General features: G+C 42.0%; 3 protein-coding genes, 1 long non-coding RNA gene and 2 pseudogenes across 15 annotated transcripts; 4 read left to right on the forward strand and 2 right to left on the reverse strand.

Annotated features, from left to right (window-relative positions):
- Positions 1-742: 742 nt before the first annotated feature.
- PPP2R3C (protein phosphatase 2 regulatory subunit B''gamma) lies at positions 743-37,850 on the reverse strand. Of its 5 annotated transcripts, XM_014347543.5 has the most exons (14): positions 37,558-37,850; positions 37,238-37,437; positions 31,926-32,053; positions 25,841-25,945; positions 25,133-25,245; positions 23,447-23,544; positions 22,607-22,677; positions 14,499-14,631; positions 11,952-12,007; positions 11,801-11,876; positions 10,296-10,432; positions 6,317-6,454; positions 3,207-3,266; positions 743-1,049 (listed from the first exon to the last, which is right to left on the reverse strand). In XM_014347543.5, exons 2-14 carry the CDS (start codon positions 37,293-37,295, stop codon positions 861-863), a joined length of 1,362 nt encoding a protein of 453 aa, XP_014203029.2. In that variant the 5' UTR covers positions 37,296-37,437; positions 37,558-37,850; the 3' UTR covers positions 743-860. The 5 variants fall into 5 exon arrangements, with proteins under 5 accessions (XP_014203029.2, XP_063452258.1, XP_054953448.1 ...); XM_063596188.1 differs by lacking the exons at positions 37,238-37,437; positions 37,558-37,850 and adding an exon at positions 37,184-37,205; XM_055097473.2 differs by lacking the exons at positions 37,238-37,437; positions 37,558-37,850 and adding an exon at positions 26,294-26,545.
- On the forward strand, positions 14,657-28,428 carry LOC129393794 (uncharacterized). 2 transcript variants are annotated; one of them, XR_008620840.2, is made up of 4 exons: positions 14,657-17,980; positions 21,675-21,792; positions 25,886-25,958; positions 28,162-28,428. It is a non-coding gene; the product is annotated as an uncharacterized LOC129393794 (long non-coding RNA). The 2 variants fall into 2 exon arrangements; XR_008620839.2 differs by having other exon boundaries at positions 14,657-21,792.
- Positions 37,628-195,666, forward strand: PRORP (protein only RNase P catalytic subunit). 5 transcript variants are annotated; one of them, XM_008974674.4, is made up of 8 exons: positions 37,628-37,968; positions 38,285-39,564; positions 42,072-42,119; positions 42,831-42,963; positions 98,333-98,440; positions 184,772-184,920; positions 188,455-188,650; positions 191,492-195,666. In XM_008974674.4, exons 2-8 carry the CDS (start codon positions 38,579-38,581, stop codon positions 191,621-191,623), a joined length of 1,752 nt encoding a protein of 583 aa, XP_008972922.1. In that variant the 5' UTR covers positions 37,628-37,968; positions 38,285-38,578; the 3' UTR covers positions 191,624-195,666. The 5 variants fall into 5 exon arrangements, with proteins under 5 accessions (XP_008972922.1, XP_008972927.1, XP_034793328.1 ...); XM_034937437.3 differs by lacking the exon at positions 37,628-37,968 and adding an exon at positions 38,105-38,243 and having other exon boundaries at positions 38,838-39,564; XM_008974679.4 differs by lacking the exon at positions 42,072-42,119.
- Positions 72,926-74,278, reverse strand: LOC103786554 (septin-7-like; annotated as a pseudogene).
- On the forward strand, positions 180,167-180,846 carry LOC106635470 (large ribosomal subunit protein uL6-like; annotated as a pseudogene).
- A 14,718-nt stretch (positions 195,667-210,384) lies between the features above and the next one.
- On the forward strand, positions 210,385-235,640 carry PSMA6 (proteasome 20S subunit alpha 6). Of its 3 annotated transcripts, none has more exons than XM_003821196.4 (7): positions 210,385-210,618; positions 226,016-226,110; positions 226,938-227,019; positions 228,908-229,063; positions 231,031-231,209; positions 232,516-232,610; positions 235,415-235,640. In XM_003821196.4, the coding sequence occupies exons 1-7, from the start codon at positions 210,543-210,545 to the stop codon at positions 235,470-235,472; spliced, it is 741 nt and encodes a 246-aa protein (XP_003821244.1). In that variant the 5' UTR covers positions 210,385-210,542; the 3' UTR covers positions 235,473-235,640. The 3 variants fall into 3 exon arrangements, with proteins under 3 accessions (XP_003821244.1, XP_034793331.1, XP_034793330.1); XM_034937439.3 differs by lacking the exon at positions 210,385-210,618 and adding an exon at positions 212,502-212,613; XM_034937440.3 differs by lacking the exon at positions 226,016-226,110 and having other exon boundaries at positions 210,470-210,618.
- The last annotated feature ends 34,067 nt before the right edge of the window (positions 235,641-269,707 follow it).

Here is a 269,707-nt window from a genome sequence, read left to right on the forward strand (position 1 = left end):
GCATGGTGGTGCACACCTGAAGTCCCAGCTGCTTAGGAGGCTGAGGCAGGAGAATCGCTTGAAGCTGGGAGGTGGAGGCTGCAGTGAGCAGAGATCATGCCACTGCACTCCAGCCTGGGCAACAGACGGAGACTGTCTCAAGAGAAAAAAAAAAAAAAAAACCGCAAAACAAAAAGGCTGGGCGTGGTGCCTCACACCTGTAATCCCAGTACTTTGGGAGGCCGAGGCGGGCAGATGACTTGAGGTCAGGAGTTTGAGACCAGCCTGGCCAACATGGTGAAACCCTGTCTCTGCTAAAATACAAAAATTAGCCAGGTGTGTTGGCAGGCGCCTATAATCCCAGCTACTCAGGAGGCCGAGGCAGGAGAATCACTTGACCCCCCCTAAAAAAAAAATCCTAATCCTAACCCAGAAATAAAATGGCTCTACTCATGAATGGGAAAGTTTGTCATCTTTGAGATTTTATATATATAGACACACACACACACACATGTTGTGTGTATATATATATGCACTGTCAGTCAAATATTCACATTCTAAATGACTGTCAGAAATATTCCATGGAAACTTCATCTCTGAAGATTATACAGATTTAAACTGAACATCATCTACCTACAGCAAATCACACTTCCCATCTTTGAACTAAAAGGAACCAGAACTTACCCCACCTCCTAACAAGCAATATTTGGTCCTATTGCTTCTAAACTATTGCAACCAAAATTCCAGTAACCAAAACATTTGCTGTGTTCTCTAGGCATATCAAGTGTTTTATTTAGACCATTTCTGAGGATTTTGCTTTAAAGGCTTTACATGCAGCATTCAAGTATCTCTTAATACAAGACAGTCTAGTCTTTCAGAGATCATGTATCATCAAGGTCTGCAGAGTTTTCACTGTCATTTGCAACAAGAGCCTCTCTGTTCTCGTAAGTCCAGAAGCCATTCAAATCGATTAGAATGGTGGTTACTGTGTCTCCTTGATTACTGTTGATTAAATCCTGAAGAGAGATTTTCAAAGGATCCTTTGGTTTTACCATGTCAAAGATTTCATCCTGCAAGAGAAAAAAAAACTACAATGAAATTTGATCCACTTAATTTCTATCACACATAGTGATCCAAAATTCAGGGCTGTTTGCATCCACTGAAGTACAGAGGAATAAAATTGAGGGCTGCCACTTGGGCTTATGTTAATTTTTTGTTCTACTTTTTTTCTTTTCCATTTAACAGGCAGTTTCCTTTTCTCTACCTACAACCACAAAATTTTATTGGATAACTCCTTAGCTATGTGATAGCTATCCTTCGTTTTATAGATGAAGAAACCAAGGCTCAGTGCCTAATCCAGCTACGTAGGTAATTAGTGGCAGAACTATCTAATGCAGTGTTCAGGGACTGCACGTTAACTAGTTTCTTATATATTTTTCTGTTGCCTTCTAATTGGTGAAACAAGGTTTTGTCTGTAGTTTTTGTTTTTGTTGTTTTGTTTTGTTTTTGAGATGGAGTCTCACTCTGTCATCCAGGCTGGAGTGCAGTAGTGCGATCTTGGCTTATTGCAACCTCCGCCTCCTGGGTTCAAGCGATTCTTCTGCCTCAGCCTCCCGAGTAGGTGGGACTATAGGTGCACGCCACCACACCCAGCTAATTTTTGTATTTTTAGTAGAGATGGGGGTTTCACCATATTGGCCAGGCTGGTCTCAAACTCCTGATGTTAAGTAATCTGCCTGCTTTGGCCTCCCAAATTGCTGGAATTATAGGTGTGAGCCACTGCGCCCAGCCTTGTTTTTTTTGAGACAGAGTTTCACCCTTGTTGCCCAGGCTGGAGTGCAATGGTGTGATCTCGGCTTACCACAACCTCTGCCTCCTGGGTTCAAGCGATTCTCCTGCCTCAGCCTTCCAAGTAGTTGGGATTACAGGCGTGTGCCACCACATCTGGCCAATTTTTGTATTTTCAGTAGAGACGGGGTTTCTCCATATTGGTCAGGCTGGTCTTGAACTCCCGACCTCAGGTGATCCGCCTGCCTTGGCCTCCCAAAGTGCTGGGATTACAGGCGTGAGCCACCGTGCCCAGCCCCTTCTTTTTTGTGTGTGTGAGATGGAGTGTCCTTCTGTCACCCAGGCTGGAGTGCAGTAGTGCGATCTTGGCTCGCTGCAAACTTCGCCTCCCAGGTTCAAGCCATTCTCCTGTCTTGACCTCCCTAATAGCTGGGATTACAGCCGTGTACCACCACACCCGGCTAACAAGGGTTTGGTTTAATTTTTTTTTGCTAACCGTTCAGCTCAATTAAACATCTAAATGTTTCAGAGATAGTGACAAAGCTTCATTTCCAATGTTGATGTCAACATTTTATTAGGATGGGAGAGGGGAGTTCTCTCTGGATATGCATTAGACATCCAAAAAGAAGCTAAATTCTGCTAAAACTTACTGGAACATATAGAAGACCTCCTTCTATATTATGAAGTGTACAACAGATATTTACAGGGAATTAGTACATGTTTTCTAATCTTTTTGTAGTAAAATAACTACAAAATTTGTAGTAAAATAAAATTTGTAGCAAAATTACTGAAAGTGAACAGGCTGTTTGAGGTAGCATACTAAAACTGTTTCCAAGGTAAAAAATCAGTTTACAGTTGAACAGACTGCCGTAGGATATAGACTGTACTGACTGTCTTAATTTTCTTTTTTTTCTTTTGAGATGGAGTTTCACTCTTGTTGCCCAGGCTGGAGTGCAGTGGCACAATCTCAGCTCACTGCAACCTCCACCTCCCGGGCTCCAATGATTCTCCTGCCTCAGCCTCCCGAGTAGCCGGGATTACATGCATGCGCCACCATGCCCAGCTAATTTTTGTATTTTTAGTAGAGACGGGGTTTCACCATGTTGACCAGGCTGGTCTCGAACTCCTGACCTCGGGTGATCCGCCTGCCTCAGCCTCCCAAAGTGCTGGGATTACAAGCATGAGCCACTGAGCCCGGCCCCCTGACTGTCTTAATTAAAATGAATGAATGCTTCCAATGAAAACATAATGATGACAATACTAAAATTATAAACTACATAAATAGTCCAAATGTGGTCTCAGTTCGTAATGATTTAAATATCAGTTCAGAACAAAAAGCAAACACTTGATTCAAAAGTTGCTTTCATATAAAATTTCATGTAATACAAATGACTATCTCATAATTATCTGGTAATACGTAAATTAAAGGAAAAGATAACCTTGACATCTTGAAATGAAACAGGATCTTGTCCATGGATTTTCATTAGTTCCTGTATGGCCTGTATTTAATAGAAATAAATCTGTAAATAAAAAATGAAATACACAACATCCCTCTTTTGCCCTACAACCCCTTTCTACTTATACTTCCTTTCCTATCAGACCACAAACCTCATCATTCTCTCTCTTGCCAATCTTCTTAGCTTTCTTGACCTTATTCCACATCAGTGAGCAAAACCTAAATTCTCGATTAGTGTATTGACCTTTTTAGACCTATAACTATTGAGAACTTCAGGAAAAAAAATAAAAAGATTACGGATTGCTGCTTCTACATAGGAATGTTCTCCAACCTCAAACAGGCCCTCAGCATGGCCTCACAATTACTCTGATCTGCTCCTCTCATTTTCCATGAATGTTATTCCTGCCTTCACTATTCTCTTAAGATCCCCAATCTACTGTCTCCCTTCCTACCCTACACTTTGCTTTCTACGTAATACAAGAAATGGAGGTAGACCTCCCAAAACTCTTCCTTTTCATAAACTTTAACAAAAAAATGAAGAAACTGCTGTCATCCAGTAGGAATACAAAATACTTCAGGTGAGCATTATTCACTGGAAATGTGAAGTTTCAAATTCTTGGTGAATAGTCAACTTTGTTCCTGATGCCTACTCTGTTACCACTAATAATCAGAGTATCCATAAAGGAATCCCTTTGAAGTAGGTAAGAATCTGAGTACACGCTCTGTTAATATAGTAATAGATGGTATGATCTAGAGTGAATCATCCAGACCCAGCTTTATCATTAGGATAGTGATGTCCAAACGCCCTATGAACAGCCCAGGATTATAGGGCTCAGCATTGGACACTTTTTACCTTATCCCATATAACCAAGCCTAAATAAGCTTTGACAAAATGCCTATATGAAATATTTTTAAAGTATTTTTAAAACAATTTAATATTCTAAGAGTAGAAAATACTGTAAAGAAATCTTTATGAAAAAGAGCAGTGTTTAATTTCAAATACATTTATTTTCTTAAGACTGGATTTTTACTTAATAGGTTTGTCTAAAGTAGGGGCATTCCTATGATGGGTTGGTATTTATTTTCTCAGATGAGCCGCTGATATAAGCCCATATAGCATTCAGTTTTTTAAATTTTTATTTTTAGAGATAGGGTCTTACTCTGTCATTCAGGCCGTAGTGCAGTGGCAAATCATGGATCACTGCAGCCTTGACCTCCCGGACTCTAGTGATCTTCCCACCTTAGCCTCTCAAGTAGCTGGGACTGCAGGCATGTGCCACCACACCCAGCTAATTTTTAATTTTTTTGTAGAGATGGAGTCTCCCTATGTTGCCCAGGCTGGTTTCCCAACTCCTGGGCTCAAGCAACCCTCCTTCCCTGGCCTCCCAACGTGCTGGGATTAGAAGCATGAGCGACCACGCCTGGCCTAAAAATTATTTTCATGGTTTATTTATTTCAACATAGCAAATAAAAGTATCTACAACTGGCTGGGCACAGCCTCCCCAGTAACCGGGACCACAGGCATGTGACCACTACACCCAGCTAATTTTTTAAATTTTTTGTAGAAGTTGGGGTTTCCCTGTGTTGCCCAGGCTGGTCTCAAACTCCTGTGCTCAAGTGAACCTCCTGCCTCAGCTTCCCTAAGTGCTGGGATTACAGGTGTGAGCCACCATGCCTGGGGTATGATTTTTAAATTTTTTTTTTCTTTTTGAGACTCATTCTCGCTCTGTTACTCAGGCTGCAGTGCAGTGGCGCAATCTCGGCTCACTGCAAGCTCTGCCTCCTGGGTTCATGCCATTCTCCTGCCTCAGCCTCCCGAGTAGCTGGGACTACAGGCGCCCGCCACCACGCCTGGCTGATTTTTTTGCATTTTTAGTAGAGATGGGGTTTCACCATGTTAGTGAGGATGGTTTTGATCTCCTGACCTTGTGATCCGCCCACCCTGGCCTCCCAAAGTGCTGGGATTACAGGCATGAGCCACCGCAACCCGGCCGATTTTTAAATTTAATAAAAGCATTTACATAACAGATTTCAGAAAGAAATCAAGTTTTTAGTTTTCTTTCCTACTTAAAAAAATATAACTGAGTGAAAGCTGATTTGACTAGATGTAAAATAAAAATATGTAAATACACGTCAGGGGCTGTACTACCATTGGAAATACAAATATGTGATAAATTCTATACTTGTGATGAAAAACTTGTAAGATGCTAAGCAGTTCAGAAAAGGTAGCTCCTTTCCACAGAAATTTTTATAGACTTTGGTAGTTGTAGTTTTTTTTTTTTTTTTTTTTTTTGAGACCGAGTGTTGCTTTGCTGCCCAAGCTAGAATGCAGTGACGCGATTTCAGCTCACTGCAACCTCCGCCTCCTGGGTTCAAGTGATTCTCCTGCCTCAGCCTCCCAAGTAGCTGGGATTACAGGCGTGTGGACCCAGTTATTGGGGAGGCTGAGTGGGAAGACTGCCTGAGCCCAGGAGTTGGAGGTTGCGGCGAGCTATGATCATGCCACTGCAGCCTGGGCGACAGAGCCAGACCCTTTCTCAAAAAAAGAAAAAAATAAATAAAAATCATGAGTTAGGTAAAATGGTTACTAAATATTTAATTTAAACCAAATGATATATCTTTAATTTGCTCTTCTTTTTCTAATTTCCTAAAGTAGATGCTGATTTTAGATCTTTAACATTTTCCAGTATATCCATTCAATACTATAAATTTCCCTCTAGCCACTGCTTTTGCTGCATCTCACAATTTTTTTTTTTTGAGACGGAGTCTCGCTCTGTCGCCCAGGCTGGAGTGCAGTGGCACAATCTCGGCTCACTGCAAACTCTGCCTCCCGGGTTCATGCCATTCTCCTGCCTCAGCCTCCCAAATAGCTGGTACTACAGGCACCCACCACCACACCTGGCTAATTTTTTGTATTTTTAGTAGAGACGGGGTTTCACCATGTTAGCCAGGATGGTCTCTATCTCCTGACCTTGTGATCCACCTGCCTCGGCCTCCCAAAGTGCTGGGATTACAGGCGTGAGCCACTGCACCGGCAGCAACAAAATGATATATCTTAAGGAACAATGACTCACTTACGCAAATGAGACTTACCCTAAAGAAATAATTAAGTGAAAAGACATTCAGGTATCCTTTGTTCTCAATATCAAGCAGTTTGAAAATATATTGTAGAGCTGCAGGTTCCTTTCTGTTTTCTAATGCAAGGACAAAGTCCAAGTAGGTCTTATAGTCCTACAGAACAGAAAATAATGTTCATTAGAGGCCTTAGTTGAAATTAACTTTCAAGTGAATATCTTATGATTTGAAGCTATTTTGCAATCAAAGGTGGCAAATTTAATTTTTTCCCTAAGTTATGAAATGAGAAATCCATTTATATACTTAATATTGGTTTCTAGGAAATTTTTTTCGAGACAGAGTTTCACTCTCGTTGCCCAGGCTGGAGTTGCAATGGCACAATCTCGGCTCACCACAACCTCCACCTCCCGGGTTCAAGCAATTCTCCTGCCTCAGCCTCCGGAGTAGCTGGGATTACAGGCATGTGCCACCATGCCTGGCTAATTCTGTATTTTTAGTAGAGATGGGGTTTCTCCATGTTGGTCAGGCTGGTCTCGAACTCCCGACCTCAGGTGATCCGCCCGCCTCAGCCTCCCAAAGTGCTGGGATTATAGGCATGAGCCACCGTGCCCAGCCATAGGAATTCTATATATAATCTACACAGGACAGTTTTGAGGACATAGTTCTTTTTTATTTATTTATTTTTTTGAGACGGAGTCTTGCTCTATTGCCCAGGCTGGAGTGCAGTGGTGCAATCTCAGCTCACTGAAACCTCTGCCTCCCAGGTTCAAGTGATTCTCCTGTCTCAGCCTCCCAAGTAGCTGGGAATACAGGTGCACACCACTATGCCCAGCTAATTTTTATATTTTTAGTAGAGACAGGATTTTCCATGTTACCTAAGCTGGTCTCAAACTCCTGACCTCAAGTGACCCGCCTGCCCCGGCCTCCCAAAGTGCTGGGATTATAGGCATGCACCACTGTGCCCAGCCCTAGTTCATTTTTTTATGAGAGATTTGCTGTGTTAAACTATAATTTTCTTTCATTATTCTTGTTTTTGAGACAGGGTCTCACTTTATCAACCAGGCTGGAGTGCAGTGGTACAATCATAGTTCACTGCAACCTTGATCTCCCAGGCTCAAGCAATCTTCCCACTACAGCCTCCGAGGCAGCTGAGACTACAGGTGCACGCCATCACACTTGGCTAATTTTTTAAATTCTTTGTAGAGATGGGGTTTTCCTGTATTACCCATGCTAGTCTCAAACTCCTGGGCTCAAGCAATCATCTGGCCTCGGCCTCCCAAAGTGCTGGGACTAGAGGGATGAACTACTGCATCCTGCTTCAAACTTTTGAAACAGATGACTAAGCTATAAACTTATAACTTCATTTCAGTGCAGTTATTTTGAAAAACAAATTTTTTATCTGGAATGAACAGAACAGTATTTTTTTTTTGAGATGGAGTTTCGCTCTTGTTGCCCAGGCTGGAGTGCAATGGCGCGATCTTGGCTCACCACAACCTCTGCCTCCCGGGTTCAAGTCATTCTCCTGCCTCAGCCTCCTGAGTATCTGGGATTACAGGCATGCACCACCACGCCTGGCTAATTTTGTATTTTTAGTAGAGAAGCAGTTTCTCCAAGTTGGTCAGGCTGGTCTCAAAACTCCCGACCTCAGGTGATCCACCCACCTTGGCCTCCCAAAATGCTAGGATTACAGGTGTGAGCCACCGTGCCCAGTCTCAGAACAGTATATTTAAATTGCTATTTTAAAATATTGTTTAAAATTTTTAATTCAGATTTCCAATAAGAAGCTGTCTTGAGATTGCCAGACATTTTACAGTGAGCTGACACTGTTCTCATCCATAAAAAGGCAAAATGGAAAGGCCAGAAAGACATGAAGAGAACAGAAAGCCTTCCCTATAAAAACAGGATACGCACTTTGGGGGGCCGAGGCGGGCAGATCAGAAGGTCAAGAGATCGAGACCATACTGGCTAACACGGTGAAACTCCGTCTCTACTAAAAATACAAAAAAAAATTAGCCAGGCGTGGTGGCGGGCGCCTGTAGTCCCAGCTACTCGGGAGGCTGAGGCAGGAGAATGGCGTGAACCCGGGAGGCGGAGCTTGCAGTGAGCCGAGATCGCGCCACTGCACTCCAGCCTGGGCGACAGAGGGAGACTCCATCTAAAACAAAAACAAAAACAACAAAACAAAACAAAAAAACAGGATACTCAGATTTTTTTTTTTAATGGTAAAAAGTAGTAATTGGGAGGTTCTCACTTAGATAACAATTTTATATTCTTAGAAAAGTTCCTTTCTGCATAAATAGCACTAAAGAGTTAAAGAATGCAGATTGTGATCTGACTTCATCCATAGTTGTAGCCTGATTTTCTCTATTCATCAGGAATCATTATATTAATAATATAAGCTCCTCACTGTCTATTGTTTACAGCTGTGGGAGTTACAAAGTAAATTTTCTGTGCCTTTTCCCCTCTTTTCTTTTGTTGTTACTAATGGTGTTATTTAGCAAACTGCTATTGAAGCTAAATGATAAATGTAAGACCCCCATTCTCATGACAATATGACTATTTTTTAAGCATAACTGGTTTGGGAAATTTATCAGATTCTTTTTTTTTTTTTGAGACGGAGTCTCGCTCAGTTGCCCAGGCTGGAGTGCAGTGGCGCCATCTCGGCTTACTGCAAGCTCCGCCTCCCGGGTTCACACCATTACACCATTCTCCTGCCTCAGCCTCTGGAGTAGCTGGGACTACAGGTGCCCGTCACCGCGCCCAGCTAATTTTTTGTATTTTTAGTAGAGACGGGGTTTCACCGTGTTAGCCAGGATGGTCTCAATCTCCTGACCTTGTGATCCACCCGCCTCGGCCTCCCAAAGTTATCAGATTCTTAACCCATGTTTTTAGCAGCAAAAATGGTGATTTTAAAATGCTGTTTAGAATTTTCCTTCTCAAGTATTTTGCATTGTCCTAATAAAAAGACAAGTGCATGTTATCTTCAGCTGTTCATATAGCCACTTCTAGAGACTAATACAACCTGATTCTCAGAATTAAATCATGGCATATGTGTTACTACATTTGACCTGGTAATTTAATGACGGAACTATCTAAATGAAAATAGCCAGAATAATTTACTAATGTTTCAGCTTTTAAGAGACATGGTCTCACTCTACTGCCCAGACTGGAGTGCAGTGGCCTCATCATAGCTCACTGCAGCCTCAAATTCCTCAGGCCAAGCAATCCTCCTGCCTCAGCCTCCCGAGTAGCTATACTACAGGCACATTCCATCCATGCCCAAGTAATTTTTTTATTTTTTGTAGAGACAGTCTCGCTGTATTGCTCAGGCTAGTTTTGAACGACTGGCCTTAAGTGGTTCTGTGGCCTTGGCCTCCCAAAGCGCTGGGATTATAACCATAAGCTACCAAGCCTGGCCTCAGCTTTTTTTTAAAAAAAAAAAAAACTAGAATGCACTACTGTATAGTAGGTGCACTGACAATGAAATGAACAAAATAAGCTTTTCTATTTGCCCTGAGGCCATAATGCAGATGTTTTAATTTACGTTAAGACCAAAGACTCTGAATCTCAAGTAATTTGATCAGTTTACACATTTTAAAGACACTGTTACACAGTGATATAAATAATGCTGGGCCGAGTGTGGTGGCTCACGCCTGTAATCCCAGCACTTTGGGAGGCAGATCACCTGAGGTCAGGAGTTCAAGACCAGCCTGGCCAACCTGGTGAAACCCCATCTCTCCCAAAAGTACAAAAATTAGCTGGATGCGGTGGTATGCACCCATAATCCCAGCTACTCCGGAGGCTGAGGCAGGAGAATCACTTGAACCTAGGAAGTGGAGGTTGCATTGAGCTGAGATCACACCACTGCACTCTAGCCTAGGCGACAGAGCAAGACTCTGTCTCAAAAAAAAAAGGGCTGTATTACATCAAGAAAAGGGTTTGTGGAAACTCTGGGAGCCTAAACTTTTAAAACTTAGCAGCAGATTTAAACTACTACCATTTCTCCATCATAAGTGAGACACTCCTGGAAAACACGGTCTAAGAAGACATTGGTCATGGTAGCTGTTCCATAGCGTGAGAGTTCTTCTTTACTGAGCATGCCATTGTGATCTTTATCAAGATTCAAGTACTGGCCTTGGGAAGAAAAATAATAAAGACACGTATGACCACAATAAAATTTTAACCAGAAGAATAGACTAACAAAAAGTTTTTTCTTGGTTAATATTTTGATTTTCAAACTATTCATGTTATGATTAGGGTAGTGGCCTATGTGTAATACTATCAGCTACCTTTGCAATCTTGATCAGAAAAACCCTTGGGCTAGAAACAGCCAAAAAAACCCATCATGAAGGCCATAGTCTCTGGGCTGTTTCACTTACATCATTATTTGTTTCCAGTTTGCAGTCTTTTTAAACATTCCTAGGTTTCTAAATTAAATGGAGGTAGAGGCCAACAAAAAGCACTGAAATGCTAGCACTTGAAAGTAGAGATAAGAATGCCAAAAGGAGGTCGGGCGTGGTGGCTCACGCCGGTAATCCCAGCACTTTGGGAGGCTGAGGGCAGATCAGAGGTCAGGAGTTCCAGACCAGCCTGGCCAACATAGTGAAACACCGTCTCTACTAAAAAAAAAAAAAAAAAAAAAAAAAATATTAGCCGGGTGTGGTGGCGAGCGCCTGTAATCCCAGGTACTTGGGAGGCTGAGGCAAGGAGAATCGCTTGAACCTGGGAGGTGGAGGTTGCAGTGAGCCAAGATCATGCCACTGGACTCCAGCCCAGGTAACAGTGCAAGACTCCATCTCCAAAAAAAAAAAAAAAAGGCCAAAGGAGTCAAAAGACCACCCAACAAGATAATGTAGATTAGCTCCATCAGTAGACCCTGGGAATAGCATTTTATCAACAAAGCATGACAATAGCTAATGTTCATAATGATGCTCCTGAGTCAACAAGGATCAAATTACATTCTGTTCTATTGAAAAGGAAGTGTATAACTTAAAAAGGGTTCTGCTGGGTGCAGTGCCTCATGCCTATAATCCCAACACTTTGGGAGGTCAGGGCAGGTGGACTGCTTGAGCCCAGGAGTTTGAAACCAGCCTGGGCAACACAGTGAGATCCCATCTCTTAAAAAAACATAAAATAAATTAGCCAGGCATGGCGCCTGTAGACCCAGTACTGGGGGCGGTGGGGTGGGTGGGGTAGGGGCACTGAGGTGAGAGGATTGAGCCTAGGACTTCAAGGCTGCACTGAGCCGTGATCATGTCACTGCACTCCAGCCAGTGTGACAGAGTGAGACCCTGTCTTCAAAAAGAAAAGGTTGGGGGGAGTCCAAAAAGTTAAAACATCGGTATTTAAGCAAGTAAATTTTGGTAATGTAGAATACTAAAGCTTAAGGTAATTAAATATTTTGATCTTAAGGTGTATCAGTGTATGTATAAAACTGTCCTCTGAACACCAATTTCCTGAAGAATGGATAATTCAAATTTTAGCATTATGATAGGAACATACCATAAACTCTTAGGGCAGAAGGAGCAGAAAACCAATTTGTTTCTTGACTCTCCTTGGACAGTTCCTCATCCCTTAGCTAATGGAACACAAAGACATAATTAGAAGATAGCAACTGTCAAGTGATACAATTAAGTAGTTTAAAAACATTTACCTCCAATAAATCATCTAGGAAGCTGCATGCTAAAATATCTTGAATTTTTATCTTTCCTTTAAGAACATAAAGAAACATAATTAATTTCATTTTAAGAAAAGAGCAACTCAATTAATTAAAAAAAATTTTTTTAACAAGAGCAATCACACAATTGATATTTTAAAGCTTCTAGCTCTTATGCTCCAAAGTCCTTATTACATATTGCTACAAAAAGGGAAATCTTGGCTGGGCGCGGTGGCTCACTGCGTAATTCCAGCACTTTGGGAAGCTGAGGCAGATGGATCACCTGAGGTCAGGAGTTCCAGACCAGCCTGGCCAACATGGTGAAACCCCATCTCTACTAAAAACACAAAAAATTAGCTGGGTGTGGTGGAGGGCACCTGTAATCCCAGCTACTCTGGAGGCTGAGGCAGGAGAATCGCTTGAACCTGGGAGGCAGAGGTTGCAGTGAGCTGAGATCAAGCCATTGTACTACAGCCTAGGGAACAAGAGCAAAACTCCATCCCCACCCTGCAAAAAAAAAAGAGAGAAACCTACAGGCAACATTTAATAACATCTCTACTTGTATACCTCAACTATATAAATCTAAGTGGTAAATTCTAAAATTATACTGATGTCAGATTTTCAAAAAAGTTGTGATTATAGATATAGTACTGCTGGTACACGAACAGGGACACTGTCTCCATTTATTTTTGGCAGTTTCTGGACTAGAAAGCAATACGCAGGTAAACAGGTGTGGTTTAAGAGCAGAGTTTGTTTTGTCTTGTTCTTGTTCTTTTTTTTTTTTTGAGACAGAGTTTCGCTCTTTGTTGCCCAGGCTGGAGTGCAATGGTGTGATTTCAGCTCACTGCAATCTCTGCCTCCTGGGTTCAAGCGATTCTCCTGCCTCAGCCTCCTAAGTAGCTGGGAATACAGGCACCCACCATCACACCCAGCTAATTTTTTCTATTTTTAGTAGAGATGGGGTTTCACTATGTTGGCCAGGCTGGTCTTGAACACCTGACCTCAGATGATTCACCCATCTTAGCCTCCCAACGTGCTGGGATTACAGGTGTGAGCCACTGCACCTGGCTGCTGCTGCTTTTTTGTACAGAAGAGGTCTGTCTTGCCAGGGCTGGTCTTGAACTCCTAGGCACTAGTGATTTCTCACCTCAGCCTCCCAAAGTGCTGGGATTACAGGTGTGAGCCACCACACCCAGCCCAGATTGGAGTTTGAATGCCACTTTTAAATATGTAACCTAGCAAAGTCTCAGTTGCCTTACACATAAAATGTGGACAATAATGTACCTTCCTTATGGGGTTATGAGATGAAAATGAATGAATCCATGTAAAATGCTTAGCATACTACATAAGTCAAAACGTGATATTATTTTGTAAAATTTGAAAAAGTATATATGTGTGTACTTATAGTAGAGGAGTTCAAAAAACACTGTCAGCTACCATATGCTGTGATTGGATTCATAACTGGATTTTTTTTTTTTTTTTTTGGACACAAGGTCTGGCTCTGTTGCCCAGACTGAAGTGCAGTGGCCCGATCTTGGCTCACTGCAACCTCTGCCTCCTGGGTTCAAGTGATCCACTTCAGCAGCTTCCCAAGTAGCTGGGACTACAGGCGTGTGCCACTACGCCTGGCTAGTTTTTTTTTTTTTTTTTTTTTTTTTTTTTGAGACGGAATTTCCCTCTTGTTGCCCAGGCTGGAATGCAATAGCGCGATCTCGGCTCACCTCTGCCTCCCGGGTTCAAGCAATTCTCCTGCCTCAGCCTCTCGAGTAGCTGGGATTACAGGTGTGAGCCACCGTGTCCAGCCAATTTTTGTTTTTTTTTTGTAGAGAAAAAGTTTCACCATGTTGCCCAGGCTGATCTTGAACTCCTGAGTTCAAGTGGTCCACCCAACTCAGCCCCCCAGAGTGCTGAGATTACAGGCGTGAACCACTGTGCCAGGCCCATAGCTGAATTTTCAAGGACAGAAGTACAATCAGGCACTTTGATTTGGACCTTCTCTGTCCTTTCCTCTGCTCCAGTTACATGTAGTTAAGTCTGGGCAGGTTTGAACAGTTAATAAAACAAACTGTTAATGAGGCCATATTTACCAATCCGATCCTTATAGAGAATAAGAAAAATATGCATCACTGGCTAAATGGCTCTCATATTTCCAAATACATATTTTTCATCAAAAAGAGAATAATTCTGCAGTATGTCACACAGCAGAGACAGCAAATTATATGCAAATAACTGGCTTCCTAGAACTGGAAGGAGGTATTTATGACTGACTACCCACTTCATACTTCTTCACTGTTAGGTGATGTCCCCCCATCTGTCACACAGCAGGTTATGGTCAGTGCAATTAAATCATAAAAGATCTTCAGATAAACATAACCAAAGTACTGCTACTGTTTTTTCTACCTTTTTATCTCCTTGAAATTCACCAAATTTTTAATGGCAGTGACAGGAAAATAAATGATATTTTTCAAGAGTTTTCTCTAGTTATTGAGATTTAGATATAATAATATCCTCATAATATCTAAGTTAGATAAGATTTTCTTTTACCTGTTCTTAAAGGATCTAAAAAGAAGAAGAACTTCCTAACTGCTGTACAAACATAAAAGGAGTAGAAAGATTTTTCCAGACCATCTAATTGTGGCAACGTAGGGATAAGTTCCAATATGTAGTTTTCTAAATCCTGAAAATAAAACAAAATAAAGTGTTAAATGTCCAGTCTTGATTCATTAGATATTAGAATTTCATTACTAAAAATTATTCAGCATTAATACTATATTGATAAAGAAATAAATGCATGACTATTTTAGTGGTAAAACTATTTTACATTAAATTTTGTTTCTAATTTAAGTTTTAACATTTTTGAAAAGTAGTAAATTCTACATAGTTCCAAATTCAAAGGGAACAAAGATATTGATTAAAAAGCCTCTCACCTATTTCTTCTCCCCAAAGGTTAAGTAACTTGTATTATCAACTTCTGATGCAGCTTCCCAAAGGTAACAGATGCAAATATGAACCAATACATATATATTTCTTTCCCTCTTTTTTTTTTTTTTTTTTTTTTGAGATGGAGTCTTGCTCTGTCACCCAGGCTGGAGTGCAGTGGTGTTGATCTCAGCTCACTGCAACCTCTGCCTCCCAAGTTCAAGCGATTCTCCTGCCTCAGCTTCCTGAGTAGCTGGGACTACAGGCGCACACCACCATGCCCAGCTAATTTTTGTATTTTTAGTAGAAACGGGGTTTCACCATGTTGGCCAGGATGGTCTCGATCTCTTGACCTCGTGATCCAGCCACCTCTGCCTCCCACAGTGCTGGGGCTACAGCCGTGAGGCACCACACCCAGCCTTTCCCTCTTTTTACACAAAGGATGTATCAACATACCATGAAAACTGCTTTTGTCATTCCGTAATATATTTTACAGTTATTCCACACTGACTCTCAAAGAGCTCCCACTCTTTGAGAATAAATAGCTATATATTATATCATTGCATAGATGTGCCATATTTAACTAGGCCTCTATTGGGACATTTAGTTTTTTCCTAATATTTTGCTGCACGAAAAATAATACCATAAGGGCTAAGCTAATTATTCATTCATAGATATTGTGGAAGAATATAGAATACAATTTCTATAAGTGGACCTGCTGGGTTGTAGCATATGCACATGTAGAATTTTGATAGACCCTGGGAAACTTCCATCTCCCCACAAACGCCATGTGAATTTTATACTCCCACCAGCAATGTGAAGGCTATTTCTACAGTTCCGAATTCTGCACACAGGTGTCCCAGGAGCACCACAGTTAATGTACAGGGGTGCATCAGGATATTTTAAAATTTTGAGCGAAACAGCAACATTTGTCAGACACTGCATGACAGATATTGCTACAAGCTAGAACTACGTGCTCAAGGTAGTTCACATGTTCAATACTGGATCTCAACGTATTCCTTCTTTTTGAGGCAGGGTCTCACCGTCACACAGGCTGCTGGAGTGCAGTAGCATGATCTCGGCTCACTGAAACCTCTACCTCCCAGGCTCAAGTGATCCTCCCACCTCAGCCTCCTGAATAGCTGGGACCACAGAGATGCACCACCACACCCAGTTAATTTTTTGTATTTTGGTAGAGATGGGGATTCACCATGTTGCCCAGGCTGGTCTCGAACTCTTGAGCTCAAGCTATCTGCCCACCTTGGCCTCCCAGTGTTGGAATTACAGGTGTCAGCCACTGTGCCTGGTTATTATTCCTTTTTAAAAAATTTTTTAAATCACCAAAATGTCATGAATATATTCCTTTTTTTTCGAGATGGACTCTTGCTCTGTCGCCCAGACTGGAGTGCAGTGGCGAAATCTCAGCTTACTGCAACCTCCGCCTCCTGGGTTCAAGCGATTCTCCTGCCTCAGCCTCTTGAGTAGCTGGGACTACAGTCGCGTGCCACCATGCCTGGCTAATTTTTTGTATTTTTAGTAGAGACAAGGTTTCACCGTGTTAGCCAGGATGGTCTCGATCTCCTGACCTCGTGATCTGCCCGCCTTGGCCTCCCAAAGTGCTGGGATTACAGGCGTGAGCCACCATGCCCAGCCAAATATACTCCTTTTAATGACATAAATCTTTGCAAAGCTAGGTTTTGATGGTTCCTGTGGTAAAGTACCACACAAAAATTAGTGAACAGGAAATGAGGAGGGCAAGTGTCCAGTCTAATTCCCAGGTTTAAGTAGTTGTACACATCCCATTAATAACTGTACTTAAGAATGAAATAAAAATATCTTCTTTCAACTTAAGTGTATTATTTATTCAAATGGCTAATAAGCTTAATGAATACTCATTAAATTGTTTAAAATTAACTAGTTAATAAGTGAAACTTTTAGGGATTTCTTTTGGCTCAGAAGCACTGTGAAAAAATTACTCAAACACTAAAGGTGTCAATTCAAACTTTCTGATCTTTGCTAATTTGATAGGTGAAAAATGGCAACTTAGTGTAGATTTATCTGGCATTTCTCTTATGTGAAGTTAGTTGTTTCTTATGATTAAGAAGCATTTGAATTTTACTTTTTATACATTATCTATATCTTTGTCCAGTTTTTTATTGGGTTAATGGCTTTCTTCTTGATTTCTGGGAGCTTTTTATATATTAGGGTAATTGGCCATTTCTGACTGTTTCAGGTATTTCCCCCAGTTTGTTGTTTTCTTTTTACTTTAACATGGGCTTTGCCCTATAGATCTTTAAAAATTTAGCTGAATTTATTGTTTTCTAGACTTCTGGGTTTTGTCATACTTAGAAAGGCTTTCCCTATTACAGGATTATAAATTTAAAAGCCTCCCATGGTTTCTCTTTTTTTTTTTTTTTTTTTTTTGAGACGGAGTCTCAGTCCAGTCCAGGCTGGAGTGCAGTGGCGCAATCTCAGCTCACTGAAACCTCCACCTCTTGGGTTCAAGCGATTCTTGTGTCTCAGCCTGAGTAGCCAGGATTACAGGCACGTACCACCACGCCTGGCTAATTTTTGTATTTTTAGTAGAGAGGGGGTTTCGCCATGTTGGCCAGGCTGGTCTCGAACTCCTGACCTCAAGTGATCTGCCTGCCTTGGCCTCCCAAAGTGCTGGAATTACAGGCGTGAGCCACTGTGCCTTCCCATGGTTTCTTATACTTATTTTAACAATGTTATTTTTGCTTTAACCATTTCAAATATCAAATTTCTGGTAGATCCGAGATACTTTTAAGTTTATAGGGCAACTGGCATCTCAAACTTGAAGTGTCCAAAATGGGGCTCTCTTGTCATCTCCAACCTTGGTCCTCACCTGCTTTTCCTCTATTCCAACAGTTACTCAAAATAAAAATGTAAGACTTGTCTTTGGCTTCTCTTTTTCTTCATCAATGCCTTCACACTCCTTACCCTGAACATCCAATCTAGCAGCAATTTGTGTTTTTTCTGGGAAGGAGGGGAGTCCAAAATATATATTGAATTAATCTATTTCTTGCTTTCTCTACAGCCACCAATTACCCTAGTTATGGGCCCATCATCTCACCTGGACTATCATGGTAGGTGCCTAAATATTTTGCTTATACTCTAGATTTATTTATTTATCTATTTAGAGATGGAGCCTTGCTCTGTCACCCAAGCTGGAGTGCAGTGGCTCAATCTTGGCTCACTGCAACCTCCATCCCCTGGGTTCAAGTGATTCTCCTGCCTCAGCCTCCAAGTAGCTGGGATTACAGGTGCCTACCCCCATACCCAGCTAATTTTTGTATTTTTAGTGGAGACGGGGTTTCGTCATGTTGGCCAGGCTGGTCTTGAACTCCCGAGCTCAAGCGATCCACCTGCCTCGGCCTCCCAAAGTTGCTGGGATTACGGGCATGAGCCACCATGCCTGGCCGTACTTTGAGTTCCTTACATCCTCCATACAGCATCCAGAATGATCTTTTAAAATGTAAATCATATCCTGACAGACTCAGCTTAAAACTTCCGATGGTTTCCCGTTAGCCTCAAAATAAATCCAAAGTCCTTACTGTGGCCCAAAAGGCCCTACATGTGGCCCCTGCCTACTTCTCCAACTTCATTTTCTGTTACTATAATCCTTGTTCTAGCCACACTGGCTTCCTTCTGTTCCTAGAACAGGTCCAGGCTTAATTTTGCCTTGGAGACACTGTATTTGCCATTTCCTCTATACTACATCTTCATAAGGCTGGCTTCTTTCTCGTACTTCATGGCTAAAACTTAATCACTATCTCAAAAAGATGCTCCTTCCAGCCTACCTAAAATCGTCTGTCAATCCCAGTCATATTCCTGCCTAGTTTACTGTTTTATTTTCTACATATAACTTGTCACTATTTGATATTATCTGCTTATAATTTAGTGTCTGTCTTCCCACTCTGCTAGAAAAAATAGGTCTACAAGGGAACAAAAATTGTACTGTGTCCCTGGAAAGGTTTTAAAGTATAACATTTAGAATGAGCTAACAGATTCCATCTACAGAAATCTGGGCAAGACAACAAAAAAAAGAAAAAAAAGAAATCTGGGCAAACAGATTGTCACAAAGTAAAACATGAGCCCTACAAGCTTAGAATAATACCTGCCCCCAAATAAATGTCTACTAAATGCTTAATAAGATTTAATAAGTGAATAAAACTTTGTATACTCTACTCAGATTATAAATGTTGGTCTGGAAGCCACTGCCTTTCAAATTAGTAAGACACAAAGTCTGGGTTTCAAAAGGCAATGGGCCAAGGATGGAAGAAATACTTTGAGAGAAGTGTTTTCTTTCATTGAGAGAAGGGGAAAATTATTCCTTTTTAAAAACAACTATAGAAGTACACTGTTTCTTTTCTCTCCCTTTTGCTCATCTCTCTTTCAATCTTTGTTTCCATCCATGGAAAGAGGCAAGACAAGCAGTAACTGGGGACTGTTTTTATAAATCAATATTGCTGTTTTTATAAATCAAGTGAACTGCTAACTAGAATTCTCAGAGCTAGAGAAGTACTCCAGTTTTGGACCTGACCTCTAAACGAGTACCAGCAGGTGGCTAATTATGTCTTCCTTGCTAGAAAGAGATGGCCAGAAGCAAGAGCCTTTTATTGTCAAGTTGGTCTGAACCTTAAAGAGAACTGTAGTGTGCCCCTGGAAAGGTTTTACAGTATAAATGTTCAGAATGAGCTAACAGATTCTATCTACAGAAATCTAGACAAAACAGAATGCAACAAATTATAGCAGGAACCATACGAACTGTAACAAGAAATTTACATTTCTTTAACCCTTATATCTGAATAATTATTTGATTAATTAACCTAGTTTATATTCATGCCCAACTCCCTTCCCCTCTCCCCTACAACCTTAAAAAAAGCACTGTATATTTGGGAAAAAAGCCTGAGGTGAAAAGTAAGTCCATATAATTTAGATACCCATACTCAGAAGAAGCATACTCAGAAGAAGCATAGCCATTTGGACCATGAAGTTATAATTCTCTGTTGATAACTTGGCCTAATTACAGCAGTGCCTAATAGGAAACAAGCAGCCTCTTGGTAACTGACCTAGCAACCTTAAACCCAGAGGTGGGAATACAGTCACATTCATTTTCTCTCTCATATTTTCTTTTTTCTTTTTCTTTTGAGACATAGTCTTGCTCTGTTGCCCAGGCTGGAGTGCAGTGGCATGATCTCAGCTTACTGCAACTGCCTCTTGGGTTCAAGCGATTCTCCTGCCTCAGCCACTCTAGTAGCTGGGATTACAGACATCTGCTACCATGCTCAGCTAATGTTTTTGTATTTTTAATAGAGACAGGGTTTCACCATGTTGATCAGGCTGGTCTCGAAGTCCTGACATCAAGTGATCTACTCGCCTTGACCTCCCAAAGTGCTGGGATTACAGGCGTGAGCTACCGTGTCTGGCTTCTCTTATATTTTCTTAAAAAAAAAAAGTGGGGGGGGGGGTGGAATTCTTGGCCCTTTAAAAAATAGTGACACATTAATATCACTCATGAATAATCAAATGTTTTTCAGTGATTTTTAAATGTTAAAATGCTACATTCTTTTTATTTTCCCCTTTAAAAGGCTTTTTTTTTTTTTTTTTTTTTGAGACAGAGTCTGCTCTTGTCACCCAGGCTGGAGTGCAATGGCACAATCTAGGCTCACTGCAACCTCCGCCTCCTGGGTTCAAGCGATTCTCGTCTCAGCCTCCTGAGTAGCTGGGATTACAGGTGGCCACCACCATGCCTGGCTAATTTTTGTATTTTTAGTAGAGACGGGGTTTCTCCATGTTGGTCAGGCTGGTCTTGAACTCCTGACCTCATGATCTGCCCACCTCGGCCTCCCAAAATGCTGGGATTATAGGCATGAGCCACCGCGCCCAGCCAAAAGGCCTTTTTTTTTTTTTTAAGTTTGAAGAAAAAGAATCTAAAAAGGAATTTGTATAGTCAATATACATTAAACATTTGTTTAGTAACACATGTCATTTGTTAAAAAAAATAAAAATAAAAAACCAAACCCCAAAACGGAAACATCCTGTGTCTCAACAAAAACTATATGGAATCAACACCACCGAGGTCTATGGAAAAAAAAAGAAAAACCTGTTCCCTTTGCTCTGCTGGAAGCTGGAAGGTGCTAGGCCCCTGTGTAGTCGTGCATAGAATTCTAGCTGCTTTCCTCTATTGAGCGCAGAGTATACTATGTCTCTATGTGAATATGGACAGTTAGCATTTACCAACATCTCCTTGTCTACTGTCTCTTTGTTTTTTGAGACGGAGTCTCGCTTTCTCGCCCAGGCTGGAGTGCAGTGGCGTGATCTCGGCTCACTGCAAGCTCCGCCTCCTGGGTTCACGCCATTCTCCTGCCTCAGCCTCTCAAGTAGCTGGAACTACAGGTGCCTGCCACCACGCCCGGCTAATTTTTTTTTGTATTTTTAGTAGAGATGGGGTTTCACCGTGTTAGCCAGAATGGTCTCGATCTCCTGACCTCATGATCCGCCCGCCTCGGCCTCCCAAAGTGCTGGGATTACAGGCGTGAGCCACCACACCCGGCATCCTTGTCTACTGTCTCTTATTTAAAAAAAGAAAATAAATTTTACAAAATGGGGTTATAGGTCAGCAAAGGGTAGGTTTGAAACGTCTTGATAGTTTAAAGTGAGCATTTTGACAAAGTTGCTTTTCCTTTGGCATGTTTAATTGTGATTTTTAAGGGGCATCCTTGCAGTTTAAAATGACACCTTTAAAATAAATTCTCTCTCTCTTTTTTTCTGACACAGGGTCTCCCTCTGTTGCCCAGGCTGGAGTGCAGTGGTGCAATCTCGGCTCACTGCAAGCTCTGCCTCCCAGATTCAAGCGATTCTCCCACCTCAGCCCCTTGAATAGCTGGGATTACAGGTATGCACCACCAGAGCCCAGCAAATTTTTCTATTTTTAGTAGAGATGGAATTTCACCATATTGGTCAGGCTGGTCTCAAACTCCTGACCTCAGGTGATCTGCCCACGTCAGCCTCCCAAAGTGCTGGGAGTACAGGCCTTGGGAATACAAGCGTGAGCCACTGCACCCAGCCAATACATTTTTTTTTTTTTTTTGAGACGGAGTTTCACTCTTGTTGCCCAGGCTGGAGTGCAATGGCGCTATCTCGGTTCACAGCAACCTCTGCCTCCTGGGTTCAAGCGATTCTCCTGCCTCAGCCTCCCAAGTAGCTGGGATTACAGGTATGTGCCACCAAGCCTGGCTAATTTTGTATTTTTAGTAGAGATAGGGTTTCTCCATGTTGGTCAGGCTGGTCTCAAACTCCCGACCTCAGGTGATCCGCCTGCCTCATCCTCCCAAAGTGCTGGGATTACAGGTGTGAGCTACCACACCCAGCATAAATTCTCTCTTAATGATGACTTGAAGGCTGCTACTCCATGGGAGAATCAGTAGAACCTGTAGGATCTTATTTGGAATTGACATTCTCTATTGTAATTTTGTTTATTTTAAATTTGTTTTTTGTTTCACTGGAAAGATGATGTTCAATTTTAAAAGTTGAAAGTGTACAAGTTGCTTTGTTACAGTAAAACTAAATATGTACACACAAACACACACAGACAGAAATAAAACAAAGTATTATGAGAATAGCCTGTAATCCCAACACCCAGTGATAACTACAGTTTACATTTTAGTGTCTATAAGAGTTAATATAATATCTATAAGGTTAATACTTACAGATTCCCGAAGGTACCCCTGCCCAGCGACATCATATAAACTGAGTCCTATTCTTGTTTGATGAAGCCAAACTGACAATAAACAAGAAAATGAAAGTAATTCTTAAGATCTATCCTTCAGATATGAAAAAGGAGATAAAGAGCCAGATTTGAGACAAGCTAATCTAGTAACTCTAAAAACATTTCTTCTCACCACAAAATTGCTTGAAACAAAAAACCATAGAATGGAAGAGTTCAACAATTCTACCATGACTAAAGCTATAATAAAATTGACGCCTTGAAGATACTGTTCTTTACCAATTAAACTTGGTGTTCCACCAAACAGGGACAGCTAGTATAATGTTATGCCTTCAGTGAAGCTGCTTTTATTTCTGAGGTTAATTACAGCAACCAATTATTAAAGATTGTATACAATAGGCTTTCACAGATTATTATGGCACTTGTAGGAGTCATAAGTCCAAGCTGTTTAATTGATGCTCCTTGAAACTGATATTACAGCTTTGTGTTTGAAACTATCCTTTCAGTCAACTCAACTTGTAATATACTGGTAAAATAAAATTATCAGTAAATTAAAATTATTTCAAATTACCATACATTAAAACTCTTGGTTCAGCTCTTAATATTTCTAGTCTACTATTATCTTTAAGACACATGAGGGTTTAAAAAATTTTTGTTTTTTTATGCTAACCCAAGTTTATGTAACACATCTTGGTCAAAAGATAAGAAATTCTACTATTCAAACTTAGAGTGATTTCACATGGAAGAAATACTTATAAAAGCACAGACCAAAAACCTACTTGATTCCCAGATAAGGAGTTCAAGCACAGTAAAAATGAATCACCTTTTCTCATAACATAATTAAAGAACTGCATGATGGAAATTCTTCCATATGAATCTGTATGAAGGAGTTTAGCGAAGACTTTTGCTGTGAAAAATTGCCTAAGAAAAGAAAATAAAGATTTAAATGATCTGCCAACATAAAAGAAAATGACTTCTACATAAATTAGCAAACAATGGCATAAATTCATACAATTAAAAATGAAAGAACAATAGAGACTCCTTATAATTCAAAAACTTAAAATATTAAGTCAAACTTTTTTTTTTTTTTTAAAGAAATGGAGATTTGGCCAGGCGCAGTGGCTCTTGCCTGTAATCCCAGCACTTTGGGAGGCTGAGGCAGGCACATCATGAGTCAAGAGATCGAGACCATTTTGGCCAACATGGTGAAACCCCGTCTCAAGTAAAAATACAAAAAGTATTTGTATTGGGTATTTATATTGTATTTATATTGGCCCAGCCAATATTTGAGGCATTTAAAATGCTTAACATATTCTTTTGTTAATACAATAATACTTGGGAGGCTGAGGCAGGAGAATCACTTGAACCCAGGAGGCGGAGGTTATAGTGAGCTGAGATTGCGCCACTCCCCTGCAGCCTAGTGACAGAGCAAGACTCCATCTCAAAAAAAAAGATAAATATATATATAGAAACAGAGATTTGCTCTGTTGCCCTGACTGATCTTGAACTCCTAGCCTCAAGTGATCCACCTGCCTTGGCCTCCCAAAGCACTGGAATTACAAACGTGAGGCATCATGCCTAGCCTAAGTCATAAATGTTTGCATTCTTTTTTTTTTTAATTAAAAGTTTTTTTTATTTTGCAGAGATGGGCACGTGAGTCACCGTGCCTGGCCTTGCATTCTTTTTTGTTTGCTTTCGTCTGTCTTAAGGCTGAAAGTGTCATAAACTATATTATTTCTTTTTTTTTTTTTTTTTTTTTGAGATGGAGTCTTGCTCTTTTGCCAAGCTGGAGTGCAGTGGCACGATCTCGGCTCACTGCAACCTCCGCCTCCAGGGTTCAAGCGATTCTCCTGCCTCAGCCTCCTGAGTAGCTGGGATTACAGGCACACGCCACCACGCCCAGCTAATTTTTGTATTTTTAGTAGAGACAGGGTTTCACCATGTTGGTCAGGATGGTCTTGTTCTCTTGACCTCGTGATCCGCTCACCTCAGCCTCCCAAAGTGCTGGGATTACAGGCATGAGCCACCACACCTGGCTATATTATTTATTTTAATAACTTCATACCAATGTGATTTTTTGACTGTAAATAATTTTATTAAATTTCATTAGTAACGTAAATGGACTCAAATGTCATTCCATTTACTTCATTTAATATTTGAGGATTTGTTTATTTTTTTTAAAGGTAAGGTCTTGCTCTATCGCCCAGGCTGGAGTGCAGTGGCTTAATCACAGCTCATCCTCCCAGGCTCAAGCAATTCTCCCACCTCAGCCTCCGGAGTAGCTACAGGTGTACGCCCCAACAACCCAGATAATTTTTTTATTTTTAGTAGAGACAAGATCTCCCTAAGTTGCCCAGGCTGGCCTCAAACACCCCAGCTCAAGCAATCCTCTCACCTCAGCCTCCAAAACTGCTGGGATTACAGGTGTGAGCCACTGTGCCCAGTCAATATTTGAGGCATTTAAAATGCTTAACATAACACATTCTTTTGTTAATTATATTATTCTTACTTGCACTTTGCTCCAGCCTTTTCACCAACCTTCAGAAAGTTTTCGTAATTGATCATCGCTTCCTCTCCAATCATAGGTGGTGTCTGGTGTTTGTCCAGCAAAAACCATAAGCTCTTAAGAGAATTGTGGAAGTGAAGATGTTGTAAGTTAAAAACAACAAGATTTTAATATGTAGTTAAATGTGTGCTTTCCACTAAAATGAGAGTTTGTTGGCAGAGTCAATATTAAGATGAATCTCATGCCCTATTATCCTTTTGATTACTAACAATAAAAATAACATTTATTGAGTGCCTACTAAGCTTTTGATATACACTGCCTCTTTAATCCACATATCTCTATGATATAGTTAGCTATCCCTACTTTAGAGATGATAATCGAAGCACAGAGATGTTAAGTCCATTGCCTAAAGTCATATAGCAGGGCTGGGATTTGAACCTCTGTAGTCTGACCCTACAGCAGTGGTTCTCAACCTTGGCTGCACATTAGAATCACCTAGGGCCTTAAACAAAAATAACAAACAACACTATGTTTGGGGTACATGACCCATGCAAACTCAGCGGCTGCTTCTGGTGGGAACTGCTGCTTCAGAGCCTACATAGTACCACTCTGTAGTACGGACTCCATTAGGCACCAAGAAATCCTGCATGATTTAAGTAGCACAAATGAGAAATGGTTAACATCTAAAGCAACTTTTTGCTTTGTTCTTACCTGTAATTCTTCATTATCTAACAGTTCTCTGCTTTTTCTTTGTAGAAAGACAGCTCTTGATTCCTCTCTTAATTTCTGTAGTAAGACTTCATCTTCAGCAGGCAGCTGAAAATACAAGGTAAATTTCTACATGTAAATTTTAGACTACTGGATCTTATAAAATGTATGTGGCCTCATAAAATAACTGTATGCCACCGCCTCGAATTATTTCTTGTATCTCACCTTAATTGTGCTTAACATTTGTTTAACAAAAACTGATCCACAGAGAATCGGTGATCAGAAAGGCTGGATCTCTGCCCTGAAAAAGCTATTCTAAAAGCTAGTCTAGTCCAAGTTTCATTTTATTTTTTTAAGCACTGTGTTTCTATTGTCACCTTAGAATGACACAGAATTGGCTGGGCATGCTGGCTTCCTTAGAATGATATAGAATTGGCTGGGGGCGGTGGCTCACACCTGTAATCCCAGCACTTTGGGTGGCCGAGGCAGGCGGATCATGAAGTCAAGAGATCGACCATCCTGGCCAACACTGTGAAACCCCGTCTCTACTAAAAATACAAAAATTAGCTGGGCATGGTGGCATGTGCCTGTAGTCCCAGCTACTCAGGAGGCTGAGGCAGGAGAATTGCTTAAACCCAGGAGGCGGAGGTTGCAGTGAGCTGAGATCACGCCACTACACTCCAGCCTGGCGACAGAGCGAGACTCCATCTAAAAAAAAAAGAATGATATAGAATTAAATGAGGATTAACTGGAGATTGACAATTTCAAAACCACCTTTGCAAAATTATAACAGTGACAAAATGATGACAGTGAAAGAGATCTGACCTAACCAACTCCATCTTGTTTTTAACCTCCAATCTGCCTTTGGTCATTCCTGGGCATGGGCCAAGATATTAATAAATTTGGGAGAAATTTAGTTTATGATTTAAATGATAATAGCTCATCCCAAAACTAAACTGCCTTTGTAAAACTAATGAAAGGACACCAGGTCAGGAGGATGCGAAGGACCAGAATTCTGCTAAGATGCAGGTCAGTTAAATGATTAGCAGGTATTATTCCAGAGGTCACAAAAATTTGCAACATCCTCAATTACTCCTGTAAATAACATCACTATTGTAGTACACAGGACTGGCCTTTTGAGATGTCTTTTCAGGCTTTTGCACTTCTGACTACCCAATGGCCCCTCTCAGACCAGCCACTCCTCTGTGGCCCCAACCCAGAAGCAGACTCAGCATGCAAGGACCAGGACTGTTCTTCTATATCCCTGTGATTCCATCCCCAACCAATCAGCAGCACCCATTCCCTAGCCCCTGCCTACCAAACTATCCTTGAAAAACCCTAGCCTCCAACTTTTCAAGAAGGCTGATTTGAGTAATAATAAAACTCCTGTCTCCCATTTAGTTGGCTCCATGTATATGAAATTATTTCTCTCTTGCAATTCCCATCTTGATAAATTGGCTCTATCTGGGTAGCAGGCAAGAAGAACCTGTTGGGTGGTTCTTACCTGTAATTCTTCCTGTCCAGCAAAAACCATTTATTCTTCTTGTCCAGTTTTAGGAAAGCATGCCTGTTGAGATTGGATCACCTTTCTTCTTGGAGACAGTCAAGGCAGTGCCTATTATGTTGGCCTCCCAGGCAAGAGGGTTTGCCAACTGGGGTGATTTCCATGAGCAGAGCTTTAGAATGACTCATTCCAACCTGACTTAGAACAATTTGCTTTATTTCTTCTTTTTTAAATTAATAATAGAGGCAGGGTCTTGCTATGTTGCCCAGGTTGGTCCTGAAGTCCTGGACTCAAGCAGTCCTCCCACCTTGGCCTCCCAAAGTGCTAGGATTACAGGCATGAGCCACCACACCCAGCCAGAATAATTTACTTTAAAGAGTTCTTCTTCCTTTTCTACATCTTAGCCCCATTAAATTACCTTGGTAAACCTTACGTCAAAACTTGGGGTTATGGTTTTCATCTTTCATTTCCAGGAACTAAGATGCCATCCCTCCCATCAGAAGGAACAGAGTTAAAGGAGTATAAACCAAAAATAAAATTCTAAGGCCCCCCCAACCATCTGAATGGACTTCCTCCCCAGTCAGCGCCCTTAAAATTTAACCTGAGAGACTGTTTCAGGGCATGATGGGAAGTGGGGGTCAAACATGCCTTGTTATACCTCTCTGGCATTAACATCAACACAGACTTTAAGTCTAATAAGAAACATTTTGCAACCTATTCTCTCTGAAGCCTGCTAGCTAAAAGCTTCATCTGCATGATAAAACCTTGGTCGCTACAGCCTCTTATCTTAACCCAGACATTCCTTTCTGTTTGATCCCAGGTCTTTAGACAAACTCAGCCAAGTGTCAACCAGAAAACATTTGAATTTACCTGTAGCCTGGAAGCCCCGCTTCAAATTGTCCCACCTTTCTGGATCAAACCAATGTATTTCTCAAATGTATTTGATTGATGTCTCATGCCTCTCTAAAATGTATGAAACCAAGCTGCACCCAAACCACCTTTGGTACATGTTCTCAGGATCTCTTGAAGGCTGTGTCACAGGCCATGGCCACTCATATTTGGCTCAGAATAAATCTCTTCAAATATTTTACAGAGTTTGACTCTTCGTCAACAGAAGAAACATTAGGAGGTGGGGATGGGGCTGGAGTTGGGGGTGACTGACATTGTGTTCTAGTGGCTAGTTAACCAGCTAATCAGCCAAGGAGAGAAGTGGTGACTCAAGATAATAGGTGTTTTCTCTGAAGCAGTGGGACCATGGAGAGGAAGAAGAAAGAAGGGAAAGGACTTTTTTACAAATCCATAGCTGCAGACAGGAAACCATCTAAGATCTAGAGGTGGCCAAAGAGAGAAGTGACATGAAGAAAGGAAAAAAAGGAGATTCCCTCAGGAACCAGAAAAAGAAGGCAAAGGTTTGGTCCCGGAAGTACAAGAAAGTTCAGTCCTGGGCTCAGGAACGGGGTCACACCATTCCTATCCAAGAGCTGTTAGGAATGAGACAGAGTAGGAATGGGGGCTTGGGTCAGCTCACTCCCACCATGGCACTCTTTTCATGCATTCCCACTGATCACAAAACCCACACCACTACCTCACTGACACCATAATGTCCAAACCATGCCTTTTACTCAAAAGAATTCCAGTAACTAGGAGATAACCAAAGTTGTGAAGTGAGTGTCCTATCTGGGGAAGGAATGCTGAACAACTGATTTACAGCCTTGTTGCCTCTAGCCAGACCAAGTGGCCCGCTGCTCAAGATAACCATAGCAACCAGACAATGCTGACCTGCATACCCTACCTGATCTGCTTTGCCCAGCCCAGCCTGCATACCCCACCCTAATATGAATTCCTGATTTTTTTTTAAAAAGCCCTACCAGCTCTTTTCAGAGAGTCAGGTGCTCTCTCTCCCTTTTGCATTGAGAACCCAAGAACCTATGTTCGATAACAGTAACATATTATTTAAGAATCCAGGTTAAATGAGATAAAGAATACAAAGGGCTCTGCAGTGCTTAGACACTCAATAAATGTCAATTCCCTTCTCTCTCCCCTCGGCTATCAAAAATATTCAGTTATTTAGCTGCCTCTGTTTAAGGAAAGTGTGAAATGCAAAAAGCAGTAAAGGTATGTATGATGTAATCCCATTTAAAAAAATACACAGATACCCACAGAAATATGTAGAAGGATTCATATAAAATTTTCTGTTTACATTGTTGGGTGATGTTGTCATGGGAAGAGATCAACTTGTTTAGCCATATTTTTTCCTTTTCTACAATAAATATAGGCTAGGATTACAGGCATATGATTCTTAAAAGGTTGAGAAGTATATAGTATTATAGGAAGGTTTCCAATAAAAAATGTTCGGTTGAAAAAAATTTGCACTTGAAGAAATATTTCAGTATCTGGATAACTCACTTATATAAATACCTTAATCTGTAAGAACACCAGCTAAACCACTGTTTACTATACTTGCAAATAACGTTGTAATTAATAGAGTTAGAAGGTAATAGGTTCAAAGGACATCCAGCTAAGATTCCAGTTAACTTGTATAATACTAAATAGGTATTTATAATACTAAATAGGTATTTTTCGGTAGATTTCAGTTTCAGGTATAAATAGCTTTTTATTTTTATTTTTTTAAAATAGACAAAATAGACCTTAAGAAAAAAAAATAGACCTTTAAAAAAAAAGATGGGATGGGCCAGCATGGTGGCTCACGCCTGTAATCCCAGCACTTTGGGAGGCCGAGGCAGGTAGATCACCTGAGATCAGGAGTTCGAGACCAGCCTGGCCAACATGGTGAAACCCGGTCTCTACTAAAAATACAAAAACTAGCTGGGTATGGTGGCGCACACCTATGATCCCGGCTACTTAGGAGGGCTGAGGCAGGAGAATCACTTGAACCTGGGAGGCAGAGGTCACAGTGAGCTGAGATCGTGCCATTGCACTCCAGCCTGGGCAACAGAGTGAGACTCCATCTCAAAAAAAAAAAAAAAAGATGGGGTGTGGGGTGGTCTCACTATGTTGCCCAGGCTGGTCTCAAACTCCTGAGCTTAAGACATTCTCCCTTCCTCACCCTCTCAGAGTAGCTGGGACTACAGGCGAATTGCCCTACCATTGCCAGGTTGTAAACAGCTTTCTTTTTTTTCTTTTTCTTTTTTTTTTGAGATAGGCTCTTGCTCTGCCACCCAGGCTGGAATGCAGTGGCATGATCACAGCTCACTGCAGCCTCAAGCTCCTGAGCTCAAGCGATCCTTCCACCTCAGCCTCCTGAGTAGCGGGGACTACAGGTGCGCACCACCATGCTCGGCTAAGTTTTTTTTGGAGAGACACGATCTCACCAAGTTGCCCAGACTGGTTCTCAAACTCCTGGCCTCAAGTGATCCTCCTGATTTGATGGCCTCCCAAAGTGATAGGATTATAGGTGTGAGTCACCACGCCTGGCCAACATTTTTTTTTTGAGACAGGGTCTTTGCTCTATCACCCAGGCTGGAGTGCAGTGACCCTACCATGAATAGCTTTTCTTAAGGTCTATTTTGTCTATACGTCCCTTCATAGCCATTTTCAGAGTTTTGGCACAAGGAAACAAATAATCAAGTGAAATTCCTTTTTTGTTTGTTTGTTTGAGACAGAGCCTTGCTCTGTCACCCAGGCTGGAGTGCAGTGGCGCGATCTGGGCTCACTACAACCTCCACCTCCTGGGTTCAAGTGATTCTCCTGCCTCAGCCTCCTGAGTAGCTAGGATTACAGGCACGCGCCACCACGCCTGGCTAATTTTTGTATTTTGAGTAGAGACAGGGTTTCACCATGTTGGTCAGGCTGGTCTCGAACTCCTGACCTCATGATCCACCCACCTTGGCCTCCCAAAGTGTTGGGATTACAGGCATGAGCCCCCATGCCTGGCCTCAAGTGAAATTCTTTAGGTTTTCCATAATCTATTTTTCGGTTTAGCCTTGAGCAAAATTTTAAAACTTTATAACAAAGTGTTGTATACCTGATAACATAATCCAATAGAATACTTACTACTAATATCTATAATAAAAATCAGAAAGAAAAAGCCCACAGTTTAACAACTTTGTGTTTACATACCCACTTAAATCTAAACTTGGGATTTTATTGGGCTCAAAATGTTTTATAATAGTGATAAGATCAATTACAATAAAATAATATATAAAATTTAAAATATAATTCTCTATTTTTAAAACATAAAATTCTGGTCCTATTTTTAAAACTACGTTTTTCTGGGGGTGGGGAGGACAGGGTCTAACTCTGTTGCCCAGGGTGGAGTGCAGTGACACAATCACGGCTCACTGCTGCCTCGATCTCCTGGGCTCAAGTAATCCTCCTGCTTCAGCCTCCTGAGAAGCTAGGACTACAGGCATGCATCACCATGTCCAGCTATTTTAAAAAAAATTTTTTTTAGAGATGGGATCTTGCTATGTTGCCCTGGCTGGTCTCAAATTCCTGGACTCAAGTGATCCTCCCACCTCAGCCTCCCAAAGTGTTGGGATTACAGGTATGAGCCACCCTGCCTTGCCAAAAATTATATTTCATTTTTAAACTCTGCAGGACATTTGATTAGACACTACTTACCCTATAATAAAACCGGGGAATGGTCTTATAGAATTCATTTGTGTTTTTTCTACCTCCTTTCCATTCGGAGTAATATTTTGTAAATAAATCCATTTCTTCATCTTTTAATTCTTGTTCACTTTTTTTTTCTGGTAACAAAACAGATTAAGGGGAGCACTTTTAAAATCAAGCAGTACTTTTACTCAGGTCATCCTATATATTAATAGTTTAATTAAAATAGTTGCAGTGCCAAAAAGGCCTTCACAATTGTGCTTAGACACTGAGCATATTAACTTTTCTGAAATACCAAGAATCACTACCCTCTACTGAAGCAGCCTCCTCTACATCTTCAACCATTTCTCAGCATGCTCCCTCTACTTCTGTTTATCGCTAAAGCTAGTCTCTTCCTCAAATTACCTCTCCTACAGAACTCTGTAGAGTGCTCCTAATTCATTCAATGAAAAGAATTTACTGAGCACCTACTATGTACAGAGAATGCTGTAGTAGACACGGAATGAGGGGTGAGCAAGACAGCCCCAGCCCCTGACCTCATGGAGTTTCAGCCTCATAATCACTGTTTCTCTACCTAATGTAGAGAAAACAAACAAAAAAACTCATCCTCTGTCTGAAGCTCAAAACTCAGGGCTCTATTACCCTGCAACTCGCCTGCTATTGGCACGTGGCTGTCTCATTCAGCCAATTCCTCCCCACTTATTTGTGGACTATGGTGACTGGTACACAGTGTTCTTCACAAGGTCCTGCAATCATTTAGGATGAATAAACATTTATGTGGGTGACCATGGGTCCTGCAACTCCAAAGTCTTTCACCTCTAGTTCATTCTGCCATTTGGTTCTATGGCAAGATCACAGATTTTACTTGATCCTTTTCTGAAATCTTAAGCTCAAATATACTCTCAGATCATCCTTTCTGGTAATTCAAAACCTCACTGCCATACCATTTCCACTTCAGCCTCACTGAGCTCTTGAATTCTGTGATCTATTTTCTCAAAAGTTATTTTACTCTTTCTGGTCTCATTTCCTTCCCAACAAGCCTGTAATTGTTTCCTTGAATTCCTTTTATGACTGCATTTCTGCTGCATCTGTTAATTTTTTTTTTTTTGGAGACGGAGCTTCACTCTTGTTGCCCAGGCTGGAGCGCAATGGTACGATCTCGGGTCACGGCAACCTCCACCTCCCAGGTTCAAGGGATTCTCCTGCCTCAGCCTCCTGAGTGGCTGGGATTACGGGCATGTGCCACCATGCCTGGCTAATTTTGTATTTTTAGTAGAGATGGGGCTTCGCCATGTTGGTCAGGCTGGTCTCGAACTCCTGACCTCAGGTGATCTGCCCACCTCGGCCTCCCAAAGTGCTGGGATTACAGGCATGAGCCACCATGCCTGGCCTATTATGTTAATTTTTAACCTTAGACCAAACCTATAAGTTAATTTCTTTACTATGGCTCAGTGCTGTTGTAGAAAACTGCAAAATTTTTCAAGTAAAGTCAAGACTGACAACTGACCACTGAAGTTAACAATATAGCAGTCACTGATGATTCTTGACAAGCAGGAATTCGAGACAAGTACAGATTTAACCAACAACTGTTTTAACAAATATTGCTATAAGGGGAACAGAAAAATGAGGAATGGCTAGAGGTGGAAATTAAGTCAAGAAAGTTTAAGATGGGAGAAATACCAGCATGTTTATATGCTGATGGGAATGATTAAAGAAAAACTGATGATGCAGGAGAAGGGACAACTGCAAGAGTACATCCTTCAGCAGGCAAAAATGGAATCTACTACAAAGGATAGGATCTAGTACACTGATGAAGGAACCAGACTTAAGCAGGTGCTGTACAACCTATATAATTTACTTATTATTTTATTATTTCTCTCCACACTAAAGTGTAAGTTCTACAAAGACAGAGATTTTTGTGTGTTCTGCTATAAGCTACAACGGTACTTGGCACAAAACAGGCATGCAATAAATATCTGCTAAAAGAATGCCGTGGGTTTAAGAGTTAAGGGGTCAAGAAAGCACACAAAGTACAAGTACAGGTACCTTCTTTTTTTTTTTTTTTTTTTCGAGACTGAGTCTCACTCTGTCACCCAGGCTGGAGGGCAGTGGCGCGATCTTGGCTCACTGCAAACTTCACCTCCTAGGTTGAAGTGATTCTCCTGCCTCAGCCTCCTGAGTAGCTGGGATTACAGACACTTGCCACAGTGCCCGGCTAAATTTTGTATTTTTAGTAGAGAGAGCGTTTCACCATGTTGGCCAGGCTGGTCTCAATCTCCTGACCTCAGGTGATCCACCCACTTCAGCCTCCCAAAGTGCTGGGATTACAGGCATGAGCCACTGCGCCCAGCCAAGTACAGGTAACTTCTTTGAGAAGTTTTCCTATGAAGAGTGCAGAGAAATGCAACAGTAGCTGGAGAGGGACGTGGGATCAAATGACTTTTTTTTTTTTTTTTTTTTTTGAGATGTAGTCTCGTTCTATCGCCCAGGCTGGAGCACAGTGTCGTAATCTCAGCTCACCGTAACTTCTGCCTCCTGGGTTCAAGCGATTCTCCTGCTTCAGCCTCCCAAGTAGCTGGGATTACAGGTGTGCACCACTGCGCCCGGCTACTTTTTGTATTTTTAGTAGAGACGGACTTTCACCATGTTGGCCAGGCTGGTCTTGAACTCCTGACCTCAAGTGATCTGCCTACCTCGGCCTCCTGAAGTGCTGGGATTACAGGTGTGAGCCACAGTGCCCAGCTCAAATGAATTTTTTTTTTAAGACAAGGTCTGGCTCTTGTCACCCAGGCTGTAGTATAGTGTCATGATCATAGCTCACTGCAGCCCCAAACTCCTAGACTGAAACAACCCTCCCTGCTTCAGCCTCTCGAGTAGCTAGGACTACAGTGGTGCACAACCACCCGGGCTAATTTTTTACTTTCTATTTTTGTAGAAACGGTGTTTCACTATGTTGCCCAAGCTGGTCTCAAACTCCTGGCCTCAAGCGATCTTCCCATCTTGGCCTCCCAAAGTGCTGGGGTTACATGAATGAGCCACCGGGCCTCCCAACACCACTCTCCTCAACCACCCACCTTTTAAAAAGATGGGTGATATTAACAGCACATTTGTGCTGGTGAAAATGATCCAGCAGAAGGAAAATCTGATGATGTAGGAAAGAAAGGAGGAGGCTGGAAGGAAGTCAGTGAATACAGGGAAAAGAATGCAATCTAGTGGTGGAGTGGAGGGACTCTTAAATAGGAGCATGGACAGTTCATCTTTTTTTTTTTTTTTTTTTTTTTTGAGACGGAGTCTCGCTCTGTCGCCCAGGCTGGAGTGCAGTGGCACAATCTCCGGCTCACTACAACCTCCGCCTCCCGGGTTCACGCCATTCTCCTGCCTCAGCCTCCTGAGTAGCTGGGACTACAGGCGCCCGCCACCGCACCCGTCTAATTTTTTTTATTTTTAGTAGAGACGGGGTTTCACTGTGGTCTCAGTCTCCTGACCTCGTGATCCGCCCGCCTCGGCCTCCCAAAGTGCTGGGATTACAGGCTTGAGCCACCGCGCCCGGCATCAGTTCATCATTTTAACAGTAAAGCCAGACTGTATGGGCAACTAACTGTGGGGTTGTGGGGCTGAAAGAAATGTTAAGGGGGACAGGTGATGTTCTCCTCTGACTGCTTCTCCTTTTTTTTTGAGACTGAGTGTCGCTCGGTCGCCCAGGCCGGAGTGCAGTGGCACAATCTCGGGCTCACTGCAAGCTCCGCCTCTCGGGTTGAAGGTATTCTCCTGCCTCAACCTCTGGAGTAGCTGGGACTATAGGCGCCCGCCACCACGACCGGGTAATTTTTTTGTATTTTTAGTAGAGACGGGGTTTCACCGTGTTAGCCAGGATGGTCTCGATCTGCTGACCTCGTGATCCGCCCGCCTCGGCCTCCCAAAGTGCTGGGATTACAGGACTGAGCGACCGCGCCCGGCCGACTGCTTCTCCTTTCTTAATGAGATATATATTAAAATACAAGTTCATCAGCTTAAAGTAAGAAGCGGGTAGGACAGACTGCAGGTGTAGGAGATGAGAAGAATAGTGTAAAGGAGTGTTGCCTGGGTGCGGCGGCTCACGTCTGTAATAGCAACACTTTGGGAGGTGGAGGTAGGAAGACTGCCTGAGGCCAGGAATTCGAGACCAGCCCAGGCAACATAGCAAGACCTCATCTCCACTAAAAATAAAAAATTAGCCGGGTGTGGTGGCGTGTGCCTGTACTTCTAGCTGCTCGAGAGGCTGGAGTGGGAAGATCCCTTGAGCCCAGGAAATCGAGGTTGCAGCAATACTTCACTGTGCCGCTGCACTCCAGCCTGGGCAACACAGGGAGATCCTGTATTGGAAAAAAAAAGTGTATTTAGGAAAACACAGATTGGCAGTTTGGGAGATGAAAATTGAATGTAGGAGAATGAACGTCCAGGAAAACACGGTAGACATGACCAAAACACCTTCTTTAGATTAGTGGACTTGTATTAAAAGTGAGATAACTCGGCGGGGCGTGGTGACTCACGTCTGTAATTCCAGCACTTTGGGAGGCCGAGGTGGGCGAATCACAAGGTCAGGAGTTTGAGACCAGCCTGGACAATATGGTGAAACCCCGTCTCTACTAGAAATACAAAAATTAACCGGCCGTGGTTGAGCGCGCTTATAGTTCCAGCTACTCCAGAGGCTGAGGCAGAAGAACCGCTTGAACCCGGGAGGCAGAGGTTGCAGTGAGCCGAGATGCTGCCACTGCACTCCAGCCAGCCTGGGCGACAGAGCAAGAGACTCCGTCTCAAAAAAAAAAAAAAAAAGTGAGACAACTCACCAAGGTTCTGTTTTTCTCCAGCCACTTTCAACAGCCCTTAGTGCGGGTGTGGAATAGGAAAGGTAGATTTAACGAGGTTAGTTAATAAGCAATGTGAAGGAGAAAAATAAAAGGAAAAATGGATTATGAAATATAAAATGGATTAGGAGTGAAGCAAAAAGCGTGACAGTAAAAAGGCAGGAGGACAATTATAGGTCCTGGTGGGGTTGAGGCGTTGTTGGAGCCGGGGTTCCAAGTTATTCTTCACAAGTTTAGATTAAGACCATGGAAGTCAGTGACTAAAGCTAAGTTTTTCGTTCCTCTAGATTCTGCCCCAGGAAAGTTTGGGTCAAACCTATCGGGATCCTTAAACCACATTCCACTCCGCCTCCTTTGTCGGGAGGTTTCACAGAAGCGGAAAAGGCGGCTCCCCCTTGCTCCTCCTCCCCACCTCCCCCCTACCTCTAGGAGTTTAGGGCCGGGCCATCCCAACGGGCGGCCCCTCCCAAAACTCACTGTTTGGACAGGTGTTGGGCGTCGCTAAGCGCCGACGAAGAACTTCTTTCCAGTCCATGGCCGACTCCCGCGCAGCAGCTTCTGCATTTGCTGTTTCCTACCTGCTCCACGCCTACCAGCTCAGGCGTCAGCACCGCCAGGCCCCGTAAAGGTTAGGAAGGCCGTCCAACCACCATCTTGATCGAGGGCGGAAGTCTTGGCTAAAGAGGCAAAAACAATTACTGTCACTGCCGCGGAGAATACCGCTACCACGCTGACTGGGGGAAAAAACTATGAAAGAGATGGAAAATGGTTCTCCTTCAGAGGCGACCCAAACTCACCAAGCCGGATTTTAAAGGCCACGATAAGCCCGCGTTTTCCTTTATCGTGTGCCTTTGGCGCGTGCGCACCACGTGACCCAGGAGTTCATTAGTTCCGGCTTGAGGGAAGCGCCTTCTTTCACAATTTTTCATTGTTCATTGCGGATATCTGGAAGCCTTCCAGGTCCCCTGAATGTAGTAGACACTTCAGCAGCCGTCTCCTACCCCTTTTGCCACTAAATACTTCAAAACTGCCTTTTTTCCTCGCCGCCGGGCCAGGCGGAACGCCTAAGTCCGGGTCAGTCTCGTCCGTCGGCCGGGGCTGGCGCGGTGCATCGTGGGCACTGTAGTTTCCGCCGCGTTTATGGCCGCGTTAAGTCTGAGTGCCGCTTTGAGTTGTTGAATGAAGTGAACTTCATTTGTCAGCGTTCGGTACGCAGTCTAGGCAGCGCCCTTCCTGTACCTCTCTTCCTTTCCTGAGTCGTTGGCGCAGCTGACTCGCCACCTCCTCCCTCCTCGTCCCCCCACCGGAGGAGTTTTGCGGTCTGTAGAGAGCTATGCAGGGTGAGGGCCCCTAGACTTCGGCTTTCGCCGCTGTTGGTGGTAGGCTGGAGTTGGGGGTCCCTGGATACGGTTTTGGCTTTACACCCCCTTTCCAGCAAGCTTCCCGTGGGAATCTGTTCCTTTTCAAGACAGCTGTGATCCACGTGAGTAAAACTGGGCGTTCCGTCTTGTGCTTTTTCCTCAGGTTCATGAACTGGAATGTAAGAGGCACCAGAGGATTCCTGCTCTGTCCCCCGGTTTGCGGCTTGCGACGTTGGACATCCCCGGATTGTTGTTTAATAGAGAAAACTCACCTGCCTTCTTGCTTTTAAGTAGCCCCAAAAGCAGAACCTTGATTTGTCTGTAAGGAAGAAACACAAACCTTTTAAAAAGTTCCACTTCGACTCTCCACCGCCGACCCCCAATCTCTTTAATTTTGCCATAGAAGAGGGGTTTTTTCAACATCTCTCTCACTATCTGGTGCTGATCTCACTGCATAATGACTTTCTATTTGTTTGGTATTCGAAGCTTTCCTAAGCTTTGGAAGAGCCCATACCTTGGGCTAGGCCCAGGGCACTCTTATGTCTCTCTGTTTCTGGCAGACAGCTGTGGCATCAGGAACCAGCAGAGGTTGTTTTCTCTTAAAACAATGTCTCCACAGAATACCAAAGCAACGAATCTGATTGCCAAGGCCAGATATCTCAGGAAAGATGAGGGCAGTAATAAGCAAGTTTATTCTGTTCCTCATTTTTTTTTAGCTGGAGCAGCTAAGGAGAGATCACAGATGAATTCTCAAAGTGAAGATCATGCCTTGGCACCTGCGAGGAACACTATTCAACTCCCAACACAACCTTTGAATTCAGAGGAGTGGGATAAACTTAAGGAAGATTTAAAAGAAAACACCGGAAAGACCAGTTTCGAAAGTTGGATCATTTCACAGATGGCTGGCTGTCATAGCTCTATAGATGTGGCTAAATCTCTGCTGGCATGGGTAGCAGCCAAAAATAATGGTATTGTAAGTTACGATTTACTGGTCAAGTATTTGTATCTCTGTGTCTTTCATATGCAGACATCTGAAGTTATTGATGTCTTTGAAATTATGAAAGCCAGATATAAGACTTTAGAACCTAGAGGTTACAGTCTTCTCATCCGGGGATTGATTCATTCAGACAGATGGAGAGAAGCATTGTTGCTGTTAGAGGACATCAAAAAAGTTATAACTCCTTCAAAAAAGAACTATAATGACTGTATCCAGGGAGCTCTCCTTCATCAAGATGTAAACACAGCTTGGAATTTATATCAGGAATTGCTAGGTCATGATATTGTTCCTATGTTGGAAACTTTAAAAGCTTTCTTTGATTTTGGAAAAGACATAAAGGATGATAACTATTCAAATAAACTACTAGATATTCTTTCATATCTAAGAAATAATCAGCTGTATCCAGGGGAGTCATTTGCACACAGTATAAAAACATGGTTTGAGAGGTAATTTTGATTTTTTTATATGTATGTTTTTATTCTTTAATTTTTTTTTTTTTTTTGAGACAGGGTCTTGCTCTGTTGCCCAGACTGGAGTGCAGTGGTGTGTTCATAGCTCACTGTAACCTCAAACTCCTGGCCTCAAGTGATCCTCTCGCTTCAGTCTCCTGAGTAGCTAAAACCACAGGCATGTGCCACCATACCTGGCTAATTATTTTTAATTTAATAACTTTAAACCTCAAAGTAGCCATTCTTTTTTGTTGTTAGTTGCTGAGAATCACTCTATTCTGATTATACTTTTTTCCATCTCTTAGATTTATTTTCTCTTTACGACAAAATTTTCTCTCTTTAAAAAAAGTAACAACATACATAATTTGTGCTAATTTTTACCCATCACATAAAACTGAAATTATATAGCAGTTTTAATTTTTACATTTTTTTCCTTTTGGAAGGATCATTAATTTTGTTTTCTTAGGCATCTAGTATGATGTGAGTACTTAATACTACTTATGGCCACTGTTCATAGCAAGAAAAGAATATAGCATTTGACTAGAACTGTCTCTGGCCATATTAGTATTTTCAGAAGTTCCTCTGAAATCTAGCGACTGAGATAATATGCTTATATTTATTCTGTCTACTCTCTCCCTTTTTTTTTTTTTTTTTTGAGATGGAGTTTTGCTCTTGTTGCCAGGCTAGAGTGCAATGGCATGATCTCGGCTCATTGTAACCTTTGCCTCCCGGGTTTTCTCCTGCCTCACACTCCCGAGTAGCTGGGATTACAGGCATGCGCCACCATGCCCTGCTAATTTTCTATTTTCTTTTTAGTAGAGACGGGGTTTCTCCATGTTGGTCAGGCTGCTCTCGAACTACCTCAGGTGATCCGCCTGCCTCGGCCTGCCAAAGTGCTGGGATTACAGGTGTGAACCACCGCGTCCGGCCTATTCTGTCTACTATCTACAGTTCATCAACTTGGATGATTAGAGTGGACAGGGGGATATTGATCAAGCCTTATACATAAGCATTACAATGGAAAATCTTAACCCTTCCAGTTTGTTTTGGACCTTTCTATCATTTGGCTGCTGTCTCTCTAAAGCTCTCTCCTTTGGTTTGCTTTTGCTTTATTCATGTTACTGGCTACATACCTGTTTATTGCTTTAGTCTTTTTTAAAATTTTTGAAAATTTTTACTTATTTTTTAAAATTAATATTCTTTTTTTAAGAGGTGGGGTCTTGCTGTGTTGACCAGGCTGGACTCAAACTCTTGGCCTCAAGCGATCAGGTGTGAGCCACCATGCTTAGTCATTATTTCTTCATTAATTTGCTTCCTAAAAATTTGTTCCTTCTCTCTGTTTTTCTCTTGCCTTTTTTTTTCCTATATCATGTTTACGGAGCTTTGAAGCAGTAATTATGCTTAATTATCTTAAACTTACTGAAGATCAAGGGAGGAGGAGCCCATTTGTGAAAATCTTTGAATACCAAGGAGTTTGGATTTTATTCTGTTATCAAGAATGCTGGATTTGGCTGGGTGCTGTGGCTCACGCCTGTAATCTGAGCACTTTTAGAGACTGAGGTGGGAGGATAGCCTGAGGCCAGGAGTTGGAGACCAGCCTGGGCATGGTGAAACCCTGTCTCTACAAATAATACAAAAATTAGCTTGGCATGGCGGTGTGTGCCGGTAGTCCTAGCTACTTGGGAGGCTGAAGCAAGAGGATCACTTGAATCTAGGGAGTCAATCAAGGCTGCAGGGAGCTGTGATGGCGCCATGCACTCCAACCTGGGCGACAGAGCAAGATCTTGTCTCAAAAGAAAAAAATAATGCTGGAATGGAGTTTTACAAAGGCAGTTGCCAAGTGAGAAGAGTAGATAGGAGAGGGATTAAGATTGAAAACAGGGAGATCTGCGTGAATACAATTTTAGATTTAGGTGAGAGATGATGAGAATTAAGAACTGAGGAAGGAGAGAAGGCAGTAGAATCATAAGAACTGATGGTAATATGTGGAAGGGGAAGGAGGAAAGGATACATTGATTGAACAAATACATCAATACATAGTTTTCGAATGCTTCCAAATAGGCTAGGCATTGCGAGTGTTTTATAAAATCTATTATGACATTCTCAATTTAATTGGGAATACAGTACCACACAGTGAAATAACAGTGGTGTGTAAGAGGTAAATTACTCTCAGCAGGAGCAATTTCTGGCAGCTTTATGGAGAAGGTAAGAGTTGAGTTTGGTTTAGAGGTTATGCCACTAAGGTCAGCCGCTTTCGGTAGACTTGAAGATGAGAGTTATTTGTTGGGAGGAGAACCACAGGGAAGAAGGAGATCCAGAGCAGAGTACCAGCAGCTTCTTAACCCCATCCAGGATAGCAGCCACTTTTTAAATTAAACCATTCTACAGAAGTATCTTGAACTTTTCGGACTTCTTGCTTATAAGAGTTTCCAAATGCCATGAATATCTTTCATTTCAGTAGGAATCTAACCTTCTCATGATTTGGTTTTGCAATCTTTTCATAGTATTCCTGGAAAACAATGGAAAGGACAATTCACCACAGTCCGAAAAAGGTGAAGACCAATGTTTATTTTTAACTTGTTTGATTTTGGTTTAGTAGGTTTTGTTGCTATTAATTGAAAAATATTTAAGAACACCTTAAGGGTAGGATAATTACAAGTTTGTAATTAGAGTATCTGAGGAAAAAAACATACTTTGCATACAGAGACTTAGCAGTGCCCAAAATGTTTTTCCTGTGAGTACTGTGAACCTATATGAAGGCTTAGAGATGTTTTTCCCTAGAGGTTCCAGACCCAGTTGTGTTTTAGGATTTATTTATTTATTTATTTATTTATTTATTTAATTCACCAATATGATATTCCACAGGATAGGAATTACTTTAAAAATGTCATCTGAGCTGGGCGCGGTGGCTCACGCCTGTAATCCCAGCACTTTGGGAGGCCGAGGCAGGCAGATCACGAGGTCAGGAGATTCGAGACCATCCTGGCCAACATGTTGAAACCAAGTCTCCACTAAAAATACAAGACCCTGTCTCAAAAAAAAAAAAGTCATCCAAACGGCCAATCTACTTTTTTGGGTTTTCTGGCACACTAATTTGTGATATTATCAGGTTTACAAAAAATTAGATGTATGTGATTATCACAAAGGTTTTAATGTTCTTTTTTATTACCTTTTAATTTCCTCATTGTTCATTTCACAAATTTTTTTCCCCAGAACATTATTCGACATATTTAAATATTATTATTTAACAATTATAATTACAGTGGCCAGTGTTCGGCCTGTGGAAAAACCATAGAGTCTATTCAGCTGAGTCCAGAAGAATATGGATGTCTTAAGGGAAAAATCATGAGGGATGTGATAGATGGAGGTGACCAGTACAGAAAGACAACACCTCAGGTGAGTCTAACAAGTTTTATTTCTTCTTGGATTGCTTGTCTAGAGCAGGGGTTAGCAATTTCTGTAAAATGCCAGATACCAAATATTTTAGGCTTTGTAGGTCATTGGTCCCTGTTGCAACTTTTCAACTCTGCTGTTGTAGTTAAGACATCCATAGATAATACATAAATGAATAGACATGGCTGTGTTCCAGTAAACTTTATTCATGAAAACAAGCAGTAGGCTGGATTTGGCCTGCTGACTACAATTGCCAACCTTTCGGAGAGATTGCTTTAGAATTTCGTAGAATAATTGGGTTAGACCATCATCTGTTGAAGTCAATCCTATTATATTGGGGCATAATAAGTGCACTTAAACTAAAAAGATGCTTATTCTTTCTGTAAGTGCTTCCAGAAAACTATGTTCAAGTAGACTGCCATGAAAACATTGTAGTTTCTCACAACTTTTCTAGTCAAGAGAGTTTAGAGTAACTTAAGATTATTTACAGATTTTCTTAGTATCACGTTAACTGATTTGTGTATGTTGAACCATCCTTACATCTCAGGGATAAATCTCACTTGGTGATGATGAATGATCTTTTTAATGTATTGTTGAATTTGGTATGCTAGTATTTTGTTGAGGATTTTTGCATCAATATTCATCAGAGATATTGGCCTGTAGTTTTTTGGGTTTTTTTGTTTGTTTTTTGGGTTTTTTTTTTTGCTGTGTCTTCGTCTGGTTTTGGTATCAGGGTAACACTAGCCTCATGGAATGAGTTTGGAAGTCTTCCCTCCTCTATTTTTTGGAATAGTTTGAATAGGATTGCTATTATTCTTTAAATGTTTGGTAGAATTGAGCAGTGAAGCCGTCAGGTCCTGGGCTTTTCTTTGCTGGGAGACTTTTTATTATGGCTTCGATCTCGTTACTTGTTATTGGTCTCTTCGTGTTTTTTATTTCTTCATGGTTCAGTCTTAATAGATTGAATCTGTCTAGGAATTTGGCCATTTCCTGTAGGTTTTCCAATTTATTGGCATATGGTTGCTCATAGTAGCCACTAATGATCCTTTGAATTTCTGCAGTATTTGTTGTAATGTCTTCTTTTTCATCTCTGATTTTATTTGGGTCTTCTCTCCTTTTTTCTTAGTCTGGCTAAAGGTTTATCAATTTTGTTTAACTTTTCAAAAAACCAACTTTTTGTTTCATGATCTTTTGTATGGTTTTCTTAATTCCAATTTCATTTATTTCTACTCTGATCTTTATTATTTAGTCTCCCCATTTTGGGTTTGGTTTACTCTTGCTTTTCTAGTTCTTTAAGACGCATATTTGGCCGGGCGCGATGGCTCATGCCTGTAATCCCAGCACTTTGGGAGACCAAGGCTGGTGGATCACCTGAGGTCAGGAGTTCGAGACCGGCCTGGCCTAACATAGTGAAACCCCGTTTCTACTAAAAATACAAAAAAAAAAAAAAAAAAATTAGCTGGGCATGGCGGCGCACGCTGGTAATCCCAGCTACTCGTGAGGTTGAGGCAGGAGAATCGCTTGAACCCAGGAGGCGGAGGTTGAAGTGAGCCGAGATCACGCCATTGCACTCCAGCTTGGGCAACAAGAGTGAAACTCCATCTCAAAAAAAAAAAGATGCATATTTAGGTTGTTTATTTTAAGTTTTTCTTCTGTTTTGATATAGGCACTTATAGCTGCTTTTGTTATATCCCACCGTGCCTAGATACATTTAATGTTATTATTGATAAGTAAGGACTTAGTCCTGCCATTTTGTTTTCTGGTTGTTTTGTGGTCTTATTTTTTCCTTCCTTTCTTCCCTTTAGTGAAGATGATTTTCTCTGGTGATATAATTTAGTTTCTTGCTTTTTATTTTTTGTGTATCTGTTGTATTTTTCTTTTTTTTTTTTGAGATGGAGTATTGCTCTGTCGCCCAGGCTAGAGTGCCGTGGTGCGATCTTGGCTCGCTGCATCCTCCACCTCCTGGGTTCAGGAGATTCTCCTGCCTCAGCCTCTTGAGTAACTGGAATTACAGGCGCACACCACCATGCCCAGCAAATTTTTTTTTTTGTATTTTTAGTACAGACAGGGTTTCACCATGTTGGTCAGGCTGGCCTCGAACTCCTGACCTCATGATCCGCCTTCCTCAGCCTCCCAAAGTGCTGGGATTATAGGCGTAAGCCACCGTGCCCAGCCTTGTATGTTTTTTGATTGGAGGTTACCATGAGGCTCACTAATACTTAACTATAGCCTATTATTTTAAGCTGATAATAATTTAACACTGTATAAACAAACAAGCAAAAAGAAAACTAATAAAAACTCTACACCTTTACTTTGTCTCCCTGCTTTTTAACTTTTTATTGTTTCTATTTATATCTTACTGTACTATCAATGTCTTGAAAAGTTATAGTAGTTATTATTTTTGATTGGTTCATTGTTTAGTCTTTCTTTTTTTTTTTTTTTGAGACGGAGTCTCGCTCTGTTGCCTAGGCTGGGGTGCAGTGGCACAATCTCAGCTCACTGCAGCCTCTGCCCCCCAGGTTCAAGTGATTCTTCTGCCTCAGCCTCCTGAGTAGCTGGGACTACAGGTGCCCGCCACCATGCCCGGCTAATTTTTTTGTATTTTTTAGTTGAGACGGGGCTTCACCATGTTAACCAGGATGGTCTTGATCTCCTGACCTCATGATTTGACCGCCTCGGCCTCCCAAACTGCTGGGATTACAGGCGTGAGGCACTGCCTCACTAAACTCATTGTTTAGTCTTTCTAAAGATAAGAGTAGTTTTAGTTTACACACCATAGTTACAGTGTTATAATATACTATGTCTTTTTGTGTACTTATTATTAACAGTGAGTTATGTACCCTCAGATGATTTCTTATTGCTTATTAATGTCCTTTTCTTTTTTTTTTCATTGAGATGGAGTCTCACTCTGTCGCCCAGGTTGGAATGGAGTGGCACGATCTCAGCTCACTGCAACCTCCGCCCCCGCTGGGTTCAAGTGATTCTTGAGTCTTACCCTCCCAAGTAGCTAGGATTACAGGCACCCTCCACCAGACCCAGCTAATTTTTGTATTTTTAGTAGAGACAGGGTTTCACCATGTTGGCCAGGCTGGTTTCGAACTCCCAACCTCACTTTATCCAGCTGCGTCGGCCTCCCAAAATGCTGGGATTACAGGTGTGAGCTACTGCACCCGGCCTATGTCCTTTTCTTTCTGCCATTTTTTTTTTTAAATATAGAGACAGGGTCTTACTATGCTGCCCAGGCTGGTCTCAAACTTGGGCTCAAGTGATCTTCCCACCTTGGCCTCCCAAAGTGCTGGAATTATAGGCGTGAGTCACCAGAGTAACGGTCCTTTTCTTCTTCTTCTTTTTTTTTGAGGCAGTCACTCTGTCGCCCAGGCTGGAGTGCAATGGCGCGATCTCAGCTTACTGCAACCTCCGCCTCCTGGGTTCAAGTGATTCTCCTGTCTCAGCCTCTGAATAGCTAGGATTATAGGCGTGCACCACCAGACCTGGCTAGTTTTTGTATTTTTAATAGAGACGGGGTTTCACCATGTTGACCAGGCTGGTCTTGAACTCCTGACCTCAGGTGATCCACCCACCTCGGCCTCCCAAAGTGCTGGAATTACAGGCATGAGCCACCACAGCTGGCCATCCTTTTCTTTCTGATTGAAGTACTCCTTAGCATTTCTTGTAGGATAGGTCTGGTGTTGATGAAATCTCTCAGCTTTTGTTTGTCTGGGAAAGTCTTTATTTCTCCTTCATGTCTGAAGGATATTTTCACTGCATATACTATTCTGGGGTAAAAGTGTTTTTCCTTCAGCACTTTAAATATGTCATGCCATTCTTTCCTGGCCTGTAAGGTTTCCACTGAAAAGTCTGCTGCCAGATGTATTTTAGCTCCATTGTATGTTATTTGTTTTTTTCTCTAGTTGCTTTTTGGTTCTTTTTTTTTTTTTTTTTTTTTTTTGAGACAGAGTCTTGCTCTGTCACCCAGGCTGGAGTGCAGTGGTGCTATTTCGGCTCACTGCAACCTCCACCTCCTGGGTTCAAGTGATTCTCCTTCTTCAGCCTTCGGAGTAGCTGGGATTACAGGCATCTGCCACCACACCCAGCTAATTTTTATATTTTTAGTAGAGACAGGGTTTCACTATGTTAGCCAGGCTGATCTCGAACTCCTGACCTCAGGTGATTCGCCTGCCTCAGCCTCCCAAAGTGCTGGGATTATAGATAGGTGTGAGCCACCACACCTAGCCAATCCTTTCTTTTTTTCTTTTTTTGAGAAGAAATCTCACTCTTGTCCCCTAGGCTGGAGTGCAGTGGTGCTATTTTGGCTCACTGCAACCTCCGCCTCCCAGGTTCAAGTGATTCTCCTGCCTCAGCCTCCCAAGTAACTGGGATTACAGGCACCTGCCACCACGCCTGGCTAATTTTTGTATTTTTAGTAGCGACGGGTTTCACCATGTTGGCCAGGCTGGTCTCGAACTCCTGAACTGAGGTGATCCGTCCGCCTCGGCCTCCGAAAGTGCTGGAATTACAGGCATGAGCCACTGCGCCCAGCCCCAATCCTTTCTTTATCCGTTGAAGGTTGGATTATTCAACTGGGTGTGGTGGCTCACACTTGTAATCCCAGCACTTTGGGAGGCTGAGGTGGGTGGATCAGCTGGGGTCAGGAGTTCGAGACCAGCCTGGCCAACGTGGTGAAACCCCGTCTCTACAAAATATATAAAAATTAGCCAGGCGTGGTGGCGGGCCTCTGTAATTCCAGTTACGTAGGAGGCTGAGGCAGGAGAATCGTTTGAACCCGGGAGCCGGAGGTTGCGGTGAGCCAAGGTCACACTACTGCACTCCAGCCTGGGCAACAAGAGCAAATCTCCATCTCAAAAAAATAAAAAACAAGAAAAAAAAGAAAGTTGGATTATTCGTCCAGGCATTGTGGCTCACGCCTGTAATCCCAGCACTTTGGGAGGCCGAGGTGGGTGTGAATCACTTGAGTTTAGGAGTTTAAGACCAGCCTGGCCAACATGGTGAAACCCTGTCTCTACTAAAAATAAAAAAAAATTAGCTGGACATGGTGGTGCGTGCCTGTAATCCTACCTACTCGGGAGGCTGAAGCAGGGGAATCATTTGAACCCGTGAAGCGGAGGTTGTAGTGAGCCAAGATTGCGCCACAGTACTCCAGCCTGGGCGACAGAGTGAGACTCCATCAAAAAAAAAAAAAAAGGGAAGAAGGAAAGGAAAGCAAAGCAAAGGAAAGGGAAGGAAGAAGGAAGAAGGAAAGTAAGTTTGATCATTCAATGCTTTGAGTTAGTGTTTTTTTGTTTTGTTTTTTTTTTTGAGACGGAGTGTTGTTCTGTTGCCCAGGCTGGAGTGCAATGGCATGATCTTGGCTCACTGCAACCTCTGCCTCCCAGGTTCAAGCGATTATCCTGCCTCAGCCTCTTGAGTAGCTGGGATTACAGGTGCACGTCACCACGCCCCGCTAATTTTTGTATTTTTAGTAGAGATGGGGTTTCACCATGTTGGCCAGGCTGGTCTCGAACTCCTGACCTCATGATCTGCCCACTTGGCCTCCCAAAGTGATGGGATTACGGGCGTGAGCTACCATGCCCAGCCCTAACTGTGTATTTTCAAATAGCCTGTCTTCAATCTCACTAATTCTTCTGTTTGATCCCTTCTGCTGTTAAAGGACTCTGATGCATTCTTCAGCATGCCAGTTACATTTTTCAGCTTCAGAATTTCTGCTTGATTCTTTTTAATTTTTTTTCAATCTCTTTGTTAAATTTATCTGGTAGAATTCTGAATTCCTTCTTGGGTTATCTTGAATTTCTTTGAGTTTACTCAATAGAGCTATTTTGAATTCTCTGTCTGAAAGGTCACACATCTGTTTCTCCAGTATTGTTCCCTGCTGCCTTATTTAGTTCATTTTGTGATGTCCTGTTTTCCTGGATGGTCTTGATACCATGTCTGGGCATTGAAGAGTTAGGTATTTATTGTAGTCTTTGCAGTCTGGGCTTGTTTGTACCTTTCCTTCCTGAGAAGGCTTTCCAGATACTTAAAAGGACTTGGGTGTTGTGATCTAAGTTGTATGTGCTTTAGGGGGCAGCCAAAGCCCAGTAATGCTGTGGTAAGAGGTACTGCCTTCATGGCCTTGAACAAGATCAGGGAGAATTCTCTGGATTACTAGGCAGAAGCTCTTGTTCTCTTCCCTTACTTTTTCCTAAACAAACAGTCTCCCTCTCATTCTGAGCCACCTGGAGCTGAGGACGTAGTCACACAAATACCCTTGTGGCCACCACCACTAGAACTGTGCTGGGCCAGACCTGAAGCCAGCACAGCACTGGATCTTGCCCAAGGCCTGCTTAACTACTCCCTGGCTACTGTCTGTGTTCACTCAAGGCCCTGGGGCACTACAATCAGCAGTTGGTAAAGCCAGCCAGGCCTGTGTTCTTCCCTTCAGGGCGACAAGTTCCCCCAGGCCTCAGCAGGTCCAGAAGTGCCATTTGGGAGCCAGGGAGTAGAGTCAAAAATCTTAGAAGTCTACCTGGTGTTCTGTTGTATTGTGGCTGAGCTGGCATTAAAATGATAAGACACAGTTCTTCCCACTCTTCCCTCCCGTTTCCAAAAGCAGAGGAGCCCCACCGTGTGGCCACCGCCACCACCAGCCCACAGGGAGTTCTGCCAGGCTCCCACTGATGTTCTCATAAGGCCAAAAGGCTCTTCAGTCAGTTTGTGGTGCATGCTGCCTGGCCTGGGACTCACCCTTGGTGCTCTACCCACCTCTGGCTGAGGTGGTACCTGAAGCTAGCAATATCAGAGTCTCACTCAAGGCCTATGATGTACTACCTGGATATTGCTGCTGCTTATTCAGGGCCCAAGGGCTCTTCAGTTAGCAGGTGATGAATCCTTCCATGATTGGGTTCTTCCCTTCAAGGCAGTGAGTTCCCTTCTGGCTCAGAGTGTGTCTAGAAATGTCCAGGAGCTAGGGCCTAGAAAAGGGGGTGTCTCATGACTCTGACCGGTACCCCATCCTGCTGTAGCTGAGCTGGTGTCCAAGATGCAAGACAAAGTCCTCCCCACTCTTCCATCTCTTCTCAAGTAGAAGGAGTGGGTCTGTTTAGGAGACTGTGAGGTGTGCGGCCTGGGCTTAGGGGAAGTATGGCACCAGTACTCCCCTAGCTATCGTCTCAGTAGGTCACATGCCCCTACCAGTCCACTGGCTCTGAGCCCAGTTCACCACTAGGACTCACCTAAGAGTTACAATCCTTGTGGCTTACACTGCCTTTCAAATTTATTTACAGGCCTGGAGCACTTTGGCCCATGGTGGTGAGGCTTGTGGGAACTCCAGTTTAAACCACTGGGATGGGCAATTTCCCTCTGGCTAGAGCTAGTTTAAATGCCCCTTCTGTGGGTGGGTATCAGCTGAGTTTGTTCTATTTTTGCTTTCTGCTATAACAGGGCAGCACTGAGTTCAATGCAGTGTCTCACAATTGCTGCACTCTCCCTCTCCCAAACACTCAGATTCTTTCTCTGCACCACATTGCTGCTGCAGGGGGATGGGAGAGGAATGGCAGTGGTGATTCAAGACTGTTTTTCCTACCTCTTCAGTGCCTCTTTCAGTGATACAAAGTTAAAACCAGGTACTGTGAGTCCTCACCTGATTTTTGGTTCTTTTGAAGGTGCTTTTTTAACATGTGTAGATAGTTGTTAAATTGGTGTCCTTGCAAGTGGACGATCAGTGGAGCCTTTTATTCTGCCTTCTTGCTCCACCCCTTCTCCTGTGTCTATGGTACTTTTGTCCTGCAGAGTTGAGTAGATATAAAGGAGAACATGTGGCCTACAGAGCCTGAAATATTTACCATTTGGCCCTTAACAGAAAAAAATTGCTGATCCCTGGTATCAATGAATATCATAAACCTCTGGAGAAGTAATGAGTGTGAAGGAGCAGTGGCATCCAGGAGAGGGCCTCTCCTTTCTCATTGGTTGGTCCTATAGCATACTATAGGATAATGAGCAGCTATTATTAAGAAACATTGTCATAGGCTCTGGGGAGCCATTAACGTGTTTTAAGCAGGCCGGGCATAGTGGCTTATGCCTGTAATCCCAGCACTTTGGGTGGCCGAGGTGGGCAGATCATGAAGTCAGGAGTTTGAGACCAGCCTGGGCAATATGGGGAAACCCCGTCTCTACTAAAAATACAAAAATTAGCTGGTCGTGGTGGCGTGCACCTGTAGTCCCAGCTACTAAGGAGGCTGAGGCAGAAGAATCGCTGGAACCTGGGAGGCGGAGGTTGCAGTGAGCTGAGATCATGCCACTGCACTCCAGCCTGGGCGACAGAGCAAGACTCTGTCTCAAAAAAAAAAAAAAAAAGTGTTTTAAGCAAAAGTGTGATATGTATATTTTAGAGAGACCTCTCTGGCAGCTGGTTGGAAAAAGGAGTTGAAAAGGATAAGATTGAGGCACTGGAGTTGAGTCAGACGGCTGCTGAGTGGTCCAGGTGTGGGATGATGAGGGAAATGAAAGCCAGAATAAGGGTAGAGAAGGACCAGCTCAGCTTTGAGAACATTTTAGGAGATAAAAATTTCACCATTTGGTTTGGCTGCAGTGATGGGAGAAGACAGGATGATGTTCAGGTTTTCGGCTTGGGTGATGGGATGAACAAACTCTCACTCCCTAATTCCTTTTCTTTTGTCACCCTGGAAAGATGCCATCTACCAAGAACAGGTATGAGGAGAAGATAATTGAATATCCGACAATGGGTTTTTTTGTTTTTTTGGTTTTTTTTTTGAAACAGAGTTTCGCTGTTGTTGCCCAGGCTGGAGTGCAATGGCGCAATCTCTGCTCACCGCAACCTCCGCCTCTTGGGTTTAAGCAATTCTCCTGTCTCAGCCGCCTGAGTAGCTGGGATTACAGGCATGCACCACCACACCCGGCTAATTTTGTATTTTTAGTAGAGACGGGGGTTTCTCCATATTGGTGAGGCTGGTCTCGAACTCCCAGCCTCAGGTGATCCACCCACCTCGGCCTCCCAAAGTGCTGGGATTACAGGTGTGAGCCACCGCACCCGGCCCGTATTGGGTTTTAATGTCAGCAGAAGATCCAGGACTTGGGTTCCAGCTTACAGGGGAGAGTTAATGCTGGAGGTTTGGGGACCATCACATAATAGTAATAGGTTAAATGTGAAGAGTGCCTGAGCTCATCCAGGAAAACAGTGAGAACAGTAGTGGGCTCAATTCACAACTTGGTGGGGGTGGGATGGGGAACACCATCATAGGAAGGAAGGTCAGAGAAGAAGTTTCATATATTAGACAGAACAGTCAGAACAAGGCAGAAAGAATCTATTCAGTACAGTGTCACAAATATCAAAACAGAGTGCAATACACTAGAGATTTGTTAAGGTGAGGACTGAAGGGATACATTGGATTTGGCAACTAAGAAATCATTGATGACCTTGGGAAGAACAGTTTCAGTAGTTTAATGGGGGCCAAATTCAGCCAGGTTATAGCAGCTGAGTGAATACCCATTGAGTGTAAACTCTAATTTTAAGAAGTTTACATGAAAATTAGAAAGATGATATAGTGGTGGCTAGAGGATGGTGGAGTCAAGGGAGGGTTTAGAGAGATAGGCTTGTGCCTGTTTGGAGGATGAAGAAAAGGTATCAATAGAGATAAAAAATATTGAGTATACAGGATATGTAGGAGAGAAAAAGGAATATTGCTGAGCAAAAGTAGCAGGGGTTGCCAAAAAGAGCACAAATGTGGAGGTTGGAAATGAAGGAAATATCATTTGAGGCTGTAGAAAAGAAAGTGAAGATGGGTGTGGATGATATATTGGTAGAAAGAGGGAACATTGAGAGAAATGATACCTGCTGTGTTAAGTGGTATACAAGAGAGATGAGAGTCAAGTAGAGTACTAGAGAGAGTGGGGAAGGTTTGGAATGGTTCTTGAGGGGATGTCAAGATGCTAACTCAAGGCAGAAGGGTTATGGCAGAGGGTGGGTGCTGAGGTTTGAATCTGTGAATCTGTAGACATTATTCTGTGATTGTGTGATTTAATATATTTCCAACAGAGCTTGGCTCACTAAGAGCAGAGGTAGTAAAGACAAAGGGTAGCGTTGGTCCAGAGTTTGGGTTTTGTTGGTTAGATGTGGCACATGATAGAGAGCAAGAGAAGGCGATTCTGACAGAGTAAGTAGTTAACATGGTCTGCATGGGGTCCAGGCCAGATAGGAAAGGGAGGAAGGCCAAAGAGCACTATATGAGAGGATTCAAGGGACTGGTTGTCTCTTCGTGCATGTACATATGTGTGTTGGTTTTGTTTTGGTTGGTTGGTTGTTTTTTTTCCTCACCATTTGTATTAATTTGCTAAAGCTGCTATTGCAAATACCACAAACCAGGTGGCTTTAACAGCAGAAATTCATTTTCTCACCATTCTGGATTCTAGAAGTCCAAGATCAAGGTGTTGTCAGCTTTGGTTTCTCTTGATCCCTCTCTCTTTGGCTTGCCGATGGCTACCTTCTTGTGGTATCTTCACATGGCCTTCCTCTGGTGTATTCCTGGTATCGTCTTTGTATGTACAAATTTCCTCTTATAAGGACACCCATCAGATTTGATTAGGGCCCATCCTTATGACCTTATTTTACCTTAATTACCTCTTTAAAGGCCTATCTCCAAATACAGTCACATTCTGAAATACTATGGGTTGAGACTTCAACATATGAATTTGGTGAGTGGACACAAGTCAGTCCGTAATACCATTCATTGTAAATATGCGTTAATAAAACTATATTATATTCAGCATTTTAAATTATTTTGTGTTAGGAACATTAGAAACATCTAGTTGACAAATAGCTAGACCTGCCTTCAATGTTGCTTTCTAAAGCTTGCTTATAATTTGAGATTATGAGGTATAAACCAAGGAATAATTATTAAAGGAATAAATTATTAAATAATTATTAAATTATTAAATCTACTTAAAAAAATTTTGCCAACTGACCTCCATAAACACCTAAAATGAGCATTATAAAAGTTATTTTAGGCTTATGTGTTTTCCCCAAATAGTACTCTTGTTCAAAACAAAGTAAATTAGATGACACCCTCTAATGTAGCAGCTTTCAACTGTGGCTGCTGGTTAGAATACTTGGAAAGTGTTTAAAACTGCTACCTGGACCTCAGCCACTAAAGATATTGATTTTTTTTTTTTAGACGGAGTCTCCCTCTGTCGCTCAGGCTGGAGTACAGTGGTGCCATCTGGGCTCACTGCACCCTCTGTCTCCTGGGTTCAAATGAGTCTCCTGCCTCAGCCTCCCGAGTGGCTGGGACTACAGGTGCATACCACCATGCCTGGCTAATTTTTGTATTTTTTTTTTTTTTTTTTTTTTTTTGAGACGGAGTCTCGCTCTGTCGCCCAGGCTGGAGTGCAGTGGCGCGATCTCGGCTCACTGCAAGCTCCGCCTCCCGGGTTCACGCCATTCTCCTGCCTCAGCCTCCCGAGTAGCTGGGACTACAGGTGCCCGCTACCACGCCCGGCTAATTTTTTGTATTTTTTGTAGAGACGGGGTTTTACCATGTTGGCTAGGCTGGTGTCGAACTCCTGATCAAAAGTGATCCACCCACCTCAGCCTCCCAAAGTGCTGGGATTACAGACATGAGCCGCCATGCCCGGCCAAAGATACTGATTTTTTATACAAGTCCTTTTGGGTTTGTTGTTAAAATTAGAGATAGGGTCTCACTGTGTTGCTCAGGCTGGTCTTGAGCTCCTGGGCTCAAGTGATTCTCCTGCCTTGGCCTCCTAAGGTTCTGGGATTACAGGTGTGAGCCACCGTGCCCAGGAATATTTTGATTTTTCAACTATAGTTTTATTGCAGTATATTTGACATACAGTAAACAGCAGATATTTAAAGTGTACAACTTTAAGAGTTTTGACATATGTATATACCTGTGGAACTGTCACTGCAATCAAGATAATGAACATATGGATCACCCCCAAAAGTTTCCTCATGCCATTTTGTAATGACTCCCTTGCCCTACCATCCCCAGGCAACCACTATGGAATCATACAATATATACTTTTTTTTTTGGTCTGATGTGTTTTATTCAGCATAATCATTTTGAGATTTCATCCTTGTTTTGTGTCTCAATCATTCTTTCATTTTTATAATTGAGTAGTATTCCATTGTGTGACTATTTTACAATTTGTACATTTGTTGATGGACATTTAGGTTATTTCCAGTTTGGTGCTGTTATAAATAAAGCTGATTAGAACAGTCCTGAACAAGTCTTTGTGCTTTTGTTATTGTTTCCTAGGGCTGCCCTAACAAATTACCACAAACTGGGTAGCTTCAAATGACAGATATTTACTCTCTCACAATTCTGGAGGCTAGAAATCTGAAATCAAGATGTTGGCAGGGTCATGCTCCTTTTGAAGGATCCAGGGAAGAATCCTTCCTTCTCTTTCCTACCTTCAGAAGCCAGATCCTGGCAATTGATGGTGTTCCTTGGCTTTTAGCTGCATCACTCCATTCTCTGCCTCTGTCTTCATGTGGCCTTTGTGTGTGTGTATCTCTGGGTGCCATCTCTTCCTCTTATAAGGCTACAAGTTATGGGATTTAGAGCCCACCCTAATCTAGCATGACCTTGTCTTATTTCATTTACAAAGACCCTCTTTCTACATTCACATTCTGTGTTTCCTGCTAGACATAAATTTTGAGGTTACACTATTCAACCTACTACAGCTTTTTTTTTTCTCTTGGGTAACTCTCTTAGGACTGGAATGGTTTGGTCTTATGGTAGATGTCTTATGGTAGATATGTGTGTGTATGTCGCTTTTTCAGAAACTGCCCAACTGTTTTCCAGAGTGGTTGTACCATTTTACATTTCCACCAGCAGAATATGAGGGCTATAGTAGCCCCACATCCTGGCTGATGCTTAGTATGGTTAAGGTTAGTCTCTTTACTGTTCTAATAGGTATGAAGTGGTATCTCATTGTGATTTTAATTTAGATTTTCCTAATGACTAATGTTGTTGAGCATCTTTTTATATGCTTAATTGCCATCCATATATCTTTGGTATAATATTTGTTCAGATTTTTTGCCTATTTTAAAAATTGGATTGTTTCATTATTGAGTTGTAAGAACTGTTTCTATATTCTAGATACAAGTCCTAAGTCCAATATATTTTACAAATATTTTCTGTCAGTCTGTGGTTGACTTTCATTTCATAACATGGAGATTCTGATTTAATTGCTTTGGCTTGGTGGGGTCCAGGTATTAGGATTTTCAAAAGCTTCCAGGTGATTTTAAAGTGCAGCTAGAATCAAGGACAGTTGCTTCTAATGTGAGATTTTGAGGAAACTTAAAGTATGGCAGCTTATTTTCTGTTGAATAGTTTTGGGAGAAAAATCTCAGTTATTATATAAGGTAATTTTTTAGCTTTTCTGTTTTAAACATTTGTTTACTGTAATTAGACAACATAGCCAGCAGATGGCAATAATGTAACATATAAAAATTATTCTAGGTATGACCAAGTCCATCAGGTTAAAGGATTTGTTGAACTTTTTAAAATATTAAACTGAAAGATATCTGTCATTTCTGTGTAAGTCAGATTAGTGATAGTAGGTAGAGAAAAGAGTGGTATATGTGAATTTTAAGTGAACAAAGCAGAATTCCAAATAATTTGCATCTACTGATTTAACTACTGACACTAATTGAGTGGGCATCAGTGAAGGTCAAAAAGTGAATTTGGAGCTATGCGCATAGTGTTACTTTAATGTTAATTAGGTTTTTTTCTTATTTTCCTTCTTTCTTTTTTCTTTCTTTCTTTTTTTTTTTTTTTTTTTGTTTGTTTTGTTTTGTTTTTTGAGACAAGTTCTTACTATTCACCCAGGCTGGAATACAGTGGCATGATCATAACTCACTGCAGCCTTGAACTCCTGGGCTGAAGTAATCCTCCTGCCTCATCCTCCTGGGTAGCTAGGATTCAGGTGTGTACCATCACATCTGGCTAATTTTTTTATTTTAATTTTTTCTGTAGAGACGGGGTCTCACTATGTTGCCTAGGCTGGTCTTGAACTCCTGGCTTCTAGTGGTCCTCCCACCTTGGCCTCCCAAAGTGCTGAGATTTCAGGTGTGAGCTACTATGCCTAGACATGGTTCTTGATAATAACATTAAATTACAGTCAGATTTTTTATATTCAACTACAAAGATAAGAATTCAATTCTTTAATATTTTCATTAGAGAAAATTTCAAACATAATCAAAAAGAGACTAATATAATGGACCCCCATCCTCCATGATTATTAACTCATGACCACTTTTTTTTTTTGACAGGGTCTTGCTCTGTCACCTAAGCTGGAGTGCAGTGGCACAATCATGGCTCACTGCAGCTGAGACCTCCTGGGCTCAAGTGATCCTCCCACCTCAGCCTCCTGAGTAGCTGGGACTACAGGCATGTGGCACAACACCTGGGCAATTTTTTTTTTTTTAAGACGGAGTGTTGCTGTTGTTGCCCAGGCTGGAGTGCAATGGCACGATTTCGGCTCACTGCAACCTCTGCCTCCTGGGTTCAAACGATTCTCCTGCCTCAGCCTCCTGAGTAGCTGGGATTACAGGTGCCTGCAACCACGCCCAGCTAATTTTTGTATTTTTAGTGGAGACAGCGTTTCACCATGTTGGCCAGGCTGGTCTTGAACTCCTGACCTCAGGTGATCCATCCGCCTCGGCCTCCTAAAGTGCTGGGATTACAGGCGTGAGCCACCGCGCCCAGCCTTAATTTATTATCTTATGTAGAGATGGAGTCTCATTATGTTGCCAAGGCTGGTGTTGAACTCCTGGGCTCAAGCATTCCTCCCACCTCAGCCTCCCAAAGTGCTGGGATAATAAGTGTGAGCCACCACACCTGGAAGCTCATCCTGTAAATTATAAATTCATTGCTTTTTTTTTTTTTTTTTCAAGAGATGAGGCCTTGCTCTTTTGCCCAAGCTGGGGTGCAATGGTGTGATCATAGTTCACTGCAGCAATGAACTCCTGGGCTGGAGCAATCCTCCCACCTCAACTTCCCAAGTAGCTAGGACTTACAGGTGCATGCCACCCTGCCCTGCTAATTTTTAAATTAAAAAAAAAAAATTTTAGATAGGGTAGAGATGGCATTGGGCTTGGTGGCTCACACCTGTAATCCTAGCACTTTGGGAGGCCGAGGTGGGTGGATTGCCTGAGCTCAGAAGTTTGAGACTAGCCTGGACAACATGGCAAAACCCGTTCTCTAATAAAAATACAAAAAATTAGCTGGGCATAGTGGCTCATGCCTGTAGTCCTAGCTACTCGGGAGGCTGAGGCAGGAGAATTGCTTGAACCCAGGAAGCTGAGGTTGCAGTGAGCTGAGATCGTGCCACTGCATTCCAGCAGCCTAGGTGACAGAGTGAGACTCTTGTCTCAAAAAAAAAAAAATTGTAAAGATGGGATCTCACTATGTGGTCCAGGCTGGTCTTGATGCCCTGAGCTCAAGTGATCCTCTTGCCTTGGCTTCCCGAAGTGCTGGGATTACAGGCATAAGCCACCATGCTTGGCCTAAATTCTCTCTTAAACAGCTTTCTTTGTTTTCTTGTTGTAAAAAGTACTTCTTTGTAAAGCTATATTTTTTGTGTACTTTAAGAAATACTTTAGAATTGCAGTTCTTAACCTTTTGGTCTCGGGACCCTTTTACATATTTAAACATTATTGAACATTCTAGAGAGCTTTTGTTTTTTGTTTTGTTTTAAGCGAGACAGTCTCTCTCTGTTGCTCAGGCTGGAGTGCAGTGGCGCGATCGCTGCTCACTGCAACCTCTGCCTCCCAGGTTCAAGCGATTCTCCTGCCTCAGCCTCCCCCAAGTAGCTGGGATTACAGGCATATGCCACCACACCCGGCTAATTTTTGTATTTTTAGTAGAGACGGGGTTTCACCATGTTGGCCAGGATGGTCTCGAACTCCTGACCTCAAGTGATCCAGCCACCTCGGCTTCCAAAGTGCTGGGATTATAGGCATGAGCCACTGTGCCCAGCCAGATATATATTAATTTATTGAAAATAATATAAAAACTATTATAAAACATAACATTTTTATAGAAAATAATTCTGTTGTCCAGAATAAAACCAATATTAGTGAGAAGAGTACATTGTATTACATTTTTGCAGGTCTTTTAAATAATATGGCTTAATAAAAGACAGATAGTTTTTGTTTGTTTGTTTGTTTGTTTGTTTTTGAGACAGAGTTTTGCTCTTGTTGCCTAGGCTGGAGTGCAATGGCGCGATCTCGGCTCACCGCAACCTCCGCCTCCGAGGTTCAAGCGATTCTCCTGCCTCAGCCTTCCCAAGTAGCTGGGATTACAGGCATGCGCCACCAAGCCTGGCTAATTTTGTATTTTTAGTAGAGATGGGGTTTCTCCATGTTGGTCAGGCTGGTCTCAAACTCCCGACCTCAGGTGATCCGCCCACCTCAGCCTCCCAAAGTGCTGGGATTACAGGCGTGAGTCACCGCGCCCGGCCAAAGACAGGTAGTTTTTTAAATAAGTGGCAAAAAAAAACCCCCTTATATTTAGAATTAGCTATTCGGACTCAGTTTAGGTTATCCCAGTTTTACTGGCAACATCCAAAACATCATAGTTAGGAGCCAGTCAAACATAGGCTGCCTTCTCTCCATCAGTCCTGATTAGGGTGTTGATCGTGGTCATGTCAGTGTCACAGACCTTCATATAGCCTGTTTGATCTGGTGCTTGTTGGCTTTGATAACCACAGTGAACACAGATGTGGTATTGTCTTCTTCATGGTCAGCTCAGTGGTCAAGGGGAAATTGATGGCATAATAGTCCAGCTTGTATATCCTGCAGGTTCTCTACTGAGGATGTTTGGGCTACCTTCAAAGCCAAAGTGTGTTGGGCTACTGGAACATAGGTGACCTGCCGATATTTTTTTGTGTGTGTGACTGGATGCCTTTCAACACTGCCTTGCTGGCCTTAAAAGCCTTAGCTTTGGATTTGGCTTTGGGAGGAGCAGGGATTTCCTTCTTTGCTTTCAGCATCATCATTTTGGTGAAAAGGGTTGACACCTGGATTTTTATATCTATTTCTATATTCAGTCTGTTGTAGTATGGTATGGCGTTTTGGTAGAAGCATATGAAGAAAATGGAAGCTCATGGAAATAGGTAGTTGGAAAGCAAAGAGGATTTTGTTGGCTCTTGGAGATAATCATAATCGTTCTTTGATACTATGCCCAAACTCTACTGTACACTTGTGAGCAAATGAGAGTGAAAAAGGCATATAACGTCTTAGCATTATGAAAATAGTTTTAACTTTGCAGATCCCCTAAGAGGGTCTTGGGGATACCCAGCAGTCCTTGAACCACAGTTTTAGAAAGTACTCTGGTTTAGATATGATTTTCTTTTTCTTTCTATTGTAAAAGTTCAAGTAAAGTTTATTTCCCTCTATCTTATTACACAAGCATATTAACAAAGGAAGCTAAAACAAAGACAGCAGTCTCAGTACTCAGTATATTTTCTATTAGTTTCTTATGTTCTTTTTTAGTTCTTTTGTTTGTTTGTTTTAAGAGACCCTTGTCACCCAAACTAGAGTGCAGTGGTGTGATCATAGCTCATTGCAGCCTCAACCTCCCAGGCTCAAGTGATCCTCTCACCTTAGCCTCTTGAGTAGCTAAGACTACAGGCACACACCACCACGACCAGCTAATTTTTTAATTTTTTGTAGAGATGGGGGTCTCACTTTGTTGCCTGGGCTTGTCGTGAACTCCTGGGCTCAAGTAATCCTCCAACCTTGGCCTCCCAAAGGGCTGGGATTACAGGCGTGAGCTACTGCACCTGGTGCTTTTTTAGTTCTTATTGAGACTTCTTAATCATTTTCTTTTACTTTTCAAAATGGAAGTGGGTTTTATCCTGATTATAATATTTATTAATTATAAAAAATTTCATCAACACCTGTGAAAAAGGGAAAATTTTTTTTTGGTCACAATAGCTATAAAGAAAGATAAAAGGCCGGGCGCAGTGGCTCACGCCTGTAATCTCAGCACTTTGGGAGGCCGAGGCAGGCGGATCATAAGGTCAAGAGATCAAGACTATCCTGGCTAACATGGTGAAACCCCGTCTGTACTAAAAATACAAAAATTAGCTGGGCATGGTGGCATGCGTCTGTAGTCCCAGCTACTGAGGAGGCTGAGACAGGAGAATTGCTTGGACCTGGGAGGCGGAGGTTGCAGTGAGCTGAGATCGCGCCACTGCACTCCAGCCTGGCGACAGAGCGAGACTCCATCTCAAAAAAGAAAGAAAGAAGGAAGGAAGGAAGGAAGGAAACAGCTCACCATGATCCATTCATTTTGAACTTTAATTTTATTTGATTATTTATTTATTTATTTATTTATTTATTTATTTATTTATTTTTTGAGACAGAGTTTTGTTCTTGTTGCCCAGGCTAGAGTGCAATGGCGCTGTCTCGGCTCACTGCAACCTCCGCCTCCCGGGTTCAAGCGATTCTCCTGCCTCAGCCTCCCAAGTAGCTGGGATTACAGGCGCCTGCCACCACACCTGGCTAATTTTTTTATATTTTTAGTAAAGAAGGGGTTTCACCATGTTGGCCAGGCTGGTCTCAAACTCCTGACCTCAGGTGATCTGCCCGCCTTGGCCTCCCAAAGTGCTGGGATTACAGGTGTGAGCCGCCGCACTCGGCCCCATTTTGAACTTTTAATGAAACTTTAATCATAATCACAGTCCCCATAATTCTGTGATTTAGAAGTTTTTAAATAAAGCTTTAATGATTTAGGATTCTCCTTTCTGGAAAAGAAAAAAAGGCAGGCAAATTGCCCGTGGCACATTTAATTGAGTTTTTAGGGTTAAGTTTAAAGCAAATCATTTGTCCTGCTTGATAGTATCTCTTCAGTTTATTGACAAAGAGGGGGGCCTTCTGGTGTTTCTCTAAATACAAATTTAAGACAGGACATATGACCCTAATGAAATGTCAGTATAAGAACTTATCTAATTTAGGTCTTTAGGGATTTTTTTTTCTTTATTTGGTTACAAACTGAAAGATGTGAACTGAGCTCTTTATCACAGTCTCCAGAACCTTCTCTTTTCTCTGGGTTTGAAGATCTTGTCATCTCTAAAATGAACTGTGGGTTTTTTTCCCCAGATTTAAGTAAATGTTGTGTGGTAAATGGAAAACTTTGTGGGCTTAGTGATTTTTTAAAAATCTGAGAAAGAAATTTAATTATCTGCAAAATATAGTTTTAAACCATGTGTTTTAAAGTACAGGCATACCTTGAAGACATTGCAAGTTTGGTTCTAAGCTTTATTGTAAATATTGCAATAAAGTGAGTCACACAAATTTTTTGGTTACCCAGGTCGTATAAAAGTTATCTTTCCATGGCTGGATATGGTGGCTCACACTTGTAATCCCAGTGCTTTGGGGCCCAGGCAGGAACATTGCTTGAGGCCAGGAGTTCGACACCAGCCCGGGGAACATAGTGAGATCCCATCTCTACAAAAAAAAATTTTTTTTAGTTAGCTGGGCTTGGTGGTGTGTACCTGTAGTCCTAGCTACTTTGGAAGGCTGAGTTTGTAGGATCACTCAAGCCCAGGAGTTCAAGGTTACAATGAGTTGTGATTGTGCCACTGAACTCCAGCCTGGGAGACAGAGTGAGACTCTGCCTCTAAACAACAACAAAACTTATCTTTCCACTATGCTGTAGACTATTAAGTGTGCAATAGCATTATGTCTAAAAATATATATATAGATACCTTAATTTAAAAATACTTTATTGCTAAAAAATATGCTGGTGGTCATCTGAGCCTTCAGCAAGTTGTAATCTTTTTGCTGATGGCAAGTCTTGCCTTGATGTTGGTGGCTGCTGACTGATCAAAGTGGTGGTGTTTGTTGAAGGCTGGGATAGCTATGACAATTTCTTTATTTTTTTGAGACAGGGTCTCACTCTGTCACCCAGGCTGGAGTGCACTGGCAAGATCATGGCTTACTGTAGCCTCCACTTCTCAGGCTCACATGATCCTCCCACCTCAGCCTCCTGAGTAGCTGCAACTACAAGCTCACATGACCATGTCTAGCTAATTTTTTCTAATTTTTTGTCGAGCTGGGGTTTTGCCACATTGCCCAGGCTGGTCTCGAACTCCTGGGCTCAAACGATCCACCCACCTCAGCCTCCCAAAATGCTGGGATTACAGGCATGAGCCACTGTGTGGCAATTTCTTAAAATAAGACAATAATGAAGTTTGCCACATAAATGGACTCTTCTTATCACAAAATATTTTTCTGCAGCATGCAGTGCTTTTTGAAAGCATTTTACCACATTAGAACTTTTTTCAAAATTGGAGTCAATCCTCTCAAATCCTGCTGCTGCCTTGTCAACTAAGTTTACGTAATATTCTAAATTCTTTGTTATCATTTTAACAATATTTACAACGTGTCTACTAGGAGTGAGTTTTATTTCAAGAAACCACTTTCTTTGCTCATCCATAAGAAGAAATTCCTAATCCAAGTTTTATTTTGTGATTGAAGCAATTCAGTCACATCTTCAGGCTCCACTTCTAATTCTAGTTCTCTTGCTATTTCCACCATATCTGCAGTTCCTTCTTCCACTGAAATTTTAAATCCCTCCGAGTCATCCATGAGGGTTGGTGTCAACTTCTTCCAAACCTGTTACTGTTGATATTTCAACCTCTTTCCATGAATCACAAATGTTCTTAGTGGCATGTAGATCGGTGAATCCTTTCCAGAAAGTTTTCCATTGACTTTGCCCAAATCCTTCAGAGCAATCACTGTCTATGACAGCTATAGCCTTACAAAACATGTTTTTCAAATAATAAGACTAGAAAGTCGAATTTACTCTTTTATCCATGGGCTTTAGAATGGATGTTGTGTTGGTAGACATGAAAACAACTTTCATCTCCTTATACATCTCCATAAGAGCTCTTGGGTGACTAAGTGCATTGTCACTGAGCAATAATATTTTGAAGAGTCTTTTTTTTGGAGCAGTAGGTCTCCACAGTGGGCTTGAAATATTCAGTAAACCATGCTGTAGACAGATGTGCTGTTAGCCAGGCTTTGTTCCATTGATAGAGCGTAGGCAGAGGAGATTCAGCATAATTGTTAAGGACTCTAAGATTTTTGGAATGGTAAACGGGCATTGACTTCAATAAAGTCACCAGCTGTATTAGCCCATAACAAGAGAGTCAGCCTGTCCCTTGAAGTTTTGAAGTCAAGCATTGACTTCTCTCTAGCTATGAAAATTCTAGATGGCATCTTCTTCCAATAGAAGGGGCTGTTTTGTCTCCACGGAAAATCTGTTGCTTAGTGTAGCCACCTTCATCAGTGATCTTAGATCTTCTGGATAGCTTGCTGCAGCTTCTACATGAGTACTTGCTGCTTTACCTTGCACTTTTTTTGTTTTTTGTGTTGGTTCCACCAGTCTGTACCCATAACCTCCCAGCAGCCTACATGTTGCACTTTTTAATTTTTTTTTTTTAATACAGTGTCTCATTCTGTCATCCAGGCTGGAGTGTGGTGCTATGATCATAGTCCACTGGGGCCTCGAACTCCTGTGCTCAAGTAATCCTCCCATCTAGGCCTCCCAAGTAGCTAGGACTACAGGCATACCACCATACCTGGATCATTTTTAAATTTTTTGTAGAGATAGGATCTTGCTATGTTGCCCAGACTGGTCTCGAATGCCTGACCTCAAGTGATCCTCTTGCTTCAGCCTCCCAAAGTACTGTGATTACAGGTGTGAGCAACCATGACTGGCACCATGCGTTTTTATGTTATGGGGATTGCTTATTTTCTTAAACCTCTTGAGCCAAATTCTGCTAGCCTCCAACTTTTCTTCTACAGCTTCGTCACCTCTGTCAGCCTTTGTGGAATTGAAGCATTCAGGTCTTGCTTTGGCTTAAGAGAATGTTGTGGCTGGTTTGATGTTTTATCCAGACCACCAAAACTTTCTTCATATCAGCAATAAGGCTATTTTGCTTTCTTATCATTTATTTGTTCACTGAAGTAGCACTTCTGATTTCTTTCGAGAACTTTGCATTTGCAAAGTTTGGTACCTAGCTTTTGGCCTATCTTAGCTTTTTTGTTTTGTTTTGTTTTGTTTTGTTTTTTAAGGCGGGGAGACAGAGTCTCACTCTGTTACCCAGGCTGGAGTGCAGCGGCATAATCTCGGTTCACTGCAACCTCTGCCTCCCAGGTTCAGTTGAGCAGTCCTCCTGCCTCAGCCTCCCGAGTAGCTGGGGATTACAGGCATGTGTCACCACACCGGCTAATTTTTAGTAGAGATGGGGTGTCGCCATGTTTCCCAGGCTGGTCTGGAACTTCTGGCCTCAAGTGATCCGCCTGCCTCGGCCTCCCAAAATGTTGGGATTACAGGCATGAGCCACCATGCCCAGCCCTGTCTTAGCTTTTGACATGCCTTCCTCACTAAGCTCAGTGATTTCTAGCTTTTGATTTAAAATGTAAGACCGGAGACTCTTCCTTTCACTTGAACACCTAGAGGCCATCGTAGAATTATTAATTGGCCTAATTTCAGTATTGTTGTGTCTCAGGTAATAGGGAGGCCTGAACAGAGGGAGAAAGATGGGGAAATGGCTGTTGGTGGAGCAATCAGAAGTCACACAACATTTATTGATTAAGTTTACTGTCTTACAGCAGCACGGTTTCTGGTGCCCTAAAACAATTACCATTCAGGTATGTCGGTGCAAGAATTCTGGCCAAAAATGTAAAGCTTCTAGAAAAATCAATGAATTCAGAATTTTAGGAAGGTTAAAAACTTAAAAGGACAAGCAGGTCACTCCTAGCAATGGCCTTCCCAATGTCAAATGTTTTCCTTATTTCTTCATTCTTTTTCTTTTATGTAACACTTGACTGAAATTCTACCAGCTGGGATCCAGGCTTTTTTATGAGATTTAGCTTGAAGCAGTGTACTTTCCTCCTAAAGCCTAGCTGAGTTTGGCTTTACAAGGAAATGAAAATTATGTGTGGCTATGGGTGTTTGGCTGCTGCTGTTTTAGAGTTGGGTTGGTGATTTTTCATAGAGAACGTTTTGAGGGGCTGATCTGAGGGGGGTGCTCAAATGGAAAGTTTTGTGTGGAGTAGTGTGCTAGAGACAGAGGGATAAAGTCACCTTTAGGAGGTTGAAACAAGGTGGGAGTGTGCAAAGGAGATACTTGACTTTTCTTGTGCTAAGGGCAAGAGAGTCTTGTCTTTCTTACAGCGAGTGATGTTTTCTCTCTCAGATTCAGGTTGGCATTATTACTGTTATACTATAACCCATTGCATCATTTGGCTTGGAAACCAAGCCATTTTTAAATTAATTTTTATTTATGGGAAAAGTGTTGTGAGTTCTTTATAATCATCTACTAAGTGAATTTTTAGAAACAGTATTTGGAAGTGAGGTACTTCCCAGAGTGATACACTTTTAGTGTTATTTTTCTTAAAAAATTCTGCCTAGGATTTTTGATTTAGTTTTTCTATAGCTATTGCTTAAATGTATCGATTTTATTGCTTTTTCATTTGGTCTTCTTAGAGAATAGAATAATGTAAATAAGATACTAGATTAGAAACAGTAATATTGGTGCTGAAGACAGACAGCTTACTTCTGAAGGAAAACTACCAGTGTGAAAGAGCAGCAGCTGAGATGTTGAGAATAAGGCCTCTGATCACCACTGAACCAAACTCCCGATCTTTATACACATGTATAGTCTTCCCTATCTCAGTAAATACAACTTTTTCCTTCTAGCTATTCAGGTCAAAAAGGTCAGAATCATCCTTGATTCCCCTCTTTCCTTCATATCCCCATTCTAATCTGCCAGCACTCCCTATTTTCCATCTCTGCTTTATTTTTCTCCATAGCACTTATCTGACATGCTACACACACACACACACACACACACACACACACACACACACACACACACACACACACAGAGCTTTTACTATATATCTTTTCTCTCTATAGAGTGAAAGCACCACAAGGGTAGGGATTTTTAAATGCCTGTTTAGAACACTGTTGTATCCTCATAACTCAGAATAGTGCTTTACATAAAGATGCTCAATTTGTTGAATAAATGAATAATAGTTACCATTTACTGAATTCTTAGTGTCAGGCTAAGATCTTTGTGCTAGGATCTTTGTATCAGTTATCTCTAATTTTTTTTTCTTCTTTTTTTTTGTTAATCCATCTTTTTTTTTTTTTTAATTGATCATTCTTGGGTGTTTCTCGCAGAGGGGGATTTGGCAGGGTCATAGGACAATAGTGGAGGGAAGGTCAGCAGATAAACAAGTGAACAAAGGTCTCCGGTTTTCCTAGGCAGAGGACCCTGCGGCCCTCCGCAGTGTCTGTGTCCCTGGGTACTTGAGATTAGGGAGTGGTGATGACTCTCAAGGAGCATGCTGCCTTCAAGCATCTGTTTAACAAAGCACATCTTGCACCGCCCTTAATCCATTCAACCCTGAGTGGACACAGCACATGTTTCAGAGAGCACAGGGTTGGGGATAAGGTCATAGATCAACAGCATCCCAAGGCAGAAGAATTTTTCTTAGTACAGAACAAAATGAAGTCTCCCATGTCTACTTCTTTCTACACAGACACAGCAACAATCTGATTTCTCTATCTTTTCCCCACCTTTCCCCCTTTTCTATTCCACAAAACCGCCATCATCATCATGGCCCGTTCTCAATGAGCTGTTGGGTACACCTCCCAGACCGGATGGTGGCCGGGCAGAGGGGCTCCTCACTTCCCAGAAGGGGCGGCCGGGCAGAGGTGCCCCCCACCTCCCGGATAGGGCAGCGGCCGGGTGGAGGCGCCCCCCCACCTCCCTCCCGGACGGGGCGGCTGGCCGGGCAGGGGCTGACCCCCACCCTCCGCCTCCCTCCCAGACGGGGCGGCTGCCTGGCGGAGATGCTCCTCACTTCCCAGACGGGGTGGCGGCCAGGCAGAGGCGCTCCTCACATCCCAGACGGGGAGGCGGAGCAGAGGCGCTCCCCACATCTCAGACGATGGGCAGCCGGACAGAGACTATCCTCACTTCCTAGATGGGATGGCGGCTGGGAAGAGGTGCTCCTCACTTCCCAGACTGGGCAGCTGGGCAGAGGGGCTCCTCGCATCCCAGACGATGGGCGGCCAGGCAGAGACGCTCCTCACTTCCCAGACGGGGTGGCGGCTGGGCAGAGGCTGTAATCTCGGCACTTTGGGAGGCCAAGGCAGGCGGCTGGGAGGTGGAGGTTGTAGCTAGCCGAGATCACGCCACTGCACTCCAGCCTGGGCAACATTGAGCACTGAGTGAGCGAGACTCCGTCTCAGTCCTGGCACCTCGGGAGGCCGAGGCTGGCGGATCACTCGCAGTTAGGAGCTGGAGACCAGCCCGGCCAACACAGCGAAACCCCGTCTCCACCAAAAAAATACAAAAACCAGTCAGGTGTGGCGGTGCGCGCCTGCAATTGCAGGCACTCGGGAGGCTGAGGTAGGAGAATCAGGCAGGGAGGTTGCAGTGAGCCGAGATGGCGGCAGTACAGTCCAGCTTCGGCTCCGCATCAGAGGGAGACCGTGGAAAGAGAGGGAGAGGAAGACCGTGGGGAGAGGGAGAGGGATCTCTAATTTTTGTGACAATCCTACAAGGAAGGCAGCCTCCCCTTTTTTGCTAAACCTCAGAGAGGTTAAGTGACTTGCCAAGCAAGGTTTGTAAGTAACAGAATTAAGATTTGAATGCACATCTGTCTGATTCCCAAATATGAGTTCTATTCATTAAGCTTCCCTGTGTTCATAATGAAAGGGTCACTGAGAAATTTAATAAGATAGTGTTCAGTGTTCTTCATTTGATGAAGGAAACTGTATACTATATTTCTGACAACAGTTTCCATCTTGGATTATCTTGACTTTAAAAGATTAAAACGAAATAAAATTGGGTGTTTAAAGGAACATGCCTCAGTTATCTGGAACATTTTGGTATATGTAGAGTGCATTATTCCCCCAAACTGCAAAGTAGAAGGGAGTATTATTTGTGTTCTTAGAGAAATGTAAGAGGTCCTCACTCAAGTACTAATTCTGTTTCTTAACTAATTTTAACTTGCTTTTTAAAAAGCAAATGTTTATATAGGGGTTATTATAAGCTAGTCACTGTTATGAGTACTTTATAAATATTAACTAACTTAACATATATCTTTATAATAACCTTGGAAAAGTTATTTCAGCACTTTCGTTCTTTTTCCTGGTCTTTAAACAGAGACAGTTGGACCAGATGATCTCCAAAGCCCACTCCAGCTCTGCAATGTTAAGGCTTTCTAACTAACACATAACACATAGTTATGTGTTAAGAAAAGTTAGATAAGGTCAGCTTTTCCTAGTGGGAACAGAGATGAGAGTGGAGCCCCAAAGACAGTGCACAGTAGAACAGGAAGTTGTGATTTAGGTGAATTAAAAGTGCAGAGTCTGTATGTAGCACAGTGTCAGTTTGGGAGGGAAGGAAGGCAGCATCAAATCGTTGTTGAGGTTTTGATGATGTGAAGCTCTTTAGTCTACCTCTCTCCTTTCCTTAATATCTAAAGGGAGAAATTCCAAGTTGTTATGTCTTGAGCAGAGCACATGACACCTCCTTATTAACCAGCACTACTTTTTAGCTATAGGTTGAAATTTGGCTCGTGGTTCTTCAAGATTTTAAGAAATAGTAAATAGGAGAGTTAAGGATTTGGTACGTGAAAATATCAAACCTGAATCTGATCAAGCATCTAGAGCTCACTACTAATTTACTGGAAATACAGGGGGCAGAGGAATATGTTAAATTACACCTCAAGGGTACAATTACCAAATACCATCTGTGGGAAACTGCAAGACAACCCAGTTTCTTCCAATAAATCAATTGCCAAAAAAAAAAAAAGAGATGGAGCAACGATCTATAGATAAAAGCAATTTGAGATAAAGCAACCATTTGCAGTGTATGGATCATATTGGGCCCTTAGTTCCTGATTTGAACAATCAGAGGAATCTGAACACCAGTTATTGGAGTTATTAAGACATTTTTGTTGATTTTTATTTAGGGTTAATAATGCTAGTGAGTTAAAACTCTTTTTTTTTTGAGGCAGGGTCTCAATCTGTTACCCAGGCTGGAGTGCAGTGGCACAATCACAGCTCACCACAGCCTCAACCTCCCGGGCTCAGGTGATCATCCCACCTCAGCCTCCTGAGTAGCTAGGACTACAGGTGCCTGCCACCACATCGGCTAAGTTTTGTACTTTTTGTAGAGAGGGGGTTTCACCATGTTGCCCAGGCTGGTCTCAAACTCGTGGGCTCAAGTGATTTCCCATTTTGGCCTCCCAAAGTGCTGGGATTACAGGCGTGAGCCACCATGCCTGACCCAAACTCTTCAGATTCAGAGCTAAACACTGAAATATTTATGGATTAAATGATGTGATGTCTGAGATATGCTTCAAAAATAACTGGGAAATAGGGGATGGAATAGATGGAGTTATATATGAAACAAGATTGGTCATGAGATGATAAAGCTAGTTTATGGGTTCATGGGGATTTATTATACTATTCTGTCTACTTATTTATATGTTTAAGATTTTCATCTTGAAAATCTTTTTTTATAAGCTAACAAAGGGCCAGCTGTGGTGGCTCACAACTGTAATCCCAGCACTTCGGGAAGCTGAGGTGGGAGGATTGCTTGAGCCCAGGAGTTTAAGACAAGCCTGGGCAACATAGAGAGACCCAGTGTCTATTTAAAAAAAAAAAAAAAAAAAAAAAAGCTGACAAATACACATATGCTTTCAGGATAGAAGTTATGAAAAGGGAGATTATAAAACAATGCTTTCTTAGTGATTTTCATGCAGAAGCAACATCTTCCTAATCTTCCTATAGTAAAGATTTCCTCAAGTAAACATATTATATATTCATTATAATATAAATAGTATATATTCATTAGAAAGGATATAAACAGTTCAGAAATACCACTATAGAGAATGAAAGTCCCCTTCTTAAAGCAAATGATACTTCTTAAATGCTGAAAATTGTCATGTCATTTGCACATGTTTCTTTTTCCATTTTTGAAACGCACAAGATAAAATTTCTTAATAGAGTAGACAACTAATTTAGATTCAGAGTCAATTCTATAAAGGTTTCCTACTGTACTGCATTGTTTTTGCTTTGCAAAGAGTTTATTAACATTTTTTTTCTGGGTTAGGGGAGGAGTTTGAAAAATTCCTGTACAAGTTATAGCTGAAGAGGCAATGTGGAATACTCCAGTGTGCACAACCCCTGCTTTTATCATAGGTGGCAATTGCAGATTAATTCTGGTGTGGTTAGGCATTTCACAAAGGGAAATTTGAACCTGAGAGCCTATGTCCCCAACAGTGCTAATTGGGAGATGTGGAGTGTGGGGATTTCCACTCTTTGTTAATAAGATCTCCGGCACATTTCCTCTTTGCTTTTGCATTTTCCTTGGTTATGAAGCAGCTGCAGAGAAGTAAAATGTGATTTCCTGTGTTTAAAAGAGTGCTGGCTTTTCTTTCAGAGACTTAAAATTGGAAGGGTGGAATGCATATGGATTGAGTTACCTACAGGGCTAATTTAAACATAGGTGTTTTATTTTTGTTTTTGTTTTTGTTTTTGTAATGAGTTCACTGCATTTGTGCCAGGAATATTTTTGTTCAGATGTTTTGAATTAGCAGATAACTCAGGTTGTCTCAAAAGCAGGCTTCTCTCTAGGCTGATCACTGCTTTAACAGTGTGATTCTTTGCAAGCTGACTGAAAAACCACTAATGGCAAAAGTGCATTCTGTCATATCAATAAAAATACTGTAGTTCCTTTGCAGATTCATGCAGTATAAATGCTTATCTTGATTATTTAACCTGTAAAATTCTCCAAAATGAGAAAAATAGGCAGAGGGTGTTTTTCAAGAAAATACGATAAGGCCATATCAAGGTACAGTGTCCCCAGATACAATGTCAGTGGGAAATGAAAAGAACTTATTCGCAGAGTAGATGCTTAGGAATCATTAGACTTAGGTGAAAGTTCCTATCATAAATTAATACCTCTTTTTGTAGTCATTGTCAATATTTCTTGCCCTAATAATGGTAGTTCATTTTTTTCTTTTTTCTTTTCTTTTTTTTTTTTTTTTTTGAGACGGAATCTTGCTCTGTCGCCCAGGCGGGAGTGCAGTGGCTCCATCTCGGCTCACTGCAAGCTCCGTCTCCTGGGTTCACGCCATTCTCCTGCCTCAGCCTACCAAATAGCTGGGACTACAGGCACCCGCCACCACGCCCAGCTAATTTTTTTTATTTTTAGTAGAGATGGGGTTTCACTATGTTAGCCAGGATAGTCTCAATCTCCTGACCTCGTGATCCTCCCGCCTCGGCCTCTCAAAGTGCTGGGATTACAGGCGTGAGCCACCGCGCCCGGACGTTCATTTTTTTCAAAATATACTTAGGAGCCTATCCTAAACATGGGCCAGACCTGTGGATATTTTTGGATGTGGTTTCTTCCCAAGTCATTCACCATTGTGTTGATGGTACAAGGCTTCTCCACTTATAATCAGAGAAACGTCAGATGACTATTAGTAAACAAGAACTGATTATTAAGTACCAGATTAGCAGAGCTGGATGATCAGATCCAAACCACAGCATTCATTGTTCCTGTAAACTATGTGATCAGTGAAGCTAAACTTGTGTTTAAAACCCAGGCACCTGCTGCCACACCCAGCTAATTTTTGTATTTTTAGTAGAGACAGGGTTTCAGCATGTTGGCCAGGCTGGTCTCGAACTCCTGACCTCAAGTGATCTGCCTGCCTTGGCCTCCCAAAGTGCTGGGATTACAGGTGTGAGCCACGGTGCCTGGCCTGTTACTTTCTATTAATAAGTACACAACACCCTAAACAATTCAAGGCATCTTAATCTCCATTAAGAACAACAACAAAATAATTTTTGTCATGCTGTTAAATCTATCACTATGGATAAAACTGGTGCAAATTGGTCAAATGGATCCAACAAACACTGATGTCCAAGTTGGGATATTCGTAACTATTAATAATACGTAACTATTGATCAATAGTTTAAAAGATCTCTTTATTCTTTTTCTTTTTGAAGGTTCTCGAAGAGTTTTTTTCTGAAATATGTTGTTGAGCTTCCCAGTTTGTTTCCTCATCCTCAAACTGATGTTGTTTCTTCTCTAATTCTTTGTGTTATGCTTCTTTTTCATTTGCTCATGGCACTGCCATTGGAGCTCAACTTCAGAGTCCTTCAGTTTTTGAACTTTTTTTTACCTTCATTTCAAACACCTGCTCCATTTCCAGCTCCGTCTCCTTCATTTTAGCTACATGCTCCCTTCTTTCTTCCATTTGTGCCAGAAGGCTCTTAGTAAGCCCTTATTTGTTATCAACTCCATTATAAGTCACAACTGCCAGTTTTCTCCTTTCATAGTGGGCACTTAGTAACATCTTTCAAATCGTGCATATGTGTTATCAACATATTTCTTAGAATTGTAAAAACAATGTTCACCATTTTCAACTTTACCAACACCCCAAGGATACTGCCTTCCCCTAACCCTTTTGCCATTAAGTTCAATGGTATAGTATTACTACCTACCTAAGCAAGAGGTAAATGGTCCTTCTTCTTTTTAACAAGCTTGTTGTCTTCTTCACCTGTTTCTGGAAATTTATATATTTTAAGTTCTTAGATTTCTTTCATTATCTGTTTTAAAGTTATTATCTGGTTTAATTCCATGTCCTGAAGGAGCAGTGAAGTATAAACCCAGCACCCTGTTATCAGGCATCTGAAATCTGTTCACTTGTGATTCTGCATTTAGGTAGTCCACAGATTTACTATCAATGTAGTTGATGACGAGCTGCCAGCAATTACTATAATCTACTGCATCTCCAAATCCTGGGGTATCAACTATTGTGAGCAGCAACTTAACACTACCTTCCTTGATTAAAACTTTGGATTATTCCTCCTGTACAGTCTTTTTAGTAATAATTCTATGAGAAAGACTTAGATATTCTGGAGAATGCAAATCTATGAGGAATCATGAGTTGATTAATGTTGTCTTTCCTGGATTTCCCACCACCATAAGTGTGAATTCAAACGTTCTCTTCACTGATTCTCTGGATACTTGATTTGGGAGATTGGCAAATCCCACACATTTCCATCATTCCAGTCGTCCAGATTCCAACAGAAGAAATCCACAGAAGAACCACGGTGCTGCTGTTGACGCTCCTCTCCTAATCAGCAGTGGATCTCGCACTCCAGGTCATTCTTTTCAAAACACTGATGTAATCCTATTACTCCCCTGCCTCAAAACCTTCAGCAGTTTCCCATTCCTGCCCTGCAAGTAATTCCTCCAGTTTGGTCGCAGCCTACTTTTCAGGCCTCATTGCTTGCCACTCTCCTCTACAGACACCTGCGTCAGCCAGTGCCAGCTAATTAGTGGCTCTAGACTGCTTTGTGTTTTCTTCCTCTTCTTTTTCCCGTCATCTAAAATATACTTCTACCTCCAAATCCTGTTTTTCCTTCGTGACTATCTCAGTCCCTTTTCTGTCACACAACCTTTTTTGACCCCTGTAGTCTGCATTTATCTTTTCTTCCTTTGAACTTGTAGCATTTATTAACCCTGGCACACATCTGGCTATTGATCCTATACTATGTGTTCTTGTTTCAGTGTTGTTTAGTTTTTCATATCAGTATCTATTGTTATTTCAACCAGATTAGAAACTCTGAGGGACAGGACACCCTTTTTCCTATTTTCCACAATGCTTGGCATCCAGTAGGTGTGTAATAAATACGGTTATTTATACATTAAATAATCCAGTGCTTACATTTATTATGTCATAGCTACCATTTCAGTTAATCTTTACAATAACTTTGAGGGAATGAGTATTTTCTCTCCTTGACAAATGAGGAAACTGAGGCTCAGAAAAGTTCGGTAACTTGCTGAAACCACACAGGTTAAGTGATGAAGTCGGGATTCAGACCCACATCTTTGGACTCAGTAACACTTGCTGTTTAACCATACTGGTAATTCTGCCTCCTTATGAGACTGGTGTATGTTTTCTGAGGATGGGAAATTACCTAACACTTAGCTTACTATTATTTGCTTGATAATTGCAGAAGAAAAGGTGTGCAAACCTGGATTCGTAGTGATTCCTAGCAGGAATAATGAAACAGATTCAAACTGTGCCAAAGTTCACAGGAAAATAGAATTTCCCTTAATCTCGTTGATTACTGGTGGAATGACTCATCTTCCAGTTGTACGTTGCTCTTGAGTTACTCAGATATTTGTATAAGTTAGACAGCGGAGGGAAAACCACTGATGAGATGTACAAGACACGTCATTTGAGCTGATGAATGTTCCTGGGATATCCCCAAGATTTCTACCTGAGTATTCCTGCCTGTCCTATTTACTGTTGGACTCTTTCACCTTTTGGTTTTCTTTCAGAGTAAAATCACTTCCCATTTCCTTTCTGCTTTCCACTTGGATAACTTTCACAGGCTACTCTGTTACTGCTGCAGTGCACAAAGATTTACTGTCTACATATTTAACATTAGTCCGATTTACTGTTGAATTTATGCACTAGAAATTTCAGGAATTTAAATTTTTCCTTTTTCATTCTCTTCTCTGCTTCCGATTTTTTTCACTAAAAGAGGACAAAAATCGCCCAAACTATTTTCTTTTTTTAAAAAATTAGCAATAGAATTGAGTATAGATGGTAGTAAATTCTGCTTCATTTCTGTGGGAACATTGAAAACTTGATGGCTTCTGCAAATGACTGATAAATTGTTTCTGCTTTATAAAGAAAGGAAACAGCTCATTCAACTCAATGAAGTCATTAGTAAACTGGGAATTAGAAATAAAGATTCTGTATTTTTTTGTTGTCATTAATTTGGTCTTTCTGTCTGCATCTGTTTTCTCACAAGTTTGTTTTGAGGATAGATCAGAAGACATATGCACATTGTAAAGCATAAAGTAATCCTTAAGGATGCACTACAGGCAATCCTCAGCCAAAAACCATGATTTATGAACCATGCATACATGCATACTACAAAGGGATCGATCTTACCTCAGTCTAGTGCCCTTTGAAGGCGACAAGCTAAATGGTCTTTTTGGCCCCTGAATCAGAATACCTGGGAACAACTGAAATGTAGACATATTTTTCTTATACATGTGGAAGCAGTTAGGTTATGGGTCCTTTCAGGGATTCATCTACTCTACTGCCATGTGAAGACCGGAGCCCATTTCTCAGTCAGGAACAGGAAGCAGGAAAAGTTACTTTCCTGGTATCCAGTGTTAAAACCCAAAGAGTTATAAATGTTGACAAACTATTGGTAAAACTTGTGGTATTATTATTTACCTAAAGCACATACAGGGGCTTTTATAGTATAGACTTTTTACAGTCAAATCATTTAATTTTATTGAGTCCTTACAATAGCCCTTCGAAGTATGTGTTAATAACCCCACTTTATTCCTGAGGAACGTAAGGCCCAGAAAAGTGAAGCGATTTGATCGGTGAAGGGGCTTAAATTTTCTACACATTTCCTTCCAAGGACGAAGGGAAGTTAGACACTGTGTTGGCACTTTAGAGCAGATTCTGGGTTAGGTGTGAAGCAGAGGGGATTTCCAGGGTGTGTAAGCATGGACAAACTCCTTGAATGAAAGCAGAATTTTTTCTTTCTTTAAAGAAGTTAACAGCATTTTGGGGTTTGCAGGACTCAGGCTGTGTTACTGCCTTTTTTATTTTTTGGCCTGATTTGTTTCTTTCTAATTTGGGAGCAAGATTTTATAATTAAAAATATAATGCCTTTTGCCCTTTCTTTGAGCTATTCTCCATAAATCTGTAAGAATATGATATGAAAAGGAAGAAGAGTGGGATTAAAAATAATATAGCTGATTCTGTCTAGAAATTTAATTTCTAAACTATCTTTACCTGAGTTAGATCTATTTCTCCAAAGATCAGTCAAGATTTAAGAAATAACTTTAAACTTGTAAGTAAATTCTTTTCTATCTGGAATTTACAGGATAATGTATTAATACTTGGAAATGATACCTAACTGCTAGGGAGCATGCATCTTTAGCTCATGATTCTAGATGATTGAGAATTTTTTAGGGAAACTTTTTCAGTCCTTCATGTAGTTGATAGTGGGCTATTATTTTATATTTCTAGAATGAAAAATAGGTTATCTTCTTTCTCCTTCCTCTCTCTCCTCTTCCCCTTCTCTTTTTTCTTCTTTCTAGCTGTATGGAATGACCGTAATTTAATTATTCATTGAGTCTCCTATTAATGAGTATTTAACTTGTTTCAAATCTTTCACTATTACAAAAGTGTCACAGTGAATCATCTTACATTTGTAATTTATCACATATTCCAAGATAGATGTAAGATAGATTCCCACAAATTGAATTGCTAGCACAATGGAGACATATTAATTTTGATTGGCCTTCATGGAAATTTTAACAGTATATACTGTGATCAGCAAAATATGAGAATTCTTTCTCCACACCTTGAAGATTCAGTGTGTTATCAAACAGTTTGATCTTTGCCTATATGAAGTAAAAAAATAAAATTGCAGTATAGGATTAATTTACAATTTTCTTGGAGTGTGGTGGAGCATATTTTCATAGGTTTAAGAGGCACTTATATTTATTTTCTGCAAACTGCTCCTGTCTTGTCTGTTTTTTGAGTTATTGACTGTTTTCATATTAATTTTAGGAGCTCTTTATTTGAAAAATCATCTGTGATTTAAATTACAATTTTTGAGGCTTATTTTTTTTTCTCTATGTATACTTTAAAATATTCGAATTTGTCAGACTTTCCTTTTATGGCTCCTGGGTTTCATATTTAGAAAGATTTTTTCTGTTGCAAGGTTATTGAAAAGCCAACAAACACAAAAAACTTCCTTTTGCTCCCTTCACTTTTGTTGTTTTTCTCTAAATTTTTCATCCATTTGGAATTTTTTTCTGATGTGAGGTATAGTTCCAACTTAATTTCCTCCCCAGCTAATTAGCCAATTGTGCCAACATCATTTGTTTAACAACCCATATTTTACCCCACTAGGGATAAAGCGGGATGTTACTTTTAGCATATACCAAATTCTTCATATAAATATTTAGGTCTCTTTTTGGACTTTCTGTTCTGATTCACTAATCTGCATTCCTAACAGTATGACACTATTTTGATTATTGTAGTTTTATGATATATCTAATATCTATTAGAGCTAATTTTTATAACTTGGGTTCTGGCACTTTCTTTAATAAACTTACCAGAGGTAAATATTATAGGCCTCTGATAAAATGTATTAATAATGCTCCCTGGGGCAAAATCATGTTTTATATATGTGACAGAGTCCTATTACCCGTGGCTTTTAAGCGTTTTTTAACACAACACAGATACAATATACATTTTATGTAATAACACATTTATAAATGAAAAAAAATTTATACATAAAAAAATTATGTACTCTTGCTATATTTGTTGCACTCTATTTTAGTTCTGTTTATTTCTCCCTGAAATGCTGGTTGCAACTGTATTAAATTGATCTCATGACCTAGTAAGGTGTTGTGACCTGCAGTTAAAAAAACACCTTATTATTTGATGTTGTAATCATAGCCATTCTAACTGGTTTGAGATGGCATCTCATTGTGCTTTTAATCTGCATTTCTCTGATGATTAGTGATATTGAGCATTTTTTCATATGTTTATTAGCCACTTGTATGCCTTCTTTTGAGAAGTGTCTGTTCATGTCTTTTGCCTCTTTTTTAATGGGGTTATTTGTTTTTTGCTTGTTGAATTAAGTTCCTTGTAGATTCTGGATATTAGACCATTGTTGGATGCAGTTTGTAAATATTTTCTCCTATTCCGTAAGTTGTCTGTTTACTTTAATAGTTTCTTTTGCTATACAGAGGCTCTTTAGTTTAATTAATTAATTAGGTCCCACTTGTCAATTTTTGTTTTTGTTGCAATTGCTCTTGGGGACTTAACCAAAAATTATTTGCCAAGGCTGATGTCAAGAAGGGTATTTCCTGGGTTTTCTTCTAGGATTTTTATAGTTTGAGGGTATACATTTAAATCTTTAATCCATCTTGAGTTAATTTTGATATGTGGTGAAAGGTAAGGGTCCAGTTTCATTTTGCTACATATAACTAGCCAGTTATCTGAGCACCATTTATTGAATAGGAATTCCTTTCCCCATTGCTTGTTTTTGTTGGCCTTGTCGAAAATCAGTTGTATGTGAGTGTGCAGCTTTATTTCTGAGTTTTCCATTCTGTTCCATTGGTCTCTATGTCTGTTTTTGTACCAGTATGAGGCTGCAGAGAAAAGGGAATGCTTATACACTGTTGATGGGATGTAAATTAGTTCAGCCACTGTGGAAAGCAGCTTGGAGATTTCTCAAATAACTTAAAACAGAGCAACCATTTAACTCAGGAATCCACTGCTGGGTGTATACCCAAAGGGAAATGGATCATTATACCAAAAAGACACATCCACTCATATGTGCATTGCTGTGCTACTCACAATAGCAAAGACGTGGAATCAACCTAGTGCCAATCAGTGGTGGACTGGATAAAGAAAATGTGGTACTATACACCATGGAATGCTATGCAACCATAAAAAAGAACAAAGTCATGTCCTTCACAGCAACGTGGATGGAGCCGGATGCCATAATGCTAAGCAAATTAATTCAGTAAGAGAAAAGCAGATACTGCAAGTTCTTACTTATAAATAGGAGCTAAACATTGAGCATACATGGACATAAACATGGGAACAACAGACACTGCAGACTGCTGGGGGGGTGGGGTATGGGTTGAAAAGCTACCTACTGGGTACTGTGTTCACTACCTGGGTACAGTATACCCATGTAACGAACCTCTACATGGATCTCCTGTATCTGAAATAAAAGTTGAAATACTGAAATAAATAAAAATAAGGAAAAAAGAAAAATCCTTCATTAGACATATCCAGGTGAAATTCCATTAGTCCTTATTAGTCTCTTTTGGGAAGGGAGTAGGGGAGTGGGAGTGATGTATCTCCTTAAATAAAATAGGGAGACCACATCAAAGAAAGTAGGATTTCCCAGCCAAAAAAAACTCATGAAGGACGTTTGCAAAGTTTCTCTCCCATTGTTTGCAGGTACCTTGCAGGGAAGGGCAGCAGTCTTGATTGGCACGCCTTGCTTAAGAATACAGGCCACACTATTAAAATGTACCATATAGGAAGAAGGAAATAACTATTATAGTGCATGTGCCAAGAGGTTTAGGCCCCGTGTGTAAACTACTCCATGATCCTTAAACATAGTTGTTTTGATGTCTTCTGGCTTTTGGGATTTCTAGCTTGAATTTCTTAGTTTTGAGATGGGGTCTTACTACGTTGCCCAGGCTGACCTGGAACTCCTGGGCTCTGGCAATCTTCCTGCCTCAGCCTCCTGAGTAGCTGGGGTCCAGCTTGATTTTTGTTGCTCTGAGGGATAGTACAAGAGAATGAACTTCTGGGTTTTGAACCCCAAGTTCACCATTTACTAGTTAGGTGATCTGCTTAACTTTTCTATGCTTTATTCTCCTAATCTGTTAAGTGGGAAAAATGATAATATCTACCTCATACCATTGTTACGGCAATAAGAAAGTATATGTAAAGCACTTAGAATTTTTGTTTCTTAATAGTATTGTGATCTACATGGCACATGGAAAGCACTATGTAAGTTTATGATATTATTTATTTGACTTGGAAGTGTGTAGGATTTTTTTCTTTAATCTCACAATTAAACATTTTGTGAGGAGACGATTAGGTGATTTTTTTCATTGTTTCCCAGAATCTCATGTCATGTGCCCTTTAAAATGTAAGGTTTTTTTTTGGAGACAGAGTCTTGCTCTGTTGCCCAGGCTGGAGTGCAGTGGCATGATCTTGGTTCACTGCAACCTCCGCCTCCTGGGTTTAAGCAATTCTCCTGCCTCAGCCTCCTGAATAGTTGGGATTACAGGCACCTGCCACTACACCCAGCTAATTTTTGTATTTTTTGTAGAGACAAGGTTTCACCATGTTGGCCAGGCTGGTCTTGAACTCCTGGCCTCAATGGATCCACCCACCTCAGCCTCCCAAAGTGCTGGGATTACAGGCATGAGCCAGTGTACCCGGCCAAAAAGTAGGTATTTTTTAATCTTGGGGAAGTTGTATTTAAAAAAAAAAAAGATTCTTCTTCTTTTTGTTTTGATTTATTCTTTGAGAACACCCTTCTGAGGCTTAAAAGTTGGATCTCTGTTCTCTGTCCCTCATATCCATAATGTTCTTTCTCTTAACATTCTTTCTTCTTTTCTTCTGCACTGAAGTAGAATTTCTCAAAATTTGTGCTGCATTTCATGAAATACATGTTCTAGTATATTAGTTCTAATCTTTACTGCTTTCAAAGCATATTTAAATTCTGCTGTTGCATTTTTTTCCATTTGTATTTTATTTTTGGATCTCTTTGCATCTCTTGCTATTCTCTCCTTAAAGCTTATTGCTCTTTCTTCATAGATGCAACCGAATTTGTCCTCTTCTTTGAGGGATCCAGGCAGAGGTCTTCTAAATTGTGTTTGAGTTTCAGAACATGCTTTTATCTGAATCTTTTTTTTTTTTTTCTTTTTTTGAGATGGAGTCTCGCTCTGTCGCCAGGCTGGAGTGCAGTGGTGTAATCTCGGCTCACTGCAACCTCTGCCTCCTGGATTCAAGCGATTCTCCTGCCTCAGCCTCCCAAGTAGCTGGGACTACAGGCGCGTGCCACCACGCCCAGCTAATTTTTTTGGTATTTTTAGTAGAGACAGGGTTTCACCATGTTGAGCAGGATGGTCTTGATCTCTTGACCTTGTGATCTGCCCTCCTCGGCCTCCCAAAGTGCTGGGATTACAGGTGTGAGCCACTGTGCCCGGCCTATCTGAATCTTTAAGGCAAAGCTCCTAACGTATCTTTCATTGGCCTGCGATAGACTTTTTCACCCTATTGAATTATCCTTGAGAGAAGAGATCCATTAATGCTCAGCATATGCCATTAGGTAGATGGGCAGAGTGTACTTACCCCCTCATTGTCCCTTCAGATGCTGGCAGTTTCCACCTTTTGGATCTAGACTCATCAGGATATTAATCCAGTTTATCTGGTAAGCTGCATGAAGATGGGGCATTTTTCCTCTCTGGCTTATCAAGTCAGATGCCATTTATAATTCTTCTCTGAACAGCTTATGAAAGATTATTCCTTGGTGTCATGTGCTTGTCTTATCTTACTTTCAGTCCCATTACCTGCTTATACCACTTCTCTTTAGATGATAAAGTGTTCAAAGATGCTGTATTCGCCTAACTCTCCTGCCTTGAAGGTTAATTATTTTATTAGGATAGAAGAAAACAGCTAATGGACCACCTGGATTGAGTGGTAAAGTAAACTTGCTTGAGAGATGTTTGACATGTGGTAAGGAGACCATCACTGTTTTTTCTGTTTATTGCAGCCCTTTTTCTTAAAATCGAGTTAAAGTACTTTTTCTGCTTTACTTTGAGTCACCTCTACTCTTTTTTGTCTCCAAAGCTGGAGAAATGCGCTTAGATAGTTTGTCTCAATAAATTACCATTGATTACTATTGGTCATTTGGTTAGGAGAACTCTCCCAAACTTCTCTTCTCTTTAGTTTACAGTACTGTTGCCAGTTTAAAATTTCTCTAGCCTCCATGTTAGTTGTTAGCTTACAGTGATACTTTTTAGCCATGTGGCTTCATTTTCCCCTAGCTACGTTAAAGCAGTCATGTTAATGTTCTTATTTAGGATCTATTTGGCTTCCATGGTTTAAAGAATGCACAGGAAGTAATTAGACACAGAGATGGATTTTTTATTGTTCCCATGTTAAGAGCACTGCTTCCAACCAAAAGAGCTGGTATTCCCCTGTTTTTCCACATCTGCTATGACTAAAGCCAGTTGCTTTAATACCGAATTCACAAAGACCTTTCTCACTTAATGTCCTACTCTAGCAAATAAGAAGAAATAAGTGGAAAACAATAATGCATACTCAAAACTTTGCATAAAAAGTAGTGATCGTCACATGTTAACTATATCCATGTGCTGCAGACACCAGATAATATTTTCTAAGGATTAGAAGAAAGGGAGTATTAAAGCAACTGGCTTTAACACATTTTTCCCCCATTCATTCATTAGTTAATAGACACTTGAATTGTTTTTGGTTTTTGGCAATTAGGAATAAAGCCACTGTTAACATTCACATATAAGTCTTTGGGTGTGTATTTTCTTATTTCTTCTGTGAATACTCATAAATGGGACTGCTCAGTTATATCATAAATATATGTTTAACTTTGTAAGAAACTGCTGAATTATTTTCCAAAGTGGTTGTACCATCCCGCATTCCCATCAGCAATGTTTGGAAATTCCAGTTGCTCCACATACTTGTTATGGGTCAGTCTTTTTAATTTCGGCCATTCTAGTGGGTGTATAATGATATCTTACTATGGTTTTAAATTTGCATTTTCCTAAAGACTAATGATGTTGAGTATTTTATAATAGTTATTGGACCAAAGGGAGTTCTTCATCTTTGTAACACTGATATAATAAGATTATTTAATTGTGAGTTGATACTCAGGTTTTGTCACCTGTCCCGATAATGTCCATAACAAGCTTTTCCTTCCTCTAGATCCAAACTATGACCACACATTGGGTTTAGTTGTCATGTTTCTTTGGTTTCTTTTAATCTTAGTTTTCTTTGTCTTTCTTATACCTCAACTTAAAAAAAAATAATAAAAAAGCATAGGCCTATTATTTTGTAACATGTCTCTCAATTTGGGTTTATCTGATATTTCCTTATGATAAGATTCAGGTTGGTATTTTTGGCAAGAATGTTACAGAAATTATCTTATAACCTTTTCAAGGGCATTGTATCAAGGACCCCCGTATGTGACTATTAGTGATGACTTTATATGTTGCCCAAGAAATTTATGCCTATTCTAATGTTGCTAATAATTTTCCTGTTTTTTTCTAGAATTTTCATAGTTTTGGCTTTAAGTTTATGAACTGTTTAGAAATATTTTGTGTGTGTGATGTGAAATAGGGATTGAGGTTCATTCTTTTTTTTTTCAACTTTTTGCCTTATTAGCTTTTCCTATTTCTTTGATTTCTGCTTATTATTATTCTACTTTCTTTGAAATTTAATTTGCTCTTCTTTTTCTACCTTTTTAAGTTGAAAACTTAGGTCAATGTTTTATGACCTTTCTTTCTTTTTTTTTATATAAGTATTTAAAGCTATGTATTTCCTGCTAAGTACTAGTATACTGCATCCCATAAATTTTGATATGTAATTTTTATTATCACTTAGTTCAAAATATTTCCTAATTCCCTTTGTAATTTTTTTTGACCCTTGGGTTATTGAGAAGTGTATTTAGGAATACTTGGGGCTTTTATAGATATTTTACTGCTAGTGGTTTTTTGTTTAAGTGTGTGTGTGTATGTGTGTGTGTATGTGTGTATCAGCAACTATACTCTTTAAGATCTCAGTATTTTGAAATGTATTGAAACTTATTTTATGGTTAGTCTATTCTCACACTGCTATAAAGAACTGCCTGAGCCTGGGTAAATTTACAAAGAAAAGAGGTTTAATTGACTCAAGGTTCTGCATGGCTGGGGAGGCCTTAGGAAACTTACAATGATGGCAGAAGGGGAAGCAGGCATGTCTTCCACGGCAGCAGGCAAGAGAGTATGTGAGAGCACAGGAAAAACTACCGTTTATAAAACCTTCAGATCTCGTGAGAATTCACTCACTATCACGAGAACAGCATGGAAGAAACCACCCCCATAATCTAATCACTTTTTACCAGGTCTTCCCTTCAACACCTGGGGATTACAATTCAAGGTTAGATTTGGGTGGGGACACAAAGCCAAACCATATCAGTGGCCTACTTGTGGTCTGTCTTGGTAGATGTTCCATGTGCACTTGAAAAGGAATACGTAGTCTGCTATTGTTGGGCATAGTGTCCTACAGATATAGATTTGTCTTCGAAGTCCTTACTGATTTTTATCTACTTGTTCAATCAATTATGCAGAGAAGAGTGTTGAAATCTCCATCTGTAATTGTAGATTTACCTGTTCCTCCTTTGTTCTGTCAGCTTTTCCTTTATCCACATCTTGAAGCTCTATTCTTATTTATGATATGACTTCGATATATTGATCCGGTCATCATTATGAAATGTCCCTTCTTTTTGTAGTATTCCTTTTCTTCAAGTCTATTTTGTCTAACATTAGTGTCACCATTCCAAGTTTCTTAAGCTTATTGATGCATGATACATATTTTTCCCTACTTTTCACTTTCCTGTTATTCTGTATTAAAGATAAGTACATCTATTATAGATAGCATTTTTTATAAGGTTGGATTTAAGCATTTCATTTTGCTATTTGTCTTCTATTTATCCCATCTGCTTTTTGTTCTTCTGTTTCTCCTTTGATGTCTCCTTTTGGGTTAATCGAATTTCTTTTAATTTGTCATTTAATTCATCTATTGGCTTTTATCTATACCTTTTTACTTTTTTTTTAAACTTTTAAAAAATTTTATCAACTCTGGCCTACAGATCTACATTATTTTTTAAATGTATGATTTGGGCTTTACAATCTGAATCCTTAACTTAATTCAGTCTACTTACAGTTTATATTGAATGATTTCACATGAAATATAAGAACATTATAGCAATAGAATTCCATTTACCACTTCCTGGTCTTTGTGCTATGTTTTATTGTAGCTTAAAACATATATTACATGTGTATGTGTTTTAAGCCCCATAATATAGTGCTATGATAATTTTTGCTTTAAGTAGTCATATGTCTTTTAAAGAAATTAAAAGAATAAAAAGTATATTCTTTTTTATAAATACCCACATCTTTACCATTTTATTTTTGGTGTTTTTTCATTTCTTCCAAGTCTAGGTTTTCATCTGATATTTTTTCCCTTCAGCCTGAAGAAATTGCTTTAGCTTTTCTTTCTTTCTTTTCTTTTTCTTTTTTCTTTTTTTTTTTGTGACGGAGTTTCACTCTTGTTGCCCAGGCTGGAGTGTAATGGCGCAATCTCGGCTCACCGCAACCTCTGCCTCCCGGGTTCAAGCAATTCTCCTGCCTCAGACTCCCGAGTAGCTGGGATTACAGGCATGTGCCACCACACCCAGCTAATTTTGTACTTTTAGTAGAGATGGGGTTTCTCCATGTTGGTCAGGCTGGTCTTGAACTCCCAACCTCAGGTGATCCACCCACCTCGGCCTCCCAAAGTGCTGGGATTACAAGCATGAGCCACTGCACCTAGCCTTCTTTCTTTTTTATAGAGACAGTATCTTGCTGTGTTGCCCAGGCTGGTCTTGAATTCCTGACCTCAAGTGATCCTCCTACCTGGGCCTCTCAAAATGCTGGGATTACAGGCATGAGCCATGGCACTGGCCAGCTTTAGCATTCCTTATGTTGCAGGCTTGCTGGTGATGAATTATCTGTTTTCATTTACCTGAATATATCTTTATTTCACCTTAATTGTTTTTGGCAATTTTTGAAGGATATTTTTACTAGATATAGAATTGTGGATTGAAAGCAGTTTTTTGTTGTTGTTATTTTATTTGTTGTCTGTTATCCTTTTAAAGATGTTCTCTGGCCCCATTGTGTCTGATGAGAACTAAACTGTCATTTGTATCATTATTCCTTTTTATGTTATGTATCCATTTTTCTGACTGCTTTTAAGATTTTTCTATTTTTTATTTTCATCAGTTTTACTATGACGTACCTAGTTACAGTTTTACTTATGGTTTTCTTTGTGTTTATTCTGCTTTGAGTTTGCTCTGCTTCTTGGGTAAGTTATGTATTTCACCAAATTTGAGGATGTTTTGGCTATTCAAATACTTTTTATTACTCTATCCTTTCTATCCTCTCCTTCTAGACTGTAATTACACGTTAATCTGTTTGATATTGTACCACAGGTTACTGAGACCCAATTCATCTTTTTGCTTTCATTAAATTGTATAATTTTTTGTTGCTCTGTCTTTCATGTTCACTGACTCTTTCTTCTGCCATCTCCAATCTGCTGTTAAATCCACCCTAGGAATATTTTATTTCACATTTGTGCTTTTTGGTTCTGTAATGTTCATTTTGTTAATTTTTCTAGTTTACAGTCTCTGTGGAGATTTTCTTTCTTTGCATTAATTATGACTATATTTACTTCTAATTTTTTTTTTTTTTTTTTTGAGATGGAGTTTCACTCTGTTGCCCAGGCTGGAGTACAGTGGTATAATCTTGGCTCACTGCAACCTTCGCCTCCCAGGTTCAAGTGATTCTCCTGCCTCAGCCTCCCAAGTAGCTGGGATTACAGGTGCCCACCACCACATCCGGCTAATTTTTGTATTTTTAGTAGAGATGGGGTTTCACTATATTGGCCAGGCTGGTGTTGAACTCCTGACCTCAGGTGAGGCACCTGCCTCAGGCTCCCAAAGTACTGGGATTACAGGCAGAATTCTTGATTATATTTGTAATAGTTACTTTATAGCTCTTGTCTGCTAACTCAGGCATCTACACTTTGGATTGGTTTCTTTCTTTTCTTTCTTTCCTTCCTTCCTTCCTTCCTTCCTTCTTTCTTTCTTTCTTTCTTTTTCTTTCTTTCCCCTCTTTCCTTTCTTTCCCTTCCTCTCTCTCTCTCTCCCTCTCTCCCTCTCTCTCCTCTCCTCTTTCTTTCTTTCTTTCTTTTCTGAGAGTCTCGCTCTGTCACCAGGCTGGAGTGCAGTTGCATGATCTCAGCTCACTGCAACCTTCGCCTCCCGGGTTCAAGCGATTCTCCTGCCTCAGCCTCCTGAGTAGCTGAGACTACAGGTGTGCACTACCATGCCCAGCTAATTTTTATTTTTAAGCTAACTTTTTTATTTTTAGTAGAGACAAGGTGTCACCATGTTGGCCAGGGTGGTCTTGATCTCTTGACCTCGTGATCCACCTGCCTCCGCATCCCAAAGTGCTGGGATTACAGGTGTGAGCCACTGCGCCCAGCCAGTTTCTTTTTTTTTTTTTTGGAGATAGAGTTTCTCTCTGTTGCCCAGGCTGGAGTGCAGTGGCGTGATCTTGGCTCACTGCAACCTTCACTTCCCAAGATCAAGCAATTCTCTTGCCTTAGCCTCCTGAGTAGCTGGGATTATAGGCATGCACCACCATGCCTGGATAATTTTTGTATTTTTAGTAGAGATGCGGTTTCACCGTGTTAGCCAGGCTGGTCTTGAACTCCTGACATCAAGTGATCCACCCACCTGAGCCTCCCAAATTGCTGGGATTACAGGCTTGAGCCACTGTGCCCAGCCCAGATTAGTTTATTTTGAATCCCTTTTTTCTTGACTGTGGATCACATTTCTGTATTTCTTTTTATGTTTATTAATTTTCAGTTGTGTATCAGACATTGTGAATGACATATTGCAGAGGCTTTAGAGATTATCTATGTTTGTCTAGAAATTATTGATTTTTTGCTAATTTAGCAGGCTGTTAAACTTCTTTAGACTTAGACTCCAAACTGTCTCCCTTGCAGTGGGTAGCAGCTGAGATCTCTGCTTAGGTCTTTCAAGTCTTTCACCTGTTGCTTTTTTGCTGGGCTTCTTGGAATCTTCTCCAAGCATGTGCGGATCATGTTTTACCCAAGGATTTGAGGAGATTTATGTGCAAATTTTGTGGTTTTATCCTTTCTAGGATTCCCCGTCATTTTCCAGCCTCTGGTTGCCCCAAACTCTGTCTTCTGTTTCCTCAAACCAGTAAGTTCTGCAGCTTTCTGCTTGATTTCCAGCTGTTCCTGCTGGCCATACTGTCTGGAGATTGCCCTCTGACCAAGAAAAATTTTACCTAGTGTAATTCCCTTCTTTTCTTTCCTTCATTTTCCCAAATATAGTGGCTTTAAAAAAACGCAATCATTTATTACTATTATTATTGTTGTTCTCTCTCATGGTTCTAGGGGTTGATGAGACTCAGTTGATGCTTCTTGCTTGGGTCTCCTATTGTAATCAAATAGGGGCTGGGGGTCATCTTGAAATCCCCTTCAGTCTCATCGGTGTGGTGATTGATGCTAGCTGGCTGTTGGCTGGGACTCCGTTGGACTGTCAGATGGAACACTTACATATAACGTCTACTTGGGCATTCTCAGGATGGCTGGTTTCCAAGAGCAAGCATCCTGAGAGTGACAGCCAGATGAAAGCTGTATTATGTTTTATTTCCTAGCCTCAGAAATCACATAATGTCACTTCTGCCACATCCCACTCATTGAGGCAGTCACAAAGGAGAGCCCATATTCAAGCATAGGGTATTAGACATCACCTTTTGAGAGGGGAGTGTCAACTAATTTTCAGACAGATTTTAAAACTACCAAACCTTTCAAATGTCATGTCCCCTCCAGTTTCTGCCTGCTTTTGCTCATTCTTTGGTACTTTGAAATAGTTGGGTATTTATTTAGAATTTATATTATTATCTAGTAATCCAGTACAAACTATTCCATCATTACCACAGGTGGAACTCCCTCCCCTATTTTTTTCTCCATAGCATTCTCACATTTAATATTATTTACTTATTTACTTGGTTTATTTTCTGCATCCTCCCACTAAGCTCCATTAAGTTGGGTTTTTTTTGTTCTGTTTTGTTTTGTTTGTCCCTTTGGTAAAATGCTAGGCAGGTAGTAGGTGCTCAGCAAATATTTGTTGAATTAATGATTGGCTGAATCTTTACCTCTCCAAAACAACCATAAGTAAATAAAAGCCTCTTAATGACAAAAGAGGACCTACACGTTTTACAGCCTTGTTCTTTCAGCACGGTTGTACTGGTAGAGTGGCATATCTAAGGTTCACTTCTCCTTGGCTTACAGAACAGGACTTAGAGATTTTGACAGTTCATTCTTCTTTTTTTTTTCTTTTCTTTTTTTTTTTTTTATTATACTTTAAGTTCTAGGATACATGTGCACAATGTGCAGGTTTGTATACATGTGCCATGTTGGTGTGCTGCACCCGTTAACTCGTCATTTACGTTACGTATATCTCCTAGTGCTATCCCTCCCCCCTCCCCCCACCCCATGACAAGCCCTGATGTGTGATGTTCCCCTTCCTATGTCCAAGTGTTCTCATTGTTCAATTCCCACTTATGAGTGAGAATATGCAGTGTTTGGTTTTCTGTCCTTGCGATAGTTTGCTCAGAATGATGGTTTCCAGCTTCATCCATGTCCTTACAAAGGACATGAACTCATCCTTTTTTATGGCTGCATAGGATTCCATGGTGTATATGTGCCACATTTTCTTAACCCAGTCTATCATTGATGGACATTTGGGTTGGTTCCAAGTCTTTGCTATTGTGAGCAGTGCCACAATAAACATATGTGTGCATGTGTCTTTATAGCAGCATGATTTATAATCCTTTGGGTATATATCCAGTAATGGGATGGCTGGGTCAAATGGTATTTCTAGTTCTAGATCCCTGAGGAATTGCCACACTGTCTTCCACAATGGTTGAACTAGTTTACAGTCCCACCAACAGTGTAAAAGTGTTCCTATTTCTCCACATCCTCTCCAGCACCTGTTGTTTCCTGACTTTTTAATGATTGCCATTCTAACTGGTGTGAGATGGTATCTCATTGTGGTTTTGATTTGCATTTCTCTGATGGCCAGTGATGATGAGCATTTTTTCATGTGTCTGTTGGCTGAATAAATGTCTTCTTTTGAGAAGTGTCTGTTCATGTCCTTTGCCCGCTTTTTGATGGGGTTGTTTGTTTTTTTTCTTGTAAATTTGTTAGAGTTCTTTGTAGATTCTGGATATTAGCCCTTTGTCAGATGAGTAGATTGCAAAAATTTTCTCCCATTCTGTAGGTTGCCTGTTCACTCTGATGGTAGTTTCTTTTGCTGTGCAGAAGCTCTTTAGTTTAATTAGATCCCATTTGTCAATTTTGGCTTTTGTTGCCATTGCTTTTGGTGTTTTAGACATGAAGTCCTTGCCCATGCCTATGTCCTGAATGGTATTGCCTAGGTTTTCTTCTAGAGTTTTTATGGTTTTAGGTCTAACATTTAAGTCTTTAATAGAACTTGAATTAATTTTTGTATAAGGTGTAAGGAAGGGATCCAGTTTCAGCTTTCTACATATGGCTAACCAGTTTTCCCAGCACCATTTATTAAATAGGGAATCCTTTCCCCATTGCTTGTTTTTGTCAGGTTTGTCAAAGATCAGATAGTTGTAGATAAGCGGCATTATTTCTGAGGGCTCTGTTCTGTTCCATTGGTCTATATCTCTGTTTTGGTACCAGTACCATGCTGTTTTGGTTACTATAGCCTTGTAGTATAGTTTGCAGTAGGTAGCTTAATGCCTCCAGCTTTGTTCTTTTAGCTTAGGATTGTCTTGGCAATGCAGGCTCTTTTTTGGTTGCATATGAACTTTAAAGTAGTTTTTTCCAATTCTGTGAAGAAAGTCATTGGTAGCTTGATGGGGATGGCATTGAATCTATAAATTACCTTGGGCAGTATGGCCATTTTCACAATACTGATTCTTCCTATCCATGAGCATGGAATGTTCTTCCATTTGTTTGTGTCCTTTTTTATTTCGTTGAGCAGTGGTTTGTAGTTCTCCTGGAAGAGGTCCTTCACATCCCTTTTAAGTTGTATTCCTAGGTATTTTATTCTCTTAGTAGCAATTGTGAATGGGAGTTCACTCATGATTTGGCTCTCTGTTTGTCTGTTATTGGTGTATAAGAATGCTTGTGATTTTTGCACATTGATTTTGTATCCTGAGACTTTGCTGAAGCTGCTTATCAGCTTAAGGAGATTTTGGGCTGAGACAATGGGGTTTTCTAAATATACGATCAGGTCATCTGCAAACAGGGACAATTTGACTTCTTCTTTTCCTAATTGAATACCCTTTATTTCTTTCTCCTGCCTGATTGCCCTGGCCAGAACTTCCAACACTACATTGAATAGGAGTGGTGAGAGAGGGCATCCCTGTCTTGTGCCAGTTTTCAAAGGGAATGCTTCCAGTTTTTGCCCATTCAGTATGACATTGGCTGTGGGCTTGTCATAAATAGCTCTTTTTATTTCGAGATACATCCCATCAATACCTAATTTATTGAGAGTTTTTAGCGTGAAGGGCTGTTGAATTTTGTCAAAGGCCTTTTCTGCATCTATTGAGATAATCGTGTGGTTTTTGTCTTTTGTTCTGTTTATATGCTGGATTACATTTATTGATTTGCGTATGTTGAACCAGCCTTGCATCCCAGGGATGAAGCCCACTTGATCGTGGTGGATAAGCTTTTTGATGTGCTGCTGGATTCAGTTTGCCAGTATTTTATTCAGGATTTTTCCATCAATGTTCATCAGGGATATTGGTCTAAAATTCTCTTTTTTTGTTGTGTCTCTGCCAGACTTTGGTATCAGGATGATGTTGGCCTCATAAAATGAGTTAGGGAGGATTCCCTCTTTTTCTATTGATGGGAATAGTTTCAGAAGGAATGGTACCAGCTCCTCCTTGTACCTCTGGTAGAATTCAGCTGTGAATCCGTCTGGTCCTGGACTTTTTTTGGTTTGTAGGCTATTAATTATTGCCTCAATTTCAGATCCTGTTATTGGTCTATTCAGAGATTCAACTTCTTCCTGGTTTAGTCTTGGGAGGGGGTATGTGTCCAGGAATTTATCCATTTCTTCTAGATTTTCTAGTTTATTTGCGTAGAGGTGTTTATAGTATTCTCTGATGGTAGTTTGTATTTCTGTGGGATCGGTGGTGATATCCCCTTTATCATTTTTTATTGTGTCTATTTGAGTCTTCTCTCTTTTCTTCTTTATTAGTCATTCTAGTAGTCTATCAATTTTGTTGATCTTTTCAAAAAACCAGCTCCTAGATTCATTGATTTTTTTGAAGGGTTTTTTGTGTCTCTGTCTCTTGCAGTTCTGCTCTGATCTTAGTTATTTCTTGCCTTCTGCTAGCTTTTGAATGTGTTTGCTCTTGCTTCTCTAGTTCTTTTAATTGTGATGTTAGGGTGTCGATTTTAGATCTTTCCTGCTTTCTCTTGTGGGCATTTAGTGCTATAAATTTCCCTCTACACACTGCTTTAAATGTGTCCCAGAGATTCTGGTATGTTTTGTCTTTGTTCTCATTGGTTTCAAAGAACATCTTTATTTCTGCCTTCATTTCGTTATGTACCCGGTAGTCATTCAGGAGCAGGTTGTTCAATTTCCATGTAGTTGAGCGGTTGAGTGAGTTTCTTAATCCTGAGTTCTAGTTTGATTGCACTGTGGTCTGAGAGACAGTTTGTTATAATTTCTGTTCTTTTACATTTGCTGAGGAGTGCTTTACTTCCAACTATGTGGTGAATTTTGGAATAAGTGCGATGTGGTGCTGAGAAGAATGTAAATTCTGTTGATTTGGGGTGGAGAGTTCTGTAGATGTCTATTAGGTCCGATTGATGCAGAGCTGAGTTCAATTCCTGGATATCCTTGTTAACTTTGTGTCTCGTTGATCTGTGTAATGTTGACAGTGGGGTGTTAAAGTCTCCCATTATTATTGTGCGGGTGTCTAAGTCTCTTTGTAAGTCTCTGAGGACTTGCTTTATGAATCTGGGTGCTCCTGTATTGGGTGCATATATATTTAGGATAGTTAGCTCTTCTTGTTGAATTGATCCCTTTACTTACCATTATGTAATGGCCTTCTTTGTCTCTTTTGATCTTTGTTGGTTTAACGTCTGTTTTTTTTTTTTTTTTTTATTGATCATTCTTGGGTGTTTCTCGCAGAGGGGGATTTGGCAGGGTCACAGGACAATAGTGGAGGGAAGGTCAGCAGATAAACAAGTGAACAAAGTTCTCTGGTTTTCCTAGGCAGAGGACCCTGCGGCCTTCCGCAGTGTTTGTGTCCCTGGGTACTTGAGATTAGGGAGTGGTGATGACTCTTAACGAACATGCTGCCTTCAAGCATCTGTTTAACAAAGCACATCTTGCACCGCCCTTAATCCATTCAACCCTGAGTGGATACAGCACATGTTTCAGAGAGCACAGGGTTGGGGGTAAGGTCACAGATCAACAGGATCCCAAGGCAGAAGAATTTTTCTTAGTACAGAACAAAATGAAAAGTCTCCCATGTCTACCTCTTTCTACACAGACACGGCAACCATCCGATTTCTGAATCTTTTCCCCACCTTTCCCCCCTTTCTATTCCACAAAACCGCCATTGTCTTCATGGCCCGTTCTCAATGAGCTGTTGAGTACACCTCCCAGATGGGGTGGTGGCCGGGCAGAGGAGCTCCTCACTTCCCAGTAGGGGTGGCCGGGCAGAAGCGCCCCTCACCTCCCGGATGGGGCGGCTGGCCGGGCGGGGGGCTGACCCCCCACCTCCCTCCCGGACAGGGCGGCTGGCCGGGCAGAGGGCCTCCTCACTTCCCAGTAGGGGCGGCCGGGCAGAGGCGCCCCTCACTTCCCCGACGGGGCGGCTGGCCCGGCGGGGGGCTGACCCCCCCACCTCCCTCCCGGACGGGGCGGCTGGCCGGGCAGAGGGGCTCCTCACTTCCCGGTAGGGGCGGCCGGGCAGAGGCACCCCTCACCTCCCGGACAGGGCGGCTGGCCTGGCGGGGGCTGATCCCCCCACCTCCCTCCCAGACGGGGCGGCTGGCCAGGCGGGGGGCTGACCCCCCCACCTCCCTCCCGGACGGGGCGGCTGGCCGGGCGGGGGGCTGACCCCCCCACCTCCCTCCCGGACGGGGCGGCTGGCCGGGCGGGGGGCTGACCCCCCCACCTCCTTCCCGGACGGGGCGGCTGGCCGGGCGGGGGGCTGACCCCCCCCACCTCCCTCCCGGATGGGGTGGCTGGCCGGGCAGAGGGGCTCCTCACTTCCCAGTAGGGGCGGCTGGGCAGAGGCGCCCCTCACCTCCCGGACGGGGCGGCTGGCCGGGCGGGGGGCTGACCCCCCCACCTCCCTCCCGGATGGGGCGGCTGGCCAGGCGGGGGGCTGATCCCCCCACCTCCCTCCCGGACGGGGCGGCTGGCCGGGCAGGGGGCTGACCCCCCCCCACCTCCCTCCCGGATGGGGCGGCTGGCCGGGCAGAGGGGCTCCTCACTTCCCAGTAGGGGCGGCCGGGCAGAGTCACCCCTCACCTCCCGGACGGGGCGGCTGGCCAGGCGGGGGGCTGACCCCCCCCACCTCCCTCCCGGACGGGGCGGCTGGCCGGGCAGAGGGGCTCCTCACTTCCCGGTAGGGGCGGCCGGGCAGAGGCGCCCCTCACCTCCCGGATAGGGCAGCTGGCTGGGCGGGGGGCTGACCCCCCCACCTCCCTCCCGGACGGAGCGGCTGGCCAGGCAGAGGGGCTCCTCACTTCCCAGTAGGGGCGGCCAGGCAGAGGCACCCCTCACCTCCCGGACAGGGCGGCTGGCTGGGCGGGGGACTGACCCCCCCACCTCCCTCCCGGACGAGGAGGGAGGACACTCCTCACTTCTCAGACGGGGTGGCTGCCGGGCAGAGGGGCTCCTCACTTCTCAGATGGGGCGGTTGCCAGGCAGAGGGTCTCCTCACTTCTCACACGGGGCGGCCGGGCAGAGACGCTCCTCACATCCCGGACGGGGCGGCAGGGCAGAGGTGCTCCCCACATCTCAGACGATGGGCGGCCGGGCAGAGACGCTCCTCACTTCCCAGATGTGATGGCGGCCGGGAAGAGGCGCTCCTCACTTCCTAGATGGGATGGCGGCTGGGCAGAGACGCTCCTCACTTTCCAGACTGGGCAGCCAGGCAGAGGGGCTCCTCACATCCCAGACGATGGGCGGTCAGGCGGAGACGCTCCTCACTTCCCAGACGGGGTGGCTGCCAGGCAGAGGCTGCAATCTCGGCACTTAGGGAGGCCAAGGCAGGCGGCTGGGAGGTGGTTGTAGCGAGCCGAGTTCACGCCACTGCACTCCAGCCTGGGCAACATTGAGCACTGAGTTAACGAGACTCCATCTGCAATCCCGGCACCTCGGGAGGCCGAGGCTGGCAGATCACTCGTGGTTAGGAGCTGGAGACCAGCCCGGCCGACACATCAAAACCCCGTCTCCACCAAAATAATAGGAAAACCAGTCAGGCGTGGCGGCACGCGCCTGCAATCGCAGGCACTCGGCAGGCTGAGGCAGGAGAATCAGGCAGGGAGGTTGCAGTGAGCTGAGATGGCAGCAGTACCGTCCAGCTTCGGCTCGGCATCAGAGGGAGACCGTGGAAAGAGGGGAGAGGGAGAGGGAGAGGGAGAGGGAGAGCTTAACGTCTGTTTTATCAGAGACTAGGATTGCAACCTCTGCCTTTTTTTGTTTTCCATTTGCTTGGTAGATCTTCCTCCATCCTTTTATTTTGAGCCTATGTGTGTCTCTGCACATGAGATGGGTCTCCTGAATACAGCAACACTGATGGATCTTGACTCTTTATCCAGTTTGCCAGACTGTGTCTTTTAATTGGAGCATTTAGCCCATTTACATTTAAGGTTAATATTGTTATGTGTGAATTTGATAATGTCATTGTGATGTTAGCTGGTTATTTTGCTCATTAGTTGATGCAGTTTCTTCCTAGCATCGATGGTCTTTACGTTTTGGCATGTTTTTGCACTGGCTGGTACCGGTTGTACCTTTCCATGTTTAGTGCTTCCTTCAGAAGCTCTTTTAGGTCAGGCCTGGTGGTGACAAAATCTCTCAGCATTTGCTTGTCTGTAAAGGATTTTATTTCTCCTTCACTTATGAAGCTTAGTTTGGCTGGATAGGAAATTCTGGGTTGAGAATTCTTTTCTTTAAGAATGTTGAATATTGGCCCCCACTCTCTTCTGGCTTGTAGAGTCTCTGCCAAGAGATCCACTGTTAGTCTGTTGGGCTTCCCTTTCTGGGTAACCCGACCTTTCTCTCTGGCTGCCCTTAACATTTTTTCCTTCATTTCAACTTTGGTGAATCTGACAAGTATGTGTCTTGGAGTTGCTCTTCTTGAGGAGTATCTTTGTGGCATTCTCTGTATTTCCTGAGTTTGAATGGTGGCCTGCCTGCTAGGCTGGGGAAGTTCTCCTGGATAATATCCTGCAGTGTTTTCCAACTTGGTTCCATTCTCCCTGTCACTTTCAGGTACACCAACCAGACGTAGATTTGGTCTTTTCACATAGTCCCATATTTCTTGGAGGCTTTGTTCCTTTCTTTTTCCTCTTTTTTCTCTAAACTTCTCATCTTGCTTCATTTCATTCATTTCATCTTCCATCACTGATACCCTTTCTTCCAGTTGATCGAATCGGTTACTGAAGCTTGTGCATTTGTCACGTAGTTCTCGTGCCATGGTTTTCAGCTCCATCAGGTCATTTAAGGACTTCTCTACACTGGTTATTCTAGTTAGCCATTCGTCTAATCTTTTTTCAAGGTTTTTAGCTTCTTTGCGATGGGTTCGAACTTCCTTCTTTAGCTTGGAGAAGTTTGATCGTCTGAAGCCTTCTTCTCTCAACTCGTCAAAGTCATCGCAAAGCTTTGTTCCGTTGCTGGCAAGGAGCTGCGTTCCTTTGGATGGGGAGAGGTGCTCTGATTTTTAGAATTTTCAGCTTCTCTGCTCTGTTTTTTCCCCATCTTTATGGTTTTATCTACCTTTGGTCTTTGATGATGTTGACAGACAGATGGGGTTTTGGTGTGGATGTCCTTTCTGTTTGTTAATTTTCCTTCTAACAGTCAGGACCCTCAGCTGCAGGTCTGCTGGAGTTTGCTGGAAGTCCACTCCAGACCCTGTTTGCCTGGGTGTCAGCAGCAGAGGCTGCAGAACAGCGAATATTGCTGAACAGCAAATGTTGCTGCCTGATCGTTCCTCTGGAAGCTTCGTCTCCAGGGTACCCGGCCGTGTGAGGTGTCAGTCTGCCCCTACTTGGGGGTGCCTCCCAGTTAGGCTACTCGGGGGTCAGGGACCCACTTGAGGAGGCAGTCTGTCCATTCTCAGATCTCAAACTCCGTGCTGGGAGAACCACTGCTCTCTTCAAAGCTCAGCTGGAAGTGCAGAAATCACCCGTCTTCCGCATCGCTCACGCTGGGAGCTGTGGACTGGAGCTGTTCCTATTCGGCCATCTTGGAACCGCCAGTTCATTCTTATCATAACTATCATGTGGGTTAATTTAGAAGTCTAGATAGGCCAGCTGCAGATCAAATGAAATTACATATGAAAGTGCTTTGTGAAGTATAAAGCACTATGAGATTATAGAGTGTATTGGATAATTGTATGCAGTTGCATCCATTAGACTGGCTTTTTCAGATTTCATTTGTAGAGTATCTGTGTGTGTGTGTGTGTATTTTTAAGGGATGAATATTTTGAATTATCAAAACAATAATAAAGGTCACTGCAGTGTGTTTATAATAAAGTCCTTACTGAGTTCTTATTAATGTTTTGTCTGACATTTCTTTATTAGGAACTTAAGAGATTTGAGAACTTCATAAAATCTCGTCCTCCTTTTGATGTTGTCATTGATGGTCTCAATGTTGCCAAAATGTTTCCTAAAGTTCGTGAATCTCAACTTGTAAGTATAAGTTTTACTTTGTTATTCCGCATCTCTAGAAATATTTATTGTACCCATTTATGACCTTCTTGGGGCTCTTGGCTCCTCAGTTTTTCTTCCTCTAAAACTAAGGTCTTCAGGGTGCCACAGTGACCAACTGCATGCTCCCCTAAGATTTACTATTTTCATCACTAATAAGTCGCTCTTCAAGGCTGGGAGAAAACGATTAAAAGTGAGGAATTAAAAGAAAGATTACAATACAGGGCCAGATTTTCCCATTTCGTGTAACCTTTAGCTAACCTTCTCCTGGGTCTCTGCTTTCTCTTTGGGGTCACTCTGTCATTTCCCTTTGGGTCATATCCTTATATTTGAAAATTATCAATATACAATATCAAGAGATATTAATCACTCATTACTCACATTTGTTTTTTCCAAACGTAGTATGTTCATAAATTAACCTAAGCAGTTTTTTTTTCTATATGGTAGCCATTTGTTAATTTATAAATGCCCTACTAGTTTCTAATAAGACTATCATTTTTCATAGCTGCAATTAACAGTTACTTTAATCTCTATTTTGTAGATTAAAAAATTGAGGCTAATTTTGTATAGTAAATCTATAGAAAACAGTCATAACATCAAAATTAGATTGTAGAGAGCTCCTGGGTTTCAGACTTGTGGCTCTTATCATTGGCAATCTATAGCCGTTCATCTGTAATTAAACTATGTCTTAAAAATTGCTGCCGCTGGCTGGGCACAGTGGCTCATGCCTGTAATCCCAGCACTTTGGGAGGCCAAGGTGGGTGGATCATCTGAGGTCAGGTGTTCAAGAGCAGCCTGGCTAACATGGTGAAACCCTGTCTCTACTAAAAATACAAAAATTAGTTGGGCATGGTGGTATGTGCCTGTAATCCCAGCTACTCGGGAGGCTGAGGCAGGAGAATTGCTTGAACCTGGGAGGCGGAAGTTGCGGTGAGCCGAGATCGTGCCATTGCACTCCAGCCTGGGCAACAAGAGCAAAACTGTCTCAAAAAAAAAAAAAAAAAAAAAAGGTAATGATAAAAAGAGTAGTAAAATACATATATATTATTTTTATATTTGAAATTGAAATATATATAAAATTGAGGAACCCTAATGGGAAGAATAGAAAAATTTGCTAGACAGTAAAAAACAAAACAAAACTAAACTAAAAAATATAAACACTGTTAAAAGACAACAAACTGCAAAATGTAGGCCAGGCATGGTGGGTCATGCCTGTAATCCCAGCACTTTGGGAGGCTGAGGCGGGCAGATTGCCTGAGGTCAGGAGTTCGAGACCAGCCTGGCTAACATGGTGAAACCCCATCTCTACTAAAAATACAAAAAAATTAGCCGAGCATGATGGCGCACACCTGTAGTCCCAGCTACTTGGGAGGCTGAGGCAGGAGAATCACTTGAACCCGGAAGGCGGTGGTTTTAGTGAGCTGAGATCATGTCACTGCGCCCCAGCCTGGGCAACAAAACAAGACTCCATCTCAAAAAATAAAAAGTAAATAAAATGTTTACAATATGTGACAAAGAGCAAATTTCCTCACTGTATCAGGACTCTTATAAGCCTATAAGAAAAAGATGAACCGACCGGGCACGGAGGCTCACGCTTGTAATCCCAGCACTTTGGGAGGCCAAGGCGGGTGGATCACCTGAGGTCAGGAGTTGAAGACCAGCCTGGCCAACGTGGTGAAACCCCATCTCTACTAAAAATGCAAAAATTAGCCGGGTGTGGTGGCAGGTGCCTGTAATCCCAGCTACTTGGGAGGCTGAGTCAAGAGAATTGCTTGAACCCGGGAGGTGGAGGTTGCAGTGAGCTGAGATCTTGCCATTGCACTCCAGCCTGGGCGACAGAGTGAGACTCCTTCTCGAAAACAAAAAAGAAAAAGATGAACCATGCAGTGGAATAGTGGTTTAATTTTACTTATATTTATAGATACACAGATTAAAATATTTATCTTCCAGATTGGTAAATCTTTAAAAGTTGGTAATATTCAGTGTTTAGAGTAGTTTGAAGAGGTAGGAAGGATGATATCAGTGTGATATTTTTGGTGGATGATTTGTCTGTAACTTTCATTATCTAAAATACTGAAATTCTGCTTTTAGGAACTGACATAGTAACACTAGTACATAAAGAAATGTATTCAAATGTGTTCATTATTGCATTATTGGTAAGCAGAAAAATCTAAACAACCTAAATATCTATCAATCTTAAGCCCAATACATATTTAAATATTAATTTTTGTGAATAAGGTAAACCAATATGTGCTGCTGTGAACAGTTGTCAGAATATAAGTGTAAGAAGCAAAATGAAAAACAACATGCTTAGAATTGCTCTACTTATATTAAAAACAAAGCAAAAAATTACCCATCTATAGATAAATGTTTGTTAGATAAGTTTGTATGTGTATGCCCAAAAAATTTCTAGAAGTTTAACACATACATACATACACACACACACAAACACACATGCACACACACACAATTTAACAGTGTAGTTACCTTTGGGAATTGGGGATAGAATACTGTATAAGAGAATTGAGAGGACTTCTGGTTTTTGTTTACATTTTTTGAATTTTCTTTTACCATGAGTATATATTACTTAAAAATTTAAAAAATATCAGGAAAGGAAAAAAGTTAAAAAGCATTCTTGATAAATATTTTAAAATAATTTTGTAATACTCTGTGTCTTGTGGATGTACAATAATTTTTAAATCATTTACCTGTTGTTAGACAAATGAGGCTTTCCATTTTTCACTACAATAAGTAATACTTGGAAGACAGCCTCTGTGCATGTTTCGTAGGATGTCTTTGGAATAGATTTTGAGAAACTGGACTCTTTAGTCAAAGGGTATATATATTTTTAAAGACCTCACTATACATTGCCAAATTGCTTTCCAAAATGATTGTAGTAATTTATACTACCACCAAAAGTGTATAATGGTGCCTAAATATAACACATTTCTTTAAGGTTACTTATTACATGATTGTTTCAGCCACTCACCTATGCCATGAGTCCGCTAAGTGAAAAGGGCTGGATGGTTTCTTCCCCATTTTTTAGGTCAAACACATTTTTTTAAATTGTGGGACAAACTTTAATGAAATAGTTCCAGAAAGGGAATATTCTTCACTGTCTTTTCTGTCTTCCTTATCTTTCTCTTAATACAATTACCTATAAGTGTACATAAAGGAAAAATTAGGAATTCGAAGTTCTATAAGTTTTAAGTTTTTTCCATCTTTGAAGAGATTTCCAGACTTTTTGTCTGTGGAGTGATGTACATATTATTTATGCTCTTCCTATAAACTCTCTGCATTATACATTACACATTTTTCTCGGTCCTTTTACATTAATGGTTGATTATATATCTAGTATTCTCTGTAAGTTCATTAATGAGAAGATAACTTTTTTACATTCATTGTTTATGGAATAGCACCATTATCACATATCTTGATCTCAGAGCCTATAGCTTAAGGGTGATAGAGATTAAGGAACTAAAAAAAGAAAGTTCTAGTTGTAAATGTATTTTATTTTCTCAATTTTCAAATGAATCTTTTTTATATTTTAACTTTTCTGAAGTCTATGTTATAATTGCTGTCAGTAGAAACTTGCCAGCCACCATGTAGAGATTTATTGGTGACTATCATTGCCTGGGTGTGTACAGAATTAGTATACATTGCCACCTCAGTTGAATTAGTTATATTCGTAGCTCCACACACTGTTACACTGTTTAATTTTAACCTAAATCTTTTTTTAAAAACTTTTATTTTAAGCTTGGGGGTACATGGGAAGGTTTGTTACATACATAAACATTTGTCAAGGGGGTTTGTTATACATATTATTTCATCACCCAGGTATTAAGCCCAGTACTCAATAGTTAATCTTTTCTGCTCCTCTGCCTTCTCCCACACTCCCCGCTCAAGTAGACCCCAGTGTCTGTTGTTTCTTTATTTGTGTTCATAAGCTTTTATAATTTAGTTCCCACTTATAAGTGAGAACATGTAGTATTTGGATGTCTGTTTCTGCATTAGTTTGCTAACGATAATAGCCTCCATCTCCATCCATGTTCCTACAAAAGACATGATCTCGTTCTTTTTTTTGGCTGCATAGTACTCCATGTTGTATATGTGCCACATTTTCTTTATCCAATCTGTCATTGATGGGCATTTAGGTTGATTCCATGTCTTTGCTATTGTTAATAGTACTGCAGTGAACATTCATTTGCATGTATTTTTATGGTAGAATGATTTCTACTCATCTGGGTATATGCTCAGTAATGGGATTGCTGGGTTGAATGGTAGTTCTGCTTTTAGCACTTTGAGAAATTGCCATACTGCTTTCCACAATGGTTAAACTCATTTACACTCCCACCAACAGTGTATAAGTGTTCCCTTTTCTCTGCAACCTCACCAGCATGTATTATTTTTTGACTTTTCCGTAATAGCCATTCTGACTGGTGTGAAATGGTATCTCACTGTGGTTTTGATTTGCATTTCTCTAATGATCAGTGATATTGAGCTTTTTTTCATATGCTTGTTGGCCACATGTTTGTCTTCTTTTGTGAAATTTTTGTTCATGTCCTTTGCCCACTTTTTAATGGGATTGTTTTTCTCTTGTAAATTTGTAGTTTTAACCTAAATCTTAACTTTAAATATTTGCCAAAGGTTTCCTGACAATGTAATAAAAGACAGTGGAAGTTGCTTTTCTAAGACTAAGGTACAGAATTTTAAAGCAAGAAGAGGTTGTTATGACTGATTTTTGCATTTTGAAAAGTTGCCACTGAGCCTGCAAACTTCCACCTGCCAATACCTTCCCATAGACATTCAAGCAAAATTGACTAACTTCCAGAATGGCATAATTCAAAGAAAGAAAAAGCAATAATCAGATGTGAAATACAGGTAAACTCCAGTATTTTTCAACCTTAGTGTCATGCTGTTGGTCCTAAAAGTGTTATAAAAGTGAAGATGAATAGCACAGGCTCTAAGGAGAGTGGTGTGTAATATGTCACCATGAGGATGTACAGAACTGTTATGGCCAAAAGTGATTTAGAACAGAACAGCCTTCAATTCAGATATGAAAGTGTATACTCACGTGTTAATTGTGATTCCAAAACAAGATTATGGTATGAACTATATGGATTAATGTACAATTTTGTTGGTTACTGAAATAGTATACTTTTTTGTTTGTTTTTTTGCTTAAAAGTTATTTATTCCTAAACCAGTGTTTCATCTTACAGTTTCTGGCATGTTAATAATGAGGAAGTATGATTACAAGATGTGCTAAGTGGAACTGGGGACTATAAAGTCCCTGGGCTCAAGACACCCCCCAACCTCAGCCTTCTGAGTAGCTGGGACTACATACACATGCCACCAAGTCCAGCTAATTTTTTTTTTTTTTTTTTTTTTTTGTGGAGACGGGGTTTTGTCATGTTGCCCGGGCTGGTCTTGAACTCCTGGGCTTAAGTTGCCTGCTGTGGCCTCCCAAAGTGTTGGGATTACAGGTATAAACCACCATGCTGCCTAGATTTTGCTTTTGGCACAATTGGAGACTTGGCCAAGTCATGTCTCAATTCTTTAATGGTTGTATTTTTTTTCTTTTTTATTGAGAAATATAATATTTATATAACATAATATTCACCCTTTTAAAGTGCACAATTCAGTGGTTTTTACTGTATTCACAAAGTTTTGCAATCATCACCACTATCCTATTCCAGGACATTTTCATTTTTCTTGAAGAAACCTCATACCCATTAGCACTAACTCCCAGTTTCTTCCTCCCATTGGTCCCTGGCAACCACTAGTCTTCATTCTGTCTTTTCCTTTTTTCTTTCATTTTCTTTTTTTTTTTTCTTTTGAGACAGGTACTTGTGTTGCCCAAGCTGGAGGGTAAGGGTGCAGTCATATCTCACTGCAGACTTGACCTCCTGGGCTCAAGTGGTCCTCTGCCTCAGCCTTCCAAGTAGCTAGAACTGCAGGCACACACCACCAGGCCCAGCTAATTTTATTATTATTATTATTATTTTCATGGAAACAGGGTCTCACTGTGTTGCTCAGGCTGGTCTTGAACTCCTGGCCTCAGGCAGTCCTCCCAAACTGCTGGGATTACAGGACTGAGCCACCATGTCTGGCCTTCTTTCTATCTTTATGAATTTACCTATTCCAGACATTTCATATTTTCACTTAGCATAGCGTTTCAAAGTTCATCCATTTTGTAGCAGGAATCAGTATTTCATTCCCTTTTATTGCCAAATCGTGTTCCATTGTATGGATATGCCACATTTTATTTATTCGTTCTGTAGTTGATGGACCTTTGGGTTGTTACCACTTCTTGGCTATTATGAGTAATGCTACTATGAACATTTAGGCACAAGTTTTTGTGTGGACATATGTTTTCATTTCTTTTGGCTATATACCTAGGAGTAGAATTGGTGGGTCATGTGATAACTCTGTGTTTAATCTTTTGAACTTCCCAACTGTTTTCCAAAGCATCTGCACCATTTTGCATTCTCATCAGCTGTGTATAAAGGTTCCAATGTCTCCACATCCTCACGAACACTTGTTATTTGTCTTTTTGATTATAGTCATCCTAGCAGGTGTGAAGTGGTATCTTTTTTTGTTTGTTTTGGTCATGTAAGAAATGCAGGACCTGGTATATTGTAGTTTCTTTGTTTTTTTTTTTTTTTAGATGGAGTCTCACTGTCACCGAGGCTGGAGTGCAGTGGCATGATCTCAGCTCACTGCAACCTCTGCCTCCTGGGTTAAGCAATTCTCGTGGCTCAGACTCCTGAGTAGCTGGGACTGCAGGTGTGCACCACCATGCCTGGCTAATTTTTTTTTTTCGTATTTTTAGTAGAGACGGGTTTTCGCCATGTTGGCCAGGCTGGTCTCAAAGTCCTGACCTCAGGTGATCTGCCTGCCTTGGCCTCCCAAAGTGCTGGGATTACAGGCGTGAGCACCTGGCCCAGTATCTTGTAGTTTTGATTTGCATTTGTTAATGATGCATGATGTTGAATATCCTTTAATATATTTAATGGCCATTTGTATATCTTCTTTGAAGAAATGTATATTTCTTTTCTTTTTTATTTTTTGAGACAGAGTCTCGCTTTGTCGCCCAGGCTGGAGTGGTGCAGTGGCGCGATCTCGGTTCACTACAACCTCCACCTCCTGGGTTCAAGCGATTTTCCTGCCTCAGCCTCCTGAGTAGCTGGGATTACAGGCACGTGCCACCACACCTGGCTAATTTTTGTGTTTTTATTAGAGACAGGGTTTCACCATGTTGTTCAGGCTGGTCTTGAACACCTGACCTCAGCCTCCCAAAGTGTGGGGCTTACGGGCATGAGCTACCGTGCCTGGCCAGAAATGTCTATTTCTTTGCCCATTTTTAATTGTTTTTTATTATTATTGTTGAGTTGTAATTTTTTTTTTTTTTTTTGAGACAGAGTCTCACTCTGTTGCCCAGGCTGGAGTGCAGTGGCATGATCTCGGCTCACTACAACCTCCACCTCCCGGGTTCAAGCGATTCTCCTGCCTTAGCCTCCTGAGTAGCTGGGATTATGGGCGTGCACCACTATGCCTGGCTCATTTTTGTATTTTTGGTAGAGATGGGGTTTCACCATGTTGGTCAGGCTGGTCTCAAACTCCTGACCTCGTGATCTGCCCGCCTCGGCCTCCCAAAGTGCTGGGATTACAGGTGTGAGCCATCACACCCAGCTGAGTTATAATTTTTAACTATATACCAAATACTAGATCTTTATCAGATATATAATCTGTAAGTATTTTCTCCCAGGCTTTGGATTCTCTTTTCGGTGTTTTGATGATATCCTTTGAGGCATGGAAGTTTTAGTTTTGATGAAGTCCAATTTATTTTTTCTTTTGTTGCCTGTGCTTTTGGTGTCTAATCTAAGAAATCATTGCCTAGGGGCTGGGCGCGGTGGCTCACGCCTATAATCCCAGAACTTTGGGATGCCAAGACAGGCAGATCACGAGGTCAAGAGATCAAGACCATCCTGGCCAACATGGTGAAACTCTGTCTCTACTGAAAATACAAAAATTAGCTGGGTGTGGTGGTGGGTGCCTGTAGTACCAGCTACTCGGGAGGCGGAGGTTGCAGTAAGCTGAGATCGTACCACTGCACTCCAGCCTGGCGACAGAGCAAGACTCTGTCTAAAAAAAAAAAAAAAGAAAGAAAGAAAGTATTGCCTAATCCAAGGTCATGAAGATTAATGCCTATGTTTCTTCTAAGAGTTTTATAGTTTTAGTTCTTGCAGTTACAGAGTTTGCATTGTTAGGGAAACAGTTCAATCTTGAGTACCTGATAAACCAACATAATTTAGAATATAGTGAGATTAAAGGGGACTAACCTTCACCCTATTTATTTGTTTAACCTGTAAATCTACGCAGACTAAGTCTTACTACTTTTCTTGTAGATGTTTTTCAACTGTAAATTGTATTTTGCTTAAAGTATTTTTGTTGTTGTTGTTTTTAGAGATGGGGCCTTGCCATGTTGTCCAGGCTAGTCTCAAACCCCTGGGCTCAAGTGATCCGCCTGCTTCAGCCTCCCAAAGTGTTGGGATTATGGGTGTGAGCCATGGTGCCCAGCCTGCATAAAGTAATATATTTCCCTGGTTTCAGTTTTTCAGAAAAAGAAAAATTCTGAGCTTTTTTTTTTTTTTAAAGAAGAGGGAAGGATTCTGAGTGACTAGCAGATTGATTATATAGCCTGTCTTTTAAGAAGAACAGTTACAGAAACTTGGCAGGGAATTATTAGGTTGATTCAATTACTGTTTCTTGAGCACCCATTCCAAGCCAGATACTGTTTTAAGCTGTGAGGATATGACCATAGATCAATAACAGGAATGCTAGCCACAAGGTTAGGCTAATGATTGTGTTATCTAAACAAGAAATGCATATTGTGTATCCTGTTGTCTATTAACAATGATTCTTGTGTTCGTGCATGACTCTTTTCATTAAAGATTTACTTGAATTGTCAGAATAGAAAATAGTATTTACCCAAAATACATGAGATAAAATTTTTTTAAAAAAGTAAGCATTGCAGGCTGGGCATAGTGTCTCATGCCTGTGATTCCAGCACTTTGGGAGGCTGTGGCGGGTGGATCAAGAGGTGAGAAGTTCAAGACCAGCCTGGCCAAGATGCTGAAACCCTGTCTCTACTAAAAATACAAAAATTAGCTGGGTGTGGTGGCACTTTCCTGTAATCTCAGCTACTCGGGAGGCTGAGGCCGGAGAATCGCTTGAACCCGGCAGCAGAGGTTGCAGTGAGCTGAGATTGCGCCACTGCACTCCAGCCTGGGTGACAGAGTGAGACTCCATCTTAAAAAAAAAAAAAAAAAAAGGCTGGGTGCAGTATCTCATGCCTGTAATCCCAGCACTTTGGGAGGCCGAGGTGAGTGGATCATCTGAGGTCAGGAGTTCAAGACCAGCCTGGCCAACATGGCGAAACCCTGTCTCTATTAAAAATACAAAATTACCCGGGCGTGGTGGTGCATGCCTGTAATCCCAGCTACTCGGGAGGCTGAGGCAGGAGAATCGCTTGAACCCAGGAGGCAGAGGTTGCAGTGAGTCGAGATCGAGCCATTGCACTCCAGCCTGGGCAACAAGAGTGAAACTCTGTCTCAAAAAGGAAAAAAAAAAAAAAGTATTGCAAAATGGTCTAGTAACATTTAAATCTCCGGAGTATGTTGTAATTTTGAAGAAACTATGACTAAATTTATTTTATTATTTTTATTTTTATTTTTTTTGAGATGGAGTCTTGCTCTGTCACCCAGGCTGGAGTGCAGTGGCATGATCTTGGCTCATTGCAACCTCCGCCTCCGGAGTTCAAGCAATTCTCCTGCCTCAGCCGCCTGAGTAGCGGGGATTACAGGCACGTGCCACCACGTCTGGCTAATTTATGTATTTTTAGTAGAGGCAGGGTTTCACCATGTTGGCCAGGATGGTCTCAATCTCCTGACCTCCTGATCCGACTACTTGGCCTCCCTAAGTGCTGGGATTACAGGCATGAGCCACCGCACCCGGCTGACTGTATCTAAAAGTATTAGTTATGGACCCTTACATACTACTTGAGTCAACTTTTATATAGCACTTGAACCAACATCTCTTCATCATAATCTGTTGCAAGATATTTTAGATTTTCTTGGATTGGATTTCTTTTTTCTTTTTTAATTTAATAAACTTAATTTTCCTAGAGCAGTTTTAGGTTCATGGATTTCTTTTTATGAACAGCCATTTCCCAACATGTTATTTGGACTCTTACAAATACTTCTGAACAAAGCCAGGCATGGTAGCATGCACCTGTTATATGATTTGGCTATGTCTCCACCCAAATCTCATTTTGAATTGTAGCTCCCATAATTCCCACATGTTGTAGGAGGAACTTGGTGGGAGATAATTGAATCATGGGGGCAGTTTCCCTCATACTGTTCTTGTGGTAGTGAAGAAGTCTTACAAGATCTGATGGTTTTATAAGAGGTTTCCCCTTTCACTTCTCTCATTCTCTCTTGGGCCCACCGCCATGTAAGACGTGCCTTTTACCTTCTGCCATGATTGTGAGGCCTCCCAAGCCACGTGGAACTGTGAGTCCATTAAACCTCTTTTTCATTATAAATTACCCAGTTTTGGGTATGTCTTTATCAGCAGCATGAAAACAGACTAATACAACCTGTAATCCCAGCACTTTAGGAGGCTGAGGCGGGAGAATCACTTGAGCCCAGGAGTACGAGACCAGCCTAGGCAACATAGCAAGACCCCATCTCTACAGAAGATCAAAAACATTAGCTGGATGTGATGGCATGCACCTGTGGTTCCAGCTTCTCAGAAGGCTGAGGCAGGAGGATTTCTTGAGCCCAGGAATTTGAGGCTGCAGTGAGGTGTGATCATGCCACTGCACTCCAGCCTGGACAACAGTCTCAAAAACCAAAACCAAAACCAAAACCAAACCAAAACAAACAAACAAACAAAAAGAAACAAAAACTGGGGTGGGTAATTGGCACTACTATCCACCAAATTGCTCAAACCAAAAACCAAGGATTCCAGCCAGCCACAATTACTCTTTCTCACTACTCCTATATCCAGTAGACTGACAAGTTTTCTTGGTTTTAACCCCAGTAGACTGACAAGTTTTCTTGGTTTTAACCCCAGTAGACTGACAAGTTTTCTTGGTTTTAACCCCCCAAAATATCCCATAGTCTAGTCACTTCTTTCCATCTCCATTAACATCATCTCTCACCAAAACTCCTAAGTGGTCTCCTTGCTTTTTTCATGCTTGCCTCAATAACTTCCCTTTACACTTAGAATAAAATCCAAGTTCCTCGTCGTGGATTATAGTAACTCTCATTATCTGGTCTTTGCCTCTCTTTTCAACCTCATCTGGTTTTTTCTCATTGTCTTTCACTGAATTATAGGTACACTAGGATTTTTCCTGCCCCTCAAACATGCTGAATTTGTTCCTGCCCCCAAATCTTCGTACTTGCTATTTCTTTAATATTCTTCCATCTTCAAATGGCTGGATTATTATCAGCACCTCAAAGGTCTTTCTTGATTCTTCCAAAGTAACCTCATTCTGCCTAGTCACTTCTGTCTGTATTTTCAGTTACATCAGGATTGCCAAGTCTAGCCCAGGAACTAGAGATGAGTTTCAACATGGCAATGCAAAACTGTCTTTGACTGGATTGTCTTTTTCAATATCAAGTTCCTTCATAGTAGTTTTTTGTGAAAAGAGACCATGCTTTTGTTGACCATTTATCCTAGAATGATCAGGGAGGGAATTCTAAAAGTCTCCATGACTCATACTTTACACATACCTTTGTAACTTCCATTTCAATAAATTAGGTTTTCTTTTCGGTTATCACTAATAATTGGTGCTGTGAGACCCCCTTGAGGAGGCAGGGACAACATAGTATAATAACTTTCCATTAAGAAAACAAAAGGAGGGGCCGGGCATGGTGGCTCACACCTGTACTGTAATCCCAGCACTTTGGGAGACCAAGGAGGGTGGATCACCTGAGGTCAGGCGTTCAAGACCAGCCTGACCAACACGGCGAAACCCTGTCTCTACTAAAAATACAAAAATTAGCCAGGCATGGTGGCGCGTGCCTGTAATCCCAGCTACTAGGGAGACTGAGGCAGGAGAATCGCTTGAACCCGGGAGCCAGAGGTTGAGTGAGCCTAGATTGTGCCACTACAGTCCAGCCTGGGTGACAGAGTGGAAAAAAAAAAAAAAGAAAAAGGATATGAAGTGGAAAGCTTCTAATGCTGCATTTTCTCTGTCATTCTCTCTTCCCCCACATACCTACCCATAATTCAGTCCTAATGCTTTTGTTCTTTGTTCCTTTTGCAGCTTGCATTTTGGATTTTCAGTGTTCATAAGCTCCTCTAATAGAGGATGTATGGGGGGAAAAGCACATCATTTTAGTTAATCATGCTAGCTCTTCAAAATTCTGCTCCCTATTTCTGTGGATAACTGAGAATTGGTTAAAATGGCTTCAGCAGAATGAAAATTTATAATGTAATTTAAAAGAGTTATGGCTGACACCAGCACTGAATGCTTTCATTCTTATAGCATGCTTGGGGCATTGAATAGAAAGTGGTTTGGTGAAAACACTGTAGAATTTGTTTTGATTGCCATCTGTTAGTTGGTTTTACTACAGTGAGAGAAAAATAGAGGCACAAGTATTGGTCATTAAAGGTCATTTGGTAAAGTGTTTACTTGACAGTAAGTTCTTATTTTTTCTGCCACTCAAGTTATTTTATTTCTTTCTGTTGATTTACATAACCTCTTGTAAAAGTTTCAATACCATAAAGCACCTAAGATACAATAAACTATGCTCAGTATTTTTGTGTGTATATAATCCCGGGTGTATTTTTTTTTGTTTTGTTTTTGCCCCAACTGTAGAAATGTGAGTTTCTCGATCCCCATGCTTGAAATTATGTTTCAATAATGTTAAAGTGGGAAGGAAACTTAGAAATACCCTATTATGTTTACAATAGGAAATGTTAAATATTGAAGTAGAATTTTTATCATACCTCCTTGACTTTTAAATACTCTTTTCCATATAATTGTTTCTCCCGTTTAAAGACTCTCTCTTAACATCTGGCTTTAGAGGTAGAATGTCTTGTCCCTTATGTCCCAAAACTTGGGTGTCTTATTCACACTTGGGTGTCCTTCTTTGAAGAACATACTGTCCTCATGTCTACTCTGAGAAGCTGTTTGAGGAATTTTTTTTTCTTTTTCAAATATATATATGAGGAGCAGCATATTAGAGTTTTTATGCATGGATTGAAAGTGGAGGGATGGGATTACTACTAGAGGCAGGTATGCTTACATTAGGGAGAAGAGAGAGACTGCTGTCCAGGTTGAAAGAAAAATGCTGCCATAAGAAGTCAAAAAGTCCTTCACTTCCCTTGTAAGTTGTATTCCTAGGTATTTTACTCTCTTTGTAGCAATTATGAATGAGAGTTCACTCATGATTTGGCTCTCTGTTTGTCTATTATTGGTGTACAAGAATGCAACCCAAATGCTCATCAGTGATAGACTGGATAAAGAAAATGTGGCATATATACACCATGGAATACTATGCAGTCATAAAAAAGGATGAGTTCATGTCCTTTGCAGGGACATGGAGAAAGCTGGAAACCATCATTCTCAGCAAACTAACACAGGAACAGAAAACCAAACACCTCATGTCCTCACTCGTAAGTACAAGTTGAACAATGAGAACACATGGACACAGGGAGGGGAGCATCACACACCAGGGCCTGTCAGGGGATGAGGGGCTAGGGGAGGGATAGCATTAAGAGAAATACCTAATGTAGATGACGGGTTGGTGGGTGCAGCAAACCACCATGGCACGTGTATACCTATGTAACAAACCTGCACGTTTGGCACGTGTATCCCAGAACTTAAAGTATAATTAATTAATTAATTTTTTTTTAAAAAGTCAAAAAGTACAACCTTCTGGATCCAGCTCAGCCTTCCAGCAAACAGCTCAGTAGCCTCAACAGCCATTACTGTATTAAAGAAAGTAGCATCCAATATATAATCTTCAAAATTATAAAGAAAGTCTTAAACTATGACTAGTATATCCTATTTCAGAAGATAGGCAAATTGTGATTTCTTTTTTGAAAATTTATAATTGTAAAGAAAATCGTAAATTGTAACTATCTGCATAATTAAGAAGGCAAGAAAATCATAATGCTTTCCAGAAAGTTCCTCTCACACATGATTTTAAGTTTTATTTATCTTGAAATTCATTTATATGAAACATATTTGAACAGTGTTCAGATAAATGTGGTATTAGCATATGCGGTGTTTTATTATATAAAATATTTTAATTATAGATATTAGAAAACATTAACTAGGCCATACTCTTTTATGCCATACATGGGAATGTAAGTTAATTCAGCTTTATGGAGTCTGTTTGGTACTGTATCTATTCAAAATATACAGTGATGTATCAGTTCCACTTTCAGAAATCTGTTCTGCAGAAATATTTGCACAGGTACATAAAGATACATAATTTTCATTGTATCTCTGTAATAGCAAAAAATTGGAAATTATACAGAAGCCAGCTGAGTACTGGAGGTGAGTTTACTGACATAGAAAGGTACCCATGATACATGAAAAAGACAAGTTGAAAACAAAATGTACAGGATGATCCCATTTTTTGAAAATAAAAAAAAAATTACTGTGTGTGTTTTTATGTATATTCAGGGAAAAAAGCCTGGAAGTAGAAATTCTCCACTGACCAGTCACTTCTTCCTTTATATAGTTATGTATTTTTACAAATACTTATTCTAGTTCTTTTTAAAAACTCACACATATTTTAAAGATAAGAAACTAAAATAAATCTTTAATGGTATAAACTTAAACAATAATGTTTCTGCTCTTCTGCAGAATATTAATTTTCAAACTTGAATTTGAGAAACTCAAAAACAAGCAATTTTAGAAGTCAGATAGGTCTTTTAATGATTCTTAGGGTAGAAATCTATTTTTTTAACTATATATGTGAAACTTAGGAAACTAGAACTTAGTTCTAAGAGTGACATACTTCTTTCATTTTCAAAAAAGAAGTTTCTCATGTTTTCATAACCAACAGTTATGTTATCAAGGAGTTACTTTAGTATTATAATAGTTTAAATTACCTAGATTATGACTTTAAGAAACATATGTTAAGGAGTCCAAGGAGAATGTATAAATTGGGAAAAACCTCAGACTTAAAGTAATTATATGTAATATCAAAGCAATGTAATTGTAAGTTTCTCCCTAGGGAATCTGAAATATCCCCCAACAAATATCATCCAAACAAGTCACTGTTAATGTGGATTCTTGGAAGAAGATCTAAAAATAAATAAGTCAATAGAAATTATAAACTTGGGCTGTGAATCTTAAAACAACTAATCAGGTAGCAGCATTTAAGTGCTATTTCAGGCCAGGCATGGTGGCTCATACCTGTAATCCCAACACTTTGGGAGGCCGAGGTGGGAGGACCACTTGAGCCCAGGAGTTAGAGACCGGCCTGGGCAACATAGTGAGACCCCCCTGCCCCCTGCCATGTCTGCGAAAAATAAATTTTTAAAAATAAGCTGGGTATGGTAGCACACACCTGTAGTCCCACCAACTCAGGAGGCTGAGGCGGGGGGAGGATCACTTGAGCCCTGAAGATCTAGGCTGCAGTGAGCCGTGATTGCACTGATGCACTCCATCCTGGGTAACAGAGTGAGACCCTGTCTCAGAAAATAAATATTTTCATCACATGGGGAAAAGTAAATCTAATCATGACTCCTTAGTTTTAAGGAGTTACTGCTGGGTAGTCAAGGGTGATATAAGTGACTTGAGGAAACAAATTTGCATTAGTGGATGCCAATCCAGAATTCACTAAAGAACACAAAAGAATGGTTCTTGGGTTTTTTCTTACTATTCATTTTTCATGACATGGCAACTCAGGGAAGTCATATTGCCCTAGGTCAAACAGTGCCAGGCTGACTACTTCCTTTTGTCATGTATCACTTCACCCACTCCTGCCTTGACATGTGTTAAGAGTTATGTTTTGTCGTGTGACTGCTGGGATAGTCTGCATCACTCAGAATTATTCTTACCAACTGCTAATGAAGTTAATGATCAACTGTCAGGTGGGTTTTTAGTGAAGTGATCAAGGGCATAACTAGCAAGATGAATGGAGCCAGGCAAAATTTCTATAGTGATTTGGCTTCAATAGTCCTTTCTTTTCAAATGTCCCAGAAAGGAACATTCTGCATAGTGTTTGAAACAAGATTTCCCCAATTGTTGTAGAAGTCAAGTGATCCAGTGTCTTCGAACAGCATTAAAAACACTGTGTTGCCAAGCTCCCATATCTGTTCTCTCTCTGGCAAAATCCTCATAGCAAGTTGATTTCCCATCACTGATGTGTCATTGATAATGTCTGTGTGATAACCATTTAGGGTGTGGTGAGATTGTCTCGTGAGTCATTATTGTGTATATCTTGCTTCCATGACAGTGTTTTAAAACACTCTCCTTGAGAGTGTGGTAGGAAGAGGCCACTTATGAAAATATAATATCCATTTTAACAAGAAAAGTTTAAATATTTGTTGTCAGTAAGGTAAACAGCAATTGCAGAGTAAGTAGTAAATTTACTTAAACTGTTTATAAAGCTATATAAATTATTCTTACCTAATTATTACAGTGGTAACACTTTAATCATAATTTTCTGGTAATTTTTATTTTAAAACAGCATTTTTTTCCTTTTAAAATTGTTTCTGTTTCACAATTTTCACTAATATAAAGGCTGATTTTTATCCCAGTCAAATACGATTAAGATCAGTTGATTAAGATCAGTTCAGATCTTAGATTTCTTTTGCAGTGATTTAGACATGGCTTTTTTTCTAGATAGTATTAGGAAGGGTATATTGTTCCTTAGAGTATTCACTCTGCCAACTCAAGTGGATACTCCTTATTGGTATATTATTTCTACCCCATTTTGTCTTATGAAAGATGTAAGATGGTTATAATATATGCGATACAGAAAATAAAATAAATTTAAAATAAGTTAAAATAAAGTTAATGTAAAAAGGGTACAAAGGGAAAATAAGCTTAGGGAAATAAAAGGTTTAAGGTTGGTGCACAAAATGCATATGGTGAAGTGCTCTATTAATTTGGCTGTAAATTCTGTCAGCAAACCTGAAGATGATAACATGATCACTTAAGAGCAGGGGCTCATGCTTTTATCTGCTTGCACATCATTTGTAAGTACCTCATATTCTCGTCATAAACATTTCTCTTTCCTAAAGAGATTCTCAAAGGAGGTAGGCTAAGAGCAGTAGCAGAAGGGAGAAATCAGAGCTTTGGAGAATGGGGAAATTTGAAGGAACACCCAATTCTGGTATATCTTCCAAAGGAGCTATTTCCACTATAAGACTCATTCATTTATAGGCTTCACATAATTCATAAGATTAAATAGAAACAAATTGTTCAGAGAATGTTCCATTATTCCTAATATTGAAACCAAAGGGATTTTTCCTGTGAACCCTCAGAGGGCAGGGCCATGTGGGCACTCTGAGTACTATTCACAACATTCTTGTTATGAACCGGTGAATGGATTGTGTAAGCATCAGCAGTAAAGGAGTCAGGAGGACAGTGGGTGAGCTTGAGAGAGGCTTCTGAAAGTACTAAACAGGCCTCAATACCTCAGCAATAACTAATGCTAGGAAGTTGGTGAGAAGACTAAATAGGAGGACTCCTGCCCTTTGACTCTTTTGGAAAATAAATTTGTAAGCTGATTTTTCACTTCAGATCCATGGTAATCCACAGCAGGGCTAGACCTTGTTTTAAAATTTTATAATTATAATTTCAGTTCTTTAAAAGTTTGGTTACAAAAAGAAGCATATGTCCCTAATATTACTGCTGTGTAGTAAGCACTCTGAAGAGGTACTTATGTAAGTTCTAGTATCAGAATTGCCTTCGATGTCTGTTAAATAATTATAGTGAGGCCTGGGCGCAGTGGCTCACGCCTGTAATCCCAGCACTTTGGGAGGCTGAGCGGGCAGATCACGAGGTCAAGAGATTGAGACCATCCTGGCCAACATGGTGAAACCCCGTCTCTACTAAAAATACAAAAATTAGGCCGGGCGTGGTGGCTTACGCCTGTAATCCCAGCACTTTGGGAGGCGGAGGCAGGTGGATCACCTGATGTCAGGAGTTCGAGACCAGCCTGACCAACATGGCGAAACCCCGTTTCTACTAAAAATACAAAAAATTAGCCAGGCGTGGTGGCGGGCACCTGTAATCCCAGCTACTCCGGAGGCTGAGGCAGGAGAATTGCTTGAACCCGGGAGGCGGAGGCTGCAGTGAGCCGAAATCGTGCCATTGCACTCCAGCCTGGGCAACAAGAGTGAAACTCCATTGAAAAAAAAAAAATACAAAAATTAGCTGGACATGGTGGTGCGTGCCTGTAGTCCCAGCTACTCGGGAGGCTGAGGCAGGAGAATCGCTTGAACCCAGAAGGCGGATGTTGCAGTAAGCCGAGATTGCACCACTGCACTCCAGCCTGGCGAGAGAGTGAGACTCCATCTAAAAAAAAAAAAAAAAAAAAAAAAAAAAATTATAGTGAGTACTTGCTATAGTTTGAATGTGTCCACTCCACATTCATGTTGAAACTTAATTCTCAATTTCACAGTATTAAGAAGTGAGGCCTTTAGGAGGTGATTAGGTCATGAGGGCTCTGCCCTCGTGGATGGGATTAGCACCCTTATAAAAGGGCTTGAGGGAGTGAGTTCAGCTCTTTTTGTCCTTCTGTTCCTTTTGCCTCACTGTGTGAGGACACAGTGTTCAAGGTGCCATCTTGGAAGCAGAGACCCAAGGCCTTCACCAGATACAGAACCTGCTGGCATCTTGATCTTAGAATTCCTAGCCTCCAGAACTCTGAGGAAACAAATTTCTGTTCTTTATAAATTACCTAGTCTCAGGTGTTTTGTGTGAACGGACTGAGACCGTATTATTTCTTTAATGTGAAAAAAGAAGCTTGCAAAGTCAACCTGACATCATTTAGTTTAGTCAGTCTTACCTAGACTATAAATAAGTAGAAATTGCTTATGCATGTAAAGTTACAGAATTAATTGAAATGGAAACTTTCCAATTATAATAGGTCTCTCTTTCTCCATGTTATGTTATGAAAGCCTCTGTTATATCAGGAAAACCCCCTGAAAATTTTCTCATCTGTTGAGGAAAGAAATAACAGGTAATCTTATTGGGTTTAAGCTTGGAGGATAAGTGGAAACAGCCATTCCTCTTCAAATGAACCAAAATAATCCTGCAAGATAAAAATACAGTATTTTAACAGTATTAATATTTTACCAAAAGAACTTGAAGGTGAAAATCCCAAAAGCCACGACAATTCCATGATTGTGAAAATATTAAGTATGCAAAATTTTTTGTTTGTTTGTTTGTTTTGTTTTTCTTTTTAGACAGAGTCTTACTCTGTTGCCCAGGCTAGAGTGCTGTGGCGCGATCTTGGCTCACTGCAACCTCCACCTCCCGGGTTCAAGCAATTCTCTGCCTCAGCCTCCCGAGTAGCTGGCATTACAGGCACCCGCCACCACGCCCAGCTAATTTTTGTATTTTTAGTAGAGGCAGGGTTTTACTATCTTGGCCAGGCTGGTCTTGAACTCCTGACCTCGTGATCTGCCCACCTTGGCCTCCCAAAGTGCTGGGATTACAGGTGTGAGCCACCGCGCCCGGCCTAAGTATGCAAAATTCTTAATTACTCTCCAGTATTTTGTTTTAGCATCTCCATTTCTTATATCTCATTTAAACTATTTTAAAATTAGTGTTATATTATTTTTATTAATAAAATAATTCTTCAGGAATAATTGACTTTTATGATATTTACTTATCCCATCTGAGAAAATTATATATATGTTATATATATAGTAGATTTTAAAGTTTTTTACAATAAGACTTTTATTTTAGAAAAGTTATAAATTTATAGAAAAGTTTCAAAGATTAGTAGAGTTCTCATATACCCCACACCCAGTTTTTTCTATCACTAAGATATTAGTATGGTACATTTGTCAAAATTAGTGAACCAATATTGATATATTACTATTAACTAAAGTCCATACTTTATTTAGATTTGCTTATTGTCCTTGTTCTCTTCTGGAATCCCATCCAGGATACCATATTACATTTAGTCATTTTGTTTTTTTAGGCTTCTTGTTCCTATGACAGTCACTCAGACTTTTCTTCAGTTTTGATGAAGAAATTGACAATTTTGAGAATAATGGTCAAATATTTTGTAGAATGTCCCTCAATTGGGATTTTTATGTTGTGTTTTTCATAATTAGACTGCAGTTGTGGGTTTTGGGTAGGAAGACCACAGAGGCAAAATGCCATTCTCATCATACCATATCAAAAGTAGATAGTATCAACATGACTTATCACTGTTGATGTTAACCTTGATCACCTGGCTAAGGAAGTTTTGTCAGCTTTCTCAACTGTAAAGTTACTCTTTTTTTTCCCCTTGCCATACTGTACTCTTCAGAAGGAAGTCACTATGTGCAGCCCTCAGTTAAAGAGCTGGCGGGAGGAGTTATGTTTCACTTCCTTGAGGGCAGAGTATTTACATAAATTATTTGGAATTCTCCCCATGAAATTGTCTGTTCTACCTTATTATTTATTTATGGTAGTATGGACTCATGGATATTTATTTTTAGTACTTTGGGTTATAATCTAATACTGCTTATTTTGTTGCTCACAGTGTTCTACCTTTGGCCATTGCAAGCTTTTTGTTGCTGTAGGTGTTTTTTGTTTCTTTATTTTTTTTTTAGTACTTCCTTACTCTCTGGCACTACAAAATGCCTCATTGAATACAAAATTTTATTTATTTATTTATTTATTTAGAGACTGAGTCTCACTCTTATCACCCAGGCTGGAGTGCAGTGGTGCGATCTTGCAGTGGTGCGATCTTGGCTCACTGCAACCTCCGCCTCCCAGTTTAAGTGATTCTCATGCCTCAGCCTCCTGAATACCTGGGATTGCAGGTGTGCACCACCACATCTGGCTAATTTTTGTATTTTTAGTAGAGATGGGGTTTCACTGTGTTGGTTAGGCTGGTCTCAAACTCCTGACCTCAGGTGATCTGCCCACCTGGGCCTCCCAAGGTGCTGGGATTACAGGCATGAGTCACCGTGCCCGGCCACAAAATTATTATTATTATTTTTTTTTTTTGAGGCAGAGTCTCGACCTGTCACCCAGGCTGGAGTGCAGTGGTGTGATCTCGGCTCACTGCAAGCTCCACCTCCCAGGTTCACGCCATTCTCCTGCCTCAGCCTCCCGAGTAGCTGGGACTACAGGCACCCGCCACCACGCCCGGCTAATTTTTTGTATTTTTAGTAGAGACGGGGTTTCACCGTGGTCTCGATCTCCTGACCTTGTGATCCGCTCGCCTCAGCCTCCCAAGTGCTGAGATTACAGGCGTGAGCCACCACGCCTGGCCTCACAAAATTATTTTTTAAAAGCTAAAAAACATGATAATTAGGTAGGTTCCTCCAATCATCTTTGAAAGAAAAATGCTGTTCCTGTTTTTTATTATTGAGGGCAACTAAAGGAAATGTGTTTCTGCCACTCGGTGTCACAATTTTGCCCAGTCACCTTATGATTTTTTTTCAGGGGTTAATCTTATTTGTGGGTTGTCTTTTTGGAGGATTAGCATGTATTTTTGATTTTTGTTTTTGTGTTTCCTTAGCAGTGGAGTAGGAAGGGCACAGATAAAAGGAGAAGTTTAAGCAATTAGTATAAACTTATTTAGAGCAGCTCTCCTATTACTGTCTCATGCGATCAAAAGGTGGTTTTTTGTTTAGTTGGTTAGTTTGGTTTTTTTATTTTTTAGAGACAGGGCCTCCTTCTATCACCCAGGCTGGAGTATAGTGGCAGGATTATAGCTCACTGCAGCCTTGAACTCCTGGACTCAAGCAGTCCTTCCGCCTCAGCCTCCTGAGTAGCTAGGACAACAGGCATGTGTCACCACACCTGGCTAATTAAAAAAATTTTTTTTGTAGAGATGGAGACTTGCCATGTTGCCCAGGCTGGTCTTGAACTCCTGGCCTCAAGCAATCCCCTCACCTTAGCCTCCCAAAGTGCTGGGATTACAGGTGTGAGCCAGGGCACTTGGCCTGAAAAGTGGTTGTTAAAACTCAATTGATAGCACCAGTTACCTCCAAAGGAGAAGTTTAAATAAAATGTTGGTTTTTGATATTATGTATTTGTGTAGTGTTAAATTTTTTTAATAAGAAGGTTTTTTAAAAATAATCTGGAAAATAATAAAGGTTTATTTTTAGAGTTACTGGAAATGCAAAGAAAAGAACTTACCCTTTCTGTGGTTTGAAATACTTTAGAACTTGAGAACTTTTTTCCATACTTGATGCACTCAAAAGTTTTGATTATTTTGCATTAATTTTGTTTGGCTGTACCTGTTTTTCACTAGTTCAGCTGTACTAATGAAATTGGCACTTCAGCTCAATTGTTTTTATTTAATTGCAATGATCACTTTAGCATTTGAAGAGTTCGAGGCCAGCCTGGGCAACATGGCGAAACCCCATCTCTACAAAAAATGGAAAAATTAGCCGGGTGTGGTGGTGGGTTTCTGTATTCCCAGCTACTTGGGAGGCTGGGGTGGGAGGATCACTTGACCCCAGGAAGTGGAGGCTGCAGTGAGCCAAGATCACACCACTACACTGCAGCCTGCATGACAGAGTGATACCCTGTCTCAAAAAAATTAAAATTAAATTAAAAATCCAGATGTTAGTCTAAAGATATTCTTTTGAGGCCGGGCGCAGTGGCTCATGCCTGTAATCCCAGCACTTTGGGAGGCTGAGGCGGGCGGATCACAAGGTCAGGAGATCGAGACCATCCTGGCTAACACAGTGAAACCCCATCTCTACTAAAAAATACAAAAAATTAGCCGGGCAAGGTGGCAGGCGCCTGTAGTCCCAGCTACTCGGGAAGCTGAGGCAGGTGAATGGCGTGAACCCCAGGGGGCGGAGCCTGCAGTGAGCTGAGATCACGCCACTGCACTCCAGCCTGGGCGACAGCGAGACTCCATCTCAAAAAAAAAGATATTCTTTTGATAGAACCAATCATTTTATTATTGCATTGAGGCAATGACAACAAAAATTCTCCTTTGAAGATAAAGCAAGAACATCCTAAGGTTATTTATTGGATTGGTTCATTAAATTCTGAACCACTAAGTATGTACATATTGTATAGTTATCTTGAGCTTTGTATTTCACATGTGGTATGTCACCTCCTTTAATCTGGCAACCACAAAAAACTTCCTGTGGAGGAACACTTTGTATTCTTAGGTAATACTCTGCTTATTTACCTTTCTCCTTTAATTTTTTTTCTTCCACTTTAAACCGTTGTCAAAGGTGATACTCATGTCACATGGTCATGTTACTGGAAAGTAGTGTTGGGAAAAGATTTAAGAAAGAAATGAGAAAAAAAATTTCTGCTTGAGAAAGAAAATAGGTCAATGAGACCACAAAACCTAACATTTAATTTTATGTGTCAAGACTCCTGCCTCCCTAGTCACAAAGTTACCACTTAAGAATACTGTTCAGTTTCTTTAATGAATCACATTCTAGTTACTTTATGATTTTAATGTATACATTTTAAGATATTGCTATGCTACAAAGTTACCAAATTTATTTAGCCTGTCTTCAGTGACCACAACTACATTGATCTGAACATCCTAATCATTTTATTCATCAAATATTTTTTGAGGGCCTCCTTGTTTTAAGGCCCTGTACTGGGTGTTTCAGAAGTACAAAGGTGAAAGAAACATAGTCTTTATCCTTAAGAGTTTTATAGTCTCTTGGGGGAAATAAGAAAAAAAAAAGATAAATATCTGTAGCAGAAGACAATATCAGCAACGTGTTCATTGTACCGGTAACTCTATGTACAAGAACTGCAAGTAACATTTCTTAGATTTCTCAGATTTTCTTGTAGTTCAGACTAGTCTTTCTGTCCAGTTGTTCAGAAATATTAAGCCTTTATGGTATTTCCAGTTGACTTATTCATAATGGCCCCAACATCTTTTGCTTTTTTTGTTTTTCACTAACATTTATTAAGAATTTCACGTGTACCAGCAACTGTTTTGAGTACTTAATACACATTATTTCATTTAATCCTCTCAACAGTCTAATAAGGTATTATTTTTATTTTACAAATGTAAAAACTGAGGGTTAGAGAAGTCAATGATAAATCACCCATGATAAATTCAGAGCTAGTAAATGTCAGAATTGGGATGCAAACCCAGATTTTCTATGCCAGAACCTGAGCTTAATGATACTATTATTTTCTCTCTTTATGGGCTTTGTCAACATTCTTCAACATCTGCTCTATTTTTTAAAAAAATATGCAGTTTTTGTTGTTTTGAGATGGAGTCTCACTCTGTTGCACAGGCTGGAGTGCAGTGGCATGATCTCGGCCCTCTGCAACCTCCACCTCCCTGGTTCAAGCAGTTCCCCTGCCTCAGCCTCCTGAGTAGCTGGGATTACAGGCGCATGCCACCATGCTTAGATAATTTTTTTGTATTTTATTTTTTAGTAGAGATGAGGTTTCACCATGTTGGCCAGACTGGTCTCGAACTCCTGACCTCAGGCAATCTGTCCACCTCGGCCTCCCAAATTGCTGGGATTACAGGCGTGAGGCACCATGCCTGGCCTACAGTTTTAAATATAGAGACAAGGTCTCACTATGTTACCCAGGCTGGTCTCGAACTCCTGGGCTCAAGCAATCCTCCCACCTTGGCCTTCCATAGTGTTGAGATTAAAGGCATGACCCACCATACCCAGTGATATCTGCTCTATTAACAGAGAAAAGCAGTTTCAGAAGTGAAAGAAAAGTTATTAGTGGTTTTTGTTTGTTTTAATTAGATATTTATATGTTTTTGAAGTGTTTTTGAAGTAGAAAGTTTGCACTATCACCATGGTGGCTTCATACACACAGTTTTTTGTCTGTTTGTTTTTTCTCACACCTCTCAGGGATGAAAACGTGGCTAATTTCTTCTCACCCTTCAGGTCTCAATTTGGGGGTTCCTCTCCAGGAAGTCTTCCCTAATCTCCATGCTACCCCTGCCACCAAGTCCTCTTCAGTCTGTGCACTTGACCCCTCCTATGTTCTCTCTAAGAAGCTTATTATAATCTCTGTCATACCACCAGTCACACCATTGCAGTGATCTCAGCTCCTTGACAACAGGGTCTGTTATTTGTTTTAGAAATCACAATATCCAGCATGGTGTTTGGCATGTCATAGGTACAAAAAAAAAATGTTGAATGAATATTTGACTTGAAGTGCATTTTCAGACTTGCAGAATGTTTGGTGACTCCTTTTAGTCTGTGTTTTTGCACCAAACGTGACTTGTGATAGAGTGCTACTTATGATGGACATTGTCCCTTTTGATCCTCTAGTCTTTCTGGTGAAGAAGGTTTGTTTTTCATATCCCTGAATCCTTGAGGTCATTAGCTGGGAGAGGAGTGAGGGAATGCTGTTAGCGAATTCCCTGAGTGAGGTGGAGGACACTGTTATTCTGCTTCCTTCTTCCCCTGATGAGAATGTGGCCAGGCTTTAGAGTTTGGAGGAAGATAATCACGATAACATTAATCCCCAGAAATTATCAGTAGTAGTTCACTGTTTAATAGCTGGGACTTCTGTTTTAAGTACTGGCCAGGTCTACTCTGTTCAAACCCATAGCTATTTCATACAGCTTTATATTCCCACCAACCAGACCCAGGTTTAAACTTTGTAATTCGAGATGATAGATCATTCCTGTGTTCACTTCTAACCTGAAATCATCTTCTTCTCTACCATAAGTCTATAGACTAGCAACATCGTCATATAGCAGAAGGCAGGAGAACTGCACACCATCCCACCACCACTATTTATTGACTGGGTGACTATAGGTAAGATAGTGAGCCTCTCTGGGCCTTAATCATCTCCTTTCTAAGGTGGGAGTGCTAAGATTTTATGTTCCTGAGACCATGGGGCTAAACTGGATTTTTTGTCAAGGTCCATTCCATTTCCATATTAAGATGCATAATTTATATGAAATATTCATCATGTTCTAATGCTCACTTAGAAGGACGATTAGAAGTTTTCTTCTCTGTAGGGATTATGCATGTATCATTTCTTTGTAATTTAGCAGTGTTGAAATCTTAACAAATGAACTTATTACATTCAGGGTTGTGATTTTAACCCCTACATTTTCCTGCTTTTAAGATTATTAATATCACATGGAGGCCTCTCTTTTTAAATTTTTCTTCCCAAGGTGGCTGTGTATCTTTTATTTTTTTTTCTTTAAGGCTAACAGCCTAATATGCCAAACAAATGTATACTGTCAGGCCATTTACCTGGGGATGCCGGAGCCCTCTGGGCACATGCATATATTTATATCAGTACATGAGATACATGCTGAAATGTTATTGCCTACACGCTTTAACTCTTTACTCTCAAAATTCAGTTCTTGAATGTAAAATAAAAAGACCTTACAATTCTGCATTATTAAAGGCTTACTTCCTGAAGGCAGAAATCAGACAAGGAAAGTTAAGAACTGTTGTAATCACAAAAAATTACCTTCTTCAATATTACTACAAATACATTGTTGTCCTATTCACCATCAATAAAGAAACTACAAAGCATACAACATTTTTAAAGAGGAGGGTGTCTGTAACAGGTCTTCTAACCCTGTCATTCATTCCTTTTTCTACTATTCCATGTTGCTACAGCCTTCCTGTTTCCCTTTTTATCAACATTTTATTTAAAAAATTTTCAAAAATATAACAAAGTTTAAAGAATGTATTATAGTGAACGCTTAACACAGCTGTCTCCTTAGATTCCACCATTAACATTCTATTGTACGTGCTTTCTTGGGTATCTGTCTATCCCTCAATTCATTCATTAATCCATGTGGGTTTTTAAATGCATTTCATAGCATATTGAAGATGTCTATATCTATACCTATTTCTCTTTTGATGAGTTTCATTTTTCTGCTAAAATTGACTGAGCTCAAGTATGCAGGCACAATTACCTCTTCTTACTGACTTATATAAGATGTAACTGGCCGGGCGCGGTGGCTCACGCCTGTAATTCCAGCACTTTGGGAGGCTGAGGCGGGTGGATCACAAGGTCAGGAGTTCAAGACCAGCCTGGCCAATATGGTGAAACCCCGTCTCTACTAAAAATACAAAAATTAGCTGGGCGTAGTGGTGTATGCCTGTAGTCCCAGCTACTTGGGAGGCTGAGGCAGAAGAATCGCTTGAACCTAGGAGGCAGAGGTTGCAGTGAGCCGAGATCGCGCTACTGCACTCCAGCCTGGGCAAAAGAGCAAGACTCCGTCTCAAAAAAAAAAAAAAAAAAAGACTATAGTTAAAGATGTAACCCATATCACTGGCCTTATGAGTACTATGCTCTCAGCCTGTGCAAAGTGGTTTTCATAGAGTTGACCAGTGACATTCTAGATTAGCACCAATAGAAATATAATGTGGTTTTAGCTGGGCATAGTGGTGAGCGCTTGTAGTCCCAGCTACTCCTGGGGCTGAAACAGGAGAATCCCTTGAGCCCAGGAGTTCAAGGCCTGATGGGGCAGACTATTATTTTAGTGAGGCCCCATCTCTAAAAGTAATAATAATTTCTAAACATTATAAAGACATATAATGTAATTTTAAATGTTCTAGTAGCCACAATTTAAAAAGTTAGAATTAACAGGTCAAATAGTTTTAAATTTTATTTAACCCAGCACATCCAAAATGCTATCATTTCAACATGTAACTTAAAAAAATTATTAATGGCCGGGCATGGTGGCTCACACCTGTAATCCCTGCACTTTGGGAGGCCGAGGCAGGCAGCTCATTTGAGGTCAGGAGTTCGAGACCAGCCTGGCCAACATGGTGAAAACCCATCTCTACTAAAAATACAAAAATTAGGCCGGGCATGGTGGCTCACACCTGTAATCCCAGTACTTTGGGAGGCCAAGGTGGGTGGATCCCCTGAGGTCAGGAGTTCTAGACCAGCCTGGCCAACATGGTGAATGAAACCTTGTCTCTACTAAAAATACAAAAATTAGCCAGGCCTGGTGGTATACGCCTGTAATCCCAGCTACTCAGCAGTCTGAGGCACGAGAATCACTTGAATTTGGGAGGCAATCAATTGAACTTGGGAGGCAGAGGTTGCAGTGAGCCGAGATTGCACAACTGCACTCTAGCCTGGGTGACAGAGTGAGAGTTTGTCTCAAAAAATAAAAATAAAAATAAATAAAAATACAAATACAAAAACTAGCCAGACGTGCTCACTTGAACACAGGAGGCAGAGGTTGCAGTGAGCCGAGATCGTGCCACTGAACCCCAGCCTCGGTGACAGAGTGAGACTCTGCCTCAAAAAAAAAAAAGTTATTAATGAAATACTTTACCATCTTTCTTATAGTAACTTTTATACAAATCCAGTACATCTCAATTCTAATTAGCCACCATACTTCAAGAGCTCAATGATAGTAATATGTAGCTAGTGGCTTCCATGTTGGACAGCAGTTCTAGACCTTCAAACGTAAGGAGTACCTTCCTCCTCATAAATTTCCATAGTCTGTCTATACTGACTTAGCAGACAAATTTCCTAATAAGTGCAAAGAAGTAGTGATGTTCATCACAGCAAGCCCTAATTATACTGTTTCATGTTAAGGTCAGTTTTAATTTTAGTTTCCTTGTCAGAAAGTTCTTAGGATTTTTTTTTCCTTTATTCATTTGTCTTGATTTCTTTTTGTTTTGTTTTGTTTTTTGAGACAGGGTCTTGCTCTGTTGCCCAGGCTGGAGTGCAGTGGCTGCAACCTCTGCCTCCCAGGTTCAAGCGATTCTCCTGCCTCAGCCTCCTGAGTAGCTGGGATTACAGGCCATGCCACCACACCTGGCTAATTTTTGCATTTTTGGTAGAGATGGAGTTTCACCAGGTTGGCCAGGCTGCTCTTGAACTCCTGACCTCAGGTGATCCACCGTCCTCGGCCTCCCAAAGTGCTGGGATTACAGGCGTGAGCCACCATGCCTGGCCTCTCTTGATTTCTTGACATATATGCTCAGTTGAGTTACATTCCCTCTAGCAATGTTGGGTTATTTTATTACTTGTCTTCTATCCTTCCTCTAGTTTCATACCCCACTAATATATCTTCTCTGATTTTCGCTAGAGCACTCTCTCTAAATGAGATAAGATCTTTAAGTTTCTCTTATCAAAATAAAAAACACATGCTAGTGTTAAAATATTAATCAGCACAGAATTGTAAAAATTAAAATTAACAGTAAAATTGTTCTGTATCCTAATTGTGGTTGTCATTAAAATCCATAAAACTGCGCACATACTCACAAATGGAAAAAAAAGAACTTGGTTAAGTATTATGAATTGAAGTTTTTATTTTATTTGACTAGAAGAAGGACCTTTGGCTGAGTTACTGGAAAAATATTCCTACCTATAAAGTGCAAACTCAGTCCCCAATAATTACTTGTCAAAAAACATCTATATTCTTCCTTTCTCCACTAACAAAATGGTTAATTTTGGATCATGAATATGTTTCATCTTATTCTCTGCTTTGAATTATATTGCATCCCGAAAATGAATGAGCTAAAAAGTCATATAAAATATATCTGACTTCAGATACATCTTGGTTGTTTTTGTTTTTAACTTTTAGTTTGTAGTTAGGAGTTTTATTCAGCCCATAGAAAAAGACATACAGGGAAGTCAGCAGGAGTGGCAAGAATAGCTAGTATTCTGACAGTGGCAGAATTTTGCAGGAAGAGGCTCATGTTGATAAGTATCAGTTATCTTGAAAATCAACACATGCAACTAGCTAGAAATACCTAAGTCACCAAATTTAGATACTAGATAAATAAATTAATTTAGATATCGGGAATACTAAGATATGCCTGCTGGGCTTCTGGAAAAGTTTTCCTTTTCTTCTTTTCTTTTGCCTTTTTTTTTTTTTTAAGACAAAGTCCCCTTCTGTTTCCTAGGCTGGAGTACAGTAGCATGAAATGGCTCACTGCTGCCTTGATCTCCCAGACTCAAGCTATCCTCCCACCTCAGCCTCCCAAGTAGCTGAGACTACAGGTGCATGCTACCACACCTGGCTAGTTTTTTAAAAATTATTTTTTTGTAGAGACACAGGGTCTTACTATATTGCCCAGGCTGGTCTTGAACTGCTGGGCTCAAGCGATCCTTCCAGCTCAGCCTCCCAAAGTGTTAAGATTATAGATGTGAGCCACCACGCCTGGTCAAAACAGTTTTCTTTAGTAAAGCAAATTACTACAGGCCTCATGCTCCTATCCTATTACATCATAATGAACAGTGATATACATATATAGGATTGGCTCAGGTACCATAGTGGAACTGGTGAACATTTTTTAGTGGGTAACACTGTAGAGATACTTTTAAAGTTTTTTCGTATATTATCTGTTTTATTGTCTTCTCAGCACTTCTCAAACATCTTATTTATTTGTTTTTGTTTACTGACAGCTTCCCACCTCTAAAGCATGTAAGTTCCGTGAGAACAGAGACTTGGCCTCTTTTATTTACTGCTATATTCCCAGCACCTAAGACCATGCCTTGTGTATAATGGCTGCTTAGTAAATATTTGCAGAAGAATGAATGATTCTTGTTTTTACAGATTCATCAATAGACAGATAACTATCAGCCAAGAAGAAGTATAGGCATGCTGCAGAGATATTGCAAGTTTGGTTCCAAACCACTGCAATAAAAAGAGTCACACAAGTTTTTTGGTTTCCCAGTGCATATAAAAGTTACGTTTATACTATACTGTAGTCTATTATGTATGCAATAACATTATGTCTAAAAATAATGCACATACCTAAATTTTAAAATACTTTATTGCTAAAAAATGCTAAAATCATCTGAGCCTTCAGGGCATCCTAATATTTTTTTCTTGGAGGATCTTGGCCTCAGTGTTGATGGCTGCTGATAGGGTGGTTGTTGCTGACAGTTGGGGTGGCTGTGGCGATTTCTTAAAGATAACAATGAAGTTTGCTGCATTGATTGACTCTTCCTTTCACAAAAGATTTCTCTGTAGCATGCAATGCTGTTTGATAGCATTTTACCCATAGTAGGACTTCTTTGATAGTCAGAGTCAATCCTCTTAAACCCTGCCACTTGCTGTATCAACTAAACTTATGGAATATTCCATATCCTTTGTTATCATTTCAACAACGTTCACAGCATCTTCTTCAGGAGTACATTTTGATTCTGTCTCAAGAAACCATTTTCTTTGTTTCTCCATAACAAGCAACTCCTCATAGGTTCAAGTTTTATTATGAGGTTACAGCAATTCAGTCCCATCTTCAGGCTCCCCTTCTAATTCTAGTTCTCTTGCTGTTTCCACATCTGCAGCAACTTCCTCCACTGAATTTTTTAATCCCACCAAGCCATCCATGAGCATTGGAATCCACACCTTCCAAACTCCTGTTACTATTGGTATTTTGACCTCCTCCCATGAATCATGAATGTTCTTGCTGGCATGTAGAATGGTGACTCTTTTCCAGAAAGTTTTCAATGGATTTTGCTTAGATCCATCAGAGGAGTCACTATGGCAGCTGTAGCCTTATGAAATGTATTTCTGAGATAATAAGATTTGAAAGTGTAAATTACTCCTTGAGCTATGGGCTTCAGAATGGATGTTGTGTTCACAGGCATGAAAACAGCATTTATCCCCTTGTATATCTCCATAAGAGCTCTTGGGTGACTAGGTGCATTGTCAATGAACCGTAATATTTTGAAAGGAATCTTTCTGAGCTCATTTTCTGGGCTTAAAATACTCAGTAAATCATGCTGGAAACAGATGTGCCATCATCCAGGCTTTGTTGTTCCGTTGATAAAGCACAGGCAGGGTAGATTTAGCATAATTCTTAAGGGCCCTAGGATTTTTGGACTGGTGAGTGAGCATTGGCTTCAACTTAAAGACAACAGCTACATTAGCCCTTACAAGAGAGTCAGCCTGTCCTTTGAAGCTTTGAAGCCAGGCATTGACTTCTCTTCTCTAGTTATGAAAGTCCTAGATGGCATCTTCTAATAGAAGGCTTTTTTGTCTCCATTGCCAATCTGTTGTTTAGTATAGCCACCTTTATCAATGATCTTAGCTAGGTCTTCGGAATAACTCACTGCAGCTTCTCCATCAGCACTTGCTACTTCGTCTTACACTTTTATGTCATGGAGATGCCTACTTTCTTTAAACCTCATGAGCCAACCTCTGCCAACTTCCAGCTTTTCTTCTGCAGCTTTCTTGCCTCTCTCAAACTTCATAGAATTGAAGAGAGTTTAGGGCCTTGCTCTGGATTACGTTTTGGTGTAAGGGCATGTTGTGGCTGGTTTTGTCTTCTACCCAGGCCACAAAAACTTCATCTCAGCAATAGGCTGTTTTGCTTTCTTTATCATTTGCGTGTTCACTGGCATAACACTTTAAATTTACTTCAAGAACTTTTCCTGGTTGGGCACGGTGGCTCATTCCTATAGTCCTAGCTTGGAAAGCTGGTGGGAGGATCACTTCAGCCCAGGAGTTCAAGGCTGCAGTGAGCTGTGATTGCACAACTGCACTCCAGTCTGCAGAGTGAGATCCTGTCTCCTTAAAAAAATAAAAATAAAAATAAAGGAAAAAAACCTTTTTCTTTGCATACACAACTTGGGTAACTGGCACAAAAGGCCTAGCTTTTGACCTATCTTGGCTTTCAACATGCCCTCCTCACTAATCATCTCTAGATTTTTATTTAAGGTAGGAAATATGCAACTCTTCCTTTCACTTTTGAACACTTAGTGGTCATCACAGAGTTAATTGGCCTAATTTTTATATTATTGTGTCTCGGGGAAAGGGAAGAGAGGGAGAGAGATGGAAGAACAGCTGATGGGTGGAGCAGTCAGAACACACACAACATTTATCGATTAGATTCTTCATCTTACGTGAGTGTGGTTCATGGCACCCCAAAACAATTACAGTAGTAACATCCAAGATCACAGATCACTATGACAGATATAATAATAATGAAAAATTGGAAATATTGTGAGAATTACCAAAATGTGACATAAAGACAAGAAGTGCTGTTGGAAAAATGGTACTAATAGACTTGCTAAACACAGGACTGCCACCAATCTTCAATTTGTAAAAAATGAATATCTGTAAAGTAATGTGCAATAAAATAATGTATACCTGTATCATATTCCCTGTGCATCTGCTTAGTACACTTTAAAGACTGTTAATGGTGATGATGATAAAAGCCACACATTCTTTATTCATCACTTGTCAGAATGTTCATTTGTTTATTTTAGTGAGTCATCCTTCAAATAAGAGGAAAACAGCATGTTCTTTCAAAGAATACTGTCTGGGAAGCAAGGGTACTTCTCAGATCTAGGAGCAGGAGAATGAGAAAAGCTGAAATGACAAGCCCTGTATTATTTTTGAAGAAGAGTTGTATTTTTTATGAATAGCCATTTGTAAACCAGCCTAAATAATGAAATTGTAGGAGTTTAGAATAATATCCCAGCACATTAGGTCAATTATGTGGTCAGAAGCCCCAAACAAATATTGAGTGTATTCTCATTACGATTTTGTTTTCTGAAGTTAAATGGAATGATTTATATGCTTATCTTCTGTTGCATCTTAAAAAGATATATTATTAGTAGACAAATGCAGAGGTTGTGTGGTTATATAAGTTATTTATTACTCTGACTTCTTAAGCAACAGGGCAAGAATGGACATGTTTTTCTAAAATAAGACTTTTCTCCATCTTACATGGGTGTGGTTCCTGGCACCCCAAAACAAAGCTGGGGCCGGGTGTGGTGGCTCACGCCTATAATCTCAACTCTTTGTGAGGCTGAGGTGGGTGGATCATCTGAGGCCAGGAGTTCGAGACCAGCCTGGCCAACATGGTGAAACTGCATCTCTACTAAAAATACAAAAATTATCTGGGTGTGGTGGTGCACACCTGTAATCCCAGCTACTCGGGTGGCTGAGGCAAGAGAATCGCTTGAACCCAGGAGGCAGAGGTTTCAGTGAGCGGAGATCGTGCCACTGCACTCCAGCCTGGGCGACAGGAGCGAGACTCCCATCTCAAAACAAAACAAAGGTGGGTGTCTTGAGTGCCTTTTGAGTATAGGCCTTCAGACTTTCTGAGGATTGGGAAAGCATTTTTTTTAACCTTAAAATATTTATTGAATAAAGAATGGCAAGATCAGAAAAATAAGCTCTGGTTAGGATTTGATGTGGGGCTTCATTCTCAGCTCTGTTGCTACCTCCTTTTATGATCTTCGATGGTCTCTTTTCCTATTCAAACCCCAGTTTCCTTATTTATAAGGAGATAATGAGGAGATCAGACTTAATATTCTCTAAAGATTCTTTCAGCTCTAAAAACTTAATGATTCAAGCAGGTTGCCTGTGAAGAACAATGCATTTCTTCCAAAAGAGGGTGCTGTGGTATTTCTCAGTACTTTAGCATCTTCTTGAAAGGAACTGAACAATGGTAGAATCTCAGCTTAATTTTGTGTCTTCAGACTCCCAACCTTTGAGAAATAGTGTCTAATTCCTTCCTTTATTTAGATGAGGCAATATAAACCAATTCCTGATGTTACTGACACTTAAGTTTCAAATAAAAAAATAAAAAATACACATAATTTTACCAGGCAAATATAGACAGTTTTGTCAGATGTGGTGGCTCCCAGCACTGCAGGAAGATCACTTGAGGCTGGTAATTTGAAACTAGCCTAAGCAACAAAGTGACCGTGACTCTAAAAAAAAAAATTAAAAATTATCTGGGAATGGTGGCGTCTGCCTATAGTCCTAGCTGTTTTGTTGGCTTGGAGGCGGAAGGATTGCTTGAGCCCAGGAATTCCAGGTTTCAGTGAGCTATGATTGAGCAATTATTTCACCACTGCATTCCAGCCCAGGTGACAGAGTAAGACTCTATCTCTCTTTTTTTTTTTTCTTGGGGGGACAGGGTCTCACCCTGTCGCCCAGACTAGAATGCAGTGGCGTGATCTCGGCTCACCACAGCCTCCACCTCCTGGGTTCAAGCAATTCTCCTGCCTCAGCCTCCTGAGTAGTTTGGATTACAGGTGCCCACCACCACGCCTGGCTAATTTTTGTATTTTTAGTAGAGACCGGGTTTCACCACGTTGGCCAGCCTGGTCTTGAACTCCTGACCTCAAATGATCCACCTGCCTCGGCCTCCCAAAGTGCTGGGATTATAGGCATGAGCCACCGCACCCAACCGTAAGACTCTAGCTTTAAATATAAATTATATATATGTATATATTTATATTTATATATAATATTTATATATATAATATATTTATATTTATATATAATATTTATATTTATATATATAATATATAATATATTTATATAATACATTTATATTAGAGAGAGAGAAGGAGAGAGAAAGAGAGATAGTTTTAACATTTTGATGTATTTTCACTCTTATTAAACTTCTTCCCATAAAATTGAGAAAATATATAAATTATGTGTGCGTGTGTGTCATTTTATTTGTTTTTGTCTTTTTCCTTTCTGGGTTTTTGTTTTGTTTTGTTTTGTTTTTGACAAGGTCTTGTTCTGTTGCCCAGGCTGGAATAGAGTGGCATGATCACAGCCCACTGCATTCTCAACCTCCTGGGCTCAAGCAATCCTCCCGCCTCAGCCCCCAAGTAGCTGGGACCAGAGGCACGTGCCACCACACCTGGCTAATTTTATTATTTTTAGTAAAGATGAGGTCTCACTAGGTTGTCCACACTGGTATATCACATTTTATTTATCCATTCATCAGTTGAGTTGTTCCTACTTTTTGGCTATCATGAATAATACTACTGTATGAACATTTTTGTGCCTGTTTTTGTGTTGACATGTGTTTTTATTTCTCTTTAGCATATATGTAGGAGTAGAATTGTCAGTTCATATAGTAACTCTTCTATTAGGTTTTTGAGAAACTGTCAGACTTTTTTTTCCAAAGGGCTGTACCATTCTACATTCTCACCAGCAGTATATAAAGGATCTAATTTCTCCATATCCTTGCTAGCACTTGTTGTTAACTGTCTTTTTTATTATAGTCGTACTAATAGGTGTGAAGTGGTATCGTAAGTGATTTTTGACTCGTGTTTCTCTGATGGCTAATGATGTTGAGCATCTTTTAATATGCTTATTAGCCATTTGTGTATAGTCTATGGAGAAATGTCCATTCAGATCCTTTGCCTATTTTAAAATCGGATTAATTTTCTTTTATTATTGAATTGTAAGAGTTCTTTATGCATTTTGGATATTAGGTCCTTATCAGATATATATTTGCAAAATATTCCCCCCATTCTGTTTTTGGCTTCACTTTCTTGAAGATGACTTTTGAAGCACAAATGTTTTTAATTGTGATGATGTCCAATCTATTTTTTTTCTTTCATAACTTGTCCTTTTGGTTTTGTACCTTAAGAAACCATTGTCTAGGGTGGGCACAGTGGCTCACGCCTGTAATCCCAGCACTTTGGGAGGCCAAGGTGGGCAGATCACCTGAGGTCAGGAGTTCTAGACCAGCCTTGCCAACATGGTGAAACCCCATCTCTACTGAAAATACAAAAATTAACCTGGCTTGGTGGCAGGCACCTGTAATCCCAGCTATTTGGGAGGCTAAGGCAGGAGAATCACTTGAACCTGGGAGGCAAAGGTTGAAGTGAACCAAGATTGTGTCACTGCACTCTGGCCTGGGTGACAGAGCAAGACTCTGTCTCAAAAAAAAAAAAGAGAGAGAAAAGAAACCATTGTCTAATCCAAAGTAACAATGATTTACATCTTTTTTTTCTAAGAGTTTTATAGTTTTACATTTAGGTTTTTTTCTCTTTGAGTTTATTTTTGTACTTGGTATGAGTCCAACTTCACTTTTTGGTATATGGATATCTAGTTGTCCTGGCACTATTTGTTGAAAAGACTATTTTTCCCCTACTTGAATTATCTTGGTACCCTTCTTAAAAATGAATTCACCATAAATGTGAAGGTTTATTTCTGGACTCTCAATTTTATTCCATTGATCTGTTTGTCTGTCTTTATGCCAGTACCACACAGTCTTAATTAGTGTAGCTTTGTAGCAAGTTTTGAAGTCAGAAAGTGTGGGCCCTCCAATTTTGTTCCTTTTCTAAGTTGTTTTGGCTATTCTTGGTCCCTTGAATTTCCATGTGAATTTTAGAATCAGTTTGTCAATTTCTACAAAGAAGCCAGCAGAGATTTTGATAGAAGTTACATTAAATCTGAGGTATGTTGTTTTAATTTGCATTTAAAAAATAAATAATGGGGCTAACTTTTTTCAAATGTTTGTTAACAGTTTTAGTTTCTTCTGCAAATTCATATCATTTCTGTAAGCCAGGAAATCCCTGACACCCTCCTATCAAGCTAAAGAAACAAGAAACACAATAGAGCTGGGCATGGTGGCTCATGCATGTAATCTCAGTACTTTGGGAAGCTGAGGTGGGAGGATCACTTGAGCCTAGGAGTTCGAGACCAGCCTAGGCAACATAGTAAGACCCTGTCTCTACAAAAAAATTTAAAAATTGGCTGGGTGTGGTGGTGTGCACTTGTAGTCCCAGCTATTATGGATGCTGAGGTGGGAGGATCACTTGAGCCCAGGAGGTCAAGGCTGCAGTAAGCTGTTCTTGTGCCACTGCATAGTAGCCTGGGCAACAGAGCAAGATCCTGTCTCAAAAAAAAAAAAAAAAAAACCAACAACAAAACACAACAGAACACTGATTGTACTTTTTTTTTTTTTTTTTGAGACAGAGTCTTGCTCTGTTGCCCAGGCTGGAATGCAGTGGCGCGATCTCAGCTCACTGCAACTTCCGCCTCCTGAGTTTAAGCCATTCTCCTGCCTCAGCCTCCTGAGTAGTTTGGATTACAGGTGCCGCCACCACGCCCAGCTAATTTTTGTATGTTTAGTAGAGACGGGGTTTCACCATGTTCACCAGGCTGGTCTTGAACTCCTGACCTCAAGTGATCCGCCCACCTTAGCCTCCCAAAGTGCTGGGATTAAAGGCATGAGCCACCACGCCTGGCCAATTGTACTTTTAAGTACTAAGGAGTTTAGAGCCCCAGATATTCTATGTGGACGTCATGATGCTCATGTTTGTTTGTTTTAATAAGACTCTAGTACAAAGGGTCACATTTTCATAGAAGCTACACTTTTTCAGTTCCAAGAGCGAATAAAGACAGGCAGCCCTCTAATTTATAAAATAGAAAGTCGATGGCTCAGGGTTAGGGCCATTTCTTGGTAATGTTGAGATGGTTGGGCTGGTCTAGAACAAATATATACAGGAGAACTTGGAAGTGTTGGCCACCTTCATGGCCTTGAAGACCTTAGCTCTGCACACCATGCTGTGACCTTACTCCTGTCCTGCGATCAGATAGGGCATGCCCAGCCAGTAAGGTTCTCCATACAGTCTGCGACCACTGGTGTTTCCCAGTCCACTGCCTGCCAGGAGTGCGACTGCAGCAGAGGAAGGCAGTCAGGAACATGGTGCATGTGGCCGAGCCCCTTAGGACTCTCTGCATGGCGGAAACATGCCCACCTCAGGGTGGGGCCTTCTGCTGCCTTCCTACTCAGATTTTCTAAGCCCATTCTGTAAAATTAATAGCAAGCTAAAGGTAGGTGAGATAGGCCTATGGAGACATTTTTTCTACAAAGGGACATGCAGCATTTATGAAAACTGTTGGCCCACATGTGACAGTGTTTAGGTCCTGAGTACTTGAAAAGTATTTGGTGGCCACTCAAAAAGCATACCTTGCCCCTTACCTGCATGATTTGGATTTGCTGTCATTCTCTAAGTGACCATGACATTTGGGGGTGCCTAATGGCACCCTACATGTTGGACACAGCTTCATGCATTGGTTAGAGATAGGCTGGTACTGAGAAATTTATAACATTGCTAGTTAATTTATACTGGCAAATTCTTGTATGCCTACTTAATATTTGCTTGTATCAAAATACACCTCTCTATTGTCTAGAGAGTAGAGGTGTCAGTTTCTGGAAACACTGCAGAAAAACTTTACTAGCTTTCCATGTGGTAGCTTCCCACATGGACTCTATTTTTTGAATTGTTTGTTTGTTTTTTTTCTGCCAGGCAGGAAATGGCTAGAAAAAAGTTTCTTAAATTTAGAAGGTCTTAAAGTCTACTTGTCTAAATTCCCTGCCACCATCTTCTCACAACTGCTTTCTCTGTGTGTTGTCTCTTTTTGTCTCAAAAGGTCATTGGATTTAATACCCACATGGGTAGTCTAGGAGGATCTCATCTTGAGTCCTTAACTTGATTGTATTTGAAAAGATACTTTTCCCAAATAAGGTCACATTCACAAGTTCTGGGTGTTAGGACATAAACATATATATTTTTGAAGTTCACCCTTCAACCCATTATACTACCATGTCCCCTATCTCACTTTCCTTTCTACCAGATTCACTTTACAACACTCCAAACAAGGAGTTTCAGGTTTGTAGCCATGACACATTCGTCATTTTATGTCAATATATGCTGTTTATGAACAACTCTAAAGGTTAAAAATTATTCATTCTATTGAGCTAAATCTATTCTGGTATAATATTTGAGAACACATTCTAGATCTCTCCTGCACAGTTAATAGGGGATAAGAAAGACTAGTCCCATGATTCTCAGGTTGAGGGAGAATAACACATGCACTGCCTCTCCACCATTCTGACACGGCATTATAGGAGGTATAAGATCCTCTCTAACACCAGCCCCGCAAAACCTCAGACTTAATGAACAATTCATGACATTGTGAGCCAGTTGTGATGGAAATGTAATGAATCCCCTCCAGGAGGGTTGGGAGCAAACAAAAAAGACTGAGGAACAGCAATTTCAGTCTTCCTCATGATAGCCATTCAGATGAAGACAACTACTATATTTTCCTGAGTCTGTTCTTTTCCAAGATCAACACCTTTAATTTTAATTATTCCCCTATGACATGGCTTTTATTCTATTCATTCAGCAAATATTTATTGAGGGCCTAATATGTGCCAGGCAGTCTAGTAGGTATTAGAATGATGCAGGGATGAGTATACTAGAATCCATGTCATCTAAGATTATAATCTGGGGGAGGATGTAAACAAATAAGTTGCAAGACACTGTGATAAGTATTTGGATAATGTTTAGTATAGGATCTAAGGGAGCACAAGCAGAGATTCCTAAGCCAGTGTTAAAGACCTGAAGATCAAGAAGAGAGGGGGGAGGCAGGACAGATTCACATTCCAGGCAGAGGGAGCAGCCAGTACAAATGCCCACAAGTTGTAGTAGATATTAGCTGGGTTTCTGGCAGCCCAGCATCCTCATCCATCCACTTCCTGTTTTAGAGCCTTGCCTCCCATAGCGGAGAATGCAAGGTGGTTCCAGGCAATTGTGCAGGACTGGGACTAGGGTGAGGAGAGTGAGCCACTTGACTCAGCTGTAACATTTAAGGGGATACCAAAAAACTTATAATTAAGATAAAGAATATTTTAATGCATTGTTTATTAAAATCATAATTGATGCAAAAAAATCCATGATGAATAAAATATCAAAACCTTAAAGAAAGACATGATCAGTATAATTGGTTTTCCCTTTTGCCTCAAGCTCTAATATGGCTTGGTATGGCACTGCTGTTGATTCTGTCTTTCTTTAAATTTTTCTATTGTATTTCAACATGGATTTTTTTTTGGCATTAGTTTTGATTTTTTGAAATATTGTTTGTCTTGATTGGGGAGTTTGTTGGTGCTCCTTTAAATTGTGTGCCAAAAACGAGTGCCTTAGTCACCTCACCCTGGCTCCAGCCCTACAACTAGGACATAAACACAAAATCTATACTTGGCCAGTTGTGCTGTCTCCTGGGGCTTTGACTCTGGAGCATAAATGTGGTTAGAGACATTTCACAGTGGTGGCAGCAGAAGTTAGTATCCTACTATGACCTGGCCTCCCATGGTCATGCCCCTTTTCTGAGCGGTTGTTCTGGTATTCAAGAACCATATTTTCTTCGTTTTTGAAAATCACAGTCATGTTTGTTTATCTTCAGACTTCTATTCTTCCCTTTCTCCCTTCTTTACAGATAACCAGTAGTGGTTGTATATTAATATATGCAAGCTTTCTTTTTGGTATCTGAGGACGAAATTTATCCAGGTGTAGCAAAATGAATTCATCGGAAGTAACTATTTTTTTCAGTCACTTCACTTGTCTTGTACTTCTTTTCCCATTTAATCTTTCTCCACCATTTCCACCTGAACGTAACCTTGAAGATTTATTTTTAGTTGTCATTTCTTAATATTATATTCACCTCTCCAAACACAAAAATACTTTCTGTTATCTTTAGCTTAAGAAGAAGAATAATAGCAGTCACTGAACCTGAACACATGAACAACAGAGATTAAAGGATGCCAGATTCAGAGGTCCTCACTAAAAGTAAGCACCAGAGGCATCCATAAAGAAAACAATGTTCACCAAGAAACAACTGGAAGATTTAGAGATGTTATTCATTAAGAACCCATACCCAAACTCCAGTCTTTAGAAAGAATGGCCTCAAAAACTGGCATCTCTCCAACAGTACTACAGATTTAATTCAAGAACCTCAGAGCAAAACTCAAGAAATGAAAATACAACCATATTCAATAAAAACAACAGAAGACTCAACAATAACAATTACTTTAGGGAAGAGTGGAGAGAAATATTGGCACACCACCTGGATCCACTACTGGTGCCAGCCCTGCCTCTCCAATTTCTATAAATCATCTGGCACCTTCAGTCCAAGTTAGCATGTCCCAGTTTTAAGGTCCACACAGATAACTCTGTTAGTCATAGAATACCCTATTATGGCTACTGCCAAAACCATAATATATACTACCCCTTCCCCATTTTGGGACTCCCAAGTTCTTTGCCCAAGTTCTGATTCTTTGGTCTCTTCACCTAGGTAGAACTTAACTGGCCGTTCTGACTTGCAAGAGAGAAAAACAATAGGTAGCCAAAAATTATTTACCTCATGCTGGGCATTACCTTTCCTGATAGTTTACTGAGTTTGTGCCACTCTTCACATTTATCCTGTAATAAATGAATCTTTACCTGTTTTTGTTTTGTTGCTTCTCTCCATTTTTCCCCATCAGAGTCAGTTATATTATAATTTTGTTTTTGAAGCCTTACCTTCTGTCTGTCTGGGGTTACACTCCCTGTTATAGTTTCTGGCTTAGAATTACCTATCCTACCTCTGAATGCTTGAAATTTACTCTCTTAGGGTCAAGGTTCCAGGCTTCCTTTGCTATTACAACACCGAAGCTAACTAGCATACTGTCTTCTTATAAAACTCTTGTCACCCCACATCACTTACAGTTTCCTTCTTGTCAGTCATTATAGTCTTGGATAGAAGTTCTCTTTGTTGTTTTCTCCACTTTCTGAGAAATGAAATTGTCGATGTGGTATCACCTTATCAGGTGCTCTTTTTTTTTTTTTACCAGAATGAAACCTCTCCCCAATGCTGGGAGAGGTGACGTTTCCCGTTACTACTGTATATTGTGTCTATATCTGTTTTGTAATCTGTATTAGGAAATCATCACTATATCAACCACAAGAGTATCACTAGAATAGAACATACTTTACTAATGTCGTGAGCCGTAGTGACACTTGCCTCCTGGTATTAACCTTCTAAGTGTACTTTTTAGACTTTAACTTTTTTTTTTTTGAGATGGAGTCTCACTCTCTCGCCCAGGCTGGAGTGCAGTGGTGTGATCTCGGCTCACTGCAACCTCTGCCTCCCAGGTTCAAGCAATTCCCCTGCCTCAGCCTCCCAAGTAGCTGGGATTACAGGTGCGCGCCACCATGCCCAGCTAATTTTTTGTATTTTTAGTAGAGACGGGGTTTCACTGTGTTAGCCAGGATGATCTTGAACTCCTGACCTCGTGATCCGCCTGCCTCAGCCTCCCAAAGTGCTGGGATTACAGACGTGAGCCACTGCACCTGGCCTAGACTTTAACTTCTAAGTGTACATTGTTCAGATTCCAGAGATTGTTATTAGGAATGAGGCTAGTAGCTTATTTTCCATCTACTTGAGTCTTTGCTGATAAATTATTGGAAGACTCTATTACTAAATAATAATTTTAGGTATCATACCAGCACCTCTAGTACCTCTGTATGGGAGTTCTGCTCAGTTTTAGATAATCTTATGAGATTTCAAACTCTATCCCATCACTGGCTTTAATGCTGTCATATATCTAATAAGGGAAGTGATACATTCCTTTCTTTCTCTCTCATTTCCTTAAAGGCATGGCAGACCTGGAGGAGATGAACACTTAAGGAACCTGAGCAAGTGGCATACTGTTTATCTTTTAGCTAGCATTGTAAAGCCAGAGATATGAATCATAGGGGAAAGAAAGGACAGAAAAAGAACAGTGCTTCTTCAAAAATAGAAAACTTTTTTTTATTTCCACCTAGTGTCATCATAATACTATATATATCTAGAGATATTCTCTATCATAGGAGCCAAAATTTGTCTTAAATCAGATAAATATCTAAGTTATCAAGGACAGATTTTATTTAGCAAATATTCATTTAGAGCTTACTGTGGGATATATGTTCAAAGTGCTTTATGAACAGTAATTTATTGAATACTCATAGGAAGTGGAATCTCCTATCAGATGGGAACTACTACCAGTTCCCATTTTACTAATGGATGAGGAAAGTGAGGCTTAGAGAGGCTAAGTAACACCCCTAAGGTCTCACAGCTAGTAATGGGGGAGAGCTGGAATTTGAATTCAAGAAACCTGGCACCAGAGTCTATGCCTTAAACACTACTTATGCAGCCTCTCCAATATATTTTCTTCCTAAAGTTCCAATAGAGAATAATGATACAACTCATACTAGAAAATACCTAATGAGCATAAAATACTGTTTTTGTTTAAAACAACTAATTAAGGACTTTGTCAGACGTGTAACACTTTAACCTTCTTAGTTATAACTTGGCCAAAAGCTGCTTAGTTAAAACAATGTTCCTTCCACATTATTATTGTCTGCTTGGCCTCCCACCTATTTCCTAGGATTCAAATTAGACAGTTGGTGTCTAGCTGTTGTTTGTGTATATTTGACAATGAACTCCTTTTTTTTTTGGTCACATGTGTTCTGAGATTGTGGAAAGTTTATTGATTGTGTCCAGGGTTAGACGAATGATGTCCTTTAATCTAATCTCTTTTACCTTAATTATAGTTCTGACCTGCTAATTATTTCTACCTATCCATGTTCACATCCAATCTTCTCTTCCATGTAAGTGTTGCTAGTATCAGAAATTTTTTTCCATGTTTGCATAGGTTTTATTTTATTCTTTCCTAAATGTATTAATCTTTATTGTTTCAAGAGAAACTTTATTATAGTTAATATAGTATGACTTACCACATACATGTATTTACTAGGACTTCTGAATACATTTACTGAGAACTTGAATACTTTGGTGTAGGAGATTTTTCTCCTGTAATGAAGGAAGCCCCAAATAACTAAATCAATAAACAAAAAGCTAAGAATTCTGTTTAATACCTGCTTTTCTACCCAACACTTGGTGTATTTTTTTTTCTTTTTTTTAAGATGAAGTTTTGCTCTTGTCGCCCAGGCTGGAGTGCAGTGGTGCGATCTCGGCTCACTACAACCTCTGCCTCCCAGGTTCAAGCGATTCTCCTGCCTCAGCCTCCCGAGTAGCTGGGATTACAGGTGTCCACCACCATGCTCAGCTAATTTTTGTATTTTTAGTAGAGATGGGGTTTCACCATGGTGACCAGGCTGGTCTCGAACTCCTGAGCTCAGGTGATCCACCCACCTTGGCCTCCCAAAGTGCTGGGATTACAGGCATGAGCCACCGCGCCTGGCCCACTTGGTGTATTTTAAAATGTGTTTATGCTTTCCTTTTTGGTAGCCATGACATCTCCCTGGCAACTGTACAACCTGTCTAATCTATAAATTATAGTGAAGAGTAGAAAACAGCTTAGGGCTGGGCACAGTGGCTCACACCTGTAAGCCCAGCACTTTGTGAGGCCAAGACAGGCAGATTGCTTGAGCTTAGGAGTTCAAGACCAGCCTGGGCAACATAACGAAACCCCATCTTTAAAAAATAAAATAAAATAAATAAACAAATGAGAAAAGAGCTTAAGAAGCATAGCTCCTAAATCACTTGCCTCTAGCCTAACCAAAGCTGTAACACTAAGTTTTCACTAGACTTCTGGTGACCTAATGATACCTGTTATTACTCTCATAAAACCACCAGCTTAAGTATGTATATTTTACTATAGTTGGTATAGATTCTAGCTTTCCTAGTCTGTGAAATATTTAACAAACACCCTCTGTTGTTAATATTTGTGCCATGATGTTTCTCAAATTAACTATTTGGTGTTAGCCATGTAAGCTTTCAAATACAAACATTCAATATTCATTAAATCTTTAACTCCTCATCATGTGCCAGGCTCTGTGCTAGATACTATGACAGATGCAAAGATGAATAAAATGTAGTCCCTTCCTTTGTTTAGGGGTTTATAATCCCACAGATACCTAAATCATTAATATGTAGAATATTTACAAGGGCTGTAAGAAATGTTTAGGCAAAGAGCTAAAACATCCACAGGCTAAGGAAAACTACTTTTAGCTAAGGAGGGATCAAATAATTATGTGGAAATTGGCATTTAATCTGGATCTTGGCAGGTTAGACTTTGATAATCAGATTTGGAGAGTGGAAAAGGGGCTGATTCCACTGTTCAGACAACAACGCTGTTTAGACAGCACCACATAATAAAGTAGTACTTTGGAGATAGGCAGTGATGGGTTGGGGGGAGTAATAAATATTGCCTAACTTTGTTCTATTACCAAACTTGTGGCAACTTTACTGTGACGAGATTTGAGGAGAAAGATAAAATTTAATACCCAATTGAAAATAGATGGTTAAACAAACAAGCAAAAATTATTATTATTATTTTATTATTTTTTGAGACACGATCTCTCTGTATCATCCAGGCTGGAGTGCAGTGGTGCAATCATGGCTCACTGCAGCCTCAAACTCCCAGGCTCAGGTGATCCTCCCACTTCAGCCTCCCAAGTAGCTGGGCCTAGAGACATGCACTAACACACCTGGCTAATTTTTGTATATTTTGAAGAGACAGGGTTTCACCATGTTGCCCATGGCTAGTCTTGAACTCCTAAGCTCAAGCGATCCACCCGCCTCTGTCTCCCAAAGTTCTGGGATACAGACGTGAGCCACCGTGCCTGGCCCCAAGAAAAATTCTTACCGTCCTTGTGATATTGGTGGATTTTGGTTATCTCTAAAATCAGATTTCTTCCTTTTGATTATAAGAAACAGTTTTAATGGATTCCACTTATTTTCCTTAAAAGTTATGTTAGCCAGGCACGGTGGCTCATGCCTGTATCCCAGCACTTTGGGAGGCCGAGGTGGGTGGATCACGAGGTCAGGAGATGAAGACCATCCTGGCCAACATGGTGAAACCCCGTCTCTACTAAAAATACAAAAAATTTAGTCGGGCGTGGTGGCAGGCACCTGTAGTCCCAGCTACTTGGGAGGCTGAGGCAGGAGAATGGCGAGAACGTGGGAGGCAGAGCTTGCAGTGAGCTGAGATCGCACCACTGCACTCCAGCCTGGGTGACAGAGCGAGACTCCGTCTCAAAAAAAAAAAAGTTATGTTATGACAATACAACACATTGGCATAATGTCCCCTTAGAAGCATGGAAATCATCTGTGCTTTCCTTCATTCAGGTTTCTCCAGCTTGCACCTATAAATCTGAACCAGTCCTTTAGCTTTTAATGTTCTTCTTCCTCTTCCATCCTGGTCTATCCTTACATAAGAGAACTCCCACCAAAAATATCCCTACTTCTCCCAGGGACTGTCTGCTTCTCAGAGAGTCCCAGTTTATATCTTACAGCAAAATGAAATAAATAGGAATTTGGGCATATTTTAAACTTTTTTTAAAATTTTAGTTTAAAATTATAATTTTTTTCTTTATTGTTCACAGTTAAGTAACAAGTAATTTTTTTTTGCACAAGCCCGCAGAAATACGTAACAGGTAATTTAAAGACTTAAAATCAGCCGGGCGCAGTGGCTCATGCCTGTAATCCCAGCACTTTGGGAGGCCGAGGTCGGTGGATCACAAGGTCAGGAGTTCGAGACCAGCCTGGCCAATATGGTGAAATCCCATCTCTACTAAAAATACAAAAATTAGCCGGGCGTGGTGGCACACGCCTGTAGTCCCAGCTACTTGGGAGGCTGAGGCAGAAGAATCGCTTGAACCCAGGAAGTGGAGGTTGCAGTGAGCCAAGATCGCGCCACTGCACTCCAGCCTGGGCGATAGAGCAAGACTCCGTCTCAAAATAAATAAATAAATGAAGACTTAAAATCATAAGTGCTAGCTTTACAATATTAATTTTTAAAAGATAATAACCAGCCATTGAGCATTATTGCCTTCCCTTGTGTGTGAAAAAAGAAAACATAACATGTAACTCTGAATAAATATAGAGTTAAAAAAATAATTTCAACTTCTGTTTTAGATTCTGGGGCTACATGTACAGATTTGTTACATAGATATATTGCATGATGCTGAGGTTTGGATTACGAATGATCCCCTCACCCAGGTAGTGAACATAGTACCCAATAGTTAGTGTTTTCAACCCTTGCCTTCCTCCCTCCATCTCCCCGCTAGTAGTCCCAGTGTCCGTTGTTGCCATCTTTATATCCATGAGTACCCAATGTTTATCTCATACTTGTAAGTGAGAACATGCAGTATTTAGCTTTCTGTTCCTGTGTTAATTTGCATAGGATAATCGCCTCCGGCTACATCCATGTTGCTGCGAAGGACATGATTTTGTTCTTTTCTATGGCCACATAGTATTCCATGGTGCATATGTACCACATTTTCTTTATCCAGTCCACCATTGATGGGCATCTAGGTTGAGTCCATGTCTCTGCTATTGTGAATAATGTTGCGATGAACATATGAGTGCATGTGTCTTTTTGGTAAAATGATTTTATTTTTAATATATACCCAGTAATGGGATTGCTGGGTTGAATGGTAGTTCTAAGTTATTTGAAAAATCTCCAAACTGCTTTCCATGGTGACTGAACCAATCTATATTCCCACCAACAGTGTATGAGCCTTCCCTTTTCTCCACAGCCTTGCCAGCATCTGTTTTTTACTTTTTAACAATATCCATTCCAACTGGTATGAGATGGGATCTCATTATGGTTTTGATTTATAGTTCTCTGATGATTAGCGATATTGAGCATTTTTTCATGTTTGTTGTCCACTTCTATGTCTTCTTTTGAGAAGTGTCTATTCATGTCTTTTGCCCACTTTGTAATGGGACTATTTGTTTTTTGCTTATTAAATTGCTTAAGCTCCTTATAGATTCCTGGATATTAGATTTTTGTTGGATGCGTAGTTTGCGATTATTTTCTCCTATTTGTAGGTTATCTGTTTCTTCTGTTAATAGTTTCTTTTGTTGTGCAGAAGCTCTTTAGTTTAATTAGGTCCCACTTGTTGATTTTTGTTTTTGTTGCAGTTGCTTTTGAGGACTTAGTCATAAATTCTTTCTGAAGGCCGACGTCCAGAATGGTGTTTACTAGGTTTTCTTTTAGGATTTCTATAGTTTGAGGTTTTATGTTTAAATCTTTAATCCATCTTGACTTAATTTTTGTATATGGTGAAAGGTAAAGGTCCAGTTTCATTCTCCTGCTATGACTGGCCAGCTATCCCGGCACCATTTATTGAATAGGGAGTCTTTTCCCCATTAATGCTGGTATTTTAAAAGGGCATGAAGATGTTGGCCTATAGTATGCCAACCTTTTCATTTCAGTTACTCCCCACCCCTCATAAAATACTCTGTTTACATTATGCCCTGTAGATGGCAGTACTTATATGAAAAATGTCAGTTTAGAAAGAGCTTTGAGAATGATTAGCAGGTGGGGTCTTTAATGAGTAAGGCTTAATTGACATGTTCTTTGTCAATTTTTTTCATTCACTGGATTTTTTTCAAACAATCACAAGCTTTCTTTATCACTCATGATGTTTCCATTGAGTTTTCTTTCACCATCGCCTGACCTCCCTAGACCCCACTTTTGTTTCAGAAATCACATGTTACACAATCATTTTCTCTTTAGAGGGCAGTGATTAGAAACTAGTTGATTACATATATGATAGGATCCTGTGTAAACTTCTGGGTACATATTTTTTTTCTCAAGAAGCTAGAGTGCCAGCTAGATGTCATTACTGTAAATTCTTTTTTTTTTTTTTTTTTTTTTTTTTTTTTTGAGACCAAGTATCACTCTGTGGCCCAGGCTGGAGTGCAGTGGTGCAATCTCTGCTCACTGCAACCTCTGCCTCCCAGGTTCAAGCAATTCTCTGCCTCAGCCTCCCTAGTGGCTGGGATTACAGGTATGCGCCATAACTCCTGGCTCATTTTTGTATTTTTAGTAGAAACGGGTTTCGCCATGTTGCCCAGGCTGGTCTCTAACTCCTGGACTCAAGCAATCCACCCGCCTTGGCCTCCCAAAGTATTGGGATTACAGGTGTGAGCCACCACGCCCAACTCATTACTGTAAATTCTGATGGAGATGGGGAAAGCAGTATCACATAGCTTTCAAATATGATTTCATTACAAATCTACAGTTATAGGGTCAATCAAGTATATCTTTGAGCGGGAGAAAGTAACTCATTCAGGAATATGAAAAGCTGTCTTGTTCTCCCTAAACATTGGGGATTTTGACTGTGGGATTCATTTAGTAAGTATTCATCGAGTACTTATATGTTAGGCACTGTGCTGGGTAGGCATCCTGCATTACGATTATGAAAGGACATAGTCCATACTCTCAGGTATGCCTTTTCAAGTTAGTGAAACCTGGTGATTCTTGTGAAAGAGGTATGTGGAAGATACGGTAAAAGCACAGAATAGGAATAGATGGTTATGGCAGATATTACCAATTAATTACAACACACTTTTCTTCCAAGTCTGCTGGTCTCAAACTCCTCCACAACACTTGAGAAGCTGGTATTGTTCAATCAAAGAAGACATGCAAGAAGCCTGTTGCCTAAACATGGCATGGTGGGAGTAGTGCCTAAGATACTACTGAGAAATGTTATGCAGTATGCCACCAACTGTGTAAAGACAGGAAAAGAGAACACACACACACACACACACACACACTTGCTTGTTGATGTCTAGTCTCTAGAAGGCTACTGAAGAAATGGATAATACTGGTTGCCTCTCGGGAGAACAGCTAGGTGGCTGCGGGATGGAGTGGGAGAGAAACTTTTTATTGAATATCATTTGGTTTCTTTTGGAGTTTGAGCCATGTGAATTTATTACCCATACAAAAATGAAGTTCAAGGTTTACTACCTTACATCACATTACCATGTCTGAGGAGAATATATACCAGTTGTCTTTTATTTGGTGGGTTTTTTAATCTACTAAACTCCTGATCATATACTAAATAGAATAAAAGTATTGCCAAGGATCATTTAAGTATCTTGTAACACTTTTTGTTTTGGTTATGGGAAATTACCAGTTTTTATTTTTCATGCCTCTCAACTAGTATATCCTGATAAACCTTGAGTGGCTGAGAGTGGAAGTGGTTCCTCCCACAAAAGCCAACTATAGATTTTTTTTTATGTACAGCAAAGAGCTATGTGTTTTTGTATTTGTTTGGCTTTGTTGTTTTAATGGAAATTATACATGAGCTATGCCAGATAATCCTGGCAGAAAACAGATTGTGAACAGAAAACATATGGTTAGTAAGTCCATTTGCATTGCTCAGAATTTAGAGCAAATTAACATATTTCCTTGTTGAGATGAATTGGAGTAGTCATAGTAGGACAGATAGAGGCGCCAACTCTCTTGAAATAAATTTTTATAGCTGAAATTTAAAAATACTGGGAATGTGAAAGGAAAGTCCTTAGAATCAGCCATACCCCAGGGGTCCTTAGAAATTTGATATGTGTTTATGGATCACGTAAAGATGATGTTGAGGGTTGTAAAGTATAGGTTTATTCAATCTAAGGAACTTTAGGTCTAGTTGAAACCTGATAAATAAAACAGAATGAAAGTCACATATACACAAGGAATTGCATAAGTTATGAACTTTATTATATACATGCATACTTGCTAAAGCACAATATATAGTCAGTAGACATCAAATGGCTGGTTAATCTTTATGAACTCTTGTTTCTGTTAATTGGATAAGAAAAACAGCTTATACCATGGTAGCATATAACAGTTTACAGATCACTTCTGCAGTGTTTATCTCACTTAATCATAGGTTCAAGATTTTATTAATATTTGGGGAGATGGTTTATATCATAATGAAAATCATATCTTTTATTCTGACTTCCATCCCCCTGTTTGGTATGGCCATGCAGATTTTTTTTCTTCATTTTGGAGTTTTTTTGAGACAGGGTCTCACTTTGTCACCCAGGCTGGAGTGCAGTGACACAAACATAGCTTACTGCAGCCTCAGACTCCTGGCCTCAAGCAGTCCTCTCACCTCAGCTTCCCAAGTAGCTGGGATTATAGGCATGCGCCACCATGCCTAGCTAATGTAAAAAAAAAAAAATTTGTAGAGATGGGGTCTCACTGTGTTGCCCAGGTTAGTTTCTAACTCCTGGCCTCAAGCAATTCTCCTGCCTCAACCCATGTAGAAGTTTTTGATAGAAAAACAGCAATTATGTAAACTTTTCTTGACATACTTAACCTGCCAATTAAGAAGAAAACCTCCATCTCTGCTAACGTGGTGTTTCCACCCCTTTTTATTACTTAATTTTTGCTTGGCTCATAGTAAGTCCTTGCCAGAGCATGGTAAAATCTGGCAACGTCCCAAACTGTTTCTACCATTCCTTCTCCTTCCTCTTTTTTTTTGAGACAGAATCTTTCTTCGTTGCCAGGCTGGAGTGCAGTGGCGCGATCTTGGCTCACTGCAACCTCCACCTCCCAGGTTCAAGTGATTCTCCTGCCTCAGCCTCCCGAGTAGCTGGGACTACAGATGCATGCCACCACGACCGGCTAATTTTTTTGTATTTTTAGTAGAGGCGGGGTTTCACCATGTTAGCCAGGATGGTCTTGGTCTCCTGACCTCATGATCTGCCCGCCTCAGCCTACCAAAGTGCTGGGATTACAGGCATGAGCCACTGCGCCCAGCCCTCCTTCCTCTTTTACAACAGGTAGGAGTTCCATTCCAAGGTTCTGGATTTTTGGACTCATTCTCTTAATCTCTTTCAGTTTTAAGAAATCCATCTCTCTTCTGTGCTCTCAAACTTCAGTTTCCCCTTTTCTTTTCATTCGTCAACCCATTCGGCAAATACTTATTGATCATCATAAGCATCAGGCCCTGTTTTTTGCGCCAGGGATACACCAATGAATTAAGTAGAGAAAACTCCCTTCACTCATGGAGCTAACATTGTTTCTGATAGGTACTTACCATCGGCTACGGCATTGCATAACTCTAGAGTATTATTTTTCTACATCTCTCTTCCTAATAAATATATGAATTGTAACTTTGTCTCTAGAATTGTTGTAGAGACAATGAATATTGCCTCTAGAGTTGTTCAGTGCACAGCCAGCTTAGTTCTATACAGTAGTCTTATCTACTGTGCTTAATTAGGATGTCTGTCAAAACTAATTTCCTATAGTAAAATCAGTCAGCTTCCACATTCTAACAGTTGCCAACGGGCAATCCCTTCGTTTAAGAAAAGCATGCAGTCCTCTCCATGGTGCAAGGGTGGAAGAGGATTTTGTGGAGAAATCATCCTTTGTATTTCCTCAGATTACCTGTGTTAGGCCACCCTAAAATTTGCTTGTTGCTTCTTTCTTTACCTTCTGCAGTATTGAAGGATTTTTTTCCTTTGTCTTTGAGTAGTTCTCTAATTTTTTTCGTTTCCTTTTTTTCCCCTGCACAGAAAAACTATGTTCACATTTCTTTTCCCTTACAATGATCACAGCATGTGTTTTTCCTGAGCTCTGCAGTGGTTCTTCCACCTTGATTTATGTTCAGTAAATGTGCAATTGGTAAGAAGTCTGTGCTCTGCATTTTGAAGGCAAAGTTACAATTCATGTATTTATTAGGAAGAGAGATGTAGAAAAATAATACCATTAGATTCCATTATAATATTTTCTTGCTTCGTGACTCTGCTCAGTCCTCTTAAGTTTGTTAAAGCTCAGGCTTTCCTTGTGATCAAAATATGGATCTGAAAAACACTTATTAATACTATTTACTCTACTCCCTTATATAGAAAATAACTGAATTTGTCTAAGAAATCATGTCAAGACGCATCTTACAATGAAATGTGTGCTCGAAGAGAGTAATTCTTTGTGCATGTGGGGTTGGAAAAGGTGAGAAGTATGTTTACTTGCACGTCATTGTAGTTGAAATCAGATGGAAAGGTTTAGAGATTGTGCAATTAGGGAATGTTTTCTACCCACAGATTCTGTAGCCGTGTGTTTCACATTCATTAACAATTAGGCCCAAGGATACTTGGATTCACATCTGCTTTGGAAACTATTTTTTCCAAATACTGTGTTTCCTAGATCTTTACTGAAATGATCAACATTAGGTATGAACTGCACCAACTTTCCTCTTTAAGATAGCTTTGTTTGTCCTTTGATCTTTTCTGTCCATGTTCAGCCTCTTAAAACCATCTCTGCTGCAAATGTCATTTATAGGATGCAGTAAGACACTCTTTCAAATAATTTTTGGATGTATGCTAATCATATATGAGACACAAAGGCTCCTACGCCCCTAGCCTTACTTCCCTCTTGGCACTTTTACTTACTTCATTTTTTTTTTAGACTTCAAATGTGATTAACTCTCTCAAATCCTTTCTTTCCTCTTTCAACTGTTGTTCCTTTTTTTTTTTTTTTTTTTTTAAGAGACAGGGTCTCGCTGTGTCACCCAGTTTGGAGTGCAGTGGTGTGACCATAGCTTACTGTAGCCTCTGAACTCCTGGGCTCAAGTAATCCTCCCACCCAGCTCCCAGAGTAGCTGAGACTGCAAGCACACACCACCATGCCCAACTAATTTTTTTTTAATGTTTTTGTAGAGACAGAATCTCGCTTTGTTTCCCAGGCTGGTCTCAAACTCCTGGCTTCAAGTGATCCTCCCACCTTGGCCTCCCAAAGTGCTGGGATTACAGGCATGAGCCACCACACCTGTTCCCTATTTTTAATATCTTATAACTGAATGCTTTAATCCTGCAACTTAAGATACATCTTCACTGCTTAATTGAAATGGCACTCTTTCAATGTTACCAGTAACCTCCAAGGGGAAATGGAAGCTAATATTTTTTGAAGGAAAATTTGTATTATTTTAATTATTTTTATGTACAGAAAACTCAACAGTGTACATTTAACCCAGTTTAGTGGAAAGTTCTTTAGCCTTTGCCTTTTCGAGCTTGGTGATGCGAGCCACAGACTTGGGACCCAGGACATTGCCTCCCTAGTGATGGCGGATTTCATCATATCTGTCATTGTAATTGGTCCTGATAGCTTCCACCAGCTTAGCCAAAGTGTCTTTGTCTTCCGAGTTAACCTGTGTAAAGTTGACAGTGGTGCAGGTCTTCCTGTGGACTAGATGTCCCAGTCTTGCCTTCCCCTTGATAATGCAGTAAGGGACCCCCATTTTATGACACAAGGCAAGCAGGAAGACAACCAGCTTGATGGGATCCACTTCATGTGCAGTCACCACCAGCTGAGCCTTCTTGTTCTCCTCCAAGGTGGTGATGGTGTTAACTCCTGCTCGAAGGACAGGTGGTCTTTTAGTGGGGACGTCCCCTTTGCCAGCAGCTTTCTTCTTGGCCCGGACAAACAGCCTCTGCTTCTTCTCTTGGGAAGCTAATATTTTTTAGTACCTTCTGTAGACCAAGCAAAAGTTGCCAATGCTAGACACTTGTATATGGAGTACCTCATTTAATTCTTACAGCTGTTATTGGTATCACCTCCTTAAGAATGTGGAAACTAGCCAGGCGTGGTGGCTCATGCCTGTGATCCCAGCATTTTGGGAGGCCGAGGTGGTGGATTGCTTGAGCTCAGGATTTTGAGACCAGCCTGGGCAAGGTGACAAAACCCATCTCTACCAAAAAACAAATAAAAAAACACCACAAAAAACAGAAAACAAAAAATTAGCCAGGCAGGGTGATACACACATATAGTCCCAGCTACTGGGGAGGCTGAGGTGGGAGGACATCTTGAGCCCAGGAGGCGGAGGTTGCAGTGAGCCGAGATTGTGCCACTGCACTCCAACCTGGGCAACACAGCAAGACCCCATCTCCAAAAAAAAAAAAAGCATAAGGAAACTAAGACCCAGAAAAGGTTAAGTAACTTGTCTCATAGCTAGTAAATGGCAAAGTAACAGGATTAGACATGTCTCATTCCAAATTCCTTGTTCTTTCCCGTGTAACACACTGTTCTTTATATTTTAACCTACTGATCTATTTATCTGTTTTCTTGAAATACTATGGTAGACTCTTTGAGACATGCTTTTCTGATTCTCTTGGATCTCCATTGCTTTAATCACTAACTCATAAATAGCTAGCTTGCTCTAGTTTCTGTCCTCCTCATCTAAACCTCTCAAAAGACTGGTATACAATTCTTTTCTTGCTACCCATTTGCTCCCTAACCCCTAAGCCCACTGAAGTCTGGCTTAGTCTCCATCATTGCATTGAAAATGCTCTCCCTCAGGACAGCAGTAACTTCCTAATTGCCAGTTTTGATGAACATATTTTAGTCTTTATCACTCTTTTTCTGCATTTAATACTTTATAGATTCCTTTCTTCTTGAAATTGTCTATGTCTTTGAATTCTGTGACTTCACATTCTTATCCTTCTCATTACACTCTCTGACCATTCCTTGTTCTCTCTTGTTTTTGAACTTCCCTTCCTTCTCTTACTCCTTAAATGTTGGTGTTCTCTGATGTTCTATCTCTGCATCTTTACCTTAGACAGGTACTTCAAACTAAATACTGTATGTCCAAAACTGAACTTGCCATCTTCCTGCCAGACATCTACACCAATAGGTGGTACCAATTGTTCACCAAGTCTTGCCAATTTTACCTCCTAATTATTTCTCTCTCTCTCTCTCTCATCTTCTTTCTTTCTTTCTTTCTCTTTCTTTCTTTCATTTTTCTTTTCTTTCTTTTCTTTCCTTTCTTCCTCCCTCCCTCCTTCCCTCCTTCACGCCTTCCTTCCCTCCTTCCCTTCCTTCCTTTCCTCCTTCACTCCTTCCTTCCCTCCTTCTCTTCCTTCCTTTCCTTCCCTTCCTTCCTTTCCTTCCTTCCTTCCTTCTCTCTCTCTCTCTCTTTCTCTCTCTCGACAGAGTCTTGCTCTGTCACCCAGGCTACAGTGCAGTGGCGCCATCACAGCTCACTGCAGCCTTGACCTCCTAGGCTGAAATGATCCTCCTGCCTCTGCATCCTGAGTAGCTGGGACCACAGATGTGCGCCACCACATCCAACTAATTTTTAAATTTTTCCTAGAGACAAAGTCTCCCTATGTTGCCCAGGCGGATCTCAAACACCCAGACTCAAGCGATCCTCCCACCTAGACCTCCCAAAGTGCTGGGGTTACAGGCATGAACCACTGTGCCCAGCTCTGTTTCTCAAATCCATTCTTTTCTCTTCCTCTTTTACCATATCTTTCTCATCAGATCCTTGTTAGTACCTGCTTAAATCCCTATCATAGCCTCCTAACTGGTTTCTCATCTTCAGTTTTGTTTCTTTCAAATCTGTCCTCTTCCACAGGCAAAAATGACCATGTAACTTAAATCAATTTACAGTTAATGTTTTGACTAGGGAGATATCTGAATATATTAAAATATTTATAGTTCCCCTTTCCAATTTTGCCTTTTCACCTTCTTAAACTTTTATTTTTTATTTGAGACAGAGTCTTGCTCTGTTGCCCAGGCTGGAGTACAGTGGTGCTATCTCGGCTCACTGCAACCTCTGCCTCCCGGGTACAAGAGATTCTCCTGCCTCAGCCTCCGCTGGGACTACAGGCGTGTGCCACCATGCCCGGCTAATTTTTTTTGTATTTCTAGTAGAGACGGGGTTTCACCGTGTTACCCAGGATGGTCTTGATCTCCTGACCTTGTGCTCCACCCACCTCGGCCTCCCAAAGTGCTGGGATTACAGGCATGAGCCACCATGCCTGGCCTTAAATTTTTAAATTAGATATAATATCTGTTCATTAAGTCAAACAAACAAAACTCTAAATACAGTGCACATAGCCATTCTAAGTTAACACATCTTTTTTTTTTTCTCTGCGTTTTATGTGAAGGGCCAGAAACCAAACACTGTATTAAAGGTGGGCACTGTGCTTAAACAATCCTATGAAGTAATTAGATTCTCATTTTACAAATGAGAAAACTGAGGTGCAATTAAGTCACTTCCCTGAATCGTTAATAAAAGTAACAGATTCAGAATTGAAATGCCAATCTGACACCAAAGTCTGTGGTCTTTTACCGTGCCACACTATCATGCCCTGTGGTATGCATTTGTAATTCCCAAACCCACATATCTAGACCGCCCCTCACTGGGTAGTTCTCTGGATTTGTTTACACCTGTAGGTTTGGACAGCCTACCAATGCCAGAAATTAGGATTTGGAGGATGAGTATGTATAGGAAAATGACACAAAGAAAGCCAGGTTGTAGGAAAGTTAACCTGGCAATGTCACAGGAGAAACAGCATTGAAAGACCAACCAAAAGACCTAATGACATCTTGAACTAAAGTGATGACAGTGGAATCTAAAAAAGAGGAAAAGAATGTGCTTAAAGGAATTAAAGTCTAGGACTTCGGGAAAAATATGTCAACTCTGTTGTCATTAAACCTCTTAATTCTCTTAAAATCTTAACCTTTTTAAGATTAAGATTCATTAAGTGAAACAAACAAAACTCTTTAAATACAGTGCACATAGCCATTCTAAGTTAACATATCTTTTTTTCTCTGCATTTTATCTGAAGGGCCAGAAACCAAATACTCTTATTAAAGCTGGACACTGTGCTTAAGCAGTCCTATGAAGTAAGGCATATCAAAGCTTTTTTAAGGCATCACAAGGCTATATATAAATGTGTCACATTGTGCTTTTACAGCCTAACAATAACAACACGTAGTCTTTTACAGCTTACAGAGTCCTTTCATTAATATTAAGTGATTTGATCCTCACACATCCCTATGGACTAAGTGTTGTATTTTTCTTACTTTACATATAAGGAAACTGGCTTAAAAGGCTGTGACTTGCCCAGAGGTAACAGCTCTCAAAACACCACACTAGGCCAGGTGTGGTGGTGGCTCATGGCTATAATCCTAGCACTTTAGGAGGCGAGGCGGGCGGATCTCTTGAGGTCAGGAGTTCAAAACCAGCCTGGCCAACATGGTGAAACCCCGTCTCTACTAAAAATACAAAAAAATTAGCCAGGTGTGGTGGCAGGTGCCTGTAATCCCAGCGACTTGGGAGGCTGAGGCAGGAAAACCCAGAGGCGGAGGTTGCAATGAGCCAAGATCGCGACACCGCACTCCAGCCTGGGTGACAGAGTAAGACTCCGTCTCAAGAAAAAAAAAAAACAAACTACACTAAATCCACTTCCTATGCTTTCTCCAGAGATGTCTGCTTCCCTAAAAACAAACAATATTTTTTCAAAGTACATGATCAAGGTGGAGCCCCTTTTCTCCTCAGCATTTGAATACCAGCTTATAAATAAGAGTTTATTAGATCAGGCAACGAGCTGGTGAAGAACAAGAACAGACTACTGTATAGTGTTCATAAAATTAGATGGCTGGTCTAAATTTTAGAAACAAGATTCTCGTGACCTTTGACAGGTTACATGTACATGACACATTGTTTCTTTGGCATTTCAGACGTTGCCTGCAAGCATTCTGTGAATGAAGCCATACCAGTGTCATGCCAAATCATGAACCGTCCTGCCCTGTACAACTAAAGAAAACCAAGGGTCTTCTGCTCTGGCCTCTATAGAATAAATTAGAAAAGTTGGCTGGGCACGGTGCCCCATGCTTGTAATCCCAGCACTTTGGGAGGCAGAGGCGGGCAGATCACCTGCGGTCAAGAGTTTGAGACCAGCCTGGCCAACATGGTGAAACCTTGTCTCTACTAAAAATACAAAAATTAGCCAGGCGTGGTGGCGTGCGCCTGTAGTCCCAGCTACTCAGGAGGCTGAGACAGGAAAATTGCTTGAACCTGGAAGGCGGAGGTTGCAGTGAGTGGAGATCATGCCACTGCACTCCAACCTGGGTGACAGAGTAAGACTCCATCTCAAAAAAAAAAAAAAAAAAGAAGAAGAAATTAGAAAAGATGTTGAAGAGCTTAGTAGGAATGTTGTACTGATTGGAATTAGAGTTGGTGGTTCATCAATCATTTCACTACCACCAAAGTTATGCCAGTTTCCTTGCATTCTGCATATACACATTTTTATTTTAGCATTCTTTAAAAATACTGTGGTTCCTGCTTCCTGGGCAGTGGTCAACTTTTAAACCATCTTTTTTTTTTTTTTTTTTTTGGTTTTAAAATTTACCCGGGTGGGTTTTCTTGATCTTTGTTTGTTTACGCCCATCAATAGCTACATGTGTATGCACACATGCAGGTAGTTACAGCCATTTCCAAGGCAACCAATTGTGTTTTGAGACAGCAAATAATTTCAGGGACAGCTGTGGTGCCTCCCACCTTCTTTTGCTGGTGTCACTTTTCCTATGCTGTATTAGCTATACAGGTGAAAAGAACCAACATTTAGTTCAAGTAAACATCCTTGGACTAGCATGTAGGATCACACTGGATCTCCTCATTTTTTTATTCTACAACATATCAGAAGTTCATAGCAGTTTTCTGGCTATTAGATTGTTCTTAAAATTTAATATCTTCACCTATTGAGTTACCCAAGCCAGCAATCACAGTGATTTCTACCTCCTTGTTCCTCCTCCTCCACATTGATTAAATCAACAAATTCTGCTGATATTGCCTCCTCAATTAGTCCCTCTGGCCCTGCATTATCCAATATGGTAGCTACTAGCCAGTGGGTCTGTTGAGCACTTGAAATGTGGCTGACCAAATTGAGATGTGCTGTGTGAAATAGCCCTCCATATTTGTGGGTTCCCCTCGCCCGTGGATTCAACCAACCACAGATCAAAAATATTTGAAAAAAATTGTGTCTGTACTAAACATGTACAGACTTTTTTCTTGTCATTATTCCCTAAATAATACAGTATAACAACTACTTACATAGCATTCACATTATATTAACTATTATAAGTAATCTAGAGATGATTTTAAATATATGGGAGGGAAGGCTAGGCGCAGTGGCTCACGCCTGTAATCCTAGCACTTTGGGAGGCCAAGGCGGGAGCATCACTTGAGGTCAGGAGTTTGAGAGCAGCCTGACCAACATGGTGAAACCCTGTCTCTACTAAAAATACAAAAATTAGTGGGGTATGGTGGCACATGCTTGTAATCCCAGCTACTCAGGAGGCTGAGGTAGGAGAATCTCTTGAACCCGGGAAGCAGAGGTTGCAATGAGCTGAGACCTTGCCACTGCACACCAGCCTGGGTGACAAAGGGAGACTCCGTCTCAAAAAAAAAAAAAAGTATACGAGGATGGCAATTTTATATCAGGGACCTGAGCATCCAAATTTACAGTTAAACTTTTGGCTCTCATTTGTGGCTCACATTATATTTCTCTTGGACAGTCTGCTCTGGATTATTTTGGTCTTAGACCCTTTTCATCTCTCACTGTTGCTGAAGTCTAATAATTGGCCTCAATACATTCCGAACCTCAGTGAGAATGTTCTTTCTGAAATGGAAATCTGAAACTGTCACTTTCCTGCTACTACCACCCTTCAGAGGCTTCTCATCACAAAACCCAAGATCCTGTGTGCCTTATGCAAGAGTCCTGCCTACCTCCCAGCCTCGACTCACCTCTCCTCAGCTTTTCTTCTCTCCCACCCTGCACTGTACACTCCACTGGTCCTAAAATTCTTGTTATTTTCTCAACATACCGTAACATTTCACTCATTTGTGCCTTTGCATTTGCTGATTCTTTAATCTAGAAGATTAAAGAAGTTCTAAACTGGGGAGTTCCATTTTAGCTTTAAAAACTTTTCATAGGCTTCTCTTTTCTCCTACCCTGGTGATTCTACTGACACCTTTTATTTACTCCCACTGGGCTCTAAACTCACTGAGGGCAGGGACCATGTCTTGTTTACCCTTATATCCACCCATGCTTCAGGTAGTACCTGGAGCAGAAAAGGTACACACATTTGGTAAATTTGTGTATTATTCGTATTGCATTAGAATAATATACATTTTAGTGATTTATTTATGTCTGTCTTCCTACTATGGAATGAATTATTTAAAGAAAAGAACTGAATCTTATGATAGAAAGATCTAAATATCCCTGCACCTCAAGTAGTACCTATCATATGTAGACACCATATAAATATTTGTGTTGAATTTAATAAACTCAGGCTGAACCTACTCTGCATATATTGTGATGACTTTCAGATTAACCTTTAGACACATTCACAGGGTTACTGTCTTGGAAGATCTCTAGGGATCCTCATTTATTTTTGGTCTTTGGGGTTACTGTATGTTCTGCTGTTGGTGTCTTTTACTCTTTTGAGTATTGTTTTTCTTCCTTTACAAAGATAGTGTACATGTTTATTGTTGGGGAGGAGTCAAATCATATCAAATGATAGAAAATGAAAGCCATCTCCCTAGTTCTATTCCCCAGAAGAGACCACTGATAACAGTGTAGTGTGTATCTTTTAAGACTATTTTCAGCACATACATACATACGTATTTTGCACAAATATGGCATAATTAATATATTGTTCTAAAATTTACATTTTCATCTATCTAGCTAGCTAGCTATATCTCACGTATTTCCAAGTGCAATATTTTGGAAGTTTTAAATAGTCAGATTAGGGCCATGTTTGGTATTGTGACTTTGTTCCTGACCTGGGTAGAGTGCTGTGCTTAGCTGACATATTTTACAATCCAGTGATCACTCCTGACATTATTTGCAGAGTGCTCTTACCAGCAGAGGAGAAAGAGCTACTGTCCCCAAAGATTGGAGCAAATAGCCCTGAGGGAAGTGGAAAATGTCTTTGGAGTGTTATTTCTTTTATCTTAAAATTTAGTGCAGATCTTGCATTCAAAGACATCATGGTATATCTGTGTTTGTTTCCTTTGTTTTTACAAGGAGTTTCTCCCAAAAAACTGAACCTGAAGTAATGGTCACTCCAGGAAGTTATGTCTTGTTTATCCTATGGCTTCAAGTACCTTCAGTGTATTGCCAAGTACTGCTCATGTACACTCCAGCTGAGAAATACAGTGTTAGGTTTCCAACAAAATTACCTAAGGATTTCCCACAGTTCACTTAAGAAGGATGCAAAAGATGTTATTGGAATAATCATAGTCGCAGTTAGCTGTAGAATAAAGGACAGGGCCCGGTATGGTGGCTCACGCCTGTAATCCCCACACTTCGGGAGGCAGAGGCAGGCAGATCTCTTGAGCCCAGGAGTTTGACACCAGCCTATGAGCAACATAGTGAGACTCTCATCTCTATAAAAAAATACAAAAATTAGCTAGGTGTGGTGGTGCGCCCCAGTGGTCCCAGCTACTTGGGAGGCTGAGGCAGGAGGATGACTTGAGCCCAGGAGGTTGAGGCTGCAGTGAGCCGTGATCACACCACTGCACTCCAGTCTGGGCGACAGAGTGAGACCATGTCTAAAAAAAAAAAAAGAATAAGGGACAGGTTTAATAAGGGAATGTTTTAAAAAGAAAGGAGTTAAAATTGAGAGTTATATGCTACAAGAAGAGTGACTGATTAAGAATGTAGGTTTGTGGTTAGAATGTAGGTTTGCCTAGGTTCGAAACCTAGTTCTGCTACTTACTGGCCTGTAACTTTGAACTAGTTCCTTAACCTTGCTGTGGCTCAGTTTCCCCATAAGTAAAAGGGAAGTAGGAGTGGGTGGTAATAATGGTACCAAATTCATAAGGGTGTCTATGAGGATTAAATGGTGATGTGTATAAACACATTAATATTTAAAGTACTTTTGACACATCATAATTGCCTAGTAACTCATAGCTAAAGGTGAAAAAAATGGAAGACTCTTCTTTTTGGTTTAGGTCATTTTTTAAATTTATATACCTGAAAAAAAGAGGCTTAAAACAGCTCTTCTACCAAGAACGAACTCAGACCATCCATGTTTCTGCCTTGATTCAAGTATAGTGAATACACTTGTCTCATTTTATATTCTGATTCCTCACATCAATCCCCGTTATTGCTTCCCACCATTTCCACTTTCTGTGTCCCATTTCTGCCAAGAAAAGCAGAAGTAAGGGAGATGTGAGGGCTTGGGGATTTCTAAAAACTTTTCATAAGTCCTCATTGTTATGTTATATTGAACTATAGTTATGTTAATGTAATATTTGCCAAATCTTCCCTCTGGGAAACACAAAGAATTTCCTCCATTAGAGACTAACATTTTAACTTTTTAGAGGACCAGTATTATGGTGTTACATACATAATATGAGAGTTACTCGATTATGAGAGTTTATTAAATATAATTTAATGCAGAAACCCACTTTTTAAAATTCTTTTTTTCTCTTATGTTTACTTATCTTCTTGGATATTATCTTTTTTTTTTTTTTAACTTCATTTTGCACATGGGGAAACTTAGGCTCTTAATTTGCCTCAAAGGCACAAAGTACATTACTGAGCCTGAATGATTGGGTTTAAACATATGAGGTTGCTATTTTTATACCTCAAAAATGGTAGAATATTGGCAATTTTATGTGGTTCTCTAATAAATACAAAGCCTCTGTGTGTGTGCGCATAAAATATATCATGTGTAAAGACTGTTTTAATGTAAATGTGTAGTTTAAAGAGTAATAATAAAACTAACACCTTTGTACCCACCAGTTGGGTTAAGAAGTTCCCTTTGTGTCCTGTTTAACCTCTTCTAACCTCGTCTCCTTTCCCCTGCTAACTTCTTCTTCCCCAACTCTCCACCCCAGTCAGGTAACATAATCCTGACTTCTGTGTAAATAATTTTCTTGCTTTTCATTGTTTAGGATTGAAAAACTGAGGAGTAAGCTCAACTCTAGCTGTGTGAGGAAGGGGCAAGATTGTCACTGTCAGATGAAAGCTCCCTTGAGAAGATAAGCTGAGCAAGGTCTTTGGTTTATGATCTGGCTTTATTCTTTGGGAGCCCCTTCTGGGTAAGTCAGAGCTAGTCTTACAAAACAGAGGGTTTACCACATCAGGGCATCTGGCAAAGCTGTAGTTTGGACCAGGTACCCAAAAACATCCAACAGAAAATATGGTCAAACAGAACAAGCTGCTGTTTTTCTGCTTCTAAACTCACCATGGCTTTCCTCCAGCTTTCAGGAGTAGGTCAAAACAAAAATTTCTTACATTTTCAATAAAATGCAAGTCTTCACTGATTACGGCACCATGGGATGTCAGGGAGTATGGAAACTCTGGACTACAGTTAAAACAAGCCAAATACAGGCTCACTCAGGCCAGTTAAAAGGATGGGGGCCATGCACAGTGGCTCACGCCTCTAATACCAGCACTTTGGGAGGCCGAGGCGGGCAGATTGCTTGAGTCCAGGAGTTCAAGACCAACCTGGGCAACATGGTGAGACCCCCATCTCTACTAAAAATACAAAAAATTAGCTAGGTGTTGTGGTGCACACCTGTAATCCCAGCTACTTGGGGGGCTGAGGAAGGAGGATCGCTTGAGTCCAGGAGATCTAGGTTGCAGTGAGCCCTGATTGTGCCACTTGCACTCCAGCCTAGGCAACAGAATGAGACCCTCTCTCAAAAAAATAATAAAGTGATGGCAGTGAGGATCTTGGTGATGACAGTATGCAATGTGGCTATCTCTTGAGTCACTTTTCAATCTGGATTAATTGCCCTCTGTATCTGATACACAGCAATCATCCTGGGATCTCCCTTCACCATCCTTTGGGGGATTCCCATTACCGCTCTCCTGTATTGGAACTCCAATTTCCTGTCTTCCTCTTTCTTGGGTTAGTCTCTTTAGTGAAAAGTTCTCCAGGAGCTTCTCAAAGAAGGGTACATAGGAGGTAAAATTTTTATGAGTTTCCGTGTCTGAAAATGCCTTTATATTATTCTTACACATGATGGTATAGCTGAAAATAGATCTCAGGTTAGAAATAATATTATTTCAGAATTTTGAAGGCAGCGTTTTATGCTCCCAGTGTTACTCTTGAAGTCTGAAGACATTCTGGCTCCTTATCTTTTGTATATGATCTGCTTTATTCTCTCTGGAAGTTTTTGGAGTCTTCTTTTTGTCTCCAGTGTTTTAAAATTTTACGGTGCTGTGACTTTGTATGGTCTATTTTCATTCATTGAGTTGAACACGCAGACTATTTCATTCTAGAAACTGATATCTTCTTATTTGGGGAGATGTTCGTTGGTTATTTTGTTGATGATTCCTTCCTCTCTGTTTTCTGGTTCTCTCTCTCTAAACTCAAATAATGAATCTTCAGACTTCTATCTCCTACCCCAGCAAAAGCAATATGTAACTGAGGGGGCAAGGGCATCTGAGTCTAGGAATCTAATCCTTCTTCAGCAGTTTTCCCCAGTTCTCCTTAGTTCAGCCACATACTTCCATTAAGTCTTACTCCTTTACTTCCAGTTCTGGAGTCTTTTGAAAATTGGGTTGGTTCTTAGCTTACCTCTCTTCAGATTTGACTTTGTTGGATCTGTAAAGTCAGTTACCACTTGTTTATCTGCTTTCCAGCTTCCAAAATTTTGTTGCTATTGTCTCTAAAGTCATTGTGGATTTGTGATTTTAGAAGGTCTATATTATAGTTTAAATGGAATTTCAAGTGGGGTTAAGATTAGATGCATGTGTTCAGTTTGCCTTAACCTGAAAGTTTATGTTCTACTCCTACCAAGTGTTGACAGAGATTATCACAAAAACCACCCAAATGTGTGATAATGCCAAAAGAAACTCTTTTTTCTCTGTCTTTTGTTTTATTCTTTCCTCTCTCTTCTTTTCTTTTTTGCTCTTTCTTTGTTTTGGATGCGGGGAGAATATAGTAAGGATTGGGAGCTCTAAATTCCCTAATCCCGTCCCGATTGCGTAGTAATAGCTAACATTTATTGAGTATTTTCCCATGTGCTTTGTGTCTACATACATTATCTAAAGTAACCCTCATAATAACCCAATTATTATTTCTACTTTACCAATGATGAAACAGGCTCAGAGAGGAAATGTAACTTCCCCAAGGTCACACAGTTGGTACATAGTAGAATTAGAATCTGAACCCAGGCAGCCTGATGCCAAAGCTTGTGCTCTTAATTATGATTATTGAACTATTAAGTAATAGAAGTTGGAAAGGTCTCTATTATGTGTCTATCCAGTTTTATTTATGTATAAGTCCTTCCACCGCAGAGCTGCATAGATTGCTTAAAACATGAACTGGAGATGTCTAAGGTGTCCCTCCCTCCCTCCCTCCCTCCCTTTCTCTATTTTTTCTGCTTCCAGTCATCCATTACAAGGTGTCTTTTTATATAGCCAGGTATTTTATATATTTCGAACAGACAGTACTTTACCAGAAAACAGAATCCATAACCATAGTGTACAACTGTGTGGGGCTTTGTAGCAAGACAAAAGCTATGTAAATTAGTGCAGCCATGGCCAGGCTACACAAGTTTTCAAGCTTCTGAACTCCCCACTCATCTTACTCTTTCTCTTCTAGTCATGAAATGGAGCCTTTTGATCCTGACAGTATTCATATACTTTCCCAGAGTGAGCAAATTATTCCTTATATATGGACTGGACCTAGAACCCTAGGGGGAATTTTTAATAAACCTTTTGAGAGTGGAAATTTAATCAAATTTTGATATTTCCATATCAAAATAAGTTAGTTTAATCTTCCTGAAATTAGTTTTCAGTCTTCAGAATACCTATCCTTTCTTGCCTTACAGGATAGGGAGGAAACACAGATATCTTACAGAGAAAATAAAAAGACCAAATGCATATAAATGTTTGGAGAAAAGTCACACTATGAGTCAGGAGGCAAATCTGTCTTCTAGACAGCTTTGACTCTCAGCTAGCTGAGGAAATCCATCTAGGCCAACGATTTAATAGTTTTCTAAAAGGCTGGATGACTGTGTGGGTGCTAATGGCATCAGAGAAGATAGTGGTGAGCAGGAAACATCCCACACTTGACAGGATGTTCCCAAGGCAGGAAGGGATTTCTCTTCCTCCGTAGAATTGTTTCATTAACTAAGGACGAGATGAGATAATTGAAATCTCCCTAAAATACCAAAGACTGACGAAAGCAGGATATAGGACATGGTGGGTCTAATGTAAACGAGTGGGATCATTTATGACATTATAATGAAGTAATAATATTTTGTATATATCCATATATCCATTTTTTCCCAAAGAGATTCAAAGTGCTTTATATAGTGAGTCAGTCATTAAATACTTTTAGATCTGTGTACAAAGAGGCAGAAGTAGGACTCCTGCTCAGTCAGCCTCAGCCTCTCTCCTCTGGATACACCACCAGACTTAGAAAGCTTGCAGCTTACATACCACCTGGTGAAAGTTTCCTTTTCTCATCTTCCATTTCTCTCATTTTCATCAAGTGCTAATCTGTCTGTTGTATGGTACATAGCTCTGAAGTAGTTCCAGCAAGACAATATGATCAAGCTTCCTTTAAATAAATCATGATCTCTTTCTCTCTCTGCAAGCAGCAACAGCTGTCAAAGGTAGAACTGAAGCCAAGGCAGCACCAATGGAGCAGGCTGCTAATGAAAATATGACAAGAATATTTGAAACTAGAAGCCTCAAGCCACAACTTTGTTAGGTTTCCTGCACTCTCCCCCTTGGTGGCATTTTCAGAGGTACACAGAAAAATGTTGAATATAGCAGTCACTTGAGAAATACAGTGTCACTCTATGTCTGGGACAGGGATTCTCGTCCCAAAACTTAGCTCAAGAGAAAAACAAGAGGAACGAAGACAAAGAAGGGACTTAAACTGGGTATTAGCTAACCTGCAGAGAGTAATAGCATCATAAAAACAAGTAGAAAACTCCACTGGACTAGTGTAAGTTATGAGTTCCCTGTTTTTTTCCACTGTACATTTTGTGGCGAGCACAATGCATCAATTACAGGCATTATGTTTGTGATATCCTGAGTTCTGGAACACTGCCTCAAGAGAGTTCATCAATCATTGTCTTTGTCCCTAAAGTGGTCTTGCGTTCTCTCAGTCTGTGGGAAATAATTGTCAAAATTAATAAATGCACATGAAAGAATATTTACTTTTCTTGCTTTCTCCTGTCTGCTTTTGACTTAACCTCATTATATCCTCAAATCCAGCCAGACTCAAACAGGAAAATTCCCACCCAGGACAATTAATTCCAGTTCAAGCCCCAAATTACCATGAGGTTATCTTTAGTGAGGTAATCACATAAAAAGTGAAGATGGGCTGGGCATGGTAGTTCATACCTGTAATCTCAGCACTTTGGGAAGCAGAGGCAGGAGGATTGCTTGAGCCCAGGAGTTCAAGACCAGCCTGGGCAACGTCATGAGACCCTATCTCTACAAAAAATAAAAAAATAAAAAATTAGCCAAGTACGATAGCATGCACCTGCAGTCCCACCTACTCAGAAGGCTAAGGTGGGAGGATCACTTGAGCCTGGGAGAGTGAGACCACAATGAAACATGATCATGCCACTGCACTGCCACCTGGATAGCAGAGCAGGACCAAAAAAAATGAAATTGAATTATTACCTGGCTTTTTTGTTGTTGTTTTTCTTAAAGACCAGTGTGATAGTATATTTCCTGGCTTTAGTCTCCCAAACAATTGTAGAACTGGTATTAGAAATCCTTTATATCAGAACACTATGTGGGTTACCTGTGGTTATTTTAAGGACTTCCATATTTTATGGAATTTCAAATATCTCAGCTTATGAATAACTAAAGATACTGTCTTAAATATCATCATACATTTAAAATTAATTTGCTCTCCTTTCAAAGTTCAGGCTTTGAACTATAGCTATGTGAATGTGTAAAGAGGAGGCAGGTCAAAGACTAAATCACTTTACATCCTCCCTGGTGTGCACACTCACATGGTTTTATCCAAGAAAAGGGGCCAGGCACAGTGGGTCATGCCTGTAATCCCAGCACTTTGAGAGTCCCAGGTGGGCAGATCACTTGAGGCCAGGAGTTCGAGACCAGCCTGAACAACATGGCGAAACCCTGTCTCTATAAAAAATACAAAAAATAGCTGGGCATGGTGGCGCATGCCTGTGGTCCCAACTACTCGGGAGGCTGAGGCAGGAGAATTGCCTGAACCCAGTGAGCCACGATCTCGCCACTGCACACCAGCCTGGGTGACAGAGCTAGACTCGGTCTCAAAAAAAAAAAAAGAAAAAAAAAAGATGTCTTATAACCCTCAAATGCATGGTGCCTTGCTCCTCAAACACCCTACCTGCTCCCAGTTTGGACTTAGAACAGCTGCTGACCATTTTCAGGGAAAACAGTTTCTACTTTAATCAGACTCCCCTTCTACATCAGGTCCTTTAGAGAAAATTATTCCTGAGTTTAGGGATCTGTGAACTTCCTCCTGTTCCTGAAGAGCTATTTACATTGATTCATTTTACACATAGAATAATAAGATCAGAAGCTGCCAGGGAATGACACTGATGCATTTTCCAAGGAGTGCCAGACTAGCTGAATAGAATTGAGGTCTGCTCCTAACTAAGGCTCAGATAAAGTGGAGCTTCTCCTCACCATCCCCCGACTGATTCATTAAAGGGAGGGAAGTTGAACAGAAGGTAGAGAGGTAGATTGAGGAAGGAAATGTACTTCAGCACTGACACGTGGCCTCCCTGAACCACCTTATCAAATAGGCCCCTACTTGTTTCCTAAAGTCCTTAAAAGAGGGAGATATTGCCAGAGAGAACTTGCCTTGAGAGCCAGGTGGTTTTGAGATCCTGTATTTATTTTTTAGTCTTTTGGAGGTGGCCAATCTCCATTTTATTTTTTTTTTTCGTTTTTTAAAATTTTTTATTTCCGTAGGTTATTGGGGAAAAGGTGGTGTTTGGTTCATGATTAAGTTCTTTAGTGGTGATTTGTGAGATTTTGGTGCACCCATCACCCGAGCAGTATACATTGCACACAATTTGTATTTTATCCCTTACCCCCTTCCCACTCTTTTCCCCTGAATCCCCAGAGTCCATTGTGTCATTCTTTTGCCTTTGCATGGTCATAGCTTAGCTCCCACTTATGAGTGAGAACATTCAACGATTGGTTTTCCATTCCTGAGTTACTTCACTTAGAATAATAGTTTCCAGTTTCATCCAGGTCGCTGCAAATGCCATTAATTCGTTCCTTTTTATGGCTGAGTAGTATTCCATCATATATATATATATATATATATGCCACAGTTCTTTTATCCACTTGTTGATTGATGGGCATGGAAGTCATTACACAGAAAAGATACTTGCACACACAAGTTTATAGCAGCACAGTTTGCAATTGCAAAAACAAGATCCTTTTTTTATATTACCACTTAGGAACACCTTGACTAAGTCCCTAATTTCTCTTTCCTTTACCTTCTTTATCCTGTAAATGAGAAAACACTGCTGACTTCCCTCATAAATTGCTATGAGAAATAATAGAAAATTATCAAAGATAATTTCATCTTTCCGTACAAAAAATTGTATGTAAATAATGTTGTTTATATTTTTGGGTTTTGTTTGTTTGTTTTGAGATGGAGTCTTACTCTGTTGCCCAGGCTAGAGTGCAGCTACCTTGGCTCACTGCAACTTCTGCCTCCTGGGTTCAAGTGATTCTCCTGCCTCAGCCTCCCGAGTAACTGGGATTACAGGCGCCCACCACCGCGCCCAGCTAATTTTTGTATTTTTAGTAGAGACAGGGGTTTCACCATCTTGGCCAGGCTGGTCTCGAACTCCTGACCTCGTGATCCACCCGCCTCGGCCTCCCAAAGTGCTGGGATTACAGGCATGAGCCACCGCGCCTGGCTGTTTAATATTTTTGTTAATGATGACTTGACAAATTTTAATAACACTGTAAGGATAGTGGAGGGGTCGGGGAGGCACAGGTGCAGGCGGGAGGGTACCTGAGGAATTCCTACCTTGGACCAGAATACAAAACCATGGATCCTATACTGATATAAATATAAATTTGGAATAGTATCTCCAATTACTAATAATAAATAGGAAGAATTATATTAGATGACTGACATTTCAATTATGTTTCTACCAGAAAGTGCATTTTGGCCAAATATTAACATGAAACCAGAAGTCAATCATGACCAGGCATGGTATCTCACGCCTGTAATCCCAACACTTTGGGAGGCTGAGGAGGGAGGACTGCTTAAGCCCAGGAGTTTGAGTCTAGCTTGGGTAACATGGTGAGACCCCATCTCTAAAAAAGAAAAAAATTAGCCGGGTGTAGGGGCACATGCCTGTGGTCCCAGCTACTCAGGAGGCTGAAGCAGGCGGATGACTTGAGCCCAGGACGTCAAGGCTGCAGTGAGCCATGTTTTTGTGCCACTGCTGCACTCCAGCCTGGATGGCAGAGTGAAACCCTGTCTCAAAAACAAAAAACAAACAAACAAAAAAACAAATTAAAAAGAAGGCAGTCATTATCCTTTCTGGCTGTCTTCCATTGCCTTCTTTCATGGTGCAGGCAGGATGCTGAGCCCTGTAAATCTCCCCACTGGGCCAACTGCTGCTGCCTGTAGGTGTGGGTGGTCTCCAACCATGACTGGGCTTTACCCTGTCCAGCTCTCTCTACGTGTCTGCAGTCAGCTCCTGCTCCCAATCCCCACACCAGCTATATCTCATCTGCACTGTTGCCCTCAAGCCTCCTACTTCACCATCCCTCTGCCAATGACTTGCCTCCTGTTGCACACAGAAAACAGAAAATATCAGGATGAATGACTTCACATCTCTACCTACATACCACATACACACACCTACACACAAACCACACAATCAGACTTTCCTATGTTTAGACCTACCCTTATCCTTCCATCTCAGTGGCAAGAGGTGTTCTCTCCACCTGTTCTGTAGATTCTATCCCCGGCTTTCTCAGGAACCTTGTTTTCCTTTCTGTGCCCATATCTTCAGCCTCTACCTTGCTACTTGCTTTTTCTGATCAGAATATGAATATTCTCAAGTCTCTTCCATCCTTAAAAAAATTGAGAAACTTTCTGCTGGTCAGGTTCAGTGGCTCATTCCTGTAATCCCAGTACTTTGGGAGGCCAAGGCAGGCAGATTGCTTGAGGTCAGGAGTTCCAGACCAGCCTGGGCAGCATGGTGAAACCCCACCTCTACAAATAATACAAAAATTAGCCAGGTATGCTGGTGTGCACCTATAGTCCCAGCTACTCAGGAGGTGGAGGCGAATCACTTGAGCCCAGGAGGTCGAGGCTGCAGTGAGCTGTGATTCGTGCCACTGCAGTCCTCCAGCCTGGGCGACAGAATGAGACTGTTTCAAAAAAAAAAAAAAAGAGAGAGAGAGAGAAAAGAAAAGAAAGAAAAAGAAAGAAAGAAAGAAAGAAGGAAAGAAAGAAAAGAAAAGAAAAGAAAAAAGAAACACACACACACACACCTTTCTCCCTTCGCAGTGAAGCTTCTGGGAGATGGGATTTTGAAGAGGCCACAACACTCAGTATCTGAAATGAAGAGCAGAACCGATTGTTTGCTCAGACAAAATAGAGCTATACTTATAGGACAGAGTCTCTCTGGGCAAAGCAAACTGCATCCTTATATAGGATTTAGGGAACCAACTGAAATCTCAGTCCTGCCCCCTCTGGCATCATCAAAATGACTCCCCTTGGTTGTAGGCCACACTTTGGTTCTTATCTGACATGGTGTCCCCGTAGCACTGGTACATAGCTGCTCCCTCCTTCTTGAAATACTCCTTATAGTCTCTTTCTGAGAGACCACTGTCTCCTGGGTTTTCATCTTTTTGGTCATGCTTCAGTCTCTGTTATAAGCTTTTCTTATACCCCATCCTTCAAATAATGGTATTCCTCAAGTGTCTTCCTCCACTATCTTCCCTCCAGAGTTTTTACCTGTCCTGTTACAGCTCATCTACTCTCTGATGGCACCTGCCATTGCATGTTCCCTGAATGACTCCCAAATCTTTATCTGCAGCCCAGATCCCTCTCCTAAGTGGTAGAGAGCCACATAACTGGCCGCCTACTAGATCTCTCCCACCTTGAGATATCAAAAGCTCCTCCTCTCATAGACTCTTATCTTGGTACCATCATCTATCCAGCTGTCCAATCTGTCTTGCTTTATCCCTCTCCTTGTTTCCCACATCCAGTCAGTGACTAAGTCTGCTCAATTCTGCTTTACTAACTCGCAAAGAGCTCTGTTCTTTTCATTTTTACTGCCAGTTTTCTCATTATCTCTTGCCTGAATTACTGCAGAAGCCTCCTAATTGATCTCCCTTTTGTGGCCCAGCCTTCATGCAGTCCACAATTTTGATCTCTCTAAAATGGAAGTCATGTCACTCCCTGTTTTGGTTTGTTTGTTTGTTTGTTTGTTTTGAGATGGAGTTTCGCTCGTGTTGCCCAGGCTGGAGTGCAATGACGCAATCTCAGCTCACCACAACCTCTGCCTCCCGAGTTCAAGCGATTCTCCTGCCTCAGCCTCCTGAGTAGCTGGGATTACAGGCATGCGCCACCACGCCCAGCTAATTTTGTATTTTTAGTAGAGATGAGGTTTCTCCATGTTGATCAGGCAGGTCTTGAACTCCTGACCTCAGGTGCTCCACCTGCTTTGGCCTCCCAAAGTGCTGGGATTACAGGCATGAGCCACCGCGCCCAGCCCACTCTCCTGTTTTAAATCCTTTGATTTTCCCCCATTGCTTTCAGGCAGGAAAAGACTTTATACAACTTATAAAGACCCCTGGGATCTAACCCTTGCATTCATTTCCAGTCTTATTTCTGGCACGTCCCATGTCATCCTCCCACACCTCTGCTTGAGTCACATTTGACACCTTGCAGTTCCTCAAATTCAGTGTGCTAATAAAGAGCCTCCACCTTCAACTTGCTGCTCCTGTTCTTGGAAATTCCCATTCCTTGCCGGGCTAGTTCATCTGAAAACTCAGCTCTGCTGTCACTTCCTCTGTGGTGACTTCCCTGACCACCCTCCTCACCCACAGTCTGATTGAAGTGCCCATCCTTTGTGTTCCATCTTAGTGCATACATTATATTATATTAATTTGACTGCAAAGACCTTGAGGTTAGAGATAACTGTGTTTGGTTGTTTTTTTTTTGTTTGTTTTTTTGAGATGGAGTCTCACTTTGTCTCCCAGGCTGGAGTGCAGTGGCGTGATCTCGGCTCACTGCAACCTCTGTCTCCTGGGTTCGAGCAATTCTCCTGCCTCAGCCTCCCAAGTAGCTGGGACTACAAGCATGTGCCACCACGCCTGGCTAATTTTTTTGTATTTTTAGTAGAGACGGGGTTTCACCATGTTGGTCAGGCTGGTCTCGAACTCCTGACCTCAAATGATCCACCCGCCTTGGCCTCCCAAAGTGCTGGGATTACAGGCGTGAGCCACCACACCCGGCTGGAATAACTTTTTTTATATCTGTATTCCAAGTACCACATGCCTAGTGACTTACAGAGGAGGTTCTTCTTAATCTTTGATGAATGAACTGGCCTTTTCAATTCATCAGGACCATAATATTTTATTTTATCAAGAGATAGGGTCTTGCTGTGTTGCCCAGGCTACGCTTGAACTGCTGGGTTCAAGCAATCCTCCTACCTCAGCATTCCAGGTAGCTGGGACTACATGCATCTACCACCAAACACAGCCTCTAGATTCAACTACCAGTTTGCAAGAAGCATAGAAGACTGGAGACTATGTTACATGATACCATAGGGATGCAATCGGTAAAATCTAAATGGAGGAAATTCTCTATGAACAATCATATATGCCTTAGACTATAAGGGAGAAAAGATAAATAGATAAAGAGCTTATACAGAGTCTTAAGAGAGATACCAGGCAATTTCAATGTATGGGAATTTTTTAGATCCTTATTCAAAAAACAATTGTGACTCAGAAATATGAGTCATTTATGTTACATTTATGTTACATAAATTTTATATTAAATATATTTTACAACAAGAAAAGATTTTATCAGGCTGGGCGCAGTGGTTCACGCCTGTAATCCCAGCACTTTGGGAGGCCAAGAAGGGCGGATCACGAGGTCAGGAGTTTGAGACCAGCCTGGCCAACATGGTGAAACCCCATCTCTACTAAAAATACAAAAATTAGTTGGGCGTGGTGGCAGGCGCCTGTAATCCCAGATGCTCCGGAGGCTGAGGCAGGAGAATCGCTTAAGCCCAGGAGGCGGAGGCTGCAGTGAGCTGAGATTGCACCACCGTACTCCAGCCTGGGTGACAGAGCGAGACTCTGTCTCAAAATCTCAAAAAAAAAAAAGAAAAAAGAAATTGTGCTTATCTTTTTTTTTTTTTTTTTTTTTTTTTTTTAGACAGAGTCTTGCTCTGTCGCCCAGGCTGGAGTTCAGTGGTGCAGTCTCAGCTCACTGCAGCCTCCGCCTCCTGGGCTTAAGCGATTCTCCTGCCTCAGCCTCCTGAGCATCTGCGATTACAGGCGCCTGCCACCACGCCCAACTAATTTTTGTATTTTTAGTTGAGATGGGGCTTCACCATGTTGGTCAGGCTGGTCTCGAACTCCTGACCTCGTGATCCGCCCACCTTGGCCTCCCGAAGTGCTGGGACTACAGGCGTGAGCCACTGCGCCTGGCCCTGTGCTTATCTTTTAAAGCATTCTTATATTTAGAAATGCATTCCAACATATTTACAGGTGAAAGGATATGTCTGGGATTTGTTTCAAAATAATCCGAGAGAAGGAAGTGAATTGGTATATAGATGAAATTGGATTGGCCGTGAGCTGATAATTATTGCAGCTGAGCGATGGGTACATGGCAGTTCATTATGCTATTCTGCCTGCTTTTGTTTGTATTTAAAATTTTTATGATAAAATCCTTTTTTTTTTTTTTTTCTTTTTTGAGACCGAGTCTCGCTCTGTCGCCCAGGCTAGAGTATAGTGGCACCATCTCAGCTCACTGCAACCTCCTCCTCCTAGGTTCAAGCGATTCTCCTGCCTCGGCCTCCCAAGTAGCTGGGACTACAGGCGCTTGCCACCATACCCAGCTAAGTTTTTTGTATATTTAGTAGGGACTGGGTTCTACCATGTTAACCAGGCTGGTCTCAAACTCCTGACCTCAAGTGATTTGCCCGCCTCAGCCTCCCAAAGTGCTGGCATTACAGGCATGAGCCACCGTGTCTGGCCTGATAAAATCTTTTATTGTTGTAAAATATATTAACATAAAATTTACCATTTTAACCATTTTTCAGTATACAGTTCAGTGGCATTAAGTACTTCATGTTGTCGTGCAACTGTTGCCACCATTCATCTCCAGACTTTTCTCATCTTCCCAAACTGAAACTCTGTATCCGTTAAACAATAGCTCCTCATTCTCCTCTCCCTGCTGCCCTGACAACCGCCATTCTATGCTGTCTTTATGAATTTGACTACTTTAGGTAACTTATGTAAGTGCAATCTTTCAGTATTTGTCCTTTAGTGTCTGGCTTTTTTCACTTAGTTTTCAAGTTCATCCATGTTGTAGCATGTATTAGAATTTCATTCCTGTTTAAGGCTGAATAATAATCTATTATATGTATATACCACATTTTATCGATCTATTCATCTTCCAGAAATTGACATTTGGGTTGCTTCCAAAACAGTTTTTAAGTTCTTTCCTGGAGGTATCCCATAATGAATGTTCTTATAAATGAGGTATATTGATGATAGTCATCTTGCTGAGGAACAGACGAAGAATTTCTAATTTCTGAAGACATCAGATCCCAAAGGCTTTAGAGTTTCTGAACAGCTACAATCCATAAAACCTCAGGAAGTGCCGTAGACTGCAGAGGAGGAGGTAAAAAGGTATAAGCACAGGGAAAGGAAGTTAACATTTGCTGTTTAGGATTACTGAGAAAAGCTCTTGCTCTCATTGGCCTCTCTTACCTCCCAGGCAGCTTTTCTATTTCCGGAGCATCCCTACACAGTTATTTCTAACCCATGTAGCCCTGCCAACTATATTTTTACCCTAAGCTCAGGAACTACTTTTCATCAGTTTTATGCCAAAAGTTAATGTGTCACATATGAGTAAAAAAAAAAAAGTCTCTTATCTCCTCCTACTGGAGATAAGCCAAATTAGGGCAGAAGCCAAACCAGAAAAATTCAAACCAAATATTAATCTGAAATATGTTTGTTTGTTCATTTGTTTGAGACAGGGTCTCACCATGTTGCCCAGGCTGGTCTCGAACTCCTGAGTTCAAGAGATCCTCCCACCTCAGCCTCTCAAAGCACTGGGATTACAGGCATGAGCCACTGCACCTGGCAAAATATGTTTTTATTCTTCTGATTTTTAGAGAATTATCCTTAATCATCTTGAGAAAAAACGGTAGACAGAAAATTAAAATTTAACCCCGATAGTAATCAGAATAAAGAAAATGCAGTGGCAAAAGGAGACGTATTTCAAGGAAAAATAATTTTGTGAAAAGGAAAGGTGAAATAGTAGGAAATACTGGAAACAGAAACCCCAAATCAGAAGGGAGAAAAAAAAGAATTCTAAGATGATAAGTCTGACTTGAGTAAGCCTCCATCTTCCCATTCCAGAAGTCTGGGCCAAGTGTACTCCTTATCAGTAAGGGAAAGTATCACTAAGGAGGACCCGTGATGTTGTGTGGGATGGGGCAGGCAGGGTGTGGGGGCGGGGCAGAGATACCGTATTTTAGGTTAAGCCTGAGGTATTGGGTACTCAGGAGGTATTAGTTCTGGGATCAGTTTGGAATTTTAGATGTGCTCTAGAATGAACCGCGTATTGTTTATTTTGTTGTGCTATGTAGTCCAGACTCCAGAATGTATCCTTCCGGTATTATCACACAGTTTTGATTACCATAGCTGTATAAGAAGGACTAAAATGAGGTTAACTGATTTTTCTGCTTCATTCTTTCTTTTCAAAATTGTTTTAGCTATTCTACTTCCTTTGCCTTTACTGTCTATAGCCTTCCAATTCATGAACCTGGACGATGGTGTTGAGTTCTTCTATATGCTTGCTGATTTTCTGTCCAGTTATCTCAATTGTTGAGAGAGGAGTGTTGAGGTCTCCAACTGTAGTTGTAGATTTGGCTATTTCTCCTCCTGGTTCTGTCAGCTTTTGCTTTCACATATTTTGCAGCTCTGTTGTTTGGTACACACATTTAAGATTGCTATGTTTTCTTAGATTGACCCTGTTACCACTATATAACGTCTTTTGTGTCTCTGGTAATTTTCTCTGCTCTGAAGTCTATTTTATTTAATATTAATATAGCCACTCCAGCTTTCCTTTCATTGTTTGCATGCTATATAACTTTTTCCATCCCTCTACTTTCCACCAGTCTATTTGATTATATTTGAAGTGAGTTTTTTTTTAGATAGCATATAGTTGGGTCATGTTTTTTAATCCATTCTGCCAGCCTCTGTCTTTTAATTGGTATATGTAGACTTTTTATACCTCATACTATTATTGATATGTTAGGGCTTATATTTGCCATTTATTTTTTCTTTTCTGTGTTTTGTCTCTGTTTTACTTTTCCTCCCTTCCTATGGACTATTGAACTTTTTTAGAATTCCATTTTTATTTCTTTATAATGGCTTTTTAAAATCTATAGTGTTTTTTTCTGGGTGCAGTGGTTCACACCTGTAATTCCAGCACTTTGGGAGGCTGAGGTGGGTGGATCATTTGAGGTCAGGAATTCAAAACCAGCCTGGCCAACATGGTGAAAATCGGGCTTTACTAAAAATACAAAAAAAAATTAGCCAGGCATGGTGCTGTGCACCTGTAATCCCAGCTACTCAGGAGGTTGAGGCAGGAAAATTGCTTGAACCCGGGAGGCGGAAGTTGCAGTGAGCTGAGATCAGACTACTGCACTCCAGCCTGGCGGACAGTGAGATTCTGTCTCAAAAAATAAATAAAATAAAATAAAATCTATAGTGTTTTTGAGTGTATCTTTTTGTATAGCATTTTTAGTGATCACTGCAGGTGTTTTGGAGGTTTTTCGGGTTTTTTTTTTTTTTTGGTGGGAGCTTTTTCAGATAGGGTTTCACTCTGTTGCGCAGGCTGGAGTGCAGTGGCACTATCATAGCTCACTGCAGCATTGATCTACTGGGCCCAAGGGATCCTCCCACTTCAGCCTCCAGAGTAGCTGGGACCACAGGCACACACCACCATCCCCAACTAATGTTTTTTATTTTTAGTAGAGACAAAATCTTGCTTTGTTTCCCAGGCTGGTCTCAAACTCCTGAACTCAAGCTGAGGCAGAAATTAAAGAAAGAAAAAATAAAATTAAAAAAGAGAAATAAACTTTCCTGTATTAGGCTGACTTGACCCAGAGGCAGCAACAGGCACAGGCCAGACCCAAGAAAAGTCTTGATAATACTATCTAATGTGCCCTGAAGACTCTCCCAGTACTCCCTCAACATAAGGAAGAGAAAAACAAATTTTCCTTTGTCTTATAGTATAAGTTTATAGATTCCTGTTCTCTGTAACTAGTAACTTCAAGTATTCTGTTTTACCTAAACAGTACAGTGAAAGTCATGAGACATCTGAGCAGGCCTAAGCTATAGCCACCTAGGTGCTATAGTGAATGTCACAGAATAAGCCGTGCTAGGCACTAAGGCAAACCTAGATAACAGCCATCTAGATTGCATAGCAACAGTCATGTGTAATCCTGAGTTATGCACCTATCACAGTTTGATTAACTGTCTTTGTTCTGCCTCTGTATTCTTGCTTTCACACCACCATAAGTTTGTTTCAGGCTAGCCCACCCCCTTTTTGAAGGGTATTTAAAAGTCAAGTGCTGTCTTTGTTCTTAGCCCAGTTTTTTAGATGTTAAGTCTGCTAGGTCTGAGTGCACTCAATAAAGATCCTCCTGCTTTACCCCGAAGTCTGTCTAGTCCTCCTGATTTCTGCAACAAAGCGATCCATCCAACTTGACCTCCCAAAGTGCTAGGATTACAGGTATGAACTACCACACCCAGCCAACTCTATTTGTTTTATACATACACAGACACACACACATACACAGCATCATAGTCTACTGATGTTATTTTACTAAGTTTTCTGAGTAAGACTGCCTCTTTCCTGGTCTTTGGCTAGAGAGAACAAGCCTTTGTTGGGTTTTTTTGTCTGCACACATTGGCATTTCTAGGTTGACAGCTTCTTCAGCTCCAATTCTGAGATATATGTGGCAAAAAGAAAACCCAGGGAACTCACCACCATGTCAGTCCTTGTGTACTGAGGTCCCCAGCCAGTTTGCCATTTTTCCCTCTACCTTTCCAAGTCTTCTTATGTTTATTTTATATATAATGTCCAAGGTTTTTAGTTGCACTTAGTGGGAGACATAGGGAGAAGTACATCTACTCCATTTTCCCTCCTCGTTTTACTTTTGATCTAACATAGAATCTTAAGTTGAATTTTCTGTCTTTTTAAAAAAATTATTCCAAGTAGCCGGGCGCGGTGGCTCACGCCTGTAATCCCAGCACTTTGGGAGGCCAAGGCGGGCAGATCACGAGGTCAGGAGTTTGAGACCAGCCCGACCAACATGGCGAAACCCCGTCTCTACTGAAAATACAAAAATTAGCTGGGCGTTGTGGCGGGTGCCTGTAATCACAGCTACTCAGGAGATTGAGGCAGGAGAATCACTTGAACCCAGGAGGCGGAGGTTGCAGTGAGCCAAGATTGTGCCATTGCACTCCAGCCTGGGTAACAGAGCGAGACTCCGTCTCAAAAAAAAAAAAAAAAAAAAAAAACTATTCCAAGTATACCTATGACACTGATTCAGACCACTGGATCCAGCCTTCGAATTTACCCGAGAGGAAGTGGGTTCATGGCTGGACTGTCATGGAGTTTCAGGCCAGGGCTTTTATGCTGCACACTCATCTTTTTCCCTGTGTCTTTCATTTATTCTCCTTTGTTTTCATTGTTTTCAGAGAGCTGCTTCTAGTAGAGACTTCTCAGCCACAAGATGGTGCCCCAGAATAGTTCAAGATAGGCTTTTCTGCTCTTCTTTGGGCCCCAGTCTTTAATGTACTATTAGTAAACTCAAGGCCATTTATCTGAACCAGGATATAGCTATGAAGACACAACTGTATTATCTTAAGCCATGTTTTCCCAGTTGCCTGAAAACTTAAGCAATCAGTATCAGAAATAGTTTTTGTTTGAATTTTTTTTATAATTGTATTATTATTATTATTATTATTTAGAGATGGGGTCTTGCTGTGTTGCCCGGGCTGGTCCCGAACTCCTGGCCTCAAGCAGTCCTCCTGCCTCAGCATCCCAAAGTGCTGGGATTACAGGCCTGAGCCACCAGACCCAGCCTATGTCTTTTGAGCTATTTGAATCCATGAATCAAAGTTTACTAGTGTAGATGTTTGCCTTTTATTACCAGCCCAACTTTTAAAATAGCTTATAAGATTATGTTTAAAAATACATAGAATAACTTTCTTTGCCATGTCTACTGAGAGAACGAAGACCATTCTCAGCAACCAGACTGTCAACATTCCAGAAAATGGTGACATTACTCTGAAGGGACACACAGTTACTGTGAAAGGCCCCAGAGGAACCCTGCAGAGGGATTTCAATCACATCAGTGTAGATTCAGTCTTCTTGGAAAGAAAGAAAAGAGGCTCCAGGTTGATAAATGGTGGGGAAACTGAAAGGAACTGGCTGCCGTTCAGACTATTTGTAGTCATGTACAGAACATGATCAAGGGTGTTACACTGGGCTTCCATTACAGGATGAGGTCTATGTATGCTCACTTCCCCATCAATGTCGTTATCCAGGAGAATGGGTCTCTTGTTGAAATCTGAAATTTCTTGGGTGAAAAATACATCCTCAGGGTTCGGATGAGAACAGGTGTTGCTTGTTCAGTATCTCAAGCCCAGAAAGATGAATTAATCCTTGAAGGTAATGACATTGAGCTTGTTTCCAATTTAGAGGCTTTGATTCAGCAAGCCACGACAGTTAAAAACAAGGATATCAGGAAATTTTTGGATGGTATCTATGTCTCTGAAAAAGGAACTGTTCACCCGGCTGATGAATAAGATCTAAGAGTTGTCCAGCTTCTGAAACAAGATGCCGGATGATTCCTAAGACCTATTTGTGATGTTTAAATGATGCAAAAGACCTATTGATTTGGAAAGAAAAATAAAATAAAAATACATAGGACAGAAAGACTGGTAAATAGACATTAACAATCTTTGGGTAGTGAGCTGTGAGTCATTTGTTCTTTCATTTTTCAAGTTTTCAAATATGAGCTACTTTATGATGGATGAAAATGGATGTTGGGCATATTCTTCAGCTAATCAGAAAATATTTATTAACGAAAAAATATATTTATGACCCATCCAATGTGTGTAGAGCCAGCATATATGTTTTCTTAGTCTTGATAGTTACATAAGAAAATATTGGGGGCTGGGCGCGGTGGCTCACGTCTGTAATCCCAGCACTTTGCTAGGCTGAGGTGGGTGGATCACCTGAGGTCAGGAGTTTGAGACCAGCCTGGCCAACATGGTGAAACTCCGTCTCTACTAAAAATACAAAAATTAGCCAGGCATGGGTGGCAGGTGCCTGTAATCCAAGGTACTCAGGAGGCTGAGGTAGGAGAATCGCTTGAACCTGGGAGGCAGAGGTTGCAGTGAACTGAAATTGTGCCACTGCACTCCAGCCTGGGTGACAGAGCAAGACTCTGTCTCAAAATAATAATAATAATAATAATATTGGGTACTCCGTTACTAAAGGCAGGGACTATGGCTTAAAATCCTGCAGCTGTGATACCTACCATGTGCCTTACACATAGAGAGGTCTAGGAAATAACTGCTTGAGCACAGAAACCATTATTCCTAGCTTTGAAGGAAAGAACTATATTTTACTAGTTGTAAATCTTTGAGTTTGGTGTCCTCAAGGTAATTACCTGCTTGAGTGTTAGCTCACATGAAGTGGGCAAGTTGTGTCCATTCTTTTTTTTTTTTAGAGATGGTGTCTCACTCTGTTGCCCAGGATTGCAGTGGTACAATTGTAGCTCACTGTAGCCTTGAACTCCTCAAGCAATCCTCCTGCCTCAGCCTCTCATGTAGCCGGGATCACAGGTGCATGCCACCATGCCTGGCTAATTTTTATTTTATTTATTCATTCATTCATTCATTCATTTTTTTTGAGATGGAGTCTTGCTCTGTCACCCAGGCTGGAGTGCAGTGGTGTGATCTCAGCTCATGGCAACCTCCACCCCACGGATTCAAGCAATTCTCCTGCCTCAGCCTCCCCAGTAGCTGGGATTACAGACATGCATCACCACGCCCAGCTAATTTTTGTATTTTTAGTAGAGATGGGGCCATGTTGGCTAGGCTAGTCTTAAACTCCTGAGTCAAGTGATCTGCCCACCTTGGCCTCCCAAAGTGCTGGGATTACAGGGAGAGCCACAGTGCCTGGCCTAATTTTTTTTTTTAATAGAGACGAGGTCTTGCTATGTTGTCCAGGCTGGTCTAAAACTTCTTGCCTCAAGCAGTCCTCCAGTCTCATCCTCCCACAGTGCCGAAGTTACAGATGTGAGCCACCATACCCAGCCCATTCTATGTCTTAATTATAGAACTAATAATTAGGGATAAAAAAGCCAACTACTCCTTACTGAAATAAGATTAGCAATGGAGTGGACAAAAATTCAATATCAGTCCAAAGCAATAAACGGTAATATTTTAAAAATTCAGCTGGCCAGGCACAGTGGCTCACGCCTGTAATCCCAACACTTTGGGAGCTGAGGCGGTTGGATCACAACGTCAGGAGTTCCAGACCAGCCTGGCCATTATGGTGAAACCCCGTCTCTGCTAAAATTACAAAAATTAGCCAGGCATGATGGCGTGTGCCTGTAGTCCCACCTACTCTGGAAGTGCCACCACTTCTGTGGCAGAAGACTTGTTTGAACCCAGGAGTTGGAGGTTGCAGTGAACTGAGATCGCGCCACTGCCCTCCAGCCTGTGCAACAGAGCAAGACTTCGTCTCAAAAATAAAAAATAAATAAATAAAAAATAAAAAAATTCAGCCCTTGATAATTCATTATTAGATCATCAGAGTCAATGTGTATATTGGATATAACAGGTACGAATGTAATATTTGATAGCTGATTAAATAAATGAATTCATTTTATTGATGATAGGACTTTAAGTAATGTCCTGAAAATCTACAGAGGAGGAACTTATGAGTAAAGAGAAGCTAGACTAAAATAAATACCTTTTCCAACCAAGACCCAAGAAAATAAAGGATTTCTGCAAGACCTTTCAACTTGTGATTTTTGTGGGCCCACCAATTCTTATAAAGATCTTTTATATTTCTGATACATGATTATATAATACAAGTTATAATTTTTTCAGCTTTTGTTTTACTTAGTAATATCCATTTATAGCTTAGTTTAATAGGTGGTACATAAAAGTAATTTATGTACTTTTCCTTATGAAAAATTGAGTATAGGCAAGCTCACCAAAGTACTAGACTTCTAAAACCCAAGTCTAGACCTTTGAGGAGTTCATGTGCACACAATGAAGTGGAGGCCAGTGGGAAGTGGAGAGAATGGGGATAAAGTAACTGACTGGAAAGTAGGCTACAGGGGGCCGGGCGCGGTGGCTCACGCCTGTAATCCCAGCACTTTGGGAGGCCGAGGCGGGCGGATCACGAGGTCAGGAGATCGAGACCATCCTGGCTAACACGGTGAAACCCCGTCTCTACTAAAAAAAAATACAAAAAATTAGCCGGGCGTGGTGGCGGGCGCCTGTAGTCCCAGCTGCTCGGGAGGCTGAGGCAGGAGAATGGCGTGAACCCGGGAGGCGGAGCTTGCAGTGAGCCGAGATCGCGCCACTGCACTCCAGCCTGGGCGACAGAGCGAGACTCCGTCTCAAAAAAAAAAAAAAAAAAAAAAAAAAAGTAGGCTACAGGGTAGAAATCGACAGATCTTTAGTAGAAAAGGGGATTTCAATGAAAGGAGGCAGTATTAGCAATAAAGTCATAACATAGAAAAGTCACTGTCTAGTCTAATCATTTACAAACTTAAAAAGAAGTAGAAGCTTTTATTCAAATCAAAACTTATGTAGAATACCAATATGATAAATATATAAAGGTTGAGCCGTTTGGGTCGAAACAAGGTTTGACATGTATAGGAAACAAAATCCCATCCCTCTTGAGCCTCTCTATCTCTATCCTAGTGGGCCCTAGAGAGCACAGTTTAAAACAGCTGAACTAGGCTGGGTGCAGTGGCTCACACCTGTAATCCAGGTGCTTTGGGAGGCCAAGGCAGGAGAATTTCTTGAGGCCAGAAGTTCAAGACCAGCCTGGGCAGGATCGTGAGATCCCATCTCTACCAAAAAAAAAAAAAATTAGGCCAGGCATGGTGGCTCATGCCTGTAATCCCAGCACTTTGGGAGGCTGAAGCGGGTGGGTCACCTGAGGTCAGGAGTTCGAGACCAGCCTGACCAACATGGTGAAACCCCGTCTCTACTAAAAATACAAAATTAGTTGGGTGTGGTGGCGCATGCCTGTAATCCCAGCTACTTGGGAGGCTGAGGCAGGAGAATCACTTGAACCCGGGAGGGAGAGGTTGCAGTGAGCTGAGATCTCGCCATTGTACTCCAGCCTGGGCAACAAGAGTGAAACTCTGTCTCCAAAAAAAAAAAAAAAAAAAATTAGCCAGACGTGGTGCACATCTGTGGTCCCAACTACTCAGGAGGCTGAAGTGGGAGGATTGCTTGAGCCCAGGAATTCAAGGCTGCAGTGAGCTATGATTGCACCTGTGCACTCCAGTCTGGACAGCAGAATGAGATCCTGTCCCACACACAAAAATAAAGAAACCCCCCCCTGCAATGTAGCCTGACCAGTAGGCAGATGTTAGACATTAATGTGTAATAGGGAAGCATTTTCCTCAGGCTTTCAAAGATGGGAAATTATTGTGGATTGTTTTCTTACCCCCTACCAGAAAAGAGTGCTTCACCATTGAGGTGGCCTGCTGGAAAAATCACTCCACTAATTTGAGAGTCTTCCCTTGAACTTTTGTGGTTCTGGCTTTGTGTTTTTTAGCTCTTAAATGTCGTCTCTCAACTAGCCAAACAGAATCTGCGACTGCTGGTCCTAGGCCGGAAGCACATGCTAAGACGGAGTTCCCAGTGGAGTCGGGATGAGATGGAAGAGGTGCAAAAGCAAGCCAGCTGTTTTTTTGCTGATGACATGTAAGTGTTGGAGGTAACAGGTGAATTATACTGTGCTGCAGACATCTATCTGCTTGTTAGTTACCTACTTTAAACCTATCTTTTAAATGCATGTGTATATGTATACTCACCCTCATTAAAAAAAAAAAAAAAGATTTGAGACAACTTACAAAACTACGGTTTCTTCTAAAAAAGAAAAACACTACAGTTTCTATGGCAGGATAAACTTAAACAGATGAGGAAATCAGGATAAAGGAGAAGTGGAGGGAAGTTAAGTTAGGAGTGAGATTAGTACACTGAATACATGCCATAAGATCCTAAGTAGATCATTTAGCAAATACTTGACAAACAGGAGCACCTTCTATGTTCTTGGAGAAAGAGCAGTGAAAAAGACAAAGTCCCTGCCCTCTTAGAATTTACAATAAACAGATAAACAAACAGGTAATGTCATTCCAGGCAGTGATTAGTACTATGGGGACAATAAAGCAAGGTAGATAGAAAGAATTTAGGTAAGGAATAGGTCAGAGGGTTGTGAATGGGGTGGTCAGGAACAGCCTTTCTGAGGGGGCAGATTCGATGAGGAGTGAGTTATTTGAGAAATGGGGAGAGGTGGTGGGAAGAACATCCCAAATAATATGAAATATTTAAAAAGCCCCGATGCAGGCCGGGCTCATGCCTGTAATCCCAACACTTTGGGAGGCCGAGGCGGGCAGATCACGAGGTCAAGAGATCGAGACCATCCTGGCTAACGGTGAAACCTCATCTCTACTAAAAATACAAAAAATTAACCGGGCATGGTGGCGGGTGCCTGTAGTCCCAGATACTGAGGAGGCTGAGGCAGGAGAATGGCGTGAACCCGGGAGGTGGAGCTTGCAGTGAGCCGAGATCGCGCCACTGCACTTCAGCCTGGGCAACAGTGCGAGGCTCCATCTCAAAAAAAAAAGGAGCCCAAAGGAGCCCTGAGGCAGGCATAAGCTTGGCATGTGTTTGAGGAAAGCAAGATGGCCAGTTGGGCTATAATAGCAAGAGGGAAAGTAATAAGCTCTGAGATTAGAGAGAAGGCAGAAACCGCAATACAGAGGACCTTGCAGATCCTGGTAGACAAGCAAGAGGCCTAGATTTTCTTCTAAATGTAGGGAGAAAATTGCTGTTGAGCTGCAGCTTCCCAGGAAGCCAAAGGAACCATGGTAAACATGGTCAGTAACAAAACCTACAGTAAGCCAGCCACAGTGGCTCATGTCTATAATCCCAGCACTTTGGGAAGCCAAGGCAGGCAGATCACTCAAGATCAGGAGTTTGAGACCAGCCTGGCCAACATAGTGAACCCCATCTCTACTAAAAATACGATTAGCCAGATGTGGTGGCACATGCCTTGTAGTCCCAGGTACTCGGGAGGCTGAGGCAGCAGAATCACTTGAACCTGGAAAGCCGAGGTTGCAGTGAGCCAAGATCGTGCCACTGCACTCCAGCCTGGGTTACGGAATGAGACTGTCTCAAAAAAAAAAAAAAAAAAAAAAAAAACCCACAAACCTACAGTAGCCATAAAGTAAGAAGAAAATAGCTAATTAGGAGGAGTACAGATCCGCAACAGCACATATGAACTCAATGCACTGTTGTGCATTGAGGTTTTCATATTGTTTGTGCTAACAAAAGTTTATTTCCAACTTTGCTTAATGAGTGTATATGCCTCAGCCCCAAATCTAGGTTTCATAGTCTGAATGTGATAACTTCAAGATTTGTCAGTATTCTCCAAATCATTTATTTTATTGAGACGGAGTCTCGCTGTGTCACCCAGGCTGGAGTACAGTGGCACAATCTTTGTTCATGGCAACCTCCACCTCCCGGGTTCAAGCGATTCTCCTGCCTCAGCCTCCCAAGTAGTTGGGATTACAGGCACCCTCCACCATGCCCAACTAATTTTTGTATTTTTAGTGGAGATGGGGTTTCACCATGTTGGCCAGGCTGGTCTCGAACTCCTGACCTCATGATCCACCCACCTCAGCCTCCCAAAGTGCTAGGATTACAGGCATGAGCCACCTCGCCTGGCCCCCAAATCATTTATTATTTAAAAAGTACAGTAGCTCTCAAGGCATAAAGCAAGAGAGAAGCAAACCTCTCATCCAGTTCCCAAACCACATCCCTTCTTTTTTAGCTGGAAGATGGTGCTTCCATTTCTCCAAGAGCAGAAGACCTAATGGCAACATTGGGTAGACAGTAAGATTGTAGGCTTGGGAATTAGTTTACCCAGGTTGAGATCATGGCCCTGCCACTCCCTGTCTTGGAAAGGTTTTTCCTTTCTCTCTGTCTTCCTTATCTCTTGTGTAACTTTTATGGGGTTGTTTTAAGGATTAAATAAGATAATATGTGTAAATAACTCATGTAAAACTCTTGGCATAGCACCAAGTACATGGAAAACATATATGTTAGTTGCTGTCATGATCATTATTATTTTCCTTATATGGAAAAATTAGATAAATTTGAAGTGTTATGACTAAGAAGCGTGTTGGAAAGTGGTCTCACTGCTTGGTTTGGGGTCTGTATTTATTGCATCAGCTGAAATTCCAAACTCAGTTGTAATGATCAATTCACTGACCTTCTCTGTCACTTTGGATTTGAATATTTAAGTGTTTAACATTAAATCTGTTTTCCACTAATGTGCCAAAGAAGCTTTTCAAACATACACTAGAGAGAATAATATAGTGAATAGTGAGTCCTCATGTAACTGTCACCCGGCTTCAACAATTACCATCATTTTGCTAATTTTGTTCCATAAACCGAATACATTTTTTCTTTTTCTTTTTTTTCTGGAGAGTTATAAGGCAAATTTCGTCATTTTATCATTTCACTTGAAATACTTTAGGATAAAGAAAACTTTAAATGGTTCTATTTAGGGTCATTTGAATCAAGGCGTAGGACATATCACAAGTTGCAGTCTGAATCTCCTAAAGCAAGGTCGTTACTGCCATTTTTACAGCACATTTATTAAAATAATAAGTGCTAAGGTTGATGGTCTGTTGGAGGCTTTGAGTCACTGGCTCTTACCAAAGAAGATGTTTTGGGGTGCTGATCCAGGTGACTGTCTAGAAGCTGCTCTGAAATACCAGTTCAGCTTTAGGGGCAGCCAGTTATTTGGTGGCTTGCAAGAAAGTCTCATCCTGCCCTAGTAGTATTTTGGGTGTTTCTTGAATTTGGGTGAAGAGAGAGGGAAAAGGTGTGCTCTGTGATAGATAAGGCAAATAGGAAAAATGCCCAAAGAGAAGCAACTTTTAAGTGTGAAGAGAGCATTGTTAGAATTCATCGTTCTAGTGGAAGAGTCCAGTGAGCTGTGAGAATCCCAGGCATTAGCATTCCGTTCCCCTCAGCTTTCCATCTGTGTTCTAGATAGTATTGCTTACCAGCTAAGGACTTTGAGGTGGTTCTTAAGTATTACTAGCATCATGTTGGTCAAGAAATCAGAGGCACCTCCAAGGAAAGTAAGCAAAAAGTACGGTGAAAAACACTGTCCTCTGCCTCTTCAGCTGTGCTTGATTGTGTCCTTTCTTATGCCTGGTTCAGCTCGGAGGATGATCCATTCCTTCTGTATGCCACACTGCACTCCGGGAATCACTGCAGGTTTATCACAAGAGACCTGATGCGGGACCACAAGGCCTGTCTGCCTGATGCCAAGACCCAACGCCTGTTTTTTAAGTGGCAGCAGGGACATCAGCTGGCAATTGTAAATAGGTTTCCAGGATCAAAACTAACCTTTCAGGTAATGGTACCTGTTCTTTATGTAATATTAACAGAGTCAAGTATACAGTAAGAATGTGGCATAGAAAGAGAGTGTCACAACTAATTGAAGGTTGCAAATGCTTTATTTTTCTCAGTTTTAGGTTAGTATTTGGAACTAGCCAGGTCCTAGAAAGAGTCTGCTAGAGTTTTCATAGGCCAACCTCAAATTAATTAAAACACTTAGGGGCCAGGCGCAGTGGCTCACACCTGTAATCCCAGCACTTTGGGAGGCCGAGGTGGGCAAATCATGAGGTCAGGAGATCGAGACCATCCTGGCTAACACGGTGAAACCCCGTCTCTACTAAAAGTACAAAAAAAAAAAATTAGCCAGGCGTGGTGGCGGGTGCTTGTAATCCCAGCTACTTGGGAGGCTGAGGCAGGAGAATGTCATGAACCCTGGAGACAGAGCTTGCAGTGAGCCGAGATCACGCCACTGCACTCCAGCCTGGGCGACAGAGCAAGACTCCATCTCAAAAACAAAAAACAACATTTAGGATATACCAGTTTTGACTTCAATTAATTATGTCATAAATTATGACTTCTTTTTTTTTTTTTTTTTTTTTTTTGAGACGGAATCTCACTCTGTCGCCCAGGCTGGAGTGCAGTGGTGCAATCTCAGCTCACTACAGCCTCCGCCTCCCAGGTTCAAACGATTCTCCTGCCTCAGCCTCCCAAGTAGCTAGGACTACGGGCACATGCCACCATGCCGAGCTAATTTTTGTATTTTTAGTAGAGGTGGGGTTTCACCATGTTGGTCAGGCTGGTCTTGAACTCCTGAGCTCATAATCCACCCACCTCAGCCTCCCAAAGTGCTGGGATAACAGGCGTGAGCCACCATACCCGGCCATAAATTATAACTTGTTACATGTGTTTTTTATTTTTGTTTATTTGCAATAGCTCAAATTCTTTATTTCTTATAGTTTGTTATACTTCTGCTAAGTAATTTGTTTTCCCTGTTTAATTCATTTCTATGACAGTCTCAATTGAATTCTCCTTTGATTCTAGTTAAGATATCTATAATATAAGGACACATCTTGTGTGAAAGCAAAGGGAGAGAATCCAAAGTGAGTTATTACAGAAAAGTACACTGGCCCGTGGTATAATAAATAAGGTTCAATTATCAAAAAATATTGGCCGGGCGTGATGGCTCACGCCTGTAATCTCAACACTTTGGGAGGCCAAGGCGGGTGGATTACTTGAGGGCAGGAGTTGAAGACCAGCCTAGCCAACATAGCGAAAACCTCATCTCTACTAAAAATACAAAAATTAGCCAGGCGTGGTGGCGTGTGCCTATAATCCCAGCTACATGGGAGGCTAAGGTACAAGAATCGCTTGAACCTGGGAGGCAAAGGTTTCAGTGAGCCAAGATTGTGCCACTGCTATCCAGCCTGGGTGACAGAGCGAGACTCCGTCTCAAAAAAAACAAAAAAAAACAACAACAAAAAAACAGAGATGTTGGTCAAAGGAGAAAAAATTTCAGTTAGATAAGAGGAATACGTTCCATGATGACTGTAGTTAATAATAACAATGTGTTGTATCATTGAAAATTGCTAAGAGTAGATTTTAAATGTTCTCACCACAAAAATTATAAGTATATAAGGTAATGCTCATGTTAATGAGCTCAATTTAGCTATTCTACAATGTATGCATATTTCAAAAACATGCTATACATGATAAATATGTATAATTGTTATTCGTCAATTTAAAAATAAGTAAGAAAGGCTGGGTGCAGTGGCTCACTTGTGTAATCCCAGCACTTTGGGAGGCCGAAGCAGGAGGATTGCCTTAGCCTAGGAGTTTAAGACTAGCCTGGGCAACATGGTAAGACCATGTCTCTATAAAAGTAAGTAAATAAGAATATCCAAAACAATAAATTTATAGTAAATGTGGTATTAAATGATACCATAGTGATTCAAGATATAGTTGAAGAACTATTAATTCTTAAGTATAATAAAGGTATAAAGGTATTGATCTTACATTTATAAAATAAGACCTTATTTCTTAGAGATACATACTGAAGTATTACAGAAGAAATTACATATCTGAGATGGGAGGGCAGCATATGGATGAAATAAGACTAGAGATGAATTGATAATGGCTGAAGCTAGGTGATGAGTACATGAGAGTTCATTATAGCATTTCTCTACTTTTGTTTACATTTGTCCCTTGGTATCCATGAGGAATTGGTTTCAGGACCTCTCACAGATACTAAGATCCTCAAATGCTCAAGTCCCTTATATAAAATGGCATAGTATTTGCATATAACCTACACACATCCTCCTGTGTACTTTGAATCATCTAGATTATTTATAATACCTAATACAATGTAAATGCTATATAAATAGTTGTTTCTGTATCTTTTAGGGAATAATGCCAAGAAGAAAAAAAGTCTGTACATGTTCAGAACACAGTTTTTTTTTGTTGTTGTTTTGTTTTGTTTCGTTTTGTTTTCAAATATTTTCAATCCGTGGTTGTTTGCCAGGGATACAGAACCTGCAGTTATGGAAGGCTGACTGGATTTGAAATTTTTCACTCTCACACACAAAACTGATAGAGCCAACAAAAGAACGTCTGTATTACATAAATGTAATGCTTCTACAGAGAGTCTTTAGACTTAAAAATGAGACCCCTCAAAAAAAGGAACTCCTAATATTAGGGCTCATCTTCACAGAGTTTGCTGCTGTTTGAAAATCCATTATTAAGTGAGATAATCCATTATCAATACTCTTCTGGAGCAAACTTGAGAAGTGTCAGAAAGAGAAATGGCCAAGTAGCCCTTTAGTGTTGTTCTCAATGTTTTGTTCTCTTTTTAATTCAACAGCGTATTCTCAGCTATGACACAGTGGTGCAAACAACTGGAGACTCGTGGCACATACCATATGATGAAGACCTGGTAGAAAGATGTTCCTATGAAGTACCAACCAAATGGCTTTGCCTCCACCAAAAGACATAGAGATTCTTACCTCTATGCTAAGTTTGTGTTTGGGTACCCTCTAGGTTGGCATCAGAGGCTCTTGAGTTGGTGTTTGTTTAGGGCATTGCCTCTGTCCTGAAGATAAAAGGATTCTATTAACAGCATTGACATTGATTTTTTAATGAAATGAGATATATCTTTTCATAACCAGCTGCGTTTTTTTCCCCTAACATTTGTTTTTGGAGGCTTATCAAGAGTTGGAGAACTTAGTGTAGAGCAAAACCTGCATTTCTCCTACTGGGCCAGCTATTCCACTTAGCTTGGGTGACAAATAGTGCTTTTGGTATCCATTTTTTGCTACTTCTGACCTTGCCTTCCAGGCCTACCAATAGCAGAATCAATCCATCTGTCCCTGAGATACTCATGTTGTTTCAGATGCCTTCTCCCATTTCTGGCATAGTCTCATTCTCTGTATCTTATGCCCTATCCACATGGAATCATTTATCGTCCTCTGTAATAAACTGGCCAAGATACTAAAGGCTTACTATTCATAGCAGTTTTTAATTACTTATCATCCAATTATTTGGATTGGAGAAGAGGGGGTATTCACTCCTCTTTTTCTTATTTTTTTTGGAAATAGAGTCTCAACTTACTCTGTCACCAGGGCTGGAGTGCAGTGACGTGATCACAGTTCACTGCAGCCTCAAACTCCCAGGCTCAAGCAATCTTCCTACCTCAGCCCTCCTGAGTAATTGGGACTACAGGCATTTATCACCAGGCTTGGCTAATTTTTTTTTTTTTTTTTTTTTGTAGAGATGGCTGTCTCACTCTGTTGACCAGACTGGTCTCCAACCCCTGGCCTCAGTCGATCCCCAGCAATTTGGGAGATTGAGGCGAGAGAATCACTTGAGTCTAGGAGTTCAAGACCAGCCTAGGCAACATAGTAAGATCTCATTTCTACAAAAAATTTAAAAATTAGCCAGGCATGGTAGTTTGCACACATAGTCCCAGCTACTTTGGGGGCTGAGGTAGGAGGATTGCTTGAGCCTCGGAGGTCAAGGCTGCAATGAGCCAACGTTGCACCACTGCACTCTAGCCTGGGTGACAGAGCGAGACCTTGTCTCAAAACAAAACAAAGTGCTGGAATTGCAGACTTGAGCCACAGTGCCCAGCCTCACTTCTCTAGACTATGATGGTTTTTTCTTCATTCTATAATCTCTTTTCCAAATTGGTTCAACATTTTGTGAACACCATTAATTTCATCATTCAGTATATGTGGGCTTTCTAAAATATGCCAATTTTTTTCTACTTAATCAAGTTTGACTTAATTTAACAAAGTGATTATATTTTAATAGTTACATTTCTGTTTTTTCCACTCACTAGCCAGCTTACAGTTTATTAGCCCTTGATTTCAGCTGAAAATATTCATGTCTGCACCCCTTCATGATAGTTCTTTCTTTACGTATACATACTGTATTCAATATGCAAGAACAGGCAAAAACTACTCTATTGTGATAAAAATCAGAATAGTAATTGCCTGAGGAAAGGGATATGAGAGAACTTGAGAGAACTTTCTCGGGGTGATGGAAAGTTTCTTATATTGATTTGGGTAATAGTAACATAGCTATATGTATATATTAGTTAAAATTCCTCACACTAAACATTTTAAATTGATACATTTATGACAATATACCTCAAAGTAAGTTAGGGTAAGAAAAGATAATTACTTACATGAAATAAACAATGACCTCTTTTATATCAAACCATATACATGTGTATAATTAGGGTATGTATTATGCACAGAGAAACAATTTAGGAAAATCCAAGGAGGGGACGTTTTATCTTCTTACCTATTTACTGAATGCAACATTACTGCACACCAAGACAAAAAAGCTCTCCAGGAAAACATTGGATATATTGAGAGCATTAAAAGATACTGCGAAAGCTCTAATAAATTCAGTCTGCTTATTTTCCAAATTTCATAAACTACATACTTAGGAAACTGTGCTTTCAGTGAGCTAAACTTCTTTTTTTAAGTAACTATCATAGTTTTAAGAAAAACATTTTAAGAAGACAAAAAGTATTTATTAAGCCCATCTAAAAGGCTAATGCAAATTCCCAAAAAAGGAGCACATAGAGATAGAGGAGGAGGCCGAAGTGGTGGCTCATACCTGTTAATTCCAGCACTTTGGGAGGCCAAGACAGGAGGATCACTTTAGGCCCAGAGTTGGAGACCAACCTGGGCAACATAGCAAGACCCTGTCTCTTAAAAAAAAAAAAAAGACGGGAGAAGCTACAAGAAGAAAACTAGAACTTTAGAGCAGGAGTAAACCTTAGAGCATGTAAAGTCCATTTTGGAGATGAGGAACAGACCCAGGAAGATGACCTGGCTTCCCTGAATCCCACGGCTAGTTAGTGCAGACATTTCAGCCATAACCCAGCTCTTCTAATTCCCAAATACTCTTTCTTCTACTGGCACATAGAGATGGGGGAGGAGTCAGGGCATGGTGGCCCAAACCTACAGTTCCAGCACTTTGGGAGGCCAAATGGGAGAATTGCTTGAAGCCAGGAGTTGGAGACCAGCCTAGGCAACACAGGGAGACCCGTGTCGACAAAAAATTTAAAAATTAGCTGGGCATGGTAGCACATGCCTGTGGTCCCAGCTACTCAGAAGGCTGAGGTGGGAGGATCACTTGAGCCCCAGAGGTCAAGGCTACAGTGAGCTATGATCATGCTACTACACTCCAGCCTAGGTGACAGAGCGAGACCCTGTCTCAAAGGGAGGGAGGTAAGAATGAGAAGAAGGAACAGGGGCGTACCTCTTTTAAGGGCCCAAGTATCCTGAATGGCTCAGCAGTATAGAACATTGTGGTAGAGAAATTACATTTTAAAATAACTCTAATACCATTTAGAAACAAAACCCTAACTTCTGCTTGAGATAAACTGAAGTGCATCTGTCCCTTGTCCAGGAGTGGGGAACCATTGTAGGGTTGCTCAGCATAAGTCATACTGCCACAGTGACCTTGAGGAGTGCAGGGATTCCCTGAAGGAAGCAGCTGGTACCAGACACTTAGGCTGCCCATTTGTGTTCTGATCATTTGAGTGAAAAAAAGGTACCTGTCAAGCAAGCTCCTGGACACCACAAGAAGGAGGAATTATTTTAAAAGCTGTTCTTAAATTGTTAGTATCTTTAAAATCAGTTGTGAACAATGAAGGATTTGAAAGAGCATTGACTTTGCCACTTAAAAGTATTTCTAAAATACTTTGTGCTTCCCCCTTGCATTCTGAATTTATACACTTTTCCTCCTGCTGTTCTCAGACCCAGTGAAAAGAAAATCTCAAGGAAGAAGGCTGAGTTTATTCTCTCAGGGCTCTGTTGGGACTACCTCATCTGAGGTGGCTTATTCTTCATAGGAAATTAATTTTTCTTCTCAAGTCTGCACTTAAATATAATTACTGCTTCCTTGGTCCTCTAGCAGATTTCTCACTTTTATTTATTTATTTTTTTTTGTGACAGAGTCTTGATCTTTTTTCATCTAGGCTGGAGTGCAATGGTTTGATCTCAGTTCACTGCAACCTCTGCCTCCTGGGTTCAAGCAATTCTCATGCCTCTGCCTCTCGGGCAGCTGGAATTACAGGCATGCGCCATGACGCCTGGCTAATTTTTGCATTTTTAGTAGAGATGGGTTTTCACCATGTTGCCCTGGTTGCTCTCAAACTCCTGACCTCAGGTGATCCACCCACCTCAGCCTCCCAAAGTGCTGGGATTACAGGTGTGAGTCACCCCGCACAGCCTGAAATGAGGCATCTCTGTAGTCCAGCAGCCCTACAGGAGGCAGGAGGGGAGCAAGAATAAGAAAGGAAATTTGTAAAAGGCACTTAGGAGTGAGCAGAAAGGAAATAGGACCAGCTTTTACCTGCCCAGTCCTGGCCAGTGACAAGCAGTCTGCTTGAGTCTGTGCTAAATAAACAAAGGAAGTTCCATTTAGAGCTCTACAGAGAGGAAGCCATAGAAAATAACAGGATGAAAATACAAGAGACAGGAACACAGATGAATAAATGTAATAAAATTTGAGAAATAATCTTTACTTTTATCATCTCCATTTATGCTTTTTCATGATGTCCTGACGTTCCCTCTCCCCAAGTTTAGTTTTTTGTTTTTGTGGGTTTTTTGGCATTATTTGATCTGACGAGTGCTTCCAGAGGTTCTACTACATACACAACTTGCTTTTAACTGGTAATGGAAATAAACAGGAAGACAATTATCTAGTCACTGATGGCAGCTAAAAATTGTTTTGCTACCAGAGTGCCCTCAGAAGTATACTCTTATCTAATGGATCGAGTTATTATGATAACCGTGGTAATTTGTTATTATAAATAGCAGTAACATAGGAAGGTTTTGGTAACTTCTGACAAGAAATTTGATGTAGAGAGTTAATTTCGAGCACATTAAAATGACTATCCCACTCATCTCTTCAGTGCTATTTAAAAGCCAGCCCAAGAAGCAAATACTTGAGAAATCATTAGTAGGGGCTTTAATTTTGAATATAATAGACATTAATTCATTTTAATGAGACCAGGTCAGATTGCCTCATCACTCTCAGATGGACTAGAACATTATATAGATACCAAGTTCAGTTCACATCTAAATATTTAAAGTCTACTATTAAAAGAGGTTTCCTGGCCGGGTGCAGTGACTCATGCCTGTAATCCCAGCACTTTGGGAGGCCGAGGCGGGAGGATCACCTGAGGTCAAGAGATTGATTGAGACCATCCTGGCCAACATGGTGAAACCCCGTCTCTACTAAAAATACAAAAATTAGCTGGGCATGGTGGTGTGCGCCTGTAGTCCCAGCTACTCGGGAGGCTGAGGCAGGAGAATTGCTTGAACCCGGGAGGTGGAGGTTGCAGTGAGCCGAGATTGCACCACTGTACGCCAGCCTGATGACAGAGTGAGATTCCATCTCAAAAATAAATAAATAAATAAATAAGGTTTCTTGTGCTTTCTATGACTGCATCAGAACAGAGAATGTCAGTATCCAATAGGATGCCAATGGAATTCCCTGACAATTCCATCCATGCGGCTCTGCTGGAGCAGGGTAGTGTCCTAGGCTAGGAGAATGGGATGGAGCCTCCACCTCATGAAGTAGCTTCCTTTGGAGGTGGCTATGGCAGGTCTTCGGAGAGGTAAGTCCCTCACTGAGACTTGTTGCTTGAGATGTACTATATTACTGATTCTTTGAAAATAAATCATTCTTATATTTTATTCCTCTTTACAATGACCTTGCTCTAGAATCCAAAGTTGCTTTTTTTTCTATCCTGTGTTCCATGGCTGAGCAGTCTATTGCTATTAAGTTGTTGTACGTATATATTTTTCTATACATATATACTCATTTTTTGTTTTTCTATACATATATACTTATTCTCTAGGAACTCTTTTGTAACATGTTTTTTTCGCCTGACAGAAAATGAAAAATTTTCCCTGTTCTTACAGTCACTTCTTCCTCATGTATTCTTTTGTGTGTGTGTATTTGAGATGGAGTTTCGCTCTTCTCGCCCAGGCTGGAGTGCAGTGGCACGATCTCGGCTCACTGCAACCTCCGCCTCCCTGGTTCAAGCAATTCTCCTGCTTCAGCCTCCTGAGTAGCTGGGATTACAGGCATGTGCCACTATGCCCGGCTAATTTTGTATTTTTAGTAGAGACAGGGTTTCTCCATGTTGGTCAGGCTAGTCTCGAACTCCAGACCTCAGGTGATCCGCCCACCTCGACCTCCCAAAGTGCTGGGATTACAGGCATGAGCCACTGCACTCAGCCTCATGTATTCTAATAATTAATAATGTAAATTCATAAAAAGGGGCAGCCAGCTTAAACTAGAGCATTGCTGGACACCATAAAATAGTACTTGCATAGCTGTATACTCACAAACTGCTACTCAAGGCTTGCTTTGTTCAGAAGGAAATCTGTGTTCACAGAAGCTGAACCCTGATAATAGCTGTTGGCTCAAATTAAGGGTCACGTCCTTTGGCACTTAGCGCTATTCTGGCAGGAGTGGTCAAATCCTTGATGTAATGGGTCTTTTCTAAGTCAGGCCCTCTGATCTCCAACTCCTAAAGAAATAAACTCTGGTCAGACCATGTTTTTGAAGAGAACGTCTAAGGAACAATTGCTGCTTTACACAGATAAAGAGCTTTTTACTGCTTAAAGCAAATCATGTAACTCTTTGTTCATCAACACACCAAGGGAAGTTTCTGTGAGGAAATCAGTATTGAATAGTTTGTACTTTATACATGTTATAAGAATGTACTTTTCGGGCCAGGCGTGGTGGCTCACACCTGTAATCCCAGCACTTTGGGAGGCCGAGGTGGGCGGATCACGAGGTCAGGAGATCGAGACCATCCTGGCTAACACGGTGAAACCCCGTCTCTACTAAAAATACAAAAAAATTAGCCGGGCGTGGTGGCAGGTGCCTGTAATCCCAGCTACTCGGGAGGCTGAGGCAGGAGAATGGCGTGAACCAGGGAGGCGGAGCTTGCAGTGAGCCGAGATCGCGCCACTACACTCCAGCTCCAGCCTGGGCGACAGAGCAAGACTCCATCTCAAAAAAAAAAAAAAAGAATGTATTTTTCGGCCTGGTGCAATGGCTCATGCCTGTAATCCTAGCACTTTGGGAGGCCGAGGCAGGTGGATCACCTGAGGTCAGGAGTTCGAGACCAGGCTGGCCAACATGGCAAAACCCTGTCTCTACTAAAAATACAACAACAACAAAAATGTATTTTTCTTCCACTCCCATTGCCAGTATCACCAGAGATTCCAACTCCATCCACATTTTGGTCTCATTGTTTTTTTTTTTTTTTTTTTTTCTTGAGATGGAGTCTCACTCTATCACCCAGGCTGGAGCTCAGTGGCGTCAATTTGGCTCACTGCAACCTCCACCTCCCGGATTCAAGCGATTCTCATGCCTCAGCCTCCCAAGTAGCTGGGATTACAGGCACGTGCCACCATGCCCACCTAATTTTTGTATGTTTAGTAGAGACAGGGTTTCGTCATGTTGGCCAAGCTGGTCTTAAACTCCTGACCTCAAGTGATCAGACCACCTTGGCCTCCCAAAGTGCTGGGATTACAGGCATGAGCCACCACACCCAGCCTGGTCTCATTGTTTCTTAACTCTGGTCTCATGATTTGTTGTTGTTGTTTGTTTTCGAAATGGGGTCTCACTGTGTTGCCCAGGCTGGAGTGCAGTAGCTATTCACAGTGGTCATAGCTCACTGCAGCCTCAAACTCCTGGGCTCAAGCGATCCTCCTGCCTCAGCCTCCCAAGTAGCCGGGATTACAGGCATGCACCACCACACTTACCTGATTTTGTGACTTTTGGCTCCCTATGAGATGGCCAACCTTTTTGATTAGTTTCAGGATTTTAAACTTTCAAGTTCCTCATTTTGCCCACAACCTCCTTACCTGCCCCACTCCTTTAACCCAACCACCACTGGGTTAAACCACCATTGACCTGTTCTTAGACCTATCCCTTCCTCACCCAGGAAGCCTCTATTGCCCTTTCCCATCTGACTTTGCTTGCCTTTCTCCCTACCCTGCCTCTCAAAGCATTCATGGGAGGGATGGCTTCAATAGCAGTGCAAATTCTTTCATACTTTTTACCTCCTTTGGTCTCCATCTTTTCAGTTCTAAACCTTATTTTGAGTAGCCACAAACCATTCCACTTTCTCCACTCCTGTATACCATAGTATTGCTAGAAAAGTCATGAAATTCCCATTAATTTCCTGAAGGAGCTCTCCCAACCTTTGCAGTCTTAACTCTGCAAAGGTAAGTTGCAAGCAGCTAATCTCCTGGAGCCTTCATTTCCTTTTCTGTTAAGTGGGGAAGATGGGCCATCACAGTGCTTCTCAAACTTAATAGGCATAGAATCACCTGGGGATCCCACTCAAAATGCCAGTTCTGATTCAGGTCTGACATACCCCGTGATGCCAATGCTGCAGACTGTAATTTGAGAAGTAAGGGCCTCAGTGAGCTCCACAATTATATAAAAAATAGTAATAAAACAACACCTGTGAGTCCAAGTCCTGAGTCAGTCTCATCATTCTCACACTCAGCAGACTTAACTGGAAACTAAAAGCCATCTGTTATGAACCTCTTCATCAATGTTTGCCTTTTCCAATAATTTTCCTCTCCTGAATCTTTTCTCCCTTTTCTTCCCTAGGTTACTTAAAAAAATTTTTTTTTTTTAAATTATAAAATAGAGACAGGATCAGGTTGGTCTTGAACTCTTTGCCTCTATCAGTCCTCCTGCCTTGGCCTCTCAAGGTGCTAGGATTACAGGCATCAGCCACTACTCCCGGCTCTAGGTTACTTTTTCTACCTACATCCATGCTGTTCCTTCTTGCTGAATTGGGATCTTGTTCTCAGTTAATCCCTTTCCTCCAGCTCTTTCCCATTTACTTACAAATACCTTTAGGCTCTGACTGGACAAAACTGTGCTTTCCCAGGGATAGTTTCATAGCAACATTCTCAAAAGAAGGCACCATCTCTGCCATCGGTTTCTTTCCAATTCCACATTTGCAGCTGACCAACTTCACCTGAGACACTCAAACTGAACCACTTTGAAAACAGCTTATTCATAATAGTGTAATTGACAATAATGAAATTGGAAGTAACTATTCAAAATAAGGGAAGAAGTAAATAACTGTAATTTAATTTTTTATTTTTTGAGACAGGGTCCTGCTGTCACCCAGGCTGATGTGCAGCAGAGTGATCATGACTCACTGCAGCCTTGACCTCCTGGACTCAAGCAATCCTCCTGCCTCAGCCTCCTGAGTAGCTGGTACTACTGGCGCACTCTACCACCCCCAGATAATTTTCTAACTTATTTGTAAATTAAAAAAAATTTTTTTTTTACAGACAGGGTCTCACTATGTTTCCCAGGCTGGTCCTGAACTCCTGGCCTCAAGCAATCCACTTATCTCGGCCTTCCAAAGCGCTGGGATTACAGGATGAGCCATTGCACCTAACCTAAACATAACTTTTAACGTTGCAATGATTAAAATGATACTTTGCACTTTGGGAGGTCAAGACAGGAGGATTTCTTGCGTCTAGGAGCTCAAGACCAGCCTGGGAAGCATGGTGAGATTCCCCCCATCTCTACAAAAAAGACAAAAATTAGCTGGGCACGGTGGCATGTGCCTGTCGTCTCAGCTACTCAGGAGGCTGAGGTAGGAGGATTGCTTGAGCCTGGGAGGCACAGGTTGCAGTGAGCCAAGATCGAGCCACTGCACTCCAGCCTGGGCAACAGAGTGAGACCCACACAGCCTGGGCAACAGAGTGAGACCCCACAGGGTCAGGCTGGAGTGCAAAGGAAAGATCTCAGCTCACTGCAACCTCTGCCTCCTGGGCTCAAGTGGTTCTCCTGCCTCAGCCTCCTGAGTAGCTGGGACTACAGGCGTGCACCACCACACCCAGCTCATTTTTTTGTATTTTTTAGTGGAGTCAGGGTTTCACCATGTTGGCCAGGCTGGTGTCAAACTCCTGACCTCAGGTGTTCACTCACCTTGGCCTCCCAAAGTGCTGGGATTACAGGCGTGAGCCACCGTGCCCCACCGATACTTTGTACATTGGCATAGAATCAATGAAAAAGCAGCTCCAAAATAGTATGTCTAGTAAGATCCCATTTTTTAAATGAAGGAAAGAAAATACTTGGCTGGTCAGGTGTGGTGGCTCACACCTGTAATCCTAACACTTTGGGAGGCTGAGGTGGGAGAATCTTTTGAGCCCAGGAGTACAAGACCAGCCTGGGCAACACAGGGAGATCCTATCTCTACAAAAAAAAAAAAAAAAAAAAAAAAAATAGAGAGGAAGAGAAAAAATACTTGGAGGAAAATGTCTGGAAGGAATAACATTTCATTGATTCCACAATGTCAATAGGTATCTCTGGATGTTGGGTTGTGGATGATTTTTACTTCATCTTCTGCACAGTCTAAAATTTTTGCAATAGGTGTAATAGGATGTTAGACTAGAACTCTTTTTTTTTTTTTTTTTTTTTAGGAGATGGGGTCTCACTCTTGCCCAGGCTGGAGTGCCGTGATGCAATCATAGCTCACTGCAGCCTCGACCTCCTGGGCTCAAGCAATTATCCTGCCTCAGCCTCCCAAGTAACTGGGACCATTGGCACACACCCTATAAGGTGGACACCACCACACCTGGTTAATTTATTTTTTGTAGATAAAGGGTTTTGCCATGTTGCCCAAGCTGGTCTCAAACTCCTGGGCTCAAGCAATCCTCCCAACTCGGCCTCCCAAAGTGCTAGGATTATAGATAGGCATGAGCCACCATGTCCAGCCTTTACAAATTTTTTGCAGATAATCTCTTCTTTCCATTCCTATTGCTGCTTACCCCAGTTCAGGCCTTCAAAAACTTTCACTTGGTCTATTATCAATAGCCTCCTGGCTGATGTCCCCAATGACAGTTCCTCATAAATACAGCTACAAGGTTTATCTTCCCAAAGCATAATTCTAGTCTTGCCACTCTCCTTGCTCAAAAACATTAAATGTCTCCCCGTAGCCTTCCAACTAGATAGAGCATAAATTCCTTAGCTTAGTATCCAAGGCCAGCTCCTTTCATTTGTACCCTAATCCAAAACATTTTTTGAGTCATACTTAGGTTAGGCTATTGCCTAGCTTGCCCTAAACACAGGATCTTTTTTCTTCCTCTGCTTGTTTATGCCACTCCCATTCCATGTTGCATTGTGGTGCCTCCCACATTGCTCCTAACATTGCTCTTAACACACCTGTTAAGAGTTCTCCCTGTTCTAAGCCGAGCTTGGACATGCATCTTCCAACAGGTAGTCTTACATTCCCTCTGGCCCATGAGCATATAAGGTCATTTTCTCATCTGTGCTGCTCTGTTACACATTTCCTTGTGTATTACAGACTACCTCATGTTAGCTTTGCTTTCATTCATGTTTCATCTCCATGGAACTCTGGTGGGGACGCCGTCGGGTTCATCTGTGTGTCTCCCAGAGCAGCTAGCCCAGCTTCTTGCCCAAAGAGGGAGCTCAGTAAATATTGAATTACTTTGGAGAATTTGTTTGAGAATATCTTCCTGATTTTTACCTCTAATGCCTACTTCTCCTTTAAGTGAATTCCCCTCTTGCTCCTTGGTATTTTGTGTGTGAGCTGGCTAAGTGGGAACTTAATCTGTGGTGTCTGATGCCTCACTGATCCTCAAAAAAACAATAACTTCTCAGTGCCATCCTCTATAATCATATGATATCTTCAGTGAATTAAAGGTTTATTCATTAGACATCTACTCTGTACTTGGTACTGTGGTAACTGGGATAAAACTTGCTATGTACTTGTAAGACATCATCCCAGAGTTTTTAATCTTTGGAATGTTTCAGTGCCTAAATCTGCTGTCTGTGGTTGATTTTTGGAACTTGCCTTTGTTTCACCATTATGAATGAAATACATTTAGAGTGAAGTTTGAGGATCTCAGCTGAGGTTCATCAAGTCATTCAAAAGCAAGTAGAAAAAACTGGAGTCAGGTGCGATGACTATAATCCCAGCACTTTGGGAGGCTGAGGCAGGAGGATCACTTAAGCCCAGGAGTTCAAGACCAGCCTGGGCAATATAGTGAGACATTATCTCTACAAAAAACTTAAAAATCAGCCAAGCATGGTGGTGCATGCCTGTAGTCCCAGCTACTTGGGAGGCTGAAGTGGGAGGATCGCCTGGGAGGCAGAGGTTGCAGTGAGCCAAGATCGTGCCACTGCACTCTAGCCAGAGTGACAAAGCAAAACTCTATCTCAAAAAAAAAAAAAAAAAAACTGTAGCACACTCTTGCTTTTCTATCAATAACTGGACTCTCAAGAACTAGTTTCTAAATTAGTGACTGAAAATATTGGTCAAAATGATCAGAAACCTCATTCATTTGCATTTTCTCTCTCCCTCTCTCCAATTACCCTCAAGAGAATTTGGTTCATTCTGAGCATCACAGATGACTTAATTTTGTGGTAAGAAAATAGGAATTAGAGTCAGCCAATTAGGAAACCTCAAGGAAGAGGAAGTGTCTCAAGGCTAAAGGGAAGGCTGTTGAGTCTTATTTCCTCTCTGTTCTTGACTCACTTTCTTAGTGACTGGCCAATCTCTGCACCTCCCTTTCCCCACCTTCAGGGAGCTGGGGGTGGGGGTGGGGAATAGAGTGAATAAAGTCTAAATAAAGTTCATAAAGATCCCAAGATGTAGGGAGGTACCATGAAATAATTGATCTTGCAGTTCCACCCCCCATCAACATTCATGGGTGAAGGCTGCATGTGTGTGAGACACGATAGGTAAGAATTAGCTGCTTTCCAAATTAAGACAGAGTGAGTTTCACTTCTGAATAATAGCAGTGTGCAGTGCAGGCCCATGCAGTACCTATTTGGTTTCATTCTTTACTAGGGATAGATCAAAGCGAAATAGCCAACAATTCAGGCCTTATTCATCAGTGCGCCCCCTCCTTTCACAAAGAAGCTGAGTTCCAGTCAAATAGTAGGTGGCTTAATTTCACCGTAGTGGACTTCTATGCCTTTTAAAGTGGGTACAGCATACTCACCTGTTTGAGAGAAGAAGAAACTGAGATTATGGTCACCAAGTAATCTGTGGCAAGGCTCAGATTCAAACCCAGTGCTGCTGACACTCAGAGCAGAACCTGACCATTTTCAAAGTTCACAATATGACCGTTCCCTTCTCCCACCCTTCCCCATCTTATTTTTCACTGGAACATTTGCTGTTCTCTCAAGCTATGAAGGGCTTCCTGTGTTAACATGCCTATGGGGAAGCTGTATGTTAAAAACCACCAACGGTTAAGCCCAAGCCAGCTGGGGTCTTCCGTTGTTTCTTCCAGTATTGTGGGGAGACCCATGAGAATTCTCAGTGTTTTTCAAAGTCCTTGGCTTCCAGAAACAAGAAGCTGAGCATCGGGTTTTCATTTAAGACAGAGCTTGGAAAAACAAGAAATATCAAAAGCCGTAAGAGGATAATACTGAAGTTATTATAGCTAAAAAACAAGGGTGAACTGAAAAGCTAAAGGTTTTGGCTCTATAGAGGGGTTCATGTATAGTTGTATTTAAATGTCCTTTGGGTTGAAGTGATACAAGTTTATTCCCTCTCAAACCAAAGGACAGCATTTATTCTGGGGAATGGCTGAGATAATCCAGGCCCAGAACCACATTGACTGGTTAGTAAGGGGATGGCACAGAAGGGAAATGATAGTTGTGTGACTTCTATGTTGCTAAACACTGTATTGCATCCACCATTGGTTCCAGAGGGTAGAAGAACCACACTAGATGTTACAGACAAGGGGGCAGAGGAGGGTTGCTTTATTGGAATCTGGGGTTTGAAGGGCTTTGAAGGGTTTTAAGGGGTTTGAAGGGCTTATGAGAAGCATAACCTCATGTAAGTTGCCTCATGTAAGTCACAGAAGTCACACCCCAAACCACATTTGGTGCTCCATTTGTCCGTTTCCTTTACCCATAAATTATAGAACTAGAGTAGAGAAAGTACCCTTTTCTCCTCCTCCAACACTCATCCAGAATGACTGAAGTCCTAGGTAGCCAACCATAGCTACTGGGGTGCAAGAAGAACTGAAGGATCTGAGAAAGACAAAAAAGGGAAAGATACAGAGCCAGGTTCTTGTCCTCAGGGAGGAAGCTCTGAATTAGTGAAAATCTGGCCAGAGAGCTGGGCAGAGTCCTACGTCCCTTTCTTTACCCAGAACTGCTACATCCCTAGCTCTGTCCTTATTACAGCTGTCCTTTGGGGCCCCTTAACATCAGGATACTCCCCTAAGATGCTGTATTGCAAGTGGCCAACTCACAGGGCACTGTGTTTCAACCCCTGCTAATATCATATGGAAACACAAATAGGCTTCTTTTTTTTTATTCCCTGGCTCACTGAAACTGCTGGCAGAGCACCTTAAGCTAAGGGCTACATTCTTATCTTGCCTTTAAACACCATGTGATTCAGCATGTCTGCAGTCTCTGGGAATCTACACTGCCACTTTCTACCTTTGCCTTGTGGGTAACCCTTACCTTCCACCTACCTCCACCCCCAGGGGAGAATGTGGGCCTTGCCAAACGGAGGCCCCCAGGAGATTTTCCAAGACTCACGAGATGTCAAGTCATCTCTAAATTTTTTCAAAAAACCAGAAAGTCATTTCAAAAAGTCTAACTTGATGGCCCCACAGAGAGGAAGATCAAACTTTCCACACAGACACAGCAAGTCTGCCACCCAGGCTTGTGTTAGAGCTGCAGTATTGGTACCCAGACATTTCTGAAAGCTCCCTGACCCAGGGGAAAGTCCACCTGAGTGAGTAGTTTAGCTGCTGCCCGGAGCCCGTTGGCACATATTCACGAAGTCGGCTTCCAGGGGATTTCCCTTTGCAATGGAATTGGCAAACGTTTTGTCTTTCTGAAAGATTTCCCAGAGGAATTCATTTAGCTATGTGGAAAAATCTCAAATTCTAATATAAAATCTCTGACCTTTTAGGGTTTTGAAATTTGGATCTCTCATTTACTGACAAATCTTTTTGAATAAAGAAAAACAATTAACATAATAGAAAACCTAAACAGTGAGAATGCATATTCAACAAATGATTGGAGTGCTTACCTCAGGCTAGGCACTGTTTGGTATTGAGGATACACTGGTGAACAAAACAGATGTGGCTAGTTGGGCATGGTGGCTCACGCCTGTAATCCCAGCATTTTGGGAGGCCGAGGTAGGCGGATCACTTGAGGCCAGGAGTTTGAGACCAAACTGGCCAACATGGCAAAACCCTGTCTCTACTAAAAATGCAAAAATTAGCCAGGCGTGGTGGTGCACACCTGTAATTCCAGCTCCTTGGGAGGCTGAGGCACAACAATCACTTGAACCCAGGAGACGGAAGTTGCAATGAGCCGAGATCGTGCCACTGCACTCCAGCCTACGCGACAGAGCAAGGCTCCATCTCAAAAAATAAGCCAACAACAACAACAACAACAAAAACAGATGTGGCCACCACCCTAAAGGAGCCTGATTTTTAATCCTAGCTTTCAATTTATGTTTGTGTTGAAAATGAAGTTGATTCCTTCCAGGAAGTATCCTTTAGAGTATTAAAATATATACACCATCCAAAATCCTATGCCCAGCTTAAATACCATACCACAAGAGGGGATGAAGATTTGTTTGAATGTGTGAAATAATTCTCATAGACTGCAGGGTGCGTAATATGTGTGATTTGAAATATCCCATCACAGGCCAGGCATGCTGGCTCACACCTGTAATCTCAGCACTTTGGGAGGGCAAGGCAGGAGGATTGCTTAAGCCAAGCTTGTCCAACCCATGACCTGCAGGCTGCATGTGGCCCAGGATGGCTTTCAGTGTGGCCCAACACAAATTTGTAAACATTCTTAAAACATTATGAGATTTTTTTGCAATTTTTTTTTTAGCCCATCACTTATCATTAGTGTTAGTGTAGTTTATGTGTGGCTCAAGACAATTCTTCTTCCAATGTGGCCAGGGAAGCCAAAAGATTGGACACTCCTGGCTTGAGCCTAGGAGTTTGATACCAACTAGTAACTGTCACAAACGAATTTAAATTCAGGTTTAAATAAAAAAGGATGAACTAACTCCCACACCATTAGGGATTCATTCATTCAACTAATATTTATTGAGCACTTAATATATGCTGGTTATTGTTCAAGTTGTCTGAGCTGTATCAGTGAACAAAACAAAAATCCTTGCCATCACAGAGGTTAAATTGTGGGTGGGCATGAGGGACAATAAACAGTGAACAAATTTATGATTTTTTTTTTTGAGACAAGGTCTCACTCTGTTGCCCAGACTGGAGTGCAGTGGCATGATCTCAGCTCACTGCAACCCCCACCTCCCAGGCTCAAGCGATTCTCCTGCCTCAACCTCTCCCGAGTAGCTGGGATTACAGGTGCACACCATTACTGCATGGCCTTTTTTTTTTTGTATTTTAATAGAGATGAGGTTTCACCATGTTCGCCAGGGTGGTCTTTAACTCCTGACCTCAAATGATCCACCCACCTCAGCCTCCCAAAGTGCTGGGATTACAGGTGTTGCACCACGCCCAGCCTAAATTTATGAATTATATAACAGAAAGAAAAAAGATACTCAGGAGGCTAAGGCCAAAGGATCCCTTGAGGCCAGGAGTTTGAGGCTGGCCTGGGCAATACAGTGAAACCTAGTCTCTAAAAAAAATTTTTTTTAAACTAGCCAGGACTGTTCGTGTGCAGCTGCAGTCCCAGCTCCTTGGGAGGCTGAGGCCAGAGGATCACTTGAGCGCAGGAGTTCAAGGCTGCAGTGATCATGCCACTGCACTCCAGTCTGGGTGACAGAGCAATACCCCATTTCAAAAAAAAAAAAAAAAAAAAAAAGGCAGAATAGCAGAGCAGGAACAAATGAAGGCAGAGGGGGAGAAGTATTAAGAAATTAAGACTGCTGCAAAGTTTTGGCTCTGAAGACTTGGAAAATGTGGTACAAGGGGCAGGAATTCGCTTGAGAGGGAATAGATAAGGAGTTCTCTTTCAAACGTGGGGTTTTGAGGTGCCATATGTCTCAATGTGAAAAATATCCCATTGGCAATTAGAGAAGATCCAGTTCCAGAGAAGGGTCCAGCTAGAGACCTAAATTCAGGAGACATCAGTATAGAGCCAGCTGTTGAGGCTGTGAGACTAAGTTCATCCTCCTAGCAGCCTTACCGAGAACTCTGACTATGCAGGCAAACAGTAGGAATTACAGTATACCAGGCTCTTTCAGAGTCTGAGAAGACAAAAGTCTTCAAAAGGTCAAGAGGAGTTGGTCCTGAGAGTAGGGACCTGAACCAGAAGCAAGGGAAAACTTTTATCAGTCCACTTGGGAACTAGCCAGTGCTGGAAAGTACCCTTTGTGCCCGAGATGCTGTATGCATTTACCGTTTTCTTAACCATGTTTCAGTTTGGGATTTTTTAGATTAATAAAATAGAAATTAATTTTTAAAAAACACTTGAGAAATTGGAATTCCCTTATGAAGGTCTTAGAACATTTTTTCTTTAAAATAGAAAGTCAGTTTAGGAAATACATTAAAGGAGTAAGCCCTACCTCAGTATTACAGCAGGCATTACAGTGCCACAAACATTAGTGTTATCTTGCCTTCCTTGTACACAAACCATCTTTATCTGGGGAGAAAAACAACTATCCTAACATTATGTTTTGCATTTTGTATTCATTAAATGGGAGTGTGCCTTGGGGAAAGTCAAAATAGGCACAAATTTGCGATTTGAAAAGCCACCTGCTGTTCTCCCGGAGCTACCTCGCCAGCTTGGAATTACTCTCATTAATCCATGCAACACTAGCTGCTCTAAGCCCCATCCCCTCAGCTGTAGTTCATTATTAATCAAGGGTGCTTAAACTCATTCCCCATTACTCGTATTTCAACCTCAGTTCCACATTTTTTTTTTTTTTTTTTTTAGATCTTCCTCTGTCGCCCAGGCTGGAGTGCAGTGGCGTGATCATAGCTCACTGCAACCTGGATCTCCTGGGCTCAAGCCATCCTCCCACCTTAGCCCCCCGAGTAGCTGGGACTACTGGCGCGCGCCACCACGCACAGCTAATTTTATTTTTTGTAGAGACGGGGCCTTCCTATGTTGGCCAGGCTGGAGTTAGGCTTTCTTTCTTTTTTTTTTTTTTTTTTTTGAGACGGAGTCTCGCTCTGTCGCCCAGGCTGGAGTGCAGTGGCATGATCTCGGCTCACTGCAAGCTCCGCCTCTCCGGTTCACGCCGTTCTCCTGCCTCAGCCTCCCAAGTATATGGGACTACAGGCGCCCGCCACCACGCCTGGCTAATTTTTTTCGTATTTTTTAGTAGAGACGGGGTTTCACCGTGTTAGCCAGGATGGTCTCGATCTCCTGACCTCGTGATCCGCCCGCCTTGGTCTCCCAAAGTGCTGGAATTACAGGCGTGAGCCACCGCGCCCGGCCTCCGCTTTCAAGACTAAAAATTGGCTGGGCACTGTGGCTCACGCCTGTAATCCCAGCACTCTGGGAGGCCGAGGAAGGTGGATCACTTGGGCTCAGGAGTTCGAGAGCTGCCTGACCAACATGGCGAAACCCCGCCTCTACTAAAAATACAAAATTAGCCGGGCCTGGTGGCACACGGCTATAATCCCAGCTACTCGGGAGGATGAGGCAGGAGAATCGCTTGAACTCAGGAGGGGGAGGTTGCAGTCAGCCGAGATCGCGCCATTGCACTCCAGCCTGGGCAACAAGGGCGAAACTCTGTCTCAAAAAAAAAAAAAAAAAAAGACTAAAAATTGTCGGGGCTGCTGGCCAAAGGAAGATCTTGCCTGGCTGTCAGAAAATAATGTTCTTTCCAGCGGCTGTTTGAACCCGCTTCCTTCAGTGCCTAAATTTAACGGCTGCAGCTGCAGCTGCAACCTGTTTCCCCCGTAATAGGAATGAAAGTGGAGGATAAAAGAGGTTAGGAAGAAGGCAAGCCAGCAGTCTGACCAAGACACAGGATGCATGTAAGAGACTTGTTAATTACACGTTCTATTTAGGTCACACTGATAGGCAAATCGCTATTCTGGGCCCCCAGGAAGCCTTTTCGTCCTTGCTATAGTCAATTCATTCTCCAGTTGAAAGCCTGAAACCGCCACGACCCAAGTTTCACGTCTATCCACTCAAGAGGCCTGCTTGGCGCAAGCGCATACCTTCAAAGTCCTCCCGCCCTCACTCCACCACCCCCTTAGGGGGCGGGGCCTCAGGGCTCAGTGCTCGAACTGGCTCCAGAGCCGTGAGTTCGGCATGCAAGAGCGGAAGAAACGCGGCTGGTACCCCGGAAGCAGTCGCTGCAACTTCCGGGAGGTGCTTGTGTGCCTGGTGCGGGAGCTACGGGGCCCAGGGATTGTGTTTGAAGTAGTGCTTCTACCAACATGTCCCGTGGTTCCAGCGCCGGTTTTGACCGCCACATTACCATTTTTTCACCCGAGGGTAGGCTCTACCAAGTAGGTGAGTGAACCAGGTTCGCCTGTGGGCCACCTGAATTGCCCTGTCATGGTACGGCCTGGAGCGAGCAGACGCGGCCCGGGTTTAGTCTGGGGCCGAAGCTGGGCTGGAGCTGGGAAGGGAGAACGGCTGAGGCTGGATTGAGCTCTGTGGTGTTTGCACCCGCGTCTGGACGCAGGGATCGGGGGCCTGAAGGCCTGTCTCTGCAGGGCGAGCGGCCACACTGCGTAGACCCAATGGAGAGTTAAGGAAGATAGGGCTGTAATGCCTGACTCCGGCTTCGTGAGGCCCCTTCAATTATTGTATTCTGTCCTGGCCAGGCACAAGGTCTGTTTCTAAAGGGTAATTGATTCCTTAACGTCTCAACTAAAATGCCTCCTCTCCGTTTGCCTTTGTTTGCAGCATGGACTTCTGTGGTTAATTCCACACAGGCACTCGAAGCCTGCTATATACCAGACACTGCTAGTCCTAGGAGATACAAATGTGAATGTTACACCCTCTTCTATACTGAAGCTCACAGCTTAGAGTGACAGATACGTTAAACAAACGGATAAAAAAAATTAAAAGTGCCAATTTACAAATATCTACAGAGTTCAAGACATCTTTGGGAATCTGATAGAATGAGTGACTCAATTCTAGAGCTGCTCTTGAAATTGGCATCCCCTTTTTACCCACATCTGTTTGAATGCTCCTGTAATTTAAATGCCGATTCTGAGTTGTAGATGAGGTACTGTGTACTAGTTTACTGAAGAACACCTGTAGTGGAAAGAAACTATCAGTTACTCGGAATAGTAATGTATTGCGCTGAAACGGTGTCAAGGTTTAGGTTATGATTATAAGCCAGACCCTTGACCTCTTACCATAGAGAATTTAGTGTCAGGAGGGCTTGATTTACATCTGGTCCGTGATAGTTTTATTTTTGAATGAGTTTAGTGGCTCCGTGTCTTGCACAGTAATATAATCATCTGTGCTTGGAATCATAAGGAGAGAGTTGGTCTGTAAATGAGGTTCTCTTCACCTGTAAATTTTAGAAATAGAATTAAAGATAACTTGGAATGAAACTGCTCAGTGTATTACTGCATAGTGTATATAATGTAGCAAGAAACATCATCTTGTTGGATAATTCAATAGCCCTTTTAATTTATCCCCAATTGAAAAACATGATTAAAGATAGAACAAAGAGATAACTGTATCCTCAAAGAATTTTCATTTATTGTATTAAATTCCTGAGTTTTAAATAATTTTCGTATATTAGACTACTGCTTTCAGCGTTCCATTCGTGATTTTTAATATGTGAACAGGAAAAGTCACTCTGAGACCTTTACTTTGTTTCTATATACTGTATTGTGAAATCCAGCCATAAAGCATAATCGTTAATGCTTCCCAGATTTGGTGAGTGGAAAGGCTGAACACAGTGTCATTGTGATAGTTTTAAAAGATTTGGAAGAGAACATCTATCTGAAAACAAGTTCATTATCTAGACAGAATGATTTTTTATTTATTTTTATTTTTTTGAGACAGAGCTTCACTCTTGTTGCCTAGGCTGGAGTGCAATGGCGCGATCTCGGCTCCCCGCAATCTCGGCTCCCCGCAATCTCCGCCTCCCGGGTTCAAGCAATTCTGCCTCAGCCTCCCAAGTACTGGGATTACAGGCATGCGCCACCACGCCTGGCTAATTTTGTATTTTTAGTAGAGACGAGGTTTCTCCATGTTGATCTCGAACTCCCAACCTCAGGTGATCCACCCACCTCGGCCTCCCAAAGTGCTGGGATTACAGGCGTGAGCACCGGGCCTAGCACCAGCCTAGACAGAATGATTTTAATCTCTGTGAATAACACACTCCCTCTGCTATTCAGGGCATTAATTAGACATTGTTAGGAAAATGAAAGTGAAAGAGTAGAATGAGCAAGCAGTATAGTGAAGAGTTCAGGCCCTGGAGTCATACGTGGATTCAAATCTCTGCCCTGCTCCATACTACCTGATCTGGGCACTTGCCAGGTATGTAACCTTAGCCTTAGTTTCTCTTTCCAAAGTTGGGCTCATAATAATTCTTCCTTAAATGGTGGTTTTGAGAATTAAATAAGGCAATATATGTAGAGTGCTTAACGTGTGCCTGCCACATAGTAAATGCTCAGTGAATGTTATTAGATGCTTGTTTGATTCTTTGGCCCCCCCTTTTTTTTTTGGTCTATTAGATTAGTAGCTCTGTATGGAATATTTCCCTTTTTATGGGTCCTTCCATGCTTAGTTCTCCAGTAAAATATATACATAATCATAATATTCTAAATACTGTCTGTTTGTAAACTTTAGAATCCTCCAAGGACAAAGCATGGAAGGATTATAGGATGCAAGTTGTTAACATTGACAGTAGGAAAATAATATTTTAAAAATGGGATGATGATGAGGGGAGATTAATGGAAGGTAACTATGCTCTTTATCTTCCATACTTGGGACTCAAAAGATAAATGTCGTCTAAAGTTGATATATCAAAAAATAGAGGTAGACATTTAAAGTTACAATGCTTGGCCAGGTGCAGTGCCTCACACCTGTAATCCCAGCACTTTGGGAGGGCGAGGTGGGCAGATTACCTGAGGTCAGGAATTGAAGACCAGCCTGACCAACATGGTGAAACTCTGTCTCTACTAAAAATACAAAAAATTAGCTGCTCGTGCTGGCGTGCCTGTAGTCCTACCTCCTCAGGAAGCTGAGGCACAAGAATCGCTTGAACCTAGGAGGCAGAGGTTGCAGTGAGCCAAGACCGTGCCATTGCACCTCCAGACTGGGTGACAGAGCTAGACTCCATCTAAAAAAAAAAAAAAGTTGTAATGCCAATCATAATTATAAACATAATTTATAATTATTAATAACATATTATTGGCAGTGTTTGCTCCCAGGGAGTGGAGAGAAAGACTTTTTCTTTTTTTTTTTTTTCCCTTTGAGACAGAGTTGCGCTCTTGTTGCCCAGGCTGGAGTGCAATGGCCGTGATCTCAGCTCACTGAAACCTCCACCTCCCAGGTTCAAGCGATTCTCCTGCCTCAGCCTCCCAAGTAGCTGGGATTACAGACATGTGCCACCACTCCTGGCTAATTTTGCAGTTTTCATAGAGATGGGGTTTCACCATGTTGGTCTGGCTGGTCTTGAACTCCTGCCTTCAGGTGATCCACCCACCTCGGCCTCCCAAAGTGCTGGGATTACAGGCATGAGCCATTGCGCTCGGCCTGAAATATTTCTCTTAATGTACATATGCAGGTTGTATGTGTGTGCATGTATTCATGTGTTAAAAATTGTAGAACACCTAGCTTTGTAATCTATTTTCAGGAATTGCCCAAGTTACTAGAGGGAGGAGAGGTGCATTGTAGGGGGAATGGGACTGAGGCCCTAGTTGGCCAAATTCAGCCTGGCTACTTGTAGGCCCTTCTCTTCTGTTTGCTGATCCTTTGCTGGATAGGTCTGGCAAAGGAGAAGAGGAGTGGTCATTTGGATTTGCTTGACAGGTGTATGTGAGCACTGCCTGGTTGCTACAAAGAAGGGAGCGTGCTGATAGGGAACTAGAAAGAAATGGACTGGTGGAGACATACTGAAAATAAAATGTAGAAGTGTCATTGTGTATTGAAGCCAGAATTCCTGAGTTCAAGTCCTTACTGCATACCAACTCTAAGAACTTTTTATCTGTAAAATAAAGATAATAACCACCTACCTTATAGGGCTTTAAGGATTTAATTAGTTAATAAATGTAAAGCATTTAAAACATTGCCCGGTATATATAGTAAGCACTCAATGTTTTCTGGGTGTTTGTTTGTTTGTTTGTTTGTTTGTTTTTGAGACAGTCTCGCTCGGTCGCCCAGGCTAGAGTGCAATGGCGTGATCTCAGCTCACTGCAACCTCCGCCTTCCAGGTTCAAGTGATTCTCCTGCCTCAGCCTCCTGAGTAGCTGGGATTACAGGCGCCTGCCACCATGCCCGGCTAGTTTTTGTATTTTTTGTAGAAACAGGGTTTCACTATGTTGGCCAGGTTGGTCTTGAACTCCTGACCTCATGATCTGCCCACCTCAGCCTCCCAAAGTTCTGGGATTACAAGCGCGAGCCACCATGCCCCGCCTTCAATTAGTATTTTCTGTAGGGGATACTGTCAAGAAGAAACAAATGGCTGATGTAAATGGAGTCAGAAATTTCACAAATGACTGAGAAGTACTTACCATTTGCCTCTTTTGCAATTTAAAAAATATTCTTATTTCAAAGCAGTATTTCTCAACCCAGGCTTCTCATGCCCTCCTTGAATCTGATTTGAAATTCAATGCATGTGTGTGCATGCATACACATACATACATACATGTGCATATCTACATAAATACATATATAACTACACAGAAAAAGTGATGGGATCAAATACTGCTGTATTTTCAAACCTCATATTCCCCCTCTCTTTCCCCCTCCCCCAGTGCCAAGATTTCTAATCACCCCACCCCCTTGAGGAATCACTGTTCTAAAGAGTAAAAGGTTAGGAGGCACTTTATAGTGAACCACACATCTCAATTATGTAGCCTACAAGTTTAGGGAAAAGCAAATAAGCAGCTTCAAAAAAATCTTAACAAAGTTTTTTTTTTTTTTTTTTTTTTTGCCACACAGCATTGAAATTGAATATGAATATACTTTCTTTGCCCCAGTAGAACATCCCGTTTTATTTTTATTTTTATTTTTTTGGGGGGGATTGAGTCTCGCTCTGTCACCCAGGCTGGAGTGCAGTGTTGCAATCTCTGCTCACTGCAAACTCCGCCTCCCGGGTTCACGCCATTCTCCTGCCTCAGCCTCCTGAGTAGCTGGGACTGTAGGCGCCTGCCTCCGAGCCCAGCTAATTTTTTATATTTTTAGTAGAGACAGGGTTTCACCGTGTTAGCCAGGATGGTCTCAGTCTCCTGACCTCGTGATCCGCCTGCCTCGGCCTCCCAAAGTGCTGGGATTACAGGCGTGAGCCACCGTGAGGCCTGTTTTTTAATAACTCATAGAATATGTATCTCTCAATTCATTTTTATTTTTCAAGCCCACGTTTATATGGGAGAAAATCATATTTACATCCCGAAACTCTACAGCATTCTAAACAAAATTATGGGTGGAAAAAGTCTTGAGTTACATTTCTAATAATTGGTAGGACCTCAGAATCACCTGTAAATGCTTTGCAACGCCTGATGAGTGACATAAAGGGAATATATATCTCTGCTGTCGTTCTCACAGCCTGAGCTGTGTACAGTGTGAGCCATTGTCTTGCATCGTGTGCCTGTCCTGAACATTTTGCCACCGTGCCTTTTATGTTTAGCCACTGTATTTTTCTAGTATACAAATGAATCCCAGAGAAATTGAGGAAGTGTTGGGGAAAATGGTAGGGAAGGAAACAAAGCAAATAAGATATTACTATGGAAATGACATTTCTACATACAAAATAACTGTTGATACCATTTTGTTTGAGCAAGGAAGCAATTTACTTCCTAACCTAATGGTTTGTTGTTGGGTTGAACCATGAAACTGCTGGTCTTTGACTAATTTTTAACCTGTAAAAATGGCAGTTTCGTGTGGTTCAATCTAATACTTAGGTATTTTACTGTGTATTTAAGATTTAGAAAATTGGGGGCTTGGAGTCGAGTTTAATGCATTATAATTTTTCACATTTAAAAACTGGAAAATGGGGCCGGACACAGTGGTTCACACCTGTAATCCCAGCACTTTGGGAGGCCGAGGCAGGTGGATAACCTAAGTTCAGGTGTTCAAGACCAGCCTGGCCCACATGGTGAAACCCTATCTGTACTAAAAATACAAAAATTAGCTGGGTGTGGTGGCGTGCCCCTGTAGACCCAGCTACTAGGGAGGCTGAGACAGGAGAATTGCTTGAGCCCGGGAGGTGGAGGTTGTAGTGAGCTGAGATCGCACCGCTGCACTCTAGCCTGGGCAACAAAGTGAGACTCCATCTCAAAAAAAGAAAAAGGAAAATGAACTATGACTTATTATTTTCTTGCATAATCTTGGACATTCAAGAATAGTTTACTCAGTTTTAGAGTTTTGTAAGTTTCCAAAATTTTAGCCCAAACCAGTCTTTGGTCATGTAGTGTTTAAATACTGTTGCCAACATTTGAATGCTGACTTTAAAAAATAAATATCCTGTTACAATGCTGCCCATAAACTATTATTTTTATCTTTATTTCTTTATTATTATTATTATTATTTTGGAGACAGAGTTTCACTCGGTTGCCCAGGCTGGAGTACAGTGGTGCAATTTCAGATCACTATAACTTCCGCCTCCCAGGTTAACTCAATTATCCTGCCTCAGTCTCCTGAGTAGCTGGGATTACAGGCGCGCACCACCATACCTGGCTAATTTTTGTATTTTTAATACAGACAGAGTTTCACCATGTTGGCCAGGCTGGTCTCAAACTCCTGACCTCAAGTGATCCACCTGCCTCGGCCTCCCGAAGTACTGGTATTATAGGCGTGAGTCACTGCGTCCAGCTATTTATTTTTTGAGACAGGGTCTCACTCTGTCGCCCAGGCTGGAGTGCAGTGGTGTGATCATAGCTCACTGTAGCCTCAAACTCTTGCACTCAAGAAATTCTCCTGCCTCAGCTTCTCAAGTAGCTGGGAGTACAGGTATACACCAATCATGCTCAGATAACTTTTTATTTTTAGTAGAGATGACATCTTGGTGTTTCCCAGGCTGGTCTTGAACTCCTGGGCTCAACTGATCCTCCTGCCTCCATTCCCAAAGTGCTAGGATTATAGGTGTGAGCCGCCGCAGTGCCCAGCCTCTTTTTTTTTTTTTTTTTTTGAGACGGAGTCTCACCCTGTCACCCAGACTGGAGTGTAGTGGTGCAATCTCGGCTTGCTGCAACCTCTGTCTCCTGGGTTCAAGCGATTCTCCTGCCTCAGCACCCCAATAGCTGGGATTACAGGCGCCTGCCACCACACCTGGCTAATTTTTGTATTTTTAATAGAGGCAGGGTTTCACTATGTTGGTTAGGCTGGTCTTGAACTCCTGACCTCAAGTGATCCACCCGCCTCGGCCTCCCAAAGTGCTGGGATTACAGGCGTGAGCCACCATGCCCGGCCTCTTTTTTCTTAATTGGCCTTCATATACCATAGGTTGTCCGTATCTGCTCTAAACCATGACACTACTGTTTACCCTGCCAGTGTTTCTTTAAAAGATACTCTTTAGGTGTTGAGTTGTCTAAATTCTTTGCTCTGGCAGTTTCCATTTTTCTGGAAATTATTGTAAAACATTTCATGGTGGTAGTGTTAAAATGGGGATTCATTTATACAAGCCTTTACTGAAATTACAGTGCAGCTTGATGAGTACTAAATAGTATAAAAAAGGTATTATAGGAAGTGACTAACTGCCTAGGAGAGCCGGGAAAGGCTTCTCAGAGATGAATTGGCCCAGATGAAGATTAAATAAGGAAATTTGGGGGACCAGTGCATAGATCAGTCAGTGTGAATGCAGTATAGACAGTAACAACTGAAAGAGTAAATTATAGCAATATTTTGAAGGGGCTTGAGTACCATGCTAGAGTTTGGACTTTTTTCCATGTGTTTTGAACAGAGCTAGCAGGGGTCTTTAAGAATGGCAAGGTAATTAAGTAAAATAATAGGAGAGTTGAGTGTAGAAATGGGATTAGAAAGGGACTGATGGTTCACACCTGGAATTCCAACACTTTGGGAGGCTAAGGCAGGAGGATTGCTTGAGGCCAGGAGTTCGAAACTAGCCTGGACAAAATAACAAGACCTTGTCTCTGCAGAATATATAAAATGAAATTAGCCAGGTGTGGTAGTACACACCTGTTGTCCCACATACTCTGGAGGCTGAGGTAGGAGGATTGCTTGAGCCGAAAGTTTCAGGTTGCAGTGAGCTACGATCACACCACTGCACTCCAGCCTAGACAACAGAGTGAGACCTTGTCTCAGAAAAGAAAATAAAAAGGGGACTGGTGGCAGGAAGAACAATTAGAAGAGGTTTGCTCAGTATCAGTAATTCATATAAACCCTAATGAGTGAATTAAGGTAATAAGAGAGAAAGGGTGGAGGGGTCTCTTGAGCTTATTTTTCACATTTTTATTATAGAATACTTTAGACAAATGTAGACAGACTAGTACAGTGACCTTCATGTACCCATCACGCAGCTTCATCTGATGTCAATATTTTGTCAGTCTTGTTTTCTCCCTTTCCCACGGACTTTCCCCGCTCTTCTAGAGTATGTTAAAGCAAATCCTAGGTATAAGAATGGACATTTCTTGGGAAAGGGCAGGAGGTTAGAGTCAAGAGTGATAACCCAGGTTTGTAGCTTGAAAAATTGAGTGGTTAGTAATACAATTATGAAATAAGGACTGTAAGAAAAGCAGGTTTATAAAGAGGAAGAGTTTATTTTTAGACATGTCTGTGGCTAATAGGCATAGGTATTTGAAGAAATAGACATTTGTAATTATAAGTCCAGAGCTAGAGATGACAGATTAGTAGTGATTATCTAGGTTATAGCTAAATCTCTGGTTTAGGGTAAAATCATCCAGGGATGGAGAAAATAATAGAATTCTGGTAAATACCAGTATTTCAGGAGCTGGCTGAAGAGATGAAAGCAGTGAAGAAGATTGAGAAGGGAAGTTCAGAGAAGTAGGAGAGGAAGAGTAGGAATGATATTCTTAACAAAGAACTTTAAATTTGGCTGAGCGCAGTGGTTCACACCTATAATCCCAGCACTTTGGGAGGCCGAGGCGGGTGGATCACTTGAGGTTAGGAGTTGGAGACCAGCCTGGCCAACATGGTAAAACCCCATCTCTACTAAAAATACAGAAAAACTAGCTGGGTGTGGTGGTGTGTGCCTGTAATCCCAGCTACTCAGGAAGCTGAGGCAGGAGAATCGCTTGAACCTGGGAGGCAGAGGTTGCGGCGAGCCAAGATTGCTCCACTGCACACCAGCCTGGGTGACAGAGTGAGACTCCATCTCAAAAAAAAAAACAACTTTAAAATCCAGTTGCTCAGTTACACTAGCCACATTTTATGTGCTCAATAGCCACATATGACTAGTGACTATCATATTGGACATTGCAAATATAGAACATTGCCAGCATCACAGAAATTTCTGTTGGACAGCACTGGTCTATATAAAGAACGAGGGCCCCCTTAATGAATCCTGGCAAATTCACAGGTGCATTCTCTGTTGAGAAGCATTTTTTATATGTAAAATGTTTTTTATTTTGTGAGACAAAAGTTTATGTGGTAGGGAAGATACTCTTTTGTGGCTTTTACCTTTTGCATTATTTAAGCAATAAGCATGTATTCATTTATTTAGTTCAGGGATGACAGACACAAATGCTTACACAGACCAGATAAGTAATGCCAGTGAGTAAAACAGGCTGAGTGAAAGATAACAGGAAATGGTGGGACCTGTGGAAAACTGCAAAACACCTGCTCAGCTTAGGTGATTTTTTTTCTTTGTGGCCAGTTGCTATGTGGGATTGAAGATCAAGTGTTACTAGAATTTTTTTTTTTTCTAGGAAAAAATCACATCTCTAAAGACCCTCTGCCTGCTTTTGCCATATAAGGTAACATTCACAGGTTCCAGGGACTAGGACATAGATATATTTTGGGGATGCATTTACCAACCTACCAGAGGGTTAATGATTTTATTGGCTCAAAGAACCAGTTTTTGACTTAGCTGGTTTTTCTCTTGTTGTCTGTTACTGTTTCTTGATTTCTGGCCATGTTGTCCAGGCTGGTCTTAAACTTCTGGGCTCAAGCGATCCTCCCCATTCAGCCTCCCAAAGCAGTGGGATTGCAAGCATGAGCCATCACACACAGCCAGAATCACTACAAATTTAGTGGTGTTTAAACAACACACACTTATTATGTCATAGTTTCTTTATGTTTTTCATTTGTTTTTCTCTGTTTTCAAAATTTTTTCTATTTTTGGTTTTCAGACATTGGACCATAATGAATCTATATGTGGTTTTCTGTTTTCATTTTGCTTGGAGTTTTCTGAGGTTCTTTAATCTGAAATTTTTTTGTCTTTTGCCATATTTTTAACATTTTTAGCCATTATTTCTTCAGATTTTGTTTTCCGATTCTTTGCTCTCCATATAGGACTCCAGTTGTACATATCTTACACATTTTGATGTAGACCCACAGATTCGTTGTTTTTTTCAACTATTTTTTCTGCCTTTTTAAGATTGGATCATTTGATGCATTTTCATATTCACTCACTCTTTCCTTTCTCATCTCCCTTCTACAGTTACGTCCATTTGGTGAATTTTTAAATTTTACGTATTATATTTTTCAGTTCTACAATTTCCTTTTGCTTCTTTCATTTTTTCTTTGCTGAGATTTCCTATCATTTTTCATTTTGAGAACATTTTCCATCGTGTCATTGAGCATAGTTATAATGGTTGTTTTTAATTCTTTGCTAATACAGCAACATCTGGGTCGTCTCAGGATTGTTCTTTTTGAGAATTAAATACAATATTCCTGGTTTTTGTTGTTTGGTTTTGGTTTTGGCTTTTTAGTTTGACTTGATTTGTTTTTTGGTATATTGAGAGTTGCGGATTGTATCCTGGACATTTATGAATGTTATTTTATGAAGACTGTGGATTCTGTTATATTTCTCCAAAGAGTATTGACTTGTTTTGTTCTAATAGGCAGTTAATTTGGTTATTCTCAAGCTACAAAGTCTGTCTCTTGGGTGGCATCTTAAATCTCACTCGGTTTCTTTTATCCTTAACTAGGCCGCTTGGAGTCTGCCTTGTGTGTGTTGTTATGGAATCTGCCTGAGATTTGGGCAGTGTTTATATATAGAAGTTGGGACTCTCACTCTCTAGTGCTCTTGTTTCTCTCCCTTGTTTTCTGGCAGCTATTGTTACCCCAAACTGTTCTCTAGTTCTTCAGGCCAAAAAGACTGAGTTTTCTGTGGGAGTTCAGCCTTTACTGCTCTCAGATTATGAGCCACAAAAATGGGAAACTCAACTCATGCCATTCCTTTCTCCCAACTGTTGACTTCCCCTCTAGAATCTGACTTTGTGGTGTCTTTAGGTAGTTGTTGTTTTGTTTAGAGTTAGTACTTTTTATTTGTGGAGGGCTGATCTGATAGAAGCTTTATTAGCCATATCAGGATCAGAATCAAGAAGCAGTTTGAAAGTTGTACAGCTAGTCCTCCATATTCAACCCATATTCATGGGTTCGTCATCCATGGATTCAACCAGCTGCAGATCATAAATATTCAGGGAAAAAATTGCTCCTGTACTGAACATGTACAGATTTTTTTCTTGTCATTATTCGCTAAACAATGTAGTATAACAACTATTTAGCATTTACATTGTATTAGCTAGTGTAGTGTAAGCTAGAGATAATTTCTTTCTTTTTTTTTTAGACGGAGTCTCGCTCTGTAGCCCAGGCTGGAGTGTTAGTGGTGCAATCTCAGCTCACTGTAACCTCCACCTCCCAGGTTCCAGCGATTTTCCTGCCTCAGCCTCCTGAGTAGCTGGGATTACAGGCACCTGCCACCATGTCTAGCTAATTTTTGTATTTTTAATAGAGATGCGGTTTCACCATGTTGGCCAGGATGGTCGTGAACTCCTGACTTCAGGTGATCTGCCTGTCCTCTGCCTCCCAAAGTGCTGGGATTACAGGTGTCAGCCACCACGCCTGGCCAAGCTAGGGATAATTTCAAGTATACAGGAGGATATACATAGGCGATGTGCAAATACTGTGCCATTTTATATCAGAGACTTGAGTTTCTGTGGATTTTGGAATCCATGGGAGGTCCTAGAACCAATCCCCACAAATAGCGAGGCACCAGCTACATTTTAGAAGTTATTTGTAGTGTAGGCTGAGCGCGGTCGCTCACACCTGTAATCCCAGCATCTGGGAGGCCGAGGTGGGTGTACTACCTGAGGTCAGGAGTTCAAGACCAGCCTGGCCAACATGGCGAAACCTCGTCTCTACTAAAAATACAAAAATTAGCTGGGCGTGGTTGTGCACACCTGTAATCCCAGCTACTCGGGAGGCTCAGGCAGAATTGCTCCAACTCAGGAGGCAGGGGTTGCAGTAAGCCAAGATTGCACCACTGCACTCCAGCCTGGGCGACAGAGTGAAACTCCATCTCAAAAAAAAAAAAAAAAAAAAGTTATTTGTAGTGTAATGGGATGGTAAAATTTTGCTATTATAATTAACCAATTAAATTGGGGGTTATGGCTCATACCTGCCGTAATCCCAGCTACTCCAGAAGCCGAGGCAAGAGGATCATTTGAGGCCAAGAGTTTGAGACCAGCCTGAGCAATGTAGTGAGACCCCATCTCTAAAAAATTGTTTTAAATTAGGCATGGTGATACCCACCTGTAGTCTCAGCTGCTCAGGAGACTGAAGTGGGAGGGTCTGAATCAGAAGTTTGAGGCTGTGGTGAGCTATGGTTGTGCCACTGCACTCAGCCTGGGTGACAGAGCAAGATGCTGTCTCTTGCTCAATAATGATAATAATGATAAAACCAGTTAAATCCAAGCCATATTTGAAGATTTCTTTTCTTTTGTTTCTTTTCTTTTTTTTTTTTTGAAATGGGGTCTTGCTCTGTTGCCCAGGCTGGAGTACGGTGGCGTGAGCACGGCTCACTGCAGCCTCGACCTCCTGGGCTCAAGTGATCCTCTTGCCTCAGCCTCCCAAGGAACTGGGACCACAGGTGCACCACCATGCCTAGCTCACATTTTTTTGTAGAGACAGGGTCTTGCCATGTTGCCCAGGCTGGCCTCGGACTCCTGGGCTCAAGCAGTCCTCCCACCTTGGCTTCCCAAATTGCTAGGATTACAGATGTGAGCCACTGCACCCAGCTGAGGATTTCCTTTAAGGTGATTTTTCTAGAATCATTTTTGCTCTGTTCTTTTGTTCTCTCTTAAATAGCCATTTAGAAATATTTGATGATTTATTACAGTTTCTATTAAAAGAGATTCTTTAGCCTGATAGGCAGTAGCTTTCTTAGCTGGTCGTCACCACCTGTGGCTTTTTGAACAGATGAGGCCTTGGCTCAGACTCAGTGCCCAGAGTGACACTCGAAGACAGAATTTTGAAATAATCTGTTATATGTCAAAATGTAAATAATGATTGGGATTATGAATAATTATTTAAAAGTTATCTTCTGTGTTTTCATATTTTCTACCATGAGCATGTATTGATTTTTGTTGCTTTTCCCCTGATTACAAAATATGTGCCCAGGCCAGGAACAGTGGCTCATGCCTGTAATCCTAAGGTGGGAGGATCACTTGAGCCAGAGTTTGAGACCAGCCTGGGCAACATAGCAAGACCCCATATCTATTTTTAACTAAAAATAAAATAAACAGGCCAGGCATGGTGGCTCATCCCTGTAATCCCATCACTTTGGGAGTCTGAGGTGGGAGGATCGCTTGAGTCCAGGAGTTTGAGACCAGCCTGGGCAACATGGGAAGACTCCATCTCTACAGAAAAAAAATTGAAAATTAGCTGGGTGTGGTGGTGTACACCTGTGGTCCCAGCTACTCAGGAGGCTGAGGCTGGAAGATCACTTGGGCCCAGGAGGTCGAGGCTGCAGTGAGCTATGATCATGCCCTGGTGCTCCAGCCTAGGCAACAGAGCAAGACCCTATCTCAAAACCCACCAAAATATGTGTCTATTATTAAATTTAAATATTGCAGAGGCTGGCCTGGTGGCTCACGCCTGTAATCTCAGCACTTTGGAATGATGATATGGGAGGATCGCTTGAGCTCAGAAGTTCGAGACCAGCCTGGGCAAGATAGTGAAACGTCATCTCTACTAAAAATTTTTAAAAAAAGAAAAATTTGGGCCAGGTGCAGTGGCTCATGCCTGTAATCCCAGCACTTCAGGAGGCTGAGGCAGGCGGATCACCTGAGGTCAGGAGTTCAAGACCAGCCTAGTCAACATGGTGAAACCCTGTCTTTACTGAAAATACAAAAACTAGCTGGGTTTTGTGGCGGGCACCTGTAATCCCAACTACTCAGGATGAGGCCGAGGCAGGAGAATCGCTTGAGCCCGGGAGGCAGAGGTTGTAGTGAGCCAAGATCATGCCACTGCACTCCAGCCTGGGTGACAGAGCAAGATCTGTAATCTTACTGTCGAAAGACAACCATTATCAATTATGCTACATGGTGCCAAAGTAGTTTTTTTGTAAGCTACTATTTTGATCCTAGTGTTTTAACCAATAGAATGGATTGACAGCAGCTGGAAGTGCATAAGCTGAGGTTTGTTATAGATGGAGTCATATGTTGGCCTGGCATGGTGGCTCACGCCTGTAATCCTAACACTTTGGGAGGCCGAGGTGGGTGGATCACCTGAGGTCAGGAGTTCGGCACCAGCCTGGCCAACGTGGTGAAACCCCATCTTTACTAAAAATACAAAAACTTAGCTGGGCATGGTGGTGTGCACCTGTAATCCCAGCTACTCAGGAGGCTGAGGCAGGAGAATCGCTTGAACCTGGGAAGCGGAGGTTGTAGTAAGCCAAGATCGTGCCACCTCACTCCAACCTGGGCGACAGAGCGAGACTCCATCTCAAAAAAGAAAAGAGTCATATGTTGTAGGTAACATAAAAATTGCAAAAAGCATGATCCAGAAATATTCAACTTGGTAGACAAAAATCAATGCAAAATAATCAAACAGCAATTAAAACTTCATGTGGTCAAATTAGTTACTGACCAAAAGTTAACAAAAGTATTAAGTCTAGAAAAAATTTAAAGCAGCTAAATTTGACCTGGGAAAACCAGGTTTAGAAATAGTGGCCACAAAAAACCTTTTAAAATGACAAAACATCATTGATAAAGATGCATATGATAAAAATTAAATTAAACCATTATTGGGGCGGGGAGTGGTGGCTCACACCTGTAATCCCTGCACTTTGGGATGCCAAGGCAGGTGGATCACCTGAGGTCAGGAGTTCAAGACTAGCCTGGCCAACACAGCGAAACCCCGTCTCTAGTAAAAATACAAATATTAGCCAGATGTGGTGGCACGTGCCTATAATCCCAGCTACTTAGGAGGCTGAGGCAGGAGACTAGCGTTAACCTGGCAGGCAGAGGTTGCAGTGAGCTGAGGTCGCACCACTGCACTCCAGCCTGGGTGACAGAGCGAGACTCTGTTTAAAAAAAAAAAAAAAAAACTTTATTGGAAATTGGGTGCATCAGCCTAATGAAAATAATTTCAGTAAAATGAAAATGGAAGAAATGGAGTTGGTTTAACTGTGACTTGTGGTCATTATTATTATTTTGACTTTGCACATCCTGGAATGCTATATGAGCATTCTGTGTTCATGTAGCTCTTTCTCATTCTTTTTAATGACTATTATTTCATTGCAAGAATCTACAATAATTTATTCCAACTTAAAAAAAACTGTTCTGTTTTCCAGAATATGCTTTTAAGGCTATTAACCAGGGTGGCCTTACATCAGTAGCTGTCAGAGGGAAAGACTGTGCAGTAATTGTCACACAGAAGAAAGTACCTGTAAGTAATAACTGCCTAAATAGTTAATAATTGCAGAATATAAGAATTTTTCAGCCAGGTGCAGTGGCTCACACCTGTAATCCCAGCACTTTGGGAGGCTGAGGTGGGCAGATCACCTTAGATCGGGAGTTCTAGACCAGCCTGACCAACATGGAGAAACCCTGTCTCTATTAAAAATACAAAATTAGTCAGGCATGGTGGCACATGCCTGTAATTCCAGCTACTCGGGAGGCTGAGGCAGGAGAATCACTTGAACCTGGGAGGTGGAGGTTACGGTGAGCCAGGATCACACCATTGCACTCCAGCCTGGGCAACAACAGTGCAACTCCGTCTCAAAAAAAAAAAGAGAAAAGAAAAAAGAATTTTTCATGGGTTTGTAGAAAAGTGTATTTTTATATACAAATATTAACATAATCTTGCTTTGACCCTGCTTTCCTGTCATCCAAGAAGTGTCTGTTGAACGTCTATATACAGTTCAGCTGTGTGGACAGAATTAACTTATTAAACTTCATGGCGTGATTATAAGCATAACGGTTTTTCTAAGTCTTTTGTCTTTGGGGACCTTGAGACAAATTTTTATTAAGCTATTGCTTGTCCACAGGAAAAGTATCATCTAGAAAAGGTAAATAGAGCCCCTCAAAACTAAAATTGATTTTAACTATAAAATGATCAGAAGACATTTATTATACAGTTTATTTTTATGGTTCCATAGTATTGTTTTCTCCAAGAAGCAGGGCAAATTAAAAATAAAAACATAATTTTTTTTATAACTACACAGAAACCTGTATGTTTTTTAAAAAATTATCTTTGTTTATTTTGTTTATTAGGACAAATTATTGGATTCCAGCACAGTGACTCACTTATTCAAGATAACTGAAAACATTGGTTGTGTGATGACCGGAATGACAGGTAATTAATCTGTAGATATACAAGACATCTGTAGATATACAAGCCTTTTGTTATTTTCTTCAAATTATTTTGAGTTTTGTATTAATTTTAAACTTATTGCCTGATTTTCAAGTGCCATGAGTGGATTTGCAGTCTTCTAAGACTAGTATCAATATTTTAAGAGTATTGTGAGCTTTTTTGAAATTATACCTATAATAGAATTAGATGCTTATGCTACTGTCGGAGAAACTGGGCTGAGGGCCCTTTCATAGATGATTTTATCTTATTTCAGCTATAGTTAGTAGTTTCAGGGGACCTAACTCAGTATATCTCAAACCTGGTAATAATGGCATCGGTTAGAAGTGAGTGAGAATTATTATGAAAATTATTTTAGGTTGGGCACAGTGGCTCACAGTTGTAATCCCAGCACTTTGGGAGGCCAAGGTGAGAGGATTGTTTAAGACCAAGAGTTCAAAACCAGCCTGGGCAACATGGTGAGACTCCATCTCTATAACAAATTTAGAAATTAGCTGGGGGCTGGGCACGGTGGCTCACACCTGTAATCCCAGCACTTTGGGAGGCCAAGGCAGGCGGATCACTTGAGGTCAGGAATTCGAGATCAGCCTGGCCAGCGTGGTGAAACTCCGTCTCTACTAAAAATACAGAAAAAGGCTGGGCACAGTGGCTCACACCTGTAATCCCAGCACTTTGGCAGGCCGAGGCAGGCGGATCATTTGAGGTCAGGAGTTTGAGACCAGCCTGGCCAACATGGTGAAACCCCATCTCTACCAAAAATACAAAAATTAGCTGGGCATGGTGGCGCACGCACACCTGTAATCCCAGCTATTCAGGAGGGTGAGGCAGGAGAATTGCTTGAACTTGGGAGGCAGAGGTTGCAGTGAGCTGAGATTGTACTACTGCACTCCAGCCTCGGCAACAGAGTGAGACTGTCTCAAAAAATAAAAACAAAAATACCAAAAAACTTAACCAGCTATGGTGGCAGGTGCCTGTAATCCCAACTACTCGGGAGGCTGAGGCAGGAGAATCGCTTGAACCCGGGAGGTAGAGGTTGCAGTGAGCCAAGATCATGAGACTGTACTGCAGCCTGGGCAACGGAGCAAGACTCCATTTGAAGAAGAAAAAACAAATTAGCTGGTATGGTGGCACATACCTGTAGTCCTAGCTACTCAGGAGGCTGAGGTAGGAGGATCACTTGAGCCAAGGAATTCAAGGCTGCAGTGAGCTATGATGGCTCACTGGGTGCCAGTCCAAGACCCCATCTCTAAAAAAAAAAAATGAAAAACTAATTTAAGCCTAAAAACAAAGATTAAGAAAGATTATTCTCTCTCAAGGCCTTTTTTTTTTTTTTTTTTTTTGGAGACAGAGTCTCACTTTGTCGCCCAGGCTGCTCCGCCTCCTGGGTTCAAGCAATTCTCGTGCCTCAACCTCCCAGGTAGCTGGGTCTACAGGCATGCACCACCACGCGCAGCTAATTTTATATTTTTAGTAGAGACAGGATTTAGCCATGTTGGCCAGGCTGGCCTCAAACTCCTGGCCTCAAGTGATCCGCCTGTCTTGGCCTCCCAAAGTGTTGAGCCACCATGCCCTGCCTCCTTAATGCTTTTTCTTTTGGGAGTTACTGGATACTTGTAGAAACTATTTTGACTGCTGATGAAAGGCTCAGTATAAAAGGGGAGTACTGTGTAGAGAGCTTCATGTTTTTAAATTTTTTTCATATACTTGTTGATGAGTTATTTAGTATTCGTTGGGGGAGAAAAAGCCGTACCGGACCCTTTCTCTTTAACTCATGTATGTCTATATGGTGGGAAAATTGCCTGGCTAAATTGCCTGGCTTTCAGGTTTGTTCTTTCCTTCTAACCAGGTAAATCTTTGTTTTTTATGCTATAAGCTGACAGCAGATCCCAGGTACAGAGGGCACGCTATGAGGCAGCTAACTGGAAATACAAGTATGGCTATGAGATTCCTGTGGACATGCTGTGTAAAAGAATTGCCGATATTTCTCAGGTCTACACACAGAATGCTGAAATGAGGCCTCTTGGTTGTTGTAAGTATGCTAAGAGGTCTCCCAAATAATTGATGAATTGAAACTTTTTACAGAACATGTATACAGAATTATTTAAATAACACTTGAGTTCTGAACATGTGGTTTGGAAAATACATAGAGCGGGAAAATCTTTATAATAAATCAGAACTAAAGGATAGGTTTCACAACAGTATGTCGGGCATTATCTTTAAGCTTTAGATGCTGTTAGACTTTTTATCAAAGTATTTCCATTTGGAGTATGTGATTTGAAAGATGCAAGTCCTCATTATTAGGATGTTGTAATGAGGTTCTACTGCAATTCGAGATTACTAATTCCATAGAAATACCTGCATCAGGCATCTTAATAATGTAGCTGTTTGTTTTGACCACCCTAAAGAATTAGGGTCACACACAGGTGTGTAATTCACATTTTTAGAATAAATTTCTATTTTTGAAAACAAAATTGTATTGGGAGAGGGATGAGATTTACTGATTTTTAGATGTGATGTAATAAATTAGCCTGAAAAATTCAGTGCATGTTTGTTTCTGACATTGTGTCATTCATTTATGAGCATTAAAGCAGTCAGTGTAATGATTTCTGTTTAGCATCTGACCCTCTTGACTTCTCACTTAAAAATTACTTAAATCATATTCATCTTGCAAGACCTTGAAGGAAAGAAGTATTTGTTGTTTCCCCAAGCAGTAAGTGGGTACTTTTTTGTGTTGCCCTTATATTTTGTATATATCAAATATAAGAAAGCAGTCAAACCATTAAGTACTTTGTTACCTGTTCTACTGAGTAGAAAGAAATTTAATGATGGTGTTTATTTTAATTGTATTCCTATAATATGGTAACATTAGAATTGTAGTAACAAAGTTACGTGTATAGAATTTAGAGCTTGGTTTGTGTAACTTACTAGAGGAGTATATACCAACAGTAATGAAGATGGGCAGTGTAAAGGTGAGCAGGTAGCCTGTAAGTGTATTTCAGTTTGTGCCAGCATTCCCAAAGTGTGTCCCATACACTGTTCCCTGGAACCTTAGTAGGTATTTCTATTAAAAAAAAAAAGTATTTCTTGGTCAAACAAACAGAAGAACTACTGAGTTAAAGTTAAATAGGTCAATCTACAACAGAATATTTCACAGCATTTAATATGCTATTATTTATTATATGTTTCCAGAAAAGGTATATGAAAGTGTTTTTGGGCCAGGCACAGTGGTGCACACTTATAATCCCAGCACTTTGGGAGGCCGAGGCAGGAGGATCACTTCAACCCAGGAGTTCAAGACCACCCTGGGCAACAGCGAGTCCTCGTCTCTTTAAAAAAAAAAAAAAAAAAAGGTTGGCCAGATGCAGTGGCTCACACCTGTAATCCCAGCACTTTGGGAGGACGAGGCAGGTGGATCACAAGGTCAGGAGATCAAGACCAGTCCTGGCTAACACGGCGAAACCCCGTCTCTACTAAAAACACAAAAAATTAGCTGGGCGTGGTGGTGGGCACCTGTAGTCCCAGCTACTCGGGAGGCTGAGGCAGGAGAATGGCGTGAACCAAGGAGGCGGAGCTTGCAGTGAGCCGAGATCGTGCCACTGCACTCCAGCCTGGGAGACAGAGCGAGAGTCTGTCTCAAAAAAAAAAAAAGTGTTTTTGAAGTTTATTTGACCAGGCAACATCTTGAAGGATTAGGGTTCAAATAAACATGCTTGGATAACAGCAAGGATTGGAAACACTATTTTTAAATTGTATTTGTAATTATTCAAACTATCTTTTTTAATCTGTGATAAATCCTTTTGTGAAATGGGAATTTATCTGTTACCTAATTTACCTGTGGTGATAACCTGTATTTTATCAGTTTTCTTAAAGGAAAATACATATCCTAAAATTGATGGCCAAAGTCATGATTAGCAGCAGCTATGTGACACCACCAAGAAAGAGGAGATGTCATTGTATAAAGCTAAAACATTTAATTAGGGTCTTTTCTCTTTTTAGGTATGATTTTAATTGGTATAGATGAAGAGCAAGGCCCTCAGGTATATAAGTGTGATCCTGCAGGTTACTACTGTGGGTTTAAAGCCACTGCAGCGGGAGTTAAACAAACTGAGTCAACCAGCTTCCTTGAAAAAAAAGTGAAGAAGAAATTTGATTGGACATTTGAACAGACAGTGGAAGTAAGTCAACCAAAAGGAGCTGACTTTTTTTATGCTATATAGAACAGTGAGGATCTTTGTATAATTTCTATACAAAGCTATTCCTGAATTACATCCCAGGATTCAAGTTGTCAACTTAATAATGAAATTGATATCATACAGCTGACATAGGAAAATTTGAGTTGCTTTTATTCACTTAATTCCTTATTTCATAATGTATTTGAGGTGGCTTTCAACAAAACGCATATAATAGGAAAATATAAATAAAAATAGGAACCAGCTGGGCATGGCGGCACACACCTGTAGTCCCAGCTACTTGAGAGGCTGAAGCTGGAGGACTGCTTGAGTCCAGGTGTTCGAGGCCAGTCCTATTTACTGCCAAGAAATTAAAAACAAAAATTTTAGTAGATTTTGGGTTTAAGTCTGGAATTAAAGCCATTCTGAAGATGCTAACAACATGCTTCTGATAAATGACCAAAAAAAAATTACCATCTAATGCTTTTACGTTTGGTTTGGAAGTATGCTTAAAGGAGATAAAAAGCTAGTTCATGTTCAGGAAGTACTGGGCCCTGTCTAAATATTTCTTAAAGGTTTCTTTTATTGCAATTCATAATTAATTACATAAATAACCACATCCGGTATAAAAACACTTAAGGTGGCTCACACCTGTAATCCCAGCACTTTGGGAGGCAGACAGATCACCTGAGGTCAGGAGTTTGAGACCATCCTGGCCAACATGGCGAAACCCTGTCTCTACGAAAAATACAAAAATTAGCCGGGCATGGTGGCAGGCGCCTGTAATTCCAGCTACTCAGGAGACTGAGTCAGGAGACTCGCTTGAATCCACGAGCCTGAGGTTGCAGTGAGCCAGGCTGGCGCCACTGCACTCCAGACTGGGCGACAGAGTGAGACTCTGCCTCAAAAAAACAGAAACAAAACAAACAAACAGAAAACACTTAAAACATTCTTAAATCGTTTTTACTGTAAATTCCTTGAAGATGCAGAGAGTATCATTCATCTTTATCCTTTTCCCATTTCACCCCAAGTGCTAAGTGAAGTGTAGTGCCCGGGTCATGAAGCCAATAAACCTTTTTGTATAAATCATCCTATTTTAATTAATGGGCCCCTTTATTATTTGACTTGGTAGAAAAAAATTTCTCATCATTGGGAGGCAATACATTAGAGTTAAGCAGTCTGTTAGTAACATTGAACTACCTCATTGAAACATGGAGCTCCTGATTGACTCATGATTTGAATAAGCTAGGAATGAGAAAACCTTGGAATCTCTAAAAAATACTATATTTTAACATTAAATACTTTTTTTCAGACTGCAATTACATGCCTGTCTACTGTTCTATCAATTGATTTCAAACCTTCAGAAATAGAAGTTGGAGTAGTGACAGTTGAAAATCCTAAATTCAGGTGAGTGATATTGTGGGCCACATGCAGACTAGAAAGGTGGAGGCATGTGAGTCCATGTGTCCTATAACTTGCGGGGGAAATCTTTTTTCTTTAACTGTCATTATAGTTTTTGTTTGTGTGTTTGTTTTTTTCCCCAGCACCTGAGATCTGTTTTTAAAACTTTGGACTCTATAATAAAGAGTCAGATATGAAAGCTTTTCTCCTTATTTCAGAGTGATTTTATATCTAACACCAGAGATGACATAAAGTTACCTTCCTTATGTAAGGAAAAAAATTAGCATAAGTGTTTTCCTTTTTTTAGTTTAAGGCCAATACAAATTCAATTCCCAAAGTAGTATTTTGCAAGTTTTTCAGATAGAACTTTGGTTATTTAGTGGTTATTTAAGTAGAACTTTGAGGAGCAATATGAGTTACTGATATATGTCAGATCCTTATCTAGAGATCTTTGGAAAGCCCAAATTTTGAATACAGCTAATTGACTTGCAGTTGCTGGATGTGTGTGTGTGTGTGTGTGTGTGTGTGTGTGTGTGTGTGTGTGTGTGTGTGTTCTTACTCACTAAGTGACTAACTCCCACACATCAGCCTTATAGCTTCCATGATTCAAATCCATACTGAGTGCTTCGTATAATCAGCTCATTTAATCCTCCCAGCAGCCCTGTGAGGCAGTTGATATACCATGGACCAGGATGCTCTTATATTTAATGAAAATACTGCAGTTAAATCCACAGATACAAGGAACTACTGGGAGGCATTTTAACTATTATGTGTATCTATTCTTAGATCACAACCATAAAGACACATGGTCTTGGTTGTGGTGTGGGGTACGGGAGTGGTAAACTAAGCTTAACTAGACCTTGAAGAGGTTTTTCGTTTGTTCTTTTTTTTCCTAATTTGTTCTTTTGGTTGCCCATAGATAAGTCATATAAACATGACAGATTCAGAAAAATTTATAGGACTTAAAAAAAAAAACAGCTGGGTGCTGTGGCATGCATCTGTAGTCTCAGCTCCTCAGGAGGCTGAGGCAAGAGGATGGCTTGAGCCTTGGAGTTGAAAGCTGTAGTGCACAATGATAGTGCCTGTGAATAGCCACTGCACTCTAGCCTGGGTAACATAGTGAGACCCCATCTGTTAAAAAAACAACCGACAACACCAAAAGCGAATCTATCTTAGCTTTTCTTCCCGTAGGAAGAAGTCTTGTAACTTGGGTTGGGGTAGGGGTGAGGGGTGGGGGCAGGGATCAAGTTGCTTTTGAAAAAGGTGCCTCTTTTTTTTTAAGTAAAAATTTCAGCAAGAATAATCTTAAAATCTCTCTAAGGAACCTACAATTAGTTCTTGTTTTCTTTTCTGTTTGGAGACCTTCCTGCCACCTTTAAAATTGTATTTGTTATTTTTAAAATTGGTAAGGAATCAAAAATCTTGTCTTCAAAAAACTTTGTATCATTTATAAATTCTGTGATAGTAAATATATGTAAATAATCACAATACATAGCATAAGCATCAACAACTATTTAAACTGCTTGATATTGCCTTCAGTTGCACTAAAAAATGTCCTTTTGACAAATTTCACTTTTTAGAAGTCTAGTAGTAATAGGTCACATTAACAAGGTTGCCAAACAATTGCTTCCTTTCGAGGCAAACATCATTTAGAAAATACATGTTCAGGGCCACACATGGTGGCTCACACCTGTAATCCCAGCACTTTGGGAGGCCAAAGTGGACAGATCACTTGAGGTCAGGAGTTTGAGACCAGCCTGGCCAACATGGTGAAACCCCATCTCTACTAAAAATACAAAAATTAGCCAGATGTGGTGGTGGACGCCTGTAATCCCAGCTACTTGGGAGGCTGAGGCAGGAGAATTGCTTGAGCCTGGGAGGCGGAGGTTGCAGTGAGCCAAGATTGTGCCACTGCACTCCAGCCTGGGCGACAGGGTCAGACTCCATCTCAAAAAAAAAAAAAGAGAGAAAGGAAATATGTGTTCAACATGGAGCATTCTCTGGATGGTAGACTATTCATAGAATTATAACTTTATTTTCATGAACTTCTGAATCTGAACACTTTAATATGCTTAAAATTTCTTCATGAATTTTTATCTTTGAGCTGACATAAATTTCAGTTATACTACATATAAATGTATTTTGACGGCTGGGCAAGGTGGCTAACGCCTGTAATCCCAGCAGTTTGGGAGGCCGAGGCAGGCGGGTCACGAGGTCAGGAGTTCCAGAGCCTGGCCAATATGGTGAAACCCCACCTCTACTAAAAATAGAAAAATTAGCTGGGCATAGTGGCACATGCCTGTAGTCCCAGCTACTCAGGAGGCTGAGGCAGAAGAATCGTTTGAACCTGGGAGGCAGAGCTTGCAGTGAGCCGAGATCACGCCACTGCACTCCAGCCTGGGTGACAGAGCAAGACTCTGTCTCAAAAAAAATAAAAAATAAATGCATTTTGACATAGAAGCTAAATAGAATACTTTATAGTTTAGCTTTATTTATGTTATTCAATTGAAATATTTTCTATCTTAGCTGCAACTAAAGAATTTTATTTTCAAGATACAATTCTAAATCTGATGTCAAAGAAGTAAACATTTTTGTGTATAGGTGAAAGTGGTATAATATCTGGGAATTCCTTCAAAATAATCTGAGGGAAGATAAGTGTGTGTATAGATTTTTTAAAGATTGGTTTATAAATTGATAATTGTTAAAGTAGGTTGATAGGTATATGGGAGTTTATTATACTATCCCACTTTTACGTGTGTTTGAAAAAATTTTTTTTAAATTGTTGTTTTTTTCCCCCTTTTGCCTTCTAGGATTCTTACAGAAGCAGAGATTGATGCTCACCTTGTTGCTCTAGCAGAGAGAGACTAAACATTGTCGTTAGTTTACCAGATCCGTGATGCCACTTACCTGTGTGTTTGGTAACAACAAACCAACATCATGGAGGTCCCTGGATTGAAAAAGGAGCCTCTCCCACTCCTCCTACCACCGAAGTGGTTAGGACTCTGTATAAATAAAAACAAGGCTTTTGGAAAATAATTGCATCCTGTTGTTTTCACCTCCTATTTTAAAATTTATTTTTGACACCTAATGTACATATTTATGGGGTGCAATGTGATGTTTCGATACATGTATACATTATAATGATCAAATTAGGGTGATTAGCATATCCATCACCTGAAACACGGTGTTTTTGTGGTGAGAACATTTAAAATCCTCTCCTCTAGCTATTTTGAGGTACACAATACCTTATTAGTTTTTTGTTTTTTAAAACAAGATCTTGCTCTATTGCCCAAGCTAGAGTGCAGTGCCATGATTATGGCTCACTGCAGCCTTGAACTCCCTTGTTAAGTAATCCTCTCAACTCAGCCTCCTTAGTAGCTGGTACTACAGGTGTACACCATTGTACCCAGCTAATTTTATTATTTTTTTGTAGATTCGGGGTCTTACTATGTTGCGTGGGCTGGTCTCAGACTCCTGGCTAGCATTAAGTGATCCTTCTGCCTCAGTCTCCCAACATGCTGGGGTTACAGGCATGAGCCACAGTGCCTGGGTCCACTGTTGACTGTAGTCACTCTGCTGTGCAATAGGATACCAAATCTTACTCCTTTTTTCTCTTTTTTGAGACAGGTACTTGATCTCACCCAGGCTGGAGTGCAGTGGCAGGCGTGCTCATAGCTCACTGCAACCTTAAATACCTGGGGTTAAGCAGTCCTCCCATCTTAGCCTCCCAAGTAGCTAAGACTACAGACATGCATCACCAGGCCTGGCTAATTTTTTATCTTTTAAAATATTGACATAGGGGTCTCCCTATGTCACCCAGGCTAGTCTTAAACTCCTGGCCTCGAACAGTCCTATCTCAGGCTCCCAAAGTGCTGGGATTACAGGTGTAAGTCACTGCACTGGGCCCCTCCTGTCTAATTGTAACTTTTTAGCTGTTCACCACCCTCTCCCCATCCCTCCCACTACCACCTCCAGTCCCTGGTAACCACTGTTCTATGTACTATTCACTACTTATAGATCAACGTTTTTAGACTTGGCATATAAGTGAAAATGTGGCATTTGTCTTTCTGTATCTGGCTTATTTTCACTTAATGTATTGTCCTCTAGGTTCATTCATGTTATAAATAACGGGATTTCATTCTTTTTAATAGCTGAATAGTGTTCCTTTGTGTATATATATCCCATTTTCTTTATCCATTCATTCACTTTGAACGCTTAAGTCAGTTATATCTTGGCTATTGTGTATAGTCCTGCAGTAAACATGGGATTGCAGATACCTCTTCAACATACGGATTTCACTTCCTTTGAATACATACCAAGGAGTGCAGTTGTTGGGTCATAGAGTAGTTCTGTTTAATTTTTTTAGGAACGTTCATACTGTTTTCCGTAATGGCTGTACTCATGTACATTTCCCTTAATTGTAAGGGTTCCCTTTTCTCTGCATCCTCAACACTTGTTATGTTTTGTCTTTTTGATAATAGTTATTCTAACTAGTGAGGTGATGTCTCATTGTGGTTTGCCTCCAATTTTAAGTATTAAGCCTTTGGTATATGCAGACAAATATTCACCATCTTCACATTGTAGCTTTAGTCATTTTGTTGACACTGGTACAAGTTTACTTGGCTTAAGACATTTCATAGCCAGCACCAGGCGTGCTGGCTCACACCTGTAACCCCAACACTTCGGGAGGCTTAGCCGGGCAGATCACTTGAGCTCAGGAGTTCAAGACCAGCCTGGGCAACATGGTGAAACCCTGTCTCTACCAAAAATATAAAAACTTAGCATGCACATCCGTGGTCCCAGCTACTTAGGACACTGAGGAGGGAGAATTGCTTGACCTCGGGGGATAGAGGTTGCAGTAAGCAGAGATTGTGCCACTGCACTCCAGCCTGGGTGACAGAAATGCCATCTTAAAAAAAAAAAAAAAAAAGCCAGAAATGTAAACTAGCTATATGGTATAATTAAATAACAAACTACAACTTTGGGTTTGAAACCCACTCTGGCCGGGCGCTGTGGCTCACACCTATAATCCCAGCACTTTGGGAGGCTGAAGTGAGAGGATTGCTTGAGGCCGGGAGTTTGTGATGAGCCTGGACTACATAGCAAGACCTCGTCTCTACAAAAAATTTTTAATTAGCTGGGCATGGTAGCCTGCACCTGTAGTCCCAGCTACTCAGGAGGCTAAGGCAAGAGGATCACTTGAGCCCAGGAGTCTGATGCTGCAGTGAGTTGTGATTGTGCCACTGCACTTAAGCTTGGGTGACAGAGTAAGACCCGGTCTCCAAAAAGAAATCCGCCCTGACCGTAAGTTGGCATGTGAGGAAAGGCCTTTATTTTACAATTTCTCATTCAAACAAGATACTACTGAATGTGGACTCCAAGTCCCATTGAATGCTTTAACTATAATAAAAGGATTAGTATGATCTTTCATAGTTTTGAGAAAAGCATTTATACTCATTAAGAACCAGTATTTTCAAGGGTAGAAATTTTAGTTACCTTCAGGAAACAGGGCTAGAAAAGTCATAGAATGTGTGTAGTTTCTGTGCCTCCTTAATAATAAGTACTTGAAGATAACATTAAGGAATTGGTTTATATTAAAGTTTAGAGACCCAGCATCACAATGTTCAGGAAGAAAGAACAAACTGTATATTCATGGTAACTTTTTTTTTTTTGAGACATAGTCTTGCTCTATCGTCCAGGCTAGAGTGCAGTGGCGTGATCTTGGCTCACTGCAACTTCCACCTCCCGGGATCAAGTGACTCTACTGCCTCAGCCTCCTGAGCAGCTGGGATTACAGGCACCTGGCACCATGCCCGGCTAATTATTATTATTATTATTATTTTTGTATTTTTAGTAGAGACGGGGTTTCACCATGTTGGCCAGGCTGGTCTCGAACTCCTGACCTCGTGATCCACCTGCCTCGGCCTCCCAAAGTGCTGGGATTACAGCTGTAAGTCACCGCACCCAGCTGTAGCCTATGTTTTTTTTAATGTACAGGATTTTTTAAAGTCCCTAGACTGGTGACCTGAACCACTAATTAGAGATGATTAAAAAATCTTGGAAAGTCTAAGGGTAATACATTTTGTGTCCTCTTTTGCACAGAGCAAGTCTGGTGCTGTTGACCTCATGCAGGTGAGTGTGGCTGCTGGTCTCATGCCAGTCCCTGAAGTTAGAGTTGCCCCTGTTTCTGCAGCCACCAGGGCCACACAAGGGGAGGCCACATAAACATATGACCAGTAGAAGCAGGAAACTTCACCAACCACATCCTCTTCAGAGCTGTCGGGAATAGTAATATTTCCTAGCAAGGAAGCAGGATTCTTCCTTGTTCTTCCAGGTTGTTCTAGGATTACCCATCCTAATCCACTAGGCTCTTTGAAAGTGCTGCCATCGTTTCGAAAGTGGGGTCTATGTAAAAGGGCTAATCCTCTAAAGACAAGCTGAATTTCCACACCCTTAGAGCCTTGACTGATTTCACCCTCCTAGAATCAGTGTATTAGAGACTAGCAACTAATTCAGTTTTACTGTTAGGGGCTCCTTTTCAGAGGTGAAAAACTAAAATTCTGTAATTTGTTAGAAAGTAAGTTTTTACATTATAAGGCAAAATCTAGATGAATTAGGATTAAATATAGATTAGTTTTAAATATTGGTTGTTTATGCTTAATTAAAAGAATGAGAAGAAATAGATCATTTTAAATAGGTGAACATTAGGCTGGGTACAGTAGCTCATGCCTATAGTCCCCAATACACTGGGAGCCCAAGACCAGCGTGGCAACATTTTGTCTCTACAGAAAAATTTAAAATTAGGTCAAGTGTGGTGGTGCACACACACCTGGAGTCCTAGCTACTTGGGAGGCTTAAGTGGGAGGGTCACTTGAGCCCAGGAATTCAAGGCTGTAGTAAACTATGATCACAACACTGTACTCCAGGCTGGGTGGCAAAGCAAGACCCTTTCTCTAATAATGAAAATAAAAGGGTGGACATTAAATACTCTAATTCTGGCTGGGCGCAGTGGCTCATGCCTGTAATCCCAGCACTTTGGGAGGCTGAGGCAGGCAGATCACCTGAGATCGGGAGTTCAAGAGCAGCCTGACCAACATGGCGAAACCCTGTCTATACTAAAAAAAAATTAGCCGGGCATGGTGGCACATGCCTGTAATCCCAGCTACTCGGGAGGCTGAGGCAGGAGAATCGCTTGAACCTGGGAGGTGGAGGTTGCAGTGAGCCAAGATCATGCCATTGCACCCCAGCCTGGGCAACAAGAGTGAAACTCGGTCTCAATCAATCTGTTTCTTGTTTTGTTTTCTAAACAGACTACCTGGAATGGATAACAAAGGGTTAATGCAGAAAGGTTATACAAAATGCCAAGAAAAATGCCTGAAATCTTTAAATATCTTTACTCAAAGAACATTTTGATTAGTAAGAAATACACATACCAGGCACAGTGGCTCACGCCTGTAATCCCAGCACTTTGGGAGGCCCAGGCAGGCGGATCACTTCAGGTCAGGAGTTCAAGACCAGCGTGGCCAACATGGCGAAACCCAGTATCTACAAAAATACAAAAATTAGCCAGATGTGGTGGTGTGCACCTGTAATTCCAGCTACTCAGGAGGCTGCGGCAGGAGAATCACTTGAACCCGGGAGGCCAAGGTTGCAGTGAGCTGAGATCAGACCACTGTACTCCAGCCTGGGCAACAGAGTGAGACTCCATCTAAAAATCAATCAATAAATATAAGAATACAGATATGAGGCCAAGCACAGTGGCTTATGCCTGTAATCCTGGCACTGGGAGGCCAAGGGAGGTGGATCACTTGAGGTCAGAAGCTCGAGACCAGCCTGGCCAACTTGGTAAAACCCCATCTCTACTAAAAAATACAAAAATTAGCTGGGCATGGGGGCGCACACCTGTAGTCCCAGCTACTTAGGAGGCTGAGGCAGGAGAATCGTTTGAACCCGGGAGGCAGAGGTTGCAGTGAGCCGACATCCCGCCACTGCACTTCAGCCTAGGCAAGAGAGCTAGACTGTCTCAAAAAAAAATACAGATATGATTTTTTAAATATGAGAAATATAATAATTCTGACACTCAGAGGATATGTCCAGACATTCATGAACGTGAAGCTATTTGGGTAGACATGAGGCTTTCCTTCTCTTGATACCTCATTTTTCATAAGCAGTTACTGTACCATTTAGGTTACAAGTCAGCAACACACCAGGTACTCAGCTCCCTCACTAGCCTCCAAATCCAAGATCCAGATTTGTGACACAACCAAATTATTACATTAAGGATCTTCACGTAGGGGCACACACCTGTAGTCTAGCTACTCAGGAGGCTGAGGTGAGAGGATCACTTGAGCCCAAGAGGTCGAGGCTATAGTAAGCTGTGGTCACGCCACTGCACTCCAGTCTGGGGGACAGAATGAGACATCTGTCTCAAAAAAACAAAAATCTGAAATGACAGCTAAGCTAATTAACATCATAATGGTGAATTAGTTTAAATTTTTTTATTTTTATTTATTTTTATTTTTTGAGACGGAGTCTCCTTCTGTCACCCAGGTTGGAGTGGAGGGGCATGATCTTGGCTCGCTGCAACCTCCGCTCCCAGGTTCAAGTGATTCTCTTGCCTCAGCCTCCTGAGTAGCTGGGATTACAGGCGCGTGCCACCACGCCCAGCTAATTTTTGTATTTTTAATAGAGACGAGGTTTCACCATGTTGGTCAGGCTGGTCTCCACCTCCTAACCTCGTGATCCACCTGCCTCGGCCTCCCAAAGTTCTGGGATTACAGGCGTGAGCCACCACGCCAAGCCTGTTTTATTTTTGTAGAGGCAGGGTCTCGCCATGTTGCCCAGACTGGTGTCCAACTCCTGGGCTCAAGCCATCCTCCTGCCTCAGCTTCCCAGTGTTGGAATTACAGGCGGGATTACAGCCACCATACCTGGCTCCAAGATGGCTTCTAACTCCATTTATTTTACATTCTGGAAATTCCAGCTGATACAATAAGAAATGAAATTAAGAGGTATTGGAATGGAGATAGAATTATAATCTACTATTTAGATTATTTACCTAAAAAAATAAGAAAGTGACCTAATAAAGTATTAGTCTTTATTGGGACAGGCCCTGTTTTAGATACAATATCCTTTAAACTGGTTTAAGTTGAACATTTATAATTTGCTTGTCTACAGTTCCAAAATTCAGGAAGTTCTTAAAACTCAACTGGCTTTTTATATCTCACTTTATTTCTGCAGAAATATGAATGTGCTTAATTATAGGGTGCTGCCCCAGACTCCAGTGGTAGAGTTATGGAATATATGGTTTAGACATCATATTACCACTCTAAAATCCAAAATACATTATATTCCGAACGCATCTGTGCCAGGCGTGGTGGCTCATGCTTATAATCCTCGCTGGGGAAGCCGAGGTGGGCAGATTGCCTGGGCTCAGGAGTTCGAGACCAGCTTGAGTAACATAGCAAAACCCTGTCTCTATTAAAAATACAAAAAAAAATTAGGCGTGGTGGCGCACGCCTGTAGTCCCAGGTACTCGGGAGGCTGAGGCACAAGAATCGCTTGAACCTGGGAGGCAGAGGTTGCAGTGAGCCAAGATTGCACCACTGCATTCCAGCCTGGGCCACAGAGTGAGACTCTGTTTAAAAAGAAAGAAAGAAAGAAAAGAACCTGGCCCCATGCCTTTTGGATAAAGAATAATAGACTTATACTATTATTATTCTCCTGTTGCAGGTAAAAACAAACAAACAAAAACAAAAACAAAAACTGAGTCCAAGTTAAGTAATTTGGCCAGGATCACACAACTACAATGTGTCAATGACAGGACTAGAACACACAATAGTCTGACTTCAAGATGCATCTTTGTCAGGATGTTAGACGAAGTCTACAATCACTTTTTCTCAGATTGCCCCCTTCCCAACCATCCCAAAAATGTCTAAAAAGTAAATACCTTTCCTATATACCAGGAATAAATGTTTAGAAAATTATGTAAGTATGGCACAATAGCAACAAAAATATAAATAGGAATCGTTCTAACTGGAAATATTGACCCATGTGAAGGAAAGTAAAAAACTTGACTGCGAGACCTCCTGCTGCTAGATGGAAGTGCTGACTATGGTAAAGTCAGTTCTTTTCCAAACTAATGTGTAGACTTAAAGTCATTCTAGTCAAAATACTAAAAAAAAAAAAAAATGTGTTTTTAAAACTTAGAATTGCCAAGCAACAGACCTTAGCATATATAAGAATTTAATATATGATAAAATTAGCACCACATATCAATGGGAAAATAATTCTAGGGAGAAAATAACTACGTAGGAAAAAATATTCTTTGTCTTACATCTTACAACAAAATAAAATCTAAGAGGCTTCACAAGGTAATTAAAAATATATATATATTTTAAAAGAGCTAGAAGAAGGAAAAAGAGATGGAAAATAAAATAGTTTAGTTGAAAAACAGATCTCCACATGGTGATCCACTTTCTAAAGAACAACAATGCACTTTGGGAGGCCGAGGCGGGCAGATCAGCTGAGAACAGGAGTTCGAGACCAGCCTTGAAACCCCGTCTCTATTAAAAATACAAAAAATTAGCCAGGCCTTATGGTGGACACCTGTAATCCCAGCTACTCAAAAGGCTGAGGGAGGAGAATCGTTTGAATCTGGGAGGAAGAGGTTGCAGTGAGCCAGGATTGCACCATTGCACTCCAATCTGGGTGACAATAGCAAAACTCCATCTCAAAAAATAAATAAATGATAAAAACTAAAATAACAATGGATAAAAATCATGAAGGGAAAACATCTGTATATTTCACTACTTAAAAATGTAAAATTTTGTTAACAAGACCCCATAAACAAAGTTCAACTAGGAGAAAATATTAACACATAAATAGAAAAATATAACAACAACAGACAAGTCACGAAAATTTTCTAGTCTAAACCTAAAAACTCAATAATTTTAAAATGAAAATTACAAGATAACATATTTTCTATCAAATTACTAAGACTTTTACATTAATAGCACATAATATACTTGGCATATTGCAAGTGTTTCATAAGTATTTGTTGTATGAAGGAGTGATGAAGTATATTAAAAGTTAGCTACTCCAGGCCATGCTCAGTGGCTCATGCTTGTAATCCCAGCACTTTGGGAGGCCAAGGCGAGCAGATCACTAGATCAGGAGTTCAAGACCAGCCTGGCCAATATGATGAAATCCCCATCTCTACTAAAAAATAAAAAATAGCTGGGTGTGGTGGCATGTGCCTGTAGTCCCAGCTACTCAGGAGGCTGAGGCAGGAGAATCGCTTGAACCCGGGAGGCGGAGTTTGCAGTGAGCTGAGATTGCGCTATTGCACTCCAGCCTGTGCCAGAGCAAGACTCCACCTCAAAAAAAAAATTAAAGTTAGCTACTCCTTTTGCTGGTGGAAGTACAAACATCTTTCTGGAGGGCAACATGGAAATATGCATCGAGAACCAAAAAAAAAAGAAAGAAAGAAAGAAAGAAAGAAAAGTTACCCATTTGTAAGAATGTGTCTAAGAGAAGTAATTAGAGATGAGGAATTGTGTCAGAGTAATTTTTATATACAACAATATAATTTTATATACAATGATAAATTCCATTGCATTCAATACTGTGGAATATTATGCGGCCACTAAAACCTCTGTTTTGAAGAATATTTAATGATATGGAAAACATTTACAAATGTAATATTATGTTTAGAAAAACGGAATAAAATATGCAGTGTGATCCCTGCAGCAGACATTTTGGTACTCTGCCTTCCTCATTTCTGCCATACCATGGTGGATAGTCCTGACTCCTGCCAACGGCATCCCACCCAGAAAGTACTTTGTGCAGTTCTCTGCTTCCCTGCCTCAGGGCTTTCTCTGAAATCAGGAAAACCTGCTCAGGCTGTGCAAGCCTAATACAGCCTGAAACTTTGGGGTAAATAATGCCAACTGGAGCTGATGGATCAATGTCCCAGCTTCTTGTTGGGGGGCATTTCTGGGATGGGCTATAGATGTCCCTAGAACTCTGAAGCTGTATGCAAAATTTGGTGCATGTCCTAATTTCCTGGGAGAAGCCCATAGCTTTTATCAGATATTCAAATAAGTCTATTTGCCAATAAAGGAGAACCACTGGCATAAGGGAAACAGTAGAAGGAAGACGATCGAATGGCAACAGTGGTTATTCTGGTGAAATTACAAGGGCATTTTTTCCCTTATATTCTTCTGCATTTTCCATAGTTAAAATAAGAAACATGTATGAAGAAATTGAAAATACCCCAGATATACAGCAAAAGGAAACTGATTAAGAAATTATAGTTCAATAAAATGTTTTGCTGCCAAAATTTTTTTTTTTTTTTTTGAGACAGAATTTTGCTCTTGTTGCCCAGGCTGGAGTGCAATGGCACGATCTCGGCTCACCACAACCTCTGCCTCCCGGGTTCAAGCGATTCTCCTGCCTCAGCCTCCCGAGTAGCTGGGATTACAGGCATGCGCCACCGTGCCCGGCTAATTTTGTATTTTTAGTAGAGATGGGGTTTCTCCATGTTGGTCAGGCTGGTCTTGAACTCCCGACCTGAGGTGATCCGCCTGCCTCGGCCTCCCAAAGTGCTGGGATTACAGGCGTGAGCCACTGCGCCCCACCACCAAAAATCTTTTAAAAGAATAAAATGATACTGAGTCTGGGTGTGGTGGCTCACACTTGTAATCCCAGCACTTTGGGAGGCCAAGGCAGGGAGAATCGCTTGAGACCAGGAGCTTGAGACCAGGAGTTTGAGACCAAGCTTGGGCAACATCTCTACAAAAAAAACAAAAAATTAACCAGGCATGGTGGTGTGTGCCTGAGGGCTCAGCAACTTGGGAGGCTGAGGTGGGAGGATAGCATGACTCCAGGAGGTTGAGGCTGCACTGACCTATAATCACACCATTGCACTTCAGCCTGGGTGACAGAGTGAAACCCTGTCTCTAAAAAAACAAATAAAACGGCATCAAAACATTTATGACACAATTGGGGGAAATCAGGATATAAGATTGTTTACAAAGTCTAAGATGTCAACAATGTAAACAAGGCGGGGGGAAAAGCTCCTGGAACTACTAAGCATTTATAGGACGGTTGCAAGATATAAAGGTAATATATAAAAGTTAATTGCTTTCCTATATAACAGCAATGAACAATTTGAATTTGAAATTAAAACACAACACCATTTACATTAGCACTAACAAAATAAAAGACTTAGGCATATATCAAAATATACACAGGATCTTTATGAGAAAAACTACAAAATTCTGATGAAAGAAATCAAAGATCTAAATAAATGGAGAGATACTCCATATTCATAGATAGGAAAACTCAATATTGTCAAGATGTTATTTCTTCCCAACTTGATCTATAGATTCAACAAATTCCAGTCAAAACTCAGCAAGTTATTTTGTGGATATTGACAAACTGATTCTAAAGTTTATCTAGAAGTGCCAAAAACCCAGAATAACCAACATGATAATGAAAACACTCAAGAAGAACAAAGTCCCCCCGGAAGACTCACACTATCTGACTATCAATACTTAATATAAAGCAACAGTAATCAAGACAACATGGTATTGATGAAAGAAAAGACAAATAGATTAATAAAACAGAATAAAGATCCCAGAAATAGACCCACAAACATATAATCAACTGAACTTTGACAAAGGAACAATGGTAATTCAATGGAGAAAGAATCGTATTTTTGATAAATAGTGCTGTAACAATTGGACAGCCACATGGAAAAACATGAATCTAGACACAGGCCTTACATTTTTCACAAAAATTAACTCGAAGTGGATTATAGACTTAATGTAAAACATCACATTATGAAACTTCCAGATAACAATACGAGAGGAAATGTAGGTGACTTGGGTTTGGCAATGAGTTTTCAGATACAATATCAGCAGCACAATCCATGAAAGAAAAAAATTGATGAATTGGACTTTAGTAAATTAAAAACTTGTGCTCTGGGAAAAAAACATTAAGAGAATGAAAAGACAAGCTATAGATTGGGATAAAATATTTGCAAAACACATATATGATAACTGGTATCCAAAATACACGAAGGATTCCTAAAATTCAACAATGAGAAAACAATTTAAAAATTGGCAAAGGATCTAAAACAGACACCTCACCAAAGAAGATAAGCAGATGGAAATTAAGTATATGAAAAGATGCTCATCGGCTGGGTGCGGTGGCTCATGCCTGTATCCCAGCACTTTGGGAGGCTGAGGCAGGCAGATCACGAGGTCAAGAGATTGAGACCATCCTGGCCAACATGGTGAAACCCTGTCTCTACTAAAAATACAAAAATTAGCTGGGCATGGTGGCTTGTGCCTATAACCCCCGCTACTCGGGAGGCTGAGGCACTAGAATCACTTGAACCTGGGAGGTGGAGTTTGCAGTGAGCCAAGATCGTGCCACTGCACTCCATCCTGGCAACAGAGCCAGACTCCGTCTCAAAAAAAAGAAAAAATGCTAAACATCATAGGCCATCAGGAATTGCAAATTAAAACAACACTGAGATGCCACTACATATCTATTAGAATGGCGAATTTTTTTTTTTTTTGAGATGAGTCTTGCTCTGTTGCCCAGGCTGGAGTGCAGTGGCGGGATCTCAGCTCACCGCAACCTCCGCCTCCCAGGTTCAAGCGATTCTCCTGCCTCAGCCTCCTGAGTAGCTGGGATTACAGGTGTGAGCCACTGCACCCAGCTAATTTTTTGTATTTTTGGTAGAGACAGAGTTTCACTATGTTGGCTAGGCTCGTCTTGAACTCCTGACCTCAGGTAATCTGCCTGCCTAGGCCTCCCAAAGTGCTAGGATTAAAGGCGTAAACCAACTCGCCAGTCCAAAAAAAAAAAAAAAAAAAAGTTTTTTAATAACAGTACCTAATACCACTAGCAAGGGTGCAGAGCAGCAGTAACTGGTGGGAATGCGAAATGGTACAACCACCTAGAAGACAGCTGAGCAGTTCTTACAAAGCTAAACACTATTAGTGTAAAATCCAGCTTATAGCCACACAAAAACCTCACAAACAAATGTTTATTAAGCAGCTTTCTTCATAATTGCAAAAAAACAGGCTGGGCAAGGTGCCTCATGCCTGTAATCCCAGCTCTTTGGGAGGCCGAGGCGGGTGGATCACTTCTGGCCAGGAGCTCGAGACTAGCCTGGCCAACGTAGTGAAACCCCATCTCTACTAAAAATACAAAAATTTTTCGGGCATGGTGGCGCATGCCTATAATCCCAGCTACTCAGGAGGCTGAGGCAGGAGAATCACTTGAACCCGGGAGGTGGAAGTTGCAGTGAGCTGAGATCGCATCACTGCACTCCAGCCTGGGTGACAGAGTGAGACCTTGTCTCAAAACAAAACAAAACAGAATAATAATAACAATTGCCAAAAACCAGAAGCAAGCAAGATGACCTTCAATAGGTGAGTGGAAAACAAACTGTTGTGCATCTATACCATGGAATATTATTCAGCGCTAAAATAAAATGAGCTATCAAGCCACAAAAAGACATGGAAAAATCTTAAGTGCATATTGCAGGTGAAAGAAGCCCATCTGAAAAGGTTACTTACTGTATGAATCCAACTATATGACTTTCTGGAAAAGTAAAAACTATTGAGACAGTAAAAAAAGAATGGTTGGTGGGGCGTGGTGGCTCACACCTGTAATCCCAGCACTTTGGGAGGCCAAGGCGAGCGGATCACCTGAGGTTGGGAGTTTGAGACCAGCCTGACCAACATGGAGAAACCCCATCTCTACTAAAAATACAAAATTAGCTGGACATGGTGGCGCATGCCTGTAATCCCAGCTACTTGGGAGGCTGAGGCAGGAGAATCGCTTGAACCCGGGAGGCGGAGGTTGCAGTGAGCCGAGATTGCGCCATTGCACCCCAGCCTGGGCAACAAGAGCAAAACTCCGTCTCAAGAAAAAAAAAAAAAGATAATGGTTGCTGGGAGTTCAGAGTGGGATGGGAAGAAATGGGAAGTGGAGAGGGATGAATAGGTGAAGCACCAGTTCAGGGCAGTGAAACCTGGGTTTGGTATGGTAATCGTGGATGCATGACATTTGCCTTTATCAAACCCCATAGAAATGTACAATACAAAAAGTAAGCCTTAATATAAAATATGGACTTTAATAATAATGTGTCAGTATTAGTTCATGAATTGCAACAAATGTGCCACACCAAAGCAAGATACTGATAATAGGGAAAGTTGATGTGGGGTGGTGAACTCTCCACACAATCTGCTCAGTTTGGATGGGCGCGGTGGCTCACGCCTGTAATCCCAGCACTTTGGGAGGCCGAGGCGGGAGGATCACTTGAGCCCAGGAGCTCGAGACTAGCGTGGGCAACACAGGGAGACCCTGTTTCTACAAAAAATTAAAATATTGGCCAGGCAAGGTGGTTCATGCCTGTAATCCCAGCACTTTGGGAGGCTGAGGTGGGCGGATCATGAGGTCAGGAGTTCAAGACCAGCCTGCCCAACATAATGAAACCCCGTCTCTACTAAAAACACAAAAAATGGACAGACGCAGTGGCTCACGCCTGTAATCCCAGCAATTTGGAAGGCCAAGGTGAACGGATCACGAGGTCAGGAGATCAAGACCAGCCTGGCCAACATGGTAAAACCCCGTCTCTACTAAAATACAAAAAATTAGCCATGCATGGTGGCACGCACCTGTAATCCCAGCTACTTGGGAGGCTGAGGCAGGAGAATCACTTAAACCCAGGAGGCAAAGGTTGCAGTGAACCGAGACAGTGCCACTGCACTCCAGCCTGGTGACAGAGCAAGACTCTGTCTCAAAAAAAAAAAAAAAAAAAAAATTAGCCAGCCATGGTGGTGTACGCCTGTAGTCCCAGCTACTTGGGAGACTGAGGCAGGAGAATTGCTTGAATCCGGGAGATGGAGGTTGCGGTGAGCCGAGATCACGCCACTGCCCTCCAGCCTGGGCAACAGAGCGAGACTCCGTCTCAAAAAAAAAATTAAAATATTAGCTGGGCCCGGTGGCACATGCCTGTAACCCCAGCTAATTGGGAGGCTGAGGTGGGAGAATTGCTTGAGCCCAGGAGTTCCAGGCTATAAAGTTCCAGGCCCTCAGCCCTGGTCTATCAAGTCCAAGTCTCCCAGGACACTGCTGTGGGCATGAGTCTTTCGAGAGTGTGGCCCAGTCAGGCCTGGAGTATGCCACTGCTTGGGAAGCACTGTGGGCAGCGGCTGCAGGTGACAAGATCACAGTCAAGTGTATTTGGGGCTCATCCGCCTGTGCTGCTGTCTTGGTCAGTGGGCAGCTTACTGGTGTGCTGAGTCAAATGCGTTTTCAGAAGGTGACCTTGTGCCTTAGGCTTATGTCATCTGTGCCTTTGCTGACGTCATCCTCGACTCCAGCAGCCAGACCAGGGGATAACAAATGCAAATGTCTAACAGTAATTAACTCTTAGCAGCAACCTCAGCCTGGGGCTCCCCTTTCCAGGGCTTGTGGCAGCTCCACCGGGCCCTGCTGCAGCCCCTTGTCATTGAGAGGCCTCTCCCACATCCAGAGATACGAGGGGAATGTAGGGAAATGTGCATTTAGACGAAGGAAATGCATTGTCCCAAATGGCAAGTGGAGTGGCATAAACTTTGGTGAAGCTGCTGACACCCCTTTATCACAAGAAGATCGTTTGGATTAGGGGTGTGCTTGCCACAGAAATCAGGCTCTAGCCTTACTGCAGGGGGGTGACCTGTAAACCTCAGAGTTAACACAGTGGTTTAGGTTTCACCGAGTGCACTGCGGTGATTAAGTCTCCACTGAGGACTGGAATGAGGAAGAAAAGGAGAAGCAGAAGAAGAACAGGAAAGACCTGTTCCCTGGGCAGAAGAGGGATGATTTGGGGAGAGCCCCAGCGAACAGCCCCAGAGTGCCGGGCCTAGCTGGGGTTTTCCAGGGATAGAGGCCGTGAGCAGCAGTGCGGATGTTGGCCGCGTCTAGCCGTCTGCTTAATAACTACCTCAGAGACCTGTTTGCCCCGCTCGGTAAAACTGGGGCCACGCTGCTTGGGCAGCCTCCAGGCGCCTGGCTGCCACTTTTTCCAGGAACTTATACAAGTCCTCATCAAGAGGGAGGGCAAAAAATTGTCGGTGAAGATGGCTGTGCTGGCATTTTGTAAGTGACAGTGGTCAAGCTCTAAGTTGTGGATGGACACGGCAGGGGGCAAAATCACCTCCTCTAAAAAACGGCCTAGCGATCCTAATGGATTGGCTGTAGAGACCCATCATTGCAGGGAGACCTGGGAAGGCCGCCTGCTTCCCTGTGCCTCTGTGTCCCCAGCCACCTGAGAAAATGTACTTCAAGAGGGAACCCAGGGAAGAAGGCTGTACAGGGTCCATGTTATTGCACCATCTCCTGTCAATTTAGGAGACATTTTCTTAATACTTCTTATTGATCAATGAATATTTTTGAGCCCCTCCTGTAAGTCAGACCCTGCTCTGGGGCACAGGGTGATGACCAAGACGGACTAAGTCTCCCCAGGGGCTAAGAATTTAGGCCCTTGCAGAGCATCTCCTCCAAGTTATTGAGCTGCCACTGAGATATCTGTGGCCACTTTGCATCCTGTCTGCATCCAGCAGGGTGGCAGTCCAGGCCTTTACAGAAGCAGACTGGGCATGAAGACGTTTCTTGTGAAAAACCAGCTTCCAGGCCTCCTTCCTGGGAGGGACTCTGTGAGCGCCACACCCAGGGCCCTGCAGCAGGTCGTGAGCAGATGCCTCTAATGATTCAAAGCTACCAACAATACTGTAAGAGGCCCCTTTCCTGCCGAAGACTACGTGGAGATCCCTTCTGGGTTTTTCTTTTTCTTTTTCTTTTTTCTTTCTCTGTGAATTGTACTTAAAAAAACAAAAGGTCATTGTAAAACAGGGTATTATGCTGTTTCTTCTAAAGCAGGAGGGGCTGCAGGTGCTCACAGCTGATTTCTCATTTCTGAAAAACCCTAGTTCCAGGCCTACCTTGAAGGGAGGGGCTCCTGGGAGGGAGATAAATAGTCGTATGAGGCCCTGTCCAGACACTGACACACCAGACAATCCAGCAACACTGCGAGTCGGAGGACCCTGCTGAACAGGTCATAGCCAACAGCTCCAGGTGGCTGCATCTTAGCACCAAAGCCAGGAGACAAGAGCCCTGACTACAGAGGTGCGGAAAGGCGCACTCGCAGCCCCAGCCTTCCAGCCGCCAGAATCAAGTGCTGGGACTTCCAGCTTCCCCACAGTCAGAGCCTGACTGAATTCTCAGTCCACAGCTGAGTAATTTACAGCCTCAGTTTTTCTCTTCTGAACAAAAGGGGTATAAACCACAGGATCCATCTCAAAGAAGTGCTATGAGGAAAAAATGACACAATGCATTTAAAGTGCAGAGAAGACACCAGCTACGCTGTGGCAGCAGAGTATGGCAGCGCCCTTCCAGAATGGCTCTCTAGTGCTGTCAAGTTTCCCCAGCATCCTGACCAGTCACTACCAAAATGTGATTTCCTGCGAACATTGTCACCCAAGCAGTGTGGTCAGGCAGGCAGAAGCCAGCCTGAAGTTTAAAAATGTCTCTCTTCAGCCAGGGCAGAGCAGGTGAGGCCCTGCGTCACCCGCGCAAGGCTTGTGGTTCAGCCAGGGAGACAACGTCCTACTTCTTTCGGGGTGACCATGTTCTTCCTGGGCGCTCATTTCCTCGTGACACCCATAGGCGGCAGCTTTTCCCTATGGGGGTCCCTGGCCTTTAGGGCAAGTCCTGCCCTGTCTAGAGCCTTCTCCTCCTGGAGGAGCACACACGATGGCACCAAGCTGCTCTGACCCTGCCAGGAGCCAAAACAGCCTCTGGGAGCTCCAAGGGGCGCCCCGGGCTCAGGGTCATCTCCCACACCTTCCCTTCCCATCCCGAGGCCTGCAGAGCCCTCAAGGGCTCAGTGGCCCTGGCTCAGCTGGACCCCAGCACAGACAGGGAGGCCTCTGACCTGCACCCAGAGCCTGCATCCCAGGGCTTCCTCACCCCAGTGTCCTAGGAGGGGGTGGCACAGATGGAGAGAGGCCAGAGGCTGCCACTCAGGAGTGTGTGAGTCAAGGCTTGCTTGGGAGGTAGGGGCAGAGGTGGAGGTGCCCAGGGGGCCAGGAGAAAGGGGAGGAGAGATTGGGAAATGAAGCCCTTCTGGGGCTGCCAGCTCCCCTCTGCAGCTTTGGGCCATGCCAGGGGGCCCTGAAGTGAGTCAGACCCTACAGAAAGCCCAGGCTTTCTGTAGAAAAGAGTTTCGCTTTTTTTTTTTTTGAGACAGAGTCTTGCTCTGTCACCCAGGCTGGAGTGCAGTGGCACGATCTCGGCTCACTGCAAGCTCCGCCTCCCGGGTTCACACCATTCTCCTGCCTCAGCCTCCTGAGTAACTGGGACTACAGGCGCCCGCCACCACGCCCGGCTAATTTTTTTGTATTTTTAGTAGAGACACAGGGTTTCACCGTGTTAGCCAGGATGGCCTCGATCTCCTGACCTCGTGATCCACCTGCCTTGGCCTCCCAAAGTGCTGGGATTACAGGTGTGAGCCACCACACCTGGCCGGAGTTTTGCTCTTGTTGCCCAGACTGGCCAGGCTGGAGTGCAGTGGCGCCATCTCGGCTCACTACAACCTCTGCCTCCCGGGTTCAAGCAATTCTCCTGCCTTGGCCTCCTGAGTAGCTAGGACTACAGGCGCGCGCCAGCACACCCAGCTAAGTTTTGTATTTTTTTTAGTAGAGATGGGGTTTCACCATGTTGGCCAGGATAGTCTCAATCTCTTGACCTCGTGATCTGCCCGCCTCAGCCTCCCAAAGTGCTAGGATTACAAGCGTGAGCCACCCGGCCCACTATTCCAGTTATTTTAAGATGTACATAAATTATTATGTTATCATACATTAGATTTTATTGAATCTACCATTTCACATTCTTATTGAGAGTGTAACCTCTTGAAGCCTACTGGTGCAGGAGGGATTTTGCAACCTTCCTGTGGCTTTTGTCACCTATGGAAAACTACAAACCAGCTTGCCTATCCAGTGATTGGAACCAGGAGGATTGCCGGCCTTGGGTCTGGAAATCCTATCCCATGTGTCTTCCTTCCTCCCTCCCTCCCTTCCTTGGTTCCTTCCTTCCCCTGACTAGGCCCCAGAGGGGTAGGGAGGCCTTCCTGGGCCTGGCATCAGGGCTCCTGGGCTCCCAGCCAAGTGTCCAGAGGACACTCCTCCTGGCATCTGGATCCTTCTTATCTTCCTGAGACATAGGAGGCTCCTGCTCTGGAGATGACTGAAGGGAAAACACCTGTATTTCCAGGGCCTTGGAAATAGCCTGCTCCAGCTGGCCTTCCCGGGAGAAACTGAGAAAGGACATTGGTCCGAAGCATTTCTCTTTCGGTTTGTGCTGCGCTGAGCCTGTCCTGTGATGCGGCCCTCACCAACCAAGGACTGAACGAGAGGGACTCCATGCGAACCTGCTCAGCATACAGCAGGCGCCTCGCGGATATTCTTCCCTAAGGCTCCAGGCCAGCCAAGCACTGCATTAACCAGGTTCGGATGAACTTTAGAATGTACGCATCTGAGCTGTCATAGTTTTTTGTTTTCTTGTTTTTTTGAGATGGAGTTTCGCTCTTTCACCCAGGCTGGAGTGAAATGCCGCGATCTCAGCTCACTGCAACCTCTGCCTCCTGGGTTCAAGCCATTCTCCTGCCTCAGCCTCCCAAGTATCTGCGATTACAGGCTCCTGCCACCATGTCCAGCTAATTTTTTGTATTTTTAGTAGAGACAGGGTTTCACCATGTTGGCCAGGCTGGTCTTGAATTCCTGACCTCAGGTGATCCACCCACCTCGGCCTCCCAAAATGCTGGGATTACAGGCATGAACCACTCTACCTGACCCATAGTTCTTAAATTTAAAATCTTGATATGCTGGTGGATATGCAGCTTGATTTCTTTAAGCCAACATGGCCTGACTTTTTCAGATTCTCAGCCTGTGTTGGAGGGCTGTTGAATGTTCTTTCTATGCAGAAAGTCGGCCTGCCGTCCTCTGTTTTGTAATCGCCACCCCATCCCTGCCCAACACACACCCCCACACAGCCGCAGTTACGCCGGGTCCAGCAACGCACGAACCAAGTGGAAGGTCAAGGGCTGGGGCTCCGTTTCCCTCCCCTTGAAGCTGTTTGGTTTGCTCTTGTCCCAGCCCCTGACTGAGCCGCCAGCCCAGAACGGGGGCAGCCCTCCCCCATGCAGTCAGGGCCAGAGGAGCATAATATTGCCGCCCCGGGTGCAGCCTTAGGTGCAGGAGCGTCGGGAATTTTCCATCTTGCTCTGCAGCCTGGCTTCTTAGGTCATCGTCCTGCTGCTGACATAGGCCTGGGTTGGGCGAGTTTCCTGCAGGTCAGCGAGGGCGCGGAGGCAGCGCCTGAGCCTGCTCAGGGCCTGGCTTCCTGCCTGCTGTGAGGAAGGGTGGAGGAGGGGTTGGAGGCCTCAACCATCCCTTGGCCCAGAGCCTCAGGCCAAGCAGCCTCCGCCTCTGCCCAGGCCTGTCTCCTCCCGGCCTCCTGCTCTCCTGTTTCCTAAAGCTTTCCTGCTGGGTGGCTCCCAGTTCTTCCAGAAATCCCCTCCAGGAAATTTGCTTGTTGCCACAAAATAATGCAAATCTGTTCCTGGGGCCGCCCAGGCAACCTGCAGTCTCTGTCTCCCCAAGACCTGAGGAGGGAGGGCGAGGCAGGCCCTGTGCCCGTCAGGGTCCCTTTTCCAGCCATGAGGACAAAGGATAAGCCGCACCCTCGTCACCCTCTCATAAGCTGCAAGAGAAAGGTCCTGGTTTTACCTCTAAGGGAACCAGCTCCACCTAGGGAAAGGCCACACAGGACCCTCAAAGGCACCAAGGTCTTTTTTCTATTTAATATCTAAAACAGTCTGAATATATTAAAGTTTATGCTCATGTTTGGCATTTGTTTATCTGTTTTTCGAACTTCAACTCCCTGCCGTGTCTGGAGCAGAAAGTGAAGGCCCATGGATAACACTTCTGCGTGCCACAGTCCTAGGTGGTGACCAATGCAGGGATGCACAGGTGCCGTATGGCCTTCTGCAGGCCAGGCCCCACGGAGACCCACAGTCAAGGTGGCCTGAGACCCTTGAACAAGGAGCTTGTGGCCAGAGAAAGGCTACATGCAGCACCCCCACCCCTGTGGCTAGTGCCAGGGCCCCACCTGAATGCTCTGCAGTTGGGTCCCCCCAGGCCATCTCCAGAGGAGAACGCAAGTGGGCTAGGGAGGGAACAGACCAGCCTGATGCAAAACCCTCTCAGCCCAGCACAGCCCTCGTGTCCCTGGGCTGAGGGTCTGGGGAGAACATCACTTGCTCTTGCCTCCCTTCCTTTCTTGCTGCTGCTGCCTCCTGAGGTCAGGCCGTGACTATTCAGGAGAGGAATGGAATTCCAGGGCTCCTGCTCCTAATGAAGGAGAGGTGGGAGGGGCACACACCAAGCCGCTACCAGGTACCAGGCCCTCGGAGGTGCTTGAACACTACCTCCTTGACTCTCAATAGCAATCCTATGAGGTGGATGTTTTCTTGCCCAACAGATGGGATTCTGAGACTCAGAGATATTGGCGACTTGCCCGAGGTCACACCAATGGTAGATGGTGATTCAAAACCAGGTCTGTGTGCAGTTCAATGACCATGTAGTCTTGCCCTGTTGCACAGGGCTTCTTGTGTCATACACAGCCTTCGCTTTGTGAAATCCAGCACAGTTGACCCACATTCTCACCCAAATCCAAACTCCAAGTTTCAGAGCTTCTTTGCACCCATAAAAGGGGGGCTCAGAAGTCCCCTTGAGGCCTCAGAAAGGACATAGACCAAACAAAGGTTATGGCCTAATAAGAAGCAAATCAAAGTAACATTGCCTTATGATTTAAAAGTAGTATGTGGGCCAGGTGCAGTGGCTCATGCCTGTAATCCCAGCACTTTGGGAGGCTGAGGCAGGTGGATCACCTGAGGTCAGGAGTTCGAGACCAGCCTGGCCAATATGGCAAAACCTTGTCTCTACTAAAAATGCAAAAATTAGCCGGGCGTGGTGGCTCGCACCTGTAATCCCAGCTACTCGGGAGGCTGAGGCAGGAGAATGGCGTGAACCCGGGAGGCAGAGGTTGTGGTGAGCTGAGATCGTGCCACTGCACTCCAGCCTGGGCGACAGAATGAGACTGTCTCAAAAAAATAAAAAATAAAAATAAAAAAACAATAAATAAATAAAAGTAGTATTTGCCTCCTGGTGGATGGCATTATCCAACTAATTTATTCACTGTGGTTGGCTATGTGGGTCTTACAGGGAGGGGTTTAGGGCTCTGGGGCTGGGCCTGTGGACCTGTCTCCCACCAGGCAGCGCAGCCCCTTCTAACCTTGTCCCATAGAAACTTTCATGGGATGCAAGGCCACAGGCCAGAGCTAGGATTGGGCTGGGCGGGGGAGAGGATTATCAAGGGTAAACCCCTGCCTCCCACAAAGGATACCGAGCTACAGCGCAGGTGCAGTTCGGCAAGTCCCGACACAGGCCTCATTGTGCCCAGCCCCTCAGCGAGGGCCTTGGGATGGCCCCACAGATAGGGCACCTCCACCCCATCCCCGGGCTGCAGTTCAGGACCTAGGAGACAGAAGGCTGCGGGTGACTAAGACCCTTAATTGAACCCTGCAAGCTTGCACGATGAGCCTGTCTACCCGCTAACAAGCACCCTGTGCCTCTGCTTGGTCGGCCTCTGACCCTGGAGAGGGTGGCTTGTTGAGGGCAATGTCCTTGACCTGCCTGAGCTCCTCCTTGGGCCCTGCATTTCATGCTGCCCTTCCTCAGCAACCAGGTGCGCACCCCTTCCTTGGCATCTGCAGCCTAATATTAATAGCTGTGGGATGGGCAAAGAACGTGTGCCTTACTACCTCCAGGTTCTTAGCAGCTATAAGCTCTCTCTGTTGCCTGGTTGGTTTTAAGGGTTTCTTCTGGAATATTCATCTTTGTCCACTGACTGCATCGCCATAAGCTGTAACTGCTTAGAGGCCAAGGACTTAGGCACAGGTGAAATGCATTTCAGCCTTGGAGACCCAGCCCGACCCAAAGCGATCCTCATGTCTGCTCTGTTTAGGGTATTTTCCTGGTGGAAAGAATATGATTGCTGATTTGGGGAAGAGGGCCCTCAAGCCTCTAGCACTGCCTTTGCTTCAGCTGTGGGAGCACAGGGAGAGCAGGTGGGATACAGGGGAAGACCCCTTTTGAGGTTTTGTGGTGGGGAAGGAGGAGGCCGACACTCACCAGAGGAACAGATATGGGGTCTCTGGAGCTGCCATGCCCCACAGTGGGCCACCAGCTCCCAGCCTTCCCAGTGGTTCTGCACCAGCTTCCAGGGCTCTCAGCCCACCAGGCACCTGCATCACAGCATCGCCTGGGTCATAGCCTGAGTTTGAGAACCATTGCCCTGCATGGCCTGACCAGCCCAGGCTAGTGGCAGCTCTGTGCAACGTGTCTACTTCCTCTTCCCTAAACAGCTCCTTCCCCACCACATTTCTGTGTTTATGGCTAGAAATTCCGCAGCAGCTGCATTTCTCAGTATCCGGTGGATCTCTGCAGAAGAACAAACCTCTAGGTCTGAGGAGCAGCAGCCTCCTTCTAGGTCTGAGGAGCAGCAGCCTCCTTCTAGGTCTGAGGAGCAGCAGACTCCTTCCAGGGGTCCCTCTCAGAGCCTGCCCCTCCACCAAAACCTCAGCAGGACCTTGCTCTGTGGGACTCTGGCCAGGTTGACAGCATAGGAAGACCCTAAGGAAGCCCCAGAAGCAGCTGCAGAGGCGGTGGGGAGGAGGTGCCACAGAAGGCTGGCATTTGCCCCTTGTGCTGTCCGGCTGCCTCCCACCACCACCCGGGTACAGGCCCTGGGTCTACTCCTCAGCACAGACTCAGGCCTCTCCCCTCGGGTGCCCACTGTACCTCATCGCAGTCACCCACTTCCTTCTGGTTCCCAGATCAGCCCCTCCTCAGCACCTCTGTGCCAGGTGGGCCTCCCCAGCCTGCATATTTGGATTTATCTTCAAAACCAGCCTCAGTTCCTTCATATTTCCAGGAATCCTTCCTGCCACCCTGACAGAGAATTTTTTTTTTTTTGAAATGGAGTCTGGTTCTGTTGCCCAGGCTGGAGTGCAGTGGGCGATCTCAGCTCATTGCAAGCTCCACCTCCCGGGTTCAAGCTATTCTCCTACCTTAGCTTCCTGAGTAGCTGGGATTACAGGCACCCACCATAATGCTAATTTTTGCATTTTTAGTAGAGACGGGATTTCACTATGTTGGCCAGGATGGTCTCGAACTCCTGACCTCAAGTGATTCACCTGCCTCGGCCTCCCCAGGTGCTGGGAATACAGGCATGAGCCACCGCGGCGGCCATGAAAAGGGCTTGGAGGTTCCTTTCTGGAAATCTAAAATCCTTGTGAATTATGTTAGGGCAGGTATGAAATTCAATAATTGGTCCTGTTCCAACGTACTCATTTGACAGGTCATTTGCCCTCACAGTCTATATTTTTTCAGGTCAAATGCAGGTGCCACACTGACTTATGGCCTTGACTTCCGTAGACTCATTCCACTCAGGATGAAACGTGATTGGTTCCTGAGGTGACCCTGCCTCAGTGATAGAAGTGAGTCCTCAGGCAGGGAAGGGTGTGGAGGCAAACAGCCTGGGGAGGGAAGGAGGCCTGGGTTTTCCCAGCCAGTGGCTCAGGGCACCCTGCAGACCTGCCAGTCCCCTCCGGGATGAGCCTTCATCACTGTGACCCCTTCTCTGAGAAAGGGCACCCCAGGCCCAAAGCCTCCCCAGTGCACAGGGCTGGTTTCTGATGAGCTGCCCCCTGAGGCTGGCCTGGCAAAACCAGGTACTGACCTGCACAGGGCCTTGGTGTGATTTGGAAAAAGGCAACTCATTGTCCAGACGGACACAGCCCGACCCCCACGCCTCAGCCCACACCTGCATGCTGTACACAGCAGCCCTGACCCCAGGAAAGTCCCTAAGATTTGTAGGAAAAAGGAAAGACACACGGTACATGCTCCACCAGGCCCCTTCTCCAGGGCCTCCCCAGCGCATCCCGTCTCTGCCTGGCTCCATCAGAACCCAGCTGGGTGAACCTTGGGCCCCTCATTCCCCTTGGTGAGACCCTGAATCCTGGAGGGGGCTGGACTTGTCCTTCATCCTGGGATTCTAGGTCAAGTTCTTAGCTCCTGGCTCCTCTTCAAGGCCCGGCTGGGTCTCCTCCTCCCACTCCGCCCCTCTGTCCCCTCCCACAGAGTCCACCACACAGGAGGCAAGGCCAGCGGGCTGGGAAGTACCAGTGGTGGCTGGCAGCTTAGAGTAACCAGCCCCGCCTGCTCCCACAGAGGCAAGGCTGCCTGCCAAGGCCCTGCCTTCTACTGCTGTTGGCAGCTCCTAGGGCAACAACAGAAACTCCCAGCCTCCCTTCACTGGGGGAGAAGCATGAGCTGAAAACAAAAGAAGGGATTAGAGCCCAGATGGAGCGGCCTGAGCTCGGGGCGGGGTCCCCAGGGGCACCCCCCTCGTCCTCGGCCCTTCAGCTCCTTGCCCTCGTCTCTGGGCGTCACCAGCCAGCAGCTGCCTTGCTGGCCAGCAGTTTCTGTTGCAGGGGCCTCTTGTGCTCGGGGGCTGGCCACAGGGCCTCAGCTGTCCCTCATAATGTGTTTCAAGTGATTTTGCTTTTGAGGAACCTGCCCGCCCAGGACTTCAAGGGCCTCTGCTGACCCATGCGCGTCCCAAGGCCTCCGCCGCAGCCCCATTCGCCACACGGCCCCTGGCTCCTGCCCACTTATGGCTGGTCCTGGGCTCCTGTGGCCAAGGAGAGTTGGCCAGACGTTGGCAGATGTGTCTCCTTTGTCCCTGGAGTGATTCCAGGCTCGGCTGAAACTCTGAAAGGCGAACCCAGCCAGAGGTGTCTCGGAGGCCCAAGTGTGCAGCCTGTGATTCCCCAGCAGTGACTCCACAGGCCTCCAGTGCACACCATCTCCTCATACGTCCCCCAAGGACCCTGGCCTACCGAGGGAACACTAGCTCATAGCTTGTGACTTCAGCACTGTATGGAAGAGAACAGGAGCAGACCCGTCTCACTGTTGGGGCAGCTGTGGACACTCACGGGTCTATCTTGGTTCCAGCCAGGCTCTCAGCTTGCACAGCCAGGGTGCCAGAAACTGCCTGGGCGATTTTCAAACCCCTGAGGTAGGAGGAGCCACCATCATCCTGTTTCTCCTCTGGCCCTCACAACCTCCCCCTACTTCCAGCCTGAGAGTTCTGGTCCACTGGGGAATGTGACCTTTGAAAGTCTTGGCCCTGTGAGCATCTTAACCTCAGCAGCACGTTGTTTTGTTTTGTTCACATCATTTCCCCCCACCCCAGCACAGGGCACGGCACATAGTAGGTGCTCAATAAACATTTGTTGGGCCAGGTGTGGTAGCTCATGCCTGTAATTCCATCACTGTAGGGGGCTAAGACAGGAGGATCTCTTGAGCCCAGAAGTTCAAGACCAGCCTGGCCAACATGCCGAAACCCTGTCTCTACTAAAAATACAAAACATTAGCTGGGCATGGTGGTGGGCGCCTATAATCTCAGCTACTCAGGAGGCTGAGGCAGAAGAATTGCTTGAACCCAGAAGGCGGCGGAGGTTGCAGTGAGCCAAGATCACGCCACTGCACTCCAGCCTGGGCGACACAGCGAGACTCTGCCTCAAAATAATAAAGTAAAATAAAGTAAAAAATAAATAAGGCCGGGCGCGGTGGCTCACTCCTGTAATCGCAGCACTTTGGGAGGCTGAGGCGGGCGGATCACGAGGTCAGGAGATCGAGACCATCCTGGCTAACATGATGAAACCCCATCTCTACTAAAAATACAAAAAAAAAATTAGCCGGGCGTCGTGGCGGGCGTCTGTAGTCCTAGCTACTCGGGAGGCTGAGGCAGGAGAATGGCGTGAACCCGGGAGGCGGAGGTTGCAGTGAGCCGAGATTGTGCCACTGCACTCCAGCCTGGGCGACTGAGCAAGACTCCGTCTAAAAAAATAAATAAATAAAATAAAAAAATAAAAAAATAAATAAATAAATAAACGTTTGCTGAATGAATTAAGTGCCAATGCGTTTTTGAGCCCATGGCCCAGCCCTACCCCATCAGCCAGAAGCAGGCTTGGATCACTTGGTCCTCAGGAGATTCATTTGAAAATAGCCACTTGATTCTAGAGAGGGTCTTCTTACCACTGAGGCTGCTGTAGGCAAGGGACTTGCCCTCTGTTTTTCTTAGAGGTGTGACTTTAGCAAGGAGCAGTATGGGGCTCCCGGGTGTTGTATGTCATCCGCGGGACACTGGAAGGGGCTGCTGACCACTCAGCCCGCCTTCCTGCTGAGAAATATCCCATCTGCCCAGCACTGGTCTTGCGGTCAAGAATCAAGCTTCCCGTTGGCAGCCCCTCTCCTCTCTCCCAGCCTTTCTGTGTGCATGAATGGGAAGGGCAGCCACTTCCTTTATGGTTTGTCTGACTTCTCCCTGAGTTCCAGTTCAACTTGAACTTTGGCATTCAAGGCAAGACTGGAGAGAGCAAGGGAGTGCTGATCTAGAATGTTCTGTTCTAGGGCTGGTCTCAGGTGGTGAGAAGTTATCCACTGGGCATCCTGAAAATACACTAAGGGTTACAAACACATGTCTGAAGAACGTTCTGGCCAGGGTCTGCCTGTGTGCAAGAAGTCTCGGGGACTGGAAGGAAGGACCTCATCCCTCCCATTCTGGGGTACAGAATCTCCCCTGGAAACAGAACCAGAGGAGGCAGCATGCTGGGCTCTTGGTGCTGCCCTCTGTTCTGGTTCTGGGGCGATGCCCAGCCTGAGACACGGGTCCTGACCTTACAATGGACTCAACTCATCACCCCCATTGCCTCGGGAGGCAGGTGGCATCATCGAAATGCAGAAAGAAAAGATTTCCATCGTGAACTTCCTCCCTGGGGCCAGACTTTCCTGTCACTGCCAGAGGGACTGGTTAACCCCCAACCAACCCAGGCTCCCACAAGATCCTGCCAGTTTTCTCCTCGCCCCTCCATGAGATAAATCTTCCTTAGAACTCAAGTTGTGTCACATCATTCTCTTGTTCAAAACCCCAGTGCCCCAGTGAGCACAGTGCTGCCTCGTACGTAAAACCTCAACTCTTCAGTCTTACGTCAAAGCCTCTCCTTAGCTGGGCACGTTGACTCACGCCTGCAATCCCAGCACTTTGGGAGTCTGAGGCAGGAGGATCACTTGAGCCCAGGAGTTCAAGACCAGCCTGGCCAACATGGTGAAACCTCGTCTCTACTAAAAACACAAAAATTAGCCGGGCACGGTGGCATGCACGTGTAGTCCCAGGTACTCTGGAGGCTGAAGTGGGAGGATCACTTGAGCCTTGGGAGTTCCAGGCTGCAGTGAGCTGTGAATGTGCCACTGCACTCCAGCCTGGGTGACAAAGCCAGGCGACCCTGTCTAAAAAAAAAAAAAAAAGAAAAGAAAAACGAAAAAAGAAAAGCCTTTCCTGTGTAGCCCAAACCAAACTGTCTTTCCCATCTTGTCACCAGCTCCCCTGTACATTGGCCAATTTGTCCTTCAATGTTTTGTTTGTCCATCCACTCATTCATCTGTATTTATCACAGATTGAGGCTGATACGGATGAAAATCATCTTTCCTTTGGTGAAGCTGCAGGGACAAGGAACAAGGAGGTGACCCACATACCCCTTGATAGATGCTGACACAGGCAATGGCCTTGGACTTAAAACATTTGTAAGTATTTATTTTCTAAGATATTAGTTTTATTATATTGATGAACTTATAAAATAACATAGTTAAAAACTATTTTCAAAAATAAAATTATTTAAAATAATTATATGTGCATTAGAACAAATAAAATGTATTTATATTGTTATCTCAATATTTAAAAACAAAAAAGAAAAACATTATTCTTGGTACATATATTCCTGTGCTTGAATCATTTTTGTTTGTTTGTTTGTTTGTTTTTGAGATGGAGTCTTGCTCTTGTTGCCCAGGCTGGAGTGCAGTGGCGCAATCTTGTCTCACTGCAATCTCCTCCTCCCAGGTTCAAGCGATTCTCTTGCCTCAGCCTTCCCAGTAGCTAGGATTACAGAAGCCCGCCACCACACACAGCTAATTTTTGTATTTTTAGTAGAGACAGGGTTTTGCAATGTTGGCCAGCTGGTCTCGAACTCCTGACCTCAGGTAATCCACCTGCCTTGGCCCCCCAAAGTGCTGGGATTACAGGCGTGAGCCACCGCACCCGGCCTACTTGAATCACTTTCTTTCTTTCTTTTTTTCTTTTTTGAGATGACGTTTTGCTCTTGTTACCCAGGCTGGAGTGCAATAGCATGATCTCGGCTCACTGTAACCTCTGCCCACCGAGTTCAAGCAATTCTCCTGCCTCGGCCTCCCTAGTAGCTGGGATTACAGGCGCCGGCCACCATGCCCAGCTAATTTTTTGTATTTTTAGTAGAGATGGGGTTTCACCATGTTGGCCAGGCTGATCTTGAACTCCAGACCTCAGGTGATTCACCCGCCTTGGCCTCCCAAAGTGCTGGGATTACAGGTGTGAGCCACCGCGCCCAGCCTAATCACTTTCTTAACCATATCTGACTCTAAATACCATGGCACTGATATTTTTCTGAAAAATGCATTACTTTTAAACATAGATTTATTATTTTTAATTTTTTATAAAATTGCCTGCAATCCTCTTTAAAGTTGCATTTTAAAGTTAATGGATTTGACATTTTTGACACTTAAAGACTCTTCTCCATAGAACATAATCTGAAATGAGAATTTACCCTCTGTGTAAGTGCTAAGATATCTGGTAAGAAGCTTGGAGAAAATTCTGCTAAACAGAGGATAGTCTCAATTCTAATTTTTAAATTAAATTAAATTTTTATTTTTTGAGACAGAGTCTTGCTCTGTCGTTCAGGCTGGAGTGCAGTGGCTTAATTCAGCTCACTGCAACCTCTGCCTCCTGAGTTCAAGAGATTCTCATGCCTCAGCCTCTGGAGTAGCTGGAATTGCAGGCATGTGCCACCATGCCTGGCTAATTTTTGTATTTTTGTAGAGATGTGGTTTCACCATGTTGGCCAGGCTGGTCTCGAAGTCCTGACCTTAAGTGATCTGCCTGCCTTGGCTTCCCAAAGTGCTGGTATTACAGGAGTGAGCCACCATGCCCAGCCTCAATTCTAATTTTTTATATTGCAACTTATAAATCTTTCATGGGCTCTGAGTTTCTTGTTTTTATTTTATTTTTGTAGACACAGGGTTTCACTATGTTGCCTAGGCTGGTCTCAAACTTGCGGCCTCAAGCTAATCCTCCCACTTCAGCCTCCCAAAGCGCTGGGGTTCCAGGCATGAGCCACCTCACCCAACATGCTCTGAGTTTCTAAAAGAACATTTAGCAGCTGGGAGGGATGCAGCAGTGAGAGTGCGGGGCTTGGAGTCCACCTTTGTTGGCTGTGTGGCCTTGGGCAGGGAGCTTCACCCCTCTGAGCTTTAGCCCCCTCCTCTGTTAGACAGGGTCGACTGCCCCCAGCCTGCTTGCATGACGAGGGTTTAAGGACAATGGACACAGCAGATCCCACACAGTCTTGATACTTACAGATTCTCAATGCCTCGGTGTTACTGTTGTTCCCGCGTGCCAGCCTGAACTTAGCACCCACTGCTGGCTTCCTCCTCCCCTCTCTCGGAATGGACCCAGTGGGCCCTGCCTCCGCAGAAGCCATAGAAAGCTTTTAGGTTTCACACAGTCAGTCACAATTCATGTGTCTGGGGTTTATCATGTGCGGGGCGCTGTCCTAAACACTTTACATGGATTAACAACTTTCATTCTCATAACAGCCTCTAGGATGAATATGATTATTGCTGGGTGTTCCAGATCTTGATGCCTAAGGATACCCAGGTAGTCAATGGTAGAGCTGGGCTGTGCACCCAGGCAGGCTGGCCCCTCAGCCCACAGGCGTGACCAGAGGTCATCCCTCCTCTCCTCCAGCTTTGTGCCCTGGAGGAGCTGCTGTGTGCACTGCATGGACGCCACCCTTGCCCTCTGGCCGCCTTTTGGTCATGGCCAGTGAAGAGCCCAGTGGGAGATCAAAGGGAGGGAGGGGGTGAGGAGTCTGCATTCATTCCCCTGCAGTCCTCCCCGCAGGGTCGCCCAGGCTGGGCTGGACCTAAAAGGAAGGTCACGGCCCCACTCAGGCAGCCTCTGTCCCACAGGGTTCTGGTGCGGGGTTCTGGTGCAGGTGCTGGTGCGTAGTGTTCCTCTTGCTCCCATCCGCCCCGCGTTGCTGCACAATCCCTACTTCTATGCCCCTCGTGGCTTTGTAAATAGTGTCTTTGTAAATGAGCCAGCCACTCCCCCATGCTGCCTCTCAGCTACAGGCTGAGCAAAGCTTAGCTTGTCCTTGAGCCTTACCTGCTTACTGTGTAATGCCCAACCTCATTTTTACCAATCCTGTTTTTAGACTCTCCCTTTCCTTTAATCACCCAGCCTTGTTTCCACCTGAATTGACTCTCCCTTAGCTAAAAGAGCCAGACAGACTCCATCTTGGCTCTTTCACTGGCAGCCCCTTCCTCGAGGACTTAACTTGTGCAAGCTGACTCCCAGCACATCCAAGAATGCAATTAACTGATAAGATACTGTGGCGAGCAATATCCGCAATTCTCAGGAATTCGTCTGATTGATAACGCCCAGCCCAAAGCCCCGAGTCTATCACCTTGTAATGGTCTTAAAGCCCCTGCACCTGGAACTGTTTACTTTCCTGTAACCATTTATCCTTTTAACTTCTTGCCTACTTTATTTCTGTAAAATTGTTTTAACTAGACCCCCCCTCCCCTTTCTAAACCAAAGTATAAAAGAAAATCTAGCCCCTTCTTTGGGCCGAGAGAATTTTGAGCGTTAGCTGTCTCTTGGCCGCCGACTAAATAAACGGACTCTTAATTCGTCTCAAAGTGTGGCGTTTTCTCTAACTCGCTCAGGTACAACAACTGCTTCTTGTATGTTTAATTTCATTTACTTATTTTTTGAAAAGATTTCAATGTGTACAAAAGGATATGCAGTGAAAAGCCTCTTTCCCTCTCTCGACCATCCAGTTCTCCCCACAGGCAACTGTCAAAATAGTTTTTGGTGGGTTTTTAAAAATTGTGGTTAAATGTATATAGCATAAAATTTACCATTTTAGCCATTTTTCTTTTTTCTTTTTTTTTAGACGGAGTTTCGCTCTTGATGCCCAGGCTGGAGTGCCATGGTGCAATCTCGCCTCACTGCATCCTCCGCCTCCTGGGTTCAAGCGATTCTCCTGCCTCAGCCTCCCAAGTAGCTGGGATTACAGGCATGTGCCACCATGCCTGGCTAATTTTGTAATTTTTTTTTAGTAGAGACAGGGTTTCTCCATGTTGGTCAGGCTGGTCTCGAACTCCCGACCTCAGGTGATCCGCCTGCCTTGGCCTCCCAAAGTTCTGGGTCTACAGGCTTGAGCCACTGCACCGGCTTTTTTTTTTTTTTTTTTTTTTTTTTTTTTTGAGATGGAGTCTCACTCTGTCGCACAGGCTGGGGTGCAGTGGCATGATGTCGGCTCACTGCAACTTCCGCCTCCCAGGTTCAAGTTCTGTCTCAGCCTCCCAAGTAGCTGGGACTACAGGCGCCTGCCACCATGCCCGGCTAATTTTTTGTATTTTTAGTAGAGAGGGGGGTTTCACCTTGTTGGTCAGGCTGGTCTCTAAATCCTGACCTCAGGTGATCCACCCTCCTCGGCCTCCCAAAGTGCTGGGATTACAGGCGTGAGCCACTGCGCCCAGCCCATTTTAGCCATTTTTAAGTGTACAGTCCAGGGGCATTAAGTCTATTCGCATTGTGTGCAACCATCGCCAACATCCATGTCCAGAACTTTCTCATCTTCCCCAGTTGAGTCTACCCATTAAATAAACACTCTCTGAAATGGGTTTTTGTGAATCCTTCCAAAGGCATTTTATGCACATTCAAGCAAATACGTAAATATTCTTCCTTTAAAAAACATGCAAATTATTATTTAAAAAAATATTAGGGGGATGGGGGCCAGGCCTGGTGCCTGCTGCCTGTAGTCCCAGCACTTTGGGAGGCTGAGGCGGAAGGATTACTTGAGCCCAGGAGTTCAAGACCTGCCTGGGCAACATAAGGAGAGCTCGTCTCTACAAAAAATTTAAAAATTAGCCAGGTGTAGTTCCAGCTACTTGGGAGGCTAAGATGGGAGGATAGCTTGAGCCCAGGAGGTCAAGGCTGCAGTGAGCCATGAACACGCCACTGCACTGCAGCTTGGGTGACAAAGGGAGACCTTGTCTCAAAAAAAAAGAAAATTCGAAGCAACTCTACCAACAAGAAAATTATTTTATTTAACTTGGATATCGTTTCACATCAATACATAATACAAATTCTCATCTTTCTCTTCAGCCTCCTCATTGTGTGGATACTCGTATGTATTTAGCCTTTTCCACATTGATGGAAAATGAGGGCATTTGCAATGTTTTGCTATGCTGATAGCCCCACAGTCAATGTGGTTTACTTCTAACCTCCTGCTTCCTCTCCAGGCTCACGGCCGGCCGGCTCCCCGCTCTCCTTGAGTTTCCTCCACTCAGCCTCCCTGCAAGGTAGACCCCCAGCCCATGACTTCAGGGCCTTGGGCCCTCAGGCTTTCCTGACCCTCTGCTGCCGGACTTGCTGTCTCCTCTCAGGAGACTCCCTGACCCTTCATTTCTGGCTCTGCAGGCGGCCCAGCACGTGTTTCCTTGGGGCCCTGCCTCCTGTGCTATTGGCCTGTTTCCCAGGTGTGACAAACCAGAGCAACACAGACAAGTGAAGAGGACACCAATTGCCCGTGTATCCTTGGGTGCGGTCAGAGGCTCCTGGGAGCACCCACAGGGCATCTGCAGGGGCAGGGCTGGTCTCTTGTCCATAGAGACGAGGAGTCCAGCACTAGGTTTCCAAGCTTTATTCCTTCAGAGCTGAATTTGCTGGCACCTACCCTGGGAGTCGAGGTTGTTGATAGCCTATTTATCTTTCCTTCCACACATTATTCTGTTTTCCTCTCCAACAATGCAACCATCATCCTCACCTTCTAATTAAAAAAAGAATTACATTCCTTCTGGTAAGAGACAGAAAAAGAAGAATTACATTAAAAAGAGAGAGAAAATGGGCTGGGCGTGGTGGCTTATGCCTGTAATCCTAGCACTTTGGGAGGCTGAGTCAGGCAGATCATGAGGTCAGGAGTTCAAGACCAGCCTGGCCAACATGGTGAAACCCCGTCTCTACTAAAAATACGAAAAAAAAGAAAAAAAAAGAAAAAATTAGTCGGGCATGGTGGCGGGCGCCTGTAATCCCATCTACTCGGGAGGCTGAGGCGGGAGAATCGCTTCAACCCGGGAGACGGAGGTTGCAGTGAGCTGAGATCAAGCCACTGCACACCAGCCTAGGCGACAGAGCAAGACTTTGTCTCAGAAAAAAATTAAAAATAAAAATAAATAAATAAAGGGAGAAACTTGTAGAGAAAACCCCCATCTCCTCAAGAAATATTAGACTCAAGATTTATGCTAGATGAGGCAGGATCAATGACAATGAATAATGCTTTTCATGTAATACTAACAATAATTAATAGCCCATATGCTTTATTTTTTATTTTTATGTTTTTTGAGACGGAGCTTCACTCTCGTTGCCCAGGCTAGAGTGCAATGGCGCGATCTCAGCTCACTGCAACCTCCAACTCTTGGGTTCAAGAGATTCTCCTGCCTCAGCCTCCTGAGTAGCTGGGATTACAGGCATGTGCCACCATGCCCGGCTAATTTTGTAATTTTAGTAGAGATGGGGTTTCTCCATGTTGGTCAGGCTGGTCTCGAACTCCTGACCTCAGATGATCCATCCGCCTCGGCCTCCCAAAGTGCTGGGATTACAGGCGTGAGCCATCGCGCCTGGCCACACATATGCTTTTTTTTTGGAGAGAGAAAAAAATCTTGCTCTATCATCCAGGCTGGAGTTCAGTG

This window comes from Pan paniscus, chromosome 15 (genome assembly GCF_029289425.2).
Source record: "Pan paniscus chromosome 15, NHGRI_mPanPan1-v2.0_pri, whole genome shotgun sequence".
Classification (NCBI taxonomy): Eukaryota; Metazoa; Chordata; class Mammalia; order Primates; family Hominidae; genus Pan; species Pan paniscus.

Bases quoted from the DNA above. Each gene is read 5' to 3' on its own strand.
- PSMA6 (XM_003821196.4), top strand. From the start codon at position 210,543: ATGTCCCGTGGTTCCAGCGCCGGTTTTGACCGCCACATTACCATTTTT. The intron at 210,619-226,015 runs GTGAGTGAACCA...TCTGTTTTCCAG, and splicing joins GGGTAGGCTCTACCAAGTAG to AATATGCTTTTAAGGCTATT. The intron at 227,020-228,907 runs GTAATTAATCTG...TTATGCTATAAG, and splicing joins TGTGATGACCGGAATGACAG to CTGACAGCAGATCCCAGGTA.
- PRORP (XM_008974674.4), top strand. From the start codon at position 38,579: ATGACTTTCTATTTGTTTGGTATTCGAAGCTTTCCTAAGCTTTGGAAG. The intron at 39,565-42,071 runs GTAATTTTGATT...ATCTTTTCATAG, and splicing joins ATAAAAACATGGTTTGAGAG to TATTCCTGGAAAACAATGGA. The intron at 42,964-98,332 runs GTGAGTCTAACA...TTTCTTTATTAG, and splicing joins ACAGAAAGACAACACCTCAG to GAACTTAAGAGATTTGAGAA.
- PPP2R3C (XM_014347543.5), bottom strand. From the start codon at position 37,295: ATGGACTGGAAAGAAGTTCTTCGTCGGCGCTTAGCGACGCCCAACACC. The intron at 10,433-11,800 runs GTATGTTCCTAT...TTTCTTCCCAAG, and splicing joins TTCTGCCCTAAGAGTTTATG to GCCAGTACTTGAATCTTGAT. The intron at 1,050-3,206 runs GTTATCTTTTCC...TTTCTCTTGCAG, and splicing joins TTTCATTTCAAGATGTCAAG to GATGAAATCTTTGACATGGT.